We start from the raw sequence: 276,977 nt of genomic DNA, 5'->3' as shown, positions 1-276,977 counted from the left end.
GAAATAAATGAAGTGTTAATTTAATGGCGGCACAGTGAACCAGTGGCCTGAGACAGCATTATGGCAAGAGAGGGGAGCTGGAGAGGGGCGAACCTGTCAGAAAAATGCCTGCTACTTGAAAACGGATTGCCTGTTTCCCTGCACAGAACCACTGGCTAAGACGTGAGGGACCCAGGTCTCAGTCTCTAGTCTGAATCTCTCATTTTTTTTGTGAAAAATTTCAAAAGGTCTTTGTTTTTGTCCCAGTGTGGAACAGGAAACATTTTGAAATCTCAAACATTTTCACAGGATTCCCACCCAGCTCAAGGAAGGGATTGCTTTTCACAAGCATATCCACCAGAGGGATCACTGAATTGAAAACATGCAACACTAGAAAAGAGCAATCATCACATTTTTATTCAGGGTCAACTCTGAGCCAAGATCAGGCTGGAAAATATACACACTGATTTATACATTTATTATCTTTTTGTTGTCCAGATTTGTGTCTGGCATGTGGGTTTCCTAGCAGACAGAGAAAAACCAAGTCAACCTTTTAAAAAATGTTACTAATTATTTTTATTTTTAACTGCTGTGTTTCATTTAGATATGATGCTGTGATGCTTTTTTTTTTCTTTAAATAGCTCTGAATACTGGCTGCACAAAGAAATAGATGCCATTTTGCTCTCAGCATTACTGTGGCTTCTTACAAATGAGACACACACACACTCCAGGCTCTTTCTAAGGCAGAGGGTTTTTAAAAATTCTTTCTTGTGTTGTCCCTAATACAGAATCAAATCATTAAGAACATAAGAATGGCCAGACTGGAACAGACCAAAGGTACATCCAGCCCAGTATCCTGTCTACCGACAGTGACCAATGCCAGGTGTCCCAGAAGGAGTGAACCTAACAGGTAATGATCAAGTGATCTCTCTCCTTCCATCCATCTCCACCCTCTGACAAACAGAGGCTAGGGACATCATTCCTTACCCATCCTGGCTAATAGCTATTAATGGACTTAACCTCCATGAATTTATCTAGTTCTCTTTTAAATCCTGTTTAAAAAACCTCCTCAGGCAAGGAGTTCCACAGGTTGACTGTGCGCTGTGTGAAGAAGAACTTCCTTTTATTTGTTTTAAACCTGCTGCCTATTAATTTCATTTGGTGGCCCCTAGTTCTTATATTATGGGAACAAGTAAATAACTTTTCCTTATTCACTTTCTCCACACCACTCATGATTTTAGATACCTCTATCATATCCCCCCTTAGTCTCCTCTTTTCCAAGCTGAAAAGTCCTAGCCTCTTTAATCTCTCCTCATATGGAACCCGTTCTAAACTCCTGATCATTTTAGTTGCCCTTCTCTGAACCTTTCCTAATGCCAGTATATCTTTTTTGAGATGAGGAGACCACATCTGTATGCAGTATTCAAGATGTGGGTGTACCATGGATTTATATATATCAGACTGAATGTATACTATATGGAAAAGCATAACTTGTTTAGTCAAAGATTTACAGTACTATCGACACTAAGCCTTTAAACACCATGGGTCACCCCCCTTCAAATCATGGGCTTTTATATATATAATCTATATATTTATTTATATGTTTATACATATAAAATTCCATGATTTGAGGGGGTTGATCCATGGTGTTTAAAGGCTTAGTGTTGGTAGTTCTGTTTAATTTGTTTTTTAAAGTAAGTTTCTAGGTTTCATGGTTGCAGAGAAAAGCTTGAAACAATGAAGAAAATGTATCATAAAGGTGCAGAAGATGAATAAAAAGAACCTCAAATATATATATTCTTGATTGTTTCAAGCTTTTCTCTGCAACCATGAGGCCTAAAAACGTACTTTAAAAACAAATTAAACAGAACTTTTCAAATACTCACTTGACTTGAGCAGCTGGGACTTTAAGAATAGCACGAAATATTGCATGACTCAGAACGTAATCATAAGAGTTGGCAACACTGGGTTCATCTCTTTCACTCAGAGTAAGTGCAGGACCCCCTGCTAATGCTGGATGAATAAAAAATGATTAATGAATAAACAGAATGTGTTTGCTCTGCTGTTATCCATGAGGCTGTATTTGTTATTCATGAGTATTCAGAGGGTCACAGTCTCATTTGTAAAAAATTTTGCAAATCCTCAAAATGTCCCACATTCCAGCCCGGATTGCTATATTTAGAAGAACATTATTTGCTAGAGCTGGTCAAAATGTTTCAAAAGCACAAAACTTTTCTGGTGTTTTTCAACCAGTTGTTCTTTTCCTCTGGTTTTAAAAGTATCAGTATAAATTAAATAATATTTCATTAATCTTTCCTTAAATAAATTGTTCTGTGAGCATTTGTGTCAAAACACTTATCAATATTCGTGGAACACAAACATGAAAGGGATGTAAACATGGCCAAAGTGAATTCAATCTTTTATTCAAATGAAAGTTCATTGAAAATCTTGTTCGGAGGCACGTAGCTACATTACAACCAATGACTCACAAATACCTACCATACCACTGCTGCAGTTTATTAAAAATCAAATCAGGTCCCATGCAGACATGATGTTATTCTAATATCCCAAGCATTTCACCAAGGTGTAAATTGCTGGGCTGCATGAAATGATGTTCCCTGAAGCTATGGGGTGGAGGAGGGGAGATTTCATTTGATGAAACAGACACCATTTGAGCAGGCAAAGGGCTGACAGACTGAATATTTCCAGGAGCCCAACCACTGTTCAACTCAAAGACAATCATTGCTAGGAAACAAGAAAATCTGTCCTGGAACCATAGCAACAACTAGTGATGAGCAAACCCCAAAACATTCCAGTGTTCAGTTCAGTCTACATAAACACCTCAACATTTCAGTGCTAATCCAACCATCTTTATCCTAGGAATCTAGCTGGCGACTATGAGAAACCACTTACTGGTTAAAGCAGGTGATTGTTAAAAAAAAAAAAAAGAAAAGCACTAGGAAGATATACAGTTAGTATGTCTTATCCATTCTAGATCAAAGGACTTCACAGTTTATGCATGTACACAAGGGAGGATCTGAGAGCTAAATAGAGGTTTTTCCTTCTCATGCATCAACTGTGCACTGCAAGCTTAAGGAAGTCCTCATGAACATTTCTGTAACACCATTGTCTTTGAATGTTACCCTGAGGCCTCGTAGATTTTCATAGAGCAATTCTGACAATTTAGCCAAGTAAGCTAAGGCCCTATCCACATACAAAAGTAGCACCAGTTGAACTAAAATCAGTTTAAAAAACAGATTAGTTAAACCGGTACAAACCATGGTGCAGAAACACTTGTATCAGTTTAAGACAGGTTATATTGGTTTGGTTTGTGCTTGGAAATTTACTCATACAATTTAAATCAACATAAAGCAGATTTAAACTGATATGAGTGTACCCAGAGAGTGTTTCACAGTAAATTGGTTAAAAAAAAAAAAACACCTGAAGTTAAACTGGTGCAACCTGCTGTGTACATCAGCCTAAATTGATTTTCGCTTCTCTTAAATCAATGTGTTTCCATATGAGAAATAGATACTGATTTTATGAATTTGGTCTGGAAACCCATTTAGTTAAATTGGTGCCATTTCAGTGTATGGCTCAGACCCAAACTGAACTGGTTTAACATTAAATCAGTATATAATCACACCTTTTGTTAAACCTCAGTATCTTTGAACGTAGACAAGGCAAGTCTGTTCTTGGGTGGAAATGGGGTAAGCTAAAGGAGGGCTAACACAGATTAAGTAGGGGAATGGTGTGGCCTAGAAAGTCTTTCTTAATGATGATGCTCTATATATAATGAAACAATCCTGCTTAACTGCCAGGGCCCAGAGTGAGATTACAGGGTTGGCAGGTAGTAAAAAATAAATCACATTTCATTTGTAAACTGAACACATTTCACCAGGAATCAGAGAAGACACTGCAGTCCGATAGTGACATTTACATGGAGGAAATGTTCACAGAAAATCTACACTTTAATGCCGGGGGGGGGGGGGGTAAGAAACTTGTTCAAACCAACCTAGTCATCAAATCCCTCTTTGATCTCCTCTCATCAATATTTCTGCACTGCATCTGTAAACAGGGAGACCCTTATTTTCTGGAGACAAATCTCAAAACACAAACCTGAACAACACATGATATGCAAGCACAAGGCAGGGCTTTATTGGCACAACAGATATTTTTGAACTAGGGGCTGTTTTCATCACCTGAGTGCAACTCAGCTGCAGTGGGGGCTGTTCAACTGCAGATAGAAATGAGCAAACGCACCTGTGACGGGGTACACCAGACCCTCTGAGGCCCCCTGCCGGAGGCCTCATGGCCCCGCCACACCCTGCCCCACCCCCCCAAAAGAGCAGTGGAGAGAATCCTCCAAGCTGTCTAGAGCTGCTGTGTGGCACACAGCCAATCAGGGCCCAGCAGCCTAGTATAAAAAGAGCTGCAGGGACAGCAGGAGTTCAGGTCCTTGTTGGAGCTGTAGGAGCATGGGTGGTGTGTGGCTGGTTCATGGAATTACAGAACCCTGGACAGGGCAGTGCTGCTGGAAGCCAGGGAGAGTGAGAAGGAGCCATGAGCTGGTTGCTGAGACTCCATTAGGACAAGGCCCAGAGGTGAGGTAAGGGCAGGGCTGTCCCTGGGGGGGCCTGGGACAAATCAGCCTGTATTGCCCCCCCCTTTAACATTTCTTATACAGGTGAAATCTGGTTACAGTGAACTTCAAGGGCAACTGCAGGTTAAATATTGATAGCACTCAGCTGTATAATTATAGTGTTGTATAATCTTTTTCATAATTATAATGAAGTTCATATAATTAAAATAACTCATCAGTCATGATCAGTGTTGTGCCACTTACATTCTGAAATCCACCTTCCTGAACTTCTTGCAGCAAACTCACTTCCCAGGTGCATATGGTCTTGTTACCCTCAGTGGATTTTTTTTAACTGTAATTATACATTCCCAGCAGTGAGAGCCCATGTCTCGGGAACCAGGTGGTTTTCAGAGGGTCCATATGTGCCCTGGTGCTGTGGAATGCCAGGACCATCCAGCATGGGGGTGGGCTCTAAGATCTGTTTTCTCTGGGGGCAGGGAGGGGAGGTGGAAAAGCAGATGGCTGGAGGACCCCAGTCCTGGTGGGTGGTGGAGAATTGTGGGACCCCAAGGCTGGAGAGCTGAAAGGCAAAGACTCCCCCCCCGAGGTGGGGGGGTGATAAGGGCTGGCCATGGCTTGGAGGTGGCATTGGAGCCCCCCCCCCCAGTGCTGGGAGAGGGAGAAGAGGGCAGAGTAAGAGGGAGCTGTGGGGCACTGAGGGGGACACCAGTGCTGGGCAAGGGGTGATGGAGACTACTAGCTGGCACTCACCTGTGCTGGGGCTAGGGGACCCCCTGTGCTGGTGGAGGGTCCTTCCAAAAAAGGGAAGGGTCTCCCTGAGGTGGAAGGACAGGGTCTGCCTGCCCTAGTACTAATGGTTGGGGGGCGCTAGGACCCTGATGCAGCAGGGATGCTGGGAGCCAGCTGGGGCCGGGTTGCTCGCTGCAGCAAAGGCTGAACCTGAACCCAGGGGGCTGCAGGCAAGAAAAAGAAATATTCACCTGGGCTGGTGAGTGCGGGGTACAGGCCTGACCCCTGCTGCTGGTGCCAGGCCCCCTGTTAGCTCCTCAGGGCTACACTGCCCCCCCTACATCCTCCTGAAGCGTGGGGCCCCCTAAAGCATGGGCCCCGGGCCAGTTTCCCCAGTCTGCCCTATGGATGGGCTGGTTCTGGGTAAGGGTGAAGACAGTGCGGGGCTGCGGCCCAGGGAATTAGAGAAGCTGTGTGACATAGTTCAAGGGACACAGCAGACAGCTGCAATCTACAGGGTCCCTGGGCTAGGACCCAGAGTAGTGGGCTGGCCTGGGTCCCCCAACCTCACCCCCTATTAGCCACTGGGAGGAAATGGCCTGGACAGTGAGGCCCCCAGAGAGGGAACTGAACTATATTGGCCCAGCTGGAGAGCTGCAGCCAGAAAGCCCAAGAGGGCAAAGACGTTGTCTCCAGTGAGGAGCCCTGGGACACTGCTCTATCCCAGAGCAGGGACAACCTGAGAGAGAGTGTGCATGCACACACGCTTGGCCAAAGGGGCACTCACGAGAGGCAAATGCACCCCGTTACAGCACCTCTCTTGAGGGGCTCCAGAATTTCGGTCCATGATGGCAACTCCAGGGCTTCTGACCAACAATGAAGCACCATTTTGCATAATTATTTAGAGTCAGGGTCCGGGGAGAGAGAGTCACTCTCAGGTGCACCAAATGCAAACTCAAAACACTATAAAAACTCATGGCTTAACCCCATGCAAAGAGACCTAAATGCAGGAGAGGCCTGGCCTGGTTCGCACAAAACTGAGTTTCTCTGAGGGAAGCCAACTGAAAAAAAACAAACCAACCCTTCACACATCTAGAAACAATGCCCACAGGGCAAACCACCTTTGCATTCAGCAGAAATCGCTGCATTTAATCTTTTGATGCCTATTGGAGTATGAGAAGGCAAAAGCTCACCTAAGCCCCTGGCTCTCGGGGTAGCATGCTGCTGCTGGGAACATGCACTGTGTTAAAGGTGTCAGTGTAGTTTTTTCCCCATATGATATAAATTCATTTACTGTACAAACACTGCCCCCTACCCTGAGAAGCAGTTGATTTGGTTGGACACAGCTTGCCATTCATAGAGTGGTCCTCCATCTATTTTAAGAGTATAGAGCTGCAGCCACAGAGTTAAGGTTTTTTTATCCAAGTGCCAAGGCAGTTTGAGAATCCCATCCTGAAGCTGTGGAGTTTTCTGGGGGCCCAGTGGCAGATATTATGTGGGTCATGTATCAGAAGGGTAGCCATGTTAGTCTGGACCTGTAAAAAGCAGTGAGTCCTGTGGCACCTTATAGACTAACATGTGTCCGACGAAGTGGGTATTCATCCACAAAAGCTTATGCTCCAATACATCTGTTAGTCTATAAGGTGCCACAGGACTCTTTGTTGCTTTTATGTGGGTCACTTCCCCCCCAAATAATCACACTCCAGAATGTATTCAGATTAAATACATTGAGCAACACACTGCTCCCGCCTCCACCTGGTGCACCCTGCTGGAAAGCAGGCCCTCGATGCTTCCTCCAACTCAGTGCCAATACTGCTCCTGGGTCAGTATTCTGTAGCAGCAGAAACTGCCCTTGGATTTTGCTGGTGGGTCAGATTAGACTTCAGCATGGAGATTATTTAAATCTCTCTCCCCACTCCCACCCCTTAGGATGGGAGTGGGGAGGAAGCATCTGCCAGGAGTGTAGTATAGCTGAGGAACCTGTATTTAAACAGTCAGCATTGACCTAACGGGAACCCAAAAGGAAATCAATTGTGTAAGGAGTCCACTGGGGGTGATGGAAATGTACTTTCCAATTTGTCACAAAGGCTGCTGAGCTACTGCCCCTGAGCATTGGCTGCCAGAATAGACCGTGTCCTTCAGGATCCGCACTATGGGATACGGGGAGGCAAGTATATGCTTGCACATAGCAGTTCTCACTGGTTTATTTTGTTCTCAAAAACATTGCTCGCTAAGGAAGTCTCCTTGAGGATCAGCACAGTCCATATGTTCTCTGTAGAACTCTGAAACTCCTTTGAAATGACAGCCATTGACTTCAAAAGCTGTCTTGAAGGACTAAATCAGTAGTGAGGAGAGGGAAATTCAACAGGTAAGAGCAGCCACCACCCTCATACAACATTCCTGACGCAGCTATGAGGTGAGTGGTCACAGGGACAGGAGAACTGCCACACTTGATCAGACCCGAGGTCCTTGTAGACCAGGATTCAGAAGAAGACCCCTGCAACCGACAGTCAGATATGAGATAATCGGTCCCCTCATAGATCTCATCCTGACCATTAATAATCTGATGCTGGTCAAATAAGTGATCCACCCCTTTCTGCATGTTGACATTTATACATCATAACAGTCAAGGTCACACAGTGAGTTGCAGCAGAGCAGGGAATAGATCGCTCCTTTTCCAAAAGCAGGGTAGCCCATTTTCTACTTTAACAAGAAAATTGACTCAGATTCTTCCCCGGCAACAAATGAAGAAGGTAAGGATGCCTACATTGCTTCATAAATAAGCACACAACCTGGGAAGACAAGTTGGTCTAATGAAAGCTATTACCTCCCCTGCCTTGTCTCACTAGCATCTCTCCAGTAAGTCAGATGTCATGCACGTCAACCCTCCAGCTAAGAAATGCAAAACGTCTGGAAGCTGAGTAATGGATTAGTAATCAGTCAGGCATTCCCTTGCTTGCTTTCTCTCTCCCTTCTAAAAGACAGTGTAACCCCAGGTTTCCCCAACCTGCACAGTGATGCTGGCTGGTGCATTAGCAATCATTGCTGTCAGCATAAGGAACAACCCAAACTGTGATGATGTTACACGAAGAAAACCATCCTTGATTTGTCAAGAGTGGAATGTTTTAACAAATTTTTCATTTAACGGCAATTACAGAAAACACTTGCTCCTCTGTACGGTTAGCATCCGGGTCTCCTAGCATCCTGGGCTGCTAATAAAAGCCGAGACACCTAGAACTGTCAGCACAGAAGCAATCTGAAGGCTGTTCCGGGAGGAAGCACAACCCTTTTTCCCTGCAGTTACCATCCCAGGGTTTGCAAGGACCAATTCATGTACAGCATATTCGTGTGCTTTAAAAATCACACCCCGCTCCCCTCAGAGCACATTAACCCACCGTCTAGGCAAGCCCTAAATCTCACTGCAAATCAACAGGATTGAGGCTCCTAAGTCACTCAAGCGTTTCTGAAAGTTTTACCCTATGTCTAGTTCTAAATAGCCCAAGCCACGGGGCTGCCCCTACTTCTCCTTTATATTATGGTAGTATCTCAAGGCTCCGCCACGCTGGGCGCTGTATGAACACAGTTCCCACCTCAGAGTTTATAGTCTAGATAGACAAGGGTTTTATGGGGAAATAGAGGCACGGAGAGAAAATGACTTGACAAGGCCACACAACAGAGGAGCAGTAAAGAAGGGAACCAAACGCAGGTTTACTGGATCATAGTCCAGGGCCCTGTCCACACTCCTCTGAAGTACTAGCAGACTCTTCTACACTCTAATAAATGTCACGGTCAGGATATTTTTCTTGCTATTCAGCCTACTGTTTCTTTTTCTTAATTTAATCCCATTAATTCCAATTATTCTCCCCACGTAACACCCTAGTCAATTCCTCTCCCTCTGTGGTATTTGTACCTTTCAAATATCCTTAGATAGTCATCTAGACTTAAAATATATGAAGCTGCTCTTGCTTATAGGCTATTGGTTCAAATCTACCTTGAGTGACAGCTGGGTGAGACTTCTTGCTAAATGAATGTCTAGTTCCAAATAGATACGAGCCCACAGTGATTTAAACACCACTGCAACCGGTAGCCTCAGCAAAGGAGCCTAGGATTTCCTTTAACCCAGAGGCCTTGTCTACATTAGGTGGGTTTTGCTGGTACGGTTATACTGTTATTGTTACACTGGCAAAACCCTCTAGTCTGGACAAAGTTGTAGCGTATAAAAGTGCTTCCCTTACCTGGCATACGGTATCACTGCGGGGCTTTTACTGGCATAGCTATGTTGGTAAAAACTCACATCCTTCACTTTTCGGTGTTGACCAGGCCAGAATCCAGTCAATACAGCATCACTGGCATGATAAGCTCTACAAGTATAGCAAAGGATCAGAAAGAGGCAGATTCCTTGAGCAGGTCATAATGGGGCTGCACGCTGCATTTGGGGATTGATCCACCGTGTCTATTCACCTGCATGGCACACCTAGGCCATGTCTACACTAGGAGTGCTCTACCAGTGTGGTATGCTAGACTGGCAAATCACTCCTAGTAAAGATGCAGCTATAGGCAAAACTGCATTTTGGACCTCTATAATAAAACCACCACCACCACCCCGGCAGATAGCACAGAGCCGGGTTGGGGGGTGAGCAGTGAATGTGTAGACAAGCCTTATCCCCCAGTTCCCTTTCACAGATGGAAGCAGAATAAGAACCAGCAGGAGTCTTGGGTCTGTGTCGTTAAGCTTTGGCTGTCTCCAGCTGGTGAGCCATATTGCAGAGAGATAATAAATCTCTTATCTGCAAATAGCATGTAGCAATTTTTTCTCACCTAATATAATCAATATGGCAGAGTGCCCCTCACTTTCCAATATTACAACTTGCTAGACTTGCTTGGGTGCTGAGATGTGGGGAAATGTGAAAACCAGAACAGCAAGGAGCTGGTACAGAGTCACTGGAGTTGGTCTAGTCGACTTTACTGCAGAGTCAGTGCAGAGAATGCGTGGCTTTGTTGAGAATGAAGACATAGGGCCTGGATGAATACATTCCATAACTATGGCTGGCAGTGTTGTGCGTCCAGGCCCACTAGGATAAAATCAGGGAACAGAAGTAACATAATGTGCCGAACCACAGCTAAGCACTACAGCCTAGTTTGTGAATACCTCTTTGATCATTATTTGTATTTCAGAAGTGCCTAGAGGCTTCAGCAGAGAATGGTGCCTCACCATGCTGGGAGCTGCACATATACAAATTAAGAAACAACTCCAACCTCAGAAAGCTCACATTCTAAACAAACAAGCCAGACATAGGATGGGAGTGGAACAGGAGGTCCAAAAGAGGTGAAGTGAACTTGCCCAAGGTCACATGGCAGGTCAGTGGCAGAGAAAAAAACTAAGTCTCCTAATTTCCCAGGCAAGTGTCCTATTTGCTAGACCTTGCCAGTTCAACTGAGCATTGAATATGCCCGGTGAGCTATTCCCTAGAGATCCATAAAGTAAAAACAAATTGTGTCTGCTCAGTTTGCATCAGGAATAAATTGTAGTAAGTGAGCAGATGTTATACACGTAGAAAAAGGGACCAATTGTGTCTAATAAATTATCTGTTAACTCTCAGGAAAGCTATTTCCTTTTGTCCTAGAACAGTTAAAAAAAAATCTATAAATAGCACAACATGCTCAAATTCAAACCCAGCAAAATGTTGGAGTTTAAAAATAAATGCATCAGGACATCCAGAAATAAGCCCACATAAACCACAATTCATTTTGGAGGATACCTGTGAATGGCCCTGGAAGGATGATGAATATCCAGCGAGGCTTTGATGGATTGCTTTTGAGTATTTCTAATTACCTCTCATTAGACTTACAAAGCTCCCTTGTACATACTTCACTAATTCAGACTTTCTGGTTGTCTTTTTTTTTTTTTTTTTTCCCCCTCCTAAGGCCAGTTCCCAAGATTTCACTCAAGAGACAAGATAAATTAAAACCAGGGCCAAAAGGAAAAAGGATTTGCCAGTGTCTTGTTCTTATTATTCACTAAGGTCCAAACACCTAGGCAAATGTTTGGCCTGAGTAGCAGAGTATCTCCACAGCCAGGTGAGTTGAAAGGAATCTCTCTGTTATGCTACTGAGCTTATCTGGAGCTCTCTAACAGAGGAACTCTACATGGGGCTTAAGTCAACCTGCAACTTGAAAGGAGAGCACAATGAGTTGGCCTGCTTGGCAGATGGTCTTTGCCAAGAGCACATGGCATCTGTGCTCTGAGATCTGCACTGGCTGCCTCTTATTCCCAAGTGGACTTTAAGGCATCAATGTTTAACCTATAGAGCCCTCACTGGATTAGGTTCTACTTTGTTAAAAAATCTGACTCTCCCCCGTGCAAAATGGCCTCAGGCATGCTCAGCAGGGAAGCCGGGCCTGCACCCCGCTCCCCCATTATATAATCAAGAGAGCACTGCTGGCCAGGCATTCTCTGCAAGAGGCCCTCAACTTTGGAACGAACTCCCCTGCCCAGTTAACCTGAAAGATGTTGTCTTTCAGAACTCTACCCAGGCCTCTCTCTTTTCCCATGTTTCTAGGGAGGGAGGGCTTGAGATGAGGGTTGGTGTTTGTGATAACTGGGGGATTTGATTCTAGCTTTGGTTTAATATTTTCTGGTTTGGGGAAAGGAGCAGGCTGCAGCTTCAGACTTTTTAATGGGACTCGTTTTAATTGATGGCAAAGATTACTAGAGCCCAGGATCAGTGCCTTTGGGGCAGGAGCAGGGGGAGGAAGGAGAGATAGAACAAAGAGGAATAATGTACCAGCCTAAGTTATATGATGGAGTGGCCTTGGAAATTAACAACAGAAGGTCTTCATAATACTGAATGCCTAGTTCCTGCCCATCCCTGGTGCATTGCTGCAGAGTGGTGGTACACACCATGTCAGTGGCTGCACACCCCATCTGCTGTCAGGCTCCCCGCCCCCTCACTTAAATTCTGGTCCCTTGCACAACCAAGCTACGCTGATTCTACTGCCAGCTATGCAGGAATGCAGCCAATGGCCAGGTCCTTCTGAGTTGTGCAGGCATCCAATTGCACTTGCGCGTGTACATTTTAACATGTGCAGTTCTGAAAATATTGACCCTAAGCTATTCCTAACTGGGCAAGTCTTCGGGTGCGCAGCCTGGATGCCTTTGCCAGTTGCACTACTTTGAACTTCAACGAGCTCAATGAATACAAAGACGAAACTATAAGCTGATCTCAAATGGCACATTGTATCTACTGCAACCAAAGACACCGGCCTAATAATGGGCTATTGATTACTTGCTCAGCAGAATGCTTGTGAGCAGAAGTTCACTCCAAAGATTTGTGTTTCCATCTCCAAGAAATCAGCAATAGGGTGGTGTGTGAAATGGAAACGTAGCTATGATTCGTGCCTGTCCCTGGCACAACACTGCACATATCTGTATTGTAATCCGTGACCCACACTCCTAAATGAAAGAGAAAAATTAACATTTCAGACAAATGCATGAGAGAACTGCACTTGTGGCTGATTTTGTGGTATGTGGAGAGATGAGTGCTAGTTACCTTTGTCTTTCTAATGCAGCTGGTGAGGATTGAGATATAGAGCAATTATCACACTTGTTTAAACTCCAGAGCTAAAATCCAGCAAAAATGAGTGACATAGAAGCAGAATAGAGGAGACGCAAACAGTTACATCAAACCCTTCCCCCCCTACGTTTTTAAAGCATGTAGTGCATTAGTTGCGTGACTCCCATTAAAATCAACAGGGGTTGGGCATCTAAAACTGTGCAGATTTTGAACATATTTAACCACTTATGCAAAAGAAAACCAACAAACCCCTGTTCTTTGAATGCATCCGCATACATGGGCATGAATGATTTTGCTCCCTCTGAATTTCATAACATGCAAACTCTCTGGAAGATGTGCATAAGATAAATATAGAGAAGAGAGCATCTCAGCTAATTAAACTCTTGGCAAGGTGTACTGCTGAAAGTTTAATTAGCTGACTTCTGTCCATCTCTCCGGATGTGCCTGCTGCAAGGGGGTTTAATATAAAATCAGCTTGAATTGGATCTGATATTTTGATATATGGAAATCCAATGAGATGACCAGTCTTCTATACCTTTTACTAGGAAAGGCATGTGGTCACAAGCAGCAAAGGAGATAATGTGGTCATTCTGTCAGGACTCGGGGTGGAGGGGAGAATTCTGAGTGTGCATGATTTTACTTAACAGATACCAGGTTAAACCTTGGAACTGTTTCATCGGTCATCCAGGAATGTTCAGCCAAGCAATCCAATTGCTCAGTTAGCTCCAGATTCCAATGCCAGTTTAACGGAGAGCTTGGCTTGTGTGGTGATAATAATGGACTGGTCCATTGGTAATGACCTAAGTAAAACAAATACACATGAATAAAATAAAACAAAGCCCAATCAGATTTTGCTTGGGGCCCGTTGAACTTCTCCAGCTTGTGTTACGAAGGAGGTCAGACTAGACGAGGTAATGGTCCTTTCTTTGCTTAAAAGCTACAAATCCATGAACAGGAGTGCCAAAGGTTGACTGGTAATAAGAAGCTGAGCAGGATAAAATTTCCAGCACTGGCTTCTAATTGCATGTGCTCACTTTTCAGCAAGCACGGGCACTGCTGTGTTAATTTTGATGGAATAAATGGGCCTAAAGAGTCAAAGTATTAACATGGCTGTCACTGTACAATATTAAACAGTTTTAAAAGTACAGTTTAATACCATTCAGCCTGCTAATACCACAGCAAACACACCATTAAAAATCCTTTAAAACCTTTTATTAATGATTCAGAAAAAGAAAGAAAAACAGAGCGTTTAAAATACAGAGTACTAACTAAGGCTTTCGTTTTAACAATCTCTCTTTAACTGGAGAGATTCTACAGAAGAACAACGCCCCTGCCTGACAGTCTTGGAGATGGAATTAAAAATGATGATAACTGCTCTTTTGAGAAAGAGAAGTAGTTAGCTGAGACTGGCTGAAGCTGTTGTTAAAGTCCAATCCCATTTCCTAGAAGACAAAACATGACAAACACAAGCAAGAGGGGAGCGAAAAGAACAAAATGCAGCGTCTGTCTCTGGGGTTGACCCTCACTTGCAGCCTCAGTGCTGGAGAAACATTGGCACAGCACATGGTCTTACCAGCCACTCCAAGACCTGGCAAGCATGTGCCAGCATGGGACTGTTTAGGGCATTACCTTTAGCTGCCTCTTTGGTCACAGGCTCACGGCAGTTTTGCAGAATATACAGTCCTGGCCAGCAAAGCCAGACTCTTATTAGACAGAAGGCAAAAGGAAATGGGCAAGAAAGAGAAGGAGTAAGGTATGGAAGGCAAAGGGCACATGGTGGCAGAGGGAGGTGACAGCAGGAACCAAAGGCTCACATCCCAGATGGTGTTCAGCATTTGACCGGAGCTAGTGGAGGTGGGGTCCTCTTTTTGGCCTGGAGCAGTCAGGACATCCCTTGAGATCAGGCTGACAAAGGCTTAGTGGTGTCCTGCTGAACCCTGGGGTCCCAAGAGATGGTGGGAGAAGCAGCAGGCAGGATGGTGACGCTCGCTCTTTCCGATCCATCTGTCTCCCAGCAGGAGTTGTTCTCAGACAGCTCCACTCTCCCCATAGAGTCTGTTCTTTCAAGGCCTGCAAAACGGAGTGATGGGTGGAATAGCCCATCCCCTTATATTTTGTTCACCAATTAGGCCTAATTTCCGACACACTGATTTTGGCTCATTGATTTCCAGACCCACCCTTCTCCTGTTTATCAAATATGATTTTCGCACAGTCTCTGAGTTATATCAGTAGGCCCAGTTATCAGAACAGCATGTGGATAAAGCACTGGACTGGGCCTCAGGAGACCTGGATTCTCTTCTCAGCTCTGACGCAGACCCACTGTAAAATCTCAGGCAAGTCACATAATCTTTGTGCCTCAGTTCCACCTCTGTGAAATAGGTATAATACTACCTCTCTACAAATGCAAAGTGGGTTGTGAGCACAGATTCACTAATGTTTGCAAGGGTGGTCAGGTGCTGTGATGGATCATCTAAGTACCTAGATAGACATTCATGTGCAACTGCTTGTGTCTACAAAATGAGGGACTACATGCATTTGGCGCACACCACACTGATGGCCCTTCTCCTGTGCACCTAAAGCAGCTAGGCATTCATCTCCCCAATACGCATGCTCCTGGCTACTTCTGCAGGTGCACTCCGTTTGTGTATGCAAAGGTGAGCAAACAGCATCAAGAGACCTGCTTGACTGTGGCTGGAAATAGAATTCTCCCAGGGCAAAGACTGGAATTTTATTTTTTAAAGATCTACTCTAGTTCAAAAGGAATTATTTGGGGGACGCTCTCTGGCCTGTGTCATACACAAGGTCAGAGTAGATGATCACAATGGTCCTTTCTGGACTTGGAATCTACGACTCAAAAGGGGAACGTATTGGCTTCAGGGCTGTTTGGTTCCCCCTGGAAAATGGTTGAGATTTTTTTTCCTTGAAAAACCAATGCATTATGTGCAAGCAGATGAAAAGCAAAGCAGCTTGCTTCCCCCCAACGATGGCCATGCACTGTGTATTTCAGCCCAGTTGGACGGGGGGGATGTATCAGAGTTCATAAGCACCATGCTTTACTAGACGCTCAATCCTGCAAAGATGCTAAGCCTGCTCAACTCCCACTGGCTTCCCTGGACCCGGGAGGGTGCTCAGCAATGTGCAGGATCAGACCCTTTCTGCACTAAAGCACATGTAGGGAGGTAAAGCATGTGTGAAGGGAGAGCAACACAGAGAAAAGGGCCTGTGTGACATTGACATCACCGCTAATGGCCTGTAACATTAGGGAACTGTGGCCTGAAGCTTAAGGGACAGAAAATTGCAGACTCATTCCAAACACACACAAAAAGGTTTGCTTTCCCTCCAGCAGGAGCTTCCCCTAATGAAATTTTAAACAGAAGACAGATTAGAGTTTAGTCAGCAGGGAGAAATCTGAGGCAGACACAAAGGACCCTTCAGTGGCCCTCTGCCCCTCATCAGCACATTCAACCTGGCTGATATTAAGCATGCCCTGTACATTGACCAAGCATGGGACCTCGCTCTGAGTGCTCGAAGGGCAAAGCATACTGTATAGCAAGGTTTACGGGGTGGGAATTTAGTCAAGACAAAATGAAAAGACCTTTTCTTAAGCATTCATTTACCAAGCACTAATCTTAATCCTTCTCAGGGTTTGAGGTTTTTTTATTAGTACTATTATTCTTAAATCTTGAAACCGACATATTTTAATGGGGTGGAACGAAATGCTTATGAGAATTAATTGAAGAATGTCTACAGCTTCAGAGAATGAGAGTAATGAAATGTATTAAAACATATTACAACTATTAATACTTGCATAGGTTTAAATCTTTCTTCCAGAGTGGAATATAAACGTTTTCAAAGTTGGGGGTAGTCTCCTAAATCCAGATTTAAGGCTGCTGAATAAAAAGGACGTGATTTTGTTTAAAGTGGAGAAATGCACCAGAAGCTCCTACCAACATCTTTGGCTTCCAGTGACCTTGCCCTGGGGGCCACATTTAGGCACTCACCTGCAAAAACGTTGGCCTAGATTTCCAAGCAGTCTGAGACTCAATCTCCCTGGCCCAGATTTACAACAGTACATAGGTGCCTAAGAAGCAGGTAGGTGACTACAGACCTTTGTAAATCTGGCCCTTTGGGCCTATTCAAAATGCCCCTGTATTTGTCCTAACCTGAGTGCAAGTACAAATATTCACATACTAGCCCAGCTACCTGCTGGTTTTTCTCTAGTGAGTTCAGGTGCATGTGAAATTGGTAAGATTTACCCCTGCAGGTTCTGGTGGGTGAAAAAAAGTATGTAGTTATGTGCATTGTGTGCAGCTCAGATTATACCTTGCTTCATCCTCAGAGTCTTTCTGGGCTCACCCAAGTGGAGAGAAGGGGCTGATTGAGGAACCAGAGCTGTCTTATCTTTGCCACCTGTTGTCCACAAAGTGAAGGTGTGGAATGGACATTAACAGCTGGTTCTAGATGTGGTAGAAATGAGATGGTGAAGATGCCATATCTCACGTGTGGAATGTCTCCCTGCCCTGTGAAACCATTGGAAAGGAGATGTCCTAGGTCAAAGTGTCTCCCCTTCCCCTTCCAGTGTCTAGAGTAGGCAATATGGTCCAGATCCTCAAAGGTATTTAGGTGCCTAACTCACGTTGCTTTAAATGGGAGTTAAGCACCTAAATACCTTTCAGGATCTGGTGTCTATGACCACCCAAGAGCGAGCTGAGGTTGGGCATGCAGGTCAGGGGTGTGGGAAATTAAGGAGAATGAAACTTGAGCAGAGGCTTTTGGGAAGAAGAAAGGAAGGGCAGAGACAGCCTGTAGGTAGGAGACATGTCGCGGTAGACAAGATAGGAGAGTCAGCTAGACTGGAAAATTGAGATGGTTAGAGATCTGACTTGTTAGCCTTGCATTCTAATGAATGGACTAAAGAACCAAAACCGACATCTCTCTGATAAAACAATCACCATGTGATCCATTGCGCTGCTTCAGCACAGAACTGCTGAACTGAAGCTTTTCCAGATCAATGTTTGCATCATAGGCTGAAGGAACCCAAATTCTCTTTCCATCAGTCCTTCATATTAGAGGCTCGCAAGCCCATGTCCCCAGGAGCCACCAGATTCTTCAGCTACGGACAGGCATTGGCTGCATGCTTTGGTTTATCAGCATCATGACATTAAATGATGAGAATATTGTATTTTCCCACAACCCCTTACTTCCAGTTACCACAGTTACATCCCCTCAGTGTCAGAAACTGTTGCAAAATCTCATCAGTAAGACATCTTTTTTTTTCTTTTTTCTTTATCCTTTTCTTTAACATTTAGCAGAATGTGGGATGCTCTTACAAATGACAGACTAATAGAACATGTCCATTTTGAAGAACTGTGTGGTCCTTTGGAGATATGGATAAATATCCTCAATGAACAAGGATGAGAAATCACAAAACAGAGTTCATCTGTGATGTAGGAGGGTAAAGTAAACACAGAACAGGATATACACAGAATATATTCATTACAAAACAATCCCCATACAATTTCCTCTTGAGGAGAAGAAGCAAGAAAGAAAGAATGACATGTAACAGGTACAGGTCAGGTGACTTAAAGCACTTCTGGAAGATGCTCAGAACCTACAATGATAACGGCTGCATAAGCATTTGAAAAAAACAAGAAGTCATTTCAGTTTGTGTAACTTAGACAGTTGCTCAGCCAGTGCTTTACTGTTACTGTGGTGAAAGGGAGGAAAAAGCAATTTATGGTTTATTCAGAATGCAAATAGAAAAATAGCTCAAGGATGATCATTTTCTTAAAAGTCCAAGTTGTGAATAAATGAAAATCACATCAGCATAACATTTTCTCCAGGATGAGATATGAAAGCTAGCACAGGAAATAGGTTAAATAAACATAACTTAGTGTAGTCTGAAATATTATGCTTTCATTCCTCAAGGTTTTCTAGCAGGCTGTAGGAAATCTTTGAAGCACGTCTCTAAAAAATGACACAGGCTGTTTTCACTCATTTAGTAGAACTCGCAGTGCCCATGCAATGGGGAACAGCGAGAGGAAACTTCAAAGGGAGCAGAATGGGAGAGGAGAAAGAAATTATGGAACCACAGTTCCAAAATCCAATGAAAATAACCATAGGCACACTCAAGCCTCCTGCATTTGCTCATGCAGATCAGGTAACTGTGCGTCCAGACAGTTATTTGTACATGCACTACCTTGATTTGTATTGGGATTTTAAATTTGGCCTCATTAATCTAACCACCTATCCAGGATACTGACAAAGAGACACACCAAATCTAACAGTGTAATCTGCACCCTGGTAGCTGACGCTCAGATTTAGCCAATTGGTTATGATCTCAACCATGCTAACCTCAGGGGCTTAGGAGTTACTTTTTACGTGAGGAGGGGAACATGGAGATAAATGGTGAATTCGCTCAGAATCAGGGGCCAAAATTTTAAGCAAGTTCGACATTCTGTCACATGAGTGGATGCCATGTACCATGTGTGTGTAAAGAGCTAAGTAGGTGCAGTTTACACCCATGTTCATAGTAGTTGCTTTCCAGGGGCAAATTAAGTGGGCTGCAGGTTTCTGCGGGGAGGCTGTTGTGTATGACACTCAGTCAAACAAGGCAGTTTCTATATCACAGATACACCCTACGTATACTGGCAATTCACTATATAAGGAGAGTGCAGATACATTAGTGCCAAAGGCTTACGCATTGTAATGATTCAATAGTTATATTATGATAGGTGCCAACTGGGGCCTTGTAACATCTTTCTTGTATTTTTATATTCTTCAAAGTGAAGCAGAAAATGACTCTGAGGTTCAGTTTGCCCTTGGCCATATTGATTAAAAAAAATCACTTGCCCTGATCTCCTGGTTTCTAGTTCCAGTTTGTGGCTACCAATTTGACATTTGGTAGCACAGTCAGCCTGTGTTTTAAATATCTGGATGTTGGAAGGCACAGTAGCTTGTTAATGAGATGCTTCTCAATCTGGATCTATAACAATTTATAGCTTACTTTGCTTTTTTATTTGTTCTTCTGAGTAAGCAGCAGACTGTCTTTTGGGTCTAGTATTTTGAGATAACATTCATTTGCAAACAAGGCTGTTTGTAGTTTAGGTCTAGATATTCATGCTGGTGAGATTATAGGCCAAACCCAGCACCATTTCTCTGAATGCAATGCCTCACCTTAGGGATTTGAATTAACTGGGATTCAGATCTCGACTACTCCAGTGTTGGATTATCAAAACAAAGTCTACTCCCCTACATGATATCTCCCCTCCTCCAAGCAGATTTTGGGGCCTTGCATGCCAGCTTTCCAGTGGAGGAGAAACCAGTAACGTGGAGATTGAGGATTTTCTTAGTGTAACTTGTTTTCTGTACACACATACACCAGTCATTGGCCAGAGGCGCTGACAAACAGCTCTTCCAGGACCTTCAGCCCTAATGCAGAGGCCCCAGGATGCAACTCTACTCCAGGAGTTGACTAGTCAGGGAGGTTAAAGTGCAGCAAAGTCTCTCCTGCCTTAGCGGCAACTCTCCCCCACTTCCCCAAAACTAACGACAATAAAGCATTTTTTCAAAGACTGAACAGCGCTCGTGTGCTAAGAACGTGTAGGAATGTGTGGGACAAGCGCCGTCTGGTGACTCCTACTGCAACAATACTTCTGCCTCTCTATTTGCAACCTGGAAGAGATGCCATGTAGAAATGGAGTGGAGCTTCAAGGCCAAAATTTGCTTTCAATCACATTGGTGTCTGTCTGGTAACTCTGTTAAAATGAGTGGCATTACTTTGGATTGACACTGGTGTAACTGAGCAGGATTGGGCACTCACTGCCCTTGGACCTAGGAAGCCTTGTGCCTATAAATCCTTATTTTAAAAAAAAACTTAAATTGAGACTTCTGCTTGCTAGTAACTGGAAGTTAGAGACTGTTTCTGTATTAATTACACAGCAAGCAATCATTATATGCTCAGAAATAGCTCAGACAGAGGGTTTTTTTCTCCAATAGATTCTAAAGCTAGAAGAGACCATTATAATAATTTAGCCTGACCTTCTGTAAAACACAGGCTATAGGAATTCAGCAGAAAGCATTCAAAATACATGGCAGCATTTTCATCCAAGAGCTCCGCACTTATGTATGCACAAAATATTGCACACATTCTTTAAACTCTCATACTTGCATTTGCTGCAGTGAATTTGGCAGCTGCTAGCGTGACTTGGTTTTGGCTTCGGGTCCCCTCCAGAGTTAAAATCATGAGTCTCTACAGCTTGAGCTGAAGAGCCAGGCTCTAGCTGGGAACTGTAACACACACACATCCTCTGTGGAACAGGCACAGCGGGAGACCAGTTCCACAGGCATTTGCATCCACACAGGTGTCAGATTATTTAAAGATGCAGGTGCAATTGTTAGACCGTGTGTGTGCTGAGCAGAGGCTATGAAGAAGCTTGGCTGACAACTGATCGCACCATCTCATTTTTTAAAGAGTTTATTTTTTTTACTCATTATTGGTTATTTTGCATTATGTTGGCGCCTACTGGCAAACTGAAATCATAGCCACTTGGCACTAGGTGCTGTACATAAAGTAACAGTTTAGAGTCATAGATTATAAAGCCAGAAGGGACCAATGTGATCATCTAGTTTGACCTTCTGCAGAACACGGGCTGCCACAGGACTTTCCTGAATTAATTATGTTTGAACTAGAGCAGATCTTTTAGAAAAACATCCAGTCTTGGATTAAAAATTGTCAGTGATGAAGAATCCACCATGACCCTTGATAAATTGTTCCAGTGATTAATTACCCTCACTGTTAAAAATGTACATCTTATTTCCAGGCTGAATTTGTCTAGCCTGAGTTTACAGTAATTGGATCTTGTTAAACCTTTGTCAGCTAGAGTGAAGAGCCCTCACATTTCTGTTCTTTCAGACTGTGAAGTATTATTAGCCCCACTTTTCAGGTGGAATAACAGACATAGAGTGGTTAATAACTTGCCCAAGGCCACAAAGAAAATCAGTAGCAGAGTTATGATAAGACTTCAGGGCGTCCTGGCTTCCAGTCACTCTCAACTGAGCCTTGGAAGAGACTTCAGTCTAACATCTCATTTGAAGAAATGGATCCCAAAACAACTTAAAAGTGGGGGGAGGGAGAGAGAGGAAAGAGAGAGACTATACTGTTATTTGAACCCCTTTCCAAAGATCTGGGCTTAATCAATAGATTTAAGTGAAAGGTCTGACGGCTTCTTGATGGCTCTGTGTTATGTTTATCTGAAAAGCTGGGAGGGCTACCGTTGCCAGTTGGATGTCATTTGTCAGCCAGCATCCCGGGTGCAGGTGTAGAGCGAAGATAACCACCATCTTTTGCTTCGCTCCTTTTCTCCCAAACAAAAGTCTCAACAAATGATGTAGATAAAATAAAAACATGTAATGTGCACTGTCCCTCTGTGCTAGGGTAGATTTGGGAACACCTCCAGGGAAATATACATAACCGAGTACAAAGGCATCATCCATCAGCAGCATACTTATTGTGAGATCTTCAGAGCTATTGTTGCTGCAATCTGGGCATTAAACTGTGTTACCATTGTCTAGCTGTTTGCTGTGAATTAGGAAGCAATAAGATTGGCTGTACAGCCAGTAATCTCAAAAAGGTTCAGGAACCCACAGTAGTAGCCTCAAAAGACCTCAGCACATTAGATGCTGAAGTCTTTGGAAAATCTGGTCCCAATTGCTGGTACTAAGCATCTGAAAATTTGGCCCTGAGTTCCTCAGAAATTCTAACCTCCTGAATTTCAGTCAATAACCAATGCAAGATTTGGGTGGATCAGTTGATCTTTTCTGAAGGGGACTTCCAATACTGGAAACACTGGGGATTAGGGCAGTAGGGAAAGGACACCTCCTCCCATGCAATAAATAATATAAACAGGCTCGAACCCTTCTCCACTCAGGTTTGGGTGGACATGGGCTTCATGTCCCTGGTGCTATTCCACCACCACATTGTCTCGAGCTTTTGTGCATTATCAGCAAAATAAATGTTTATTAAATACGACTTCTTTTGAGGACTAAGAGCTGTGCAATACTGAGATGAACAACGGACTCTAAATGGAACGTGACCCTCTCTCAACAGGTGACATCTGCCCTCTCAGAATTCTAAGGCCATGGAGTGGGTTGTGGTCCACATGTACTCAGATGTGGCAGTGATGCAGGTCCTATACACATATAGGCTACGTCTACACTGCAGCTAGGAGGTGAGATTCCCAGCTCAGGGAGGTATGCATGCACTAGCTTTGTTTGGGCTAACACACAAAGTATAGTCGTGTAGCCAAAGCAGCACAGGCAGCAGCTTGGGCTAGCCACCTGACTACATACCCAAGGTCCTCCTGAGCAGGTTTATACTCTGGCAGCTAGGCTGAGCCACTACTTGTGTGGTCACAGTTACACTGCTATTTTTAGCATGCTGGCTCAATCAAAACTAGCGCTGGTATGTCTGTGTGAGCTGGGAATCACACCTCCCAGCTGCACTGTGGGTGTACCCAGAGAGAGAGAAGGGGGTCAGGATTGGAGGGTTTACAAATGTCATAGCTGTGTGAACCACCTCAACTCATTTTCATAGCATGACGTAAATCTCAAACCCAGGCTGTGTCTGAATGAATAATTTAAATGCTTGATACAGCATTCAGACTAAACCAGATGCAGCCTGAGCAAAGGGAATCCTACCTCCAAATGGAAATAGGGAGTGCTGTTTAAGGTGTTGATACTGACCATAAAGTTCTAAGTGATGTAGGTTCTTCGTACCTTGAGATCACCTCTCCCAGTGACCCACTGCCACAGCAGAAATCACCAGGACCCCTTTGGTATCAAATAGATGAGGAAACTGGCAGGGCATTCTTGGCTAAGGGCCCCTTTCCTCTGAACTGTGCTCCTCTGCCCCATCGGTCCCAAACATCCTACATCTGTCAACCTTCCAGGCAAGCTGCAAGGCCCATCTTCTTACAAGGGTTGCAAATATTATCAGAGATGAGGTACAGTGGAAAATGGGCATTTGTGGTTTCCTTTCCATGCTGCCAGGTGATTTACTATTATTATGTGTTATGGAGCTGTGATTTCTCTTTTGATTTATTGTGTTTGTTGGTCAACTGGCACATTCGGAGAGCCACCTGTTTCTTTATCAATCGAAATAATAAAATAATAATCTGCGTTCAGATTCAGTCAGGGAAATATTCATCCACACTCAGCAGAAAGCATGTAAAAGGATCTCTATACCGCCCAGTGTCATGTCTTAAAAATCTCACTGGCAGCAGGGCCTAGTATTAGCCTTTGGCAGCCTCATATGGGAGATCTCTGTCTGATTCTTTTTCATCTCCTGCTCCTTAAGGTAGAAGTGGCTAGAGGCATTTGAGAAGGGGGAGGAATACCTTATTCTCTTCAGCAGCCAGTCACCCCTCTGTCTGCAAATATAGCATGGCACTGAGGAGTTTTTTCATCTGTTCTTCATTTAAAATCCCGTATTTTTCCCTTCTTGACAACTGATTCATGTTAAACATCTCACTTGAAGGGAAAAAATGCTCGAGATCATTCAGTAAAGCTGCTTGCCAATGTTTGTTTAGCACGGTCACCTGCAATTGGGACCAGCCTCTCTGGTTAATCACCTGTAATTCTCAAAGAATCTCTCCTACCCATCAATGCAAATAGGGCTTTGCTGCTGCTGCTGCTGCTTGACAATTTTGAGGAGTCTTATGCCAGATTTCTCTAGGACCTCATTGGCTTCCAGTCTAGAGTTTAAATGATTTTCTAAATAAGAAGCACTGAAAGATCAGCAGGTCTTTTCTTGTGGCTGGGTGGGATGGATGGTGACAAGAAATGCATCAGCAAGTTTATTTTACTTATATAATGCATTGCCTGCCCCAGAAAAATCACCAAGAGATTCCCTGAATGTTCACAGGACACTTCCTTAGAGCAAGAGGATTCCTCAGGGGGGGTGAACAGTAGGGATCTTTGAAAAGGGTGAGAAAAAGCCTGGTGTCATATTCTTGCACAAGATACACACATATGGGGGGGGGAGGATTTTTTTATTTCAGCTGTGGGGTTTAGAAGTGGAACAAATCAGTGTTTTGTTAAAGCAAATATTAACATATGCCTGGGAGGGGAAATCAGTTAGACAATATCTCACTTAGCTCTGTTAGTCATTATTGTGTAGCAGCCGTGCAGTCCCACCAGCAGAAGCACTAGCATAGCTTGGTTTCAGGGGGGTTTTCTGCCGTGTTATCCAGTGTAGCTCAGAGAGGGCAGTGGTATCAAAGGCTTGTGGGCAGTCTACACTAATGCACCTTGCTAACTTCACAGAGGAGTGGGAGGCAGATTCCCCAAATAGCCCAATATACACAAACCTCTAATGCATGTCTGTGTGTTGTTGTGTCTGCTAAACTCTTAAAGGATGTGGCACAATGTGTGACTCCCTTCTTCATGAGCAGTAAAGGAAGAACATGGTAGAAGATGACACTTACCAGCTGGAAAAGAGGAAGATCTAGTAGCTATCTGCAAAATGGCTACTTTAGGACTGAAGGACCCTAAGAGCTGCTAAATTTAAAGGGGCAGTCACAGAGAGGCATGCTGGGGGAAAAGGTTATATAAGTAGGCAGCCTTGCAGCAGAGTATAGTAATATAGGCTAGGCATTCACAAAGCAAGGGGTTTCTCCATAAAGGGCTGCTTCTGTGTGTTTTAGGGTATTGCTACCTTATAAGTCAAAGACAGGTATCTTAGGGCTGGGTGCACTTGCTTTTCCTACATTTTAATTCTACTGAACATCAAGAGCTTAGAAGTTTAAACTGAACTTTCCAAGCTGTTTTGTTTTGATTATGAGATTGGGGGTGGCTGGGAGAGAAGAAAGCAAAGCAAAAGTGGAGGGAGACAAAAAATCTTGTGACCCTAAAAGAGATGAATAGCTGAGAGCAGGAAGGGAGGGTGTAAAAAGCAGTAAACATTCTGTATGTTGGTCCTCTGCTTGTACTAGCCTGGCTTAGGAGGAACCCTTCTGTCCACTATACAGCACCTTTAGCTCAAACACTAATTTTATTCCCCCTAAAGAAAAATGATGAGCTTAGACACACAGATAGGGGCTGGAATGAACCATAGTGATCATCGAATCTGACCTCCTTTGTAACACAGGTTATAGACTTTTTCACCCCTAGTCCCTGCTTCAAATCCCCTAATGTGGGCTTGAACTAGGGCACATCTTTTTAAAAGTTTAACCGATAGAAAGAACTGTTTGCAAAACCTCAGCTTCCACTCGCTTCAGCTACCCACATTTCCAAGTGCCAGGTTCATCATCATAAAGCTAAGTTCAAATAACTAGTCACAGGGCTCCCACCTTTGTCTTTCTGCCATGGCCTCATTCCTCCAGTCCTGTCTTCTAAACTAGTTCTGGTGTATTTTTCTTAAAGACGTCAGACCCCTTTGAAATGTCAAAGATTCACAACTTCCCTGGATGGCTTCTCTGCACCAAAGAGGAATGGATGGTATTTTATCAATCTGAATCCATTGAAACCTGCCTCTCTGGAAGAACAGGAACCTCAAACAGGTTAAAAGCTCTCCAGGCTCTCATTAGCCCGCTCCCTCTTTTTTAAAAGTTAATGTTCCACTGAAAGGGGCCCAATGTTAACGAGACAGCCTTTCAACAAGAAAGTCACATTTCCAGATACACACCCTGCCCTTTGCTTATTCTGGGTCCCCACAGTTGTCTGGTCATGGGCTCATCTTGTTACCAATGTTTCCCTAGGGGCTAGCCGTACAGCGTTTAGAAAAAGGAACGGGTTTTATGCTGGATTATTTGTGCTTCTGTCACCAAAACCATCAACACATGACAGATAACTGGTTTATGGCCAATGCTAAACTGTAGGCATAGTTGGTAGTAATACAGATAGAGAGATATTCCTGACATACCACAGCCTTCAGAAATAAAAGTAGAAATCTGCCCCTGAAGAAAATGTTCTGAGGTTGCCCTTTTTTCCAAGGAAGTGGTGGGTAGAAATCTGATATGATTTCACTAAAGAGCACTGATGTCTGGGGTTACAATGTAGAATTTCAGCACTATCTGGAGATATTTGCAGGAGCTACAGTCAAACTAGACCATCTTTCTAGTTTTCCTTTATTAGCGTGTTTGCAATTCCCTGGTTCAGGTCAGATGAAACAATAATAAACAATGGCAAAGGGACCTAATCTCTATTCATGCAATGCAGGAATTATGGCTTTCACTGACTTGTGTTTTCCTTAGTTGAGATCTGAGGGTTCATTAGAGGCACTATGCCACCTCAGCGACCTCAGGTAGCAAAGCAACCTGCAGCTTCTACAGTGCCCATCAGTAAGAATTCTGCACCCCTCACGAGGAGATAGTCTCACAAGAGACTGCATTGCTACAAGCCATTATTTCCATGCAAATTCCCAGGGATATACACTAATAGCACCACATTATTATAGTGCTCAGGGCACCATATTATCAGATCACCATTACTTCATACAAACCACTATAGAATTTTGCTTCCTCTTTCTTAACACACATCCTAGTCTGAATTAGCTCAATTATCCATCTAACCCAGTGAGCTGAACAGTGGCTCTCCCATTGGTCATGCCTCAGTGGAGCTTCAAAATTAATGAATATGTCTGACCTTGAACTGGGATCCCTTGACCTTGAACTGGGAAATAAGCTGTGGCATCAGTACAGATTAAAGCAGGGTAGCCAACAGAAAACGAATGATTTATTCATTGACTCAGACTATAGCTCTTTTTCTGTTTACCCCTTGTCCACAAACAGAATGTGATATTCTAGACTTTATCTGTTCGTTGAAATTATGTCCTGGATAACTCTTAGGAATGATTCTTGGTCTGTAGGATACAGTTAGCTGAGAGTATCCATTGCTTTAAATGAACTGAAGAGAGCTCACAGAGATATAGGCCAGTGAAGGAGGGAAAGTTGAGAAGGGGGAGTTGCCTGGAGGAGGGAAAGTGAGTTGAGACCTAGCAACAGTCGAAAGAGAGTGCAGCTGTTTCTCACCTGTTGCCATACAATGTGGAAATTTCTTGTGTGCTGATTCTGGAACGAGGAGAGAGAGTCCAAAGTCAGAGGCTGAAGCAGGGTCCTACCAAATAACATGCTAGTAAAACCTTGCAGAGATTTGAAAAGGTAGTATGGGCTCCTTCTAGACTCTGCCATTGTCAGAATCATTCCCATTGTTGCCTTGACTCTCGACTGTCAGGGCTGGGACATTTTAACACTAATGTCCATCCAAACCACTGGATACCAAAGAGATGAAACCAAAGATTTCCAACAAGATGAATCTCTGGTCAAATCATTTGTTTTCCATTTTTCTATCCTTCCTTCCCTGTTTCCCCATCACGTCACCAGGAGTATTTGCCAGCAGCCATTAGACAATTTTTACAGGATTGTTGCAATAGGCCATTCCCTGTACCACAGGATGTTGTACAAGTGATAGAACCAAGCTTCCCACACAGAAGGTGAGGCAATTTCATGATGTGGATTGCACACCCCTCCCAGCTTTTGAAAGGAAAAGAAAGTGATCCTTGCGAATGTCGTTAGTGCTATCTCCAGACATTATTATTGGTACAGCCCTGCTGAGAAGAGTCTAAGAGGTCCTCGCTCGGCTGATGGATTGGCTGCAGATGATCATTGAATGGAGCTATGGCAGCAGAGGATGTGCTCCTAAGATCCACCATCATAAATCCTTATTTTCAGAGATTTACAGTAGGAATCGAAAAATCCAAAATCATTAGTTTCCTCTTCCTTCTTTTCTTTCTCTTCCTGTAGTATTTTCAATTTCTGAAAGGAGACAGCACCTAATCCAAAGCTCTAGGAGCTCTGTGGTTGCTAAAAATCAAGTACAAAAGTGTACATATTTTGTTGCTTCCTTCCCAAGAAGCTAAATTAATCTTCTAATTTAATTAACTGCTCATGAGGGAACCTCAACTTTAAAATCAGGGCCTAATTGAATGTGTTCCTACATCACTGCCTGAGGGGCCAGTTTAATTGAAAAACCTCATTCTATTTATCATCTCTTGTCTGATTTTTTGGTAAGTTTTTTTTTGTCCTTCCTTTTTGACCATGTTTCTATTCCACTGCTCCCTTTCACCTCTCAGGCTTGGACACATTTTCTTTCCCATTGGCATGTTTATCTCTGTACCCTCTATCAGGGCCTGTTCTAGAGATTTTGCCACCCCAAGCACGGCAGGCAGGCTGCCTCCAGCGGTTTGCCTGCAGAGGGTTTGCTGGTCCCGCGGCTTCGATGGACCTCCCGCAGGCACGCCGCTGGAGGCAGCCTGCCTGCCGCCCTCACAGTGCCGGCAGAGCGCCCCTCGCGACTTGCTGCTCCAAGCACGCTCTTGGTGTGCTGGGGCCTGGAGTAGCCCCTACCCTCCATACCTTTTCCTGCAGCCTGCATTATCGCCATTTCATGTGCCTACCTCTTATCTGATCTCCTAAAGGCCTGGTTTACCTTCTGGATATCTGCGACTCTGTGTCTCTCTGCCCCCTCCCCTCACTATTCACAACCACCCCCATCCTCACTGCTTTCATCTGCATCTATATAACAGTGCCCCAGGTTCGCTTCTCCCTATACATTTATATTTCTGTAGCAAAAATAAGACTTTGCAGATAATAAATCTTGCTTTCTATACCCAGTGTGCATTTTGTTTATCTTTTTTGACGTGCGTACTCAAAGGCCCTCATCCATCTGGTTCTGCAAACCGAATGTGCCGGAGTGAGGTTTAAATGGCGTTGTGCACACTCCAGCATCTAAGTGGTGTCCATGAGCTTTGCCATGTGTATGGAGTTGAAATTTTCCCCTAGAGAAGAAGGTTGGTGTGGTGTATTGAGGACTGTATTGGAATTACAAGGGGGGGAAGGTTTCCTGATTGCAGGCTAGGGGACTTTATAGGGAAGTGTGCTATCAGAGTCAGTCTGGTATTGTATGTTTTTTTTAACTTCTCTGTGGGTATCCTGTGAACATAAAAGTTGGGAACGTAACAACTGGTGGTGGACAAACAGCATGGCCTCTTGAACTCCAAACTTATTGGTGCCATTGTATTATCCATATGAAGATGTTTTCTTGTAAGGTCCACAGAAGTAACAACTAACCAGTAGGGGGAAAGATAAAGAAGGCAAGCTGGCACTGCAGTCTGTTTCCCCTTCTCTTGAAGTTCTGTGCTGACCTGGAAGAACTGTGAGACTGTTTTTGAGCACAGGACAGATTGAGTTGTGAAAATGATAGGTGGGGCCTTGATGAATCGCTGGGAATCATCCTGTTACAACTGGAGCCTGGTGATGAAAAGTGTTAGAAGGGACAGAGAAGGGAAGAGTAGGAAAGAGGGACAGAGGCGGTCTAGGCATCACAGAGGGTCCAAGAAAGGGATGGGATGGGATGTGACAAGGAAAGTAGGTAACATTTCAACAATGCGTTTCCAGGCAGGTGAAGAATAACCTTAGAATCCTGTGTCTGCAAGGCAGCACCGTGCTTGGATGGAGGCGGAAGGCTTGCTTAGCACAAACTGAAAATTAATATTGTTGTTACATCTCTTCAAAGTGACAAATACCAGCCCACAGTTGAGTGGCATCATCAAAAGGAGAGAGTCAAGTATGTCTGGTTACCCTGACAGTCCTCACCACATTTTGGTTGTGTTTACTTAAGGGATAATGACTCCTTGTCAGGACTAATTTTTTAAATGGTGTGACAACCATTTATCAGATGATTGGTGTCATCTGCTGTTGCTCACATCCACTCGGGCTGCCTATCTGCTCCTTTGTATACAAAATGACTTCAAATTATGCCACGTTTTCTTGGAAGATTTGGAGGAAGGCATGGGGTGGAAATGCAGTAGGTCATGTATTGCTAAACCTTCCTGAGATGACTTAGATAAGTGGCAAGTTACTAGAAAAAGATTAAAATAAAATCCAATATTGTGGGTGGGAAAATAAAAGAGAGGTTGACCATATGTTCTATGGATGGGTGAAGAAGCAATTTGTGGTCCAGATTCTGCCCTTAGCTAAAATGTGTAATACCAATGCAATCAGTAAAGTTATTCTGAATTTACCTTAGTGTAACTGAGTGCAGAGTGTGTCTAGATCTCTATTTACCTGGCCATTCCCCATTCTTGGAGTCCCACCCATTCATAAAACTTCTGTGCTGTGTAAGATGGGGGAAGTAGGTTGAGTCTATTTCTCTACAGTTCTTGTGTTTTTCTTACTCTTTTCCTTTCTGGGATCACTTACATGAAAAGGTACCTTAAAGTGTGGGTCTCAAAACCTTTGACAATGTCCCTTTTTCATTTACAAGGGACCTACAGCACCATCAATGAGCTGCCAATTTGTGGGACCCAATACCAGTCCAGCTGTAAAGCTTCTTGCAAAGCTACTATGGATTCCCCCTTCCAACTCATTTTATGCTCAAATGGCCTTGCCTGTCCTTGGCAGATGTGATTCATTATGCAAGCAGAACGGCATTGAATTTGCTGCCTATGATGGACCAGTCTGATGGGGATTAATTGAGTAATCTTTATTATATAATTCTTTATACATAGCATAATTAGGTCTCATGCAAGGAAGAGCCCTCTCCATTAATGAAGGGGGACAGAAGACTGTTGTTGTTAAGCCCACTGCAAACATACTTCTCTGCTGACAGCTAAGAAGTTGATGCTATGAAATTAGTTGCCCTTTTGGTCAAATATTCATTACTTATCATTATTCATCTTGCAAAATAAAGACTCTCATAATTCTACTGCATTGGTGTCTTAATGGCCAGCAAGGATTTGCCATAACAAGATCTTGACCTTGATCAAGGACAAATAAAATAGAGCAGCACAGCAAGTTAGACAAACTGCTATTCTACTTGAGAATAGAGATTTGTTTTTTGTCTATCTAAAGGTCAGTGGATTAGATGCTCAGCTGGTGTACATCAGCCGTGCTGCATTTACTATGATGAAGTGACTCTGGTTTGATCTCATCTGGACCTCTCGACCTGTATATGCTCTTTCATAGTTCATGTTGTCAGTACGTTAGCAAGATTTACTTTCCTCTGGACAGAGTGAAACCATTGTGGAGGGCAAAGCTAACTGCCAGCCTGCAGTATGCCTACTAGACCAAGCATGGAATCATGTCACTCTAATTACAGGAAACACTTACAGTATGTTGTCATCTCATTCATATATGATTGTTGGATGCCAAGTTAAAATGCAGCAGAGTCCCCAGAATGAGGGAAATTGTTTGTTTTCTGACCTTGGGCGTCGAATGGTTTTAATAGTGTGTGCCTGTGTCATTTGTGAAGCAGCTCATTTGCTCTGACAGCTTTTGAGGGTTTCTTTTCCTGAGTTAGATGGGCCCTTAAAATAACTGATTTCAGCATCTACCCTGCAAAACACTTGAAAGAGAGAAAAGTGAAAGTGGGATGCAGGGAAGATGAGTAATCATATTTAATAGTATAAAATCTGTGAGCATAGGAGCAGTTATATGGCAGTTATATGACAGTATGTGAGGGAATCTCATCACTTCCATATATTTTTAGACATTTATTCTGTAAATTCTCTGTGGTACTCCTGGCCTGATCTTCAGACACTTGAGGATAGGGCTTCCATGAGGTATGTTTGACTCATTTTCATACACAATTAGTGCAGATCATTTCAACTGGAGTTCTCCTCATGGAGGGCTTGCAAGGTTGGATTAAAAGTGCATAGACACATGTTAGAGGAACACATTTCAAAACCAAATATATGAACTCTGGGCTTGGCAGGTAAGAAAAGAAGGAATGGCTTTTCTAGTTGTCAGATGAAAGTTAATGTGAACTTGTGAAGCACTGAATATAAACCGTGGAAAAAGGAACGTGAGCTACTATCCAGGGTTCTAGTCGTCACTTAGCAATAATAATTTATGGGGCTGATGTGCCAGGGATAACAATCAAAAGAGGGCCTCGGTAAAGACCTCAGGGCAAATCTGTCTTGAGATTGGAAAGAAAAGTCCCAAGGATGCTAAATGTGAGGTCTGAGTCACTGTGAATGTTGAAATACCTGACAGACAGGCAGGAAGTTCATGTAAGTGTAATGATGGATTATTAAAGCTGTCTCCACTGTTGAGAGAAGAACTGAAAAGAGAAATGTCCAGGTGATAGAGGGAATTAGGCCTCTGATTTGTGACCATGGAGCCATGCTAGAGACTGCATTTAGGTTAGAGATGGGGAGAAAAAAGGCAAACTGGATTATATAGTCTCCTGGATGGTAACTGATTCTCATCTAGGGACTAGTGAATTCACCTGTGGGAAGCACAGATCTTTCACTGACCCTTATCCCTTAATAAACAAATGAAAAATAATTATTAACAATAAAAATTCTGTCCTTTAAAATGTATTTTCTTAGATGATCTGAGAAAAGGTAGCTAACAACACTTTTCATGATATTTTCCCTAATTTGCATTACAGTGTAACACAAACTACAGGGCAGAAGTAAATTCTACTGCCTGTAGTTAGACATGCATAATGAAGCCCTAGGAGAGACTCATTTTTTTATTTGTATCGTGACAGCACCAAGAAGACAGGGCCTCATTATGCCAAGAACAGTACAAACAGATCAGAAAAATGTGGCCCCTGACCAAAAGAATTTCCCCATCCAAACTGATCTCATCTCATTGATCTTTGAAAGGAAGAAGTTTCATTTAATCAAAAGTGGAGGTCTTCTAATCCCTCACCCAGCTGCTGGGAAGCAGATGTTGATTCTGAGATATAGTCTGACAATCATAGATTTTAATGCCCATTTTGATCTTCAAGTGTAGCCTCCCACACATGACAGCATGGATAGAGAGACCTTCTGCTACAGCTTCATATGACATCACTATTGACCTCCCTAAAGATCTTGCCCCAAGGCCCTCCAGCAAAAAGAGAGATGGGTGGGGAAATTATTTCTAATTTTTTTAAAGTAGAAAAAGGATGTGCTTTTTTTTTTTTAGGCTGAGGCTACGTTTATTCATGAGAGAGAAGAAACTATAAAAAGGGGGTGGGGTAATTTTCCCTTCACGTGTCACTTGGCACTTCTACAAAACAATGTGTCTTAAGAACAGAATCCACATCACCTGAATCCCAGCACTGTGCCTATTCAAGAAGTGCCAGTGGGCAGGGAACGAATGGCGGGAGCCATAGCTCCACCCCCTGCCCAGTGCAAAATATTTCCCTGTTCGAGCAGGTGGGGCAAAAAGCACATAACTGTGTGCCTAGAACCTCACTAAACTCAAGGGGCTCGTGCCTGCAATCCGTGGCAGCTCTTCTGGTGCAGTGACTGCTAGGTCCAGCATATCTCTGTAACAACCTCAGTATGACACATTCCTCTGCCTGATTGGTCTTCTGTCTGTCTTTCCTCTGCTCCCTTCATCCTCTCCCACTTCTCTTCCTTCCTCTGTTCTCTCGCTTTCTCTTTCTCCTCCTTCCTTCTGCTCCCTTCTTCTTTTCATCCTCCCTTTTCTCTTTTCCCTGACTTCCTTCCCTCATCCTCTCTCTCTCTCCCCTCAGTCCTTTCTCTGCGCCTTTTTCTCCCCCTCCTACTTCTTGCTCTTCAGATCCTTGTAAATCCTTTTTGACATCTAAGCTTTTGTTTCCCTCCTTCCTGCCCCTGCAGGGACTTTACGCTACCTTTTCTGTTTACACTCATGTCTATGCAAATTCCGCTTCTGCTAAACCCAAGAAAAATGCCCCACCAAGACCAGTTTGCTTTTTATAGAGCAGACTGCCCTTTATGACACAACAATGAGTCGGCACCGCTGGGGCAGAAGAACCAGATTTATTCAGAGGGATGGCGTACGGGTTTCCGGGGCAGATGAGTGGCACTGGCTTTTGAATGACTCCCTCTTGTAGAAATTAGCTGATGCCAGTCAAGGAAAACTACAATTAGGCTTCCCTGGGAATAGGAGTGGGATAAGGAAAAGGACCCAACATTTAGTTCAAAATGAATTTTGCTTTGCTTCTACTGTGCAGTAAAGAACATGTCTCCCCCAGCCCCAATGCACTATTTAGAGACTAGCCTGAGGAGGGTTGAGTGTGTCCTTGGACGTCTCAGTTCTCCAGAATCAGGCCCAGAATGACTTTGAGGTCGGAGAGGGGCTTTTATTGTGCCATTGGGTAGGATACCTCAGAGTAGGGTGACCAGATGGAATGAAGAAAATATTGGGACTCATGCGGGGGTATCCCACTAGAGAAGCAAAAAAAAAGTGCGGAGTAGTCCCGGAATCACGCCAGCAGAGAGAAAACAAAACAATAAAGTCCCTGAATCCCACCGGCAGGGGGTGGGGGGTGGGAATAGAGAGGAAAAAAATGGAGTCCTGCAGACAGAGAGAGAGAGAGAGAGAGAGAGAGAGAGAGAGAGAGAGGGAAAAAATGGAGTCACAGAGTCCCGCCGGCAGAGGGGGGAAGAAAACCAACCAACCAACCAAACAAAAAGTGAAGTCCCATTGGCAGAACAAAACAAAACAAAAAAAACAGGAGTGAGAAATATCTAGACAAATTGCGTCCCAACTAAACATTGATCAGGACGCGCGACAAACGCCTAAAAATCGGGACAGTCCTGATTTTATCAGGACATCTGGTCACCCTACCTCAGAGTGACCTGGGATCTCACCCTGGTGCAAATGAGCCACGGCTCCATTGAAGTCAGTGGAGCTGTACTGGTGTGTGAGAGATCAAAACAGGGCCCCTGTAATGTCACTCGTTCTTTATGAGGCCGTCACTCTAGCACCAGAGGTCAGTGCCTTTATTAAAGATATTGGGCCAGACTCTAGCCTCTGATCCAGGAGGAAAAGCAGGCAGAAGCCCAGCTTAACTGGCCAGTCAGGGACTTACCACAATATTGAGATCCCCAAGTGTCATCAACCTAGTTACTGTGCATCATCCCACTCTCATGGCTCTGATGTAAGGGCATGACCAGGATGGAGTCCCACAGCGATCTTGGGAAGTGTTGCTGCTAGGTACAGATTAGAGCAGCCCTGATCCCTTACAGCCACATTTGACCCCCTCCTTTGGATTCTGCAGCAGCACGTGGATCCAGGTTATGAACATATGGAAGTGTCCATAAATAACAAGTGAAAAGGCTACATCTCCCATGATAAAACTGTTACTATGGAATGTTCCATTCCTAGGTAGGTAGCCTGGAGGGTCCTGTCCCTATATAAATAAGTGGGAATGTTAAGTCAATCACGTGGAATTTTGGTGTCATTTGTGGGTCTGTTCATTTTGCTGGCATGTGCCAACATATTTTTTTCTTATTTAGCCTATGTCCACCATTTAGCTGTGTCTATGCATTTCAGTATTACCCACTTTGTAATCCACCATCAATTTCTTTCTGACTCACAGCATCTCATCTTAAGCAAAAGAAGAAAATGTCAGCAGATCCTTTTTTTTCCTCTTTGCATAGGTCACTTGCTGGAGGATTCTCTGCACCTTGAAGTCTTTAAGCCATGATTTGAGGACTTCAATAGCTCAGTCATAGTTAGGGGTTTGTTACAGGAGTGAGTGAGTGAGATTCTGTGGCCTGCATTGTGCAGGAGGTCAGACTAGAGCAGAGGTAGGCAACCTACGGCATGCATGCCAAAGATGGCACACGAGCTGATTTTCAGCGGCACTCACACTGCCCAGACCCTGGCCACCAATCTGAGGAGCTCTGCATTTTAATTTAATTTTAAATGAAGCTTCTTAAACATTTTTTAAAAACTTATTTACTTTACATACAACAATAGTTTGGTTATATATTAAAGACTTATAGAAAGAGACCTTCTAAAAACATTAAAATGTATTACTGGCACACAAAACCTTAAATTAGAGTGAATAAATGAAGACTCAGCACACCACTTCTGAAAGGTTGCTGACCCCTGGACTAGATGATCATGATGGTCCCTTCTGATCTTAAAGTCTCTGAGCTAATAAAATTCATCATTACATTTTTTCCACAAGACACCAAATTGTCCCTTTCACGTCCCACCTAGAGCAAGGGGGGAAATTTTAATGAGTTACCAGCTTTCTATTCCCAGTTATTGTTTATTATTTAGCTGCATTGTCATCCACTCTGTAGTGGGGGGGAGAGTTTACAGTTGCATCTTTTGTCAGTTGGTTTTTTATTTTACTTCTGCTAACATTGATCCTAGCCCAGCTCCTGTTGTCGTCAGTCTGGTTTAATTTTATTCCTATGGTACCTTCTCTGCTCTTGGTACCTTTGGAAGATGGGTTTGCCCTAATTCCTTTTTGTCCTGGTGGTATAAGTGGAAAGGCTAAGCTAGGATTTCCTAGTAACGTAGCATGAGAACACTACTGTGAAAATAGTGATTTCACTTATACAAGATAAGTATGTGGTAGAGGTGATTAGTAGGAGAGATTCATAATGAATCCTACTGAGTCTGTAATTTTGCCCGTTGTCATGCTAACAGCACTGAAATGAGACTTGAATGAAGGGAGCTATGGAAGCCATAGCTCAAAATTTCCATGTTTTCTGGGTTTATCTCAAGCTCACTGACTCTTTCATTTTAATATCGTGGGCTTGGATTTAATGTATAGTACTGGGCATGGCTTTGGCAGTGGATAATCTCTACTTATGGTATTTTCATTCACTTTTTATAGAGATTAAAATAATTTCCCCCCGAGACTCTGCCTCCATGTCTGAGGATGATTATCTTCTCCCCTCCCCCAGGACCCCATAAGCTCACCTTGCTTCCACAAAGCCACTTCTCTAGGTTTTACTACAGGCTGGATATCGGGCAAGGCACAGGGGAGGCAGGATATTCTCGTGTGGAATGCCACATGGCATAGCAGCACAATAATAGCAGGAGTAGTTAAAAAAAAAAGCATATAGAGGCAGATCTCTGAGTCGGGCTAACTGGCTCTAAGCCACCTTTCCACTTCCAGGATCCTCAGCCCTCAGAGGCTGAACCAGCTCCTGACATAACTAATGGCAGCCTTAGAGCTGCTCTAAGTTACACTGGCTGGACCACTAGTGATCATTCTGCCAACCTGAGAATCAGAGGAGGCTCCACCCCCGCACATCTTCAGCCTGCCCAGACATCCTCTGTGCTGGGCCACTTGGGGTGGAGAGGTGGGCACCACAGAACAAGGGGAGGTTGTTGGTGCAGAGAGGTGCCACTGAGTTTACTGAGGGAATTAATGGTGAACTCTAGATGTCTGTCTAATTGCACATATATATAAAATAGTCGCTTCCAAAAGACATCTAAGCTTTACCTCCATAAACTAATGCTGTAGCTGGGCATGTCAGCTGAATTTCATGCCTACATATTAATTTCCAGGTGCCATTCTGTCTGTTTTTCCAAATACATGATATAAAGGTCATCCAGGTGTTTCTTCACCGGTAATGTTTTGAGTGCCCAGAATTCCTGCATTACCTTAACTGTGTATGCAAACGGAAGTCCGCAAACAAGGTCTAACAGTATCAAACAAGGTCTAACAGTGTAGCTGGGAAGGTTTTCACAGCACTGGGCACACTAGGAAAACAAAAGATCATATTTAAATGCAAATATCCTGAGTGCCCCAAAATATCAATCAGAGCTATTGTCTTCAGAGTTACAAAGCCATGTGCCAGAGAAATGCTTCGTTTTGAAACATGGGTTGTTGAATACAGAAAATATCACAAAACGTTGGCCAAATGGAACTAGAAAGTTTGAACAGGCTGATAAATGCAATGGGAAATTTCCCACCAAACTTCAAAATATTTTCTTTTCCCTATTTTATTTCATCTTTGGTTCTCCCTCCCCCATATGAGGTCCTGGAGGGTAATTGTATGTTTCATGGTTTATGGGGGCTGCTTAATCATAAAAGAAAGGTCCTGGCCCTGAATTCGCAGAGTGGCCCTTTCTCAGTTTTGCTAAAGATCTGTCTTCACAGAGATTATGCGCTAATCTTAATTAGCATGTGGAAGAGGAGAAGAGGAGCTTTTAGCCTGCATTATTCATCTTTGATCTGACTCGCTTCCTTTCATTCTGGAAGAAAAACAATTCAAAGACTTCCAGGATGCTCAGTCTAATGGGATTGACCGGAGGCACTGTCAGTCTTACTTGAGAGGGGAAAATGCGATGTTATTGGCAGTTGTTCATAAAGTCTCTAATGCCCTTCTTAGTCAGCTAGCACCGATTAGGCCCATTTTCAAATGAGGTTGTATAAGCTTTTCTCTAGGTTATTCCCATTCAGGATACCACAATGCCTTTCATCCTTGCAATATTGCTTAGCTTTTTAATCACAAGAAGACTTAAGGTTCGCAGACTCTTAAATGAGGTTTAACAAGGCATTCATCTGTATACATTTTAATAGAATAATTGATTTTTTTAAAAATAGCCATTATTTAATAAATGCACCCAGGATAAGCAAGTCAATTTTAGCCTATGAATGGAGAATGAATTCTCCCTTCAAACCCACACATTTTGGAGGAGTAACTGACAGAATGAATAATGTTGGGAATCATAAAGAAAGGGATAGATAATAAGACAGAAAATATCATATTGCCTCTATATAAATCCATGGTATGCCCACATCTTGAATACTGCATGCAGATGTTGTCGCCCCATCTGAAAAACGATATATTGAGATTGGAAAAGGTACAGAAAAGGGCAACAAAAATGATTAGTGGTATGTAACAGCTTCCCTCTGTGGAGAGATTAATAGGACTGGGACTTTTCAGCTTGGAAAAGAGACAACTAAGAGGGGATATGATTGAGGTCTATAAAATCATGACTAGTGGGGAGAAAGTAAATAAGGAAGTGTTATTTACTCCTCCTCATAATATAAGAACTTGGGGTCACCAAAGGAAATTAATAGGCAGCAGGTTTAAAACGAACAAAAGGAAGTATTTCTTCATATAATGCACAGTCAACCTGTGGAACTCTTTGCCAGAGGATGTTGTGAAGTCCACAGAGTTCAAAAAAGAACTAGATAAATTCATGGAGGATAGGTCCATCAATGGCTATTAGCCAGGATGGGCTCGATGGTGTCCATAGCCTCTGTTTGCCAGAAGCTGGGAATGAGCAACAGGGGATGGATCACTTGATGATTACCTGTTCTCTTCATTCCCTCTAGGGCACCTGGCATTGGCCACTGTCGGAAGACAGGATACTGGGCTTGATGGATGTTTGATCTGAACCAGTATGGCCATTCTTATGTCCTCATGACCTGGCTTTATGGCTTACGTCACAAGTGGGGCTGAGTTTGATGGTCTCATCCTAGTCTCTAGTAAATGTCTGTCCACAGCACAATCACAAAACCACCATATAGTACAACTTGCATGGGATGACCTTCCAGTGACATTACTAGCAGGTTATGTTAGAATCAGAAGTATACATGCATTGGCCAACCAGCATGGGGGAAGACTGCACGTTCTCTAGTGCCATCAGGTTGTCACTTTCCACAAAGGGAATTGCTAGGAACAAAAGGGTCATCGGCTTTGCATCAAGGTAAGCAATGCTGGAGATTTTCATACAGGTTTGTCAGTTTACAGTCCAGGGAGATGATGCTGAGTGGCCTGAAGGTGTCTACTACGACGGGAAAAAAGACTGTGGTGTGGAAGAGGTGAACCTCTCCACAACCCTGGTACGTCTGCAGCGGCAACAAATCAAGGAGCTGTGCACTAGCTTCGCCCCATTGTTCTCAGCCGCCCCAGGACGGACTGAATGGGCATACCACTCCATTGACACAGGTAATGCTCACCCCATTAGAACCCCACCCTACCGGATGTCTCCTCACGCCCAAGCTGCTATAGAATGGGAGATCCAGAACATGCTACAGATGGGTATAATCCACTCATCTACCAGTGCATGGGCATCTCCAGTGGTTCTGGTACCCAAACCAGATGGGGAAATACGCTTTTGCGTGGACTACCGTAAGCTAAATGCGGTAACTCGTCCGGACAACTATCCTATGCCATGCACCGATGAGCTATTGGAGAAGTTGGGATGTGCCCAGTTCATCTCTACAATAGATTTAACCAAGGGGTACTGGCAAGTACCGCTAGATGAACCTGCCAAGGAAAGGTCAGCATTCGTCACCCATGCGGGGGTGTATGAATTTAATGTCCTTCCTTTTGGTCTGCAAAATGCACCTGCCACCTTCCAGAGGCTGGTAGATGGTCTACTAGCAGGACTGGGAGAATATGCAGTTGCCTACCTCAATGATGTGGCCATTTTTTCAGACTCCTGGCCCGAACACCTACTACATCTGGAAAAGGTCTTTGAGTGCATCAGGCAGGCTGGACTAACTGTTAAGGCCAAAAAGTGTCAAATAGGCCAAAACAGAGTAACTTACCTGGGACACCAGGTGGGTCGAGGAACCATAAACCCCCTACAGGCCAAGGTGGATGCTATCCAAAAGTGGCCTGTCCCAAGGTCAAAGAAACAGGTCCAATCCTTCTTAGGCTTGGCCAGGTATTACAGGCGATTTGTACCACACTACAGCCAAATCGCTGCCCCACTGATAGACCTGACCAAAAAGACCCAGCCAAATGCAGTTAAGTGGACTGATGAGTGTCAAAAGGCCTTTACCCAACTTAAGGCGACGCTCATGTCTGACCTTGTGCTCATGGCCCCGGACTTTGACAAGCCATTCCTAGTAACCACAGATGCATCTGAGCATGGTATAGGAGCAGTTCTCATGCAGGAAGCAACGGATCACAACTTCCATCCTGTCGTGTTTCTCAGCAAGAAACTGTCTGAGAGGGAAAGTCACTGGTCAGTCAGTGAAAAGGAATGCTACGCTATTGTGTACGCCCTGGAAAAGCTACGCCCATATGTTTGGGGACGGCGGTTCCAGCTACAAACTGACCATGCTGCACTAAAGTGGCTTCATACTGCCAAGGGGAACAACAAGAAACTTCTTCATTGGAGTTTAGCTCTCCAAGATTTTGATTTTGAAATTCAGCACATTTCAGGAGCTTCTAACAAAGTAGCTGATGCACTCTCTCGTGAAAGTTTCCCAGAATCCAGTAGTTAAAAAGTGTTCTTAAAATGTAAAAGTCTGTTAGTTATATACTTAGTGGTATATGTAAAGGTGCATGTGTTGTATTAATCTGTTTATTTTAAAGTTCTAGGAGGAAATCGCCGCCAGTGAGGTTCCCCACTGTCTGCAATTTGGGGGGCGTGTCATAAACAGATAGCTAAGGGTTAATGTTCTTTTACCTGTAAAGGGTTAACACAGGGAACCAAACACCTGACCAGAGGACCAATCAGGAAACAAGACTTTTTCAAATCTGGGTGGAGGGAAGTTTTGGGTGTGAGTTCTTTGTTCTTTTTCTTGGTTCGGTGACCCTCTCGGCTCTGAGAGTGATTTTTCTATCTCCAGGCTTTCTAATCTTCTGTTTCCAAGTTGTAAGTACAAGGATAGTAAGACAATAGGTTTATATTGTTTTTTTGTATTTACATGTGTGTAGTTGCTGGAATGTGTTAAATTGTATTCTTTTGGAATAAGGCTGTTTATTCATTTTTCTTTTAAGCAATTGACCCTGTATATTGTCACCTTGATACAGAGATCTTTTTATGTCCTTTTTTCATTCTTTTTATATAAAGCTTTCTTTTTAAGACCTGTTGGAGTTTCCTTTAGTGGGGACTCCAGGGAATTGAGTCTGCAGCTCACCAGGGAATTGGTGGGAGGAAGAAGTCAGGGGGAAAATTTCTTTGTGTTAGATTTACTAAGCCTGACTTTGCATAGCCTCTGGGTGAGGGAGAAGAGAGATTAGATCTCTCGGTACTTGTGTTTCCAGGACTGGAAGCAGGGAATCTCCTAGGGTCGTCCAGGGAGGGGAGCCTGGGAGGAAGTAACAAGGAAACAAGGGGAGGGGGTTATTTCCCTTTGTTGTAAGACTCAAGGCATCTGAGTCTGGGGGTCCCCCAGGGAAGGTTTTGGGGAGACCACAGTGAGCTAGGCACTGTATAATTCCTAGCTGGTGGCAGCAAATACCAGGTCCAAGCTGGTAACTAAGCTTGGAGGTTTTCATGCTAACACCCATATTTTGGACGCTAAGGTCCAGATCTGGGAAGAAATGTTATGACATCACTAACTATGGTATTTTGTTCTTTAGTTTGACTTGTATGTTGAAAACTTAACAGGCTTGTGTTTCTGTTTCTTGGTGTTCATGTTTCATGCATCACTGCTTTAGTCATTCTGATGTCCTCCTATCCAGACTGGGTATAGCCTTCGGCAGTAATACATTATTAACTGCCTCTTTCTGGGCACAAGCAATCAAAAATTAATAAACTCACAGAAAGTATTTCAGTTCAGCTAACTCCTTTCATCCTCTTTTCCCCAACCTGCACCGTCAATACAATGCATTTGTTAAGCTGCCAGAACCTCATTGCAGTGGAAGTGGAATTTTGCCATTGAGTAAAAGTAAAAGGAGGGAATTTTCAGTACAGAGGCTTTATCAAAGTTCAAAGAACAGGAGTACATGTGGCACCTTAGAGACTAACAAATTTATTTGAGCATACAGCCCACTTCTTCGGATGCACAGAATGGAACATATAGTGAGGAGATATATATACATACAGAGAACATGTAAAGGTGGAAGTTACCCAACCAACTCTAAGAGGCTAATTAATTAAGATGAACTGTCAGCAGGAGAAAAACTTTTGTAGTGATAATCAAGATAGCCCATTTAAGACAGTTTGACAAGAAGCTGTGAGGATATTTAACATGGGGAAAGAGATTCAATGTGGGTAATGGCTCAGCCATTCCCAGTCTCTATTTAAGCCTCTTAGAGTCTCTAAGGTGCCACAATTACTCCTGTTCTTTTTGCGGATACAGACTAACACGGCTGCTACTCTGAAACCTTTATCAAAGTTATTACTCAATACTAAAAATACTACTTTTCCAATAGGATGTCAAATCCTGTCTCTCCAGTCAGGAAAACATGGACCAATATCTGAGGTTTTATGGATCTTTTTTCAAAAAATCATCTGAATATTAGATTCTTGTCTCCCTTTGTGTTCCATATTCTAAGCAGCCAGCTATGGTTCTCCATTCGACTCTCACAAAAGAAGATTAAATTTAAACTCTGCACCACATCAATAAATTTACTCCCCTAATTTTTCTCGGTACAATGCCTTGGCAATAGACCATGTGTGGGATTTGCAAAAGCAGCATTGGCCTAGCTCTGCTCCTGTTCCATGCTATAACTTGCACTGACTTGCATGGGAGATGAACTGGGCGAATGCAGAGTGTTTGTAAAAATCTCACCCTGTGTGTGTCCTGGAAAGAAAAAGGTCTGACCATTTATAAAACTTTCCCCATCCCCTGCTTATCTCCTCCTACCTTTCTCCGACTGTCAAACTCCTCTGAACAGAGCAGTTACACTCGCCCAATCATGGAACAGAAACAATGACAATGGCATACATGACCAATGATGACTAACCATCACAGCTCAAATTGTGTGCACTGGATACTTGCTGATCCATTCACACAGAGAGAAAACACTGGCCACAAAACCCCACCCTCAAGTACATTTGAAGAACAAGTAAATCAGGAATAGTTCCCACAGTCTGTGGGCAGGAAAAGACTACGTGCTTCATTGTGACGTATCTGTTCAACTCTAATTGCAGGCACAAAAACAGAGACTTGGTTAAGGCCACATTACAAATCTGGCCATGGATGTGCCAGCCAAATGCTGAACAGTTGTTCGTTGCTAAAGAACCTGATCCCTGATGAAAATAAAGTCTGTCTGCTGATGAGCTTTAAAATCTGAATGACAATTGTAAACTGGGCAGGATAAAAGAACTATGTTGACTAAAAAGTCACTGTGGATATTCAGCTGTGCTTCAGCTGAATTACTGGTAGCTTATTTTTTAAAATGTTATAAAATTAATAACACATAACAGGGCTGGATGAAGGCAAGCCTGGGCCCTGGGCCACACTGCAATATGGAGTCTCTTGTGGCTCCATCCCCATGACTCTGTCCCTGAAACATGGCCCCAGTTTCCAATCCGAAAGATTCAGGGGCAGAAGCATAAAGGACTCTTTTTCCTGCTACAGGACCACCGGTAGGGGACTACCTTCCCTTTGAGAATAGCAAAGGCAGCAGCAAAGATGATCTACTCTCCACCGAGAGAGGCAGGATTGGCAACAGGGGCCCTCAATATCCCCAGCAGCCAGGGTATGTCTGCTTCAGTTAGAAGGCTGAGCCCTCTGCGGTCTCTTCCACATCCTCTGCTGGGGTGGAGTTGGCAGAGCCCCCCCACAAGCAGTGAACCTTGGAGTTAACCTCTGGAGGCATGTGTAGGGCAGATCACTGCTCTCAAATCAATTGTCTCAGGCTATCTGCAGACTCAAGCAGAGACTCTGCAGACTCTGTTACATTCAGGTCACTTATTATAGCTTTTCTGCATAACCACGAGGGCTTGAAACTCACCTTTTTTAATAAAAACAAAAAAGAGCTTGGAATTCCGATGCAGCCACATGCGTCCAGGAGCATGGACTTATAATGTCTGTGCCTTAATGAGGTGCTACATAATAAAAACAACCAAAGAGGGATGTGATAAAGGAATACCCATAATTCCTGTGTGGTTGAGGGCACTATGGCTCTGCTGTCATGCCTTAATATCTGTGCATGAAAGTATCCCGGCATAACCTCCCCCACTTTAAGGTGACACAGGGAACAGAACTCTGCAGAGGGACTAGGATTCTGTCAATCAACTAACAGAAAAGCCATAGCACATGTGGTGATGTAACCAGAGAAAAAGATTTAAACCAGCTAGTTAAGTCTCCTATCCAGCAAAGCCCTCAGGCCTGTGTTTAAACGAAGTGAATGGCTAACATTTCTACTTCAACGCCAGCTGAGGTCAGCAGCATTTTAGAGTTACTGTGACATGAGCCAGGGTGGAATTTCACAAAGACGACTGAAATGGAGACGCCTGAGAGTGGAGCCATAGGAGCAACAAGTAGAAGGCATCCAAGGAAGGCAAATAAGGACGGGTCAGAAAAAAGGAAGGTGGGAGATTTTCGCTTGGGCTGAAGAATCCTATACACAAACTGTCTTATCTTGTGAGGGAATAAGCCATTAGGCCTTCTCCTGCTCCCAATCAATGGTAAAATCCCCATGATCGTCATGCTCTTTCCCAAGAGCTCATTGAGTCCCATTTATAGGACTGCTCGGTTTGCAAGTGATATTTGAAAACCATCTTAAGAACAGCTCAGGGCAAAATCTGCCTAGCACAGTGTATAAAAGCTAGAACATTTGCAAGGGTTTTCATTAGAAGAACTCAACTTGTGTCTTCAGTCCCCTCTGATTCTTTCAATATCTGGCAGACAGATGCCATATTATCAGCCACGTATGAATAAAATATCATCTGAGTATATTCATTCAACAGCTTAGGCCAGATTTCAAATGTTTGACATCCTGAAGAATCATTAAACTGCATATGATGAAGAGATTTTACTGACCATCCAAAAGCCTATGTTACATGAATCAATGATCACTTTCAACAATAGCCTAATATTTGACTCACTCCCTGTTAATATGACCTAGCAGGAGGCTAGATAGACAGGGAAAGTAGCTGGAGAGGGTGGAAACTTAGAATAGCTCCAGTAGCAACAGACATTGTTTAACATGGTATAAACAGAAAATGAACAAGGAATTCTTGGGATTTTCTAACGGAGACATGAGAGAATTTGTATATAGAAATTAATAAATTGTGAGGAGATTCTGTTAGCAGGGCTGACAGCTACAATTTAGTGGCAGATAGATCTCTGGGTTTGTAATAAGGCGATAATTGGTAAAGGGAAATATTTATCCTTGAAGAGTTGCCTCAAGAAAGGGGAACTTCATCTTCTGAAAATGACATGTTGACATATGCAGCGCTGTCATGTCAGTGCACATCAACAGGCAAAATTTTGTAACTCATACTGACAGGCAAACGGGACAAGAGAGTTCCCAACGGTTATGGAGGGGGCAGCTATAAAGGATAAAAGAGGAAACAAATTATTCATAGAATATCAGGGTTGGAAGGGACCTCAGGAGGTATCTAGTCCAACCTCCTGCTCAAAGCAGGACCAATCCACAGATTTTTACCCCAGTTCCCCAAATGGCCCCCTCAAGGATTGAACTCAACCCTGGGTTTAGCAGGCCAATGCCCAAACCACTGAGCTATCCCTCTCCCTCCTCCACTGAAAGAAGAAAGGAACAAGTGAAATAAGAAGTTTCATGAAAATAGGTGGGGAAGAAATACAAATACTGATTTCCTTCAGTTTGATTTCCCACTTAAAGAAGGTTTCTGGTTGTGGGATTTTTCTGGTAGGTTATTCTAGAGAGATTGCAATCTGGTGGCTGAATGGACCAAGGACTGCTGAATTTGAGCAAAATCATACTTGTCTATCTAAATTCTATGGTTCTCTCCCTTGGAATGAATCCTGCTCACCTGAGTCATGTAATTAGTCCTGTTCAAGTCAATGGGGTTACTCACTGGAGTAAGACAAGCAGGTTTGTAACTCTTACCTTAATGCAGTAACTCTTCAGCATATTGAGCTAGTAACACCCCTTGGTCCTAGTCCTGCATCTGACTCTCTGAAGTTCAACAGTTCTCTTTGCAGTCCATCAGAACATGCCTCTCACGCTCTCCTTTCTGTACCTCACTAATTTTCACTTCAGCATGAGCTCACCTCTCTGGTATTTTGGGTTCTCCAATTTCCTTGAGCAGTTGTTTTGATCACATCATGAACTCAAATTCATTCCTTACCATGCTGGGGAAAATAGGGGACTGGATCTTCCAGGTGGCATAAATCAACATAGCTCCAGCAAAGATGATGAAACAATGCTGATTTACACTAGCTGAAGCATCTGGCCCAGTATGTCTTGCTGGAACCAAATAAGGTATTGAGACACCTTAGACTGTCAGTGTCGTGATGACTCAGGATACGTGGAGGTGGAAATAGCAGTTTGATTGTGAAAGAACCATTATTATTATTATTATTTTAGAAGAAAAGAAAATGATGGGAAACCATTCTTCAATTATTTTTCTTTGCATCCTCTCTCACAGTCCATGAGAAGGTGTTTTTCTGGAGGCGGGGAAGCTGGGCCTTGTTTGTCTTTAAAATGCCAGTCAAGCCAGTTCAATCTAATTGTCTCATGAAAACCTTTATCCACGGAGTCAATCTAGCAATCTTCCCTCCCTCTTTGTTTTTTTGGACAGGCTGGTCAGTAATACCAATTAAATGGGAGTTTGGGACTCTAATAATCTGCCATCCACGGTGAAAATGAAATGGCAAGAAGAAAGTGGAAAACCATATTTAAAATTCATAAAGGAGGGAGCAGGGTTAGTAGATGGACCATGTCTTCAGGGGAAAAACAGGTCCAGTAGCTCAGGATTTGGCAGGTCAAAGAAGTCCTGGATAAGCAGTATAGGCTGAATGAATCGCTGGTGTAACCTCGCTGACTTCACAGGAGTTACTCAAGGGTTGTAATTGGCCCTTGATGTTTGTTTCAGTCAAGGCAGAATCGCCATTGGATTAAATAGGATTTTGAATCACTCCGTGCTGGCTTGGAGTGCAGAAACAGCAAAACCAGTTTGACTGTGGTAATGCAGTGCTACTTACCTTTTAAGTGTTCTGTACATTTAATCTTGTTTTTTCCAGACTCTTATCTACTTCCTTATAAACTAAGGGTTGGCAAACATTTAAACTCAGCCCAGGAAGAGGGAAGCGTGAGGGGAAGAATAATACATTTATCTTTCAGTTCTAGGATCAATCCCACCTGCATTATGTGTTTTCAGTGACCAAGTCTGGATCTTTGCAGGGAGAACTGCTTTACCCATTCATTGAGGGAATAACACTGCAGGATTTTTCAGAGCACCGTGCAAATATTATCTCATGTAATTAACACTCACAACACTCCAATGAGGCGTTGTTTTCCCTAGATTTATAGATGGGGAAACTGAGGTAGGCAGGTTGGGTGAATTGGAGTTTCATGCATGGAGGGCTTATAGCAGGGGTAGGCAAACTATGGCACATGTGCCTAAGGCGGCACACAAGCTGATTTTCAGCGGCGCTCACACTGTCCAGCTTCTGCCCACTGGTCTGGGAGGCTCTGCATTTTAATTTAATTTTAAATGAAGCTTCTTAAACATTTTAAAAACCTTATTTACTTGACATAAAACAATAGTTTAGTTCTATATTATAGACGTATAGAAAGAGACCTTCTAAAAATGTTAAAATATATTACTGGCACACGAAACCTGAAATTAGAGTGAATAAATGAAAACTCGGCACACCACTTCTGAAAGGTTGTCAACCCCTGGCTTATAGGATAAATGGGTCTAAACGTGACTTCTCCAAAATCAATCAGTGGAAGAGATGGGGTTATAACTCCTTAGCTAGGTGCCTGGGAATTTCGAGACTGGATTAGACCCAAGGTCCAGCTTGTTCAACATCCTGTCATCATCAGTGGCCAGCACCCAATGTTTCTGGAAAAAGTGAAAGGGCTCTCACCCGAGAAAAGACGGTTACTCACCTTTGTAACTGTTGTTCTTCGAGATGTGTTGCTCACATCCATTCCAGTTAGGTGTGCGCGCCGCGCGTGCACGTTCGTCAGAAACTTTTTACCCTAGCAACTCCAGTGGGCCGGCAGGTCGCCCCCTGGAGTGGCGCCGCCATGGCGCCCAATATATATCCCTGCCGGCCCGCCCGCTCCTCAGTTCCTTCTTGCCGGCGACTCCGACAGTGGGGAAGGAGGGCGGGTGTGGAATGGATGTGAGCAACACATCTCGAAGAACAACAGTTACAAAGGTGAGTAACCGTCTTTTCTTCTTCGAGTGATTGCTCACATCCATTCCAGTTAGGTGACTCCCAAGCCATACCGAGGCGGTGGGGTCGGAGTGAGAAGTCGCGGCATGGAGCACTGCAGTTCCGAAGGCCGCATCCTCTCTCGACTGCTGTACCAGGGCGTAGTGGGAAGCAAAGGTGTGGACCGATGACCAGGTCGCTGCCCGACAGATTTCCTGGATGGGCACACGGGCCAGGAAAGCCAGCGACGACGCCTGCGCCCTGGTAGAATGCGCAGTCACACGGCCCGTAGGGACATGGGCCAAGTCATAACAGGTCCTGATACAGGACGTAACCCACGAGGATAACCTCTGGGAGGAGATAGGAAGCCCTTTCATACGGTCCGCTACCGCCACGAAAAGCTGGGGGGATTTGCGGAAGGGTTTGGTCCTCTCTATGTAGAACGCGAGAGCTCTACGGACGTCCAGCGAGTGGAGCTGCTGCTCCCTGCCTGAGGAGTGAGGTTTTGGGAAAAAAACCGGGAGGAAAATCTCTTGGTTGACGTGGAAGGCTGAGACCACCTTGGGTAGAAAGGCAGGGTGTGGTCTAAGCTGCACCTTGTCTTTGTGGAAGACCGTGTATGGGGGGTCCACCACAAGGGCTCGGAGTTCCGACACCCGTCTAGCTGAGGTGATAGCTACTAGAAAGGCAGCCTTCCAAGAGAGGTAAAGCAGGGAGCAAGTAGCTAACGGCTCAAAGGGGGGCCCCATGAGCCGGGACAACACCAGGTTAAGATCCCAGGTTGGAGCAGGGGGACGGACGTTAGGGAATAACCGTTCCAGCCCCTTAAGGAATCTCGACACCGTCGGGTGAGAAAAAACGGAGCGACCGTCCGCACCCGGGTGAAAGGTGGAGATAGCTGCCAGATGGACTCGCAACGACGATAAGGCCAGACCATGTTCTTTGAGGGACCAAACATAATCTAAGATTTCGGATACCGAAATTTCCATAGGGCGGAGATTTCTCTCTACGCACCAACAGGAGAAGCGTTTCCATTTTGCCGAATATGTGGCTCTTGTGGATGGTTTCCTGCTGCTCAAGAGCACCTCTCTCACAGGCGTGGAGCAGCGCAGCTCGGAACCAGTTAGCCACGCAGGAGCCACGCCGCTAGGTGCAGCGACTGCAGGTCTGGGTGACAGAGGGACCCGTGGTCCTGGGTAATCAGGTCCGGATGAAGGGGCAGGGGAACTGGGTCGGCTACGGCCAAGTCTAGCAGCATGGTGTACCAGTGCTGTCTGGGCCATGCCGGGGCCACCATGATCACACGAGCCCTGTCTCTGCGCACCTTCAGGAGGACCTTGTGAACCAGAGGGAACGGAGGAAACGCATAGTACAGGTGGGTCGACCACTGGATGAGGAAGGCATCCGCTATCGACCCCGGCTCCCTGCCCTGAAAGGAGCAGAACGCTTGGCACTTCCTGTTCCCCTTGGACGCAAAGAGGTCCACCCGGGGATAACCCCACCTCCGGAAAATGGAGAGAGCGACGTCCGGTCGAAGGGACCACTCGTGTGACAGGAAGGATCTGCTCAATCGATCCGCCAGCGTGTTCCGTACTCCGGGAAGGAAGGAAGCCCTGAGGTGAATGGAGTGGGCTACGCAAAAGTCCCAGAGTCGTATCGCCTCGAGGCACAGGGAGGAGGACCTGGTGCCGCCCTGCTTGTTGATATAATACATGGTCGTCGTGTTGTCCGTGAACACGGCTACACAACGACCCTGAAGCTGATGACAAAACGTTTGGCAAGCAAGGCGGACCGCTCTCAACTCCCTCATGTTGATATGTAGCCCCACCTCCTCCTGGGACCATAGGCCCTGCGTCCGCAGGGTCCCTAGGTGGGCCCCCCAGCCTAAATCTGAGGCATCCGTTGTCAGGGATACCGAGGGCTGAGACGGGTGAAAGGGAAGACCCGCACACAATACGGACTGGTCCACCCACCAGCCGAGGGAATCTAAGACCTTCTGGGGGACTGTGATTAACATGTCTAGCGGTTGCCTTGGTCTGTAATGACTGATAAGCCACAGCTGGAGAGGCCTCATGCGGAGCCGAGCGTAGTCGGTCACAAAAGTGCACGCCGCCATGTGGCCTAACAGGGTTAGACATGTCCTCACTGACGTCAACGGGGCTGACCGCAAGCGTTGAACGATCGCCGCCATGGTCTGGAACCGCTGCCGAGGCAGCGAGGCCCTGCCCACAGTGGCGTCCAGGACGGCCTCGATAAATTCCACCTTCTGAGTGGGCCTCAGGGTGGACTTGTCTGTGTTTATCAAGAGGCCCAGACTCGCAAACATGCCGGTGATCACGCGGACATGGCTGTACACCTGCTGTTCCGACGTGCCCCGAATCAACCAATCGTCCAGATAAGGGAACACGTGGACACGGTTGCGCCGAAGATGCGCCACGACAACTGCCATGCATTTTGTAAACACCCTCGGGGCCGTGGACAGGCCAAACGGGAGGACCGCAAATTGATAATGACGAGCCCCCACAACGAAGCGGAGGAAGCGTCTGTGGCGTGGCCAAATGGCAACGTGGAAATACGCGTCCTGCATGTCGAGGGCGGCGTACCAGTCTCCCGGATCCAGGGATGGAATAATGGTCCCCAGGGATACCATGCGGAACTTCAACTTCACGAGGTATTTGTTGAGTTCTCGCAGGTCGAGGATAGGCCTGAGGCCCCCCTTGGCCTTGGGGATCAGAAAATAGCGGGAATAAAACCCCTTGCCTTTCTCGTTTTCGGGAACCGCCTCTATAGCTCCTTTGCTGAGGAGCGTCCGCACCTCCTGCCGAAGGAATTGCTCGTGAGAGGGGTCCCTGAAGAGGGACGAGGAAGGAGGGCGGGAAGGAGGGAACGAAACAAACTGCAGGCGGTACCCCGTCTGCACCACGCTCAAGACCCAGCGGTCCGATGTTATTTGGGACCACGCCGGGAGGAAAAACGAAAGGCGGTTGGAAAACGGAGGGGAAGGATCCGTAGGGGAAACTGTTACTGCGCCCTCGAGCGCACCTTCAAAATGAAGGCTTAGGACCAGGCGGGGGTTTTGAGGAGCCTTGGTTCTGCCCCCCTTGGTTCCCCGACTGCCTGCGCCTCCCGTTCCTGCCGCGGCGCCTGTAAGGGTCCTGCCGCTGGCGGAACTGGGAAAACGGCCGACGGTGCTGCTGTTGCTGCGGCCTAAAGGGTCTACGCTGTGTCACGGGGGTGTGCATCCCGAGGGACCGCGCAATGACCCGGTTGTCCTTTAAACTTTTAAGTCTGGGGTCTGTCTTATCGGAAAACAGGCCCTGGCCTTCGAAAGGAAGGTCCTGTATCGTGTGCTGGAGCTCTGGCGGAAGGCCGGAAACCTGCAGCCAGGAGATGCGACGCATCGTAACTCCTGACGCGAGGGTACGGGCAGCCGAGTCCGCAGCGTCCAAGGAGGCTTGCAAGGCCGTGCGCGCGACCTTCTTGCCTTCGTCCAAGATGGCCGTGAACTCTTGGCGAGCATCCTGTGGCAGCAGCTCCTTAAATTTGTCCACTACCACCCAGGAGTTAAAGGCGTATCTGCTCAGCAGGGCCTGTTGGTTAGAGACCCTGAGCTGCAGCGCCCCAGCCGAATACACCTTACGGCCAAGGAGGTCCATCCGCCTGGCTTCTCTGGACTTGGGGGCCGGAGCCTCCTGGCCGTGACGCTCCCTATCGTTCACCGATTGCACTACCAGTGAACCGGGAGTCGGGTGAACATGCAAATATTCGTACCCCTTAGAAGGGGCCATGTACTTCCTCTCGACTCCTTTCGCTGTCGGAGGGATGGAGGCCGGGGACTGCCAGATAGTATTGGCATTGGCCTGAATGGTCCGTATAAACGGCAGGGCGACCCTGGTGGGGGCATCGGAAGAGAGGATGGTAACAATTGGGTCCTCTATCTCCGAGACCTCCTCTGCCTGCAGACTCAGGTTTTGAGCCAATCGCCTGAGGAGGTCCTGGTGCGCCCTGAGATCCAGCGGGGGGGGACTGTTGGAGGAGGTACCCGCCACCGCCTCATCCGGGGAGGAGGATGATGAGACCCCAGGCACAATAGTGTCCAACTGAGGGTCTTCCTCAGCCCTCGCCTCTGTCTCCGGAGCCGCAGCGGAGTCCTGCTGTTTGGATCCTTCGTCCCCTTCCGGGGAGGGAGGGGGGCGAGACAAAGAGGCTTCAGGGGCTCTACGCTCCGCAGTCGCCGGCCTAGCAGGGAGCTGCTGGGGGCCCTGGGCCTGATGGTACGCCCAGGGTGTCCAGAATCCCCACTGTGGGGGGCCTTGGTCCTGCAGCGGCGGATCAGCAAACAGCGCCGCCTGCCGGTCGGTGCCCAGCGCATAGCCGCTGTCCGTCTGGGAGGACACGGACGGCTGCCTGGAGGGCCACGGCGGGGCCGACCCTGGATGGTACGGGTCTGCGCGGGCCGGCACGGAGGATCGTCTCGGTGCCGGGGACCGGTGCCGGGAGTCATAACGGTGCCGGGACCGGGATCTGTCACGGTGCCGGGCGCTGCTTCGGGACCGGGATCTGTCACGGTGCCGGGCGCTGCTTCGGGACCGGGATCTGTCACGGTGCCGGGCGCTGCTTCGGGACCGGGATCTGTCACGGTGCCGGGCGCCGCTTCGGTGCCGGGACCTACTACCAGCTCGGTGCCGGGAGATCGACTGGGACCGGGACCTGCCACCAGCTCGGTGCCGGGAGGTCGAGCGAGATCGGGACCGGGACCTGCCACCAGCTCGGTGCCGGGAGGTCGACCGGTGCGGTGAGTAGCGTCGGGACCTGCTCCTGGAGTCGCGGTGCCGGTGTCGACTGGAGCCTGACCGCGACCGTCTCGATGCCGACCGGTGCCGCGAGTGCGACCGGTACCGCTGAGGGGAGCGGTGCCGGGACTGCGAGCGGCGTCGGGATCTGGAGCGCCCAAGACGTCGGGGCCTGGATGGCGAACGACTGTCCGAGGGCGGTGCCGACATCATGGGCTTGCCTCTGGACGTGACCCGCACCGGAGGAACCGGGGGTGGCAGCCGAGTAGGCTCCGTCAGGGCAATAAGGTCCCGAGCCGAGGCGAAGGTCTCCGGTGTGGATGGGACCATTATCTCAACCCCAGATCTCATGGGGGAGCTCGGCGGCACCGGACTCAACAGACCCGCCGGGCCCGGAGTCAACGGTGCTGACGGTGCCGGCGGCGCCGCGGCCGATGTCGAGGCCGGGCGTTCAAGCCGGGTCTGCCTGGCCGGAGTATTAGACTTCGACGGCCTAGGCACTGATTCCGGTGCCGGAGAGGGTCGGTGCCGAGGAGTCTTCTCGGTGCCGGAGCGATCCGGTGCCGGTGCCGAAACCACGGTCTGCGAAGTCGACGGGTCAAGTGCCGCCTCCATTAGGAGAGTTCGGAGCCTCTGATCCCTCTCCTTTTTTGTCCTCGGCTTAAAAGCCTTACAGATGCGGCACTTGTCAGATCTGTGCGATTCCCCGAGGCACTTCAGGCACGCTTCGTGGGGATCGCTGGTAGGCATGGGCTTCTTGCAGGCCGCACACTGCTTGAAGCCTGGCGAAACAGGCATGAGCCTGGCGCCCGGTGCCGGGAAGGGCTAAGCCCCCCGGCCAGGAACTACTTAACAGCTATTTACTAAACTATCTACTTAACAATACTAATTAACAACTATCTATAGAACTAGAGATAAGCGATAAACAAGCGATAGAAACTAGGAGAGCTAGGGACGTGGAGGACAGCTATGCCGCGCTCCACAGTTCCAACGACCGACACGGCGGTAAGAAGGAACTGAGGAGCGGGCGGGCCGGCAGGGATATATATTGGGCGCCATGGCGGCGCCACTCCAGGGGGCGACCTGCCGGCCCACTGGAGTTGCTAGGGTAAAAAGTTTCCGACGAACGTGCACGCGCGGCGCGCACACCTAACTGGAATGGATGTGAGCAATCACTCGAAGAAGAATGTTGTGCTCTCACTCTCCACCACCCCCCCAAGTTCCACTCGAGGGGATCTCCATCTTCTCTGTCCCCATTGCTTGTAGCTCCCCTGGTGGAAGCTGAAACCTTGACTGTCTAATTTGGGATTTGGATGATACCTTCATCAGAACACTGTCTTTTTTGGGGGGCAGGGTAGCCTGAGCTTTCTGACGTTAACCTGATTAAACTGAAGCTCTCTGTAATAGAGTGCAGCCCAAGGTCCAGTAGCATTATGATAAGGAACAAGAGACTGCTATAGGATGGATGGACTGTTCTTTTCTGACGAGATGTTAGCAGTTCCAATCCCAAACACTGGGCAAGCTGATGCTGAGGAGTTTAGTGAATGCAAAAGAAAGCTACCGTATTTCTCCCAGCAGGATTCACGCAGCTAATAAAAGCCAGCCCTTAGTGGTAGTTTTTGCTTTAAAGGAAAAGGGTAAATCCTCTGATGTCAGCTGTGTGTCCCTGTGCAGTAAACGCCCTTACGCCTCAGCCCAGTCAAAGAACTTGCTGTAGTGCCCCTTTCCCAGGGCTCAGCCAATTGTTCTTTCCTTTAGTGGCATTGGATGTGCCAAGGGTTCTGAAAAAACAATTGTAAATTCAAATCAACCATTTCCATCAAGCTGCAAAAAAAAAAAAAAAAGGCATCAGCACAAGGGTGCAAACATGCAGTGTCTGAAAGAGTGGAGGTGGGAGAGGATAGAGACACAGAAGTGGCTGACTGTAGACAGGGCCTGAAGTCTTGAGATAATGGAACCCCATTTGGTGAGGCGTTATTGATGATAATTTGTCAATGGCCTGAGGCTCGATCAGAGAGACCAAGATCTCTCACTTCAAACAGAGGGAGAAATAGGCACAAAGACCCAGGCCTAATCAGGAGTAGCCTGCCTGCAACAGATAACTGTTCTGCTAGATTGCTTTGCGTGACCAGCCACGGCTTAAAGGATAAAAGTAGAGGCTCCGTATTCATGTAACTTAATGCACTTTTAGAAGCAGAGGTAGCAGTGATGCCATCCCGTGACTTTCTCTGAGTTTGCACTGCAGACATTTCAGCATGGGGTTGTGCGTTTTTTTCTTTAGCAAAATAAAATGGTGGTGCTGGTGCAGAAGGGAGAAGATTCTATTTCTTGCTACAGAAAGTAACTGGTCCCTGCACAGACAATCTAGCTAAGGTACTTACATTGCCCCTATTACTGTAGTAGGTGCAGAAAAGCTATGTGATTTGCCAGAGAACACGCAGGAAGTCTTTGAGAGAGTGGGGACTTAAAGTCAGGTGTCCAGGGTCCCAAGTTAGTAACCTGACCACTTCACCATCCTTCGTCTTAATGCCTTCTTGGGTCTAGAAAGCAGATTAATTCATGTTCAATACAGCATTAAACCCTTTAGTATATTCTACTTCTGCATAGTTCTGCACAGGATCTGCGGTTTTGTTTCCAGTTTTGGATCCAGATTTGAATTTCCCATAGTTGGAGAGAGTTTGGATCTGGGGCTTGGTATGAACTTGTTCAACTGATAATTAAAAAAAACAATCACCCCTCAAAAAGCCCCTAAAGAACAGATAGGTCAGACTGCAACAAACTAAGCATTGTAGGCCAGGTCCTCAGATAGGGGAAATTGACGCAGCTCCATTGACTTTAGTGGCAAATGAACTAAAAATAATATAGAGACTCTCTCTCCAGGCAGTTTTGAGCGCTTCTTGTTTTTGTTACATTAAAATGTACATTCCCTATGCCCTCTTATATATCTGGACCAACAGTCTGTCAAGAAAGCAGCTATTTGATTGCTAACTGTTCTTTATTTTATTGGAATTAAGACACTTCGAATATTTTAGTGATTTAAGACCTTTAAAGCCAATGGCACAATTCCCCTTGACTTGAATGAAGGTTGGATCAGGACCCATGTCTATATTTTAATTAAACCTGGTGTGGGTTATTAGTTATTGAACACTTGGATGTACATAGTGGTTTACAGAACAAAGGAAGACAGAATAGTGCATGGAATAAGGACCTCATCCTGCAGCCACTTGCTACCATGTGTATTCAATGGTACAAGCAGTGGGGCAGACCCTTAGCTGGTATCAGTTGTCATAGCTCCACTGAAATGCAGTGAGTGGAGTGCTGGACTGTATGTGGTTCTAGGAATAAGCCCTAAATTAGCATGTTAACAAGAGCCTTTCCTCTAATAGTTTAAGAGTGAAAGGACAGTCTTGTGGTTAAGGCACCTTTCTGGGAATCAGGAGATCTAGTTTCAGGTCTTGGTTTTGTCACTCAGCCCCAGTCTGACCTTGGACAAGTCATTTATTGCTCTTTGCTTCAGTTTATCCATCTGTAAAATGGGAATAATGCTGCTTTCTTTCTCCAGTCTGTGTCTATCTTGCCTATTTGGACAGTGTTCAGATCAGGGACTGTGTCTCATGTGTAGGTACAGCCTCTAGCACAATGGGGCCTTATACTGGTTTGGATCTCTAGGTACTATTGTAATAAAACTAATACCTAAAGGAGATGATAACAAAGGAAGGGAATGGGAAAGGCTAGGCTAGGGGCTGAACAATAAGATCTGGTTACTGGGGATGTTAGTGCATGCCAGTTTTACTGCATTAAGCCATTGACATTTTTAAGTGTTCTTTGAATATAATGTTTTTTTCTGACTTTTATCTATTATTATTCTTATTAATAATGATAATTTGTATTGTAGCCCTGAGAAGCACTAGTCATGGATGGACCAATCATGCTACAGTACTGTACACACAGAGAGCAAAAAGATAGTCCCTGCCGCAGAGATCTTACAATCTAAGTATAACACAAGAGACAACACATGGATACCAACAGACAGACAGGGGAGCACAAGGAAGCCATGAGACAATATTGATCAGGGCATCTATTTCTTAAAAACAAAGGCTTGACAAACACTTTAACACAACCCAGGTTTTAGTGGTCACATTTCTTTTCTGTTTTCATTTCTGATTAGAAAATATGTTATGTTCAGATGCAGTTTTCCTTTACAGGAGGTTTAAGCCAGCACTTGCTAGCAGCATGCTAATATAGGTGGAGATTTTAGGATTAAAGTCCATTTTGACTGAATCATTTACAGAAGTTTTGCTCCAAGTGGCATTTGGGATGAGTATACAAGATCTGGTTGTGTGAAGGACTTGCTGGCATGTGGGATGCTGGGATGCATGATGGACAGCCACTGCTCCTTAGATGTTCCAGACAAATTTTTTGGCTCATTGTTCCGGACCAGCAGATCTCGCTTGTCCATGTGATTTCCAGCTGCATGAAAGGACAAGGAAGGGACTGACAGGTTTCATTAGCTGTGGCTTTCTGAACACTCAGTTCCTCACAGGAAGCCTCATCGATCCCAGCAGCCAGTGCAGGCAAGGCTGTGACTCTAACACACTGGTGACCCTAGGAACTTTTAGGAAAAGACTTTTCAAGCTAATCTTCTAGTCTGTCAGACTTGCTTCCCAGATCACGCATGGTGTTTGCACGTCTTGTCTGGTCTCTGTCCCCTGGGATTCCCACAGAGACCATATCTGTCAGAGACAGCGCACCGGAAAGCTTTGGCTCCTGTCACTTAGGGTGTGACAAAATAAGTGCTCACATCATCAGAGTTTGAAGTCACACCACATTATGTTGCTGGGGACAGTTAAAAATATTTTTCCACTAGCTGTCTGGCTACATTATATGACTTGTGGCCAAGTTGCTCTCATACTGTGTCAGATTGCACTGCTCCTTACCAGAAATCCTTGCACTAAGCATACACAAGTGCTCTTTACTGTACTCAGGATATGTATTGCCCATGTTTCTGTAAACAGGCTAGCAATTATTTTCAACAGTACACTTACAAGGCTGGGGAATTTTGGATCAAATATCTCTTGTCCTTTAGAGCAGACAGAAAGGAGGAAATAGGTGAAAGCTTTGACTTGTTGTGGTAATCATAACCACAGATGACACCTGGCCTGAATTTGGTCCAGTGTACCAAAATCAAGGAACTGAACTGTCTGAGGCCTCTTGGTCTGATGAGAACAGCCATTGTGTGGCTGAATAGCTAGCTCAACTTTGAGACAATCAGTTTATATCTCAGTTGCATACTGTCCCTGGATGTTATGTTCTGTGTTGAGAGAAGAAAGTGGTGGGGGGGAGGATGTTCTTCCAGACCAATGTTCATTTCAGCACTGGAATGGGCCACTTTATAAAGAAGGGCCTTTGTAAATTACAGTGTCAGGAAAGTTACCAAAGCGTGAAATTCCTTCTTCACTCTAAGTATTATTCAAACTGATTCATTTTCATGGGAAACGTGTTCACTCTTGCTCCGACATCTTTTTTCTTCTGTTTCAATCAGCACCAAACACCCACATGCAAGAGTTGTTTTTCTCTGAGTGAAATGAAACTTTGGCATCTGTCCCTACTGCAGCACCCTAGTGACACAGGAATTTCACAGGAAACATGAGATCCTACAAGAACACTTCCTTACAAAATAGAGCCGCAAAATACTTCTTAGAATTTTTGACTCCTGGATTTGCATAACAATGGGACACATTTTGCAAAGTGCCTCCCAATTTGTACTTGCAAACTTATGTGCACAATCTTTTGTCCACCCAAAAAAACAGACTTTGTATAATCACATCTGATTTTCCCTTGCAGATCATATTACCTGTGTGAGCAAATGATGGTTTGAACAAATCTAGAGCTGGATTGCTCTTTAAAATATTGTCCCTAAGGGTTTTCCTATTCCTTGTTGTGTCACATGGTGTTTATTATTGTTGTTTGTTTGTATTTCCATAGCACTTAGTCAGAGATCAGAATCCTGTTGTGTGTGGTGCTATACAAAGACAAAACCAAAAGGCCGTACCTGCCCCAGAGCATCCTGTCTCTTTGTTTTATCTGGTTTGATTTGAGGAAAAAATCCCAGTAGGAATCATGCTGTCATGCAGAAGCAAATTTAGGGGAATGTTGACTGTTAGCAGCATCCTCCATAGCTAATAGTTGGGATTTTATTATAATCTTGAATTCTTTTTTAATATGAACCTGAGTCAGAGAAAACACAAAATCTTTATTTATCCTTGTTGTATTTTATTTCACGGCTCTGGAGACTGGATGGGGTTGACCTGTTCTGACACACCCTGCTCTGCCAGTAGCAGCCTATGCTGGATGGGAATTGGGCCAGCCTCATTGCACATACTTCTTTGAGAACAGAAACCAGATGCTATGTGTTTGGGTGCTTCAGACAACCACAAAACTAGGGATGAACCTGTCCCCAAACCCTAGGTCTAAATACCCTTGGATGAGGGGGCTATTTGGAGTGTGGAACCAGACAGATGCACAAGGGATGCAAAGAACATTTTGGAGGGTGCCACTTCCCTGATGGGGGCGATACAGAGCTTACCTGTTCCTCAGGGAGTTCAAGAAGCACGTTCCCGACCTGAGTTACAGCATGCAGTGGTGGTGTCGAGACTTTACCGTCCATTGGTCCTGTATGCACTCTGCCGCTTCCTGCCTTCTTTGGAAAACTCTGCCCCCTGAAGGAGAATGGGGGAGCTTCCTCTTTGCTTCCCTCAGCTCAGAAACCTCAAATGGTGCTGGCTGTTATTTTAGGGTTGCCACCTAGCCAGTTTTTGACCAACCTGGCCAGTTTTTCTAGTGCCTTGCTGGCTGCCAGCCAGAAGAAGTGATTTGCCAAGGGTTTTGCTGCATACGCAGTTTCTTAACTACCAGACACACACATCATGGCTGGTTACATGCTGCAGCCACCTGGTCAGCACTCAGGTCCTGCTCTGCATGCATGCAGCGTGCCAGGGCAGAGACCAAACAATGGGAAAGTGGCACCTGAGTCCCTCCCCGAACCTCTCCTAGTCTTGCATAACTTTCTGAGAGCTGAGCCCCTCCTCATGTTTCCCCCCAGACCTGGGACCTGGCCCTGCCCACAGACTGGCCTCCCTCCCCTGGAACTTGACCAGGCTACCCCCAGAAAGGCCAGTTTTCCAGTGCCTTGTTGATGGTAGGCCCTACTTATTATGAGGTCTAGAAGGTTTTTCTTTCTCCTCTGTGCATCCATGAGAGGGCCAGCAACAGAGTGGCTCTGAGGGTGTCCCTGGAGCATTCCAGATCTGGTGTATTGCAGACAGGATGGAGTTCATGGAAATCATTTCAAATGCAAATGTCAAGACAACTGAAAATCAGCAGCAGCAGCTGAATGTCAACAAGTGAGTTCTATAAGCGACATCTGTCTCATTTGGGCAGCGTGTCCAAATGTGGGCAGAAATAGCACCGGGATATTTCTGGAGCCCGGTGCTAGAAAGAGAAAGGTTGGCCATATGTCAGCAACAATCGGAGAAAGGGGCTCAGCCTGTTTGCCTTGTGGGGCCCAGAATTGGGATGTTCTCAGAACTCTCGAAAGTGACCTGGATGAGCAGTCCAGAAGACTGTCAAATGAAGAGACTGCAAGGGACAACGTTACCTGGGAGATAGCTCCCAATGAGAAAGAAAGTAAGAAGCTATCACAAGCTTATTGACATCATCCCCCTCCACACCCTAGTGCTGGTTCTTTGGGCATCGGCCCTACGAGAAACCAAGAAATGAAGTCAGTCACCAAGTCCCCTCATTATCGGATTATAGCATCAGGATGGCCTTTGGGCCTCTTAGTACCTTTGGGTCTACTATTGGGATAGATGTGGCTGCCCAGGGGACATCTCAAGCTGTGACATCCTATCAGGCTGAGTCAAGAACTATGCTACAGACTCCCGGGAGAACTGGTTGTCTGTTATGAAATCCTGGAAGACTATGGGGAAGGAGAGAAGGATTGAATCAAATGAAAGAAAGAGGCACTGGATAAAAATGAAAACTGGCACAGACAAGCATAATAGAGCTGGGAGTTTGGTGAATTTCTCAAAGTGGAGAAGTTTCAAAAATCTTATTCAAGTTTGCAATCCAACCAGCCGTCACACCGTATATTGTCCACTCTGCCTTTTTTTTTTTGCTTTGACCCTAAGAAACGCAACCAAGTCAAGCCAGTATGATGTCTTTTTCCTTTTCTCTTTTCTTTTCTTTGTTTGCTGTAGATTTCTGCACAGAAAATTAATTAAATGCTTTTAACAACCCCCATAATGTAAGCAGCATTTTATAACTGCTAGAACAAATAAACCCAACATTTTATACAGAAGGGGAAACAAGTGGATTTTTAGCTTTTTCAAAAACACTATGGCTTTCTGAACAGATCTCCCCATAAAAAACAAAGACTGAGCTGCCTTTTTTTTTTTTTTTTTTTTTTTTGGTGTTGTTATTTAGCACATTTTGGCCAAAGGCAAGAGAACAGAACATTTTTCCCTCCCTAGAAATTGCCTTTTTTGTTTTGCTTTGCCAGAATGAAGCATTGCACAGAAATTGAAGCTCATGCAACTGTGAATTCTCTGTGCTCTAGTAGGAATCACATCAAACATCATGGCCTGGCTCTATATTTGACACACATGGGAATCTCTTTGACTGCACCACAAGCACTTACACGACTAGCTTCATGCTTTTAAGACCTGATCCAAAGACAGTTGAATAGGAGTCTTTACGTTGACTTCAGTGGACTCTGGATGGATCAGGCTCCTTGCTCGGAGTTTCTACCAAAACATTACTATGTCCAGTGGTTTACTTGAGTTCTCCCTCCCATACACACAATCTCTGACGCATTCCATGTACTGGAAAACATGCAGGGCTTGTGTTTACAGGCAGGGGCGTGAGTAACACTTAGGAATCTATTCATTTAAATGAACGTGCTCGACCCGAAGCGTGCCCCATGAACATGGTGTGTTAGGTGTAGTGAGTTCGTCAGGCCTGATAGGAGTTGCTGTTGCAGAATAGTGAACCCTTTGCAAGATGGCACTGAGGAGTCCTGAGGGTCATAAGTACAGCACCTGTTACTTTAATTCCTTTATCTACTCCATGTTATTTTAAACTGTCTCATGGTTTCCTTGTATTGTCAGCCTCTCTGTAGCTATTTGCCGCCTCTTGTGTTAAACTTAGATTGTAAAGTCTTTGGGGCAGGGACTATCCTTTTGTTCTGTGTTTGCACAGCACCTAGCACATTGGGATCCTGCTCCACGATTAGAGCTCCTAGGTGCTATGGTAATACAATAACGATCGTAATGGATTATTTTCCTAGAGTGTGACAGAATTGTACACAGAGACAAACGTATTTCCATGGTTCTGCTGCATTTTACTGGGGTCCTTTGTGCCAACGATAAATTTACCCCATTGAAATTGTTGGAAACTTTCTGGTTTTTTTCCTTGTAACTATATCAGCCATTCACAGGGTTTGTAAAAAGCCATTCATGATTTGCTGGAAAATAAAATCACAAAATGGTACTATGATGCCATGTCTGAGATCTGGTGGTTGGCATCTTTCCCACTACTCAGCTGATATTGATAAATATTGACTTCGGCATGTCTCGTTCCTCTTTAGCTTGGGAAAGAGAATGACATGCTGCCACATCTGAAGTGCTGACTCAGCAAGGTACTCGGGTTTCCCTTGAGGGTATCTGTTTTTATGGACTAGCTCCTTAAATTATCTTTCTTTCTGGGTAAAGAAAACAAATGCTGTGACAAACTGCTGTGATTTCATTGCTGACTCACTAACCAGTTATTGTGCACAGATGCATCCATTTATTTCCTGTGTTTAGGGCCCTACTACATTCATTGTCCAGTTTGGTCAACTTCATGGTTATAGGATTTTTAAAATATAAATTTCATGATTGCAGCTATTTAAATCTGAAATTTCACCTTGTTGTAACTGTAGGGTTCCTGACCCAAAAAGGAGTTGTGGGGGTGTCAGAAGGTTATTGTAGGGGAGTTGTGCTACTGCTACCCTTACTTCTGTGCTGCTGCTGCTGGCTGCGGCACTTTCTTCAGAGCTGGGCAGCTAGAGAGCGGTGGCTGCTGGCTGGGAACCCAGCTCTGAAGGCAGAGCCGCTGCCAGCAGCAGCACAGAAGTAAGGATGGCCTGGTATGGTATCGCCACCCTTACTTCTGCACTGCTGCTGGCGAGGCGCTGCCTTCAAAATTGGGTGCTGGGCCACCCACCACTGTCCGGCTACCCAGTGCTGAAGTCATCACAGAAGTAAGGGTGGTAATACCATGATCCCCCTAAAATAACCTCGTGAACCCCCTGCAACTCCCTTTTGGGTCAGGACCCTCAATTTAAGAAACGCTGGTCTCCTCCGTGAAATCTGTATAGTATAGGGTAAAACCCACAAAAGATGAGATTTCATGGGGGAGGACAAGATTTCACGGTCCATGACGCATTTTTCATAGACGTGAATTTGGTGGCTCATCCTTCTGCAGCCGTTTGACTCTGGGCTGTGTGATCATATGCAATTTCACAAAATGGCCTGGGATCTCCAAGGGAAACCCCAGGTGTTACAGAAAGTGAGGCTGCTATTTTAGCAAATAGTGCTCTGCACTGAGGCCATCATGGGGCTCTGTGTTGTTGGAAGTGTCCATTCTGGATGCAACATAAGACAGGTTCTCGCCACGAGCAGTCACTAAAGATCCACAGCTGCTTTTTGCAGGAGCAAGGGTGTCAGCCCCCATGCCCCTGCCTCACTTATGTTCTCCTGGAGTTTCAGCTGGACAAAACATCCTCCTGCACATCTTGTCCTAAATAATTGCACATTGTTGATGTACACAAACCTACTCATCCTCACCCAAACCACCCCCTTTATCCAAAGATAAATCATCCGTTTAATGCAACCCACATAAAATAATAAAGTCTCCCCTATAGACCCTCTCAAAGCCACTGAACCCCTTTTCATTAGCCAGAGACCAAGAAAACAGATGAGCCTTTCAGCATGCTCTATAGGTCATCACGTCCTATGTCAGCTGGACAACATGCTGTGATATTGTGTTGGAATGTTGCATCATGTGGTTGAAATGCAGAATAATCATACTAAGAACTTAAGAAATGCTTTGCAACCTCGAAGATCTCTTTGTCCATTAGCTAAATGACACTGTTTATTACAGGCAGGGGGGGAGATCTTTGTTGTGCATGCTACAGATTGCCTGCCAGTATCAAAGTTGAGTTGGTCTAGAAATTGGGACTGTCCTGAGATTGTTTTTCAGGACTAGAGGCAGGCAGCTGTAGCGGAAATAGGGTTTGGTTAACTGTAACCCTACTAAATAATATTACCATGTCAAGTGAGACTCTACTGAAACCCTAAAATTAAGTGACAGCTCCCTCTCCTGGTGGAGGGATTTCTACACATCCATTATCTGTGATATATTATAAAAGGGGGATAATTGTTACACTTAGAGGGATGTGGTGAGGCTTTGACTATTCATGTTAATAAAGTTCTTTGTGATCTCTGGATGCAAGATATCATGGAGAGCTAAAGTACCAAGTACCATCATATATTTGACATGAATTTGGGAAAACTCCCCTTGACAGTTTTGCTCCAAAAAGACAATATTCAAATATGGTTTTAAATTAAATGCTTCAAGAGATCCACTTTAAATGGTGCCTTAGAGGAATATACAGGATACCCTAAAAAAAACCCTCACCCTCCGTTAAAAGCAACAAAGGTCCAATTATATTTTGTTTTTAAGGTAGATGCGCTCTAAAATAAAAGCAAAGGTTGGAACCAGCATGGTGAAACAGCAAATCACCAGGCATGCTGCAAAGACTAAAACCTTGAGTAGATTTTGAGCTTTCCCAAGGCTTTTTTACTGTCAGTTCCCCTGCTCACTTCAATGACAGTCGTGTGGCTTTGAGTCACTTCAAAAAGGGTTTAAGTATCCCAGATAAACAGAGGGGAGAAGCATCCAGACAGAAGGGGAATCTAGTCTCTGTTTACTCCCAGACCAGTAATCTTTTTATATTCCCCTGGTTTTAAAGGAAGAGGATCACCACCTCAACAACTTTTGAAGAAATCTCTAATCTGAGGGTTTGCCTGGAGCAACAGTGTTATTTACAGACTCATCAATTGTCCATCCTTTAGGTGGCTGGTGTCTCTAGAGAAACACTGTACACTACATTAAAAAGCGCTAAGTAAAGGGTTGGGAAACAGGAACTGGGGGAACTCAAAGTTTCCAGCATATGAAGAAAGCTTAGGAGGAAGGTGAAGTTTAAAGAGCGCTGGTAGGGGAAGTTAGACAAACTGCAAGGAGGGTCAGCAGCAGCACAAAAGAGGCAGAGCTAGGTTTTGAAGCAGTTAGATGAGCAATTAACTCAGCTGCATGCTTAAACTGGGCAACAGTGTGTGCAGGCGGTCAGCTATGTCATGAGCAGGCAGGGGCAGGTCTCAGTTAACTGAATCCAGAAGGCAAGACATTTAGTTCAGGAACAGTTCGCTGGAGCACCAGGCAACAGATAAACAGGACAAAGACTGCAACTTGTGTAAGTGGGTCTAAGTCACCCAGGCTTTGTTGGACTAGCTCCTATTAGTCTCCATCCGGCTCATGCCTTCCACCACCAGCAGCAGCACCTCCCAGGACATGTTTCTCCCACACTCTGGCTCCAGCTGTGTCTGGAACCAAGTTATAAAACCCTGCAGAGGGATCAGCTGGCATGCAGCCAGTCAGTCAGGGCAAACCCCTCCCTGAAGCTTGTGCTGGGCAATTTCATCCTGCTTTACTCCTCCTCTCTTTTTCCAAGTTGGCTCTGGGGACACAGGAGCCCAGATTTCGCCCTTCTTTTCTCTTCTTGAGCTTCCCAGTACAGGGGCAGCACATACGGGACGGTCTGGAACTAACAGTGTGAAGCGCATGGTTTGATTTTCGGCTCTGGGTCTACACCTGTGCACTCGCATTAACATCTACACACGCACTTGTGCAGATCAAAGATTTGGGTATTGTACTTGGAAATGCTGACAGCCACATACACAAGTGCTGGGGTCATTCAGCCATGCACAAACATGTGTGTGTGTGTGTGTGTGTGTGTGTGTGTGTGTGTGTGTGTGTGTGTGTGTGTGTGTGTGTAAAAAATTATCCAAGCAGAAACAGAGTCTGGTTGTGGCGTCACTGAAAATCAGGCCCTAAACACAATTAAAACCAACCCCCTTCGTTAAAAGTCTCGCCACACTCTTAATGAAAAATCTTGGAAGGCTCTGCATGGTAACCTGAGAATAAGAAAGCAGCTTCTAAAGCCTGTATCAGAAAAGGATCTATTGCAAGCTTAATTCCTGATGATCTAGTTAAATAAATACACTTCTCTGATTAACTGTGCCCTGAAGCCCTATTGTGCTTCTATCTCATGAGTCAGCAGCCACAAAAAACAATCCCCTGGCGATTTAAAAATTGGGCTGGGGAGCAGACTGACAGCAGGGAGAGGTCTGACATGCTCATAACTTCCAAAGGCTCAGACTGATTCTGTCCTAAACCAGTGGAGCTCCGAGTTCCTCTCTGCAGTGTGATACCTGTGACCAATCAGCCTGATGGGAGCAAATGAAAAAATCAGGTAGCAACTTTCATTCCATTCCCTCCCCCAGGGGAATAGGTCTTGCCATGACCCATCAGAATGCGCCTCGCTCAAAATGTATGGGTTATGTGCTAAGAACATGGCTCCCATCATGTAAGCAATCGTAACAGCTGCAACGGGGAAAGCATTGAATCACCCATGGGAGGGACGGTGCCCTATACGCTATGAATGGGAAGGCAAGTGGGGCCATGTGCAGTTGCCCATTAAGAGGTGAGCCAGGCTTTCAGAAAGTTCTCAAAGTTGGAGGAAAGGGGCAGATGCGAGTGGGCCCAATGCACAATAATAATAATAATTTTGTTTTTAATCCATAGATTTCAAAATGCCTTACAAAGAAGGTCAGCGTTGTTATTCCCAGTGAGCAGATGGGGAAACTGAGGCACAGAGCAGGCTGGTGACTTGCCCAAGTGGTAGAGGCAGCACTAGAATTCAGGCCAGTACTTTCTCCACTAGGCCACATTGTCTGTCTTGCTGCTGTTACTTTCCTACAGGAGGGCTCTTTCCAGGCAACATGCCGAATTCACATTGTGCCACTTGTGGTTTTGACTAGAGTAAATGGATGGATAGCAATGGAGTTATAGTAGCCTGAAGCTCACATCGCCCCCTAGTGAATGATAGCTAGCCACTAACACGAACTGCAGAGAATAGCTCCTTCGTTTAAGAGATGTTCAAGGGTAAAGTGTGTCTGAAAATGACAGAGGTATAAAGACATTTAGAGTAAAATCAGGTTGGGTTCCTACCCCCTTTCTCCATCTGCGTGGAACTGGAAAGCAGGTCGCCGCAGTTCAGGAGGAGGCTTTAAATAATACAGCATGCACTATAAATAAATCATCGAATAAAAGCAAAATGGTGTTTGTCTCCCATCGCTGCCCTTGGTTTGAAGGGAGAGAGGTCCGGCAGGCAGTGCTGGAGGAGTTGAAAAGAGGGAGAGGCCTTTTTTCCACTGCAGAGAACATGCAGAAAACAGGTTAAGCTAGTTTGTTTGGCCAGCACTTTTAGGGAGTTGAGGAGTATGTGTAATTCCCTGCAGTATGACAAGCCTGCACCTAGTTAGCTGAACACCCTAGTGCAGGAGCTGCATTGTTCACAGGTATGTTGCTATAAAGCTGATAAATATTATCATCCTTTGTGTGGAGCCCCCACATTTCACCTGCCAACTGTCTGAGAGGGTCATGGATGGCTAAAGCCAATAGGATGTCCCACCCTTGTTTCCCCTGCCAGCTCTCCTCCCGCTGCAGGATGGGGATGCAATTAAAGAAGGGAGCCTGCAGGCTGCAGGAGAAGGCCCCTGCTGCTGTTGAGCTCAGGGCTGAGGGTGGGGGGGTGTCAGGCCCAGGGAACAGCCTGCCTGCATGGCTGCTATGTATGAGCATGCACAATGCTGCATGCAAGGATCAGCCAGTGCCCAAAGGGAAGGAGGTGCCCTGATGGGTAACTCAGGCACAGATGTTGGGGGCAGGGTGGGTGCAAGGATGTTTCGTGCCCTAGGTGAAACTACCACCTTGCCCCCATCCGAGCCCTGTGGCAGCTCTCTGCCCTCCCTCCGTCCTAAGGCACCCCCCCCCCCGTGGCAGCTTCCCACCACCCCTGTCCTGAGGGGCCCCGCCCCGCGACAGCTCCCCGCAGCTCAGGGAGCAGCTCCCCTCCCCAGCTCCCCTCTGCTCCACCTCCTCTCTGAGCACGCCATAGCCACTCCACTTCTCCCGCCTCCCAGGCTAGTGGCGCCAATCAGCTGTATGGCGCCTGGGAGGGAGAGAAGCAGAGCATGGTGGCATGCTCAGGGGAGGAGGCAGAGCAGAGGTGAGCTGAGGCGGTGAACAGTTCCCCTGCATGCCGCGCCCCCACTTCCTTGCTGCAGGCGGCCCTCCCTGCATCCCCCTGTCCCAGCTCCCTCTGCCTAAATGCCGACAACGACCAGGGTGGCCGAAGATCTGGCTGCCGCAGTCACCGCCGAAGGACCCGAAATGCCACCCCCAAAATGCTAGTGCCATAGGTGACTGTCTAGGTCACCTAATGGGTTGCACCAGCCCTGGTTGAGGGGGCACTTGGACTGTTTCCATGCAAATTTCTAGGTGAATTCCTGCCTCCCCAAAGGCTGTAGGGCAAGGAAAAGGTGGGAATTTGGGACTAGCTGCCAGAGATGGGAGCCCCACCACATTTGCCATAGCACCTAGAGGCTGTAGGGAGGGGTCATGGCTCCATAGTGCTAAGTGCCATACGGACACTCATCAATGCAAAGTTGGTCCCTGTCCCAAAGAGCTGGTAATTGAATGAAAGTAAAAGACTTAGAGCCATTACTCCCTGTTCTCCCAGGCAAGGGGAATCATCAGGAGGATGATAGGAAACCCCAGGCCTATGGGAAATGAACAGAGACACTGCTCTTCTTTTCTGACAGACTCCCACAAAATGCAGCCTCTCCTTGACCCTAAGTAACTAAACGCACCCATCTTCTGCTGAGCCTCCTGGCCACAAAGGGTGGGCTCAGCCAACCAGGACATAGGAAGAAATGCCACTTGACTTCAACCACTGACCTCACGCCATGAAAATAACCCCACCTCGAAAGTGCACTGTAAAAAAATAAACAAAGATGGGCCCAATGAGAGTGACAACTTGGCAGATGCAAAGCATTTGTCTGCAACGTGGCCTGTATGTATAAACTCTGCAACTCCCTCGACAGGCCACAGGACACTGTTTTACATTTGGCACTGACTAGCTCGTGACCCTGCCTTGTCGTTATAATCTGGGGTTCCACACAAGCCTAGCCTACAAGACTCCTGTCTGTCTAGCCGTCCCAAGCTCAGGTTTGCTTCCATTCCATCGCATGGGGTGGGTTTTAAGAGGACAAACGCCCACAAGCAACCACACGGAGACAGCCAGGCATGACCTCATCAGGACTGGAACCCCAATCTCTGGAAAGGCAAGGCCCATGATTTAAACCTGGGAGCAACCTCATATCCTTGAGGGAATATTGATTGTTTTTAATGCAAAAACTGCAATCCTTTTAGGGAATCAGGGTTTTTTTCTCTATTTGTGCCTTTTTGCCAGGTTCAGGCTGTTTTTCTGAATGTGTAAGTAGCAAAGGAGTAACAGGGTGTAGTTACATACTGCAGATGTTTTTGATGTTTACCAGTGATTTAAAGCAGGAATATAGTGACTTCCCTCGCAGCATTTATATCAAGGCAAAAGATCATAGTGTAAACCCCTGCTTACTCTGCACGAAGCTGATATCTCTTTGAAAAACCTCCCGTTTAACTCCAGCCCATTGATGTAAATGAGAAATCAGCATCAGAGACTATCTTTTGTTTCCTCCTTTATTAAAAATGATGCATTTGTGAAATTCAGGTTCTTGGCTCCTTAAGGATTCATCTGTTCCTGCAATTTATGTGCAATCTGAATTCAGGAGTAATCCTTTCTTTATGATCTCGTCATTATCTCCCACGCAAACATTAATTCTAAGGTACGAGTGGGCTGTGTAATTCCCAAGGAAATCCATTTGAGTTTGGCAATTTGGTCATTTAATTTAAATTATTGAGCAGGGCCAGGTGGCTTTCTGGATTCTTCTGAGCTGATAAAAATAAAAATCAGAAGAGAAAGCAAATGCTTTCAGATCCTGAGTTCGCATGCTGGTGGGGTTCTGACTTTGCCATGAATAATGCTTCCCAGCCCCAAACAGGGTAAGGAAAGCCCCTGGAGATAGCTTAAACAAAGATTTAATTGCATAGGAATGGCTTGATTTTGTTGCCACTGAACGGTGTTAAAACAAATAAAACAGGAGATATATATATATATATATAATTTAATCAATCGGCTTTTGAAGCCCCAGCTCCTGTAAACTGTGCAAGCCCGAAAGCATAGATCTGTCCAGCAGCACAAGAGACTTCTGTCTTTTGCACCAGCGTTCCCTCTGCGGCGAGTTAGCTCTGCCATCTAGAGGGCATTCCTGGTGGCTGTCTCTTGCAGCTTTAGAATGTGTCTGGTTTCCTCACTGGGTAAACAGAGGAATGGTGAAGGGTTTGTTTAGGAAGGGCTGAGCTACATTGGGCTTTGATTATCTGTGGAGGGAGGAGAGAGAGAGTATGAAGCAAAAGGAGCCATTTTTATTATTATTTGTATTATTGTGGCACTTAGGTTCCCTGATGATAAACAAGGCCCATGTGGTGATTGGCACTGTATAAACCCAGAACAAAATTATTTGATTACGTCTGGATAAAAAGAGACAAGGGTGGTGGGGTTGCTCCATTTATGATATAATGTATGTGATTTAACGCGGGGTCCTGGTGTCCACAGCTTTACAGAGGAAGAGTGCCTTGTTAATTTAGAGAACAAAGTGTTGCCAACTCCTGTGACTTTATAGAAAGTCTTATGATAGTTAGTGTTTTGCAAAAAGCTCTAGCTCCTGGATTCATGTGATAATTAGGGAGAAGGGACACAAGCCAAAATATAGGGAAACAACAGATTCTGAGTCTTCGGTGGCATTTCGGTGGAGGGGGGTCCTTCAGTGCTGCGAAAGACCCGGAGTGAGTGAAGGATCCCCTGCTGCCAAAGTGCTGCCAAAGACCCAGACTGTTGCCAGGTATTCAAATCGGGCCCCACAGTTCCTAAAGCCAGCCCTTCACCTAAGTTGAATGGACATGAGCAATCACTCAAAGGCGAATGTGGTCTTAATGAAATTATTGTCAGGTGGGTGCAATGAGTAATTATCAATGGTTCATTGTCAAACTGGGAGTGTTGGGAAAATATTTGTACCCAAGTGTGATGCTTTTACTGTAGGTATAATCATTATTTTATATTTTAAATAGATGACACAGGAAATTAACAAAAAAGTAAGATGGCTGTTCTTTGTTAATTCTGATAGTGTCATTGTCAACAAGGAGACAAAGACTCTATTAATTACTTGAATCGATACCCATTTTATCTACCTGAGACTTGGAGGAGTAAACTGTGTCAATGTATCTAAAATGATCCGTTAAATAAATAATCAACGAATGTATAATTAACTGATGTAGACAACGTGGAATTGCTGTTGATTCTGCTGGGACTGGGACTAAGTGAATTGAAGCTGAAAAATTCCTGATCTTCAAAAGATGCTCCCAAAAAGTTTTGTTTCGTTTTTTTTTTAGATTTCCTTGGCACCAAATCAGTGGTTCACAGCATAACCCAGTTGCATCTGAGGAAGTGGGTATTCACCCACGAAAGCTCATGCTCCAAAACGTCTGTTAGTCTATAAGGTGCCACAGGACTCTTTGCTGCTTTGACAGATCCAGACTAACACGGCTACCCTCTGGTACCAGTTAGTATGTTGCTTATATTTAAAAAATCTTCTGTAGGCATTCACTGCTTTGTAGGATAAGAGCAATGTATCAAGGGCAAGGTTCAAGGAGCTTGTGGATGATTTCCATGTATGGCAGGGAGTGTGGTAATTTCATGTTCTATGACTCACTGAATCTTTTATTTTTGCAAGGTTGCATAAGTCTCTAAATTGTCTTTTGCATAGCCTCTAACTTTGGCAATAACCTTCACCATATCTAGGAAAAAGTCATGCACTATCATTCATATGCACATTCCTAATCTCAAAACTATACATGGAATAAACTGTAATTCAGGAAAGCACTTAAGCACATGCTATGCTTTAAGATCACGCTTAAATCCCATTGATTTAAGCCTCTGCTTCTCTGAATAGAGAGATGTTTTCCCAAATCAGCGCTTAGATGGCAAAATCTGTTATTTCAACAGTTTTTGGTCTGTGAATCTGATTTGAACTTTCAGAAACTGATTTTGTGCACAGGTAATTTGCACTTGGGATTGTTGTGGCTGTGTATGGGAACTGAGGAACTGCAAATGTGGCTAGTTACCTATTTTTGCCTACAGTTACCTGCTCTGTGTGTGCAACCACATTAAATATATGCATAAGATAGCTGGGCATTTTGTATGCATAAGTGCAGACCTAACTAGTTTGAATACCTCACCTTAACACTATCTTATTTTCAGAAGTCAGCACCTTATTTTCAGTTAGCATTACATGCAGTTCCACACACCGATGGGGAGTGGTCAGTCTTTCTGCCTTGTCCTCCTGTGGGAGAGCACTGAGACTCTTGAGGAAACTGACCAGAAATTGCAATATTTACATTAGTCAGCCATGCATAGTCTCACCTTTGGCTTTCTGACCATGCGAGCTTCAGCAAAGTTGCCAGGTGTGGTGATTTCCAGGAATCTGCCTTTAAAAAAAATAAATTCTCATGCCCTGCAATGTAAGTTACCCTGGAAAAGCCTGCAGAAGAGTGTTAAGTAGAACTGGTTGAACCAAACTTCCCCTCCATGTACTGGAAGTATGAATATGCTTTGCTGCCCTCTGCTGATATGTCCAGTAACCTGGATAACAGTTCTTTAGCTTTCTGGGCAGAATCCTGTGCTTCTGGCGCCTCAGCTTGAATCTCCAGTGTACAGAGCCGCCTGGGATGTCTGTATTTATGTGCACAGAGAATTGGATCTCCAGGCATGTCAGAGCAGGGCTCTGTAGACCAGAAGAGGGAGGCCAGCCCAGGTGACTTTCTACCACTGTGCCCCATTGCACGTTAGAGCTTCAAGATTGCTCTAACTTGCACCAGTGGATAATAGTCCCCTCAATACAGCTCCACCAGCTGGAATCCCCATAGCATATTGCACTCTGAACCTACTGGGTGAATTCCTGACCCCATTGTAATCAACAGCTTTGCCACTGACTTCAATGGAGCCCCCACTCACTTTCTCCTGGTCCTGAGTCACCCTAGCCCATGCGAATGTTTTTTTTCTATTACAGACGCTGTAGTAAGAAACATAAGAGCTCTGAATTTCATGTCTGTACTGCTTGAGTATACACACAGCGTTAAGCTTCCACAATACTGTCCCAGAATGCACTGGGCTCAATTTGGAAAGAATTCATTGGGGACAGTGTATTTTGTTGTTATAAAGTTCTGGATGGGATAGACCCAGGGCATGACATTGCTGCCATGTAAATGGACATAATCTTTACCTACTAGCTCATGTGTGCAAAGCTCTACAAGACCCTGTGATGGATGGTGCTCGAGAAGGATAGCCTGTTGTGTTGTTCAAGGTAGTCTTTAGTCTTAAAATTAAAAGCTGCTAAAAATAGTACACTGAAATATTCTGCCTGGAGCAGGCCCTAGGATCTGTTATTAAGGCCTGAAAAATGCTTTGCAGTCCTTTTGCAGACCAAGAGTTAAGTTTGCTTGCTCTGAAATAAAAGTGCTTCAGAAAAACTATTGACATTTCAGTTTCTATCCCCTAAGGTAATGTTACCAAAGTCAGTTAAGCAATTTAGGAGCCTAAGTATTTCTCAGGCGAGGGCATCATTTTCCAAAACACATGATTTAGGAACCTAAATCATGTTGATTTTTAATGAGATTTATGCTCTTATGTGCCTGAGTCATTTCAGAGTCTCAAGTCACTTAGGTGTTTTGAAAATGTTCCCCTCTGAGATCCAAACTTGTGTCAGGAACTGGTTTTTAACTTTGCAACATTAAAACCAGCCAGATTTTCCTACCCGTTCAGCAACCAGCACCTCGGTTGTTCTCAGTGGGGGTGGTCTCTATAAGGTATAAAATCATCTCATTAGCACATTTTGCTGTTTTTCTTTCCAGAGGGGAGAGAACCTTGGGTTCTAACTCACATCTCTTTAAAAGATATAATATAAAAGATTTTTTGGTTTTGCAAAATGATATCTATGTTATTTCAACCAATCTGGCTGTGGAAAAGCCTGTCACTCTAGAACAGAACCCAACAGCATAACAAAGATGTTGAAAACCAGGATACATTTTTGTTTAGGGCTTATGCTTGGTAAAGATTATAACTCTTAAGCCACATGACTTTTCCCCAGTTCTGCAAACTGGCTCTGAGCCTACCCTTTTTCAGATGTTACTCGCCTCCAGTATTTATAAGAGCGATATGGCCCTTATACATTGTTCCTTTGTCTCTCAGTCAAATCCCTTATCTCTCAGGAAATGATTGATGCTCTGTGCCTTCTCACAGAAGCAAATCATTGTTTTGAAAGGGCTGCAATGGAGCAATCTCTTTAGAGTTCAAGAACCCATGAACTTGGAAATCTCCTGAGCTTGATTTTGCCCATCAGAAAGAGAAGTCTTTGTCTAGCATGGTGTTTGGTCTCTCACCACCCCCGTAACTGGCCTCTCTTCTGCGTTTCTTGTTATTAATACACGTTTGCCACATAGCAGTTTTAAATAAAAGAAACAAAGTGAACTGCGGAGAAGTGCAAAGAAAAGTAAGTGTGTATTTCATCTCACAAAGGCTTAGTCTCTGGCATATTTACTGGATGCAAGTTGTCCATTCTGATGCTTTGAGACAATTAAAAAAAACAAACTTTCCTCCGTTTCCCTTAAGATTGCAACTATTTCTTTTTTTTTTAATTTCACACATATACATCTTGGTAGCTGTCTCTTGTCCACATGAAGGTACACATTGTTTCATGCTCAGTGTTTCCATGTAAAAGTCTGTGCTACATAGCTCTTCAGTGGTAACAGTGTAAAATGATCAGGGATTGTGTAATTTTATATTGTAGCTATTCTAATAGAAAACTATAGGTCATTCCCTTGGAATCTATCCCTATAAAATGTACCGTGCACAAAATCCATGATCGAAATGTACAGAGGAAATTACACATTCACAAAAAAAGTCAATTTGCTATATTACAAGAGAAGTGTTTACCGTTCAATACATACAAAATGTTTAAAATTGTACATACGTACGAAAGGCATTATGAAATATTCTTTGGAGCTGGAACAAAAGTGCAAAAAAGCCAAGGCAACAGAGCAAATGAAAGGAAGCAAAGCAGCTGTCTTTGCTTTCTAAAGGACAACCAAACTTTAATGCTTAGTTCACTGTCTGTGAAATTTTGTAAACATGCTTGCGAGGGAATACACTGACTATCACCCAGTCAAAACCCTGGGACAACGTGAAATTCATCTCTTTGCAGAGAACCAGCACAAAGTCTATGTGCTATCGATCATCCAGTTAAACACTATTTGGACAGATCCTCTGCAGATGTAAACTGTCAGAGCTTTACAATGGAACTATGGTAATCTACATGAGCAAAGTCATCTGCCCCTACATTGAGGACTTATGTGGGACTTCAGTAGTACCTAAGTCTGCTGCAAACCATCTGCTGAGAGACAGATTTCATGCCAAAGAAGAAATGCAATTACAATTCATTCAGATATGTCTTAGGTTGGAAATCTTAATTCTTCTTCAGATATTTTATTTTTACTTTAAGTCTTTGGAAGAAAGACAAATACTACAAGGGCCAATAGTGTTGGCAACACTTTAAAAGATTAATAAAACCACAGGGGCTGATTATCCTATGTAGTGAGACATCATGGCTTCTATGGATTCAGACTGGAGGCCAGGGTACCGAGCAACCTGGAAAATTAGGTCCTTAACTGCTCAAAATTCATTGCTCTATTCATCTCAGCCTTCAGAGATTGGTGTTTGTGCAGTTACTAGACCAAGGTTTTAAAAAATGGGTGCTTAAATTTAGGCACTGAAGTTCATATGTAGAAACCGAAGTTAAGGGTAAGATTCACGACCCATTGAAGTCAATGGGAGTCAACTGCTGAGATCCATGGGGACATAAGATTTTTTTCTCTTGAATCTCGGAAATTGACACTTTGTTTTAGTAAAGATTGAGCCCATATCAAGAAGTTTTGCCCATGTAGACAGATACATCTGAAACTGGCCCTCTCTAAGGGATCTTCTATTCCCATTGGCATCAATGGGAGGTTGGCTATTGACCTTGGTTGTGGCAAGTTTTGGATGCAGAATTGGCACAGGTCGATCTAATAGATTTGCTTTAAAAAAAAGAAAACCAAATCAAGTATATTATGGTAGTTTTTTAATTTCTAAATGGGATGTGATTCCTTTCAAATTAGACTTCCTAACTGGGATGTGAATCTGTGTCAGTCCTGTTACAAATCAGAATAGTTTTCTATTTTGATATAAATTTGATCAAAATAGTGTTTCCTTTTGGTTTGACATAGTTACTCTCCATCCTCAGATGAGAAAATAACATACTTTCTTTTAATCTTATATGCATTTTTCTGCTTCAAAACATGCAGTGCATATGTATATACACACACATATATAGATACATGTGTGTACAAACACACACACCTCACCTTTTGCAGCCAAAGCTGTGTTGTCCTTTTATCTAGCAGTTTGTGACCAAGATACTTAATACATCATTTGATCTGTACAGTATTTACAGCTCAGATGAATAACAATGAAGAATATATAGAAATACAGTATTTTAGGTATTTCAAAAAAATTAACACTCCAGAAACAGTTTCACTTATTTTTGCTTTCTGGTAAAATATGTTTCGAAGCATTCAAATGCAGTGTGTCTCTTAATAGATGAGGATTTTTCGTCCATCCTGGTACTTTGAGTAACATCACAAAATAGGCAGATAACACTTTATATTTGGTGTCTGTTGAACACATACAGGCTAATTACATACAATATCTATCAGCAATTGGCATGTAATGTGCAGTTCTTGTGTGCTTCATAAAGCTACTGTGCCAAAGTGATACTAACCAGAAATCTCATAAATACAATGCCTTTACTGATGACACAGGAGTATAGTTTTAGTATATGGGGCATTACTGTTAAAGTACTGTATTGTGAAGTTCGCATATTTGAATTACTGGGAAAAGAATGAAACATTTATAAGAATAATTTATTTAATCTCCCAAACAATTTTATACACACCTCAGTAATGGCAACTATTAAAAAACCTGCTGTTAGATCAAAACAAGAGACATTATACCCCCCCCCTTTAAATGGTCAATTATATTTTTTATTTCTGAAAACTTCAGATTCTCTACCCAGTGCATCACTTTGGAAGCTGTGTAACCAGCAGAGAATGTTCTGCTTAAATCTTGGGGAAGAGGGTAAGGTAGTTGTTAGAGTAACCATCGTGGAATATTCCACATTCTGGTCCTAGAACAGAGGATCTCAATCTCCAGAACAGATGCTAAGCCAGTGAAAGGGACAGTGCTTGCTCATTGGCAGGCTCAGAAGAGCCCAAACACCAGGAGGAGTTGTAATGACCATCATCACCAGGGATTGAACTGGAACATCCAGAGCTACAGCTTGAACTAAAGGACAAAGCCTTCCAGCTGGCAGCTATAGCAGATTGGTACCCTGTGTGGATCAGGCACAGACGGAGATGTGTTACACACACCAAAGGGTGGGTTAGTCAGGGTATTTGTAATTTTTAAAACACTACAGTAAAAAAACTACTTATACTGTAATAGAAAGTGTCCACTGCATGCTAGAACAGTGAGAAATTAGCCAGGCTGGGTTCAGACTGGTTGCCCACCTCTCCTGTTTGGTGGACAGTAGGGGAGATTGTCCCCCAAGTTTCAACTTAATTTCAAATGTACCTGAATTTCCAAGTAAAACTCCACTGCTGCCACCATGTTTTCACTTGGTTTCAGTTCAGAACCATCCAAACTGTAGAGATCAGCATGGTTTCTACCCGAAATCGTCAGCCCTGCCCCAGCACCTGAAAAACAGACCCTGCCTGGAACGCAACTCTGCCTGAGCTTTGCACTGAATCATGTTTCTGCTAGCCCCGGTTTCACCAGGAATGAGGGGAGAAGTTGCGACTGCAAGGATGAATCTGGTGCTATGACTATGGAGACTTAGGAGCAGGCAAAGTGCTTCCCTGTGTAGCTGAAGCATGCTTGCTAGCCTCTTTTGAAAATAGCATCGTTTGTGCTATCCACCCAGGCTGGCTATCAAGCGGGTCCCTGGTGTGCATGGCCACGGACACGCAACTTCTGGGAGACTGAGCAATACTGGGTGCACTAAAAAACCTCCACTTGCACTCGGGGAGCAGAAGCAACCACATTGCTAGGGACCACATGCTCTTTCTCTGAGCTCAGGAGACCAGTTCTCACATTGTTTTATCATGATCTGCTATTGATGTGATACCAGCAGCATGTCGGGTGCTGAAGAGATGGGCAAAATGGCTCAATCTAAACAAACGAGGGACATTTTGGACTCACAGATGGCTCCATGAGGTGAAAAAGCAATAGCTGACGAAAAGCAAACACCAATCCACAAACTGATATATATGAGATTGTAGGGGTTAATGTGGGGTGTAGTCACATGACAAAACTCAAGAATAGGGTTGCAGCCCTGCTAAGGCAGTAGCTTCCTTTGTACATGGTCTGGACTAGGAACACTAATGGCAAGGGACCCAGTGGGCACAAACGGGGACCAGAATCGCACTAGCAAGAAATAATGCAGCAGGGACTGAGAATTAAGGAACCTGGTAAAATTTTAAGGACACTCTCTGGAAGGGGTACTGTGATGCTCTGTGGGAAATTGCATCAAGACATTTAGTGGGCGTGGAGGGCGTTCAGCACCTTGCAAGACCAGGTAGAAAAAGGATCAACTGCACGGTAGAAACAACTTTTCAAGGGTGGCCTCTCATCCCATTGGCCCAATTTTCATTCAAAAAGTTTGTACTCTCATTTTTGCACCCACAATTGAACTGTAGGCACAAGGGTATAAATACCTGTGGTCCCCATTACCCGCTGAGCTAGTGGTGACATTAGAGCGCTCTCATGTCCTCCCACAGTGAATTAGACAGGCAAAAAATACCCAGGTACCAGTTGAGTGGTTTCAAGTTCCATCCACTAAAGTGGAGGCCTCAGTTCTGTAACATATGTATCCCAATATCCCTCCTCCTCTAAGCTTTCCACAGTCCTCCAGGTGGGGTATTCCCCTATTCCCTCTCTAGCATGCTCCTGATATCACTGCCTGCATGAAATCCGCAAGATTTCATGCACAGCCAACCACCATTCTTTTTTCCATATGCGTATTTCTACAGACCTCTGCACCAGTGGCTACACATGTGTGCACCCTTCAGAGTCACATGTAGTAGAACCAGACTTTATGCATGTCATACCAGACATAAATTAATCACAGTAACAAAGACACTTGGTATATCAGTGTTACCTAAAAAACCCATTGGGTTGTTAATGAACTTTTGACACCTTATACAATGTATAACTGACAGCATGTTTGGTTTTTAAAAGAAATGTTTTGCAATTACTGTTTAAATTCCATTTCAGATACAGATATGAGGTTATCGATTTCTACGCATCTCAGACAGCATGCACTAGCAGGCAAAATCGAGAGTATGGTATATGACAGTCTGGAAAGCACATTCATATGTTGAAACTGAACTCTCTGCCCCTCCTTGGTTCATCTGATAGGAGGGAGGCCACAAGTGACTCTGGCTGTTATCTAAAATCTGAGCTTGGTTACTATTGTATCAAAGTATTGCATATGTCCTTTCCCTCTAAACATAATATAAGGCAAGCAATATAGTGCCAGTGGAGAATCAAACACTAGATACACTAAAGATTCCTATGTATTTATATTCATTCTTTAAAAAAAAAAAAAAATCACCAACCCACATCCTGACATTTTAAATAATGTTCAGGTTGTGATATGAAGTGGAGAAGTCAGGGAGGTTGACTGTAAAGGCAAAAGTTCTCCTTTCTCACCATTAAGTAATAAAATTACCCCCACAAGAACGGGACCAAGATGTAGAGGAGTTGGTTTCCGTTTGAACGTCCATCACGTTACCATTATGTCTCTGCCTTGTGCAAGGTTTTGTATTTGATTTCCGTGTTTCATTTTTGTTAAATGGAATGTATAAAATGAAAGCTATTGACCCGAGAGAGAAGGCAAAGGGAGAGTAATATGGCTCTGGCTTTAACTGGCTGCCATTACAACCCAGGTGCAGTGGAAGCCAATTCGAGGATTACAGAGGGACTGAGGTTGTGCTTAAAAGTGGGAGGTGCTGGATGGAGCAGGTAGTGTGGCCAGCACATTCGGAGATGTGTTCACTCAATGCATTCCTTGGGCTACTCCGCAGGCAAGGCTGATGGGAACACTTATGCAGAAGTCCTACAGGGTTTAATAGAACAAGCTAGCCTAGCCATAGGGGTTTAGACCTTTGTCAGAACATAGTAGAGAATTTGTATCCTTGCTATGGAACTTTATAGGATGATTAAAAAACAAAACAAAGGAATCTATAGGAAAGACAGAATTCTGTGTTACATTTTATAGGGCTTTGTCCAAAGGGAAGTCCGGGCTGAAAGCTAAAGCTGCCCTTCTTTGCAAATAGTGCCAGCTTTTCCCGAAGAATGAAAGTCTCATTTAGGATACAATAACTCCAACTGTGCAGGGCCCACAGTTTACAAGCCTTGCTCCAAGAGCACGGAATTGAGCTGTTTGCATGCTTCGGCCTCTATGGGAAAGGGGAGAGGGAAAATCCAACTTTCAGAACTGCATGAGACTGCAGAAGCTTGGACAAATCAGCGGCCTGCAGAGCATAGAAGCCTGGCACTGTTTTTGCAAGCCCTTAGGTAGGTTGGTTTTTTTTGAAGAACATTTATTTTATAGCTGACAAATGAGAATTATACGTATAGATCTGGGGTTTTGCAGTTACTGAGTATAATGTGCCTTAAGGTCTGTTCCAGGCCTTTGTGAAGAATAGAATTAAACAGTAGTTGTATTATTAGCATGTAGGCTCTGCATATGATACCTGTCAAATCATGATCTCACTAGAATGAGGCCACTGTACTAACTCTCTTTATACATAAGGGCTTGACTTTACATTGCACAATTATTTAGCAATTAATTGCTATTATTTATTTTAAATATGCAGTAGAAGCATTCCTGGCCTGCCAGGCACATTATACAGTCCCACACGTCATTTCCGTGCTCAACTGGAGCAGCCTTTGGGCTGCCGCATTCTTCATAAGTACAACAACCCCAGTCGCCAGTGTTGGAATGGAGTGGTTGACGGAGAACGGGTTGGAGCTTTTGTGAGGGGGAATGTGTGCATTCTACCCCAATAACTTTTTTTGGATATGCCTGATGTTTAATACATTCCAAAGAAAAACTACTCTTTTCCCTCAAGAAATACCTTGACGAACCCGGGGCAAAAGTCACTGCCGGTAGGATTGGGTATAATGGTATCTAGAGAGGGACAAAGTCTTAGAGACAGCGATCCTCACCTCACCACTCGCTCTTTCATATAAGAGCTCCCTGGAGCTCCATCTGATGACCTGCTTCTACTCCTAGACCTCGTCTCCAATCACCAGGAAGTAGTGGGGGCAAGAAGCCTAATTGGTTCTAAACTGGAGCTTGATATGTTTATGAAAGGGATTATATTATGTGGTTGTCTGCAGTGATGGGGACTGGACTCCATTACCCTGGAGGTCCCTTCTAATCCTTTGTTATGGTCTTCTTTGGGACAACAGTATCTCTGCAAGGCAGGGCACTCAACCTCTTTGTGGGGTGTCGGAAATAGCTGACATTGCTGAAAAGCACCGTCTCTGCTTGGTTCAGGAAGAGCCCTAATGCTGTTTGGACAGCTGAAAACACAAGGATCACGGAGTAGGGAGTGTAAACACCACAAAAATTCAAAATTCTTCATTCAGGGATGTAAGAAAGATGTGGTGCAACGCTCTTCTGTCTTGTGTAAATATTACACTTTTTACATTTTAATTAGCATATTTAAATAGTTTAAGTAGTATGACTCTTAAGAAATCCTGCTGACCTTTTCCCATCAAATTTCCAACTAAACACAACAACATGCTCAAGTTAAAAGCTTTGTTTAAATGACATTAGGTTTCTGACCAAACTGAAAGCCAGGTCATTCAAAATCGTAGAGCCAAATTCTATCTTGGAAGCGTGTGTTTATTTGTTACTGACTTTGCCTGGTATACATCTCAGGACAGACTATGGCTCACCAGTCTTGACTGCACTGGGAATTTACCCTGATCCCAGCCACTGAACCTGAAGTGTAGACATGAAGAGCCATATCTGCACTGGCACGGCTTCCCTTTACTTGAAGCATGGCTAAAATCAGAGCAAATTCTTGCTGTAGATAAGAGTCTTGCTGCCACGGAGTCATTCCAGCAGGATGTAAAGCTGATGTTTCAGCCCTGACTTTAGATTTCCCCATTTGTTCCAATTATGCCAAAAATTTTAATGCTATTTAAATATTCTGATTTTTTTTTTATTTCTAATTGACTGGTAGGGTAAAAATCATTTTTAAAAAATGTATGAATATCCCTATTTACCCTGCAAATAGAAATGACCCTGCTGAAGATACCTGAATCCATGAAGCTGCTTTAAAAATATTTTTTATGTACCTGATTCATTACATGATTTGCCTAAGTACCTGCAACGGCTCTCTGGGTTAAACAATATGTTTTTCATTAATTTCCTTGACATTTTTTGTTTGTTTAGAAAGTAATGTTAAGAAAATGAGCCAGCAAGAAAATTCACATACAAAATCTATATTTAAATAACGTTAAAGTCCTTTCCCAATTATTGGGAAATTCAACTTTGGGCTGGTGCTCCACTCTTCCATCTCAGCACCATAGTCTCCAAAGGCCTTCTCTGGACTGAGCTTGTGATGTCTGCAACCTCAGTTCTTTGTCAGATGTGCACAAACTGCAACATTTGCATTCCAACATGGACTTTGAACACCCTCAAATTCAGTATGATTTCATACCCAGTTTTTGAGCTGGCCCATTACAAAGATGGGGGACATTTGCAACATTCGAAACAAGATCTGGGACCAGATTTTGAAAACTTCCAAAGTTTCCTGGGGTTCAGACTCTGGGTTTTGTTTTAAGGATATTTCTTCTTCTTATGCATGCATGTGGACACACACACAGCTTCTGTATGCCCAAACAGACATGGCTGCAAATACCACAGGTGCAGATAAGGAGGCCCATTGAAAATTTGGCTCAGCTTGTCTGGAACAGTGTTATTAACTTTGAATTTCCTAGCTTTTCTTGGGTTTGTTCACAACTTAGCATATCCTAAAACTAGTTTCTGTGTTTGAGTGTACAGAGATCATATAGCTAGAAACACAGAGGTACAACAGACGCTATACACAGGCTAAGCAGCAGTGAGGCAAAGGGGAGAAGGTTTACTTTGCATTTCTCATTGGAGGACATTTATGAGCCAAAAATCAAACCTTCTCTCCAAAAAATTAATGTTTCTAAACCATCAAACTGAGAAAATGCTGACTCTCCATTACTGACTCTCCAGCAACTGCATATGCAATAGGAGTGGGGGAAGGAATGGAGACAGAAGGATCACGTGAAGAGTCATGGGGACGATTAGACTGGAATTTGCAATGAGAAAAACTATGTAAGTGGATGAGCAAAAAACCCATCAATTAGGTCCAAATTCTGTTCTGAGTTACAACATTGTAAACATGGAGGAAATCCGCTGAAACTGAGCTGCGAGTTTTTCTTTGCTGTGTAGACATACCCTAGGTTTACTTGCATGTGCAAAAGCACATGTGTTCCTCGAATTGGGTAACTGTTTACAGCTGAGCAGTCAGCTATGCAAATGCATATTTTTGCATAAGTAAATGGAATCACCTGCAGATATCATGGGTGCATTTCTAGTGGTCCATTAGCAAATGCATCTCTGAGGACCCCTTGGAGTTTGCCAGCATTTTTGTGCTCACCTATATACACACTTTTTTTTTAACATGCTTAAATACAGCTGCATGTGCAAAAGCCAGATTTACACATTCATTTGCAGCAATTTTCCACTTAACTGTAGCCTGTGGGCCACATGTTATGAAAGTCAGGCCAAGTGAGTTTAAAGAGAGCGTGGGAATAAGCTGCCCTTTATAAATATGGATTTTAAGGTATGATAATTCCAAATTCAAAGCAAACACTCGTATAGAGTTTAGGTGTATCATACAGTAATTACTTTTAGTTAGATACATCACAGGGGCTACTCAGAATTCAGAATTCTAGAGGCAAAAGAAGGCTCCAGGCAGCTTGAGTGGGGAAGAAATAATTGCAGAATACGGCAGGAATGGGGAGGAAGCTCTGGACCTATAAAGGTCCCGCCTCTTTATCCTTGGAGACATAGATGCACAGGACCCCCTAAAAAGAGGAGGTTATCTCTCTCTCACTTATATACTGAGGCTAATTGGATCAGAAGATTACACATCATTTTCCCCCACCACACCCAAACATGTGCTGCATATTGCCCCTGATTAAATGTATACAAGAATTATTTTATTTTCCCTCCAGAAGCCGTAAAGACTCACCTGTTCAGTAGGGGATTTCCTGCCCTGGTGGCTGAATCTCACAGGCTTATAGACTTTAAGGCCAGAAAAGACCATCAAGATTATCTTCTCTGACCTCCTTCACACTGCAGCCATAAAAACCTCCTCCACCCACTCCTGCAATAGGTAACCTCTGACTGAGCTACTGAAGTCCTCAAATCTTGTTTGAAAGACTTCACATTATAGAGACTCTTGTGGAATCACATTGAGTTCCTGGACAAGAGCTGTATGTTTCCCTCTAGGTGGTGTTTTATGGCTGCCAGATTGTGTGCAAATCCTCCCCCCGTCCCCAAACACACAGACTGATACCACTGAAATATAGTGCGTTATGCCTAAATTTGTCTTTTCCCTCCTTCGCTTCCCAGGCTGCTTCTCCTAATGACCAGAAGGAACGAACACACTAGATTTCTCCTTCCACCACCAGCAGGTCAACCTTACAAAATGGAGGGATTGTACCTGTATTAGGGGTAGCGAGGCCTAAGGGAAATGGGGGCATGCCGTATATTTGAAATATCATGAAAACTGGCCATTGACATTGATGGGGGGGACAGGGTGGAGGAGCGAGGGACACAAATAGCTTCAGAAAACATGTAAGGTGTAGGGCTCTAGTTAAATGGGTGGATTTGGTGGACATGGCAATGGCTGTTGCGTTGCAGCCCTGGCTGTAATCTCATAATGCACCAACAGATTTCCTATGATCCATCCCCTTGAGCGACCCCTGCAGCTCTGTGACAGGAAAGAACCACTTTGTGACTTTGTTTTGGTCCTGAAAGAAACCTTCTGCATCATCAGTTTTCCCCCAGCTTCATGTGCCAGTAACGATGACATGATCTTTACCTAGCTTTTCAAGAGGGAGAGAAAGAGAAAAAATAGAAAGACTTCCGCCACCTGCATTTGTGGATAAATACAGATCACAGGTGTATTAAAAAAAACAAAACAGGAGGAAACAAGGAAGCACTTCGGGACTCAGCATGAAGGATCTAAACAAAACAATGGAGAAGTCATAGCTTTGTGATCCAGGATCGGGTAGTGGAGGAAAGGAGAAAGGAACTTTGCTGGGAGTCTGGTGCATGCGAAATTATCCAGGCATAATGCGAATGATGTACAAAATGGTCAATATTTTGAGTTACGGGGCCCAGCCGCTGCTGGTGCTCTCGTTCCTTGCCATGATCTCAAGTAACGTCCCTTTTACAGGGTGTCTCTTGTGGCTGTAAGTTCACCACAGTGCTGCTGACAATATAAAAAACTATGAGAGCAACCTCAAGTTACTAAAATCCCGTAGGTGGAATTATGGCTTCCCGTTCTGTACAGCTTGGCGGGTACACTATTAAATATAACACATGGTTTAAATGTAAAATGCCTTATCCCCCGCCCTGTGTGGTGCTCCTCTTTGCCTTCAAAGACACATTTTGTGTCTCTGACCTTCCTCCTCCACCTAAGCCCTCTGACAAATTTAATTTGAAAATCATTCTGGTTCCAAATGGTGCCTGCTAACATTCTACCTCGACTCATCCTAACAGCATATGTCTTCTTAGGGCAATACCGTAACGTGAATGTAAACACCCCAATTTGTCAAGAGCCAATTGAGTTTCCATGTATTATACAGTAATTACACTACATTCCCGAATGGCTAATGGAGGATCACATTCCATAAATTCAAAAGTAATCATCGTGTAACCTGGAATGTTTTACAAGGCAGAAACAATCATGTATTTGCGGTGCAACTCCAAAGTATTTGACTGTGTAATCACCCAGTGTCATGGTATGGTAATTAGCATGTAAAAGATATGTTCAGTCACCAGTTAATTCACTCCCTCCCCCCCCCAAAAAACCAAACCCACCTTGCAGGTGATATTTGTGCCCTGTACCTTAAAGGATTACCAAGAAATGTGATTGCCTACCCTGTACTGTGACATCGTTTCACCTAATTATCTTAGAAAGATAGTATGAAAGAAATCCAGACTCTTCAAGGCTCTGAATTATTCACCACAGTGGCCTCTTTCTACTGAATGCTGGCTCAGTGTCTGTCCCCAGAGTAAGCTGTAAGAAAATATCCACAAGCTAAGTACATTCTGGATTCATAAAACCTTAGCTGTAGATCTTCTCCAGAAGTTCGACATGGGGACGGCATGAGTGGGCGGCTGGCCAATGCTCTGACTTGGCGCAATAGATGTCAAGATGCTTCACTGTCTAGGGGCTGACCAGCCCATGTCACTGAAAGGTCCTTCACCTGTGGCTGATCTGGGAGGTGGACCACAAGGTGTGCAGAGGTCAGAATCAGTGTCTGACTCTCCTTCTGCAATGTAGGGTCTGATTTTGGCACAGGGGGCCACTGCTGCATAGCAACCGTTGTTAAGGATGTCCAAATTTTCTTTGGACTGAGAAATGCTAAATCCACTAAAAGAGCGTTCCAGTTCCTCGTGATCCACCGACGGGATGGAAATGGACGTGTCGCTGTCTCTCAAGGCGCTATCATGGTGTTTAGCTGTAATGTCTTCGTTCTTCAAGTACTCGGCACTGGCCCTGTTCCCGCTACTGTAAGCGGACAAGGAGCGCTCATGTGACGGTGGGGGCGGGATTCTTACCAAAGAGCCAGGATCTCCAACTGGGGAGGATCCATTGCTATGCCGCTGGTATGGCTGGTGCTGCCAGGACGTTGAAGGGGGACATGTGTTGGTTGGCATTGTTGGGGCTGGTGGTGCAGAGAAATTCTTTTGTCCCATTGAACTGGTGGACCTGATGATCTTGATGATGCAGCCATTTTTGTCCATGTGCTCCCGGCTGTCTTCTGGACTGTGGTAGGGTGGCGCCGGGTCTGGTTCTTTGGACCCAAAATAGGCTTCAGCTTCCGTTGGTGCGATACCCATCCTCTGCATGTAAATGTTCACCAGAAAGTCCAGCTTCTTCTCCATGGACAGAACCTGCAAAATGCCACACAGTTCCCTGTGCTGTGTGATGTCTGTGGACCAATACCCTGTATACAAAGAGCTCCACTCCTGTCCATGCTCAAATGGGGATCTAAATTTCATAGATAACCCCTTCCTACACTGGCACAAATTGGACTTCCTTGAACTTTTAAAGAGAGTTGGGATCCAAATCCAGTCTGAACTTTGGCAAGGGCTTCTCTGCTTTTATGGAAGATAGATATTTAAAAATATTTTTAAGTTGTACCCCAAAAAATCATCATTTAATGCACTGATTTGTTTCTGCAACGCCCTTTGTGTTCTCTTTAAGCAAGCAGAAATGCTTGTGAAATGTGACAGATTTCAATGGGACTGGAGAACACTCAGCACCAGGACAGAGGTGCTCAGCACTTCATTGGGTCAGGCCCTTACAGTGTGTGTCTGGGGACTTGTGTGAGCCTTATGCTCTGGAGTGAATTTCACCTTGAATGAGGCGTGGATCCTGTGGCAATTAAAATCATACCCACAGCCTCACTTGAAGTTGTTTAGGTAAGAAAGGGAACATTTCAAAGGCCCCAAGGTCACTTTGGAACCAATGATCTGTTTTCAAAAGGGACTTTGAGACTTAGGCTCCTAAGGACCTATGACTTCCAATGTGTCTGAGGCACTTAAGGCTCAGATCCTCAAAGATATTTTGGTGCCTAACTCCCATGGGAGTTAGATACTGACATACCTTTGAGGATCTGGGGTTTAAGTACCTAAGTCACTTTTACAAATAGGGTTTAAGCTGCTAAATTCTTTAGGCACCTTTGAAAAATATTTCATCTATTCTTAATCTTAACTACTTTTAAAATCTCAGCTCACAACATGAACTTTTTATTTATAAGAAACATCCCCCCCATACCTGCTTTTCCACTTTTCCAAGCCTGCCCATCATGCTTGGGTCTTCTGGAAGCTCCCCCTCTGCTGACCCTTTGGTTCGATCCTTGTCGGTCATTGATGTCCCTCGTCCAACAATCTGGTCCACTCTACCAGGAACAGAAACAACCCCCCCACCCAGAAAAGGCTGTTGAGTTAGTCACATACATCAAAGAAATAGGACTCTGCTAGCTGCTGACTCTTTGTGGACAAAGCTACAACCTCTCTCCCAACGAGCACTCAAAATTACTCACACAACCAGGGAGAGGCAGCTAAGTGTTATCTTTGATGGAAACAAGTAGCTATGTTTTCACAGTAGTATTAGCAGAATTTGAAATCTATCAATGCTGTTTCTATAGATATAATCTGGCATGTTATGCTCAGTAAATTTGCCCACAGGGAAGAATTTCACTCTAAGCAGGGTTTCTACTAAATTAATTAGCATTGTATTTGTTACTGTTGATAATTTTGTTGTGAATAAAGTTGTCTGCCTGCTTTATCTAGATGAGATTTATGTTTTTTCACATCTTTACAGCCGACTCTTTTGCCTCTCTCCTACATACTCATGTCCATCAAGATAAGAGTCTATAATTCAGCACTGGAATGGTTACATACCTTATTTGTAATCCCTTTTCCCCTGTCTAAGAATTTAAGGCTCCACATGGATGGAAGAGGAGTCCATATAGGAAGTCACAAGCTAATTATATGTAATATATCAAATCTTAATTTTCTCTACAGGTAATTAAACACGGGCATCTCCTGATCTAATAAAAACCAATAAGACATCTTCAAGATGGGACATATTCTTAATCTTAACCCGATATATAGCCATCCCCCTAAATATAATCCTGGCAAACTTTACTCATGCATAATGTGCCAGAAGTGTAGGTGACAAAAAACAGATTAATCTGGTTGAAACCAAGTTAGTTGTCTTGAGCAGGAATAAAAAATGCTTCTTATGCAGTTCTGCAGTGTGGGCAATGGATCCATGCACCAGTATGAGACAAAGAATGGGCTGAACGCAGACAGACAAAGGAAAATTAACAAACAAAACTGAAGGAAAGGGATGAGACACAAGGCCATTTTCAACAACAGAGCAGTCTAGTTGGCTTTGCTTTTGTGTGTGTCTGGGGGGGGCTGGTTTCTTATACTTTCTTTTTTTTAAATAGAGGGTTAGCTCATCAGCTGATATGTAGCAGAACAGCTCCCTGGACTATATTAGAGAGACAGCAGTTCACACCAGGTGAGGATCTATCTCAGGGAGATAGGGAAGATGCGCACCTCATAGCTAAGGTAGCAAATATATAATAAGCAAAAAATATTTAATCCAGGTGAAGTGACTTAGGTAATCCTTTATTTAGGCAGAAATTTTCAGTACTACTGCTTCACCTATAAAATAATGTCTGACCATTTACTTACATGGCGAGTACCATGTGCTATAATTACAAGGGTGAGTAACAAAACTGCTGTAATCATGTAAGGAAAGAGATTTTTAACAGGAAAACGAGAGCTACCTTGATTTGGAATCAGAGGCCATGATGTAGTAAAGTCACACTCTGATCTCCTTTCCTGCATATATAAACATGGAGACCCAGTAAAACAATGGTCGGGGCATGTGTTTAAAGAAGCTAAAGGTCTAATCACTCCTGATTATTTGGAGAGGTCAAGGAAGGAGGTTGCTTCCTTGTCCTGGTGTAACACCCTGATGTAGTCATTGTACTGGAAGAGCTTTATCATTCTATATGAAACCAAAACCAAAATGTTCTTCAATAATAATTGCCAAATAAGGAAACAAGAGAGAACAATTTGTAGTATGGAGGAAATTAAGGCAGCCCCACTGAGGTGTCTCAGAGCATGCGCTAACCCTAGAAATACTCTTTTGCTCTTATAACCCTGATCCAGAGTTCACAGATGACAATGTAAGACTCCTATTGACTTCGATGCAAGTGACTTAAGTTATCCAACTGTTCAAAGAGGGAGTGAGGGGCAAGCCTGTGCAATGAAAGCCTTCCTGCAAGTTCCTCCAAAACCAGCATTTGCCTACACCAGCTTACAAAAAAAGGGCTTAACACACAAGCAAATGAATGCACAATTTCCCAGCTGGTTTGCACAAATATTTGTCGTCCCCAGTGGTATTTTTGCATGTGCATTATTTGTGCATACAAGTAAGCCTCCGCTTTTTTTTTCTATTTTTTTTTAAAGTGGCCCTTACATCTGAACATTTCTGATGAAAGGGAAAAGAGAGAATTATTTTATAGCCCTCATGTTTCATTTCCATTTTAGAAACGTCGTTTGGCTGCATTTGGTGAATTTGGTTACTAATGGCCATCAGGGACTTTCAGCATTGGTTATTAAAAGGTATTTTGCAGGCTGGCTGCTGTGTAAATTTCCCAAATACACCTCTGCTTACATGTACACATCCTTGGCCTACTGCACCCTTTATGAGTCTAGTCTTAGCCCTGGTCTACACGGGGGGTGGGTGGGGTGTCGGTCTAAGTTACACAACTTCAGCTACGTGAATAACGTAGCTGAAGTTGACATACTTAGATCTATTTATCGCAGTGTCTTCACTGTGGTGAGTTGAGTGCTGCCACTCCCCCATCGACTCCACCTGCACCTCTCGTGGTGCTGGAGTACAGGAGTCAACGGGAGAGAGCTCGAGGGTCAATTTATAGCATCTAGACTAGACATGATAAATTGATCCCCGCTGGATTGATCGCTGCCCTCTGATCTGGCGGGTAGACATACCCTTAGGCTCTTGCAGGCCATAGATTATTAACTCTCCCCTGTTGCATGGTGTTTTTACTGGGATGTAACTGAGACTGACCATAGTAATTTCTGTGTAGTGATTTCTCACCCAGATTTCCAGCAATGAAATTTAGTGTTAGGATAGGATTTCTAAAGGGGCACATAAGGAAATTAGGCAGCCAAGTCCCACTGACTTTCAGTGGGAGTTAGTCCCCAATGCTTAAGGCACTTTTGAAAATCCCTTCACTTGCAGTACCATTAAGTCCCTTTTTCATCATTTTGTATTGCTGCCTTTTTTTTTTCCAGTTCAACTCATGGAAAACTAGATGTGCACAAAGTTTCAATGATAAACGGGCACACTAGGTCTTCTTTTAAACCTGCCATAAAATGAAATCAAAGGCATCAATTCTTAAAGGCAGGTGCCAGAGTTGTGTCCCAAAGTGTTGTGCGCCAACCCTTTGTGCTCCCCACTTCCAGTAAATGCGCATTTCAGCACCCAAGTCCGGAAATTATGTACCTAGCAATCCAGCTGTCTGGGCAAATGCTGGATTGCAAGCAAAGGTGTGAGCATGGGTGTGTGCTTAAGGGGGCACCTTTCCGTCTCTTACATCCCTGTGCAGGAATCAGGCACAACTGCAGTCCCTGTGGTCATGTGAGTGCAGAAAAGACTCTCTTGCCAGCATCCCTGGGGCACTAGCCCCCACACACAGGGCAGGAAGAGGAGCAGAGAAGGTCGAGAACATGTTACATTTTCCTAAAGGGGCGGTGCAAGGTGAGTATTCTCACTGCTGCTGGGGAGACGGGGGGAATTCAGGAGGCCTCAGGCTTTCCCTAAGGTGCACAATGTGTCCTGGGAGTTCCCCTGGAGCCGTGTGCTTCTGCACTAGCCCCAGGGAAAAGGCTTGTGCCATAAAGACACTATCTGGTCCCAAGTGGGTGCACTCACAAATTCCTGGAGCTTTGTCTTAGGCATCAGCCTTTGAAAAATCTGTCCCTTGCTTTAGATTTGTGACAAAAGAGGATCAAAAGATTGTTGATGCTATGTGATCTACTATATCACCTGCTAGATTTGCCTGGTTCGGCTGTACCTTTAGTTTGAAAAAGCTTTATTTATTATTATTTGTTATTAAATTTTAAATAATAGCTTTCCTTCTTTTGAACGATACAGAAAAATGTAAAAGTCTTGCATCAGCCATGGTGCAGTTTTTCTCATGCTTCATGCTTACAGTTCATGCAAAGAGGTGTGTCGAATGCCACCCTCCGGCCAGAAGCAGACATCAAAGGTCAAACGACTCAAATGAGGAAAATATGAAAAGTTTGGAAATATTTATTCAGTTTTTGTTTGTTTTTTTTAACATAATTCAGGCACAGACACCAAACCCCCTTCATCCATGTCACATGACTGGCTACTTAACTTCTGATTGGTTAATAGTATTTGGACAAGACGTATTTAATCTAATAATACCAATGACTCATGTCTATGCTGCTCAAAAACATAGCTGGGGCTACTTGGATTTTAAAGTGATTGTATCTTGAATCAGCTGAGCATTCAAAGTTCATAAGCATACAGTATGTGCTACACACTATAGGCTAAATTCTGCCCTCAGATATACACTAGCAGTCCGTTGTCCTCACTGTGAGCTATATACATGTATCTGAAGGCAGAATGTGGCATTACACATCCTTGGGCTGCCAAATACAATCCAGTTGGTTGAGAGAGTTCATGTGACTTCCATTAGTTTGGAACCACTGTTCTTCTAGCTGACCAGCAGGTGGTTTTTAATGTATTTCATGTTTCTGTAATTGTCTGGCCCCAGTTGGCTGAAATGAGGACATGTGATGTAAAAGAAGAAGCTCAATGCAGGGTAGCTCTGCTGCTGTCGCACATTTAGAGCAAAACCACCTCAGACCTGGGGTGATTATCTTAATCACCCGCTTTGGGCCAAATCTGGGAGCTCTGACTCAGCTATAATGTTTGCTGTAGTTTTGCCTGAATATGAATGTCTGGATTTGGGGCTTGAATCCTGCAGGGTGCTGAAAGTTCTGGCCCCAATCCATCAAAGCACTCAAGCAGGCGCTCAACTTAAATATCTGAGTAGTCCCCATTCACATAAATGGGGCTATTCATGTCCTTAAAGTTAAGCCCGTGCTTAAGAGTTATTCTGGATTGGGGCCAGAATGCCCAGTACCCTTCAGGATTGAACTCTTGGTCCTAGGGTCCATTTGGGACTCTGCTGCTGCTTTCTAAGGTTGTCAGCTGCACCCTAGTAAACAAAAACGATGGGGAAAATTAAATTAAAATGGGGCAATACAAAATACCCCTAGGAGCCCCAGAGGGTAAAGCCCAATAATGCTGCAGGTAACAATGGAATTATTTTCTGGTGCTAAGGGTCAGAAATTGTTTATATAGCAGGGGAAAAATTTACCCCAAACAGTGACTGTTAATTTTAGCTCTGCAGTCAACTGAGGGAGGGTCAAAGTTCCCTGCAAGCTAAAAATGGAAGTAAAAAAAAAAAATTTCCCAAGGCATATTGTGTTATGCATATAAACATCCTGTTTTCGATTGCGGGAGTTATATGCTTGTGAAGAAGCAGTATTAGGCTAATACAAAATAGAATTTTTAACATATGGGAGATAATATAATGCCTTGGGTTGAACGAGTGACCTGGAAAGGATAATATAAATACCCTCAGTTTGGCATTTTGAGCATCCTCTCCCATTGTTGGTCATTTTTTCAATCTGCAAGGCAGTAATTTTAATGTATTAACGTCCACTCTAGCCAAGATGTTTTGGACATTGTACATAATACGTAGCTACAACTATATATAATCTTCCCATTTTTTAAAGTGCATTTCAAAATATTGGTATGGCTGAGGAAACAATTTCTTGTTTAAAACCTGTTTTCATGTCCTGAACTTTCAGAAACAACTGTTAGCTTTTGGGTGGAAATTTCTCAAGCTAGACCTAAGTTCAAAGTGGGAGGTTTCTGCAAGGTGCAATCCAACTGGGTTTTTTCCATCTTTGAGTTAGCAGAGTGTGAATAAATAGGTTTGGAAAAAAAATCACACACATTTCTCAGGCACAGATAACTCAAAACAGCTTATATGGAAAACTACAGATCTGTCATGTATCCATGTACTTAGTTCTAAGTGAGGGCAAACATATTTGGAAAAATATTTTGAAGGAATAATATAATTGTGTTTGAAATCACCTTCTACCTGTGCACAGAATATGACTTTTTACCAAATATATACATACGTATTCAGGTGTGATGCACTAGATAAATGGGGAATATTTTGGTTAAAATGTTTGTCCCCATTCTTAAAACCAAGTTCATCTGTGAGTGTAAATCTGAGTAGTTACTTTGAACTATCTCATTGGGGTAACTACTTGTGCTTGTGCCAGCAACACATTTTATTCATGAAAGTTCACAGACACATAGGTGAGACCTCCCTCCAGCTGAAAATGTGCACGTAACTGAGAACACACTATTGTTTATTTCACTGATAAGACATACAGGAGTAAAATTTTCAAATTCACTTGGTGCTTCTGAATATTTTACCTAGAGTGAATCCTCAGTAATGTCAATAGTAAAATTCCCATTGATTTAAATGAGGCAAGGATTTGACAGATAGTTTATTTTTGTACACATAATTAAAGATTCTTTTGAACACTTGGCCCAGCGTATGTAACATTTTTAGTGATATTATACATTTACTGTGGTCAATAGAGTTGGACCAGAGGTGAAAATGGTTCAGTGCATTTATTCACTTCCTTCCCTATAAATATGAAACACGTTTGATTCTAATGTTGCCCACTGAAAAAAACATGGAATAGGTGGATAGATACACACACAGAGTGAGAAGTTTTCCATTCTTTAGTTAATCTTAATTTGCCTCTTCTTCTAGATGAAAATAACAAAGCTTGTTGCTTTTTAAGATATTTTTGTAGTCTTTTATAATTGGCTGCAATATCGTAACAAATTATGATTTTGTCATCCCAAAGAACTACTTGAGGAAGACTGAATAATGCTCACTGAAGAAATCAATGGTTGTATAATTTTTTTTCCTTAGATTTGCCGTAGTGTGAAAACCCATTGCTAAAAGCACAGCCAAGGGATTTTGAGTTATATGTGTCAGCGAGTTGCCTTATTAAGTGATACATGCCGTCATATACCTGGCATGAAAGGGGTTTGACATTAAGCAAATGAAAAATCCAGCGAAAGCGCCATTTTGGTGAATCCTAACCTAGGCAAGTATTGGGGTGACTCTTTGCAAGAGAGCATGGGTCCTTTGGTTGGATACTTCTTATGCCGGGGAGTTGAAGGGGGCGGGGGACCCACAATCATATCTATCCTGGCAAAGTAAATAAGAAAAAAGACACCAGCAAAATGCATAATGAAGCAACACGTAGAAAAAACTTGGTTGGAAAGGAACAACTAAAAAAAAAATATATAAAAAGACAGAGAGAGAGAGAGAGAGAATTGGAAAATATATTCCGCTCGAAACAGAATGCAGCATTATATTGCCTGATCGTTCATGGTTAATGCCAAATCTTATCTGGTCAAACATAAGATTCATGGAACTGGGCATCAGAAGAACGTCAATGCTGCTTAAAATGGGAGTCACTCTGCATATAATAGGCAACATACTGTCCACACTGGAATATATTTGCATATATGTGGCAGTGTCCCATTGGCAATGTCAGATATAAGACAATATATATTCGCCTTTCTATTACAGTGATAAAACATCCTCAGTAAGGTGTAAATGAGGTACACTGTGGAACTGTACACTCGGTGAATGAAATGCATCCATGGTTGGAAAGGTGTTGGAAAGGGATGTGAGCCAGGGACAGAATACCAAAACGAACCAATTACAGACACATCAGAAGAGCAGTGACAAAGAGTTATAAATGATTAAAGAAAAAAGTGCATGTAAAGACCCCCACAAGTTTGCCTGAATAAAGCTTTAACCCAACAAAACACTGGCCACAGAGAGCTAATGTCAAACATCATCACAAACTCTCTCTCTCTCTGAGAGAGAACGTATTGCCTCGGTCCCTCATTGATGCAGGGGGTATTCATCTATCATAGTTTTACACCAGTGGCAAATTGCATTGTCCCATTTCCCTGCCCCCCATACCAGCTCCACAGTGCTGATCAGCATGTTGTGGGACACACCCAAGTCTTGGCCTCGTCCCCATCCATGCCCTGCTCATTTTCCACCAACCTGTTCTGGGGACGGGGGAGTAGGTGACAGCACAATGTCCTGCGTGCCTGAGATGAAGGTCCAAGTAGCCTACATGGGGCTCCAGGAGATAGTTTTACGCCTTCCTTCCTTCCTTCCCAGGATAGAAGGAAGTATAGTCTATGTCACAATCTACCCCAATGACTACTGCATCCCACTGCCCGGATGCAACCGAGAGGAGCATTTGGCCTTGTCTTTCAAAACAGCCACTCCCTGTTCCACCCCAAAATCAACCAGCCGAACAACTTTCTTTTTGGAACACACAATCTCAGAACAAGAAAAATGGAGGCAGGACTGGAGAACCTTGCCAGGGACAAGGTTCAGCTGAAGACCCCCAAAAGTATGGGTGCCCATCTAGATCTTCCCTAACCCAGACAGACTACTTCTCTGGGCACACCTCGGCCGGAAATCTCAAAAGGAGAGATTTTACTCAAGTGATTTCATGCTCTTACAGCTAAACCTGGGCTTAAGTGCTTTGCTAGACACAGTGGGTTTGGGATAGAAAGCTCAGCCCTGCTCTTCGAATGACTCTCACAATGACATGACGAATCAAGAATTAAATGGGAATATAAGTAACACACATTATTCTGGCAACACAAGTACTTTTATGAGGGATATGAGGTAACAGACAATGATTTATCTCCAACTGTGGCTCCATCGTTTAGATTTTGAAATTAAAGAAGAAAAGACAATGTTCACTGTTTCCTGTCATATGCCTTATCCGTGCAAAGGACCCAATCTAACTCCTTTTGAAATCAATGGAAACATTTCCATTGGCTTCAATGGGGGTTGAAGAAAGACCCTTTTAGGCTGTAGAGTAGCATCCATTTGAGCACCCATCTTTCATCTACAAGTTTGCAGAGGCAAATATTTACATGTCATTACTTGGTTGTCTCTGCCTGATACACAGGCACAAGCAGTTAGTTAGGCATATAAGTGACATTCACTTTGATTGAAAGTAATTTAAGGTGCAAAGTCATGCCTTGAGTTACACGTATATCTACACATTGTAGGCCGCAAAGGGCAGATTTTCTTAATTGACACGATTGAGGGTTATTTGTAAGGAGAGAGGGTAGAGTTCTTACTGTCAATGGCTTTTCTCTCATCCATGCTTCATAGGTTTGAATTTAAACTTTTTCTGAGGTAAAATAATTTGGGTGTTGGAGAGGAAGGATGGAGTTTAAAGTCTCTCTCTCTCTCCCCCTCCTTTTATACTCTTCCTAATGCTTCCTGTTCCATACAGTTTAAACATAAGGAGTTCGATCCTGTCCTGTGTCAGATCCCCTTTATGCACTCCCTCGCCTACAAAACCAACTCAGTACCCTAGGACAGTTATACAGCGGATGCAGTTTAGTTCCTGTTTCACTGAGGCTACCCATCTGGGCTGATATGTTAAACTCCCATATTTTTAAGACATTCTTCCCCCATTCCCACCCAATCCAAACTGAGGTCAGACTCCTCCCACTTCCCAGAGCAAAAGATGTAAAATTATTACAAGAGCCTCTCATACTGGGGCCATTTTTCTAATAGCTCCTTTATTCTTAACAAGAGGGCCAAAAATTGTACTTCCAGGGTAGTGCCTTAATTTTATTTCACTGCTGGAAAGGATACCCGATATACCACACAGCCCCCCCAAATGGTGATGTCAAATCATAAGTACTCAACAACAAATCACTGAGACATATGTTCCTCAATGCTTCTGAAAGATTTATGTACACCCTGGTCTGCTCTTTGACCACATGCTGGGCCACAGTGAGGGAAGTTAACATACTCTCTGGGGGAGGCTGAAATGTGAACAACCATCTTGCGCATGTGGAGTGGGACCGGGGGGAGGGCAGGATACTTTCAGTAAGGATTCTCCGGTGGTGCCATGCGATGGGAGGTAACACAGGTTTATTGGCACAAGGAGATGGAACAGGGTTTGCTTCTGTTTCATAACAGAACCTGAGGCTGCTCCTGGAGCCTGTCTAGCACCCTTACCCAGAATGCACAGCTCCCTCCCCTAGACTGGACACTAGAAATAATGGGCACTGTAAAACTAATCTGCCCGCCTGGCACTCTGTGCCAAAAATTCACCCCTTGTGGCCACCCAGAATAACCAGAAGTTATTCAGAAATCCACTGTTTTCCATTAGGCTTTTTCTTAGAAAGAAAAATAGATATGTCTGTTTAAAGAAAGGACTTTATCTTAACCCTCTCACTCCTATCATCCACCACTGGGGTGCTATCACAACAAACAGTGGAGTCTCTTGCCTGGACTGGAGATTTTTAATCCGAGAGAGCATGTCCAAGTGACCGGCTGAGTACTGCTCGATGACATCCATCACATCGTAAGGCCGAAGGCTCTCCTTGAACTTCCGTTTGGAAACAAGAAATTTCATGATGCTAGGGGAGAGAGAAAGGAAAAAATAGATTCCTCATGCTGGAGCCATGTACTGTAGAGTGAAAGGCATGCCAATGCTGCAGAGAGCTACTTGGGAGTCAGCGGAACAAGACATTTGAAAAGCGAACACCGTCTGAGGCTACTTTAGATAAAGCAGAGAGAATCAAAGTTCAAGATGTAGGGCTCCGTACGTTTCCGAGGCTGCTGGTCTCACTAGCCAGCTTGGTAGAAAGTCTTCCAGGTAGGGGAGGAGGCTCAGTAATGCACAGCATCCACAACCCCCAGCTTGCCCCACTGGGGACTTTGGGGGCAGATTGGAACAACCCAGTTGACTAGGGGTAGGGTTTGATCGGGGCACATAGAGATGGTGCTGATTCGGTGTCTCTCCTAGGTGGCCACAGCAATTTAAAGCTGCTCCCCATGTCAGAAGCCCCACAGTAGCAGTCAACCCTACCAGACCAGAGGTGTGCAAATGGCAAGCCCCAATGCCTCAGAGGTGTAATTGCTATCTGTGGGTTAAGGTATCTAGGATGGGGAAAGGGCCAGCATTTTCTTGTGGCTCTGTGCTTGCTTTAATATCCTCCTTGTGCCTTTCATGCTGATGCCAGCAGCAAGCACAGATCCAGCCCCCAAAAAGTTAATAATTGGACAATATTCTCTGGTGGATGTATATTTTTTCCTGCTTATTCTTCGATCTTCATGCTGGGCAGCAATGCATTTAGTGTGTGTGTAGCGGGGAACAGCATCTATAAATCCCTGCCTCACTGAGGATTGAAGCACAACTCCCCAACACAGCAAAGTGCCCACTTATAATCCAAGCAGTACAGAAGGGCAAAGCCCTTGGTATTTGGATGGTGCACATTAGGTGGGGGTTCCCACTATCTGAATACTGTCTGGATCTCAGATATGAGCCAAAAAAGAATAATAGGCCACCCCTTAGCCACAGAACTTAGCTCTCCTAACAACAAGCCCTGTGCTTCTCTTTCTCCACTTACCTTTAGCTATTTTCTGAGGAAAGACTGATTTTTCAACCCCTCTCAGAAAATTCTTAGGGAAAATGGCTCCTCTTTTAAGACAATGGAGAGGAGTGGGATAGACAGCTACTAGGTTTCTATCAGCAAATGGCTGAAAGTAATGGAGCAACCTGGGCCTGTGTGGGGTGGGAGTGGCAGGGGCCTCTGGGAAAGGAAAGGAATGGCTATTGCCTCCTGACCAGGATTGCTTTCCTCAGCCTCTGATGGAAGCCTCCTGTAATGACATGATATAGTGATAAAGAGTGCCAGATGGTTAGGACATGAGCTCCAGTGGTTCCCAGTGGCTCAGAAAACACTTCCTGAGCTGGAGGGCATGTATTATACTGGGCGATCTTGTCTGAGTGTGCATGCATACCCCACTGATCTCTAGGTGCCAGATGACTAGAGGCTATACATCTTAATATTGCTATTACTATAGCTAATAGAGATTATCATTTAGGGCAAGTCAGAGAAGCCCATGTTTTGAAGCCCAGGGGCCTGTGTCCCCTCTCCAGATCTGCACGTGTGCGTTGTAGATGATGACTCTTATGTCTAAATATGTGCATCTATGGATTTGTTACAATGGCTCATTTGCAACACAGTGGGTGAATTCCAATGTTTTCACTTCTTGAACCTTGCCATTCTTGAGGTGCCCCCAAGGCACTGTTCTAAAGCTACCCCCACCATCCTTCCAACAGGAGGAGGCCGGGTCTAAGAATAAGACTTGGATCCTCTAGGTGGCAATTCTGTTTGCTAGGGCTTAGGTCACCGGACAGGTGTCTTGACTGAACAACACAGGACAGGAGTGGAGATGAACACTGGTTCTAGCACCCAGGCCCCAAACAATAAGTCTGGCTCTGGATCTAGTGCTATATCTGAATCCTCCAGCTCTGGAAGGAGGAGGAATATCAGTGCTAGACACTGCCAGATTTTGGGGACGTTCAGCCTAGGATCCAAATCCAAAGTGTGTGGCTTATAGAGAGGGGTAGGCCAGCTGGACTCACCAATGTGAGTGGGGAAGAAGTGGGGATTTAGATAAGCATTTCGTGTCCTTACTTCTGGCAGCTAAAAAGGACATCATAGCCCCAGCGCCCTTCAGTCCGTCAGCCTTGTGTGTCCTCTCTCCATCTGGTTGTGTAAATGTCAGCATTTAACCACGAAGCGAGCGATCTGATTTGTATTTAACACTGTTAGGGTGTTTTCCCATTTCTCCCTTTACTCCTCCTCCAAGCAAAAACTGTTTTCCCAGCTCAGCTTTATACAAAGGAAAACAGAGCACCTGGGGTGGATCCAGCCAGCAGCAATGGGATTTGTGCATTATTCAATGCTGCCTGGTTTACCGATACCCTTATTATTTATTTCCCTTTAACATTTTACCCTGTAGGGAGGTCTCTCCATCCTCCTTCCTCCCCCACTTCCTTTTCCTTTCTTACCACACTGCCCTGATGCTGACTTTAAGTCCCGGCGTTAAATCTTCCGTCACAAACTCGCAGTTGCAGCTTTTGTTATCATCGGGAATGTCTTCTCCAGGGAGGCTTGCTTCTGGGTTTAAAAGAAAGAAAGAAAAAGAGAATCCACAGCTAATTAGAGCGGCGTTGCAGCAGGAGGAATGGGAGCATCAGACTCCCGAAGTGAGCACATGGAAGACATAAATGGCATGTTATCTTTGCATCTTAACAAAAGCTTTCTCTCCCTCTGAGTTAGGCTAAGATGACATCTGATACCACCAGTTTCAGTCCCCATCTGTCTTTAAGGGCATCACATAACTGAATGAAGCTCTCCTCTTTCCTCTCCTACCACAGCATCTTCATGTGGATAAAACAATACCTTATGACGTGCTAATAAGGGAGAGAACGAAATAGTTCAGTAAGTCTAGATGGTTCAAATCCCCTTCACCTCCTCCAAACTGGCTGGGCCAGCAAGTATCCTGTTTAAATGAACTGCCTATTATCAAAATCTTTAAATAAGAGTAAGAATCACTGGGTACAGAGTAAGAATCACTGGGTATAGATTCTCCAACTTCCCCTGCTACTGGGTAATCAGTATCTGATCCCTTTCATGGTGGACACATAGATGGCTGGAGACAAAGAGAGATGCACAGAATATCCAAAGACAACTCTTGATCAAATTATTCTGAGAAGCTTAAATATCTAAATCAGAAGGTAAATAATTCAAGGATCAAAACCCCAATATTTCCTATGTGAAGCAGAATGCCTTATGCTGTACCAAGTAATGGAGACATCCTGATTGACTATCTGCTGGATTCACACTTGCCAGCAAAATTCCTGTTGTGGCAGCACCATGCAGATCTTCCATCCAAGCACCGACCCAGCCTGACCCCATTTAGCTTGGGAGGAAACCAAGAGGGTGGCAGTCCATGGTGACAAGGCAAAATGGCTGCCCTCAGAAGCTCTCACCTTCAGAGTTCTGTCGAGACGCAGCTCCCTTGATCCGGAATGCTTGCCGGGCTCGGCTCCGGTCTCCAAAGCTCCAGCTTTTAGGCACTTTGCTCGGGCTATCGTCAATGCTCTGATCAGCGCTGGGAGATCTCCGGAGGCTCTGAGCCTGAGGAGAGCTTTTCCCTTTAGTTCCAGAACCTCGGGGACTGGAGAAGACACGGTCTTTCAGGCTGACCTTCTGACTATTCATGGAAACAAATTGAAACAAAGACAAAAAGGAGACAGCAGGGGGGAGTCACTCTTGAAGCCGCATATCCCTTCCCTTTCAGACCTCAGAAACCCACGACATTACAAAGCAGCTGTGAGATGTGTCCAGGTTTAATTTTTTTAGAACACTTCAGAATGGTTTCCATCATCATGAATGAAATGCGAGGAATCGTTAATTGGGAAAAAATAATGGAAGTTCAAACAGAAACCCCTCCTATTATTGGAGGGCTTGCTGAACAGAATGGCATGAAACAATGATGTTGACAATTCCTTACATCATTTATTGGTTCCTATCATGAGTTATGATGCTTTTTTCCACAGTTTCCCTCAAAAATCCTTTTTCAATAAGAAAATATTAACAAAGGTTTACCAAAAATGTTTCAAAGTAAAGTTAAAAAGCTATTTATGCCTTTTTCAGGCCAGTCACCTGTCTCTTTTCCCCTTCCACTCACGCCATCTTTTCTACAGACTGAAAAAGTTCTCAACCCCTCTTCTATCCTCAGGTTAAAATAAAAATCTTTTTCTGTACATGTAATGAATGTTAACTACAAAGTTGTGAATTAAAATCCTAATAAGGATTTGAGGTTAAAAAGCACTTGCATATTTACTAGGGCTACTTAAATATTTGCAGCAAAATTGGAAACACTTCAAAATCTGATATGTTTGCATTTAATTGCAATTTCTTTAAAATGATCCAATTTTATTGCAAAATATTCTGTTTTTTGCTTGAAAACCATCCTGATTCCCGTTGATAAACAGTCTTATTGTGGAGTCAAACCTCTCTATTTTCAAATTTCTGAATTCTGAAATTTCAAATGAAGATGATGAATTTTCACATGAAACTTGAAAAAATGATTTTGTGAAACTTTATGAAAGGAGCAAAAATTGATAATTGCAACATTCCCAGGAACAAAACTGAAAATATTTTTAGTTTTGCATAGACCTAATATTTGCCAAATACCAACTGATTATTAACAGAAGATATTTATTGAGAATAGATAACGACTACAAAGCACTTCTTCATTTATCCAATATTTTATATTAATGGACATTCAAGCCTGAGTAAAGTTCAGATGTAATTTCCAAGTGGTTTCTACCACAATAACCGTTAACATTCTGCATTGGAAATCTTACAAATTCAGCAGCAGAGGTGCACATCACCTGATTGAATTAAGTCGCTGATTATGCTTAGGAAAGTGAATCAGAGAGAAGGGTATTGTGGGAACTTATCCTATCTCAGTGACTTCTAGGTCAAACTTGCTTAGTTGAAGTAGCAAAGATTTATTTTTTCTAACTGTCAGTGCCGTCACCTCAGATCTAAGAAATAAGCTGCTTCTTATTTCATCGTTAATAATAAAAATTCTGCAGTTACAATACAGCTGTGGATATGTGAGACAGCTTTATCGGCTGTGCTGCGCTGCCAGGAGTGAGCATTTGGTTTTGTCAGTAAAGGAACCAGACACGCAGGGAGCAGATCCAATGTGCTATTTTTACATAGTCGCTTTATATTGTGAAACCTCATTGTACAGACTGATCCAAATGTTTAACTAGAACTTTAATGCTAAGAGCAAAACACAGGTGCCCTAAATTAGAGGCACAGGTGAGGCTACTTTTTAAATCTGATTCTAAATGAAGGGTGTTCTTGTAGCCTACTCATTTGTAAGGCTCATTTGTGTTGCATGTACTGTTTGAATTTCTTTATTCTGCAAGGTCTGTTTAAATATTTTATCTGACAAAGTCTGCCAAAAGCTAAAATCCAGAATTCAACCCTATCTCTTAGCACTTCATCCTGAAAGGTGCTGCATGCCCGAATTGTTCTTCTTGAGAATTGTGCATGCTCGGCATGTAAAGATTGTTTATCCATAAGAATGGCCAGACTGGGTCAGATCAAAGGTCCATCTAGCCCATATCCTGTCTTACAACAGTGGCCAATGCCAGATGCCTCAGAGGAAATGAAGAGAACAAGTAATCATCAAGTGATCCATCCCCTGTCATCCATTCCCAGCTTCTGGCAAACACAGGCTACGGACACCATCCCAGCCCATCCTGGCTAATAGGCATTGTTGGACCTATCCTCCATGAACTTATCTAATTCTTTTTTGAACGCTGTTATAGTCTTAGCCTTCACAATATCCTCTAGCAAAAAGTCCCACAGGTTGACTGTGCGCTGTGTGAAAAAATACATTGTTTGTTTTAAACCTGCTGCCTATTAATTTCATTTGGTGACCCCTAGTTCTTATGTCATGAGAAGGAATAAATAACACTTCCTTATTTACTTTCTCCTCACCAGTCATGATTTTATAGACCTCTATCATATCCCCCCTTCGTCATCTTTTTTCTAAGCTGAAAAGTCCCAGTCTTATTAATCTCTCCTCATACGGAAGCTGTTCCATACCCCTAATCAGTTTTGTTGCCCATTTCTGAACCTTTTCTAATTCCAATATATCCTTTTTGAGATGGGGCAACCACATCTGCATGCAGTATTCAGGATGAGGGCATATCATGGATTTATACAGGCAATATGATATTTTCTGTCTTATTTCTATCCCTTTCTTAATGATCTCCAACATTCTGTTCGATTTTTTGACTTCCGCTGCACACTGATTAGATGTTTTCAGAGAACTATCCACAATGATTCCAAGATCTCTTTCTTGCACACTAACAGCTAATTTAGACCCCATCATTTTATACGTATAGTTGGGATTATGTTTTCCAATGTGCATTTCTTTGCATTTATCAACATGGAATTTAATCTGCCATTTTGTTGCCCAGTCACTCTGTTTTGTGAGATCCTTTTGTAGCTCTTCGCAGTCTGCCTGGGACTTAATTATCCATCACTGAATAAAACTGGGCCCTTATTCTGGTTGCCTCAATCCCATTTCCCAAGTAAATATGTTGCAAAAGATTCCATGAACTAAGGATGGCAAATCAAAAAGTACTGAATTTCCTACAGAATATGAGAGAGAGGAATTTCATATTAGGACATCACAAGGTGCAATATTTTACTCATTAAAAATATCACTTATGAATCTGAGGAACATTTAAAATCCATTCAGGTCTGATCCCTGAGTACTCAAACTCTCGACATTTGGAATGCCTCCAACATTCTTTTGTGTTAAACAAACAAACAAACATTAACAATAAAGACAACATTGGTAATCCATTACGGTTTTCCTTCTGCCATGCAATTTTTTCAATGTAAAAGCTGACTAGAATCTGCATGCAGACACAGGCCCTGCAGTAGAAAATGCAGTTGAGAGGCGGCCGGAGCTGGGGAGGGAAGAATGCAAAAGAAAAGCAAATGCTTTCAGCTAATCTAAGATCATGTCCTCATCCAAGCAGAACATCATGCAAGGTGAGGTGCAGTGCATCAGAGAAGTGATACTTAGATGCCAACCACGCAGATGGTAGATGGACATTATTCAGTAGTACAGTACGTGCGTTGAGTGGAAAGGGGAAGGGAATGGTTATCTTGACACACTCAACTGCAAGAAAGGAGGCTTGTAACTGACACTTGCATGAACTGAGGGAGAATGGGACATTCGTTCTGCCTGTTCTAAGGGGAAGGGAGGATAAAGCGAATCACAAGGTTTTGTAGCCTGTACCAAAATATATGGGAAATAATAATAGAATCAGATGGTCTGGTTGATTCCTATATCAGAATAAGGTAGCTACTCTTGGTTAATATTTGTTTAAAACCTATTTATTATTATTATTATTATTATTATTATTATTATTATTATTATTATTATTAAAAAAGAACTCTATAGCATTACTGCACAGACTTAAATGAGAATTTGCTCAGCATTTAACCTGAGTCCAGTGAAGGGTGGAAATGTATAATTTACCTTTTCTGTGCTACCGAAATGTGCTTTTACTTTCTAAGGCAGATTCCTACCAACCATCTACTCTGATAAATGAAAGTCCATTCTTGACTAGCACATGTAGGGGTCCAATCCAAATTCCAGTGAAGTTAATGGAAAGACTCCCACTGACGTCAGCGGGCTTTGGGTTGGCATGTGATGGTTACAACATTCACCAGAAAAGTGGTTAAGAACTAACCCTCTGTGTACATACACAACACAGAACAGTTGGTTGACACACAATGTGTTTACGGATATTGATGGTTTAAGTTCTTGTTGGAAATCTCCTGGGTTTTGTGGGTTCATTTCATAGCCTTAGCAATCTCCTGATGTTCTGGTTTTGCATTCCCTTACTCCTTGAGGATACCCTGCATTCACTGTAATTTTGGATCAATAACAATGACGACCTACTGGGTTTTGTCATGTATTTGAAATTATACTCATCCAGCTGCTTCATTTTCTCCTTTTGCCTGCATATAACAAAATACTAGCCAGACTGATCAATACCATCCAGTAGGCAGTGGTGTTGCAGCCATGTTGGTCCCAGGATATTTGCGAGACAAGATGGGTGAGGTGATATCTTTTATTGGACCAACTTCTGTTTGGTGAGCAAGACACAGAAGTTGGTCCAAAAAAAGACAGCTCACTTGCCTCATCTCTCCAATACCATCCTGGACTAAACAGTCATTCACATACGAACCCAGCTGGCAGTAATATTTGTTCTACTGAAAAGTACATCCGGGAGACAGAGAGAGAGAAGAACATTATGTCCTGTTGGAAATGGGGCTGTTGTTCAATCCACAGTTTGTGCCGAGTTCACGGCCTGTCGGACCAGTTTGTTAAAGGTAGGCGGAACTGCTGAGATTGAAATAATAGCCATTGTTGACCACCAGGTTTCTGGTGTGAATAATGGGTAGAAGCCAACTGCTGAAAAGATCAAGGAAAGAAAATGTGGGTATACAATGCTTGCCCTGGCTGGCTTAGAATTCAAAAGAGGACAAAAAATCATGCCTGGTGTATCTCCACTGGCTTCCACAGAGTTGGAGCAGGGGTGAATATCGCCCAGGGAACAGAGGAGAAAGCAGGGCTCAGAGTAAAAATTCCATTTAGAATGTGGTGGGAAATCACCCTTTCCCCTGCTATAACCTGAGTGGGCAGCAATGATCGTACTGGGGGGACTATCTTCATACCTACAGCGCTGAGTTTGAAATAACTGAAAATGCTCGAGCTGCATTGGTGCCTGAAGCCCAAATATGTAAAGGTATTTAGGCATTGCTGCACTCAGTGCCAGACAGCCTCACTGATTTAGGAGCCTAGATCTCATTTTCAAAAGGGATTTAGGCACTTAGGAGCTAAAATCCCACTGAGAGTCATTACAATGCTACCTACGCCCTTCAGACCAGACGGAGCAGGGAAGCCAGAAAAGAAACACTTTAGAAATGCATCTGGCTCTTGAAGTGAATCAGGAAACCTATTTAACCCTGTGGTGAGGTATTTTTAAAATACTGCTGACTTTTTCCGCTGTTCTCCGCCTTGGCTGTTTGTAGCACACAGCTTTCGTCTCCTGTGTTTTTCTCGGCAGTTAGAACTAGTATTATGGGAGAACATTCTAGAATGCACTATTGCATGAGTGAGAATCTTCCAGAAAGTCCTGACACCCTCTTCTCTTTGCCAATTAAGCCAGGCTTGTGCCTGTTTTGCATTGCTGGAACAGTGCTAAAGCTTGCAGAGCACATCAGCAAATCTCGCCTATTCTTTATTCAACCAGAATCACCTAAACTACATTCCATTTCAGGCATCCCCCCATGCTACCCCATTCTTCTGCAAACACCCCTTGTCCATTATCAGTCCACACATCATTTTCTCCTGAGATTGGTAAGAACATCTTTCTTGCTCCACTCTGTCAGGGTAGATTCCAAACATGTCTTCCCCTTCTACAAAACAAAATATAGCATCAGTGGTTGATGCAAATAATAAAAGAGATCCAGCTATACCAAAGACCAAGATTCCTTTATGGCTCTACATCCCCAATTCTTAGAGACTCCCTCTTGAGATCTTGTATAGATTTGGAAGGATCCTTAGTTAATGAATTGGTTCCTTTCCTCCTCCAGCAGAAGTCAAGAAGGGGGAAATAAAAGAAAAAGCCACGCAGAAAGGAAGGAGTTAGATTTCTTCTGAAGAAAGCAAGGGTGAACAGCGATTTACACTGCCTTTCCATATAAGAAAGTATTCATCCCTAGGAAGTCATACAAATTCACTTGGCCACTGACACCAATGTCAGAAGACAAACAAGTGAAGATCAGAGTTTCCAGTTTTCCAGGAGGTGATCTTGTGTAATGACAGGTGAGAAAGAAGTGTTATTAATATTATTAATATGTGCCAAAAAGAGCCCTAAAATTAAACAGCTGACACCATCAATGCATACGAGGGAGGAGCCTTCATCAGCTAGACGCATATACCTCCAAGGATAGAAAAGTCTGCACTGGTACATGGAACACTGAAGATAAGATAAAATTTAAATGTTCAGAATGAAGAAATATATTAATAATATCTCTAATATGAAGCAGACTTTTTGAGAGCTATTTAAGTAATCTTTATGTAACTGACCACGCGCCGATGATATTTAAGTCAGACATTCCTAATATAAACTCCAGGGGAACCATAGCATGGCCAGAACATATAGTGGGAGACCATATGAAGATTCTTGGTATTCATTTAGCTACAGAAGTATCTCACTATGGAGAATTGGTTTCTGTGAACCTTCCCCTTTGTCACCCATTCAGACATGGGATTTACCTCTGATTCTGAGCTTTTGGTATATAAAAATATTCCCAGATAAACTAGAAGCTATCCATTCATGGCAGGTATATCTGCATCTATATCATATTTTTATATCTATAGAAACAATAGCAATAAAGGAAAAAATATACAGGGTGGGATAATTCATTGAGAAAACCAGAGAGATTTCTTTAAAACTCTACTTTAGCTGCTCTCTAACAAACAGACAAGGACTTGTGATTTTGAGAATTAAAATGGATTCCAAAAAGAGCATGCATAAATCCCATGTCACAAGCATGCTGCATCACTCAGCTCCCTGCTGCCCCTGTGCTTGTGATCCTGCACTCATTGCAAGAAATACATGGGAATTCACTGTCACTATTCAAAGCACGCACATGCTGGGGATTAGTTGTTCAAGGCACTTGTTGGCTGCCTATAAATTCAGTATTGGGGAGGGGGGCAGTTGACTCTAATGTGAACAGGAGAATAATGGATATATTTATATGTCAAGAAAAGAAAAAGGACACTGGAAATTCCTTAGGATCCTCAGACAAGTGTGTCAAGGAACAAAAGTGTGGGAGAAGTCTTTGAAGATGGTTAGCAGTCAAGTTGTCAACTTGATAAAAGACACTGTGTGTACCAGACTCTAAAGTCTATCTATTTATTCCCCACTCGACCTATATGCAGGATCACTTTTAATGCAAATAGGAGATATGCCCACAATAGGAGAGACAATATATCTCCTATGTCGATTATAATAGTTTGAAGATTAGTCCTTCTCTAGCTGCGTAGTAGAGGTGCTAGATAGGCAAGCCATGCTTCCAAATGCCACAGGATTAGGAAAGGCCCATTCATAGGGATTCAGAGAGCCAAAGGAACAATGTTTGGTGGAGGTGGAGAGCTGGTGATTTTTCTGTTACTAAATTTGTATTGCTTTATAATATACAATTAACTGTGGAAGGGTTCCCTGTAGCTTAGGGTGGGGTAGAGAGATGATGAATGGTTTTTTTTAATGCTCTATTTTCCAGCATTATTTTAAGCTCAGTTCTTGGCCTCCTTCATGGCTACCAATCTCTGGCTTGCTAGCCCATATCCAGTGTCAGCATTACACTTTTCCCCAGCTTCTGTTGATTCTTGTGTGCCGCATTATTGGAAAACGAGAAAGCCTTTAATGTCGGAGAAGGACATGGGGAGGCTCTTCAATTTGTTTTACTCATCTAGTACCTCTATTAAGCAGGGAAGTGATCAGAACGGGTGGTAGCAGGGTAGAGAGAGAATGAGCCGTGCAGCTTTAGATTAGTTCCGTGCGACGCATTTCCCGTGGTACCTAGAGTTTCCTGAGCAGCATCCACATAATGACTCTCTGCATGGTTTGCTTTTACTGGAAATGAGGGGAGAGTAAAGATTAGACCCGGAAGCAAATGCCAAACAGGAAACTTTGATGATCGTTTCTACGTTTAAAAGACAGGCTGTTTTGATGGCTGAGTTTGTGATGGGATACTAAAATCTGGCCATTTAATAAAAAAAAGGATTTTATTTGTTGCAGTGAGAGTCATGAAAGGAATTGCTCTGTAGTAAAATAGGAATGACTCGTTATTAGGAATGACCCCTTCTGCACTCAATTGGTTGCATTACTTCACCAACTGTTGATTTTACTAAAAAAATGAGTCTGGCAGATAGAGCCTACCACCTGCTTGGAAAAAAAAGTAGTCCCTCCTTAATTTCTTGTAAATAAATTTAATTGCTGATTTTTCAGCTCCCCAAGCATGTGGAGTCCACGTTAATGTCCTAGAATAAAAACTTTCCTCCAAAGCCATTCAAGGGGTTTATTTCTCTTCTTCCAAGTATTTAGTGATTAATGAATTGCTCCTTCTCTGCTTGCCACAGTGCTATGTGAAATTAGGTGTTAAAAACCCACATCAGTGGAATGTGGCAAATCCCTCCAGGCTAAGGAATTGGAATTTCAAAATTCATAAAATCAATTTTTTGTATCACTTGCAAATCCGGACCAAAAACAGTGTGTGTGGGAGGGAGGCAGTTATGGACTTGTTAATGAATCAATAAAGTTCCCATGAATCTGACCCGAATCACGCTCTTTTCTGTGCTCAGGGACTCGCACACTGTTAGCCATTCACCAAGATAGGGGTCCCTTGACACAGAGCTGCCTTCTCTTTGCGAAAAGGTTATGAGGTAGACCACTGACAGCTGTGCTCAAGCATTACTAGACAACTTTGCAAATATATTTAAATTTCAGAAAGGGGGGGGGCCTATTTGGCTTTCCCTCCGTTTTCTTAAATTTGAACTTGGCAGCCTGAGGAGCTCGTGTTTAGTAACAGAAGGAATGTGCAAAATTCCTTCTGCTCTGTAGCAGTCAGGGCAAGTTCAAATGGAATCCACCCTCTCTTTCTTCAGGACTCGGAAGGCCTCTGCAACAACTTCAGTGCAGACAGACCCTGCACCCACATAGAGCCCAAGTGACAAGTTAGCTGCCTGGATAGCATACCGCTGGGCTCTGTAGATAACATCATAGACAGAGAATATTCAGCACGCACAGATTTGGAGAGACACACTGGTTACTTGGGTTCTTAAGCTCCTTTTCAGTCTCTAAAGAAAGTAGCAGTCCCTTCTTTTCAAATAATCAGCCCCCATGATGGCCACTGATTATTCCCAGATTACACACAGTCACAGCATGAATATCTGACACCAGTTTTAATAACAATATCACTCTAATATTATATAGAGATATATACCCACATATATTTTTTTAAAATAAATATATTGCAGAGGGACCCAATCCTGCACCCATTCAAGTTAATGGTAAAACTCTCTCTGATTTCAATGGAAGTGGGATGGACAACCACAATCTACAGCTTGACGGAGACCTTTTAAACTAGTTGCTAGGGTTATTTATACAATCTCAGGTGACTCTAACTCATGCTGGAGCACGTCATCTGCTTCTTCTAACTCTACAGTTCCCTAGAATTCTGTTTCTTTGCACTCTGACTTTTTTTCAGTTTGCCTGATCCTGTCCTGAAAAATACGAAAGGAAGGGCATAAATCTCATCACAGATGATTATAGATGTTCAACAAACCATTTTTAAAGAACATGACATATATTTCACATAGAAATCTCCACAGCCCTAGCTAAGCCATACATGTGCCCCTTAATACTTTGGTCAGAAGACAAAATAAGCAGAGGCAACTTGCCACACTGAATTTGCAGCCTGATTAGTACGTGAATAATCACATCCCATTACCCTCTCTGAATGGTGAGCCTTGCTTAGTAGGAGCAGTGAGAAAGTCACACCACATCCCTTCGGCTTCCCCTGAGGTTATCAGACAGGGTAGCCGGCTGGCCAGACTTCCATCTCTACACTGAGTGAGACTCAAGAGACGTGTGCGCTTTTAGAGGGAGTGATCATAGCGAGCTACCCTGTGGAGGTCAGCCATCAGGACGTGAAGAACGCTGCTCACCCACCCCTGGCATAAGCCAATTGTGATGCAGATGGACAGACAGCACCCAAAGCACTTTGCGACAGAGCAGACTGTATGAGGAGTTAAAAAAAAATGTAGCCAAATACCAACATGGTTTGTGCCTATCACAACCTGCACTGCAGGTCACAGAGAAATGAGCTTATGTTTCTTAATAGCTGATCAGCAAACAACTTCACAGTGCTTGGTCACGGGATGAATGCAGACAAGTTTGAGTGTAAAACAAAACAGAGAAATGGCAAAGACAAAACCCATCTCCAAGCTGCGATGCCTAATTCAAATCCAAGGCAAAATAAACTACTTCTCTTGGTAACTAAAAAAAAGATATTAGAGTGCTAGACGGTAATAGGATAACCCCAAATAGTGTAACTGCATTATGTGTAAAGGGGCCTTGACTGTCAGTTTGGGACAGTCTCTAGCATAGTGGGGCTCTGATACATGATTGGAGCCCTTATATCATAATACAAATAATAAATACATTAATAATTGAATCCCTGTGAGTTTAAGTGCACTGCATATGAAATTAGGGGCGTGGTCCTGCAGAGTCTAATCTGGCTTCAATGAGATCTTCCGGTGCTACTCAATGTAAGGGTATTGGGGTCAGTTCCAAAGGAGTCCAGACTGTCTATCTGAGTGAAAAGAGTTTCTTTATGGGCACTGAGAGTGCTGACAATTTCAGCCCTCAAGCGGGAAGATGAGCTGATCTTTGTCAAGTGCCTTCATCAGTTCTGCAGCAGTGTCAGAGGGTGGAAGGGAGGATTATTGCTCTAGCAAAATATTGGGGGGAAAGGTTTGGCTGCGCTAAGGTGGCTATTGAGAACGATATGGAAAATATTTTAATGCTATTATAAAAGTCAACAGCACACCCTGCAGCCACTGTCCTAGAAGAGCAACAACAACGATTAGAAGCATGAGGGGAATATTATAAGGACTATGAAAACTTAGTTTGGAAAGGAAACAGGTGAGGAAGTTATAGAAAATAATGAATAGGAAAGAAAAGGCCAGTTATGCAACTCCAATTTACATTCTCCCCTAACATAAGAACAAAAGGGTGCTGGATACAATTAAAAGGGAAAAAATTAAAACCACTAACAAATACTATTTTAACATGTGTACTAACCTGTGGAGTTTACTGCTGCAGGATGTTTGTGAGATTAAAAGAAAAATGCTTCTCTGACTGAGGATAGCATCTGCAGTTATAGTTACACAGGCTAATATAAAATCACAAAGAGCTATCAATCCTCAGACTTCAGGATCTGAACAGAACCTTGGCTGAGACCAAGTAGAGATTCTTCTGCATGGGCCAACTAGGTGCAGTCGGGGGATTTTAATTTTTCCTCTGAAGCACACAATATATGCCACTAGCAGAGACAGGAGACCAGATTAGCCAGATTATTGGGATGACATCCTGGCTCCACTGGACTCATTGGCACTGGGGCCAAGATTTCACGCTTGGTCTCTTCCAGGAAAGCACTCCTGTGTTGTTTTCCTTGCTGATGATATTTGAAGGGAATGGAGGACGGGAGGTTACATTCCTTCTCACTGCACAAGGTTAGGCCTCAAAGCAAGAGAAAATAAGGTCTGAATTGTGAAAACATGATGTTGGTGATTAGATTTAGTTGGCAGCTTGTGGATGGAGCACTTTGGAGATCCTACATGCACAGAAAAGCTCAGATGAGTGACAGGAAGGAGATAAAGTGGAAATAACAGTAAAGCTGGGCACTTAATCCTCTTAGCTGGCACCTTATCTACTTAAATATCCTTTACTGGATTTTCTGCCAGGGAAAAGTTAACTTGTTTCTAGCCCTTAGATTGAAAGGCGCGGCAGATACAGGAACACTATCCTTAGACAGTTCTGGGTGTAAAACAACTGTCTTGCTATATTCAAAATGTTAATGATCTGCAAGAAGTGTTTAGATCCAACAGTATTTCCTTCTTAACATATTTAGGTCGTAAACTAAGTTGGGTGGGGTGGAAGGTTAAAAACATTCAGTCTGAAACTCAACCTGAAATTACTGCCAAGTAGAACTGGTAGGATCCTGAAAAGCAATTAACGAGGTTGAGCTGGATGGAAAATGAGGAACATTTGTCTCAAAAATTGTCATCAGCATTTCCCCCTTGCCCATTTTTCACTGGAAAATCTGTTGGAGCTAAAACATTCCAACAGCTCTAGTTGACCGCTAGCCTGCGAAAACATCAGTCGCATACATTATTCAGCGAACTCTAAGGCAGAGAGATCTATGATCCAATGAGGCGTACCCTACTTTAGATGATTCCTCAGTTCCAGTATCTGCTGCCAGTCATGCTAATGGCATCCTCTGTATCTTGCAGAGATGCTTTGAAAAAGGTATAAAATATTATGCCTGTGCTCTTTAATTATATTGGGCCAAATCTTGAAGCTTTCCTTATTCATGCAAAACTCCACCTGAAGTCAATGAGTAAAGGCTATGGCACGGGATGGCAACCTCTGGCATGCGGCTCACGAGGGTAAGCACCCTGGTGGGCCAGCCAGTTTGTTTATCTGCCGCATCGTCAGGTTCGGCCAATCACGGCTCCCATTGGCCGCAGTTCGCTGTCCCAGGCCAATGGGGGTGGTGGGAACCCTTGCCATCACATCCCTCGCCCGCACTGCTTCCCTCAGCCCACGTTGGCCTGGGACGGTGAACCGCGGCCAATGGGAGATGTGATCAGCCAAACCTGATGATGCAGCAGGTAAACAAACTGGCCCGGCCCGGCCCGGCCTGGCCCGGCCCGGCCCGCCAGGGTGCTTACCTTAGCGAGCCACATGCCAGAGGTTGCTGACCCCTGGACTATGGGATTGAGTCCATAGAGTATAATCAGTTATTGCACACAACAGGTTCTGGTAAGAAGGGCTAACAGGGGAGTGCTGGGAAGTATTTGGAGCTGTTGACGTACAAAGCGATTGCATGGCATGGAGGGCCAGTGGACGTAGGCAATGCTCCATTTCTCCAAACTCCATGGCCTGGGAGAGTTCTGAGGGTGTCTGGCTGAACATGCTCTGGTTTTCTGGTACAGGGGCTGAAAGAAAGGCAGAGCCAGGCTTGGGCTTCAGTCATGGGACATGCAGTGGCAGGGGAACAGAACATAAAGTGTTAAAATTGGGTCTACATTGTTATTTCAGCTCCAGGATTCTGGAAACAGGCGGAGGAAAGAGAGGCATAAAACAGTCCCCTTTTCCCATGTATCCTGGACACTCATTTGCCAAAAACTCAGAAGACATCAGTCTGTGACAATACATTTCTGAGGGCAAATTTGACACACCTCAAACTTCATCTGCTGCCAGCACAGCCCCCTTAAACACTATCCATACACATAGCTACAAAATATAGTCAAGGTATACTGCGAAGAAGGAAAATCTGATTTAAGGCCCAGCATTACATATATGTATGACACACAGAGACATGTCCCACAGCGCAGAATAAGCATGTACAAGCCACTATGCTGGTTTTAATGGCGCTCAGCTCCTTGTTGGTTACAGGCATACATAGTGCGCACACTCTCATGTACATGTAAAGCATGGGAATGACATGTTGGCAGTGATACAGACCTGGGTGATGGCTCAGGCTGCTGCTCTTTCCTTTAAACAGAAGCAATAGTACATTATCAGTGGTGTCAGGTAGGAAGGATGCTGCTGCATTCACTGTTAAAACATAACAAAAGGACAGTACCAAACAGTACAACTAAGTGAGGTGGATAGAAGGGAGGGCATGGAGCACTTACTCCTGGGGCTTCCGGACTGGAGAGAACATAGCCGCAGACTCACACCACCTTGGGAGGAGACACACGAGATGTATAGGGTCAAAATGTCACAAAACCCACCTCTTTATGCACACAGATTCCTATGGAGCCCTGCGGTTACACCACTTGCATGAGCAGTGCGGGACAGCGCATGGTTACGCTCCTTTGAAAATTTGGCCCCCCGAGTTTGTTTCTGAACAACTCCCCAGGACTTTCATAGACCTTTAATAAACTTTCCTCTCAGCTCTTGGGCATAGAACTGACTTTGATGGGGTGTAGCCAGCATTTGCTGCCCCCTACCAGAGGCCTTGCCCAACCTTTGCACATCCCTCTCTACAATGTGGTCCTTTTGGAAATGATGAAAAGTGAGTTTGGACCTCTAGGAATTATCTACAGAGATCTCCCAGGGTCAGCTGCCGGTGGAGCCAATGAGACTTGACCCTCCTGCAGTTAGAAGGACTGGGGGCAGGCAGAAGCCAATCAGGGCTCAGCAAGTAAGATAAAAAGAATTGGCTGCTTCTTTCAAGGACCAGTTCTGGGTGAAGCTGTGACAGGGAAGGCAGGCTCTCCCTCTCTTAAACTTAACAAACCTGGCCTATCAGGGCCCTAGCTCTAACACCATTTTGCCTCACTCAACAAAGGGCTGGTTTTTTTATGTTATGATTAATGTCCAGGTGGCCATTGTGAGTAGTGTTAATTTATCTTTCTGTAAAATTAAGGCAAGTCTGTTCTGCGGGATGCCCTGGCTCATGCGGGCCTGTTACACTAACTCTAGGAGATGTTGCTTCATCGATGCATCTGCCCCATCCAGTGGGTCAGCAGTGCAGAAGTTTGGGGAGCGGGGTTGGCTGGAAGGTGCACAGCACTCTTTTTCCAGCTCCTGCAGGAGCCTCAGCTGTGGCTAAAGGTCCACATGAAAAATTATCTTTGGCAACTGCTCGTTGAGAGAGAGAGAGAGAGAGAGAGAGAGAGGAGCCATGTTTTCAAACTCTGGCAATTTGGGGATGCAGTTGCTGCATGTCATTTAGATGTTTAAATACGCGATTGCCCCAGTAAATCAAGGGCATAAAGGACAAATTGAACTAAATGGCATCTCTACAATTTCAGGCACAAAACCAGAGGCCAAGCTAAGGCCAGGCTGAAAAACTCACCCAGGGCTCATATGAGATTCAGGAACTTCTCTCTCCCAACAAAAAAATAATGAAAAATGGCCTGGTCGCCTAGTGGCTGTTCTTTGCGTTTCCACCCAGGAGCGCTTCATTTGATTTCTGGTCCCCATCTCCCATTCTCCAGGCTGGCAGGGACTGAGAATGCTGCAGAGGCAGCTCACTTGGTCCTTGGGAGAGAGGGAGCAACACACGTGCCCCAGTGAGTGGGGATTTGCCTGAGCCAGAATACCAGATTGCTCTGGGGAAGTTCTGCTGCAAATTCAGGGACAGATTTCCTAAAACGCAAGTGGAAATACAAATGCAGATCTCCTGGGCCTGGCTCTACTCAGCCGTGACCATTTTAGGTAGTTAAAAAGTGGTATTGATGAGCTCTGAAGAGAGTCCCATCTAAATACCCAAGCAGAAGGAGAGCAGCCATGATACAAGGCCTGGGGGAGCATAACACAGGTGCCATTTACAAACAAGCCAGGTGCCACGCCCAATCATGGGATTAAATATCCAAATTATAAAGGCCTTTAGTCAGGTGTGTTAAGCTTCTGATGCTTTAGCAAATTTTCTGAAACATGAGATAACTCCAGAGGTCTTGAAAAGCCCCAACCCCCTTCAGCACTTTGCTCAGTCTGGCCAGGTAGCCAAAGCGGGAACCACTCTTAGTAAGTGCAGTTACTCTACCTTCCAGGGACCCCTCCTCCGTAGGGGATCACAGTCCATCAGGGTAGGGAGCCTTATTTAAAAAAAAAATTACAAGAGGACCCTCCTCCCCCCCAATTCACTCTGAAGATATAAATTGCAGTGGGATAGTCCTTCCAGGTGTGGTCATTTCTAATTTATCATAGGGGGCCTATCAAAAATGAGTTGGAAGCTTCTGATTTACATTGATTAATATCCATTGACTAGTGTTTTTCACCTGGCTAGTTAAGGAAAGAAAAATAAATCTGCAAATAGCATCCAAGCTTTGTGGCTGGGGGAAGACAGTTCACAGTGAACGTCCCTTCCATTTCTGGGTTACTAATTCAACCTTATTGGTTCTGAGGGAGCAGCAGAGGTGGGGGATTTATTGGGCTGCAGAAAGAGCAGCATGCTAAGTAAGGACTCCTCTCACACCAGTGAAAATTGGGTGTAACTACACCCAAGTCAGTGGAGTTATCCTGGTGTATGTGAGAGGAGAATCAGGCCCTGTATCTCTTATCTACATCAACTACAGGAATCAACTCCAGGCTTTACCTCGTGACATATTTCTTTCTGTTGTCAGCTCAACATCCAGACAATGTTTAATAGAAGATGATGCAGGAAAGGGTCCAGCAAAGGCATTTACAAGCATCACCTGGGGGGAGGGATGGGAGCCAAGGCACCATATAACCCATTATATGGCAGCATCCAGGTACACAGAATTCTCCAGGGCTGTGCACATACCATGGAAGGAAGGAAGGAAGGAAGGAAGGAAGGAAGGAAGGAAGGAAGGAAATTGGTTTGCCAGCTGGGTGTTTTCTGAGCTCTCCCAGCTCTGTTGCTAACCTGAAAGTCAGTCCCGATTTGCTCTTCAGGTTCCTGAGGAGTTCCAGCTGGTTCAGAGGTGGGATGAGTCTAAAGTGAGAAAAGGAGAGATGGTGATGTTCAGGCAGAGACAACATCACAACTTCCTGTCTCGGGAACTTCCCCACCCATTTACTTTCAACCAACCTGAGCTTCGTGTCGGGGTTTGCAAACACTGGGCGGCTTCAGGAGAACGAACAGGGATTGGACCTCTAAGGGCACTTTTCAAAGTGCTCAAAGATAGGTGCAGGAGAGATAGCAGGAGAGCGAGAGAAAGAGAGAGAAATTTCGTCGGCATTCTTGTATCTCTAAACTCTCTGAAGTTGAGCAGTGGCCAGTGTTCCTATACAGTACTATTACGTTTGGCAAGGCAGGTGTTTATTGTATGTTGTTTAGCAGTTGGTCCTACTTTGTTAGAGGTTCCAAGCAGGCCCCCGAGACTACAGCTGGCAGAACTCAAAGTACAGTGTTGTATGGTCCTGTTGCCAGGGGGCAGAACTCCAGAAATTGGGGATATCCTGGAGGAAGAACCTTACAGTGTGAGGGGAGACAGGCTCCCAGAGGCTGCGAGTATCCAAGGAAACTGGCAGCAGTTTTGAAAACTTTAAACGAATGCTCAGTCCAGCTTTGAATTTGGTTGAATGTTTGATTCATACTTCATGTGTCCAGTCCCGGTGAAGACAAAATAAATGTATGATACGCCTTGTATCTTAGGGTAGAACTGAGGTTTCCTCCTCATCTGTGATCTGAAACTTACAGAAAAAGACTGACCCTACCACCCTGATCATCCATTGGTTCATGAAAAATTCTGCCTCTCTGGCTTTATCTTTCTAACAACATAAAACCCACTGAGTTGCAATGGCACAGCAGGTATTAACTGTGCTGCCCACACTTATATCAGCTAGCAGAAGCGTCGGAGAGACGTTTATGTAAAGGGCAGAAAGAGTGCTATTGTGAATTCATGAAAACTGTAGGGATCTGAGGATGGCTCTATAAATGTTTTACATTGATATTCACAGTCGAGTTCTCAACTGCGAGAGAAGCAGACTGGAAATGTCAAGAGATGGGATTCGTCTCCGTAAAAGACACACTTGACTGGAAAGAACAGCATCCACTCAAGCATCTGCTCAGGGACTCTGCGCTCAGGGTCAGGGGCTGATGGGATTAATCCAGATGCTTATTGAGACTTTATTTGCACAACCCTGATGTGCCCTTGTCAATATCTGAAACTGCTCCTTCCAGCATATCTTCCCAGACGGCATGAAATCAGCACAGGTAACCCTCCGTCCTGCCTATGACAAGTCTCAAAGTATTTATACTCGTCTGAAATAAATGGGCCCAGATCCCAGCTAGCTAAGCCTGGAATGGGTGTAAGAGCTTGTCTTCACTATCATGCTACACTGGTGCAGCTGCGCTGATGAAGCGCGTCTAGTGAAGACACCCTATGTCGCTAGGTGAGCGCTCTCCTGTCGACATAATTACTCCACCTCAATGAGAGGTGGAAGCAGGAGCACATCACACCCCTGAACAACATGTTACCTTGGCTTAGGTGGCAGTGTAGACAAGTCCTAGCTAGCCAGACCCTTAGCAGCTCTTGACATTCAAAGGCAGCACATCAAGGAATTTATGCTCATTCAAAGGACAGTCACCCACTCTGGACTGCTGCCCCCTCCTCAACATATACAGCACCTCCTACATGGCAGCTGTCTGGCTTCCTTACAAATGTGCCACTCACAGCATGTAGGGGAGGGCAGTTTCTAACATCAGAACATCAATGCAGTAAGCAACTAAGGAGGGCAGAGCATCGAAGCAAGTTGCACCTTCCTCCACAATGTTCTCTCAGATGGCCACTTCTGTGATACATCCAGACTCCTGGCAAAAAGAGCAAGAACTGTGAAGTATCTCCTGCATGGGCATGATATGGCCCAGCAGTTCAGATCTAAAACTAGGCTCGACACTTCAAGTAACGGAGATTCTGCATTAGCTGTCAGCAGTTGCAGGACTGATGTTTACTCATTACAGGGCAAGAAGCATTACAGCACTTAGATGTTCCACATGGATTGGATGCACCTGTCCTTCCCAGATAAGCTATCACACTGGTCATAGACACTGGTCCACGTTTCTTATGCACTTGCTCAGTCAATCCTGGAACAAAGCAGGGCATAACTATGGACAGGGTTCTTCAGCAGGTTTAAATTATAAGGGCAGCATTTTCAGCGGTCTTGCTTGACTGAACACACGATTACAAGAGCACGTGTGCTGCATGTACAAAACTCACATTTAAAAACACAATGATCTACTCAGTGAATGTAACAGTTGGGTTATTGTGTGCACAAAACGGAGGTGATCATAAAGTTTCTAAAGAGGTTGACATAAAAATAGGGCCTGAAAATTTGGCCTGGCTTCCTTTACATGCAGCTTATGATCAGCCAGTTTTTTTTTTCCACCTAAAGCAGTGGTTCTCAAACTGGGGATGCCACTTGTTCAGGGAAAGCCCCTGGCTGGCCGGGCCGGTGTGTTTACCTGCTGAGTCTGCAAGTTCGGCCGATCGCGGCTCCCACTGGCCGCAGTTCGCTGCTCCGGGCTAATGGGGGCTGTGGTGAGCGGTGCAGGACAAGAGATTTGCTGGCTGCCACTCGATGCTCGATTGCTGGCCAGGACGCGGGTGCATTTAGATGCCCCCGCACGCCCGTGGGCACCAGGTTGGGGACCCTTGACCCAGGGGGTCAGGCGGGCTTGTACTCAGGCTGCTAGGCCACACTACTGCCAGAGCTGCAAAGTCCTACATTGCTATTTTTAGTGCACAGCTCAGGCTGAGCTAGAGTGGGTCTGTCCACCCAGGTTGGGAGGCACACGCCGCACACAGCTGCAGTACAGAGGTCCCCTGAATGTGCTCAAGTGGAAGAGAATTTTGTGTGAAGTAGGGTGTTGTGTTTTGTGCTAGGACGTGGAAAAGACCCTGAGATTGTGGTGTTTGACATTTTCTCTCTCTTATCCCAACATTTGTTTCACTTGCTTGAAGGATGCATGTTTAAAGACCAGCAAGGCAAGAGGATGCATGCACCAAGGTACACTACTACACAGAGCTCATGGTACCCAGCACAGCACTGTTAGAACTCCTGCTCGCTGCACAGGCGCCATTGGTTTGTACTTGTGGCTCCAGAGTGAATCGTCTCATCTTTCTCATCAAATTGACCATTCTGCTCTTGTTGATACATCACAAGAAACACAACACTAACATCAGGCATTCCCAAACCCCAGCAAAAGAGCACAAAATTACTGTTGCTGGAAGCACAAATATTCAAGCATAACAGAGCCAGGGCGGTAGGGTTCTCATGCCTCAAAGCCCTCCACAAAAAAAAAATACGATACCATTGCAAAACACAACACGGGGAAGACAGCTGGACAAGGCAGTGCGCACGCACACACACACACAGAACTGATAGTCATTATTTCATAATGCAGCCCCAGGGAGTGAGAAAGACTGAGCAACAGACAGATGAGAAGAAGTGGATGTCAGAGCTGGGTGGACAGCATGGTACCGTGAGAGGCCCAAGATGCAGCAAGTCCTGTCTCTGAGAGGAACCCACACTTGCAATGAACCCTCCTTTGCATTGTGGTTTTGTCTTTATGGGACAGAGAATGATATACACAAAATTGATGAGGAACCCAGTCTTACAGCTTTTACTCACACAATCAGTCCCATTGACTTCAATGGAATTACTCATGTGAGTAAGGATTTCAGAATTGGGCACTATGAGCCGGATCTTTGTTGGTGTTGATAGAGCTATGCTGATTTACACCAGCTGAGGATCTGGCATTGTATGCACATGAATTTTCAGCTGCAGTCCCTGATTTTTGGATGCCCATGTTTGCGTATGCAACTGATTCTGCTTGCAAAAATGCATAGACTCATTATGCACTGAAATATGGGTACTCTGAGCACTATTGTCAGTGTAGGCAAAAGTGCACATGCAAAGTTAAAGGGCCAATTTGAGGCTGGCGGAAGTTTGGGCCCAGTAACTTGCATAGGGTTTTCTTATTTAAATTCCACTTAGTCTCTGCAAAATTGTTATGTACTGTAGCTAGTGGGGCCTGATCCTTATTCCAATGAAGTCAATAGCCTATATGGCATTCAAGATAAAAATAACCAGGCAGTTGGTTTGTAATTGTTGCTATGGCTAAAATATAACAATTGAGGTAAAGTATGTGTCCTGTAAAATAAACTATTTTCTGAAGTATGACTTTGTGGCTCTGACCTGAACAGCTCTTCATAAATTTTCCAACTTTGGGAAGTTTGTAAATATCTTTATTTTATGGAATGCAAACAAGAGGCCAGTTTTTTGTCTCAACTATACAAGAGTAAAGGCCTGATTTTCAAACCGAGCTTCCATTCTGTGCCGCAGTGAAGTATATCTACAACTCTGTACCTGCAGTTCATTGTTGCTTTTTTCCTGTAAATTAACTGCAGGGACAAAAATGTGACAGCAGTTCACTGTGGCTGTAGAACGTGCAACTGCAAAAACTCAGACTGGGTTTGGAAAAACAGGCCTTCAATCAGATTGACATCAATGGAGTTTACGTAGTTTTACACTGTCGTAACAGAGAACAGAATCAGGCCTGCAATTTTGAAATGCAAAGCAGCAAATAGGTGATCACTGTTCTCCTTCTTAAAATAAGTATTTACTTTCCTTTGGGATTTCTTCATGTATAACATATCCTGTGATTCGAAAATCCACTTTTAGTAGCCACTGAGATCATATTTATTCATAATAAATCTTTTACATGTATCATATATAGATCCTTTCAACCTGAACTACCCCAAAAGGTTAGACTCACTGAATGAATTATTTATTGCAAACAGTTCACTCAGCTCTAGCTCTGACTCAGAGGGAAAAGCATCACCTACTGAATTGCCAATAACTCTCATAAACCTTGTTGAGGTTAAACTGCCCTTTCAAAAACCAGCACAGGCTGTCAGGTGCAGTCAAAAACAGTCATTTTGGTTTAACATATCTTCATTCATAGCTAGTGGCCACAGCTGCTACAACAAAGAGTGGATTGGGATAAGAGAGGGTTGGAGAGGAAAAGTTGAGAGATGGAAATAAGAAAAAAAAGGCTGGGAAAAGGGCAGAAAAGAACAGGGAGTTTTCTTGTTAACTGTCCTATGAATTTGAAGATGCTCATAACCTGAGCTAAGAAAACCAAGCTCATTGAGAAACCTCCTGTTCTCCTTCCTGAGATTGCCACTTAGATGTACAGTTTCCCAACTCTTGTGCAAACCACCAGCTAGACTGTTGATGAAGATGCATGGAATTAGCCTACAGACAGCTGAGCAGGGAGGTTGATTTTTGAGCTTTTTTTAAAAAAAAAAAAAACCACCAAAAAAAACAGGGGTTTGGTTGTATTACAAGCTTAGCATGTTATGGTCCCAGACGAAGGAGGAGTGACATAACACATGGTTTCAGATTCACATGCAATTCATACCTGGAGGCACCATAGGTTTGCGTTTGCGAGCTTTTCAAGTGTTTTCACCAAAGAAAACAAAAGGGGTCAGAGAAAGAAAAACAGCAAAAGGGGTGGAGGGAGGGAGAAAAGAAACAGAAGAAAGAAAATTAGCATGTGAGCTACCTGTATTTCAATGAGCAAGTGTACTGTGAAGCAGGCTTACGGGTGGCTGGCAAATCTGAACTGGCTCCAGCATTCCCAACCTCAGTAGGACTACAAATTGCTGCATATCTGTATCACCTTCAATAATGGCTAGTCTAGTGTTTGCTCAGAAAGCAAAAGTGGGCAAAAGAGATTGAGGCAAAAAATGTAGAAACCTCCAACCTTTTGCAGACATTCCCTGGGGGAATTGTTACACTCTGTCAGCAAAATGCTGGGGCCTCTTCCTGGAATCACATGATCTCCTCACTCTGAAATGCTGACTAATGAGGCACCTCTCCAGAAGCACCCTCTCCTGGGTTCAATGTATCTGAGAATGAGGTTCAGAGGACCTACATTAATTCCATACTACAAGCATATCTCTACGGCCATTGATTTATACCTTCTGAATGCCAACACACAGGGAGAGCATTCCCATCAGGGATAATAATGGAGTCGAGAGCTGGGTATTGTTATAACTGGTGGTGATGGACACAGTCCTTTTAAACAAATCTGGTTACAAATTTACACAAAAGTTTCTGCTGTCTGGGTGTATTAGCATGTACATTAAATGCCCATTACAATGTGCTTTTCTATGCACTCAATATTGGCATGTATCCATATGTTTCACACGTTTTATTTATTTGAACTTTGGTATTGACATACTTTGAGTGTAAGGGTTCAATTTTAGATTTTCCTAGGGAATAAAATATCCTCTCAAAAGAAGTAGGCCTAACTCTACTGCAGTAGGTCATTGCAGTGAGAAATCTGATGTTCCCCCAAGACGTATGTAATAATTGTCCAGTATGAAACAATCCATTCTTTGTGGGAGCAACATCGAGAAGACATGTAAACCCGTGTCAAAGGGCTCCTGCTGACAGCTACTTCTTGAGGAATAAGCAGCACAATGTGAGCAAAAGATGTGCCAATGCCAACCTACCTGCTTTGTGCCCAGGTATCAGTCACCACAATTCACCACACGGAGGAAATACCCACTTCCTCATACCCACATCCAAGACAGACTTATGCATCCGCTAGATTACAGCAGGTAACCCACAGCAGGGCTGTCCTGTGTCATCTCAGGCCATGTGGCATGCCATCACTGACTTATATTTTTATTTCATTCGCCAGTTTGAAATAATGTATCAATTCCTTAGGGAAGTGTGTAGAAGAGGGCAGAGAAGACACTGTGCCTCTGTGTGTGATGAAAGCTACAGCCAGAATATAAAGTTAACCCCCCGTCCCTTTTTTTTAAGGAGGAAAAAAAACCAATTTGTACTGAGCTTAGCCTAACAGATTTCAAGGGATATTGACATGGGAGGTGATACATTATAGAGGGAACCCCATACATTAAATCATTCACTGTGGAAGGCTACTGATGTTTCTGTGCAGCATCCAGGAGAATTTCAGAGATGTATCACATCGGATGAGTGACACTGACACCCAGTGTTCAATTTGTAATGAAAGAGGTGCCAGGGCACAAGCAATTTTGCTAACTTTGATAACTGATGTGGCCAGAGGCACCAGGGGGCTCTGAACTGCCCAGCCCAGAGGTGCCTGGGGTGGGGACGGGACGAGACGACTATGAACTGCCAGGCTCAAAGGTGCCAGGGGGCTATTAACTGTCAGGCCCAGTGGTGCTGGGGCTATGAACTGCCAGGCCCAGAGGTGCTGGGGGAGGTGGGGGGCTACGAACTTCCAGGCCCAGAGGTGCTGGGGGGGGGAGGAGGCTAGGAACTGCCAAGCTGAGAGGTGCTGAGGCTAGGAACTGCCAGGCCCAGAGGTGCTGGGGGGGGAGGCTAGGAACTGCCAGACCCAGAGGTGCTAGGAGGGGTGGGAGGCTAGGAACTGCCAGGCCCAGAGGTGCTGGGGACAGGGGCGGGGGCTAGGAACTGCCAGGCCCAGAGGTGCTGGGGGGGAGGCTAGGAACTGCCAGGCCCAGAGGTGCTGGGGGGGGGAGGCTAGGAACTGCCAGACCCAGAGGTGCTAGGAGGGGTGGGAGGCTAGGAACTGCCAGGCCCAGAGGTGCTGGGGACAGGGGCGGGGGCTAGGAACTGCCAGGCCCAGAGGTGCTGGGGGGGAGGCTAGGAACTGCCAGGCTGAGAGGTGCCGGGGCTTGGAACTGCCAGGCCGAGAGTTGCCGGGGCTAGGAACTGCCAGGCCCAGAGGTGCCGGGGCTCATCCCTTGCACAAATGAAGCTTTGCTGGCACGGTGTTTTATCCAATATGTCGGGCACATTAGGCAGCAGCACTTCGGTGGTTCATTTATATCATGGTAATTTTGGTTAAATAGCACACCCTGGAACGTGTCAATTTAGCAACTATAATAACAGGATCTCTGATGGTTTACAAACATTTATTAATACTGCCGACACCCATCTGAGGCCAGGTTTATAATCCCCATTTACAGTCAGAGATTTTGTTATGAAGAGGTTACAGTAAGTGACTTTTCCAAGATTGCACCACAAGCCAGGGATAGCGCTGAGAACAGAACTCTGCTGTCCTGGCTCCCAGTCCCATGTCTATAACCTCCCAATCACACATACTCCCCTGGATATGGTGTTATGTGGGACTTCACAGTAATGACAGTATTGCTACATTTAAAAACTGTAGTACAATCGAAACCTGTTAACCACTAACAAGGTGCAAACCAAATCCCTAGACATGCAGACCTGCCATTTGGGGAAGTTCATCAGATCTTGTTCCACATTCAGATCTGGCTCCAAACTACATGGCTTAGGCCATATGTAACATATTGGCGGGTCATGGTTTTCTTTTGACCTTTTGGGTGACATTCACTGTACCTGCACACAGCACAATAATCAGGATTTATGCAGGTGAAATTCAGTGGGAGAGGAAAGTGAACTGGAGACAAAATCTACCCACCCCAATGCAGGGAAAATGCATTGGGCTTCAGCCCCAGGGATTCAATAATGGCCATCATTTGTGAGGGGTGTGATAGCCAGTGAACCCATGTATTCAAATGTCCCTAACTCTTAGGCCATGTCTACATCTACAATTTTGCAGCGCTGGTTGTTACAGCTGTATTAGTACAGCTGTATAGGGCCAGCGCTGCAGAGTGGCCACACTTACAGCAACCAGCGCTGCAAGTGGTGTTAGATGTGGCCACACTGCAGCGCTGTTGGGCGGCTTCAAGGGGGGTTCGGGGAACGCGAGAGCAAACCGGGGAAGGAGACCAGCTTCCCCGCGGTTTGCTCTCGCGTTCCCCGAACCCCCCTGCAAACCGCAGGGAAGGAGACCTGCTTGCACGGGTTCGGGGAACGCGAGAGCAAACCGGGAATGGAGACCAGCTTCGCCGCGGTTTGCTCTCGCGTTCCCCGAACCGCCCTGCAAACCGCAGGGAAGGAGACCTGCTTGCACGGAGGTTCGGGGAACGCGAGAGCAAACCAGGGAAGGAGACCAGCTTCTCCGCGGTTTGCTCTCGCGTTCCCCGAACCCCCCTGCAAACCGCAGGGAAGGAGACCTGCTTGCACGGGTTCGGGGAACGTGAGAGCAAACCGGGGAAGGAGACCAGCTTCGCCGCGGTTTGCTCTCGCGTCCCCGAACCCCCCTGCAAACCGCAGGGAAGGAGACCTGCTTGCACGGAGGTTCGGGGAACGCGAGAGCAAACCGGGAAAGGAGACCAGCTTCGCCGCGGTTTGCTCTCGCGTTCCCCGAACCACCCTGCAAACCGCAGGGAAGGAGACCTGCTTGCACGGAGGTTCGGGGAACGCGAGAGCAAACCGGGAAAGGAGACCAGCTTCGCCGCGGTTTGCTCTCGCGTTCCCCGAACCACCCTGCAAACCGCAGGGAAGGAGAACTGCTTGCTCGGGGAACGCGAGAGCAAACCGGGAGAGGAGACCAGCTTCGCCGCGGTTTGCTCTCGCGTTCCCCGAACCACCCTGCAAACCGCAGGGAAGGAGACCTGCTTGTTCGGGGAACGCGAGAGCAAACCGGGAAAGGAGACCAGCTTCGCCGCGGTTTGCTCTCGCGTTCCCGGAACCACCCAGCAAACCTCAGGGAAGGAGACCTGCTTGCTCGGGGTTCGGGGAACGCGAGAGCAAGCCGGGGAAGGAGACCAGCTTGATTACCAGAGGCTTCCTCAGGTATGCTGGGATACCTGCTTATTCCACGGAGGTCAAGAAAAGCGCTGGTAAGTGTCTATACTTGATTACCAGCGCTGGATCACCAGCGCTGGATCCTCTACACCCGAGACAAAACGGGAGTACGGCCAGCGCTGCAAACAGGGAGTTGCAGCGCTGGTGGTGCCCTGCAGATGTGTACACCTCCTAAGTTGCAGCGCTGTAACTCCCTCATCAGCGCTGCAACTTTCTGATGTAGACAAGCCCTCAGTCACCTCCAGCTCCACCCTCTGAGCCAGCCTGTGCAGGACTAGTGGTGACACCTCCTCCAGAGACCACAGACCATGCAGTTGTCCCTCAAACAGTGCTTAATTGACTTGCATCAATCCCCCACCCCCACCCACCATGAGTAACTCTCATCCTTGAGGGGTTTTTATTTAAGATGGCTCTACTCTTTCATAGGCTAAATTTCAATTCAATGCATCCAAAAGGTCTTCATTTAACTGACCAGATTAGCGTTCCACCAGAATTTCAGCTTTTGGTCCACGTGACGCAATGATTTTAACAGATCAATTCCTTCAGCAAATAGTCATTGAAAAGGGTTTCACTGTATGTCTGGCTCTGACCATAGGCTTATTCTTTCAAACAGCCTCCAGGCCTGATCCAGAGCCCACTGAAACCAATGGCTGTGCTGGCATGGATCACAACAGACTTTGGATCAGATCCAATGCCCTCACCCTTGCTGAGAACTGACTTCAGTAGGAATTATTTATCCTCAATTAAAGGCAAGGAGATGGGAGGGAGAGACTTAATGAATGAGTGCAATGCTATTGGGAAAGAGGTTGTTTAAATAAAACACTGAAAGTTGTTCATAAATGTCTTCGACTAAAATAAATAAATATAGGGAATGAATCCGGTGCAAAACTTGCTGACCATAATAGTAATGTGAGTTCCAGCGGACTTTGAAAATGGATCAACAGACTGGCTGCAGGGTTTCTGACAGGCCCACTCACCCTAGGAAACATATTTGGATTGTCTGCTAGGACTCCAACATGCACCAATAATCAGAGTGAAGAGAAACAGATTTAGATTTCTAATAGGCAGCTCTACTGTCTGACAGTTCCTCCCCGGGGTAACAGACCTCCTGTTCCAATACTGTATCATGCTATTCTCTAGTGGGGTAAATAAGAAATCTGTGAGCTGTCTCAATGCCCAACAGTGAGAATGACAAGACAACGGCTGGCACCATAAATTCCTACTGTGAAACTAACCCGGTTGATTCATTCAGCATCACAGACCGTCCTGTGTAGCTCCAGGTAAGCACATTAAAATGACAGGGATGCACATGCTGCCTGGTCATGCAGTGCACGTTAAGCCTTGGATGTGTAAAATGACACTCAGTTCTATTTTTGGCATCAAGAGAAAACCGTAAAAAAAACCCACGTCTTGGCATTGCCATATTGTGGAGCCTGCCTGTGGGGGCGGGGGAGCACGGTCTGTTTCGCCACCTACAGAGGACAGAGAGGGACTGCTGAAAAGGATTCTTATTTTTGTGAGCTTCTCTTCAGGGCATCATGCCTCACTCTGAGGATTTCCCAGGATTTTCCTAGGGAAATATCAGTGCATCTGCAAGTCCGATCCTGAAGGGTATGCCACTCTCCAGCTATCCCCACTCTAACTGCGGTCACTTAAGCTTCAATGGTGCCTTAGTATTAGCAAGAGGTCATTCCATTTAAACCATGCCAAACTGACACGGATGCCATTCAAATATGGTCGCTGCCCTGTGGCCAAGCAAATCAGATTTATTTCTTGCAGCTCTTCAGTCTTTCCCAGGTGTGTGGAGCTACTCATGGTGGGAGGGAGGGGCAGTGCACCTGGAAATCTGAATTTTACACCTTTGGGAGAAATTGCAAGTGATGTGAGTTGCGGGGAGAGGGATCTGGCCCATTTGCTGCCTGGCCATGTGGCTGGGGTGCTGCTGGCTTTCTGGGGATTGAAGATCAGCGCATCAGCTGGGGGCTGCATAGAGGATGGCTGGTGGGTAGGTGCTGAGAGCTGTATGGGAAGTGACAGCGTCTGGGGATTGCGAGGGGAAGGATGGGGGCTGAGGGCTGTTTGCAAGGTGCATGGGGGGGTAGGGAAGAGGGCTGTGCAGGGACTGGCTGGTGGGTGAGGAGTGGACTGGGTGCTGTGTGGGGTTCAGGCCTGGATTAGAGGTGAGGGCTGTATGAGGAGTGGCTGGGGGGCTGACTGGGGACAGATGGAGGCTGGGAGTTGCCTGGAGAGTGAGGGGGTAGGTGGGGGCTGGCTGGGAGAGCATGGTGACACTCCTTGAGCCCTTCCCCTTCAGTCCCTGCTGATTGCCTCCTCCTCCTCCTGGATTCAGCAGGGGCAGCAGAGAGGCTGCCTGGATAGCAGGCACCACAGCCCCTCCCAATTGCCAGGAGAAGCATCTGCAGCCCTGCCTGTTGTGTATGGGGCCCCAGACGGGCCGTGTGACAGCACGATGGCACTGCTAGCTGGGCTCTTGGCAGCCCTAGACTGCCCCCCTACCCAGGGTGAGCTGCAGGGTCAGTTCAGGATGCAGGCAGAGCTGTTACATACACAAGCAGTTTCTCCTATAGGTCTGATACCGGCAAAGCTAGGAAGTCAAACTTATCCGCAGGCCTCTGATAGGATGGGTCAAGCCTCAGGTCTTAAGTAAGCTGTATACCCTGGCGTCAGAGCTATGGAAGATGCCTGGGCATCCAAACCAGTTGTCTGGAAACAAACTTTTCTGCTGCTCTCCTCTTAAAGATGCAGGAGAACTCACTGGGGCTGTGGCAGTCCTGCCTACTGACATGTCTCTGCTATCAGTCTGAGAGATGCTGTTATCCGATGTCACAAAGGCAAGCATGGATTTCAGGCTGGGAGCAGTGTGTCCCCGGCGTCATGACTGTCAGGATGTGTCCACTTGCAAGGAAGGGGCTGCAGTGACTGTTCTTTTCATCAACATCTACCTTGGGTTGCCATTTCCCTCCTATTGCAAGCAATTATCCGGTCTCAATATTTGAAGAGACACAGAAGGGGAGGCTTTGCCTCATTCAAGCCCCCAGAGAGAGACGTGTGCCCTGTTTAATTTCTGACTGAGAACCATGACAATAAAAATTAATGTGGCTGCCCCAGGGCCTCATCCTCTCTTTACCCCACCAGTCTAGGTGGAATCAGAGGAGGCTGCCAGACCCTGTGAATGCCAATCATGACTCAAGGAAGCAGTGAACTAAGTGCTGCACTGTGGGAGAATGTCAGGACCAGTCAAGAGATTGGAGCAGAGGTTTGCTGAAAGGCAGAACCACCATTAGAATCTGGTTACAACAACAGGACAAGGCAACTCAGAACTAAGATCTGCATGGCAAGGCAAAGGACGCATTTACCTACTTCCAAGGCTGCTCGGTGGAAGTCTTCACACTGCCGTAGCAATTGTCACAACACAATGCAACTACCAATGGATACAGAAAAATAAAGGTGAAAACAACAATACACGCAAAAAAGAAAATTAATATCATGGACATAAATAAAGCAAAAAATAAATACAAAGAACCCCAAAAAGAAACTTAAAATTATGCCAGCTCTTGCAAGCTTTTCAATCAAATTTTAAAAATGTATTTAATTAATATAAAAAATGAATGGGCTGGATGGAGTCATTGGCACCGTGAAACGGGAACCTGTTAGAAGGGGTTTAAAGCAGGTACCTGTACATGGGAACGGTGACTGTCCGTTCATAGTACTGCCAGGTAGAGTGCCAGGTCAGTTCGAGAGAGGTTGGTGGGCATAGAAACTCCAAGCAGCCTGTGGAGGAAAAGGGAGCTGTACATGTTGAGTGAAAAACAGCAATAACTGTCCTTCCCACCCCAACCCTCCAATCCACAGCAAGAGAAATATGATCGGCAGATTCATCAAGGACCAGAGTGCTAGCCAGCTGCTAATGGAAGGTTCTTCGGTTGATTCAGACCAGTATTTTTAAAGAGATGACCAGGCGATGAGCCTATGAAAATATACTGCTGCTCAGTATGAAAATGATTTGTACTGCTGCTCAGTAAACAGTTTAAAATTGAGATGTATCCCTGGCTCATGGCACCCACCTCTGAAAATGCTGCCCTTGCTTTGGTGGCTGGTTATGTTAAAACAAAATAAAACAAACAAGTTTTAGAACCTGATGGTTAGAAGTACTGGTGCTTACAACCCCAGCTGAGGCAAGGGGAGCTGTGGATGCTCAGCATCTCTGGAAATCGGACCCTTCAAGACTCTCAGAGAACACCATCCTGATAGTCAATATCCATTCAGCTGGAACATACATCAAAAGTTTTCATGGCTCACAAGTAGTTCAGTCTAGTAGCTGAAGCGCCTTTCGCTTCTAAGCCCACCGAGGTCAGTCTGTCACAGATCCACTCTCTGAGTCTGATTCTGATCTTAAATTGGTGCATTTCCATCAACTCCAACAGCGCTAGTACACCTGATTTATGACAGTCTGACTGAGATCTGAATCAGACCCTCTGCCTTGAACCGGCAGCTCTCACTGGGTTCCTGCCCTGCTAGGTTTTATCTATTAAAGAACAGGGTCTCCCTGTAGACTGGAAGACTTGACAGTCTATGGCTTTACTGCTGCAATAGCAGACTATTACTTAGCTTACAATAGAGCCTTATGCACAGACATCTGTTTCCATCAAAAAATGCTCCCAACTGCCACATCACATTCACAGAAATTTTCTCTTTGCATAAAACCAATTTGGGGAAAACAGGCTGAATTAATGAATTGTCTGCATCATGTATTAACTAAATCAGCTTGGATTTTGTCGTTTCTCCCCCCAGACTGGCCGACAGCATCTGCTGTCATCCAGTGGATGATTTCCTTGCATTTATTTTCAGGCCTGCTGTCTAGCACCTTTTGAGCTGCCTCAAAATGCCACCTTCCCTCCTCCTCCAGAGAGTCTCAAAGAATAATGAATTGGAAATGATTCGTCTGAGACAGTTTAATATAAAATTTCCTTTGCTTGAGTCCCAGATGTTGGTCCCTTGGGTTCATTTCCCTCCTGTAATGTTCTTAAAACGTGTCATTTGCACTGTTTCATGCCTCAGCGGTATTCTTCAGTGCAAGAATAAAGGGTACGTCTACACTGCAAATCTCCCCCTCCCCCAGCACCAGTGAGACACAGAGCCTGGGTCAACTGATTTGAGCTCACAAGGTTTTGCACAACAGGGCTAAAAATAGCAGTGTAGACGTTTGAGCTCAGGGTTGCTGGGTTTCAGAGCCAGGCTCCAGCCCAAACCAGAACATCTACACTGCTATTTTGAGCCCTGCAGCCCGAGCCTCAGAGCCCCTCAGTTGACCCGAGCTCGGAGACTTGCGGCCATGGGTCTATTTCGCAGTGTAGATGACCTCTATGTGTTGATTCCTAGGAGGCTGGTTAGACAGAAGGTTAGGATCTGTTCCACAGCTCAAGGAAGTCCGTGGGAAGACTCCCATAGATTGTGATGGGAATTAAGCAAGGCCCACAATGAAGAAGACCTTATAAGGAGAGGGAAGTGCACCTGCAACTCTTTACTTTGCACTAGGATGACTTTAAAATACTCTAACTAGAAAAAGCATCTGTACCTTGAGGAGGCAAAGTGACTTTTTTTTTTTTACACTAGTCTTTCTACACTGGAGACGTGGGGCTAGACCATCAGCTGAGCTGAGCAGGGGTGAAGAAGCCACATTTCTGTTCCCCAATTCTGGACTGGCTTGGGGCCAAAATGACCCCATAGGGACCACTGCACCAGCTGAAGACCAGGCAGAGCTCTGGTCACTTCACCCCAGCCATGGCACAGCCCCTCTCCATCCCCTACGTGTAGGTGATGTGAAGCCTCTTTGCCAGCAGAAATCTTCGGCTGTCCCTTTAGGGGAGGTTTCTGCCTGAGGCTGTGGAAAGCAGCCAGAGCAGGGACCGAGGACCTGACCAGTCGAGTCAACTGTGGGTGAGGCCAGGAATGGAATGAATGTGCCTGTCTCAGCTTAGCCCATAGCAGACACATATTCACTTCCCCCAGGGCACGATTTCCAGGCTCCGGGAGGGCAGATGGAGATGCAGTGACAGAGCTAAGCGGAGAGAACATGAGCAGCACCTGCCTGCATGGTGCCTTGTCTGGCCGCGCAGGAATCCTCTCAATTCCATGAGTGTAAAAAGATCTCCCTTCATTCAAGACAATTAACCAGAAGCAATTCTGCTGAAACCGTCCAGATAGACGTGGCTCCTTTGTGTCAGTTCATTCCTAGCCAGGCATTGTTACCGATACCTACATGTGACAGACAAAAAACCCAGCCATCCTGGACTGTCATCTCTGGGTCGCAATGTCTGCTGAGACAGAGTTGAGGGAGTTCACGCAGCACATCTCTGTCGTCAGGATTGGGGCACTGTTTACTAACCTGAATCAGGCCCGCTGCAGGGTTTCGCCTCTTCTCAAAGTGCTTTTGCCGATGCTGTTCTTGAACCTTCAGGGCAAAGCCAGAACCTAAAATGCCCTGGAAGAAAGAATGAGACCATTTAGAGTAATCTATGCATTAGCCCAGCTCTAAAAGGTTGTGTTTATGATAGCTCTACCCTGACAGCTCGCTCTCTCCTCTGATTTGTTCTCTTCTCATTTTCTGTCCCATTGAGATCATGGTGTACTTCCCCTCTCCCTAAGCTAATAATTTCCACCCACCATAAAATGCTATGACTGTGAAACATGGAGTCTGGGGGTAAATGCTTTACTTCTCTCAGGCCTTGCAATGAAGTGTAAACTGTTCACCCAGTGCTGCAGCTCCATCAAGAAAAAAAGCAGTTTTCTGCAATGAACTCCCAAACGTTTGCAAAAATGATTGCGGTAGCTTAATAAAATCTGCCCAGTGGCCCAGGAGCGAGAAATGGCACTATCACTGGATTGTGACTATTTGGGGACAAAAACAAGGCCAATGGTTTCAGTTGCCCAAATATCTGTATTTATTTTGCAGCACACAATCCAGAATTTTTATCCTGTCCTATCATTCCCACCATGACCCTTCTTCATTCATATCTAAGGAAGCCAGTGAGTGCAGGCAGTATGAATAGACAACTGTGTCTCTCTCGTGTTGTCCTCTGTGTTGATTCAAAGGAGTAAGTGTAGCCAGAATATAGAGATGCACGGAACATATTATTCTACTGTTACTTGGCTGTTCTTCTGTGATCAGTTCCAGTCCACAGAGATGCAAGCTGAAACAGTCTTCAGTATTATGTGGTTGTTTTCATGTTCCTTGAAATGCCATGTTTGGTGGCAGGAAAGAAAAAACAAAACCACAGGCCCAAACTTTCAAAAATGTGCAGCCCCCACACCTGGGACCAGGTTTTCAAGAGAGCTCAGCACATTTTTAAAAAAACATGCAGTTCGTGGGAACTGGGAGCTTTTGGAAAGTCCGGTTCTGATGGAGGAGTCCAAATGGGAACTGAGGTTCTTGGACAATCGGGCTCCATTTATGGGTGCTGGGCACTTGAAAGCTAATCTGAAGGGCTTCAGTGCAACCTATGGGAAAGTGCTCACCAATGCTCAGTCAAACCCTTTGTGTTTCTCTCTCATAAATAAGGATTAATTAAAAAAAACTCCTTCCATGCATAAGCCTTGGAACAGACCCTTTGCTGCTGTAAACCAACGTGGCTACACTGATTTACACCAGCTTAGAATCCGGTCCTATGTATCTTATCTATGCAAAATACGGAACTGTTCTAATCTTTTAGTTAAAAAGACTAAATCCTGAGAGGCACCAAGCAGACACAATGCTCACTGCAGTCCCTGGGCACCTCAGGGGTCCTGCCCCTCCTAGTCAGTGTTGCCAACTCTCATGATTTTATCACAAGTCTCACAATATTTGATATTTTTCCTTAAAACCCCAGCTCCTGGATTCATGTGATTATGTGTGAGTCTCAGCTTTTATTCAAAACAAAAATAAGTTTGTCACCCTCATGATTGCACAGAAAAGCTCAAAAATGTAAACCCTAAAAGTTAAGAAAACAGAAAGTAAATCAAAATGAATCCCAAAATGTGTCATTCCCCCTTCCTTCCCCGCCCACCCTCCCCCCCCACTCCAATCTCATGACTCCATAAGGCAGCCTCAGGACCTTCTGGACCCTGACTTGTGAATTTTGAACACTGGGTGCTGCCAGTACTGGGATTTCGCCATTGAGCTGAAGTCCTTTTGCTGCAATAAGTAATTAAATGTCTGCAAAGATAACAACATCATCAGAAAAATTGGAGAGATCCGCATAAGCGAGATGGCAGCCTCGGTAAATGTAAGTGGGACTGTCTAGAGAAAAGATCATGTTCTGCTTTCACAGTAATGTTTGGGTGCTTACTTACAGCAGGGAGGGCAAAAAAGGAAACCCCGATGAGGGTGAAAGTTGCAGCCAGGAGACGCCCATTCCAGGTCTGTGGATACTTGTCCCCATAGCCGATGGTGGTGAGTGTAATCTGAGGAAAGAGAGAGTCAAAGCCTGTTCACTCCAGTGCCTTTTGGCTGGCCCCGTATTGAAAACTGAAACAACAGCTGAATGCAATTCTCTCTTCAGCATAATCTCCCCCTTCCCTGGTTATTCTTATGCCAGCTCCCAGGATTCTATCCTGTAGGGTACTTCACTGGCATATTCATCACAGTGGCTATTTCTATAGAAATATATATGTACAGAGGGATGTGGGAGCCCCATAGAGAAGTTTACAGGATCTTTTATGTTCTCTAGAGCGATGGAGCCACACTCCTGAGTACTTACAGAGGCAGTGCAAAGCTCCCCTGCCTGCTATATCTGTGCACAATGGAAACTGGTTTACAAGAATTGAAAAACTGGTTGAAAGAATTGGGTCTGTTTAGTCTAGAAAACAGAAGGCTCAGTGGGGATATGATAACAGTCTTCAAATATGTAAAAAGAGACAGTGATCAATTGTTCTCCAGGTCCGTCGAGGGAAGGAGAAGAATTAATCAGCTTTGCAGCCAGGGAGACTTAGGTTAGATATTTGGAAAAGCTTTCTAACTATAATCTCTGGGTTAGGATACTTAGCTGGTGGCGGAATCCCCACTCCTGGAGGTGTTTAAGAACAGGTTAGACAAATATCTGTCAGGGATGATCTAGGTATACTTAATCCTGCCTCAGTGTGTGTGCTGGACCCCATGACCCCTCGAGGTCCCTTCCAGCCCAGCATTTCTACGATTCACTCACAGCAGTGTCACAAATTCTTTCTTTCTTGTGCCTACGTATCTGCCCTTAGCACAATGGCTGCCGCCAGCAGCAGCCACAGAAACAGCCAGCTACAATCAACAATGTACTGCCACAGACACTCTGCCTACAGGGGGGAAACGGTATCTTGCCAAGGCAGCTTCAGAGGTGTTCTAGCCATCTGCCTCGGCACATACAACGTCCCCATCACCCGACTATCTCAGCTTCTCCCAAAGATCTGTGGATGTATCCTCAGGCACCCCATGTATTGCATTTCACAGTGGGGGAAGCTGAAGCTCAGAAGACCAGATTTAACCCTTCCTTGGTGCCACTACCAGGAGGCAGCTTGTATCTCTCCTACTATGGGGCTGCCCTACTGCTATTGGCAGGGCACACATCTCCCAGGCACAGGATCACCCCAGCCATGCCTCCTCCCATCCCACTCTCTCCCTTCATTCTCTGGACTGCCCCAGCCCATCCCAGACCACCTCTGCGGTAGGAGAGAGGGGTTCCACAGAGGTGCTGCGGAGTTTACACCAGTCCTAGGGCCCCTTTCCACCAGCTTATCTTGCCTATGTTCACCCAGGGAATCTGTGGCACAGCTAGGCACTCAACCCAGAGCCTCTGATTGCCAGTCCAGTGTGATAGCTACCAGGCCATCCTGGTTTTTACTTCCGTCCCTCAGAAAGGGCAGCTTTTCTCATTAAACAGGCGTATACACATCACTGGCTTCTGGGGAGAAGGCTTATGCGTTTTACTCCAAAGCATCCATGTAGGAGATGGAATGGCTCCTTCAGGACTGAGAACAATAACCCAGTATTCCCCAAACTCCCATCAAGCTTTTCAGCTGTGGTGCTTTCAAATGAGGCAGTGTTATTTCCATGCATAAAAGTCTGAAACTCTTTATTCCTAATCTTTCCACAAGTGCCTATTAACTGGCTTCCCTTCCAATTTCCAAGCACAATACCCTGAAGGTACAAATTACTGCAGCTTAATACAGCCTGAATCACAATTGTGAATATATTACTGATTATATTGCTATAATGTTCCAAGCAGGGGCTGGGATGTTGGCATGTATGTGTGTTATGGGAGGAGGTGGGAGATTTGCAAAGATACCCTTGAACTCCAGAATGCAGGAGAAGAGACCAGTATAACTTTACTGCCAAGTGTCTGCTGGCAAAGGATGAAGAAACTGAGGGTATGGCTACACTTGCACTTCAAAGCACTAACTTTCGAGTGTGGTTGCAGCGTTAGCACTGGGAAAGAGCTCTCCCAGCGCTGCACATACTCCACAACCTCTACGGTCTCCCAGCACTGCGGCACTGTTTACACTGACGCTTTACAGCGCTGTATCTTGCAGTGCTCGGGGGGGGTGTTTTTTTCACACCCCTGAGCGCGAAAGTTGCAGCACTGTAAAGCGCCAGTGTAGCCATGGCCTTAGGCTTGTAGCCTCCAGCAATGGAAAGTCCGCCCAGAGCAAGGTCACAGCAGGCTACAACCCTCCTTCCCCAGGTGGTCCAGCATGGCCCACAAAGTGGGTGGAGCAAGCCAGGATGGGGCGAAGCAGGCAGGGATGCGGTGATTCATAACATCTTCCAGGCAGCCTCTGCAAGCAGCACTCCTATGTATCCCTCTCCAGAACTGAAATTGCCCCGCCTCTTCAACTGCTTCGGGCACAGCTGCCTCTGAGGGTTCAAACTGCACCCCAGCCCTGCACCTATGGGGTTAATTAAACCTACTGCACCTTAATTTAAAACAAACTCATTTTTATATGAAGAAAAATATAATCAGTGGCTTTCCCTAAAGCATTTTATAGACATAAGCACTATAAACTCTTTCCATTAGATGCCATTTAGGCAAAATATTTAGCAAAAAGCATCTTAATGATTGTTCTATATTGAAACACATCTTGAAAAGAGTTTTATTCTACATTCACTGAGATGTTACTACACAGATTTCAGCAGGGAGTTATCTAGCCCAGAGCCACTAAGTGCAGATCCAGAAAAGGATCCAAACATTCTCAAAATATAGGGGTGCTTGGAGTTTGAATTCAGACCTACCGCTTTGTTGTTATTTCTTTGTACTGAAGTAGTGCCTACAGGTCAGATCCCATTGTGCTAGGCACTGTATAAATCTATAACAAAGAGACAACCCGTGCCCTGAAGAGCTCACAATCTAAGGAATATGGGATCAATCACTCCTCCATTAAAGAAAGTGTTGCTACAGACATAAAAACAAATACAATCCTGTAAGGAAGGATTGAACTTAGATACAAACTTGTCTTAGGTAGTTCTTCTGCCCCAACCCTGATATTCTATGATTCACCCTCAGTTCTAGGGCCACTGATCAGTGTTTCAGGACCACGGTCAGTGACCAGAATAGTGGAAGATCAGATTTGTTCTTACCCAGAGACAGGTCTAATTTGCAAAATTTGGAACTTTGGTGAAATCCTGACCCACTGACATCAACGACAAAACTCCCATTGATTTCTATGAGGCTAGTAGATCACCCCTGGATTTCAAACCCGCTGTGGCCATCTGCTCCCTGACTTCCAGCAATCAGGGAGTTACATCTTATTTAGACACTCACACAAAGTGAAATATTGAAGCAAGACTGGGAGTGGACAGCTCGATAAGGCTCTCAGAGGAATACCAGAAGCTGTACGAGCAGTTATTGATAGTATAACTGTTCCAAATTTTCAATGGAAATTTTCATTGCAATTTTGATATCAATGAAAAAAAAACCTACATGAAAATATTCAATGAAGTGTTTCATATTTTCCCCATTTTTGAGCAGCTTCTGTTTCACAGATAAAAGGATAACTCCAAATCTAGTTGTCTTGGAGGGGAGGGAAGGGCAGTACACTTGGCTCTGAATTTTTCTCATTGTTTTCTAGTTACTTCAAACCACGCTTTGTTTTCCTAACTGTAACCAATGTGCTTGAAAACCTTGATGAGTAATTTACTAACAACAGTCGTCCCACTGATGAATCAGCTGATTCCTCCCAAAGCTTGGAGCTGTTAAGATCTCAGATTTTGGTTCCAGTCCTATCTGTAGGTTTTAACAAGCTCTGTCTTGAAGCCGAGACTGGCTCCCAGAAGTGTTGGAGCAGGAGAACAATAGACAAAGTAGATTAGAACCTCGTTAATTCTCCCTTTGTTAATCTGCTAATCCAATAATTCACACACTCACCACGCACAAAGAAAACTAAACAACAGCAGTGTCCTCGTCTGCACTTGTCTTCAAAGATTTAATAGCAGAGTGACTTCATGACTGAAAGCATTCTATTACTAAGACTTCATTACTTTTTACAAAATATGCTCCAGTGCATTTAACAGCACATTATGATGTATTATTATGAATAATTAAAGTAAATAGCACTTGTCAAAATACATGATCAAAATGCATTAAGTAATTCAGTATATCTGTTAGATATGGCTCAACTGTTCTGGTGCAACTAAGTCCATGGAGTTGTAATATCCCAGTGAGAGGTCCTGGAAGCATTGTGCCTCTGGTATTCCCAGTGACCCCACAGAGTGCAAGTGCTGTACCAACCTTGAAAGCCGTGATCCAGACTCCTCAGACAAGACTGGAACGAGGAGCATTTCCTCCAGGAAGCCTAGGAGATGTTCGCCAACTAACACCAACTTAGCTGAGGCACATAAAAGGACTGAGGCTATTTAGTGCTTGCTAAGTAAATATTTTGGCTGATTGTGTGCTTTATCCCTTCCCACCAGCCCTTTGGAAGAATCCTCTTGTCTTCGGCAGTCAACTATTCAGGGCTGGAGCTTGGGTGGGATTCTCCAAAATGCTGAAGCCCAATGGGACTTGTGTTGCTAAGTTACGTAGACCTTGTCTACACTTGCAGGGTACATGTGCCTACATGCTGCAGCATGGATGCTGGAACAATTTGTATCGTGGGGGTGCTGAGAACCACTGAACCAAACTGTAAACCCTGGATATGATGGAAACCACTTCAAGCCAGGGGGTGAGGCAGTGCCCCTGGCACTCCTAGATCCAGCGCCTATGCACTGCAGTGAAAAGCAGGATGGGTCCTCACTGTCTGCGGGTGTTGCAACATGCAGCAGTGAAAGGCTCCAGCAGAGGGGGAGCCTTTCTCTGCTTCCAGAGTCTTTCACTGAGATGGGGAAAGGAGCCAGGAGGCAGCAGGATGCTACAATGCTAAAAATAGCAGTTTAGATGGAGTGGGCACTGCCTAGGCCTGCAGAGAGCCATGTCGGGTACATAACCGAGGGTTCAGACACATAGGGCACTTGACTCACCTAAGAAGTGTCTCACCATCTACACGGCTATTTATACCCAGGCTAATTGGGCATGCAGGGTCTGCATGCTCAGCACCGTAAGTGCAGACCTGCCCTAAGGTACCTTTGAAAATCCCATTCTTTGTCTACGGTCAGTTTCCAGCACTTTTTGAACGCCAGTGGACTAACAACAGCAGAATTTGCCTCCGACAGCTCTTGAACTCCCAGCACTTAAAGACTAGGGTTGGGTCCAACTTGTATGAGGCTTAAGCAGGAAGGCCAGTGAACTCCTCCTCCATCTTATGTGCCTGCATAAGCGCTGAGCTCACTTTGGTCCACATTGTTTGTTGCTTATTCACTAGGAGTCTACTCCAAAGCCCATTGGAGCCAATGGGAATCTTTCCATTGGCCAAATTCCATCACCAAGCCGACTCCCCCAGTCATTAGCATGAATTAATTAGGTTTTGCTGAACTGCTCTCACTGCAGAAGACCAAAACTGGAAGGCAGATCACATCCCAACAAGGCTTCCAAAAGAATAACCCCAGTTGTATGGGAATTGCCTGAGGCATAAGGGACCCTTATAAGTGAGGAAAATTAATTGAGAGAGGATACAGAGAAAGGATGACAACCCCCTTGTGGCCACAAACACAGGAGAAACGTGGGTAGTAATACTTAGCACCTCCAGGCAGCTTGAAGTGTTCAAAGCACTTTACAAAAAATGAGCCAAATTCTCCTCTCTGTTGCCCTAAGGCAAGAGGAGAATTAGTTAACTAATCCTGGTCGTCCCTTTGTGAAGTAGGGGAGCATCATTATTCCTATTTTACAGGTGGGAAAGCTGAGGTACAGAGAAGTTAAGAGACTTGCCCAAGGCCACATGGCGTGCTGTAGCAGAGCTTAGATTGGAAGGCAGGAGTTCCTGGCTCTCTGCTCAGCTCAAGCCACTAGACAATGCTGGTAGTTTCATATCGCAGTGGCGCAAGACTGGCATAGGGCAATCTGAATTGATTTCCACTCCCAGATTTTCAAGTATAATCGAACATTGTTTAGAGTCTGAATCTTCCTCTCCTTTCCTGATTTTGCTCACGTTTCCTCCCTTTCTTTCCACTCCCTTGCTCATGGTGCTAAGCTTCCTTGAACCCTACATGACTGATGTCCAAGATCAACCCAGCTCTCTCCAGACACACACCTACATGGTGACATCCCCGAGGTGCTCCCATGGGGGTAGCCGCTGAGTGCCACTTCCTATAGCCCAAGCTTCATTTTACCATGATTAACCTCCCGCCTGCAGAGATGAACACAGCTCCCTTCAGAAGCTCATTAAAACAGTCACTTTTTGGCCAGCTGGTGCCAAAGTGGCAATGGTCAGACTGTCCTTCTCCAGTTCTGGGAGCAGAGGGTGTCTCTCCTGTAGCTGTCCATGATCTGGCTAACTCAAGGAATGAAATAGTATAGCATACTCTAAGGGGAATGTTTGTGAAAACTACTTAGCTGAGTAGCCAAAAACCATTTAATAATAATGCTAGGTAAACACACATCAGTCACTCCTCACATAAGTGATAGAGGATGGGAGGGTTAATGGCCATTCATTTTAATAGCCGGTAGCTGCTGTCTTGTGGAAATTACTCACCAGGCCCCACCAGAGCGCATCTGCGTATGTATCAAAGTGCTCATTTTCCTCCTTTCTCGGCCAAGTACACCAGGAAGAGGCCAGAATGAGGCACAGGAAGCCAATATACCAGGCAGTAATCAGCTCCTGCAAGACAGTTAAGGAACAGAACAGAATAATGTGTTTTCATACGATGTATTTCATACTCGGGGTAGCCCCGAATGCAGAGCTGGGGTTCAAATCTCAACTTTCCCAAAGTTTGGTGGGGTTCAGCTCTGGTTTGGTTCAAGATTATTAGTAGAAGCAGTGTTACAGTAGTGTTCAGACACTCCAAATGGGCAGGGGCCCCGTTTTGCTAGGAGCAGTCTATACACAAAAGGTAGAGACAGTCCCGGTCCTGAAGCACTGACAAGCTGAATAGATAAGACAAGGTAGGAGAGAGGAACTATTATTATCCTCATTTTAAAGATGAGGAACTGAGACAGATCCCAAAGGTATTTAGGTGCCTAACTCCAATTGATTTTTAGTATCTTTGAGGATCCGGGCCAGAGACTTGCCTAAGGTCACATGGGAGTCTGTGTTAGAGATGAGACTGAACCTAGATCTCCTGGGTCCCAGTCCAGTGGTCTAAGCACATCAGTTTCATGATGGAGACCACTTACAAAGTGTGAATATGAATCTGGATCTTATCCCCAAATTTCAGGGGTGTTTGGATCCCAGGATTTTAGTCTGGGCTTACCTTTGCTAGAAACTTTATAATAGTGAATTATATACTGAACTGGTAAGATCATGCCTGCTAGGCAGCTGGAGCAGACATTTTAAGCTGAGCAGCAGTAGCCACATAGCCTTACTGGAACTTTCCTTATTTCCTACTTGTTTAGGAAAACCACCACTACTTGGATAACCCTCAGGGTTTGACACAAGAGAGCTTAGTGTAAGGAAAGCTGTATAAACAATGGCAATTTGGATTTGCATGGTCTTGGCTTGAGTTCACATAGCTTCGTGTGCACGTTTTCTTTGTTTGGATTTGGGTGGGGTTGGTAACCCCGGAGTTTTGTGTAAAGGTTCACTCCCAAGTGAAGCAAATGCACTGGGGAATATCAAGCTTCATTCACCAGAAAAGAAGCCAGATTGGCTTTAAATCTTCTAATGGAACCTGGATGAAGTTTGTAACACATCAGGAAACTGCTAGGTATTATATTGTATCTGGTTTCCTTGGAAACACTTTGCACCGCTCTAGGTTTAATATTTCACCTGAATGACAAAGCATCTAATGGTGCAGAATCAGAGGATACCACCTAAATTTCCTCTCTTATTTTTCCACTAAAGTCATACAATGTCGGAATGATAACATACTTGATCCACACCTAAGGAAAAGGTTTCAATAACCAAAGTTGCTAAATCAAATATTGAGGTATATCTTCATCACATTAAACTGCAGATACAATAGGATGATCCATGCTTTCCCATTTTCCCAGCCTCAGAACCACAAAATTATTCCTTAATAGTCCTTTGTTGAGACCCACTACATCCACATTTCAGCAAACTGCAGAAGAAAGGTCGCATTAACTACATAGGAAAATATGGCAGAGGTAAATTCTGCATCTTTAAACTGTCACATTCTTGGACAAAGCTAATACAAGAGCAGATGAAGGGAACCTGGAAGACGGCAGTTTTCTGGGATTTTTTACTAAGCTTTTGATAAATTTGCGAAGGCTCTTAAGGAAAACAAATAAACCTCAAGATAAGGGACAAAATATTGTCATAGATTAAGTGATAAAGGAAACAAAATATTGTTGTGAATGAACGTTCCTCAAGCTGCTGAAAGGTGAATATTGAATACACCAGAGATCAATTCTGGGCCTAGGACTAGTTAAAACATTCATTAATGTTTAGGAGGAGGACATGGTCAAGATGGTGGTACCTGCAAATGGATGACCCCAAGGGGTAAATTTTCAGACATGCAGCCTCTTTGAAATACATCCTTTATATAAAGCATTTGCAACATCATCATCATCATCATCTAATCACATATATATTGGCTGCTGCCAGATGCAGTTTAACCAGCCTCTCAGCTCCTTCATGGCCGTGGGTTTGTGCAGGCTAATTACTAACCCACATTGCTTCTGAAAATAGCCACTGCAGTCACCTTCAAGGTACCTCCCACAAATGATAATCACACAGGCATCAAAATATTGGAGGGGGGGAGAACCAAAGTAGTGTTCATTGTGGGGAAAAACGTGTAACGAGCTGATCGATCCAGTTGTCCAAGTCTCACTGACCTTGCTGTGGGCATAGACCACAGACCCCAGCAGCTTCCAGGTGCCGCCTCTACGGTCCATTCGTATCATACGCAATATCTGCAGGAACCGCAAACTCCTGAGAGCCGAGGTGGCAAAGACATTCCCTTGGGATCCCGCTGCCAGAACGGCAATGGAGGCAATCAGCACCATGATGTCTGCAAGGAAGCAGGGCATAAAAGGAAGGATTTCATGGCCTTCATACACCAACCATCACCTCCCCCGGATGGGCTTTTATAGACTGACTCCTCCATCGTTCCTACCTCTGTGGGTGATGAGATGTCAGGCTGGCACTACTCTAGGGTGAGCCCCTCGCCTTTGGTCCGGAAAGGACCCCTCACACATCACCCTTGTTCTCACCTTCTCTTATTAGCTGGAGTTAGTTTGGTGGAAAGAAATAAAACAGTTTCGGTGCCATCAGCCAGGGTTGGGGCTGACTCTGCTATTGACTGACCATGCCAGTTTAGTGATGAATGCTTCTTCCTCAGGATAAAACCTACAACAGCATCTTTTACCCACACAGGCCCCCAAGACTCAGAAACCCCACTTCACTGCTCAGTGTTACACAGCCACATCCCCCAGCTAGCCTCCTGAACACCTCTCCCTCTTCCACGTCTTTCCTGTCCAGGTATTCAGGGCACTACACTGCACCCATCTCCATGGTATCTGAGCTCCTAACTCTGCAGAGCTGGAGAAAAGATAACATGCCACCTAAAAGATTTCGACACGTATAAACCGCTAGTAAGCCCACTGAGAATGGGGTAAGTGTGCATGTTTGTCTGTTATAAAAATAAGTGATGTGTCTGTCACATTTTATGGAGGAAGTACATGGCCACGTACAACTAATATGAACCCACGCTGTGTGATTCACTGCACGGTTTAATGAAATTCACATTCCTCTTCTCCTCACACCTCCTCCACCAGGAGAAAGGTTGCCAAGACTCCAAAGACTGAATTCTGGCTTGATGCAAAATGCAGCATTTCTAGCCTGGAATAAGCCTCTCCTAAGTGCATCAGCAGAGGTGCACGGTCTTCTTTAGCCAGGCAGAGCAGCGTACTGCCGTTTCTAAGGTCCACCTTGACATGGGAGTTCCCACTGCCCGTCGCATTCAGGAAAACCTAAAGGGCTATGTTTTAGGAAGGCCTGTTTCTGCCACTGATGGAGGAAAGGTGGGTGGGTGGGAGAGTACTATAAGCACCCACCTTTGCCCAAAGCAAAAACCTATCTCTCAATACCCCAGGGCTTTCAGGGCTCTGACAACCATCATTCAGATGTACCTAGGTTCGATGGGGACAGGTGAGCAAAGCCCACAGGTAAGTGGGGAACAAGACCTGGGAGATGGGTTGGAAACAGGAGGGAGCACGGGCTATAATGGCAGAGAGAAAGGAGGGTCAGGGCAAAGCTGAGAGGCAAGATCAAACCAGTATCTTAGATGCCTATATACAAATGCAAGAAGTATGGGTAATAAGCAGGAAGAACTGGAAGTTCTAATAAGTAAATACAACTATGACATTATCGGCATTACTGAAACTTGGTGGGATAATACACACGACTGGAATGTTGGTGTGGATGGGTATAGTTTGCTCAGGAAGGATAGACAGGGGAAAAAGGGAGGAGGTGTTGCCTTATATATTAAAAATGTACACACTTGGACTGAGGTGGAGATGGAATAGGAGACCGAAGTGTGGAGAGTCTCTGGGTTAGGTTAAAAGAGGTAAAAAACACGGGTGATGTCATGCTGGGAGTCTACTACAGGCCACCTAATCAGGTGGAAGAGGTGGATGAGGCTTTTTTCAAACAACTAACAAAATCATCCAAAGCCCAAGATTTGGTGGTGATGGGGGACTTCAACTATCCAGATATATGTTGGGAAAATAACACCGCGGGGCACAGACTATCCAATAAGTTCCTGGACTGCATTGCAGACAACTTTTTATTTCAGAAAGTTGAAAAAGCTACTAGGGGGGAAGCTGTTCTAGACTTGATTTTAACCAATAGGGAGGAACTTGCTGAGAATTTGAAAGTAGAAGGAAGCTTGGGTGAAAGTGATCATGAAATCATAGATTTTGCAATTCTAAGGAAAGGTAGAAGGGAGAACAGCAGAATAGAGACAATGGATTTCAGGAAGGCGGATTTTGGTAAGCTCAGAGAGCTGATAGGCAAGGTCCCATGGGAATTAAGACTGAGGGGAAAAACAACTGAGGAAAGTTGGCAGTTTTTCAAAGGGACACTATTAAGGGCCCAAAAGCAAGTTATTCCGATGGCTAGGAAAGATAGAAAATGTGGCAAAAGACCACCTTGGCTTACCCTTGAGATCTTGCGTGACCTACAAAATAAAAAGGCGTCATATAAAAAATGGAAACTAGGTCAGATTACAAAGGATGAATATAGGCAAATAACACAGGAATGCAGAGGCAAGATTAGAAAAGCAAAGGCACAAAATGAACTCAAACTAGCTATGGGAATAAAGGGAAACAAGAAGACTTTTTATCAGTACATTAGAAGCAAGAGGAAGACCAAAGACAGGGTAGGCCCACTGCTCAATGAGGAGGGGGAAACAGTAACGGGAGACTTGGAAATGGCAGAGATGCTTAATGACTTCTTTGTTTCAGTCTTCACTGAGAAGTCTGAAGGAATGTCTAGTATAGTGAATGCTTACGGAAGAGGGTAGGTTTAGAAGAGAAAATAAAAAAAGAGCAAGTAAAAAATCACTTAGAAAAGTTAGATGCCTGCAAGTCACCAGGGCCTGATGAAATGCATCCTAGAATACTCAAGGAGTTAATAGAAGAGGTATCTGAGCCTCTAGCTATTATCTTTGGGAAATCATGGGAGACGGGGGAGATTCCAGAAGACTGGAAGGGGGCAAATATAGTGCCCATCTATAAAAAGGGAAATAAAAACAACCCAGGAAACTACAGACCAGTTAGTTTAACTTCTGTGCCAGGGAAGATAATGGAGCAGGTAATCAAAGAAATTATCTGCAAACACTTGGAAGGTGGTAAGGTAATAGGGAATAGCCAGCATGGATTTGTAAAGAACAAATCGTGTCAAACTAATCTGATAGCATTCTTTGATAGGATAACGAGCCTTGTGGATAAGGGAGAAGCGGTGGATGTGATATACCTAGACTTTAGTAAGGCATTTGATACAGTCTCGCATGATATTCTTATAGATAAACTAGGAAAGTACAATTTAGATGGGGCTACTATAAGGTGGGTGCATAACTGGCTGGATAACCGTACTCAGAGAGTAGTTGTTAATGGCTCCCAATCCTGCTGGAAAGGTATAACAAGTGGGGTTCCGCAGGGGTCTGTTTTGGGACCGTTCTGTTCAATATCTTCATCAACGATTTAGATCTTGGCATAGAAAGTACGCTTATTAGTTTGCGGACGATACCAAACTGGGAGGGATTGCAACTGCTCTGGAGGACAGGGTCAAAATTCAAAACGATCTGGACAAATTGGAGAAATGGTCTGAGGTAAACAGGATGAAGTTCAATAAAGATAATGCAAAGTGCTCCACTTAGGAAGGAACAATCAGTTTCACACATACAGAATGGGAAGAGACTGTCTAGGAAGGAGTATGACAGAAAGAGATCTAGGGGTCATAGTGGACCACAAGCTTAATATGAGTGAACAGTGTGATACTGTTGCAAAAAAAGCAAACATGATTCTGGGATGCATTAACAGGTGTGTTGTAAACAAGACACGAGAAGTCATTCTTCCGCTTTACTCTGCGCTGGTTAGGCCTCAACTGGAGTATTGTGTCCAGTTCTGGGCACCGCATTTCAAGAAAGATGTGGAGAAATTGGAGAGGGTCCAGAGAAGAGCAACAAGAATGATTAAAGGTCTTGAGAGCATGACCTATGAAGGAAGGCTGAAGGAATTGGGTTTGTTTAGTTTGGAAAAGAGAAGACTGAGAGGGGACATGATAACAGTTTTCAGGTATCTAAAAGGGTGTCATCAGGAGGAGGGAGAAAACTTGTTCACCTTAGCCTCCAATGATAGAACAAGAAGCAATGGGCTTAAACTGCAGCAAGGGAGATTTAGATTGGACATTAGGAAAAAGTTCCTAACTGTCAGGGTAGTTAAACACTGGAATAGACTGCCTAGGGAAGTTGTGGAATCTCCATCTCTGGAGATATTTAAGAGTAGGTTAGATAAATGTCTATTAGGGATGGTCTAGACAGTATTTGGTCCTGCCATGAGGGCAGGGGACTGGACTCGATGACCTCTCGAGGTCCCTTCCAGTCCTAGAGTCTGAGTTTGCGTCTGAGTCTGAGATCACTACATGAATTATGTAGATGCCCCTGGTTTTATAATGGGCTAAACCAAAACCCTGCATACAAATATCCCCAGCTCTGTGATGGTCAAATTAGGGTCCAGATCCAAATGTAGTAGCTTAAGCCCATCTCTAGAAAGCACTGACAACAAATGCATCCTTTCTCTCCCTGCCCACCTCTGACCCCTCCTCACCCCGTTCAAAATAACTGCTTTGCACAGAGACAGCCCCTTCCACCACAGGATCTCAAAGAACTTTACAGTCAATAATTAATTAAGGTTTATAACTCCCTTGTAAGGCAGATAATTACTGTAATATCAGTCTTATGGAAAGGCAAATGGAGATACAGAGTGACCTGTCAGTGAACCAATGGCAGAGACAGATACAGGACCCCAGACCTTAGCTCCCATGCCCATGTTCTAACGGTTAGACACTTCTCTCAGAGGAGACACAAAGGGCCTGATTCTGAACTACACTTATATTATTGTATCTTTCTCACACTCATGTTGGCATAGAGGGACGAAACCAATCTCTTCCATCCCCCTCTGTCATTAGCTGCTACTTCCATCTGCTCCAGGGTATTGAGCTCAGATGTTCTGCCCTCCCTGCTAAGATTTCTCTCCGCTCCCTGTTTCCTCACACCAGCTGGTTTTCACTTGACAACTTTATGGAGAAGTCTGTGCATCCAGAGTACATGCCCCAGATATGGCCAATGCTTCCTTCTAAATCTATTGGAGACTAGCTGCAGGTTGGTGAGTTCTCAGATCTCTTGGTGGGTGGTGAAGTCTCTGCAGCCTATGCCCTGAATCTTTCCTAGGCACTTGTTTTCAAAGGGATCTAGGTTCCTAGCTAACATTTTAATAAATCTTCAGCTCTCATGGCCATATGTTGGCTCTGAGCTTACGTTCGAGTGGAAAATCCTCCTTTTGTTTTGGTGCTGTCTAGCTTTGATTTCCATACACTGCTGACTTATGTGAATGCTGCAGATGCCTCTCTTATCCTTGATGTCACTTCTTTCTTGAGGTTTCCATTGGCTAGTATGGTGCTGCCCAGCTAACTGAGCTGTTCTCCTTCCTGGATCTTTTTGCCCTCTGATACGATGTTATTGCTTGATGTCTAGGTTTCAAAGATATTTGTTTTGGTGTAACTGATTTTGAGCCCTGCTTCGCCTGCTGTTTTTGCTAAGGATTCTATCTCTGTAGCTTTTGGGGGGTATTGCTCAAGCATATGACATTAACAGCAAAGCCGAGATCCTCTAGGTGTTTGCCATCTATGTCAGTGTTTGTGCTGCTAATACAATTCTTGATTATCTAATCCAAGACAATGCCAAACAACAGCGGAGATTGAAGGCAGACCTATTTCACACCAGCGTCCACACTGAACCACTGTTATCTGGTCGTTCATCCTTCCAGTGTGCTTTGCATTGATGATGTTGATGACTTCAGCTAGAATTCCGTAAGACTGAAGAATATTGCACAATGTCTGCCTATGCAGGCTGTCAAATGCCTTTTGACAGTCAATGGCATTGATAATATGTTCTAAGCATTGCTCTATGATGGCCCTTAGTGTGAATATCTGATCTACCCAGGATCATTTGGGCCTGAATCCAGCCTCCTCTTCCCTAAGCTTTGCATCCACTGCCTCTTTCATCCTGTATAGCATCTTACTACAGAGGACATGACGGGTCAGCAGCATTCTCTGCTGAACAGCCACCGTTACTGGAATGGCAGCCTGGTTTTGTTTCTATAACCATGGAGTTTGGGCTTGGTTGGTTGGTTGGTTTGTTTTTTATGAGGCTGGGTGATTGGCCTTGCACTCAACTCTCTCCTGCTTTATCTGGGCATGGGAGAGGCAGCCACATCAAAGTGCACTTTATGCCATTCTGAGGCTGCTCTGACTTTATCCAGGACCGGGCAGGGCCCTGCACAGGTCCAGAACACAAAGAACTCAAAAGTGGGTTGCAACCACCTTTGCCCCCTCTTCCATCCCTGCTCGAAGCATGAGAACGCAGTAGCTCAGAATCAGGCCCAGACATACAATAAGCACAAATACTCCATGGTGAACTCACTGTCCTCTAGCTCCCTGTAGGATCTGTACACCAATAGTATGCATTCCTTCCAGGGAGGCCCTGAGCCCACGAAGCAAACCAAACAGTTCCCTTTGACCCTGGGACGGGACTGGCAGAGCTCACATGCCTGGCTGAAAAGCCAGTTGCCTGTTCTGATAACATTTATATATTCTCCCAAAGTACAGCAAATTCAGCGGTCATCCTGAGCATGACCCACAAGGTCCTTATCCCATTCGTCATGCACTCTCAGCAGTAGCTGCTGGGCAGCAGTTCTTACCAATGACGCAGAAGGGTTTGCGGGCAAATTTTAACCTTCCTCTCCAGCCCCGGTATCGACAGCAGCAACCGGCAGCCCAGATTCTCACAAAGTATTCCACACCAAACACCACGATGGTGACTATTTCCTGCAGGGGAGACAATGCAATTAGTCCAAGAAGAAGGCGCAGGGAAGAAAGTGTTGCAGATTCAATGCAGAGGGCTGAAACTGTGTCTACTAATAAAGCTCATTTTGCTCCTCACTGTTAAAGTCCTTTCAGCGGAGAATTGTGACTCTGACCAAAAAATGGAATCAAGCCACAAAACTGGGATCTCGCTCTTGAGTTCTAAGAGTTCCAAAGAGATGAGATTGTGATGCACGATAAAGACAGAGGCTAATTGTTAGTCAGGTCAAGATTCAGATTCAGCTTTCAAATTCATCCAGAATTTGGGGGAAGGGATTGTTATTTAGCATGGGTCCCTGTGGTTTAGGTCCATCTCTATTTTGAAACCTTCTCCCTTATTACAACGTTGATCTTACCCTTGTCAAGACATTTTAGCTCTGTAAGGAGAAAAAAGTTTAGCTCTGTGACAGAACTGATGGTTTCCTATTTTTGTTCCTATCGATGGACTTCAGGAGCTGGGGGAGGTGGTGGGGAAAAGAGAATTATAAGCTAGATTCTTAAAAGAGCCCAATCCATTAGGCAGTGAGCAATTATGAAAAATCTGGGGACAAGGGTCACAACAGGAGCAGCTGGAAAGTGAGCAACTTACGTCCTTAGTTCAGTGTCTAAGTGGGAGCTGAGATCTTCTGAAAAACTGGCCCAACTGTCAGTGCTGAGCAATTGAAAGTCTGGTCCTAAGCCCCTTGGAAAGTCTGGGCCTGTGTTCTTCTGTGTTTAAATACATTTATATTGGTTTCTGAACTCTAATGGGTTAACCCAAACTACCTAAAAATCCACACCAGTCTCGACTGAGTTCCTACCCTGTTCCAACAGCCTTCTGCCTCGCCAGCTGAGACACTTCACTACTGACCTGCCGTTTGTACCAACATACAGTTGCTTTTCTCCCCACAAACGGAGATACAGAGGGAATGAGCCCACCGTGCTGCAAAGCTCTGCTCGCTGTCAGTATGTTACATTCTCTGTGATTTCTTCACTCACGGTGTTCACCTCACGTGGGCTGACACGGAGTCGTACAGGGCTCTCATTAAGCTTTCACTAGCTTCTGGTATCTGGTTGATGTGCACAGTGGGAGCGGATGAAAGGAAAGGCAAAGACAGGGAGAGGCGATGAATTCTGGGAGCCCTATGAAGTAAGTGTCTGTGCCGACAAGAATTCTGCTAGCTATCACTCAGCACATTACTGGAAGCCAGACTGTCAGTGTAAGGCATGCCAAGCTGTTTAAAAGTAAAACCATTCGGCTTTATGTCAGCTCAGGGCTTGGCTACACTGGAGAGTTGCAGCGCTGGTGGTGGGTTTACAGCGCTGCAACTTAGTAACTGTCCACACCTGCAAGGCACATACAGCGCTGCAACTCCCTGGCTGCAGCGCTGGCTGTACACCTGGTCTGCCTGGGGTGTAACGATTGCAGCGCTGGTGATGCAGCGCTGCTCATCAAGCGTGGCCACCAAAAGCGCTGTTATTGGCCTCCAGGGTATTAGGAGGTATCCCAGAATGCCTGCTCACAACAAACCGGAAGAATGGCTGAACTCCGAGCTCCCTCGAACTGCTTATTTAAAAAACAAACACAGCTGCTGTTTGCTCCAGCGAGCGAGCGGAGGCAGGCAGGGGAATTGCTTTGGAATGTTCACAGCTGTTTGCTTGAAGAGAGAGACGGCACTCTCACACGGCAGAGGGGGAGGGGGAAGTCCATGTTGAGCAGCTGCTTATGTGGTCTGAAGGCTATTTAGGAGTCCATAATTTGCATTTAGTGAATAAGAGAGGGGTGGGGGAAGGGGTCAAAACTTTTTAAATGATTCAAGGTAGGTGCTGTGTGTCTTCCACTCCTTAGAACTTGCAAAGCAGGGAGCTGAGAACAGTATCAGCTCCAAAAATCCACTCTCTCTGTCTCCCCCACACTCCCTGTCACACTCCACCCCACCCCCGTTTTGAAAAGCACATTGCAGACACTTGAACGCTGGGATAGCTGCCCATAATGCACCACTCCCAACAGCGCTGCAAATGCTGCAAATGTGGCCACACTGCAGCGCTGGTAGCTGTCAGTGTGGCCACACTGCAGCGCTTTCCCTACACAGCTGTATGAAGACCGCTGTAACTCCCAGCGCTGTACAGCTGTAAGTGTAGCCATACCCTCAGATAAAAGCAGAACTGTATAGCGTGAGGAACAGAGGCTACCACCTAAGCTGATTCTGCTGTGGTACAATGTCAGCTTAGCCATTTAGGGCCATACTTTTAAATGGGCATCAAACCAGCTTGTCAATGCAGGCCCACAATGCTGCAGGATTTTGCAATCGCAGAGAAACACACACACACACAAATTGAACATACACCAGTTCTGTTTTTAAAGTCATCCTTGAGACTGTGAGCCACATTCTTTCCTTGTTTACACTGGGGCAAATCCAGATAACTTCAGATTTACACTCAGTGAAAATAATAAATGATTTCGGTCCTGTGAGTGCAGGCTAAATGCAGTGCTATTGTTACCCAGACCTGAAACAGAGACAAGAAAAATTAAAGATGATTCAAAATGAACCAGGTGGCACCATGAGCTACTACACCAGCTTAGATTTGGAGTCATATTTGTCTTTCACCTTAAGAGAAAGCAGTTATTGTTGCATCTTCAGGATTTTTACAGGTTAATACAAACACTCCCCATTCCTTCCAAGGGGTATTACTCTTAGGTGCTTGCTTTTAAAGATTTACATGGCTTTGGATTGGAAAGCATGTCAAATCCAGATAAATGTTTGCAGAGAGAGAAAATACTTATCCCTCACTTAGAAGGCTGAATCCCTCCATGCCCCAGTGACATCTCAGCCAATTCTCAGACATGGCCTCTGCCCCATCCATCCTGAATGCCGCAGCTCAAATGCTTGCCATGTTTGAAAAGCCCAATATTGTATGTTTTTTGCTCATGCTCTGTCTTATGTTTGCAACTCCCAACTTACCAGTATGTAGAGAGCTCCTTCAGAGCTGTCCTGATATTCATCGATGGTTGAAAAGACAGATAGTACCAGGCAGGAGAAAACTAGAAGAAAACTGGATGACACAAAGAAAAGGAGAGAAAAAATAATGCTAATCTTTAGAGTGTAAATTTTGAGTAGTTCATCGAGCTATTTAACCTACATCACATTTTGAAACATTCCACGCAATGCTATTTTAACAGCACTGTCCCTCTTTATAAAAGTGGTCTCTAACAGATCGTCAGTGGAATATTTGACCTGTTCACTCCAGGCGTTCTAAAATGGGTAAGTCATTGATGAAATCCCATAGTTTGTTGTAAGTGTGCAAACTGAGCAGAATGTGGCTCCACAAAATATGATCAGAGTTCTCATTCTACAACTATTAGAAAAGTGTATGCACTGGGTCATTTCCCAATTACTTCACTTTATTTGACCAAACGAAATTGTTGCAAGTTTTGATAGCAATTGCATGGAAAACAATTGTGAAATGAGTGCATATCACCACAGTAGATGCCAGGCAAATATATTTCCATATATATTCCCATAGTAATTATGTACTCCTGCACAATTTCTCAGTTATTATATTACTCACAAATCAATTCAAAATCTCTGCCATGACACACGTTTTTAGCTCTCCAAAGAGAACGTCAGTTTAGGATTAACCTCTGATTAATTTTTTAAGGTCAAATAGGCCTTTGCAGAAGGGAAAATTTGGCTCTTAAAATTCAATTCTGTTCTCAGGTATGCCAGTAAAAGACCCAGTTTCATCCCACTGAAGTGAACGGAGTAACTCCAGATTCACACCAGCCTCAATGAGAGCAGACCTATCCCTGAGTAGCTCAGTATTTACAGCCTAGGGAGAACAGGTTTGGGTGGGACTGGAGAATGAACAATCAAAATTTGCACTTATCCCCTGAACTGAATTCAAATCTTTTTCCCCCATGTTTGAACAGTTGCCAAAATCAAAAAATGTTAGAATGCACAAAATACTACTGAAAATATTATGATGCCATTACATAAATCAATCGTACACCCTCATCGAGAATATTGTGTTCAGGTTTGGGCAACCCATTCCAAAATAGGTACAGCAGAAATGGCATGAAAAGATTTCCAGAAACTGAAAAAGATTAGGGCTGCTTAGTTTAGAGAGGAGGCTAATGAGGGATGACATGATAAAGGTATATGATATAAACACTCTAGAGAAGGTAAATCAGGTGTTCCTATTTACTCTTTCTCAGGTCACCAGCAGAAGAGGATATTCAATTAAACTGAATTGCAACAAATTTAAAATTGATAGAGATTATTATTAATACAACGCAGATTTAACCTGTGGAATTCACTGCCACATATTACCGAGGCCAGCAGCTTTACAGGAGTCAAATAAACATTAGGTTTGCACATGGAAAAATGGGAGCATACATTTAAATTAGGATAAAAAATATAAGGGATATGAATCCTCATGGATCAGGGCATAAGCAAATCAGTAATTGATGAGAGTCACAAAGAACTTGTCCTAGGGAAATTTATCTTATACTTGGTCCATTACTCTGGATTCTGAAACATCTGGTCTTGGCCACTATCAGAGACAGACTATTCTATCTATCTGTCGTAGGGTTCTCTACTGCTAATAGTATCTGAGCACCTACTATTATTAAGGCTGAATATTGGATTCCATGTTCACTGCTCTGATATGGAATGGCAGTTCCTGTGTTCCTATGGTGGAAAAAGATCCAGCCTTCCTCTCTTCCAAAACAGATGCCTCTCCTTCTTCACAACCTTCCAGTAACATTAAAGGGAAACCATGTGGTTAAATCCTTGCATCTCGCACTGAATATTTAACACTGAATCTTACTTTAGCACACGTCTCTGTCCTGTTTGCTTTTACCTGGGGAGTGAACTTTCTCTCTGTGAAAATGAAGAATTAATCTCGCTGTCTGGCAGCAGGCTTGGTGCCATGCCTCGGGGAGGAGGGCGAGGAGAAAAGTACTAGGCTAATGATGGAGAAACCGAGAGGTGTCACAATTCATTAACCCCACTGATACAGCCCCACAAACCCCCAGGGAAACTAAAGGGATGGGAAAGTTAAAAGGCCAAAGGAACTGGGAGACTATGGGGGCAAAACACACAATCCACTTTCAGGCTAAAACATTAGCAAGCCACTAATAATTTGAAGGGGTTTAATGGCAACCTCATGCTTTGTACGACCCATACATGTTGGCAAGTCAGCACTAATGAAGAAATTACAAATATCCACCAGCCTTTTGAAGAGATAATTTCACCATAATCCAATTCCCATATGCCCAACCCTTTTGACTTTCCCTGGCCAACTCGCAATCTGAATGACAGACTGGATTCAACGTGTGGAAGAAACAGACAAGCTGAGTGGGGGGAAGATAAGGTGACAATAAAAATAATTTATCAGAAAAGATACCCCCAGTGCCTTTTTTATATAGTGACTAGAAGTGAAAAGCTAGGGTGAAAATACACCATTCAAAATAATGTCAAGAGGGTTTTTTTTAAATGGTGAGGAATAGCTAATAAGAATATAACTCAGTAGAGAACAGTACCTTTCTCTGAAAGAGCTTAACGCATTTTACAAACATTTATTAATTAATCCTCCGTGTGAGAGAAGGGTAGTGTTATTGCCAATGGTCGTGGGGTAAACTGAGGCACAAAGGAGTTATATTAGCAGTTCTCAAACAGGGGGTTGGGACCCTTCAGGGGGTCACAAGGTTATTACATAGAGGGTCACGAGCTGTCAGCCTTCCCCCAAACCCTGCTTTGCATCCAGTATTTATAATGGGGTTAAATATATAAAAAAGTGTGTTTAATTTATAAGGGGGGGTCACACTCAGAGGCTTGCTGTGTGAAAGGGGTCACCAGTACAAAAGTTTGAGAAACACTGAGTTGTATGCTTGTCACATATCAACATCACTAGCAAAACCACCCAGGAGTCCTGCATCAAAATCTAAGTCTGTAACTGCTAGACACAATTTTCCCCTATAATATTAATTGACTATCTAGGTTTATCTGCAAAAAATAAAGACAACTATTCTGTATTTGTACATTACCGAACACAGTTTGGTGCCATTCTTGGTTGGCCCTTAGCCACTACCACAATAAACATGATTAATTAATTAACAAGTGTAAAAACAGCACTTTGGGCAAAGCCTACAAATGCTAAAACCCACGGCAAAACTCCCATTTACTTCAATGAGCTCTGGATTTGGTCTTTTGATACTCAATTAGCCTAGCCAGTGAGATCTAGCGGGCTTGTGGAGTGTTCAAGGGATGAGGTTAAGAAGCTGCAGATGTGGTGCTGTTAATAAAGCAGTCTCATGAGTCCTCCTCCCCATCTCACACGCGCCGCAAATGAATGGAGGATCTTCGTCATCCCTCCTGGAGAATGCAAAGATTAATAGGCCAAACAGAGGATCACAGCTGATGACGTCTTAGCTGGAGAAGATGGCTGCTATGTTTTCATTTGCACTGTGAAAGGGAAGGGCTGACTGCACTGGCTTTAAGCAAGGCACACTACCAGCAGGCATCGTACTAGCTTCCTTCGCAGTGCTGTCCAAAACTCTCAGTCCTGACCCAGGCCACAACCTGTTTAACCCAGTCCTACACCTCCCCTGAGTAAAGAACGCTGGCCCTGCATAACTGAACAGTGGCGCGCCAACCACTAGAGGCAGGGAGAAGAACCCCAGTAAACTCATCCCTGGGGTAACCTCATTGACTTCCCTGGCTTATTTGCTTTTTAAACGTGTTCAGAATGTGGGTGCAGATCTCTCAGTGCAGAGGCTCAGCGGACCAGCCCTGTGCACTGCTTCATCCAGCATCTCTGTTGTGTTCCATGAAAATTATGGGTAAGGTTTTCAAAAGCACCTAAATCATTTAAGAGCGCATGGATGGCCCAGTGATTGGGGCACTAGCCTATGTCTTCAGAGAGCTGGGATTTAGTCCCTGCTCTGCCACAGACTTCCTATGTGACCTTGACTAAGTTACTTAGCCTTTCTGTGCCTCAGGTCCCCATTTGGAAAATGGGGGCAATCCCATCACTCTGCATCCCAGCGGCATCATGTGTATCAATACATTAAAGACAGTGAGGGGCTCTGGTGATGGGGGCCATGTGACTACCTGAGGTCGACAGACGTCCCATTGGCTTTCACTGGGACTCGTGTTCTTAATGCAATTAAGCACTTCTGAAAATCCTGCCCCATTTGGATTCTCTGAGATGAATGGTACTGAGATAAGGAGCATTTTACCATTCAGCCTCCAGTTTAGAGCCAACCCACAGCAGCAAAAAGTATTATCAAGTAACTAATATTACCATCCAGTGGATCCTTGGTGGCCTAGGGAAAACAAGGTGGTCTCTGTCTAATCCCCAGTGGTAAAACACCTACAAATCCAAAATCTACTCTTAGGACTGGCATTCTCATGAGCATACTCAGCAGAGAAAAGCCAGGGACTAACAGGGCCCTGGTTCCAGCAGTCTTGTCACCCACGGATCCGTGGATAAAGGCAGAACTTCGGTCTCCAAGCCTGTCTATTTTGTACTTTTTTCAAGCACTAGATACATTAAAACCAATTAAAAGACAGAAAGAAAATGACCCTGACTCTGTTGCCTGAGGACATAATGAAATCTCAGGCTATTCGGAAGCCTAGGACGCCTTGTTAAGAAGATATCTGGCACCAAATCACGAACCAAGCAGGTATCTGTCAGTCAGCAGCAACAAGAACTGGCTCAAACAAGATGGGTGAAATTAATTTACTAACAATATATTTAAAATATACTAAAGGACGCCAGCTCCGAGATAAACTGAAAGCCTGCACTTTGTAAAAACATTCAATAATTCATCTCGCTGGCTCCGCTTGATGCCGCTGCAAATTGAATTTTGACTATTTCTAAGATTATGTTCGTTCAGGGGCTAGCGTTCGCTTCTGCTACAAATAAACTGTGTTTTGTTCCACTGAGCTGAGTCGATGCCACAGATCTCTAGCCTCGCCCTGGCCATAAACATGACAGCAAAAAGTCCAGGTGGGAAGGAATTACAGTATTTATTTGAACCTTGGTATACGATGAAAACTTGCCGCCTCCCGTAGGGTGGCAGACATCCAGAGAAACCTCAATAATGCCGCATTTTCATGAACACAGGCCCTACCCCCGCAGATGTCATGCAGTGACTGTGAAGACCCAGACAGGATCCAATATATGCTTGTTCACTATGGAATCCCTTTTCTGACATCAAGGTCAGCACACAAAGGCTGAGGACAACGAGGGTGAGTAACTGAATAGCCGTTCGATCCTTATAGGCAAGAGCTTTTGTACATTTTCCATATGGCTCCCAGTGGCCTGTCTAAACAGTGGCTCCAGACCAGTGGTCCCCAACACGGTGACATTAATGACAGTTCCATTCTAGCGCCTGTCCCCATCGCAAAAGCATCATGTCACTAAGCACAGCTGGGGGATGGTGCTGCAGATCAGGAAGGAGGCCCCAGCCTCTGCCCCTAGTGCTCTGAGAAGCAAGAGCATGTTTAACCACAACCTCTGCTTGGGTGGAGAGTGGGGTTTAAGGCAAGAACCTTTAGTGCCAAAAGCACGAGCCTCCACCACGTGAGCTAAAGAACTAAAACCATTAGCTGGAAACATCAAATAATCCTGTCGACACAGGGACCGGCCTCTGGAGAGGGGGAAGAACCAAACTCGCACCTTATATTTCTAGGAACTCCGCTTATCTTTGCTGCTAGCTCTGGCAGATGGGCACAGCCCAGCATGGGTTCCCTGCGATGGAGGCAGATGCAGATAACCAATCAAATAAAACAGAAAGGATGATGAGAGCTTCTTATAGACATGCATGTTCACCAGACTATCCAGAATCCTGGGCTGCAGAACTCAGGGTGTCTGTATGAGGACGAGCCAGCCCGTGTCTCTCTTCCCGGGTAGTCTCTTTAACCCTAACTAACCATTGTGACTCATCCCTTGGGCTACCCAAGGCTACAGCACAGAGGGGAGTCCTTCGGGCACCACGCACCAAGAAAGCAGTGTCCTTGGCCAGTAACATACGAGGCTCATGGGAAGCTGATGGGGTCCAATCATAGGATTAATCTCCACAGTGAATCAACCCAGGTGGGTAGGCAGCTGTGCACTGAGGCCATCCCTCTCTTTCTACAGTGGAGAGAGGGTAGAAGGCTCTGACTGGGTGTCTAGGGGACCCATCTGAGAGCTCCTCCCCACCAACCACTGTTTCCTGCCCAATTCCCATCTCTCTCTCCTCTTCCAGCTCAGCATATTTTGGGCAGGAGCTGGGGTGGAGGTGAGGCTTAGGATACCCACCCCGCTGAGCAAGCTGCATTGCTCTAAAGTAGCCAGTGGATCCCTTTCTTAAACGGAGCTGTGGAGCAGGCTTGCATGGCTGCACTGGGAAGATTGGCTACAGTTCTGCCCAGCAGGCCCAGTGGGATCGACAATCAAACCCGTCATCCTCACCGAACACACTCCACAGTGGCAGAACGGCAGTGTGAGGTGTCTAGCCACTGCTGCTACAAACACAAACGGTGTAAGAATCAGTCCCCATCGAGGAATGGGGGACAAAGGAAGGCGCACTCAGCACTACGCTTTCCCCATCCAGTAGGAGCATGCAGATGCTCTTTAGCCGCACATGAAATGTTCCAGCCACTGGAGAGCCCAGGGCAGGACATCACTGTGGAGAGAGACCTGCTCCCTGGAGGGACTTGCTGCTGTCCTTTGCTACAGCTGCCAAACCCAATCCAGAATCCTTTGCCCCTCTGTATTTTACAGTGCATCCTCCACAGAAGAGGCCACTGATTTGCAGCAGAGGTAGCCTCAGTTTTACTGAGGGACCATAGATGAGTCAGCCACCCCTCCAGCATGCTGAATGGCACCTGGTACAGCACTCAGCTCCGCAACCCAGTCTCTCCATAGCCAGTCCAGCAGGCAGCCAGTTGAGTCCACTTGCTCTTGATCCCTAACCCGCCCCCCATTGCTGAGCCAGCCCCATGACAAAGCAGAAATAACAGAGCAATGCAGCCTATAAGGGAGTGTGGGACGGGCACCACAATGGGCTGAGAGACAAAGAGCAAATGGCCTGTGGCTGCATGATGCATCAGCAGGAGGGAAGCTGAGCGGAGCAGCAATCCTGGAGCAGCCACAGCTCCGAGTTGCAATCAATAGATGTGGTGCTACCCACGTGCCAAAGAGGTTTGACACTTTGGATCTCAGAATCTCAGCATTTGGCTCCAGTCTCCAGGCCTTCAGCTTGCCAAACTCAGGCAGCTTCTGGTTATTCTCCCATGCCTTGCCAGATGTACCATCAGTTACAGCTGTGCAAACTGGGCATAAAATGCTGCCACTCTGATTTAGCAGGATTGCGCCCAGTGTGTCCCTAAGATGTTTTCTCTTCCACCGTGGATATTGATTCCTGGATCAGCTCACCGTTGTTGAGATGAACTGCTCTGGCCTCAAGTGACTCACCTAGCTGAACAAATGCTCCTAGAGTAAAATTGTTTCCTGACTGCACAAAGCCAGGTCATTTCCAGTTCCTGCAAGGAACTCCGCAGGAGTAGGGATATGTGACTGGCACATCGCCAACCCACAGGAAAGGAATCGGAGTACAGCACAGCCCCTCCGTGGCTACGTCCTCTCCGCTAACCCCTACGTAATGCATTAGGGCCATTGGAATACCCCCTGGCCTGCCCAGGGTCCACCCCAACTGACCTGTACATCCCTGCCTATTCAGGGATGCTCAAAGCCCTGCTTCATGCCTTAAGTGGGTGCTTTGTATGGGTGCTTGGTGACTTTCTCCCTTTGAGACTAGCTGCTAGATAGAAACAAGAGCTCAGGTCCCATAGTGGAGGAGAATGAAGGCGCAAACACACATATAGGCCCGGACTTCAGTGCTAAGGACAACGCTCAGAGGAAAGGCTGGATTACCATTCAGAAGCAGGAGCTAGGGCCAGTAGTTGCTGGTGGTGGATTTCATCTTTACCCAAAGCTTAAAGTAGGAAAACACAAGTAATACTGCAGAGCTGGGAAGCAATACAGGGTAACGCATGAGGGACAGCACCGCGGGACAGTTTCTGAGTTAAAGGGACATTGGCAAGAGAGGCCTGAATTGGACACCTCAGCTGCACTTTGGTTTGCAGGAACACAATTCACATAGCCCCAGTGCATTCCCTGTGCACAAAGACGGGGCAAACCGGCAGAGTGAAGGGGTGACGTGTAACAAGCAGGCACAGAACTGGAGAGGGACTTAGTGCCCTCGGCTTGTCGTTGGCGAGTCAGTTGGATTTTAACTTTTGCAGCAACCTAATTTCAGACACTGTACCAGTCTCATTAAGGGCACTGGAAACAAGCAGCCCCACGGAACTCCAGGTAAAAGAGACATCAGCAGGCTCATTTGTCTCCAAAACTCACTATTCATTGTAAGTCTTTGTAAAGTTTCCAACAGATGGTGCTCGTTGGCACTGACTATGGCTTCCGTTATGAACCACACGGAGCCAGAGCTGTCAATCTGATATCCCTTCCTTAGCTGTTAACCACCAGCCCTGCTCCAAACAAGGGTATGAAATCAGTCAGATTTCCCCACCCCTCTGTAAGCCACCTGCGCTGATGGCACTTCACTGGGCAAGCAAACAAATCTCCAGGTGTACACAGGAATGCATTGCCCGAGTGAGGAGGGAGCATCCAGAGGACCAAACACCTGGCTTTAAAAAAGCAGGTGAGATGAACACACTCCAAGTGACATTCTGTATCCTGATGTACGTCACATCTGATCTTGGCGATGAAGCTTGGGGGCTTGCAACAAGTGAAACTCCTCAGACCCCAAGAGGTCTTTTCATCCCTAAGTCCTAACCATGTCCTGAGAGTGCTTTTAATGGAGATGTATGGGCCCCTAAATGGAGGTCCCATAGAATAGACCCCAGCCTGCAGCCCTTCTGGAGACCCAGGCCTAATGCCTTTTCTTGGCTTCTTCTATCCCCAAAAAGCTGAGGTCAGAAGCACAGCGGCTGGAGCCCCTCAGCGCTGGCAGAAGCACTGTCAAAGAGATTTGATACGAACACACACGCAAACCATTTCGCCTACCTAAGCTGAAAATATAATTCAGTGTGTGCAATTGCTGGGCAGGAGGCACAAAGAAGACACAGACCACGTGGACAGAAATGACTAGTGATCTTTCCTTTGCGCATGCAAAGTGGGTGTGCAAATGAGGTGCCCTGCAGTATGGGGGGTTGCTGATGGTGCAGCAGCCTGGGTAAGGACTGCTGCCATGGGACACTGGCACTGAGGGTGCTGGGGCTGGTTGAGGCTGGTGCAGGAGGCAATGCTGGGTAAAGAGGCTCCTTTTCCTCCATCCCCTCCCCTGCCACCCAGCCTCTTGAAGAGGTGCTGAGCATGGCATGAGCGTGAGGAACTGCAGCAGAGCATGATTAGGGTAGAAGTGAGGCAGGGCACGAGAGGAACAGGAGCAGCAGCAGGAGGAAGAGGGAGGGAGGAAGGAAGTAGTTTCTTTCATCCCCTTCACTGAGGCCTCCTGAGACCTCCCCTCGATGGGAGTGTGATGCTTTTTTTTTAGTTTTCTCCACCAATGGGGTGCTGCAAACCAGCCCAGCCCCTGTGCATCCGGCCCCAGAGTGCAGATGTCTCAGGCTCATCTTTCCCCTTCGGATGCCTGGGTATAGAATGCAGCATGCATTCCTTTACAAGACAAAAGGCAATTTTCCCATATGCAGAACTGCTGCCTTTTCCGCTGGCTGCCAGCTGCATCTCTGATATCCGAAGAGGAGAGTGAGATGGGAGCAGTGACATGTGATTACTCTGCTCGCTGCCACTGAACAGTCTCCTTAGTGTTATAATTGATGTGAGCTAATGACACAGGTGCTTGCTGGTAAGCATTCCCCTGGGCTTCGACTGCCATGAAACCCAATTAAGAACTGATGCCAATGACACTGCCAGGTCCAACATTAATTACAGTGTCGCCGCATCTCTGCACTGTGTGGGAGGCTGCAGGAAAGACACTGGCAGTCTGATGGCCAGGCTATTGGGAAGCTGCTACTTTCTGCTCTCAGCTCCATGGGTTCTATTCATCGCTGAAGTTCCACAAGCAAAATCCCCTCGCATGGACCAGAAACCAGAAACCCCAGAAATACAGGGTCCTCCAGGAACCAGAGCAATACACAGTACCTCGTGATTGGTACAATTGTTAGCAGCAAGGCTGAATAGTTGTGCCATCAAGGAAATGGCTTTCCTTCTTTCTTTCTTTGGCTGTAACAGAAAGAGCTCGCCCTTTAAAGGCAAAGTGCCACTATCTCCTCCATTAAACTGTCTTTTAAGGGGTTCTGAGTGCATGATGGCTGACAGACAGGCCTACTGGGATACAAAAGAGGCAGCCTTTCTCTCAGGGAGAGAGGGTGTCTCTCCAATGGGACCATAGAGAGCTGGCGGAAGGGGCAGAAGAGGGGCTATAACCAGAAACCTGTGAGCAGCACAAGGGCAGCCAGAAAGGGGAAATGCAGACCCTTGCATGCCAGGGACGATGGAACTCTCTGCAAACCATAGGGCTCTGGGAAGAAGGGTTATTTGCAACCCCTAGGGAGTGAGTGGTGAGTGGAGCGACTACTACGCCCTGGAGTGGTGGGAAATGCTAGAATGCCTGTGCAGCCTTAATTCAACCCTCTTTACTATCCACCCTTCAATTCCATAATCTCCTTTTTTCCTCACAGGTCCCCTGTCTCATTCAGTGCACAGGCCAGCCCTGCTCTGGAGATGGATCAGGGCTGTGTAGTGAAGGAGAGTGTTGTCTATAGGACCCCTCCCTTATTTGCTATCAAAGCTTTGTAGTGGGAAGGCAGGGGAATGCAGGAAGAGAAATGATGATCGCATGGTTAAGGCAAACCGACTGCCACCCGGGAGGACTGGATTCTATCTCTGTCTCTGCTACAGAGTTCCTACCTGATATGCTGAGCAAACCACTTAAGTCAAACTTTTCACAGGTGCCTCATTTTTCGGGAGCCCAACTTGAGGCACTCAAGATCTGACTCTTGCCACTCACAGCTGCATCTACATTCAATACATTATTAATAAGCACCAAAACTTAAGCACCAAAAAAAGCACTGTCTGCCTAAGAGAATGTTAACGAACAGGTGGCCTGACTCTCCAAAAGCAACGCTGTAATATAAAATAGCCCTCAAAGTACCATCCTAGACCAGGGCTTCTAAGCATTCTCACTGCACAATTAATAATAATAATATAATCCTTACTGGTTTTAACAGGCAACCAGCTAGTATAACTTAACCGCCATGGAATGATGCAGATTTCACCAGATTGAGAATAGAAAGTGCCTCCCCCCTATGGCAGAGGGGAGAAACAGCTCTTAGGAGGACTCCATTTCTAAGCATTAAGGGGGTGTCTGTTCCCACTCCACTCACACAGATGGAAAATCTGGAGAACCATAATTTTTTAGCCTAGTTTAATTTTGCCTAATCCACCATGATAATACAGGAAAGGGCTAAGGACAGAAATGGATAGCTGGGAAAAGAGAAATGAACCAGCAAAGGGTGTGGAGGTTGGAATGAAATCTAATTTTTAAAGCAATACATCAAATCAGAGCCAATTATCTCTGCAGCCTTGACTCTGGGTAATGTTAACATGCAATAAGAAATGTTAATGTGAAATTCATTGGCGGGGTCCTCATTAAAGGTGCCAGTTCTGGTTAGAACCATGGTGAAGACAGTAGCTCCAGAACAGGGGGTTGTCAGGCCCTGCAGGATGTTATCAATGGAGGTAGCCACCTTGGCTGGCTCTCATGCGCAGAGCTGAATATTTATCAACTATATAAGAGAGAGGTATTTATTATTAATTATCATTATTATTAATTATTACTACTTGTAGAAATAAAGCTGCTGGTAGGATGCAAAGCTCAGATCTGGTGAAACTTTCTGAAGAGCAGGGGTACTCAGATATGGGGTCATGGTTTTGAACCTATTTTTAAGGCAAGCATGGACCAGCAGGTTAGAGCATTGGCCTGGAAGTAGGGAGATCTGGGTTTCATTGCCGGCTCTTCACTGAGCAAACTGCTTCACCTCTCTGTGCCTTGGTCTATCCTCCTACCCTTTGTCTGCCTTCTCTGCTCAGACTGTAAATTCTTCATAGCAAGATACGTCTCCTGCTGCAGTTGTACAGTGCCAGGCACCATGAAGCCCCAACTTAGATGGGTCCTCTAGGTGTTGCTGTCATAGAAATAACTAATAACTCCAAAGTCTGCTGAAATCAATGCATGACTGTCCAAGAGAGATCCAGATGCTACGTTAAAACGACCTTGCAAACTGACAATTGACCAGCCCCAGCACAAAATCTGCTTGCCACTCTGATTCATGATGATAAATGATAATGAAATGTACATTGTATTTAACGTATCCTCTCTGGAAAAAAAGTAAGTAAAATAAAGCTACTTGCCCTATGAGCTGTGTGAAAAGATTTTTCCACGGCTATATTAATGAATCACTGTAAAGCTAAAAAACTGACCTGCCTTTAATGAGGTATGTACTTGTGACTCCTCTGACTCTAAACACCTCTTTTTCACAACAATAAAAAGTCCATCAATTTGTTGCTGAACTAATTTTTTATAAATAACCGCTGTTTACATAGGTCCTACAGAAATGCAGTGCCATGCACCTGTGCTCCCTCTTGTGATGCAGCCACCATATCATTTTTACCATATAGTTATAAAATAAATCAACTGGAATATAAATATTGTACTTACATTTTAGTGTATAGTATATAGAACAGTATAAACAAGTCATTGTATGACATTTTAGTTTGTACTGACTTTGCTAGCACTTTTTATGTAGCCTGTTGTAAAACTAGGCAAATATCTAGCTGAGTTGATGTACCCTCGGAAGACCTCTGAGTACCCCAGGGGTACGTGTATCCCTGCTTGAGAACCACTGACTTAAATGACAGGAAAGGGGAAAATTGGAAGGGAAAAAGCATTTTGTTTTATGGTATTTTAGAGCCACACAATAGAGAATAAAAATAAATTTCAAAATATTTTTTAAAGGACTTGACAATGGTCTTTTGGGACATAAACTAAACACTAACTGTTGCACTACAATAAAATGAAAATGATTACTGGCAATGTGCCAGTAATTCCAGTAATTCTGTGCTGCGATCTCTGGAAACGGCTGACTTTAAAGGAATTCAAGACTGAGGGCTTGTCTACATCAGAAAGTTGCAGCGCTGGTGAGGGAGTTGCAGCGCTGCAACTTAGGAGGTGTACACATCTGCAGGGCACCACCAGCGCTGCAACTCCCTGTTTGCAGCGCTGGCCATACTCCCGTTTTGTCTCGGGTGTAGAGGATCCAGCGCTGGTGATCCAGCGCTGGTAATCAAGTATAGACACTTACCAGCGCTTTTCTTGACCTCCGTGGAATAAGCAGGTATCCCAGCATACCTGAGGAAGCCTCTGGTAATCAAGCTGGTCTCCTTCCCCGGCTTGCTCTCGCGTTCCCCGAACCCCGAGCAAGCAGGTCTCCTTCCCTGAGGTTTGCTGGGTGGTTCCAGGAACGCGAGAGCAAACCGCGGCGAAGCTGGTCTCCTTTCCCGGTTTGCTCTCTCGTTCCCCGAACCCCCAAGCAAGCAGGTCTCCTTCCCTGCGGTTTGCAGGGTGGTTCGGGGAACGCGAGAGCAAACCGCGGCGAAGCTGGTCTCCTTTCCCGGTTTGCTCTCTCGTTTCCCGAACCCCCGAGCAAGCAGGTCTCCTTCCCTGCGGTTTGCAGGGTGGTTCGGGGAACGCGAGAGCAAACCGCAGCGAAGCTGGTCTCCTTTCCCGGTTTGCTCTCGCGTTCCCCGAACCCCCCTTGAAGCCGCCCAACAGCGCTGCAGTGTGGCCACATCTAACACCACTTGCAGCGCTGGTTGCTGTAAGTGTGGCCACTCTGCAGCGCTGGCCCTATACAGCTGTACTAATACAGCTGTAACAACCAGCGCTGCAAAATTTTAGATGTAGACATGGCCTTAGTGTAAACTGAAGGCTATGCAAATGCTACAGACACAGAAAGACACGCTGGAAAGGTTAGATGGAGTCGCTTGGCATTTCTTTAGAGCTGCGGGGGAGGGGAGGAAGGGGTCATTCTGAGTAGACTGAGGCTTTTTAGGAAGTAATTTTAAAGAATATTTGGTTCTCTGGGGATTTTTGTGAACAGAAAGATACCGGTGGAAAAGTGACTCTTTAAACACAGCACTGTGTTTGCACACACCTCTGTCTCCCCTCGTGTCTATCTAGACACGTCTCTCTATTTGCTTCCCATGAACATTTGTGTGAATGATGTTTCAACTGTGCCAATTTTCAGGGTGAAGCTCATTTTCGTTTTTGTGCAGGTATCTGCAGTTCAGTGGCCCACGTGGTTGTCTTAGACTGGCACTTTGGAAACAGATCAAATGGGCCATAAAAACAAGTGGCCACCACCTTCAGAAAGAGGGTCTGTAGTTGTACACTCACAAACACAATAACCTGGGTATGGATGAAAGAAGAATAAACTGAACGTAAATTCTGCTGGAAAAGGCCACTACTCTCAAATCACTCTCTCCTTCTCAGAGAGGAAAGAAGTTGATATTTTAAAATCTGAGTCCCATGTATTTAACCAGTAATGCTTTTTTTTAAGGAAAAAGGGCAGGACATTTCCCTGCCCCTTAGAGAATTAATTTCCCCTTCTCAATCCCAAGACCTACAGCAAGCATGTCTTCACTACAGTCACACTGCCACAGCGCCGTAGTGTAGAACAGGGGTCGGCAACCTTTCAGAAGTGCTGTGCCGAGTCTTCATTTATTCACTCTAATTTAAGGTTTCACATGCCAGTAATACATTGCAATGTTTTTAGAAGGTCTCTTTCTATAAGTCTATAGTATATAACTAAACTATTGTTGTATGTACAGTAAAGAAGGTTTTTAAAAAGTTTAGGAAGCTTCATTTAAAATTAAATTAAAATGCAGAGCCCCCTGGACCGGTGGCCAGGACTCGGGCAGTGTGAGTGCCACTGAAAATCAGCTCGCGTGCTGCCTTCGACACGCGTGCCATAGGTTGCCTACCCCTTGTGTAGACACTTTCTGCATCGACAGAAGAGAAATTTTCATAGATTTAGGTAATCCAACCTCTCTGAGCAGCAGTAGCTAGGTGATGGAAGAATTCTTCCATCAAGCTACCTGTGTGTGCACTGAGGGTTTGGTCAGTTTAGCTATGATCAGAGCTTACTAGGCTTTTTCCTCCTGTTTATAAATTATAGCCACCCGACCAAAGTACAGGAACAATGCCACATGGCTTGATTTCCCCGTCATACAGCTCAAAAATTGAACAGGAACTATTGAGAAGCTGTATATTAGTGGCTCAGTCCACAAGCCACTCTTAGGCTGAATTTTTTTTTTATTTTTTTTTTACACAGCGGATCTGGTCCCAAGCCCAGCAAAGCATTAGGCATACGCATACCTGGAATGCCTGTGGTTAGGTGTTTTGCTGGATTGGAGCCTTGTGAAATAAATACAAAGAAAGAAAATAAAAATTAAAACCAAGACCTATTTATGGAAAATCCACAAGTGCAGGGCGGAGGAAAGAGTTCAATCTGAGAACTGAAGTGTTAAGAAAAGTTTACCTGGTGCTAATCATTTGACTTACTTGGGGCATCTGATCATGGAACTAAAATCTTATTAATAAAAAGCAAGGCAGGCAAAGTTCCAGCCTCATTTGTTTCTCTTTGTCCTAATCAAACATGAATTATTTGGTAACGCTCATCCGCATAGTCACTTTGCACTGTGCAGACAGCCACAGAAGAGCCAGATGTCTGGAGGAAAACCCTCAGTATTAATCAAGACACTGCAGCTGCCAGGAGGGTCTGTGCTGTGGTAAAATGCAGCTCCAGAGTGCACTGCTGGGCTGAGAGATCTTTCTATAAACTGTATGCACTTGACCAACTGGTATGTATGAGAGACTCGGACAATTACAGCACCTTATGAAGGGAAGTGCACATTAAGTCCACTTATGTTTAGCACCCGTTGTTTGGCATTTAACCCATTTCAAAGCAGGCTGTGTGGGCGTTTATTCAGAGCCCATCCTTTGAATTTAAGATGAGTTACAAGGCTCAAACCCCATGTAATACTCTACAAATATTATTCACCCTGAAATATGAGTGAAACCTTTGATTCTACAGCGCATTCCCAAAAGGGTGTCTCCTCTCCCCTCACCCCTTCTGAGAAACTATCAGTCCCCGCAGGGGAGTTCTTTTCTTGCATAAACAAACGAAACCACTTTGCTCCTCGGCTTGTCAGCCCCTGCTCTGCCTTGGTCTCTGATTTCTCATCAGAAATACACAGTAACACAGAAGAAAGTTGAGAAAAATGCCCTGTGATCTAATGGCTCACGCATGTGAAGCACCCTCCTGCATTCTCCTCCTCCTGCTGAGGTCATGCTTCTCTGAGTGACTTCAGGCAACTCATTTGACCTGAGTTAACTCAGCTGTAAAATAAAACTGGGTGAAAAGCAAGATTTCAGTGAAGAGCCAGACGTTGCATCTGGTCTAAACATTCCATGGGGGGAAATGAAATATACAAAAACAGGGACACTCTGCAGGATGCAGCCTAAGTGCAGGCAGGAGGACTGTCTCAAAATGCACATGTATTGGATCTTACTGCAAACCAGAATTGTAGCAGTCCTGCCCCAGAACGTGAGATTCAGCTTGCCCCTGTAGCTTACACCATATGAAGGAAAAGATCTCTACCTCTCAGCCCACCTAGGCTCCACTGCGTTCTGCTTGGCTGTGTGTGTGAGAGCAACACAGATTAAAATGCCTTAGAAACAAACACCAGACTCTGGGTACATCTACACTATGGGATTATTTCGATTGAGGTCTTCAAACCAATTTTGAGGATTTCAATAACTCTGTCCTGGGTTAGGGGTTGTTATAAAATTGGATGGGTGGGGTTCTGTGGCCTGCCTTGTGCAGGAGGTCAGACTAGATGATCAGATTGGTCCCTTCTGGTCTATGAGTCTATGAGTGCACGCGGCCACACTAAGCACATTAATTTGGCGGTGTGCGTCCATGGTCCGAGGCTAGCATCGATTTCCGGAGCATTGCACTGTGGGTAGCTATTTCATAGCTATCCCACAGATCCCACAGTCTCCCACGCCCCTTAGAATTCTGGGTTGAGAGCCCAGTGCCTGATGGGGCAAAAATCATTGTCACGGGTGGTTCTGGGTAAATGTCGTCAGTCATTCCTTCCTCCGGGAAAGCAACGGCAGACAATCATTTCACGCCCTTTTTCCCTGGATTGCCCTGGCAGACGCCATAGCACGGCAACCACGGTGCCCATTCAGCTTTTTTTTTTAACAGTCACCGTATGTGTACTGGATGCCGCGAACAGAGACGATACTCCAGCGCTACACAGCAGCATTCATTTGCTTTTGCCCGATAGTAGAGACGGTTATCAGTTGTTCGGTACTGTCTGCAGCCGATGTAAATTGGCAATGAGATGATGGTTATCTGTCCTTCTGTACTGTCTGCTGCTATCATGGGTGCCCCTGGCTGAGATTGGCCGGGGGCGCAAAGGCAAAAATGGGAATGACTCCCCGAGTCAATCCCTCCTTTATGGTTTCTAAAAATAGAGTCAGTCCTGCCTAGAATATGGGGCAAGTGTACTAGAGAACCAGTGTATCAGAGAGCACAGCTGCTCCGAGGCAGATCCCGCAGAAATGATGAGCTACATGCCATTCATGGGGGGTGCCCCTGCAACAACCCCACCCGTTGCTTCCCTCCTCCCCCAACCTTCCTGAGCTACCGTGGCAGTGTCCCCCCCCATTTGTGTCATGAAATTATAAAGAATGCAGGAATAAGAAACAGTGACTTGTTAGTGAGATAAAATGAGGGGGAGGCAGCCTCCAGCTGCTATGACAGTCCAGGCAGGACATTAAGCGGTGCGGAGGAGAGGAGCCCAGCATGCCGCTGCTATGATAGTCCAGGCAGTACAGAATCTTTTCTTTACACAGGAAAGGGAGAGGGCTGATGGAGCTCAGCTCCCAGTTGCTATGATGAGGACGGTTACCAGCCGTTCTGTACCATCTACTGGGAATGACTGAGAATCATTCCTATTTTCACCCAGGCGCCCCCGGCCTGAAGCCAGCCAGGAGCACTCACAGGTTGATAACAAGGACGGCTACCAGTCCTACTGCACCGTCTTCCACCGGGCAGGGGAGAGGAGCGGATACTGCTCTTCACTGCTGCAGCATTGCGTCTATCAGCAGCATTCAGTAGACATAGGGTGACATTGAAAGAAGTCAAGAAATTATTTCTTTCCCTTTTCTTTCACATGGGGGGGGGAGTAAATTGACGAGCTATCCCCTGAACCACGCCGGACAATGTGTTTGAACCTACAGGCATTGGGAGCTCAGCCAAGGATGCAAATACTTTTTGGAGACTGCTGGGGACTGTGGGATGGCTGGAGTCGTCAGTACCCCCTCCCTCCATGAGCGTCCGTTTGAGTCTCTGGCTTCCCGTTACACTTGTCATGCAGCACTGTGTAGCCTGTAGATTTTTTTTTTCAAAGGCTTTGGCATTTCGTCTTCTGTAACGGAGTTTTGATAGAACAGATTTGTTTCCCCATACAGCGATCAGATCCAGTATCTCCCGTACGGTCCATGCTGGAGCTCTTTTTGGATTTGGGACTGCACTGCCACCCGTGCTGATCAGAGCTCCACGCTGGGCAAACAGGAAATGAAAATCAAAATTTTGCGGGGCTTTTCCTGTTTACCTGGCCACTGCATCCAAGTTCAGATTGCTGTCCAGAGCGGTCACAGTGGTGCACTGTGGGATACCACCAGGAGGCCAATACTGTCGATTTGTGGCCACACTAACCCTAATCCGATATGGTAATACCGATTTTAGCGCTACTCCTCTCATCGGGGAGGAGTACAGAAACTGATTTAAAGAGCCCTTTACATCGATATAAAGGGCCTCGTAGTGTGGACGGGTACAGCGTTAAATCGGTTTAACGCTGCTAAAATCGGTTTAAATGCATAGTGTAGACCAGGCCTCTGAAAGCTTACATGTGGGATACTTAGGGTTGCCAACCCTCCAGGATAGGCCTGGAGTCTCTGAGAATCAGCATCCATCTCCTGGTGAGTGTTGGAAGCAATCCAAGAGATTTTAATAGGATACTTTAAGAAAATGACATCACATCATGTTGGGGGGGGGGGGGAATCTCCCGGAATAGCTTCAGGCTAAGTTGGCAACCCTAGGGACATAGCCATGCCTTTCCTTCTGAAGTGAATTCAAGTTGTATCGCAAAGTTAGCTTTGAAAATTTCAGCCTATAGGTCCCTAGTCCTGGCCTGCCACTAGTTAATGCTTTATTCAAGGAAAATCATCACAGAACTGAGGTCCCAGGTGCACTCCATGAGAGGATGGAGCTTTGGTCTGACCCAGTGTGGCCATTCTTGTGTTCTTAAATGAGGAGGCAGTGTGGCCTAATAGACAGAGCAACAGACTGGGACTCAGGAAACCTAGGGTCTATTCCTAGCTTTGCCTCTGGCCTCCTGCATGACCTTGGGCAAATTCTGGCTTGGCTCGGTGCCTCAGTTTCCCCACCTGTAAGATGGAGATAATGACACTAACCTCCTGATAAAGAGAGGTACACGAGCTAGATATTATTATTAAATGAACAACTAACACTAAGAAATGATTATTAAAGATCCCTGAGTGATAATTTTGATGGTCCACAGGAGGTTTCATCAGTGCAAGGAAGCCTGTGCTCCATAGTAACTTAAAGGCATTCCCTTCTTAAGGAACAAGTGAGATTCAGGCCCCAGCACTGTGACTAGAAGAAAAATACAGCAGTTGCCTGCAATGCTGGGAGTCAGAAGACCTGGTTCTATTCCTGACTTGGGCAAGTCACTTCCTCTCCTTGTGATTCTCTCTCCCTGCTTGCATTTTGCCTGCCTTGTCTAGTTAGATTGTAAGCTCTGCAAGGCAGGGATTGTCTGTTACGATGGGTGTGTACAGCTCCTAGCGCAATGGGGTCTCGAGCTCCATTGGGGTTTTTAAGCATTGCCATACATATAAAAACAACCATTTTATTGTGGAATATCTGCCCCGGCTTGTTCGAGTCATTTGCCAGCTGTCCTGTTCCTCACACTGCCTGGATAATGCAAGAAAATAAGAAATTGGTGTCTCTGAGCCAGAGGCTAATGAGCAGCGCAGATCTGGGGGGAGGGACACTTTAGCTAATTTAGTGAATTAACTGAGTTCAGGGTAGGGGGTGGAGGATATTTTCAGGCATCTAATGTGCCTTGTACTTGGTAATTCCTTCGTCTGTTCAATTGTATTTTCTACTGTCTCACTTAGTGATGAAAAGAAACTCTGGGCCAAGAGCCAGTAGCTCTGATTCCTGGCATTTTTCTCATTTGCTCTCCAGAGGCTGGAGAACCAGGAGATGGGCGCGAGGAGGAATGTACACAATATAAAGAATAATGGATGGGGCTGTGGAGAGGGAAGTCACATTCCCGCTAGGGGTTCGGCAATGTTAAAACCCACAAGACCAGAGCGAATGAGTCCGATTTTCCTCTCCTTCATCCCAGCATAAATCAGGAGTAGCTCCACTGAAGTCAACGGAGATGCACTGATACAAGAGGAGAACCGGACCGACTGTTACCAGAACGCAGTGACATGGTATTTATTCCCTATACCTTGCTGCAAAGGCCAGTTCAAACAATTAAAATGCTAATGCTCACAGCTTGTAGAAATGATTGGAACTATTATAAAGGGCCCTGGATTAGAGAGTTCTTAGTTGACGTTTGTGAATGAATTGAGGCCAATGGGAATTCTGCAGGGATGAGTCTGGTAAGTATAAAAGTGAAATTACTGAAGTCACTTTCAGACTCGGTGTTCCAGCTGCCTGTGTATTCCAGACCAGATCCTGCAGCCCTTGCTCACACTGGCAGATGTGCTACTTCTCGTGAATGTGTGTGGTGGCATCCAGCCCTTAGTGCATTATATGTGCAAAACTAGGTTTCTGTCAGGACCAGAACATTTCCTGTCAATTCCCCACAGGGATGAGTGCATTAGAAACGCAGGCAGGCTGAGCAGCTAGGGGCACCAGTATAGAAGGGCTGCAGAGTAAAGTGAGATCCCTAAAGAGCTCTGAACAATAGGGCAGGACCTCTGGCCCCAGAAAAATACCTGCAGCAGTGAGTAATGCTCCTGAAAGTGAGGTGTGTGAGGCCAGAGGTGTCAGAATCAGAGCTGGGAGTCGAAGTGAGCAGTTCCCAGCTTCCAGCCCTGAACATTTTCATGAAGCACAAACCCCTCCCACATCTTGCTTGCAGCACACAGCCACCTGGCTCACCACAGACCCTCTGACCGAAGCTCCAGTAAATCTGCACTGGTGCAGACAGAACAAAGTCACATCCACCATAGCGAGGCAGCGCTCCTTCTTTACAAAGCAGTGTGAAGTAATCCCCTGTGTCAGCTGGGGATTAATCACTGCTATTATCTCAGACTTCTTCCCTGGCATAACTCAAACACAGCAAGCAGGTGAGAGAAGGGGCTGGGCTGGGTGCTAATTGGAGAATCAGCCTGCATCATGTATCTAGGATGAGGGAGAGAGGAGACTATGCCTGCCTGAGAGGTTTAAGGCAGTCAGTAGCTACGTGCATTAAAGCAGCCCCAGGTGCCCTAACTCCTGACTGTCCACACTGGCAAGACACTTCGAGCGCCTGGACTCTGCAGCTGGAGCGCTCATGGTAATCCACGTCCACGAGGAGCATAATGCTTGTTGTGCCTTGGCTGAGCGTCAGTGTGAATGAGGTGTTGCATTACTGCGCTTTGATCGGCCTCTGGAAATGTCCCATAATCTCCTTAAATCAGGTGAAAAGAACGAGGAGTACATGTTGCACTTTAGAGACTAACATATTTATTTGGGCATAAGCTTTCGTGGGCTAAAACCGGTTCTAGCCCACAAAAGCTTAGGCCCAAATAAATGTGTTAGTCTCTAAGGTGTCACAAGTACTCCTCATTCTTTTTGCTGATTGTGACAAAGTGGGGCTTTTTTGGGGGGGGGGTTCTGTCTTTTCCAGGATTTGCATGCACAGGGGGTAGGACTCAATGTCCCTGGGTGTTACTGGTTTAACAAGGTGAGGGGAGAGGGAGTTTGTTGTTACAGAGGATGGGGGAGGGACTCGGGACCCCAGCCCAGGAGACACAACCGGTTCTGGCCAGTGGAAGGACAATGGGCTGCAGAGAGAGGACCCCGGTGCCCTGACCAGCCGGTTCCAGCCAGAGGAGAGCTGTGAGGAGAGGGGACTCAGGCCTTCCTGTTTAGGACCCTGTTTACCTGGAGAGAAGACAATGGACAGAGGGGGCTTGAGGCTGGGGATATCAGAAGCCCAGCTGGGAAGCAGACAGAGCCCACCTGGATGCAGGGAAACTGGGATGTGCTGTTATTGTGAGAGGCCAGGCCTGAGGCCCTGAGAGTTTCCTGTGCTGTGTTCAGCTCTCAATAAACCCTCCTGTTTTATGCTGGCTGAGAGTCACTCTGGTCTAGAGAACAGGGTTGCATCAGCCCCTTCGGGGGTGAAGAGGCCCAGGGGGTCCAGAGTGCGTGGACTCCCGGAGGGGGCCCACGGCAGAGACAGACGTGCTAAGGCTCAGAGAGGTGCGGCTCCAGGAGGTGGAGGGGCCTGACCCCGTGAGAGAGTGGACCCCCGAGACGGGCTGTCTCACTAAAAGGGGCACCCCCCACGGACCACACAGGGCCAAGAGTGGGCACGATCTGTGAGTCCGTGACACTGATAGACTAACACAGCTACCCGTCTGAAACCTTAAATCAAGTGGCCACTCCTGTCATTGTTTTGGAACCGGCTGTAGGAATGTGGATATGCCCTTTCAAAGCTCCGTTTCTGACAGCCGGCTGCTTATCTGCTCCGGGACAAGCAAGTCATTAGTGTGGAATGCTGCTTGCTGTGAGTGTGTGAGAGAGAGGCAGGGGGGAGGAGGGTCTGAATTTACAAGACAGCATGCTGACACGCTCTCAGCACCCCAAAAACCCACTCTCTCTCCTCCCACATACACATAACACACTCCCTGTGACACTCCACCCCGCCCCCCGCATTTGAAAAGCACGCTGCAGCCACCTGAACGCTGGGATAGCTACCACAATGCACTGCTCTTTGTGGTGTTGCAAGAGCTGCTAATATGGGCACGCCAGTGCGCTTCCAGTTGTGATCTCTGGAGGCTGGTTTAACTCTCAGCGCTCTATATCTGCAAGTGTAGCCATCCCCCAGATCCGAGGTGGGCAACCTTTCAGAAGTGCTGTGCTGGGTCTTCATTTATTCACCCTAATTTAAGGTTTCACATGCTAGTAATACATTTTAACATTTTTAGAAGGTCTCTTTCTATAAGTCTATAATATATAACTAAACTATTGTGGTATGTAAAGTAAATAAGGTTTTTAAAATGTTTAAGGTGCTTCATTTAAAATAAAATTAAAATGCAGAGCCCCCCCAGACCAGCGGCCAGGACCCGGGCAGTGAGAGCCACTGAAAATTAACTTGCGTGCCGCCTTTGGCTTGTATGCCATAGGTTGTCTACGTCTGCCCTGGATGTATGACTTATGCTGAATTAGGAGTTAGAGAGCAGGCCGGAGGGTTCCTCTACTCTTGCAAACCGGGGATCCTCAGAATGCAGGGATCTCCTGTATTTAGTGACTAGGACATGCCCATTTTTAAAGCCTTCTGAGTTATAGTCAGTTGCTGTTTTTTCTAAATTACTCCAGGACTCAGTTGTATGGTGCCATTTAGTGATGGCCCACCACGGATGGCACTGCAGAGCTGCTCAGTTCTAGGGTATGCTTGGGGGGCATTCTGGCGGGATGCCTTCAGGAGCTCCCTGGCACACAGGATACCGCTTACTACCACAGGCCTATCTCCTCTAGGGAGGACTAGGGAGGGAACACTCCCTGTATTCCCCAAGATCAAATTCATTAATGTGCGGAGAGCCAGAATGAGGCCTACACGCCACTCAGACCCACATTAACAGCCTAGGTCTTGTGCTAGCTCTCTCCACAGCTCAGTGTCACGTGCACCCAGCCCAGAGCTCAAGGGCTGGAAATCTTGTGCCAGCAAATTACACGCACAATTGTGCAGGAAAGCTGAGACGTGGTTAATGGTGTGAACTAGGCTCTTCTGCTATTTTTAGCGTTCTGTTTTTATTATAGTGTGACAGAAACGTCACATCAAATGTAAAGTTGCAGAAGCAAGAAGAGGGTGTTGAAAAGAAGGCACAAGCTCAGAAAATTATTAAAATAAGGTGATGAGAAAATAAACCAGCCTGATTATTTATCACCCTAAACGTGCCCTCCTTCAGTGCCAATGAGCACATATCTCTCCTGATCATGGGTCTGATCCGGCAAATCCTGACACATGTCATCCTTACACAAACAGTCCCCACATGACCAGGCTCTTCAAAATAAGTCAATGGGCCTGCTTATGAGAGGGAAGGCTACTCTCAGGAGTAAGGATTAGATCCAAGGTCTTGTTATAATACCCAGGCCCAGAAGGGAAGGAATCTAGAGCAATAAAACTAAAGAGAAATGATGTAATTTCCACTTGTTAAAGTCATACAAATGAAGATACAGAGGAGCTGCTCGCACCTCTGGAAAGCTATTCACTTTGTTACTTAGGAAACATCCTTTCCCTTTAAAATGGCAGGACAAGGTTTGGCAAAAAGGGTAACCTTAGCTCCGTCATATTTTTGCAACTAAGGAGAACGTATTTGCACACTTTGTGTCTGGGAATTAGACAATTTCTGAAGGAAATGATTAAATAGATTCATGTTATGACAAAATGCCAGCTTCTTGGAGGTCTGCTGAACTGCTGACGTAATGCTCCAGTAAAAGAGCTACATTTTAAACAGAATGAAAAATGAATTTATTTTCTGTTGTTAGCAGCTAGACTCTATCTCACACATTATTGAAACAGTGTGGCCCCTCCTCCTACGGAATCATGGTACTGTCAAATATGGACTGTGCTGGAAATGGACACGCTGTCATACCAAGTACATACACAAAAGAAGCACCAAAAAGAAGACAGGTATATTATTAAATACCTAGAAAACATGACCCATGTAGGGGAGATTGAAAAAATTGGGTTTGTTTAGTCGGGAGAAGAGGGGACATGATAACAGTTTTCAAGTATCTAAAAGGTTGTTACAAGGAGGAAGGATAAAAAATTGTTCTCCTTAACCTCCGAGGATAGACAAGAAGCAATGGGCTTAAATTGCAGCAAAGGCAGTTTAAATTGGATATTGGGGGGGAAATTCTAGCTGTCAGAGTATTTAGACACTGGGATAAATTGCCTAGGGAGGTTGTGGAATCTCCGCCACTGGAGGTTTTTTTACAGAGGTTAGACAAACACCTGTCAGGGATGGCCTAGATAATACTTAGTCCTGCCTTGACGGCAGGGGACTGGACTAGATGACCTCTCGAGGTCCCTACCAGTTTGATGATTCTATGAAGTTTGGTCACACTTTCTAGCATACCCAGTGGGGAAGGGTTTCCCAGCCAGCTAGCCAGAATCTTTAGCCAGGTTCTTTGAATATTAATCTGATCCTGAATAAGTAATACACAATGTAGAATGTTAAGGTTTTATTGTAGTTTTGCCTCAATGAAAAGGATTTTTTGAAAGGGTAACATTATCATTACTTAAACCTGACGTTTCCTCCTTATCCACTCAACATCTGAGTTACTTATAACAGGTCAAACTGTTGGCTACCAAAGTTTGTTACAGATGCGTAATCCTTTTCTGATTAGTGAACAGTCCTCATGCCCAATTCCTTTGAATGTGAGAAATCTGTGAGAAATTGCCAGAATATTTGCATAGATAACTTTCAGATTATGGGTTGTTTACAAGCTGTTCATAGTTTGAGTGTTGGCTATTCGTCAATTGCATTAATTTGCCTAGGACATGTGTCATTGTCTCTGCTTCCAGATTGGCTGAGTTAAATTTATTAAGCAGGAGAACAGTGAATAATGCAACTCTTTTAGACAGGAAGTCCATATTTTGCTTATTGTGTAGGACAGTGGTTCTTAAACTTTTGTATTAGTGACCCCTTTCACATAGCAAGCCTATGAGTGTGACCCCCTTTATAAATTAAAAACACATTTTAATATATTTAACACCATTATAAATGCTGGAGGCAAAGCGGGGTTTGAGGTAGAGGCTGACAGCTTGTGACCCCCATGTAGTAACCTCACAATCCCCTGAGGGGTCCCGATCCCCAGTTTGAGAACCCCTGATGTAGGAGAAAACAAAAGTACCGAAACATAAATCAAGCCCCGCTGGACAATATTCTAGTCTGGATTTGTCACTGGGGCTGTCTGGATAACACAGACAACACCACCCAGTTAATAACAGAAAATGTTGGGTACCTAGCATTCCCAGTGCACAATAGTGGGAATTTATCTCTGTAAATCTGGCATCTTAGAATTTACAACATCAAACACTCTGCAGCCTAATTACCTTCACAAATTCCAATTCAGAATGTTTCACCATAGCAATGGTTGCCAAGGAGATCTGCTTCTTGAGCTACAGGTCCAGGCACCTTCATCACAGAAACAGCTGAGACAGCCTGCATAGACTCTGTTAAAACGCCATGCTGTTCACCCCCAGTGATATGCTGCCTTGCTCTGAGTCCAGCAGACCCATCCTGGGTCCATCATTTATTTTCCATGAGATATTTAAGGAATTATCACTCAGGAGTAGTGAAGTAAAAAAGGAGTCATGAGTGAATTTTAGGATGCTATCAGGAAGGAATGTTTAGATACAATAGAGATGGTTTCTCCATAAGTCAGGTAGACACTGTTGACAGATAAGCCAAATAATTTTCTCTGTTATTTTTTAAGTTAAAGGAAACAGGCAAGTAACTTTTTCCAACAGATTCCGCATACACTGAAAGCCTAACCACTTTCTTTGCAGAGTCCCCTCACATTATCTTTTTACTTTAAATATCCATCATTACAGATCAGATTGATTTTTTTTTAATTCCATTCATTGTAGATCCCAGAGGCAGATGAAGCTGTATGTTTGGTGTGGTCACGGGTTGTTTATTTAGGAAAAGGGGCAATCCTCCATGCTGAGAACTAGTTGTTTCATAATAGCTTTAATAATGGAGCTCAAAGTACTTATTTAATAATTAGCGACTTGGGAAGGCCTTGGACAAGAGATATGTTTTGGCCAGTATTCTAGTCTCTGTAGAGATTGGTATTGTCATCAGAGAACGGATAATCTTGTGGTTAGGGCCTAGGACTCAGGATAGGGTCAGTTCCTGGCTCTGCCACCAACTTCCTGAGTAACCTTGGGCAAGGCATTTAGTCGCTCTGTGCCTCAGAGAATGAGGATAATAATGTTTCCCTCCCAGACAGAATTGCAGGTTGAGGCTAAATCCATAAATACCTGGGAAGTGCTGACCTCCTACAGTGAGGAGGGCCCTCTGGGTATGTTTACCCTGCAGCTGAGTGCGAGCTGGGTCGAGAGACTCCCACTAGCTTCTGAACCTAGTGCTAGTGGAGCCTAAGCGCTTGGAAAATGTCCGTTCTGAAGGCTCTGGGGTCAGGTGGGCTGGAGAGTCCAAGCTTCTGCCTGAGCTGGAACATCCACATTGCCATTTGTAGTGAGCTCACTTCAGCCCTGCCAGCGTGAGTCTGTCTTCCTGGCCTGGGAGATTTGCTCCCAGCTGCAGAGTAACAGACCGAGACAGGTCACACTGAAATAGCTACCAAAAGCACGTACCGACATGCACCAACATCTGACACTAACACAGACCGCTGCCAAGGTCTGGAACCACAGCGCACAAATGTCTGCAAACCAAGCACATCAATTGCCACCCGCTGTTGTGAGACAGAAGCACATGCCCACATCCGACACTGGCACCTGGATCAAGATGCACCCATGTCTCCAGACATGTGGCCTTCTCTCTGCTATTGATTTGCTGGCAATGGATCATACTTTGCACATCTCATTTACCCAAAATGTAAGAAGCCCATTCGAAAATAAAATGTACACTTCAGTATTTGTAGCACAGTCCTCTGCTCAGGCATCCTGATTCTTTGCTCCCAAATAAGCCAGGTGAGTCACCTTCACTATGTAGCATCTTAGAGAGGCCTCCTTGGCGACTCAACAGCAGACTCCTAGATAAGCCTGTCAGGGAATTCTGTCCCCAAGCACGACAAATATCAAACCGATATTTTATAATCTCTCTCTCGCTCTCATTCCTTTTCCTTCTCCTAGCGGGGAGTTGTTTTGATCTTCACTGGGAATCTGTATGTGCTATAAATTAAGGATGACAATAGGGCTAAAAAAGCAATGAACGAAGAACAGCTGTGCATTGTTCTGACTGATGGAATCAGCAGCCTGCCTTTTCCCAGACTGATAAGCAGTTACTGAGAGAAGACTTAAAATCGTTGCCCATAGTATATTTCCCATAAATAAGGGATCAGTACCCTGCACTCCCTTGAAGAGCAAATTCTGTTTCCATTGCTCTGAGAGGGGCTGTGCAGTTTCATTTTCTCTGTATCCCATTATGTTAATCCTTTTCCCTCCACACCAGCTAGAAATAGCAGAGTGGGGAAAATTCAGCTTCAATTAAACTTCATTTAATTTCTGCAAGGCCTTCAGCAAATGAGAAATCACTTGACCATCCAGCCAGGTTCAAGCTGGCTCTGTTCCTCCCTGGGCCAGCTTTCTGCTGACTCACTGTCTTTCGCCTTCCCAAGATCCAGCTCTACATGGAGGCATGCAGAGGGGCCCGCTGCTCATGAGATGCTGGTTAACGCATTGCAGGGGCAGTCTTGTCTCCAGCTGCTGTTGTATGCTTACGCCACACTGGGATTTGGGTCCTGCCAATAGGCCTCTTTGGATTTGGAGGGGAAATGACATTCCATTAGCGTAATGAATTTCTCCAGGGTACTTTAAAGAACTGCCTGTTCTTCCCGCGGGAGATGGGACCGAATCAAAGCTCCAGCTATGGAAAGCAGATCAGGAGGCATCTGGGTATTGGCTAGACTGAATGGAACTATGGGTAAAGCTGAGAACCCTGCATTTCTCTCTGCAGAGGGTTTGCAAAGTGGCAAAATTCATTGAATAAATTACTCCTTAGGCATTGTCTCCCCCGCAGTGGGGCAGCCTGATAAAGAGCCACTGTCATGTCTCTTAAACGTGTCACCTCACACAGGTCACATGCAGGCAACTGAGAGATTTCTGCCCAGCCTCTTCCCAACCAGGAACCTGGGGAGGGGAGAGAGAGGGTTGGTGAGCAAGACAGGACCAGCTGTTCATATTCAAGACATTATCTGACCAAGGTGCACTTAGAAATGGGCATAGTGAAGTCAGAGGCAGGCAGCCAGCCAGCACAGAGCTCTGAAGTCAGAGATAGTGGCAACTTCCCACACTGATCCAAGAGTGATTGAGCACCACCATAGCTCCCCAGGCTGGAAACAGGGTGGAAAATCATATTCCAGGCACCTACGTGTTAAACTCTGTCTGGCTCAGGCTTGGGACACAGGAGTTTGCAGGCTAAAGTTCATTAGCTCATTCTGCATCACTCATCGTAACTTGTGAAACATCAGCCTTCTTAGCTCATTAGGGGAATGAAGACCGAGTGTCCTAGAGGGGCAGGCAAGAGGAGACGTCAAATCATATCTCTTTTCCATTGTGCAAAGAATGCTGGTTTCTGGAACTCTCCTTCCCTTACCTCCATTAACAAACTGCAACATGTTAAGAGTCCAGCTAACAAATGTCGGAGTATCATTAAAAAACCCAGCTGTTAGCACTGGGCCTGATCCTAGCTGCACTTAATGTAAACATGAGCAAGTGATTTTAGGATTGGGCCCTTTGGTTTTTCTGGTCTGTTGTGAACTACTCAGAATGAATAAACAAAGGGTTAATTTTTCCATGTAGAGAGCACAGGGTCTCATCTGCAGCTCTGCCGCCTGGTGCATCAAACTCCCCAGGTTGCACATTGAGAAGTTCCCCCCCTCCACACACATTCACACACACCACATCCACATATACCACAACGTGGTGCCTGTACACCAGCCCTCCCAGGCTCTGTCCTAGCCTTGCCCAACACCCTAAGGCAGCTTCGAACACCTGGGAAAGGCAGCAGACCCGCCCCCGCCCCCCCGGGGTTGCGCCTCAGGAATGGATCCCTGTGGTGTCTCTATCTGTATCACATGGACTGGTCCCTTCAAAAGCATCTCTGTTCCTGTTTCCATGACGCTGCTGGAGGGAGGCTGAGATGGCTTCCCTTCAAAGCAGTCACAAGCTACAACATTCAGCAGAAAGATAAAGAGAGCTATTTTATCTCGTCAGGTTGCATTTTCATGACTTAGCACCTCACAGCTAAAAAAACCCACAGTGTCAGTGATTTTCTGGATAGTGCTAATTTGCTACCTCGCTGTCGGCCCCTCCACAGCAATGTGAACCCAATCTCCTGAGAAAAAAACCCAGGGGAAGAGGTCCCAGTATCATAGACTCATAGACTTTAAGGTCAGAAGGGACCATTATGATCATCTAGTCTGACCTCCTGCACAATGCAGGCCACACAATCTCACCCACCCATCCCTGTAACAAATCCCTAACCTACGTCTGAGTTATTGAAGTCCTCAAATCGTGGTGTAAAGACCTCAAGGTGCAGAGAATCCTCCAGCAAGTGACCCGTGCCCCATGCTGCAGAGGAAGGCGAAAAACCTCCAGGGCTTCTGCCAATCTGCCCTGGAGGAAAATTCCTTCCCGACCCCAAATATGGCGATCAGTTAAACCCTGAGCATGTGGGCAAGACTCACCAGCCAGCACCCAGGAAAGAATTCTCTGTAATAACTCAGATCCCACCACTTCTAACATCCCACCACAGACTACTGGGCATACTTACCTGCTGATAGTCAGAGATCAATTGCCAAATTAATTGCCAAAATTAGGCTATCCCATCATAACATCCCCTCCATAAACTTATCAAGCTTAGTCTTGAAGCCAGAAATGTCTTTTGCCCCCACTACTCCCCTTGGAAGGCTGTTCCAGAACTTCTCTCCTCTAATGGTTAGAAACCTTCGTCTAATTTCAAATCTAAACTTCCTAGTGTCCAGTTTATATCCGTGGAGTGAACCTCTGTTTTTAAAGGGTGATGGGCAAGACTGTGAGTTCAGAGACTGGTCTCAATCCAGACCACTCCTCTCCAGCCCTTGGGGTGGCTCTGGATTTATGCCAGTAAGCCTGAGATCAGAATCTATGGCCAGATCATGCTCATACACAGGGGAACTCTTTGGGTAATGATTCCCCCCAAAAGTGCAAATGGGAGGGGTGCTCAGGTGCCTTCAAAGCACTGTCTGTGCTTTTTAGGACCAGTGAAGCCCTCTTAATGGGGGAGATGCAGCCGCACACTGAGTGGAGTTGGGGTCAGGGAAACATTGTCCCCCAGCCAGCCCCACAAAGCTTACCCAGAAAAGGTAAGACAGCCTGAAGAGTCTCTACTGAATCCTGGGGGAAGGCCAGTTGGGGCATAAAGTCAACGTGGGAGGCCAGGAAGCCCTGACTTCCTACAGAAGCTCCCTGGGGATCCTCCAGGGGATGAGCCCTGCAGCTCATTCCCTGGGGACAAAGTCAGACCCCTCCCCCACACTGGAATAACCAAGGATCCACAAAAGGCTCTTCATGAGATTTTTACCCTTTGACCTCCTCCCGCTGATTTTACTGCAAGAAGGTATGTTCCAGCTCCCAACCCTACCTCTCCATTTGTGTTCCGTTCAGACCAACTAACAGTCAGACTTTGCAATGACCCAAGGCCAGTAAAACTGTTCACTTAAATGTGTATTTATTTGGATATGTGATTGTCTGAATCTCACACCACCTATTGACTCCGACAGCTGATGTGAGAGGTCAGTGTGTCATTGCTCACAGTTCTTTTTATTTATTATAAAAGGGAAAACCAAAGAAATCCAATGCAAAGACCTTTGGGAATGCAATTTCTGATGGAGAGTTTAAATGGAAAGAGGTCAGAAAATACTATGTATTTATCTAGGTTTTTATATTGTGCTCCTCCCCAGAGTAACTGAGTACCTCTTAAGAGACAGAACAACGATACTAATATCTGTCTGATTTGTCATAGTAACCATAGCCTGACTGCACTGCATATACAGAGACACACGTTTTACATAACAGTCCCTAATATAACATAGTAGACATGTACAAAAGAGAGTGAGATCCTAGTGCTGGGGGAAGCACAACTTTGAATTTGTGTGCCTGACTCCACAGCCGTAAGGTCACATTAACAATTTTGTTTTGCACAGAATACATATTAAATTCCCCAGTCCCCCAGGGTTCTGCTGTGCAGCCCGCATGAAGCACTAGCAATTTAGTTTTAAGACATAATAACACGAGGACTCTCCCAGCTGGCTCAGAATGAAATGCCTAATTGGGTGTGAACGCACCTTTAGGATGAACACTCACTGCCATTAGCTAGAAAAGGACCTCACTTCCTTATGGAAGCTGGATATGTTCCAGGTATTTGGGGATCCATTACATGGACATAGGGTGACCAGATGTCCCAATTTTATAGGGACAGTCCCGCTATTTGGGGCTGTGTCTTATATAGACGCCTATTACCCCCCACCTCCGTCCCGATTTTTCACACTTCCTGTCTAGTCACCATACATGGACGAGACCATTTCTTGCTGTTCCAAATTCGGAACCGTTGTGCACCTAGTCCGCACTCTGAGAGACTGAAATGGACCAAAATGAGAAATGGGCCTAGGGGAAAGTACCCCAAGCCCACTATGAAGTCCTATTTTGAGCAGATGGCTCATGTATTGTGTACACCTCTGAAACCTGACCTGTCTGTTCTTATTTACAAATTGGCCTCACTAATTATGCCAAGGGAAAGAGAGATGTGCTCAAAAATATCTCAAGTACCTCACCTCCTCCTAGGCAAAAATATCCAACTAACTGAAAAAAAAAGTCAACAGCCATAAACCCTGAAAAAAACCACCCTTAAAAATGAGAGTAAATTCATAAAATTATGTTCATTTATTTCTGTATAAATGTTTACACTTATAATTTATTAATAAAGCAAAAGTAGAGGTTTTTATCCCAAAAAGGGAGACATTTCAGAAATGCCATGAGGCCCACTACCGACTTTCACTGTTGCTATCACTTTTATGAGTAAGGCACTCGGATACTTTGGAGATAGGTGACCACACAAAATCCTGGTAGCGAGACAGAGAGATCTTCTAAAACAGAGACAGATTTTGCCATCCTTACTCACACTTAGTACCTTAGGGCCAGATTTTTAAAATCCCATTATACCTTTCCCTATATACCTTTACAAATCTAGTTCTTAATCTATGAGCAGCCCAACTAATTTCAGTGGGAGGGGCTATTAACTGTGAATAAAGGGCATCTCCTCCAAGGCATTTACTTTATTTAACTTCTAAGTGCTGTACAAACAGAAGGATGCGACAGAACCTGCCCTGAAACGCTTGAGGTCCAAGTTTAAGATGAGAGACAACAGATGGATTCAATAAAGTGATGGCGAAGCAAAAGATAAAAGTGAAGTGATGCTGGTCAGCGTGATTAGCAGCGATCCCAAGACACCAGCTGCCTGACCTTTGTCAAGTTTTTGTACGGGGGCCCTATGCACAGTTACCTGCTCCTACAAAACCCATGGTCAAGGTTGTGGATCAGGCAGTTGCACACAGAGATGGGAATCTGTGCCTAGAAATATCCAATTTGTCTATGTACATACTGGTTTTAAAGATACAATTAACTGTTCACATGCATATTCTGTGCCCTGGTCTTTAAAAACCGGGGCCATGATGATTCCATAAGACTGCAGCGAATAATATACACAGAAGCTCAGATTCCTAGCTGCATTTGGTGCATCTCAGGAACGATGAAAAAGTGGATCTCATCCCCCTTTGCACTCCCCCTGTTCCCAGCTGTGAATTAGAGTAGCCTGAGGTCTGCTCTAACTTACACCAGTTGCCTAGAACACACACATCACCCAGGGCTGTTCTAGCAGCCAGGGATCGCTGAAGTGAATGGATGTCACAGACAAGCTCCTGTTCCCCTAGTCATGCCCCCTTTGCCTAAGCAGAGCCTAAGCAGTCCGGAGATTCCTGCGGCTTACGCCAGTTTTAAGGCTCTCTGCGCTGCTGACTCAAGCCCAGAGTACATATAAAGAGACAAGGCAGGGTCCGGGAGTGGAAGAGGTATACCCACTCTTCTGAAATGTAATATAAACACTGAAATAAATAGCTCTCTACCTAACGAGATGACTCAGGAGTCTCAAATTAACATGCTGAGGCGTGAGCAAAGGTCTAGTTAGGAGGATTTGGCTAGACAGGCTATGGCAGTTCCAGTGGTGTCAGACACATTGAAACAAGGAGGATCTATGAAAAGGAAACAAAACTACGACCTACCAGCTCAACAGCTACATCAGCCTGATATCTCCAACTGCCCTAGTTTTATAACTGTGACATTTTGGTCCTCATTACTTAGCACAGGTTTAGTAACTGCAACATGTGTACGGTTTGGCTGGATGAGGGTGTTAGACATCAATTGCACTAGTAATCTCACCGTGTACTTTGGTTGGGCACATTCAAAAGCACACCTAGCTGCAGAATCCCCCATAAAACAGCAGCACAAAACAGAACTGGTGGTTCTGATTCACTTCTCTTACCCTTCCCTTTATTAAATGCTGAACCATCAATATCATGCTCACATTTCTAAACAGGCAAGAGCAATATATAAAATGAATCCTATTGATTAAAAAGACCCTTGTTCTTCTGAGCTTACCTTCAGGTATTTTCATTAATTATTATTATTACTGTTTATTATTCGTATTGAAGTAGCTCCTAGGAGCCCATTGTCATAAGCTCTGTACAAACCCACAAGTTTATGTGCACACATTGCATTAATTTGAATTGCAGAGACCAGACCAATCTCGCCACATGCACAGGTTCACTGCTAAAGCCAGATAAGGTCAGTGGCCATTTCATTACTGGAGTACGTCATTCTGCATTGGACCAGCCCAACAGAAATCAGAGTTTCTGCTGGGACACTAGAGCATAGAATCAATCCACAAACATACACCCACTGCCAGAATGTTGAACTAGCACTTTTAACAGCATAGGAATTGTGCAGGCTAGAACTTTTGGCCAGATTTTTCAAGAACTATTTGATCTCAACTGGTCAACCTATCCTGTTGAGCTACACTCATATAGTAAGTGTCCTTTAGAGCTGGAACCTCAAAATTCGGTGCACTTATTTATCACAGACACATACCTGATTACAGAAAACTGGCATGTGCCATATCTGTCATAGGGCACTACAAGGTCATTGGCCTTACAAGTCATCAAAAATAATATTAATTTCTTCCAGGAAGCAGTTACATTGTCCATAAGACATGCACTTTGTAGAAATTAACTGTGACGGAATCCCCGAGGTGAAACCTGGAACTGTGGGACTACTCTGCCCCCTTAACTCTCCAGCCTGGGCTGTCTCCCACAAAGCTATGCCAGTGACAAGCAACCAACACCCTCCAGGAGCTACAATTATTCAGCCCTCAGCATGTGGAAATTGCAAGAATGCTCTCTAAGCCACTCAGGAATAATACAGAGAGAGGTACCAGCAGATCACCCCAGCCTTGCACCCCAGAAATACACCGTTTTGCACTGCTCAAGACTGTGCAAGCTCATTAATTAGTTCACCACTTTGTCAAAGAAAGTGGACGTTGTAATCTGAGCTGTGATTCCCTGAGCACTTCAACCAAAAACACAGTTTTAGATAAAATATAAAACAGATTTAGTAACTACAGAAAGACAGATTATAAGTAGCAGGCACAGGGATCAGAGTTGATTACCCAAGAAATAAAAATAAATTCGCAATCTAAATTCTCTGGACTAAGCAAGATTTGAATCGAGCTGTCTCTCACCTTAATAGATGTTACAGGCAGCTCACAGGTCTCAATACACAGGCTGGATTCCCTTCCCAGCTTGGGACCAATCACCCCAGTTCAAAAGTCTTTTTTCTTCCAGACGATCTTCCAGGTGTTGAGATGGGAGATGGGAGAGGGGGGAAGAGGCCAAGTGATGATATCACTGTCCCTCTTTTATGCTTTCTTCCAGCTGCTAAAATGATCTTTGCCTGGATGGGGATTAGGCCGCCTCCATTGCACAGGTCTCTGGGCAAGTGGATTCTTCTGGATGGGCCATCAACACCTGTCTGGCCAGGGATAGTTGCTCCTTTGTTGCCACTAAAAGGCCAGCTGGGGGTGTGTCCCAACTTCACAACGTATTTCAGTAACACACACATAGCAATACTTCATAACTTCACATCCAATGATAGTACACACAACTCAACAAGATATTAATGTTCCACAAATTAAGGTTTTTTAAAATGATACTTCACAAGGCATACTTCAGACAAAACATACCATAATCCTATCACAGTGGTGAATACGGGTGTGACGGCGCCCCCCATAAGGCTTTATGGAAATATGCTTATGAATGTATATATGACATAACTAGAATATGTTTTATGCTACATATGCCATGTAAGATATCTCTGTAAAGGTCTATGATCTACTGAATCTATTAATCATATTTGTATGCATGTGTCATTTTTGTATTCAAAGTTATGAATACTAGCTGTGTATTGGCTTGATTTTTAAGTAACCTTAGTAAAGCATTTGGTCAGCTTCTTGAGAAAGGAATGTGCAAATTAAGTGCCCAATCAAGAAGCACTTAAGGGGAAAATGGATCTTGGGAGGCTCCAATTGACATAAGAAATCTATATGAAGACATTCAAGGTAGCAGGTAAGCAATGGCTGCTGCCTGTAAAAACTGAGTCATGCGTGGATATGTGACTTACCCATGTGACTCCAAAACTCCATCTTGGAGCTGGACTTTGCATAGGAGAAAGGAGCGGGTCTCCAACCACAATAGAAAATCTACTTAAACCCCTGGTAGACCCCTCCATTTTGTCTTCAGCTGACTAAAGAGAGAGCCTCTCCACCCCCAAGGATACCTGAAAGATACTGGAACAAAGGACAGTAACTACAGGGGGTGTGAGTGATTGTTGGACCCAGACTAGAAGGAGACTAGTCTGTAAAAAGAAGCTTACCAGAATTCCTCTAAGGGTGAGGTTTTTATCTGTACTCAGTTTTCTTACTGTATTAGACTAGGACTTGTGTGTTTTATTTTATTTTACTTGGTAATTCACTTTGTTCTGTCGGCTACTACTTGGAACCACTTAAATCCTACTTTCTGTATTTAATAAAATCACTTTTTACTTATTAATTAACCCAGAATATGTATTAATACCTGGGGGGGGGGGCAAACAGCTGTACATATCTCTCTATGAGTGTTATAGAAGGTGAATAATTTATAAGTTTACCCTGTATAAGATTTATACAGGGTAAAGTGGATTTATTTGTGGTTTAGCCCCCATTCGGAGTTGGACATCTGAGTGTTAAAGACAGGAACACTTCTTAAGTTGCATTCAGTTAAGTCTGCAGCTTTGGGACACGTGGTTCAGGCCCTGGGTCTTTGTTGGAGCAGACTGGTGTGTCTGGCTCAACAGGACAGGGTGCTGGAGTCCCAAGGTGGCAGGGAAAGCGGGGCAGAAGTAGTCTTGGCACATCAGTTGGCAGTTTCCAAGGGGGTTTCTGTGATCCAACCCATCATAACGGGGGTTCCAGTGTGCTATTTTGAGGTACAGAGTGTTACAAACTCAACTGGAATCCTTGGATCTATGTACCGTATTGTAGCTAAAGATATTGTTGAAGGCAAATGAGCACACTGTAGGCTGCGACACTGACAGCACGGTCCCGGCAAAGGGAGGACAGCTATTAGGTAGTATCTTATCATGAGGGGTTCTCAAGAACCATGTCATTGACAAAGGGAAAGGAAACTGATGCAACTGGACATTTTGCTGATATGCATGTGTCTCAGAGATAACAGGCCACTTAAGTCCCACATGAAGGATATAGCCAGCATTCCTCAAATGCACCATCAGCAACACTTGGGACAAAACACAGGGCAAGGCCACATTTTATGAAATACAGTGGAGAAAACAACACACAGGATGCTGGAGATTGATATTTATGATTATGTTATTCCTGAGCAGGATGTTCAGGATCATCAGCATCAATTTCCTATTGGGCTGAAAAATCTGAATGAGCTTGTCTTTACCACTCCACGTTCCTATTAGTGCCTCCCCTCCTGCCTTCTCCTCACCCCACCTCAGCCCCAAGAACTCAGACATCCTTTTGCAAACCTCACAAACAAAACCAGAAAAAAAAATAAAACAGAAATAACATCAAACGGTAGAGTGGAACCAAGATGATGTTTGGGCAGACACCATCCTGACAGCTGTCTGCTGAAACCCTTTCTCCTGTCTTTCATCTGTCTTGTCTTTTTGATACTTTTTGATAAGCTTTTTGGGTCTCTTACCATGTGTATGTGCAGCACCACAACGGAGCTCTTATTTCAGCTGGGGACACTGTTAGCATAATAAATATGGATTATCGTTACTTTTTACTACATATTACGTTAATTAATCTTTTCTTTGACTTTTATATTCTTCTGTTGCACTGGGTATTGAAATTACCTTTCAGCTGCACTGAACAGATATCACAATAAAGAGACGGGCTGGGTGTCTACTAGGAAACAAGCTCCTAGGTTTACTCATTCTTGAAATATGAGACAGAGTAGTTTCTGTACGTACGAGTCACCATGTATGTCAGTATTTATGGTAATGCTTTCCCCCTGCGGGAGGTAATAACTTCATAAGGACTGACAGCCCATCAGCAAAACCTGTGTTCTTATCTACTGCCCTACTGCTACAAGCTATTGCAGTGCACAGCAGTAACTCCAGCTTTCTCAGCTGTATTTCGCTCTGATTTTGTCAAATCCTTCGGCGGCACAGCTATAAGAAGAGAGCACCGTAAAACAAAGCTTTCAGGAAAGCAGGAGTCCATTTACAAATGAGGTATCCGGAAATTCACTGGCCTGAAAGTTCATAACTAAGAGGGTCTCCTCCTTTTGAACTAATGGCCAGTCCACACACACTCAGAAGAGAAAATAAACCTCAGTTCTCCAAGAGACAAAGTGCCAAACGTCTCATGATTCACCCTGGTGATCCTGCAACTAACGCCTTTTAGTACAACGGTTGGGGAGCAGGCAGGCTGTGACTGCCGCTTACTTTATCACTGTAACCTTGTCTTTCCCCTCATTTCACTATCCATCTCCAACCCTTGTCTCTCATCACATGTTTAGAGAGTAAGATCTTTGAGACTGTCTCTTTGCTATGTATTTGTACAGCACTCAGCACAGTGGGGCCCTGATTGGGTTATTAAGTGCTACGGTGATTAATGAATAATAAAATAATAATAATGATGATTAATAATAAACAGTTCCATAGGTATTGATTCCTTATCACACCTTCCCACATTTCTGTACTCCTGCATTCTCTCCCACATTTTTATTAGGGTGTGTTATAAAGTTCCCTTTGTAAAAAACACCTCACTCAGGGAACTGAGCAACACACCAGTGGTTGGTTTGGGGTCTCAGAACCTCATCAGCTGGGCTTAGGCTTTGAAAACCAAAACCTGGGGAGGCTCAGCTCTAGATCTCATTTTGCCTGAATTTCAGGGGGGTTGGAACAATGGCTCTGTAGTTAACCCACCTCTAGTTTCTACAGAAATGGACCAAACCTGGGCTGGGGCTAGGTTTTGCAAAGTCTTCTCAGTCTGGTTTTTAGTTTGCATATCAAAGCCAGATTGTGTTTTTTATTCCTGTTCCATTTCAGTTCTTATACCATCCTCACCACCTGAGTATCTGAGCACCACTGTGTTGTATCAAACAAACTTCAACAGGACTTTATTTTTACAGTGGAAAGCTCTCTACCAAGCTGCTGCTGCACCTTCTGTAACTCTCACTCTGCCTCCTCAACTTCTCCCCCCTCCTTCCTGTCCTTTCAGACTCCCAACAGCCAGTGCTCCTAGTTCTAATAATCACAAGCAGCATCTAAACACCACACACTGGCACTCTGACTGAATCCTTTTTAAGATGCATGATCCACACAGGAAATGTGAGTACTTTGCCTTTGGGTACCTGTTGGGCTGAAACAACTGAGTATCTCGCTGACACTATTAATCTGTTTTTAGCTAATCAAAAGAGCGGCCTCTCTGAGTGACTTGTCTTCTGTAATCCAGTTGAGCTCTAATAGCAAAGGAAAGAGCAACAGTCTCAGTAGGTTTTGACTGTGCAAGTGCATAGCTGTGGCACATCAAGGTTGCTAACCAGTTCCTCTCCACGATATCCTATAGAACAATCTGTCATGGGACTAACAGATCACTCAAGACAGGGTTCTTTAAGGTTCAGGCTATATTCAAGGCTGTTTATCAACTAAGCTTCATACACATCATTCTTGGTGTATCTTTCAAACACTCAGAGAAGCACAGCAACAAGACAGAAAAAAAAGAACTATGAGATCATCTAATCCATTCCCCACCCCAGGAGTAAGACTGTCCCTTATAAGATATTATCTTTCTATAGAGGGCATGAGTTAGATTGGTGCCTACAGGACATCACCTCCTGTGGAATCCAAGGAGATTTTAAATGTCTCAAGTAATAGGGATCCCACCCATTCACACGGGGAGTGATTCTGTAGACAGTTAATTTCATGGTATTCAGCCTATATCTTCTCTTTCTTAAATTCATTTGATTGCTTCTTACCCCCATGTGACATCCTAAGGGATCATTTCTCTTCCATACACCAGAGAGCACTAAGCCCTAGGAGAAGTCCTGTTATAAATGCTTAAAAACACAGGGGTTGCACAGCCAACCCTGAAATAATGGATTTCATCCTGATTGCACTTTCTCTTCCTTTAAACCTTAAGGGGATACTATATTCTTAACGTTCCCCATCCCTGCCCTCAACCTTTTCCCCCTGCAAGCCCTGTTTCCCCACCTGTTGTCTGTTCTAGCACAAAACGACGTGGTTCTACGGGGTTTGCTGCTTTTTGCATTATTTCTTTGTGCATGGGCCACAGTCATCAAGAATGTCAGCAAATTTCCGGGACTTAGATTAGTTCGTTAGCTTGGGCTCCCTCTGAAAGAACTGCTGGGGCTTCCACTGTGCAGAGGGTACACAATACTCCACATGAATTGCTGATTATAAAATTTGTTAGTAAAGTCTTTTTTTGTGGTTTAGGGCTTTTGGAGGGGGAGTGTCAGAAAAATAACTTTAAAAAGAAGGCCATCCACCCTAGTAATAACCAAAGAGTAGGCTTTAGGGGAGAAAGGTTCTAACATGCCAACAGCACCTTAGAAATACTGAAGCCAGACAGAGCTGGCAGATAGGTGGAAGAACTACTTAGTTTAGCTCCATGCAGTTAAAAAAGCCCAAAGGCTACGATAAAGCAATCTCCTCTCTACATCAGCTCATGACTTCTGCTTGAGATATTTCCACCAAGCCATCCACACTTTTATATTTCAGTGCTTTATAATAAATGGGTATGATCCCCCAGCTTCTTCAAATTATATATTATAAGGTGTTATATTCTGGTTGGCCAGGATAGAGCTGATGGAATTGTGTGGGGAGCTGAAGTTGCTTGGCATGTTCAGTGAGGTGAGGACATAGCATCTTTCATTTTTATTGTGGAAGAATGACTCCTGCCCTGGACTCTGGATGGAAAGGAAAGACAACTGAGGGACTGCATTTAAAGAAAAAGCACTTCTCTGCAATCTCAAGGGTCCGTTCTCCCCCATAGCGTAACTGTCAGTGTAGCTCAATTATTTTTACTTAGAATATAATTAGTGTCCCTTTAAATAATTGAAGTTGTGGAAACAGAAGATCTAACAGCACTGGACAGAGCCAGATAGAGGGCTGGCAAGATCCCCCAATATGCAAATATGCCTTTGTGCCAATCTGCGATACCTTTATTTAGCCCCAGTGAGATCGCCAATCATTCCCCTTGTAATGTGGGTCTGTTATAATTAGATAACAATGTCTATTGTAACTATGTTTGGGAGACCGAGTTAAGGTCACCAGAATAATTTGCTTATTTTCATTTGAGACTTAAGCCATTTTTGACCCTTGATCACCAGAAGCCATAAGTGAGGTCAATAACCTGTAACTGTGCAAAATACTATGTGATACAGGGCTTGATCCTGCCAGGTGCTGAGAGCCATCAGCTCACATTGACTTGGTGGGAATTAAGAGAATTCAACACCAACAGAAATGGGTCCATGTTTTTGTAGGAAAGACATTCCAAAACCAAAGTTGCATTATTTGATGTGGCTTCACTGCACCAACCTAACCCTGTTCTCTCACAAACACTGTAGTGGAGCAGAACATGGAAGTATTAAACATGGTTGTAATTTTTTTAACATGGGTAAAACACTGTATTTTCTCCCAACCTTGTTCTGAGAAATGGATGAATGATTTTGGTTGAAATTAAAAAAAAAAATCAGCTTAAGGCACATACTGATGTGATAAATTTACTAGTAATAAGTCACCAGGACCTGATGGTATTCACCCAAGAGTTCTGAAGGAACTCAAATATGAAATTACAGAACTACTAACTGTGGTATGTAACCTATCATTTAAATGAACCTTTGTACCGGAGGACTGGAGGATAGGTAATGTAATGCCAATTTTTAAAAAAAGACTCCAGAGGTGATCCTGGCAATTACAGGCTGATAAGCCTAACTTTAGCACCTGGCAAACTGGTTGACACTATAGTAAAGAACAGAATTATCAGACCAGATGAATACAATATGTTGGGGAAGAGTCAATGCGGCTTTTGTAAAGGAAAATCATGCCTTGTTATTCTATTAGAATTCTTTGAGAGTGTCAACAAACATGTGTACAAGAGCGTACTTGGTCTTTCAGAAAGCCTATGACATTAAAAAATGTCAAAATGAAACGTAGATATTTTCAGAATTTGGAGTCCCTCACCACAGGCTCTTAAGCAAAGTAAGTAGTCATGGATTAAGAGGGAAGGTCGTCTCATGGATTGGTAACTGGTTAAAAGATAGGAAACAAGGGGTAGGAATAAATGGTAAATTTTCAAAGTGGAGAGAGGTAAATAGCGGGGTCCTCCAAGGATCTGTACTGGGACCAGTGCTGTTCAACATATTCACAAATGATATGGAAAAGGGGGTAAACAATGAGGGGGCAAAGCTTGCAGACGACACAAAATTACCCAAGGTAGTTAAGTCCAAAGCTAACTGCGAAGAGTTACAAAGGAATCTCACAAAGCTGAATGACTGGCAACAATATGGCAGGTGAAATTCAATCTTGATAAATGAAAAGTAATGCACATTGGAAAACAGAATCCCAATCATACCTATAAAACAATGAGGTCTAAATTAGCTGTTACCACTCAAGAAAGAGATCTTTCTCTGATAACATCTGTTCAATGTGCCATGGCACTCAAAGAAACAAACAGAATGTTACGAACCATTAGGAAAGGGATAGATAATGAGACAGAAAATATCATAATGCCACCACATAAATTCATAGTACGCCCACTTCTTCAGCTTGGGAAAGAGACAATTAAGGAGGGGTATGATAAAGGTCTATAAAATCATGAATAGTGCCAAAAAAGTGAATAAGGAAGTGTTATTTACCCCTTCACATAACACAGGAACCAGGGGCACCAAACGAAATTAGTAAGCAGCAGCTTTAAAACAAACAAAAGGAAGCACTTCTTCACACAATGCACAGTCAACATGTGGAACTCATTCCCAGGGGACGTTGTGAAGGCCAAAAGTATAACTGGATTGAGAAGAGAATTACATAAATTCATGGAGGACAGGTCCATCAATGGCTATTAACCAAGATGTTCAGAGACACAATCCCATGCTCTGAGTGTCCCTAAAACTCTGACGTCCAGAAGCTGAGAATGAACAACAGGGGATGGATCAATCAATAATTGCCCTGTTCTGTTCAGTCCCTCTGAAGCATCTGGCAGCAATCACTGTCAGAAGACAGGATACTAGATATTGCATCCTACAAACAGATTACAGTGAGCAAGATAGAGGAATCTGAAGACATATGTGAAATAGGCAAAACGGAAAGATAGCCTCAAGCTGAGTAGCAGCCACCCACACAACCTCTGTGTAGACAGCCAGTTCAAGGCCTAAGCACCAGCCGTCTCCCAGGAAAAGCCTATGTTGGTACTTCAGTAGGGCTTCACTTGAGCAGTATCAGGCCTCATGCTTAAGTCAGACTCTGACAGAAGAAGTAGAGCGGGCATGAGAGAAATAATCCAATGAAAATCACAGATACAATGGGACTGATTTTCAGTGGGGGCAGAGCCCAACCTTCACTCCGGCAGACAGTTTTGCACATGAAAATTCTGTCCCCTGCACGCTTGGCTGTTAGTGCATGAAACTGCTTGTGCAAAATTGTGTGTTTTCAAGTGAAGCGCAAGGTCAAAAAATTAGGTCCATTTTATATCCTATGAACAGGCCACCACCTGTGTTAGTCTAGGGAAGGTGTCAAAAAAATCAATCACAGTACAGAGACACAGAATAGTCTGTGGTTTTGCCCCCAAACTGGCACAAAGGGGCAACAGCACATGTCCAAAGGGAAGTAGACCCTTTGGGATGAGACTGCACCTCACTTGGATTCCTGTGATGAGCTAATCATCAGCTGTGAAAACTGATCACCAGCACTGGGAAGCTACCTATTTGCTCACCTCTCCAAGAGGAAATTCAGAGAATCTGATCTTTTAAAACCGAAGTACCAGCCACCCACACAATGTCAAGAGAATGCCAGCACACTGCTGTGGTTTGCCAAATCCCATACTTCATCCCTGAAAGAAGACAAGGTCCAACAAGAACATGCAGAGCTAGCACTGGCTGAGAAAGCACCTTTATGCCCAGAATGCCATTACAGCTAGGGGAGTGGAACAGAGGACAAAGCAGATCAATCCCAATTGTTATATGGCTGTGTGCCATAACTTTCATATATGCTTTCATACAGTCAATCACAATACTGCTTTAACTACATTTTTGGACTGAATTTCCTTTGTTTTTTTAAACAGTCATCATAGTGTGAGATGTGAGGGTCAAAAACGAGGAAAAACAAGAAAAATCCTGGCTGAGACCTGCATGTGGAAATGAACATACCATGCGCACTTAGACGTACAATAGTTTACTTCACTGTGTGATGTCAGACTTTAACGTGTGGTGCTCCAGATGTGCATGTTACAGAGTTACGTATGCAAATACATCTATCTGCATTTAACATAGAATCCATGTGCATTTTTTCAACATAGGAGACAAATGTGTTAGGACGTTTCGCTGTAAGGAGACAATATTTGAGAGTCTAATCACTGACACAAACACACCTGCCTTCATTTCAGTGGCTAAAGCACTCACTACCTGCACGATGGCGCATGAAAACTCCCCAGAGCTCCGCACCCTGGTGGAAACTGAGTCAAATACTACACATGTGCATTGCAGATGAAATTCACTCCTGTGCAGAAGGCCTATGCACACTTATGCTCCCCAAACAGGTTCAACTGAGGGAGGAGGTAACAAGGTCTAGTGGCTAGGGCACTGCCCTAGCAGTCAAGAGACCTGGATTCTGACCCCAGTTCTGCCACTGCCCTGCTGTGTGATCTTGAGCAAGTCATTTCACCTACCTGTGCCTCTATTCTCTCACCCTTTGTCTGTTTTGCCTACTTAGCGGGTAATCTCTTTGTAGCAAGGACTGTCTCTCACTGGGCCCACGTCCAGACTAACCCGCGGCATCGGCGGGTTAAAATCAATTGCTCGGGGATCGATATATCGCGTCTAGTCTGGACGCGATGTAATCGATCCCCAAGCGCGCTTACATCGATTCCGGAACTCCATCAACCCGAACGGAGTTCTGGAATCGACATGGAGAGCCGCGGACATCGATGCCGCGCCGTCTGGATGGGTGAGTACCTCGATTTTAGAAATTCGACTTCAGCTACGTTATTCACGTAGCTGAAGTTGCGTATCTAAAATCGATTTTAATACCTAGTCTGGACGTGGCCTGTATGTAGGTATTGCACCTACCCTAAAGGACTAGTGTTATTTGGGTTCTCTAGGCACTAATGTAATACAAATAAATAATTACAAAAACAAATGGGGCAAAACTGGTGCACAGGCTTTCATTCGTCTAGATGTGTATTATGTTCTTTACATCTGTCAATGAGCAACGTAGCAGGGCTAACTCTGGCACAAGTATGGGCCAAAAGACTAGAATGCTTGGCAGCTTCCCCATACTGTGTAACATGCATCTGAAGCATCATGATACGTAGGCCCTTGAAATGGTCACTGGTCCAGCACTGCATGCAGTATAAGCTTGGACTGCATTTTCCTGATCGAGGCTTGAGGGGAAACAGTTTTGTGGCAGAGCCTTTAAAAAACAACACGTCTGGAGGTTTGGAATGCGCTGAAGTATTCCTGAGAGAGGGGGATAGGTGGGAAAAGTTCAGGGGAGGTGCGTCACATGGTTGTGGAACTAAAAACACGTATTCCCTGGACGTGGTGCCCACATACGGAGCATAGAGGGTGAAATTCAGACACTTACCACAAAGTCTAAGCCCCGCTTAAGCCTGGTTTTCAGGACTTCAGTAGTACAGGCCTTGTGATGGTCCTCTGCATGGGGCTGGATTTCACCTCTGGGGAAGGGCTATGAGGGATGATGTAAAGTTTGTAGCTGCATGAATCTGGGATGATCCCATTACTCCCTCAGGAATAGCAAGTGACATTATAAAGCTTTGTTTCTGAAAGGGGCCCTGAGGAGATAAATTCATGACAGTGTGACTGTCTGGATTAATCACACAGGAGTCAGACAGGTTAGCTACACTATTCTCTTTGTACTAAAAAAACTTCTTTGCACGGGGTTAACCTGCCATGTGCCATTTTGCTTTCATCCCATTCCACTTTTGCCATCTTTATCCTGACCCCTGCAATCACACCGGCTATGGCAGCTACAGAGTCAGCCCCTAGGGACTGATAAAGCCTTTATGTGTATTTCATCATCAAGTATCCAGTGCACACATACACAGGGCTTGTTCACAAAATACGAGCCTGATTTTCGGAAGTGCTGAGCAAGGGAAGCCCATGAGAGCTGAAGATGCTTGACAGCTCTGAACATTGGGTAACACGTATTCTAACTGTGGACCAAATGGAGAAATGAAGATATATTGGTGTGATTTGCTTCTCACTCAGTTATGATCTCTCTGGGAGAAACCTGGGCCCCGTTGAAGTGAATAGCCATGCTCCCGTGGACCTCAGTGGAGTCAGAATTTCATCGTCCAAGTTTACTCAGCAACAAGATCTCTCTGAAATGCTTCCACTTACAAAATGGCTGAGCACCTGAATGCACTTCCCAGTGACTTTTGGTACCATCGCCATCACGTAAAAGGGAAAAACATTAAAAAACAGGTCGGGGGGAGGCAAACCCTCAATTCAAAACAAACCCAAAACCTACCACAACAAAAGGAATAGCCAGACAGGTGCCTCCGCCTTACATCAGGTTTGGTGAAGAGCCTGGTGGGGACCATGGAAACTCCCAGAGGGAAGGGAGTTGCAGTAACACAGCAGCACATCATGCAGCTTGGCATCCTCTTTATATTCCCACAAACAACAGGAGCTGATCTGCGCTTTCTTCCAATTGATCAGTGGAATACAAACATTACTTGTTAAAAAAGGGCATCTGAGTGCAAACGTCTGCTTTGGGACTGCTCCTTTGTCTACCACTCCCTGTCTCTGCTGTCAAAAATCAGACACTGATCAGCATTTCTTCCCTGACACAGCACTACTTTAGCTGCTGTCCATAAATACCTTCCAGTCCACAGCCCAAAATGCTGCCACACACAGATCCATCAAAGCTGGGGATAGCGGTAGGGGCGACTGGTGGGGTAGAGAAGGGAGACAGAGCACAGACAGCAGCCCCTGGGCCAGATTTTTTTTTTTTTGTTCCTTGCTGCTAATAGCATTGCTAGGATGATTCCAAGCAGGACCAAAAAAAACAAAAACAAAAGACCCAGCCACTGCTCCACCTAAACCAGAGCCAAGTGATCAGTGAGCATGTCATGTCCCACAGCACATTGTGATCAGGCAGAGGAGGCAAGCACCCAGATAGACAAGCGAAGGAGCTAGGCGAGTGTATTCACCTAAGAACCAGAAGTGTTTGTATTGCATCTGCTACCCTTCAGGGCTGGAAATGTGCATCGTCGCTATCAGTCTTCCTGGGATGAGCGACCCTCCAATTTTGCAAGGCTGCATGTTTGATTTTTTGAGGTGGTCCCTCCCCCATCCCTCTTAAGAACTGCACCCTGCACTGGGGCCCAGGCAGGCGAGGCACAACACACAATGCAGGCAGCGCAGCCAGGGCTCAGGAAGGGAAGGCTCAACAGCGGCTGGCTCAGCGGGTGTTTCCGAGCTGCAAGATGCAGACAGGCCAGCGTGAAAAAAAAGGGGGGAGCTTAAAACCTGCCACCCTGCAGCTCGCCCCTCCTCCTCTGCACGCAGCGCCTCTCCCCCTGCATCTCGGGTTTAGCCCCCCGGGGCATCAGCTCCCGCCCGGGCTGCCCCCTGCTTGCCCCCTGCCCTGGCTGCAAGGTGAGCTGCGATCTCCAGCCATCCCCAGCCTCCCTCTCCGGGGCAGGCTGCGCGAAGCCGCCCGCACTCGCTACTCACACGTAGGCGTGGTAGATGAAAGCCCAGCCGCGGGGTCTCTCCAGCACGTTGTAGAGGAAATTCTGCAGCTTGCGGTAAAAGGCATTCCTTTTGGGGGGCTTCCCCGTCCCGGAGATCGCGGAGCGGGGCTTGCTCAGGATGCTGCCCCGCTTGGTGCTCTCCGAGCCGGCGATCAGCAGCGCCCCATCCCGGTTGGAATCCGGGGCGCCTGGATCCAGCCCAACGAACCCCACTTTCAGCTTCTTCTCTCCGGTCGCACCCGGGTACACGCCTCCGTTGCGGGATTTCTGCACCATCCTCTCCCCGGGAATCGGTCGTTAGCCCGGGCTGGGGTGGGACCGATCCTGGCTGGCTTTCAGAGCGGGCGCGGGGCGGGGGGCGGCGGGCAGGGCAGCAGCCCGGGGCCGGAGAGAGGCATGGCAGGGCCGGGGCAGGCAGCGCGGAGACTCGGGAAGGAAAAGCCGCAAGGGCGCTCCGCAGTCTGGCCAGCCCCCTCGCCGCCCGCCCGCCCGCTGCAGCTCCGCCTGCCCGCCCTGCACACTGTCCCTGCCTCTCCGGGGTGGGGCTGGAGCGGGGAGCCGGGGAGGGGCACCCCCGCCCTGCTCCTCGGGAACCCGGCTTCGCGAAAGCGCTTCCAGGCGTGCTCCTTTGGGGAAGCCCGCGGATGAGACGGGCCTGAGGGTGTTCAGTGTTGGTCTCCTCCCTCCGCCTTTCCCCGTTGTGCTTTGCAAAGAAAGAAAATCCAGGCTCCCTCCCCCTGGCTTAGGGGGGGAAGGGATGGAGGTTAATGGTAGTGGTGCTGCTATGCACAAGGCTTAATTTGTGCCAGGGCTGAGCCCCTGTACCTCTGGGCTTGGCAGGTCAGAGTCCCCGCACCTCCGGGCCTGGCAGTTCCTAGACTCCCCGCACTTCTGGCCATGGCAGTTCCTAGACTCCCCGCACTTCTGGCCATGGCAGTTCCTAGACTCTCCGCACTTCGGGGCATGGCAGTTCCTAGCCCCCCCGCGCACCTCTGGGCCTGGCAGTTCATAGCCTGCTCCCAGCACCTCTGGGCCTGGCAGTTCATAGCCTCCTGGCACATCTGGGTTTGACGGTTCCTAGCTTTCCCCCCCCCCGGGACCTCTGGGCCTGGCAGTTCCTAGCCCCCCGGCACCCCTGGGCCTGGCAGTTCCTAGCCCTGGCACCTCTGGGCTTGCCCTGTCACTTATGAAAGTAAAAAAATGACGACCCCATCACCTCTTTCATTACAAACTAAGCAGTGGCTGTACACCATCCAAAGGTGCACACAACTCATCTGTGGGGAATGCATGCCCTCTCCCTGCCCCTCGTTAGCCATCCTCCATCAGCCCATCCCCCAATATGCACCACTGTATCCCCTCCCAAGCCAGGAACCCAGCCCTCTACCCCACACACACACACTCCAGGTCCAGAGGGACTCCCCTCCCAGCCTTCCCCACATTCATATTATCATGCGGACACACAAATGGCTCCCCTCCCCAGGCCCAAATGGATTCTCTTCCCCCAGTTCTTCTCTGCTAGACCCTGATTCTCTGGGAAACAGACATGCAGAAGCCCCTGCCAGTAGAGGTGCTACTACTCCTCCCACCCGCCCATTCCTCTGTTGAAGGAAGCAAGCAGGGGCCAGCCCCACTCTTCCACTGGATGAGGGGAGCAGGAAAGAGTGGGAGGAGAGCCGCCAGGGTAGGTCCTCTCTACTCTGGAAGGGTTGAGGGGGAAGCCCGCTAGGAGCTAATCCTTCCCCTTGTCTCTCCATGAGGGGAAGACACTCACTGCTTCTCCCCAGGATGAGGGGAAGGGATAAGGCCAGGAACCACTGTCTCTGACTTTGCTCTTCTCTGCAGGAAAAGGGAGAAGGTTATCCCGAGCAGGGCCGTCCTTAGGCATAGGCAGAATAGGCAGCTGCCTAGGGCCTCACTCTGCCTGGGGGCACCACTCTGCAGGCAGCCCAGACAGTGGAGAAGCAGGGCTGCTGGGTCCTAGAGAGAGCCGAATGCAGCACAGTCTGGGGGACGGGATTGGCTGCTGGGGTCTCTGGGAAGGGGAGGGGGTGGGGGCTGCGGAAGGAGCTCACCTGTGAGTGTGACTCTTTCCCCCCGGCTGAGGTCAGGTGAGGCAGGCTCTGTGGCTCTGGAACCAGTATCCTTTGTTGTGCCCCATAACATCCATTCTTCTCCCCCCTGCCCCACGGAGCACCTCCTCCTTTCTCCCTCATCCCCAGGAGCACCCCGCTCTCTCTCCTCCCTCCCCTCCCTCAGGGCTGGGTTGGGTGAGTGTGAGGAACTGGGAATGTTCCTAATGTTTTCTCTGAATACTGTGTTGGTGCCTCAGTGTCCCCTAGGCAGTTCTTAAGTATCTGGCAGAGCAAAGGGCCAGTGCACCTAAATGCCTGACACTCTGTCTCCTAGCAACTGATGGCCTGGGACCCGCCTCTGCAAAGGTGCCAGCTGAAGGTGTTGGAGACAAAGAGGTCAGGTGACCTCCTGGCCCGGGAAAGGGGCTGAGCAGAGAGGAGGGGCTGGGACGGGTTGTTAGGCTGGAGCTGGCTGAGGGCAGACCTGGGGGTCTGGCTCACTGCCCCCAGAATGGACCCAGCCGAGGAGTCCAGTTCGCTGTATCTACAAGCTCTGTTTTAGACCCTGTTCCTGTCATCGAATAAACCTCTGTTTTACTGGCTGGCTAAGAGTCATGTCTGACTGCAAAGTGGGGGTGCAGGACCCGGTGGCTTCCCCAGGACCCCGCTGGGGTGGACTCGCTCTGGGAAGCGCACGGAGGGGCAGAGGATGCTGAATGCTCCAAAGAGAAACCCAGGAGGTGAAGACATGTAAGCTTGCCCTGAACAAGTCTGCTCCAAGGGAGAGGAGGCTCCCCAAAGTCCTGCCTGGCTTGGTGGGGAGCAGTTCCAGAGCATCGCCCGGTGACTCTGTGAGGGCTTGTCTACATCAGAAAGTTGCAGCGCTGGTGAGGGAGTTACAGCGCTGCAACTTAGGAGGTGTACACATCTGCAGGGCACCACCAGCGCTGCAACTCCCTGTTTGCAGCGCTGGCCGTACTCCCGTTTTGTCTCGGGTGTAGAGGATCCAGGGCAAACAAAGCTGCTCAGGACCGGTGGCCAAGACCTCAGATAATAACAATAGTTTATTTATATAATATAGACATAGAAAGAAACCTTCTACAAACATTAAAATGTATTACTGGCACGAGAAACCTTAAATTACAGTGAACTTGGCACACCACTTCTGAAAGGTTGCCGACCCCTGGTATAGAGTGACCATATGTTGTACTAAGATTCTCCTGCTTTTTTTTTTACCTGTGAATCAGTATAACTTTTGCCAGCCCAGAATTTGGATAGCCAATGTTTTATGTTTTCACAATGTTTTCTCCAACTTTCATAAAGTAAATACATAGTTAATATGAGTTTAAAAGGCCAGGGACACTTCTTTGTGAAGAATCTGTACAGCAGATCATGCCCATAGACGATCCAGAAAAGAAATTTGAGGTTGAATTTTTTAATGTTGTGATGGATAAAGCAGTATCTGCTGTTGATGAAAGGTTTAATACCTTGCAAGTACACCATGAACAGTTTGGATTTTTGTATGACATAACTAAATTCAACGAAATAGGAAAACAAGAGCAACTAATGACAAAGTGCAAGAACCTAGAGAGCCTCCTTAAGCACGGTGATAGTTTTGATTTAAATGGACTTGAAATGTACGAAGAATTGAGTACACTGTCATCAATGTTGCCACATGCAAAATCGGTGATGGACATTGTACAGTTTATTCATACCCGCAAACTTGTTGACATATATCCTAATGTGTACATTGCCACTCGTATTCTACTGACAATTCCTGTAACAGTAGCATCAGGAGAACGGAGTTTCTCAAAACTAAAGCTCATTAAAAACTATCTCTGCTCTACCATGAGTCAGGAATGCTTAACTGGTCTTGCTATTCTTGCAATCGAACAAGACACGACTTTGTCTTTGTCATACAATGACATTATTACTGATTTTGCAGCCAAAAAAGCCAGAAAGATTGCTTTTAATTAAAAACAAATCTTTGTTTCAATACTTTTTTATATAAATTTCCAAAAAAATTTTGATAAATTAAAAAAAATATATTATTTGCATCATTCTGTCATATCAGAATTTTTTCTATAGTCCTGCTTCTTTAGTGCTAGTCCATCAGCATTACAATGTGCTTAATTAAGTTAAACTGGTTTTAATAACTTGAATGTGGCAAGTTTTCCAATAGTGTAAGCTTATGTTTGTTTTGCTAAGAGCAGATCAGGCAGAGGGGCACCAGTTTAATAATCTTGCCTAGGGCACCATAAATCCTAAAGCTGGCTGTGATCCTGAGTGGGGGGGCTGGGCTGGGCTGCTGGCTGCCTCTAAACTGGATATCAGGGTTGGAAGGGACCTCAGGAGATCATCTAGTCCCAACCCCCTGCTCAAAGCAGGATAAATCCTTAGATAGTTTTGTTTTGTTTTTACCCCTGTTCCCTAAATGGCACCCTCTAGTATTGAACTCACAACGCTGGGTTTAGCAGGCCAATGTTCAAACCACTGAGCTATCCCTCCCCCCTAATAAGTGGCCCCCTCAATCATTGAACTCACAACCCTGGGTTTAGCAGGCCAGTGCTCAAACCATTGAGTGGGGGGGCTGGGCTGCTGGCTGCCTCTGTCGTTCTTGTGCCTTGCTCATTTCCCCTCTAGATAGGAGATGTGAGAGGAGTGGCACCCAGTGCAGGGCACTCCTCTGGCAGAGTCCTGGCAGAACTTCAGGACTTCAATGCAGCAATCCTGCTGAAGGCATCAGGGCAGAGCCAGGTCTGCCTAATAAGTCACTGGTCTCCTTGATGTTTAAGCCAAGTTTCAGGGAGACACCACCCAAAAAACCTTACAGAGCATGTATCCCCAGGACTGGCTCTGGCTTTAGGGTCCTCGATCTACCTACCATTGGGTTTTGTACAGTCTCGCATCACCGTAATATTTCAACACCTCCCAGGAGAAGCTGACTTAGCAAAGTGAGGTCCTTAGTGGACTAGAAGCGCTCTGTCTGCTCTTCAGATTCTACCATGTGTGATCCAGAAATGAGTTCGTTTGAGACAGCCGTACAGTAACGTGCATAAAGGGGAACCCATAATGCACTGTCCCTCCAGCACAGGTCAGAAAGAGAAATCATCTGTGCAAGTCGTTCAGAAAACAAGAGCTAGTTGAATAATAGAAAAACTGATGTGCAAGTCTATCCATGAAGAAATTACTCAAACTCAGAGTAGGGTCATGCTGTTCCTTGTTTGTGAATTTTTGTGAATAGTTATAAGAGCACTAGTGTTCTTTAAACATTTGTGCCCAAAGTGCCTTATTATTCTGCTAAGTAGTTTCAGCCACGCGAGCAGAGTGCAGAACACATACTATGCGACCAATCACATGTCATGAAAAGCGAATGGCCTAGTTGAAGTGAACAGTTTGAAAATTATTTGTCCAAACTATTGGGCAAACGTTTACAAACTCTACATTCACAGTAGTTTGCAAATGTTTTGTGAGCCCAAAAGAAACACTTACATGCATTGCATACCATTTGCCCAGCTCACCTGCTCATTATTTTGTGTCGCACTTCAGTGGTACCCATCATGCCACAAGGCATCTGAACAGTAGGGGTAGAGCCCATGGTCAGAGGACCCAGAGCAGACCCACAAGTGAGAGACGAGGAGGCACACACCCAAGTGCTGCCAGCTGGCCATTCTTGTTGCCTCACTTGGGAGGAAGTTCCGGAGTGAGTGGAAAACAGGAGCCAACTGGACCTGAGAACAGGAGTTGGTAAAGGAGATGGAAGGAGCCTGCCATTTTGAATGAAGTCCCAATATAACTTTGAGCCTCCCCTGCCTAACCCAGCCAACTCTACCTTGGAATCGAAGTGTATCCCCACCTCCTCCTTGCAGGATTTCCTATAGATTGTATTTTGTGGCACAGGGTTGACTATCACTGTTCTGCAAATTGAGAGGTGCCATGGTTTAGTGGTTTTGGACATCAAGAGAGCTTAGTTCTATTCTTGGCTCTGCCATCAACTGCTATGTGATTTTGAGCAAGTCACTTCTCTTCTGTTTCCCTTCCTGCTTTTTGTCTGTCCTGTCTGTTTAGACTGGGAGCTCTTTGGCTCAGAGACCCTCTCAGTCTGTGTTTGCCCAGCGCAACAGCGTCCTGATCTCTGCTGCAGCCCTTAGGTGCTACTGCTATACAGACAGTAATAAATCAGAGAAGTGCTAGATCTGTGTAGAGCAGGGTCATTTCACAGAGTAATTCCACTTGTGCTAAGATATTTTTGCTAGGGGCGCAGAAAGGAAAAGGTTTTGTGAAAGCTCTGTGGTTTAATTAGGCGTGTCTAAGCAAAACTGGGAATGGACTTTGCTCTGATCCAAGGATGTTAAGACTCACAAATAAATAATTAGAAATATGAAATCAGCCCCTTATTTTCAGTATTACTGATAGCTTTAAAAAGAATAGTGTGGCATTGCCCCTTCTGTGAAATGGATCTTTCAGGCTTGATAGATAGTTGAAATATATAGACTGACTAATATACAGACTTAATTATTTGCCTCCTAGTAATCCTTCTTTTTACTACAGGTGAAGTAGAGTCAAATGTATAGAGTGATGATACTGTTATATTTAGCTGTTAGCCCAAACCAAACCTTTTGTCCAAGTCTGCAATGGTTGGCATGGATTGGTACCCAGGTCTGAGCTGTCCTTGGGTTTGGTTGTGCAAAACCAAAATTCAACCCATGAACTATTTTCTCTTTGGCTCATCTCTAACCATATTTTCACACAAAATACTTCTCCAACTTTGCACCAAGTTGGCTAAAGTGCATGTCCTATCAACATTCTACTCATCATCCCTCTTCCCAGGCTCTGTTACTTCCCTTTCGCCACCCATAACCCAAACATATATACACACTCTCATCCTGAACTACCAGCAGAACTCCTTGAAGGCCAATCAGGTTGATTGCTTATATGCTGGTGTGTTGTGATGATTAACAGAGGCTGTTGTGGCTGTTGTACATTACATGACTACTTGTTATAACCTTATTCCCAGATTTGGACCTTAGCGTCCAAAATATGGGGGTTAGCATGAAAGCCTCCAAGCTTAGTTACCAGCTTGGACCTGGTACTTGCTGCCACCACCCAAAAAATTAGAGTGTTTTGGGGCACTCTGGTCCCCCTGAAACACCTTCCCTGGGGACCCCAAGACCCAAATCCCTTGAGTCTCACAACAAAGGGAAATAATCCTGTTTCCCTTCCCCCTCCAGGTGCTCCTGGAGAGATACACAGACACAAGCTCTGTGAAACTACACAGAGTGATTCCCCCTCTCCGTTCCCCAGTCCTGGGAACAAAAAGGACTTTCCTATTCCCCAGAGGGAATGCAAAATCAGGCTAGCCAATTCAACACACACAGACCTCCCCTGATTTCTTCCTCCCACCAATTCCCTGGTGAGTACAGACTCAATTTCCCTGAAGTAAAGAAAAACTCCAACAGGTCTTAAAAGAAAGCTTTATATAAAAAAGAAAGAAAAAATACAAATGTTCTCTCTGTATTAGGATGATACAACACAGGGTCAATTTCTTAAAAGAATATTGAATAAACAGCCTTATTCAAAAAGAATACAAATCAAAGCACTCCAGCACTTATATTCATGTAAATACCAAAGAAAAGAAACCATATAACTTACTATCTGATCTCTTTGTCCTTACACTTAGAAACAGAAGATTAGAAAACAGAGCTACTTCTCCAAAGCTCAGAGACAGCAGGCAGACAGACAAAAGACTCAGACACATAATTCCCTCCACCCAAAGTTGAAAAAAAATCCGGTTTCCTGATTGGTTCTCTGGTCAGGTGTTTCAGGTGAAAGAGACATTAACCCTTAGCTATCTGTTTATGACACTACTCTTTTTTAATCTAATTTCAAATGTGGCCTATGTCTCAGATGTTCAGAATGTGCCTGTGTGCATGAAGTCTGGCATTTGCAGAGTTTAGCTAGAGGAACCCAAAGATGTGTGGAAAACAGTGCAGGATTTCCAAAAAGCAGCATTTACAAATATTTCCTCTGCAAAGGTTAGAAAATATTTAATTGTGCCAAATCTTGAGACTAAATTTCACCATTAAAGCATGACACAGAGGGATTTTAGTCCTGTTTTACATGCAAATCTCAGTGCAACCTAAACTATGAGCTCACTCCTGAGGCCTCCATAATTACATAGGTGAAACACAATCATTATTATCTGAGTCTCTCTCTCAGCCTTTCTATCAGTAGTGCTGATGATTACATGTAACAAATATCAGGTCATTTTTGCTTTGGAGACCAGAAACCCTGCATTAAAAGAGAGCACTGTTCATACAAAGGAACTCATCCTTGAAAGAGCTACAGCTTAAGGGTTTGAGTCCACAAAGGAAAATCCTCTACAATTTAAGAAGGTACCTTTGCCATTGGCCAACACACCAAACCTAGGAAGGTCGGTCCTGCTCCACAGGTAAAGAAGTCAGTACTGTTCATTGTATTACAGGTGACCACAGCAAGCTAGGTGGATCCATGTTTCCATTGCTTAGGTATATTGTATTAACCAAAGCATTGTATCTTTCATAAGCTCCAGTTTTAGTAGCTGTGATGAGAGGAGACAGGGAGACATGTCTTGTGCCACTACAGTGCAAAGAAGAAATCATTAACATCTACAAATATGAACCACCCAATTGTCTATTTGACTATGGAAGATTGTAGCGGGGTGGTCACCCCACTCCGGCCCTGAAGGTGTTAAAGCAGCCCCGGAGAGGGCTGTGGCAGAGAAATGCTAGGCTGATTGAGGGAAGCAGCCACAGGTGGGGCCACGCCCCAATCAGGCCACAGCTGGCCCTATAAAAGGGCTGAGGCTCAGAGACTGAGACAGTCTCTCTAGTTTTAGAGAGAGAAGGATCTGGCTATCTGGGAGCTGAGAAGGGTATCTAGGGTGGAGCAGTGCTGGGGAAGGGCAGAGGGAGCTGGGGAGCTCCAGCCTTGCAAAGCCCCAGGCTGCAGGCCGAGTGAAGGGCCCACAAGGGTGCTAGGGCTGTGAAGGGGCAGCCCAGGAATAGGCAGAGGCAGCTGGTCCAACCCCGAGTGGTTTATAGACTGCAGTCCACCCCAGGGAGTGGGAGCTAGATGATGACTGGCAGTAGACACTGAGGTGGGGATAGGGGGTTGGGGGTTTCCCTGGGAGGGGACACCCAGAGTGAGGGGGTACTGTGGTGGGCAGAACCCCTGGGCAAACGACACTGGGGTCAGCAGCAGGCAAGACACTGGCCTGCAAAGTGTGCTCTAGGCTGGAAAGAGCTAATTCCTTGGATGACCAGTAGGAGGTGCTGTGCTGCTGAGTCATCAACCTGCCACAACGATCCTGTATCGGGGATTTTTGCTGCTTCTTGATAAACCAGTTTGTGAGCTTAGGTTATCTCTGTAACGGTGCAGATCAAAATTAGTGCCAATACTACATATTTATTATTATTTATTTGTATAATGGCCTAGGAGCCCTAGTCATGGACTATGATCCCATTGTGCTAGGTGTACAAACACAGAAAAGGATGGTCATATGTTGAGTTAATGTAAGTGTAAATGATGGGAAAGTTAGAATAATGATTGACCCAGAGGCAGCAGGATCTGGGATTCCTGAGGGAATGGGAGTGCCAGTACTTCATCAGATAGAAAGGCGAGAAATGGATGCAATTGCACAAAAGTCATAGTATAAAGGAGAGGTAAGAATTAAGATGCCTGCATGTCACTGTAAATTACAGTTAATTGTGTCAGAAAGAAATGGGCCTTCACTGATCAGCAGAAATTGGCCGAACAAGTTTAAAGTGGATTGGAGATCTAGGCACCCTTTGTTGGATTGGGGAGAGGAAGGGAGGGGATTAAAAACAAATTGGAAATCTGTGTTGGATGCAGACATGAGGCTAATGAAAGGTACATTGCCATAGTCCCATGTATCTGAAACACCATTCACAAACTTCCTAAGTGCTTGTCCTGCACCTTGGGCTTGACAGGAATCTGTAGAAGGGCAGAAGGACTGCAAAACCAAGGGATCATTTCCCCTGTAGAGCTGAGCGGGCTCCACCAAATGAGTGTGATCCCTCCAAAAGATGGAAACATGCAAACTCCAGGGGAGGAAAACTGCAAAATCACCAGAAGTCCCCTAGTAGTAGGTGACCCTCAAAAAGGGACTGGAGGAAGACGAATGCCAAACGCCTGTTCTTGACAACATGAGCACAGATCTCCTTCCATATTAAAAATAAAAGGGAGAGGAGGATAGTGTGGTATATGCAGCTTATTAGGTCTTTTACTGCAGCTTTAGTGGACATTGGCAATTTAAAAAAATAGATGGTAAATTGTTTGGGTCAGGGACTATGCCTTCCTATGGATATGTACAGCTTCTGGCACAATGGGATCCTGATCCCTGATTGGGGCCTCTGGGCATTACTGTAATAAAAACAGTCAAGGATTTTTAAAGGATCCTAGGGAAGTTAGGTGCCTGGAATAATGGTGCTGATAAATAAATCATCATCAGCACTTCTGTCTAAACATGTTCTGTCAGCTACTGTTAGGCGTAACATCTAAAATGACTATAAATGAAAGAGTTTTCCTCTGTTCTCCACACACACACACACACCCTGACCATTTGTCAACACTTTGTGTCGAGTCAGTTTCACGTTTCATCTATTAATCACCAGTTGGTAATTCAGGTTCCCTTGTTGTTTGTCTGGATCTGTCACATGAAAACATGGCAGAGAAAAATGTCTTTAAAAATAGGAAAATGTGATTATAAAACCCAAATATTAGCAGAGGGCTCATGGCCAGATGTAGAACCTAAAACTACATTGTAAACTGTTTGGGGCAGAGACCATCTTTGTATTTTGTGTTTGCACAGTGCTTGGCACAATGGACTCCTGGGCCATGGCTGGGGCTCCTATGTACTACTAGACTACAAAGACATTCATGATGATCCTGTGATGGGTTAGATCACAGAAACCCTCTTGGGAGCTGCCACCCAATGTGTCAAGACTACTTCTATCCCTGCTTTCCCTGCTAGCTCAGGACTCCAGCACCCTGTCTTGCTGAGCCAGACACTCCCATCTGCTCCAACACAGACCCAGGGTCTGAATTACTTGCCCCAAAGCTGCAGGCTTGTCTGAAAGCAGCTACCAGAAGTGTTCTTATCTTTAACACTCAGATGCCCAACTCCCAATGGGATCTAAACCCACATAAATCCGTTTTACCCTATATAAAGTTTATGCAGGGTAAACCCATAAATTGTTCACCCTCTGTAACACTGATAGAGAGATATGCACAGTTGTTTGCTCCCCCAGGTATTAATACATGCTCTGAGTTAATAAGTAAAAAGTGATTTTTATTAATACAGAAAGTGGAATTTAAGTGGTTCCAAGTAGTAACAGACAGAACAAAGTAAGTCACCAAGCGAAATAAAATAAAATGCGCAAATCTATGTCTAATCAAACTATACAGATAAGATTCTCACCAGTCCCAGAATGCTCCCTTTTACAGACTAATCTCCTTTTAGCTTAGGTCAAGCAATCACTCACACGCACCCCTTGCACACTGTCCTTTGTTCCAGTTTCCTTTAGGTATCCTGGGGGGGTAGAGAGACTTTTTCTTTAGCCAGCTGAAGACAAAAATGGAGGGGGTCTCCCCAGGGTTTAAATAGACTTTCTGTTGTGGGTGGAGACCCCCTCCTCACCCTATGCAAAGTCCAGTTCCAAGACGGAGTTTAGGATTCACCTGGGCAAGTCACATGTCGATGCATGACTCACAGTTTTTACAGGTAGCATCCATTGTTTACATGCTACCTTGAACATCCTCAAGTAGACTTCTGATGTGGATTGGAGCATTCCAAGATCCATTGTCCTTTAAGTGTTTCTTGATTAGGTACTTAATTTCAACATGCCTTTCTCCAGGAACTGACCAAATGCTCTACTAAGGCCATGTCTACATCTAAAATTTGGCAGCGCTGGTTGTTACAGCTGTATTAGTACAGCTGTATAGGGCCAGCGCTGCAGAGTGGCCACACTTACAGCAACCAGCGCTGCAAGTGGTGTTAGATGTGGCCACACTGCAGTGCTGTTGGGCGGCTTCAAGGGGGGTTCCGGGAACGCGAGAGCAAACCGGGGAAGGAGACCAGCTTCGCCGCGGTTTGCTCTCGCGTTCCCGGAGCCACCCTGCAAACCGCAGGGAAGGAGACCTGCTTGCTCGGGGTTCCGGGAACGAGAGAGCAAACCGGGAAAGGAGACCAGCTTCGCCGCGGTTTGCTCTCGCGTTCCCGGAGCCACCCTGCAAACCGCAGGGAAGGAGACCTGCTTGCTCGGGGTTCCGGGAACGAGAGAGCAAGCCGGGGAAGGAGACCAGCTTCGCCGCGGTTTGCTCTCGCGTTCCCGGAGCCACCCTGCAAACCGCAGGGAAGGAGAACCGCTTGCTCGGCGGTTCGGGGAACGAGAGAGCAAACCGGGAAAGGAGACCAGCTTCGCCGCGGTTTGCTCTCGCGTTCCCGGAGCTACCCTGCAAACCGCAGGGAAGGAGAACCGCTTGCTCGGCGGTTCGGGGAACGAGAGAGCAAACCGGGAAAGGAGACCAGCTTCGCCGCGGTTTGCTCTCGCGTTCCCGGAGCCACCCTGCAAACCGCAGGGAAGGAGAACCGCTTGCTCGGCGGTTCGGGGAACGAGAGAGCAAACCGGGAAAGGAGACCAGCTTCGCCGCGGTTTGCTCTCGCGTTCCCGGAGCCACCCTGCAAACCGCAGGGAAGGAGAACCGCTTGCTCGGCGGTTCGGGGAACGAGAGAGCAAACTGGGAAAGGAGACCAGCTTCGCCGCGGTTTGCTCTCGCGTTCCCGGAGCCACCCTGCAAACCGCAGGGAAGGAGACCTGCTTGCTCGGGGTTCCGGGAACGAGAGAGCAAACCGGGAAAGTGAGACCAGCTTGATTACCAGAGGCTTCCTCCTTCCACGGAGGTCAAGAAAAGCGCTGGTAAGTGTCTACATTGGATTACCAGCGCTGGATCACCAGCGCTGGATCCTCTACACCCGAGACAAAACGGGAGTACGGCCAGCGCTGCAAACAGGGAGTTGCAGCGCTGGTGGTGCCCTGCAGATGTGTACACCTTCAAAGTTGCAGCGCTGTAACTCCCTCACCAGCGCTGCAACTTTCTGATGTAGACAAGCCCTAAGGTTATTTAGAAATCAAGCCAGTACACAGCCAACATTCATAATTTCGAATACAAAAATGATACATGCATACAAATAGGATTAATACATTCAGTAGATCATAACCTTTGAGATATGTTACATGGCATACGTAGCATAAAACACATTCTAAGCATATTTCCATAAAGCCTTATGGGAGATACCATCACAGGTCCCTTCTGGCCTTAAAGTCAAGGAGTCTATAATAAGTAAGAAGATTGACTCAATTTCAAATGGCTGTGTCTCTTTCAATCGGGAGAAGTCTCCTTCCATGCTGCAAAAGTAGCTGCTGTTCTGCATTTCAACAGAACATGCTGCAGAGGAGAGAGACATACTATCCTCTCATGTGGAAACCTTACTGTGGTTGTCCTCTTATTAGAAAGTTAAAACCACTCAGACTTAAGAATGGGGTTGTGCTCTGTGCCAAGTAATAAAGTCGTTTGAAGTAACCGCTGCCTGACTGAACATGTGAAATAGGGAACAATAGAGAACAAAATGACACTGGATTTTTGTTGAAGAGATTCAATGTGTGTTTTTGTGGTCAAGACATTGTCTGGCTATCTGCCCATAAGCTCAGATAACTTCCTGTAGGGTCCGATTGTTAGCAATAACTATCCTAGCTCATTTGCCAGTATAAATATTAAGGACTAAATTCATGTGCATGCCGCTGAGGTCAATAGGACTGCACCCTCTTGCACCAGGGTAAATTTGGCAGAAAGGGCCAAATCCCAATCCTCTCCTAAATGCTTTCTGCACCTGCAGCGGCCAAGGATTTCTATGTGACGGGCATACTGAGGAATGTGGCTGGTGGGGAGAGTCAGAGCATGATGCATGTGATCCTGGCCAGCAGAGCAATCCCTTGGGAGCTGCTGGGGCAACCCTGAAGATGCTGTTACTCATACCAGGGCGTGCTTTCCATCCTAGCAGCCCTCATCATGAGGGAAAGGAACTATAGAGCCACCTATGCCCCTCACCACCACCCCAGGAGTGCCACACTCTGCTGTGGCATCCATGAAAATGAAGTGTAAAATATTGCTGCTAAAAAATCCTGCATTTCCTTGTACTGGGTATTTAATAACAAGCACATGATGTTTGTGGTGCTTGGCTTACATTTGGGTGCAGTGTGTTTGATGTAGTGCTCTCTGACTGCTGCATGTGACGATGCCACCAGAGAACAGGAAGGGACCCACACCACAAACACCCCACCCCTCTCTGTGGCAGCTAGTCTGATGTCCCTTGTGCAGGACATTGCCTCGCTCACCCCTCATCTAACCAGTTCTTGAGGAGCTGCAGTGTTAGTACCACGCCTTGCTCTCTTGACAGCCTGTTCCACTGCCCAGTTCCCCTCAGTTAAGGACTTTTTGTCCTAATCTCTAGGCTAAACTTTTCTTTCTTTAGCTTCCAGCTATTTATTGCTCCTTGTCCTACTTTCCTCTGAAGCCATGAACAATTGCTTCCTTCATTTATATTGTTACCTTGAAGGTATTTTTAGACCATGTGACCCTGAGTCTTCCTTTTCCCAGACTGTCTAAATGTAGCTCCCTGAGTCCCTCTTTGTGTCCTCACTGACAACACTTGCGTTGTTTCCATTGACCTGCTTGTGTTTCTACACCCACGGGGATGCAAACAGCACATAGGCTGGTTCAGATCAGTGCATTATCTCTGCACTTTCACAGGACACCCTTGAAAAGAATGCTGCAACCGCTCCCCCCGCTGCCATCTCCTTATTTCCTTATTTAGTTAGCAGCCTTTTAGCCTTCACTGGATTTGAACACTTCCAGTGAGCTGTCCCCCTCCAGTTTGTTTACACTGGTTACTTTCTCTGTAGATGGATGGCTTTATAGTGGCGGATCAAATCTTGTTTTGTTGGGCCTCTGATCTAACCAGGCCTCTCAAAGTTTGGGTGCATCTTAGGACTTGATTTTGCTCCCAAGGAAGGCAGCGGCAAAACAACCACACTGACGTCAGTGGGAGCCAAACCTGGCAGTTCACTGAGATCTGGATGATCAGTTAGGGATTAGAAACCATCATAACAGACACTCCCACCCCTAAAACACTGGGTTTCTTGTGTGTATTCTGTCATTCCACATGGAAAGTAGCATGTCCCCAGCAGTGCCCCAGCAGCAACATCATAGGGTGGCATGGCCTCACTGTAGTCCTGGGTCAGAGAATTGTCCTGGAAGAGGACTTGCTGCATCACCTAAGTGAAAGACCTGGCTGGGGATCCCTGCTATGTGGACAAAGGCTGAAGTCTTAGGAGGGGCCAGATGCAGGACTTACTTTACCTGGTTTGGTTGGTGATGAACGGTGTTTGCATTTGAACATTAAATGCATCCCTGGGGGTTGGAAATCCTGACACTGTTGGAAGCATTACTAATGCAACAGACTGGTGAGTAAGCTATATGAGTGTGGGGAAACGGAAGCACGGACAATGAAGCATCCCAGAGTACTAGAGAACCTCTGGCATTGAAGATGAGAACTGAGGGGTATTGATAGGAGAGTACTTGGAAACTAACATACCTCCTAGCCACAGCACAATACTATACAATACTATTCTTTCTTTCATACAGACAGTATCCTCAAATGTCCTGCTAATACAGCACAAGAGTAAAACAATGGACGGAGAAGGAAATTCATCAGTGCACCTTGCTCCAGTCAGTGCTACTAGCTTTTTACTTTCATAAGCGCTGACATGCATCAGATTCCCTCACAAAATGCAGAAATAAAAAGAAGGAAATTAGCTAAAAAGTATCGGCCAACTCATTGGTTTAATCCTCCCATAGTGATGTATATAGTGCCTATGTTTCACTAATCTGCTGAGTTGGACTCTCCTAAGTATGTTATGAAACAATCAGGGCTGGCTCTAGGTTTTTTGCTGCCCCAAGCAAAAATAAATTGATTGCCCCCCACCCCAGCCCTGGGCTCTTCCCTCCCCACCAGTGCCCTCCCCCACCTGCACCCCCTGCCGCCTCAGCCCTGGACTCCCCCCCCCACAAAACGTGACCTCCTCGTTCACCACAGCAATCCCTGTTTACACTTGCAGTGGGGATCAAACCATTTTTCCTATTTTTATTTCACTTTAGTATAAATCTTGCCCCTCCATCCCCCGCAACCCCATCTTTAGTGCTCCAAATGCACATGGAAGGCATAGAGACTAACCCTCAAACCTTGTACCCACAAAGGGATGGGGATCTAGTAAAGAGGATTCAGGCAGAGGAGCAGATGTGGGGGTGGGGTGTGCTTGGGGGCTCTACACTGGCAGAGAAGCCGGGTGTGATGTACTCGCGGAGGAAGGTGGAGGAGGAGAAGGGATATCAGGAGGGTTGTGGGAAAAGAGGTGCAGGGGAAGGGGGAGGTGTGGGAGGAGACAGCTGGGGGAGAATACAAGGGGAAGGGATGCAGCGAAGGAGCGATGGGGGGAGGTACAAGTGAAGAGGCTGCGAGTGGGATGGGGGGTGCAAGGGCTGAGAGGGGCAAGTGCTGACAGCTGCTTCCCGAGCCCTGTGAAGGCAGAGCCGAGAGGATGGACACTGACCCCCAGGTGCCCGAGCCACGGGGGTCCCCTGGTGGGGCAGTATCCCCCGCTGCCCTGCTCAGAACCAGGCTCTGCCTCTCCCCACCCCTGGCACTGTGGGGACCCAGGGCAAGCAGCGTGGGGCTGAGGTGGGAGAGGTACATGGCGGGCTGGGTCCAGGGGCAGGAGGGGGCAGTAGAAGCTCCCTGGCAGCTCAGGCTGCCCAGCCACTTGCCCCGTCAGCGCGCAAGCCGGGATCCACACCCCCTGCCCAGCCCGGCAGCACCCTGCACAGCCCATTCAGGCAGGGAAACACCGCATCACTCTGGGGAGACTCAGAGCAGCAGAGGTAGTAGCAGCAGGACCTCTCCTCCCTCCCTGCATCCCGGGCCTGCTTCCCTCCCTCTCCGGCTCCTCACACACTCCAGGTGCCCTCTGGCCACCGCAGCCCGAGCTTGGCTCCAAGGGATGATGCTCTGGCTCTCCAGCAGCAGGGCTCTGACCAGGGCTGGCTCCCGGCTTTTTACCACCCCAAGCAAAAAAAAAAAAAAAAAAAAGTTGGGGTGTGAAATGCGACCCCTTGGAAAGTGTCACCCCAAGCACATGCTTGGAGTGCTGGTGCCTGGAGCTGGCCCTGGAAACAATGTGGTGTATAAAGTTTGCCTTCCCCGGTTTCATACATTTCAGACTAACGATCCCCAGCAGATGGCTTCTAATCATGGTTGGGATCATACCACTGCAGTGCTGATGCTGATGCTGACCCAAGATGGCATTCTCCGAGCACGTGCGGGGGGATGCACTTCATTAAAGGGTCTGTAACAAAGGCAAAGCGGGGAGCAGAGGGTGTCTCGGCAGACTCAACAGGCTCTTGCTGGATTTTTCTCTGACTGTCTCCATCACTCTTCTTCCTTCCTTCCTCTCTACTCTGTAATCTGTACAATGAGGCAGAGCCTTCCTTAAAGTCTCACGAAGCCAGTAGCCTCTGGCCTCCCTAACTCAGGGGAGTTACCATTGGAATGAGGGGCCTCAGCTTTCCTTAAAAAACACCAGACAGTCCCTAAGGCTGAAGGGAACAAACAGCTGCATCCAGCTTCTGCAGCCCAAGGCTGGCCACAGAATTTCTGAAAAGCTGTAAATAGTATTGAGACACGGGAGGTGAGGTCATAAGTTTTGTTGGACCAATGTCTGTTGGTGGAAGGGACACGCTTTTGAGCAACAGAGCTCTCCTTCAGGTCTGGGGAAGGTAACCAGGGTGCCTGGGCTAAATACAAGATGGGACAGATTGTTAAGCATAAGGAGTTCACAGATAAAGGGGCATTCTGAGGGAGAACTCTGTGTCCCTTCATAAACTGGCTACCTCCCGCACCTTGCCTCTCTCACATCCTGGGGCCAGCACGGCTAGCAACAGCACTGCACACTAAATATTGTTATCAGGAGTGGGACCCTCTTTGCTAGGTGCTGCACAATGGAGGTGGCCAGACAGGGACCCCTTCCAGGCTAAGGGCTAGACAGGGACTTTGCAATCTGCCCTGCTGCGGCACCGCAGGATCCTGACTCCCTTCTCCCTTGTTGTTGTTCTTCATGGAGGGACACCCCACCAGCCCTTCTCTCAGGCAGCGTACTCCCCGCCATGACACCAGCTCGCTTGTGCAGGTCAGCGCTATGGTGGGGTGGGGCAGCATGAGCTCCACCCACTCCCCACCCTTGCCCACCCTAGTCCCTGCCTACTTGCATGTGCACGGGGATGGTCATCCTCACGCTGGGACCACGAGACAGGCAGCTTGTGCAGGGCCGTAAGTAGGGGCTCCCAACGTAGCCCTATGGAATCCTCAGAAAGATCCCCCCACACTGCTGTGAAATACCTGGGGTGTCTGCCTCCCTCTTGCTGGGGCCAAACCAGTGTATTAACTCCCAGTCCCTTTCCCAGCACAACATCATTCTTTTAAATTCTCTTGACACCTTCTGACAGATCGCTGGAATGGCATCCTCTCAGCAGGCTGCGTCATTGCACCAAAGACTATAATGGCCCATAATTGTGGGCCATCTGGAAAACTACCAGCCAGTGTAAATGCTTTGCTAGGTGGTACTTGCTGTGTGCTCTAATCAGGGCCAGCGCTACCATTTAGGCAGCTTAGGCAATTGCCTAGGACACCAGAATAATAATAATTGGTGGGCGCCGTTTTGCCGGAGGGGATGGCAGGCAGCTCCGGTGGAGCTGCCGCAGTGGTGCCTGCGGAGGGTCCGCTGGTCCGTGGCTCTGGTGGAGCTGCCGCAGTCATGGCTGCAGATGGTCAGCTGCTCGTGCGACTCCGGTGGACCTCCTGCAGGCACGACTGCGGCAGCTCCACCGGAGCCACGGAGCACTGGACCCTCCGCAGGCACCACTGCGGCAGCTCCAGTGGAGCCGCGGGAGCAGCGTGCGGGGCGGCGAAATTGCCGTCTGCCTAGGGCGCTCAAACCCCTAGCGCCGGTCCTGGCTCTAATATGTCTGCGCTACACTAGACGGGAGTGGGCTTTAGAGCCTGAACTCCTTCCCGAGCCATGAGGCCACAGTGCTCTCTGCACAGCTGTTTTCACAGCACGAGCATGAGCTCCAGAAGCCCGAGTCTGCAGACCTGGGCTGGGAAGCTCCGTGCGTGCCTGTCAACGTACCCAGAGGAGGCGATCAAGAAGCACAGCCCGAAAGACCAAAATATTGGACAGTGAGGCCTGTCCGCCCCATCACAGGTCTCTCAGACACGGGCCTTGTGCTGTGTTACTATCACTCCTATCTCTGCAATATAGCCGCAGTTGAGTGGTTCAGTGGAAGGCTCCATTAGTCAGTGGAGGCAGGACCTGCTAGCATGTCACAAGAGCCTTGTCTCATGGAGACACTACTGTTATTCTTAGTCATGTTTATTATGGGAGAGCCTACGGGCCTACCCAGAATGGGGCCCACTGTGCCGCATCACCAGCAGTCCCTGCCCTGAAGAGCTTACAGTCTGAGAGAGAAGCCAGGCACAGGAAGAGGGAAGGGGTAGAACCCGCTAACAGAGTGAGCAATGATGTGAAAATGGCATGTTAGTTCTATGAGTCTTTGGGGGAGGTTTAAATTCAGAGGGGAGCAGCTAAACGGGAAGGGAAGGGGGGCAGAAGGGGCGGCGGGGGAGAAGAAGGTAAGAGAGGCAGGTATACAGTCAAGCTGTGGGAGCAGGAGGGCTGGAGCAAATAGCTGATCAGCACAGGACAGAGAAAGTCCACGCAAACTGCAGGAAGTTATCCCAACGTCCAGAGGTTCCTGCTGCAGCTGTGTCTGCTCCTACTGGCTGCAGCTTTTGGCTGGCTCCTCTCTGCAGTTCTCCCAAATGGCAGGTAGAGGGAGGCCTGAATAGCTCCCATGGAAATCAGTAGCAACATTTCCACTGACTTCCATGGAAACAGGATCGGGCCCTAAGATGGGTGGGCTCTTCATCCATCGGGCCCTCACAGAAGCTTGCTTGGAGGCTGCTGGCTTGAAGGATGCTGAACGTGGCTGAGATATTCAGCAGGTCGGAAGGGATGGTTTTGGTTAAGATACACAAGGAGGCTCTCATCTGACAGAACACGGGCTAGTAATGCTCAGCAAGGAACACCTGGAGGAGCTGTAAAGTACACGGGCAGGTCTGGAGAACCTCCCTGCTATTGGAATCTGTCTGCTGCCTGTGGGGATCTCAGCTCAGCCTGCGGCGGGGGAATGATACGAGACACATATAGCAGAAGTCACCCGGCTCCCTCATCCTCACCCACCCCAGAGCACTTTCATCTCCATCCCCAGCACATCTGCCTTCTCCCCACTGGACTGAGATCATTTCTGGGACTGTGGCACAAAGCCCCTCCTGCAGCCCTTGTCTGCAAAGGAGGCAGCTCCTCTTGCCAGCACTTCAGAGCCACTGCTCGACCTTTACTCAGAGAAACGGCCACCCTGGTAATGTAACCCACCTCCTTCAGAGGGAAGAGCTGCAGGGACTTATGCGGCTGCTTTCTGCTGAGACAGACTGGGGTCCGGTGGGGATTTCACTGCCCTTGCTGCTGCATTAATCCGCCTCCACCCATAGAAGGGCAGCAGGTGGATCAGATTCACCTGACTCAGCGTTTGCAGCACAGATACATTCACAGCCATTCAAACGCCTTATGAATTTTTTAGAGAAGCCCAAAGTGCCTGCTGAGTCTGCCAATCAGCTACAGTAGATTAATGAAAGTTAGTTTAAATTATTAAAGCACAGCCGTGTATTAGGCTGAGGTGGGGGGCTGGGGGGCGGTGGAGAGTGGGAGTTGCCAATTTCCCTTATAAAACTGAAAGAATTAAATACCAAGCGCCCAACGCAGAACACATTGTCATAGGTCAGGCCCAAGGTCAGAGAGACTTCCGGGAAGAGATTATCTGTTGCATTAGGGGAATGACCAACCCTCCTACTTACTGCTTGGCACCTGCTCAGTTGTCTTGCTGGGTAGAAGCTCGAAGGACTCCGCAGATCGCATATTATCCTGAGGCTGTGAACAAGAGCCGGACTAGAGATAATGAAGGGGATAATGAAACTGACCTTCTTTGTAAAGCCCTTTGAGATCTACAACTCCGAAGTGCTATAGATGAATGTATTGATCTCCACATATCCATATTGTCCATCCACATGTCTGTCTGTCTATGCACTCCCTCTCCATCGCTGTCTAGAGAGATTGACACAGAGAGAAATTTGTGCTGTTTGTTTCACTTACATCCTTGTGTCTTTTAGCAATCATCACCTGCCTCCTGCTGCATACCCTCCAGCCTTGCCTACATGGGACACACAGGACTGGAGCAGCTGCAGGCAATCTCATGGCATCTGGCAGTCAGGCTTTGCTCTTCTTCATCACAGCTGCTGTTCTCTTGGTAGTGTTAATTTGGAAACTGGTCATCTTGACCTGGGCCTGATGCCTTAGCAAACAGCCGGTTTTGCATTGCATTATCGAAAGGAACCCCTGGATACTGAACCCAGCCCTTGTTGCTACCAACTCAGAGGGGCAGAAGGGTTACATATGGTTGGGTATATTCTAATTTAATTCACCTTTTTTCCTTGCTGATGCCCAGAACCATAGACAAGCAGTTACAGATCAGGTACCATGCAGCCAGGGTTTTGTTCGGGGATCCTAAAATGTAGACAGCTCTGTCGTTCCAACTAATCTGCAGTTCGTTTGTCCAGGCTCATGAAAGAAGAACTCCAGAGACAGTGGAGTTGAGGATGAGTCATTTCCAGCATTCACTGCTGGCACAGTAAGAAGCAGCCCTACTACTCTTCTTGGAATCACTTCTCTACAGTCACAGATGCAGAGCAGCTGCCTATCCCGGATGCCATATAAACTGGAGAGGGCTGTTGTACTTTGCTGTACATTCATCTAGAATCCCCTTCGCCTGGCTATGATCAGCAAGTGACTTGGAGGTGGCCACACTGAGATTAATGCTGAGAATTGCTGTAGTGACCGAATTTGCATTTGAGACAGGAAACAGATATCTATGCATTATGCAGAGTGGGAAAAGAAGACAGCAGGATGCACCCAAACACATCCATCCTGAATAGCTCCAAAAAAAATCAGTGAGAGCTTGGCTGTGCTGTGCCAGAAACATATAACTGTCCTAGGAACATCCCATGCCACTGCGGATGTTCAATCGTGCAATGAGAGCGTATTTCCTTCTCTCCTTTGCTCAAATCATCCCAGTTTTCTAACTCTAATAGTAAGCTCCAGCCTTCAGAATCAAAGCAAGCCGACTATATAATAAGGCCCTGCATGTTATGTGGGAAGCTGCACCTAAGCTATATAGCATGAGGGGTAAAAACATACTTTAAAAAAAAGCAAGCTGAGACTCCAGAGTACCCTTCCATTTCAAGGAGAGGATTCTGCAGAGATTTGGGAATTTTCAAATGTGTGTGTCCTTAATTGTAATCAGCAGTGCCAAGTGCAATGTTTGCCACAGAGCACCGTCCCAATTTTCACAGTCTGTCCCCCAATTTTCAGCTTGGCCCTAGTTCACTGAAAGGTTTACAACAAAGCCAGACCCAGTCTGGAATGACCTCGGGATGGATCCAGTTGTGGTTTTGCAGGAAAGGGTCCAAGACATAAAATATGGATCCAAATCTGGATTTACAGACACCTTGCTAGTTGGGTGAGAACTGTATTTCAGGATGTTCAGATCCAGGGTTCTGGTCTGGGAACAGTCCATGCGTCCATGTGATTTTGATGTGAAACCCTGCGAAATTGAGTTTGAGATGCAAACAAAATGAAGAACTCTGGCTGAAATTCACTCAGCATGACAAACCAACACTAATGGGATGTGAATCCCAAGTGGATCCAGATCTGAATTTCTCCATTTATCATGTCCCTATGCTGGGCCAAACCAGAACCCCTGAACTTTGAGGAAGTTCTGATTCCAGATCAAAAATTCACAATGTAGGACCCATCTCGAATTCTAAGGCACAGGTTCCATTAGAATCATGCTGAGTACACAGAACCAGCTATGAGTCATGAGCGCGTCTGAATCAAATCCTTAGAGTTTTTAATTTCCCTTTCTCTGAAACCACATTGTTAATTACTCCACTACATGTAGAATGCTCCCAATACATCATCTGCGGTTTCTCTAGCAGCTTTCTGTGGAAACATAGTTGGGATTGTCAAACTTGCCTTTGCTTAAGAACTTTAACAGTGACCTTCAAAGGGGGTGCTGAGTTTGTGCCTTGTTTAGTTTCTTTCTAATCTATAAAGAAGGTCTGAGAAGTTTTGTTTTAAGAAAATCTTTTGGTTCTTCCTTGATTTTACTGGAGTTCTCATTGGAGTACCAGTAAAGTGGAGTTGGAGCCTTCTCAGCTCTTAATTAAATCATTATTTTTCTCTCACCTGTTTATTCAGCATTTGAATTAAATGAGCATTAACCAAAAAAACAAAACAAACCAATAGTCTGCCAAAAATCCTTTCCCTCTTTCAACTGCTCCAATTTCACTTCCTGGGTACTTGTGATATCAAACAGGGCAAACAAGCACTGCATCTCAACTGTAAATTACCAGCAGAAAAAGATTGATTGAAAAAATAGTCAGCCCTTTTAAACATTCTTTAATGATCATAAAGAAACAAAACAGGGCCATAAACGTACTTTTCTCCTTTTCTCAGGTCACTTATAAGGAAAAATAGCGGGTAGAAAATGAAAACTGAACATTCAAAAGCAAAGGCAAAATTCTGCCCTTGGACGCACAGTGCTGAGACACGCCAATACGGTGATAAGACCCACAATGCAACAGGCTGCTAAATCCAAATATGGATGAATGAAGAGGAGACGCACACACTAATGTCTGCCAGCTTTGCACATTCAACCACTTTAAATCTCAGCTGTGGGCCAGTGGGGCTTTTTATCTCATTTGGAAATGGTGCACACGTCAAAAGAGCTGTCGTTCTATCCAGAGGTTCTCGTGGATCTTGCAAACCACAAGAGTTAAGCTTGAGATCTCAGCACTGTACCATGAAGAGATGCGTTAATTTATATATGTCTGGAATATCATGGGCCTGACTTTTAAACAGCTTCCAGTTTTCCAGGTAGTTTTCCAGGCACCAGTGACTGTGGTAAATGACCCCAGTTACTTAATTGTTGCAGCAAAATCAGAGACTGAATCGAGGCCTGTAACGGGGTCAGCACCCACCTCTCATGCGTGCCCCTTTTCTCTGGCTGATACTGCCTGCAAACACAGTTCTTTTCACAGGACGGCACCTGACTCTCGTGAGCACCCCGAGCCACTGGTCTTTGGCAGCTCAGCCCTCCGTCCAAGCTGCACACGCTGTCCCCCTTTCCGGGGTATACAGGCTTCTTCCCTATGGCCCTGCCTTCTTCAACCACCTAGCCGGGGCCCATCTTGGTACCTGATGTCCTTTTCAGCAGCCCTCCCTGGACTCGGTCTGCAACCAGACCAGCAGGGCCCATCTCAGTAGCCTCGCCTGGTCTGGCCAAGTCCAGGCTCAGTCCCCAGGCCTCAGCCGCCCGCACTGACCTTTTCATGGCCCTGCTGCTATTCTATCCAGCCAGCCAGGCACCTGGTCTTTGGCAGCCTTCCCTGGGTTCAGTCCTGCCTGGTGAGCTCTCTGCAGTGAGCTGCCTATGGCCTGTGCTCATCTAGCCAGCATTCCACGTACAGAGTTTGCAAGAGCGGGGACCTGGTTTGCAGCGATTGTCCTGCTTTGAGTTCTGTTTCCACCTACATCTCAGAGCAGAATATGGTCCTCAGCTGGACCCCAATGGGTGGTTCAGAAGTGAATAGCAAAGTGGAAAGTCTGCACTTATATAGGTTTACACAGCAAGTCTCAGAGCCTGGGTCAACTGACTTGGGTTCACGGGGCTCGCACTATGGGGCTAAAAATAGGCGAGTAGCTGTCTGGGCTAGGGGGCTGAAGCTTGGAATCTGATGTCCTCCCCGCTTGCTGGATTTCAAAGACCAGGCTTCAGCCCAAGCCAGAACATCTACACAGCTATTTTAGCCCCAGTCAGTTGACCCAGGCTCTACGACTCCCTGCTGCAGATTTGTTTTCCCTGTGTGAACACATACAAGACACACCAGGCACCCACTTACTAGGGGGCACCGTTTGCTTATCATGATTAGTTGTTATATGTGGGAGTTCTGTGGGAGATAGTGTTGTCTAGTAGTTAGAAGGCAGGACTAACTGGACTCCCAGGATGGTGCTCCATTTTGCTTTGCACTGTAAGACAGACTCTGCCCTGGCCTGTTCCATTTCCAGCTGAGCCACTGACTTGCTGGCTGATCTTGGGAGCCGTGAATGCTCATAAGCACTGAAAATCAGGCCTTTAAATGCTCTGTGCCTCAGTTTCCCCAGATGTAAAATGGGCATAATATTACTCCCCCATCATCGGAAAGCACTAGGACGATCCTCAGATACTGCTGTTTGTTCATTTTAACATGCCTTGTTTCTGCGCTAGTCTGTGCAATTCTCTTCCCCTGAGGGGCATCCATGCTTCTGGGGCTGATTAACTTTGTGATATATCTTCCCTACTTTACAATGTATTTGAATCAGTTGGAATAACACTCTCCTGTTTGGCTGTGTTGCAGCTCTAATTGCACAGCCGGGATTTTGGTGCCTCCATAAGCTAGGAGCGCAAAGCTTGTGATGCGGGTATGAAAAAGTGATTATTTTCCAGTTCCCATTCTTGTTCAGTGACTGATGTCAATGCTGGGCCAGGGACGCCTGGCAGGTACACAGTAACCATGTTCTTCGGCTGGGTTTGGGGATGTAGAGGACTTTGGAGATGAAATGCCAGGCTGTGGGGAGAGAAGAGAAGCAGGAAGATGGCAGGAGGGGGGAGAGAAATACAAGAATGCAGGGACAAGAGAAACAAACAGATGGGGAAATAGCATTTCAAGCTCTGCATAACTGAAACAGAGGCATTAAGTCCATGTGGAGGCTCTGGTATCTCAAGCTTCACTCTTGTGGTTTATAAAATCACTTAAGATCCCGACGGGACTTGCAGCTTTGTTATCCACAGCACACTCACAAGTTAAAAACTAGAAGGCAAAAGGTAGGGGAAAAAAAGCTGAGCCATGGAGCTGTTTCATATCTGGAGGTGGAGCACCATGCTGTGTCCTTACTGCACGGGCTGCGCTATGCGGTTCCCTGTTATTTATTCACTGCATGGGAGGCAGCGTGGTCTGGAAACAAGACTGGACACCGGTTCTATTCTTGTGGGGCTTTTGGCCTGCGTTGTTCGGTTAGATGGTAAGCCCCTGGGAGGCGGGGAATGACTTTTCTTGTAAGTAAGCAATTATATCTGGTGCAAAGGAGAAAAGGGCAGGGGACATGTGTGGATGGTAAGAACGTCTCTTACTATAATTAAGCTTATTGTAAGCTCTTAGGGGCAGGGACTATCTGTGTGGGGCACAGAACCAGGGTAGGAGCACCTGTAATACGGTATTAGCTGTCTCTGTCTCTCTTGGAGGACTCAAACAGTCCTGATCAGCTGTTCAGATGAAGGCAGGGCACAAGCGCCTATGCACGTCAGCTTTGGGGATGGCATCCTTTTGAGTAAGGCCTGGGTTCTCAGGTCAAAAATAGCACTCATGAACGCTATTCCAATTGGCTGTGCAATCTGTCTCTAACCAGGAATGGCTCCTCTAGCCCCAGAGCTGTGTGGCTGGTGGGAGAAGATGCTATCCACATCTCCTCCATCTTCCAGGAAATGGACATCTGAAGTGTGCCTGAACTCCTTTTCCACAGGCCAGGCTAACGTCTATGTGCTGGGAACATGGGGTGAACATCCTCTTTGCCTTTCCCTGGGCTCATGTCACAGCAATATTCCTTAGCCCAGGAAGACGGGATGGGCCTTCATGGATGCTGCACCTGACTTTGCCAGGGGAGGCATGCTAGAGCTGCAGGGGGCATTCTCACCCATGGACAGGCTGGGCATGTTTTCTCTGCCGGCACTCAGGGAGATTATGGTGCTTAGCATTAAGCTCCAGGCCTCTGAATGAACATACTCAAAGCAACAGAAACCTCCCTATAACCACTGGCTGCTGATTGCCGATATTAGAGTACTATGCCTGGAAAGTTCGCTGGCGTCTGGAGCCTCGTTATCAGGAAGCAAACAGCATTCGCCCCTTCCAGCTATAGACAATTAGTTCATTTTAATCATTTCATTGTGTTATTGTTGTGATTAACTCATGTTATTTCATATGTAATTAACGTGTGATGAATAGATTTACGTTGTAGGTATAGGAATAGCTATAACTAGGCTAGGACCATCTGAGTATAAGATTGACAAGTATTCATAAGTGATGAGTGTGTTTTAGGTATAGAAGCAAGGTGAGGCAAGGCCTACAGGCTAAGGCCTGTAATATTTCAGCTTAGCCATATAGGCCTCAGGCCTAAGGAGGCTTGACAGAAGTAGGTGACCAGGAATCACCCTGTACCAGTAAAGTTACAAGATTACTAGAAAGAATGTGCCAATAGGTGAGGTTTAGGAAAATACGCCACAATGTGCCTGTCTAGCCCTTGCGACACCCGACTGTAACATCGTGGAAAGTTTTGCTCTTACTGCAGGTTACTATGGGAACATGTTTCCATAGATGGTAATGAGATGCTAATAAGAATAAAGGGAACTATGAGAACAACCTATGAAAAGGAGGGCGCCACAACCTTTATGGGGTTTGGAAATACAGATAAGGAACAGAGGGTTGGAACCCTCATGCATATGCATAAGGTGGTAGATACAGTCACGACACAGGCTGAAAGGGGTTCTCCGGTAATATTATGCAGCCGGGAACAAGCAAATCAGGAAGACTCCATCAGGAAACACCCCCTCTATCGGCGACAGCCTGTTGAGAGAACCATCTAACACTATCATTGCTTGGGTATGAGAGCATGACTACAGCACTGGCTGTCTTATGGGCTCTCTCAGGGTTTGTGTATGTATTTCTGATTGTAATACTGATTATCTGTATTATCTGACAAACTTTCTTTCCTGTGGCTGTGTGTATGGTCGCTGTATTCATTCTTTGTGAACGCCTAGAGTCGCCCTGGGTGACTCTCAGCCTGCTGATCTTACAACTCTGGCAACACAGGCTGGACTCCCTCACCAGGCACACTGGGCTTTAACACAGAACTATCAGTTCAATTTCAGGATCAGAGGGGTATCCGTGTTAGTCAAGATCTGTAAAAAGCGACAGAGTCCTGTGGCACCTTATAGACTAACAGAAGTATTGGAGCATGAGCTTTTGTGGGTGACGAAGTGGGTATTCACCCACGAAAGCTCATGCTCCAATACTTCTGTTAGTCTACAAGGTGCCACAGGACTCTTTGTTGCTTTTTACAGTTCAATTTAAGTAAAGGCTACACAGCCACAAGGTGGAGCATGGTCATCTAGTCGGTGCTGAGGAGCTAATTCAATGGGTGATGCTAATGAGAGGCCTCCCTCAAGGCAAAGCCTTTGTTAATGTTGGGGAGGATTTTGCCTGAGTGAAAACTGAGGCAGAGCATCAAGGATTGGTCCTTGCAGGATACAGAGTGGGCCTCTGGGTGCCAGATTTGGCTTCCCACTCATGTGTGCCGGGGAGGGGTTGGACCACTAATAGGGAGGTCTTGCTTCCGTCCACTGTCCCTACTCTCAGCGGTTGTTGGAGTCTGGAGTGGCTCTTCGAACTCACCTCCCATAGTGGCATGGTGCCCAAACACGGACACTACAGCATCAGCAGATGTATTGGAAGCCAACTCCTGTTTGCTCCCGGTGGTGGCAGGTGTGATGCTATGGCCCTGGGTGGCATTCTGCTTCCTCCACACGTTGATGCGTGTCTGACACTGTGATCGACTGTAATCCTTAGGCCTCACTTCTGCAGCGCTGTCACACTTCCTCACACTTCGGCTTTCAGTGGGAGGAGCTTCCCAGAGTGACACTTTGCAACAAAGCAACATTCTTGCTCATTAAAACATAGCTGATGGGGCCTTGGTAACAAGAATAAAATCCATCTAGTGAGATTCTCCAGAGGGAATTTAGTAGCACAATTAATCTCAGGAGAGAAAAGTTTGCTGCACTGGCAATTGCTGAGGAAACAAACTGGATACACAGGCAGTCTCTCTTTGCTAGATCGGTACCTTTTCTCACTGCATGGAATAGATTGAAAACTGATGTTTCTTTTAAAGCCAAGAGACACTGACCCTGTGATGTTCTGCTCTGGTGGGTTGATTTCTGATAGATGAGATGGCAGTGCTGTCTCAGAGAGAAGCACAGTATTATGGCATAGCTATAGTCTGACTGCATTATTTGGCCTATATTTTCAAAGCCTCTGAAAATGCATCCTCAGCAGCGGTTTGCAAGTGCATCCCTCCATATTTGGGTTTTCGTACATATTCATGGGTTTGCCTGCTAATATGGAGAGTGTCATTTTGGAGGTCTTTTAGAAATCTGGCTCACTGCATATTCCAGCCAAGCAGAGAATAGATTAGCCCCCCTTTTAGGAGACAGGGATTTGGAAAGCCCACATTACCTTTACGTACAAGCTGGTACTGACCAGGGTAGCAGAGGGGGTTGCAGGTCAGGTTGGAGGTGCACTGGCACATCTGCATGGGGAAGCTTGGAAATCACCCACTAATAGATCACTTGACGTCAGCCAGTGTTCTAAGTCACTCTCTTTCACAAGCACTGGCTGACGTCAAGTGATCTATTAGTGGGTGATTTGCAAGCTTCCCCATGCAACTGTGCCATTTTAGGGCCCGTTATTAAATTAGTTCCCAGCCTGTGCAGCCCTGAGCACCTGATTCCCAGAACTCTTGCTGGAATTCAGTTTCTCCAGCTTGCCTCTTGCTTTGCTCACCCCAGGCGAGCATCAGCCCTGGCAGGCCAAAGGGGCCCATTTGCTGGTGTCAGTCAGATGCTCGCTCCAAAATAGCCATGAGCACATTTTCCTGCCAGTGCCAACTGCTGCTCTGTAGAGGTTTCCTAAATCTGACAAGGCCTCAGACCAGTTCTGATTCATACTTTGTCCAGGAGAGCACCAGCCAGTCTTATTGCCTGCACCAGAACAGCTCCTTTTATTGTAGAGCCTCAGTGACGCTGTGCCATGTCTATAAAGGTGCCACTCACATGCACCCAGGGCCGGCTCCAGCGTTTTTGCCACCCCAAGTGGCAATAAATAAATAAATAAATAAATAAGAAAAGAAGAAAAAAGCCATGATTGGCAGCAGCTCTACCACCGCTGCTTCATTCTTCAGTGGCAGGTCCTTCCCTCCGAGAGGGACTGAGGGACCCGCTGCCAAATTGCCACCAAAGAGCCAGACGTGCCACCCCAAGCACCTGTGCTGGTGCCTGGAGCCAGCCCCACATGCACCTAATGTTCTTGCTATTCTGAGTCCCCCTGCACTGGACATGACTGTCGAGCCATGATCGATCCAGGGGCTGGGCTTAACCAGTTCCCCGGATTCGAGCATCCCTTGGCCTTTGGAGCATTCAGAAAAACAATTCGATTCCAGGTCTGTATTTTACAAATGGGCCAAACCAACATCCCACCGTAAAACACACTGAATTTGGGGGCGAACAGACCCAGCGTCCAGATCGGAATTTCGTAGCTTGTTCCTTTCATGCCGTTGGACAGGGTTGGTGTTGTGAGTGTCATGATATTTTTCCCCATGCCAGACATCCTGCAAAGAAGTGCCTCATGTGCACAGACAAGACATGCTGTGGCCGCTTCTCCAGAATAGTGCATGGTTATTATTAAGCTCCCTCCTGGAAGCATGTGATAAGCTCTTATTTTCTCTTGGCAAATGAAATATTTAAAAAATGTTAAATCAGGCTTTAGTTTTGATGTGAAATGTCATGGTGCAGGGATTGACTGTTAACGTGCTAGGTAGGGCCAGGGGCGGATCTATGTATTTTGCAGCCCCAAGCATGGCAGTCAGGCGACTTTCAGTGGCATGCCTGTGGGAGGTCCGCTGGTAATGCGGATTCGGTAGCACGCCTGAGGGAGGTCCGCCGGTCCCGTGCCTTTGGCGTACCCGCCAAATTGCTGCCGAAACTGCGGGACCAGCAGACCTCCCGCAGGCACGCCTCCGAAGGCAGCTTGACTGCCACCCTCATGGCGTTCAACAGGCCACCCCCGTGGCTTGCCGCCCCAGGCACATGCTTGGTCCGCTGGTGCCTGAAGCTGCCCTGGGGTAGGGCAATAAAATGCTGAAGAATGTAAACATTAGTCATAATGGTTGAGACTGACTTTTTGGTCTGCGTTTGTACAGCGCCAAGTGCCATGGGGGCGTGGGCTATAACTAGGGCTCCAAAGAGCTATGGTAATAATGGACCAAGTGGTGAAGGGCTCTTACTTGGGGAAAAACCTCTCACTGAGCCAAATCCTGCTCTCCTTCCCTGAGTGGTGCCACTGAAATCATTGACGTCTCACAGTAACCAGACTAGGTCCGTAAATCAATGGAACTACTCATATGAATGATCTTAGCCCAATTCAGTCCATGAAAAGTTGTCCTGTCTTAAAGTGGGAGAGATTTACAAAGGTTCCTCCTAACGAACCCCAGCACAGCAGGATTTACGTAAGCAATTATCTTCGAGAACGCATGGAGGGCGTGTGACGTCCCAGAAGACCAGAGAAGGGCAACCATAGGACCTATCTTTCAAAAGAAGACCTGGCAATTATAGACCACTCAGTCTAACTTCAATGTCTGGAAAGATACTGAAACAAAGGGTGAAGCAATCAGTTAGTAAGAACGTAGCGGATAATAGGGTTATACGGAATAGCCAGCAAATCACACCAATCCAACCTAATTTCTGTCTTTGACAGGGTTGCTGGCCTATGGGGTGGGTGGAAGCAGTAGACGTGATGTGACATCTCTTGATTTTAGAAAGGCTTTAGACACAGTCCCATATGACATTCTCATAAGCAAACTAGGGCAATGTGCTCTAGGGAAATTACTAAAAGGTGGGGGCAAGACTGGTTGAGAGCCAGCCTCCAAGAGGAATTATCAATGGGCCTATCTAGTGGGGTTCCACAGGGACCAATGCTCGGTCCCCCTCGGTCTTCAATATTTTCATTAATGACTTGGATAGTGGACTGGAGATTATGCTTATAAAATTCATGGCTGACGCAAAGCTAGGATGGGTGGCAAGCACTTTGGAAGAGAGGATTCGAATTCAAGCTGACCTTGACAAATTGGAGAATTGGTTTGAAATCAATAAGATGAAATTCAATAAAGACCTAGGAAGGAAAAATCAAATGCAAAATTACAAAACGAGGAATAACTGACTAGACGGTAGCACCGCTAAAAAAATATCTAGGGGTCACAGTGGATCATATATTCACTATGAGTCAACAATATGATGCAGTTGCGAAAAAGGCTAATTTAATTTTAGTCTGTCTTAACTGAAGTGCGGTAAGACACAGGAAGTAATTGCCCTGATCTGCTCCGGGCCGACGGGGTCTCAAGATGGAGTAGAGTGTCCTGTTTTGGGCACTGCACTTTAGCAAAGATGTGGCTAAACTGGAAAGAGTCCAGAGAAGAGCAACAAAAATTGAAAAAGGTTTAGAAAAATCTGACCTCTGAGGAAATTTTTAAAAAACTGGGCATGCTGAGTCTTGAGAAAAGACGACTGAGGGGGGACCTGATTAGAGTCTTAAAATATGTTAAGAGCTGTTATAAAGAGGACAGCGAACAATTGTTCTCCACATCCACTGAAAGTAGGACAAGAAGTAATGGACTTAATCTCCAGCAAGGGAGATTTAGGTTAGATATTAGGAAAAACTTTCAAACTGTAGGATAGTTAAGCTCTGGAATAGGCTTCCACAAGAGGCTGCAGAATCTCCATCATTGTAGGTTTTTAAGAACAGGTTGGACAAACAACTGTCAGGGATGTTTTAAGTCAGTGGTTCTCAAGCAGGGGTACATGTGCCCTTGAGGGTACACAGAGGTCTACCTGGAGGTACATCAACTTATCTAGATGTTTGCCCAGTTTTACAGCAGGCTACATAAAAAGCACTAGCAAAGTCAATACAAACTTACATTTCATACAAACAATGACTCATGTATACTACTCTGTATACTATACACTGAAATGTAAGTACAACATATTCCAATTGATTTTATAATTATATGGTTAAAAAAGAGAAAGTCAGCAACTGTTCAGTACTAGTGTGCTGTGACACTTTTGTATTTTTATGTCTGATTTTGTAAGCAAGTAGGTTTTAAGTGAGCTGAAACTTGGGGGTACCCAAGGCAAATCAGACTCCTGAAAGGGGGACAGTTGTCTGGAAAGGCTGAGAGCCCCTGTTTCAAAGTTTACTTGGTCCTGCCTCAGCACAGGGGGCTGGAGGTGAGGACATCCCAAGCTCCCTTCCAGCGCCTACATTTCAATGATTTTGCAGTTGCGTGGATACAGCTGGCCACTTTCCATGAGCAATCTCCTGTCTGCAGGCACAAGTGCAGGGTTGTGTGCATGCAAATACCAGTCCGGCGGCTCCTTAAAAATGCAGCTTTGGTTTAAATAATAAAGTGCTTCTGCTCGTAAAGCAAACTGGGAGCTGGGTCAGGGCTTGTCACACTGGGGGCCTGAATTGCCAGTGTCATAGATGCTGTTGCCTTTCAAGATGGACAACAAATCTTGTCTAGTGGTTAGGAGACTTGCTTAGGCCTTGGGAGCCCTGGGCTCAAATCCCTGCTCTGCTACAGATTTTTCAGGACCCTGGGCAAATCACAATCAATTATTTGAAATCAGTGGGCATTAGCTAAACCTGGGGTTGTGAGTTCAATCCTTGAGGGGGCCATTTGGAGATTGGTTCTGCTTTGAGCAGGAGGTTGGACTTAGATGATCTCTTGAGGTCCCTTCCAACCCTAATGATCTATGACTGTAACAATTCTCTAGGTTCCTAAATACCTTTGAGGCTCTGGAAATGGGTTCTCAGTTGCCCAGCCATACCACGGGGATAACAGACACACACACTGTCACTGTGGATGTTGCACCAGTTTATTGGTAAAATTAACATGAAGCCTCACAAACGCTGGAACATGCTTTTCCTTTTAAAGAATTTCCACTGGACCTTAATGGTTAGCATCCAGTCGTTGACATATAAACTCTTACAAGCTGATGTGCAGACATGCGCCTCAGGGAGAAGATGGCAGCATCCTGGTGACGGGGATGGTTTCTGCGCAATGCACTGGGAGCCTACAATTCATTTGCCAGCCTTCTGGGCCTTCTGGGCCGACTTGGTGACCTTGCCAGCACCACCGCTCTTCTTCTCCACGTTCTTGATGACACCAACGGCCACGGTCTGCCTCATGTCGCGCACGGCAAAGCGTCCTGCGGGGTGGGGGGATGGAGAGGAAGGAGGTGGCATGAGAACAACAGGAGCGTGTTGCTGTCTCTTTAACACTTGGAGAGCCCCATTTCAGATTAGACCTAGAGCCCCCTTCTGACCAGTCCATGCCCAGAGCAGGCAGATGGTGGTCAGACTAGCACAGAGGAGGAAGACTACAGATCCCAGCATGCAATTTAGCTGAGACTACCTATCCCAGCATGCAGTTCTCCCTCTATACTCTAGTAGGGCTGTGAGAGGTGTGCACAGATTGCACCTTGCTATTAGCTGTATGAGCAGGTGCACTGTTCTAGGCAAATAAGCAAGGCCTGCAAGTTGTTACAGAGCTGCCAATCAGGCTCTCAGTTGAGAAAGGTACACAGGTAAGCAGAGTCAGGATGAGCGCTACCCTCCCATCTGGTGGTGAACTGTAGAGTGCGGAAAGAATTTTAAGAATTTGCATTGGCATGCACCCCCCAGCCCCATTTAGCATAACCCCACAGCAGCTTGGGATGGGACTGCTTTGTGACAGAAATGACTCAACCTCAGTTGGGTGGTACTTGCTAAACATGGGACATGGGTTCCAAAACCCCATGAATTGAGAGGTTGGGTACTGTTGTGTGTACCTGATGGTATGGGCCCCTTTTGAGGGCCTGGAACACCAACTGCACAGCCTCCTCTCTCCACTGTTAAAGAGTAGAGCTAATTTTTAATTCTATTAGGAGTCTATCTAGAGACTGCTGAACTGAATTCATGTTGGGCCAATGGTGCACCAGCACCAGGGCTCCCCTACTAAGAGCTGAAATCACTGAAAGAGCTGAATTGAGATCACAAGTGCTATGTTAACTAGTGGGGGAGCCTGAAGACCTATTGTTAAGCAGCTGGCAGAGCAGTTTGCAGCGTGCTGGAGCAGCCCATGGAACAGTGAACGAAGTGAAGCGGTTTGCAGGGACCGCTGGAGGAGCAGCACAGCTGGTGTGGTGGAGCTGGTTGTGGTGAAGGCTGCAGCAGAACTCCACAGAGAGGTGGAGCAGTTGGCCCTGGCCCACGTAAGGTGCCCCTTAACACCCTGTGTGGACTTCCCCCCCCTTTCCACCCAAGCTGGGAGGGGTAAAACTCTGCAGATAAACTCTCGAATTCTGGGGTGGCACTGACCAGAGACTTTTGGGTTGTTGGACTTTGGGGTGATTGGATTTAAGACCCTAAAGGGAAAAGGACATTGCCAAACATACCTGGGGGTGGGTTTTTGTTTATTTGTTTATGGTTTGTGTTATAATCCTGTTTGTGGTGTTTCTCCAGTGGGATGCTGCATTGTTTCCTTCCTTTATTAAAAAGATTTTGCTACACTCAGACTCCGTGCTTGCGAGAGGGGAAGTATTGCCTCCTAGAGGCGCCCAGGGGGCTGTAGTATGTAAGTGTCCCAGCTCACTGGGTGGGGGCTCGAGCCGGTTATGCATGGTGTTATTGAAACGGAACTCCTGGATACTGAACCTGGCCCTTGTTGCTGCCAATTCAGAGGGGCAGAAGGGTTACACATAGATACCACTTCACTGAACACTTACCCTGTTATTGGTACTTCTGTCCTCTAAGCAAGGAGTGAAAGTTATATGGGAATTGTTGCTGGGCTAAGTAATCTAAACTCATGGTTATTATCAAGCTAGCCTTCGCACTGTGGCTCAATGAAGTGAAGATTCTGTAATCACATTATTAAAGTGTTACTAGAGATTTGTGCTGTGTAAGTTAAAGCATTACCACATAAATACATCTTGCTGCATGACAGCATCCAAATGGATCTGCTTTAACACATCCCCCTTTGCAGGAGCTGGGACCCCTTGCCCCAGAAAGATCCATCCCGCTGAGTGCAGTAGCCTGTTCGCGGATGACACACTTTGTTAGCTAGGATTTGATTTGATTTAGACCAGAGAACCCCAAAAATTCACAGCCTGCATCATAAATGCTACATCATCAGACTCAGAGAGACTCTAAGTAGCTCAAGTGTCTTTCCAGTTAGGGACCTCCTCACCCTGACGTGACACGTGGTTTCCAGGAGGTAACAACTGACCACAGCCTGGGGAAATAATCAGCCCTGAGCCCCCCTTTTGTGGGTGTGTAGAGCAGGAGCAGGAGGCAAACAATGAACCCATTGTCTCACCAAGGGGTGGGTACTGGGAGAAGCTCTCCACACACATTGGCTTCCCAGGGATCATCTCCACAATGGCAGCATCTCCAGATTTCAAAGATTTGGGGTTGTCCTCCAGCTTCTTGCCGGAGCGTCGGTCGATCTTCTCCTTCAGCTCAGCGAACTTGCAAGCGATATGTGCGGTGTGGCAGTCGATGACAGGGGAGTAGCCAGCACTGATCTGGCCAGGATGGTTCAGAATGATCACCTGGAACACAGAACAAAATGGAGCTCGCCAGGGTACACTGAGGCAAAAACCATGAAGGAAACCCCTTGCCGCTCCCACGCAGCCCAAGTACACAATATGCTGTGGGGGCAGGGAGTGAAGAAGATACTGCCATCTCGTGGCTCACACTCAATGACAATAAGACAGACTTTCACTAACAGCTCTCAGAGTTCTCCCTTAGTTTAAGCGCTAGGAGGCCTGTATTTTGGATGTGGATGGGCCAGTGTTCTAACCCCAGCTCCCTGGGCTGCGTGTGAGCGAGAGATTCATCTGGTAATTGTCTCATCGCTGGAGAATATCCGTTTGTTACAAGCCCTCTCCCGGCCCAGCCTTCATAGAGACCCATACAATCTCACCTCAGCTCCCCCGCCTTGATGGAGAAACGCTGAAGGGGAAAATATGACAGTTCTAACAAGCAGTAGTGGGACTAAGGTACATGAAAAGCCAACCATGCCCAGTTTGGGTTTAAACCAGGGAAGTAGAAACATGGCATAAATGACCCAAAAGGCTGGTATATACGGGTACATAAAAATCCCCGAAGTTTCAGCTGCATACACGGAATCCACTAGGCTACAATCCACTATGCTTGCTGTCCCTAAAGTGCTGAGTAATGTAGTGCTGTGCACTGTTCAACAGGTGCTGTGTTCCACCTCAGAGGTGGCTACATTTCGGTAGTGGTGAAAGCGATTCTTCTATATGCATGTACATACCTTGAACAACAGATAGTTAAGAGCTCTGGGATCTTTCTGGGAGAAAGGCACTACATAAAGCCTTCACCTCAAGCTGGCTGTGAGAGTCTCTACCAGCCTCTCAGAAGTGCTGCTGCCTGGGATAGCCTTTCTTGAGATAATCTTATCCATCCCGGCAACCTGATGCACCAATAGACAGGCCTTGGGTTTGTTCCGTACCTGTGACCAGCTTGTCCATGCATGCGCTGATGGATGGGACTCTCATAGACCCCCATTACCTGGTCACTGTTGAATGCTGCTGACCTGAGACGTGAACTGCGCGGCCTCCTGGGGCGGGTCCGACTTGCTGTCCCCGCAGACGTTCCCGCGGCGGATATCTTTGACGGAAACATTCTTCACGTTGAAGCCGACATTGTCTCCTGGCAGGGCCTCGCTCAGAGCCTCGTGGTGCATCTCCACCGACTTCACCTCAGTGGTGATGTTCACTGGGGCAAAAGTCACCACCATGCCAGGCCGGAGGATCCCCGTCTCCACACGGCCCACTGGGACAGTACCAATACCTGCGAGGGAGGGGAGAGGAGGTGACATGAAGACAGCAGAGCTGAAAGCAATCAGCGTATCATATTCCCAGAGTCCATGGGCCAGACCATCAGCTGGTGGAAAGCACTGAAGTCAGTAAAGCTATGTCAGTTTACATCAGCAGAAGATGTGGGACTATTTGCTTATTTAGGGCCTAATCTAGAACCAAGGGGGCAAGATCAGCTACCAGGGCCCCACAGCAATGCCGTGATCTGTGCCTGATAAATGATATTCATTCAGTGCTTTGAGAAACCCTCTATAGCTCAAAGAAGGGACCTCGTAGCCAGGACTAGCTGTATGGCCCTGGTCATCCGAAAGAGGTTCCATTCTACCTGTGTAAAGCCTCTTGCTTTAAATTCATAGGGACAGGAAAGCAATCTCCTGGCCAGAATATTGCTAAGTGCTTTGACACCGGACCTGACAACGCACCCGATACTTGCTCAGAATTAGCAACAGAACGAGAGAGGGTATTAACCAAAGGGGAGCCTTTTACCAACTTTCTCCATCTCAAGAGTTTGGAAAATTCCATGAGTTACGTAAGAAACACCAATAGAAATGACCTTGCAAAGAGGCCAGGAAGCCTGGCTGGATTCATCCCCTCCTTGGAGTCAGTTCTCGTATCCCCCGCGGTATTGTTTTCCTCCAAACACTCATCTTACTCCATGGGAAAACCCTCTGTATCTGTTGCTCATGCCCTTGACTGGGACCCACTAACTAATGACCATGTGATCTGCTGCGGCCAGCTAACGACTAAAAGCCCAGGCCACAACAATGCACTTTAGGGGAGCAAAATTCAATCCATGCCTGACTTCCACACTGAGTAAGTCCTAGCTAGGGTTAGGGGAGGGGCTGCAAACTGATTGTGAGAGATTCAGCAGACGTTGCCTTGTGCCTAAGCAGGAGGGACTCCTGCAAGATATTTATATTCACTGAGACATCAGTTCACCAGGACAAAGGAGACAGTCTGGCTTAAATATTCCAGACACAGCTTGCCGGGCAGGCTAGCTAACATGGTCTTACTGATTGACACCGGCAACTGGAAGGCACCTGACTCTGGGGCGGACCAGGTGCCAACGGGGCAGAGAAGGATCTCTAAAGGGCACAGGCTATTGGCTTGCTGATTTGACTTTTTCTTCAGTGAATTTTAGTGCTTGTGTGTCACACAGCGTTGGTGACATTGGGGCATAGCACCAGCAGGCACTGGGCAAACTTCCTTCTCTCAGGGAGCTCAGCCACAGCACCTACCTCAGAGCCTCCTTGCTGCCCCGATCCTGGCCTCTGGCACAGTTTTGCCAGGGCACCTCTGACCAGGCCTTGCCATGCCCACTGCCATTCTGTCCGGCAGCTCCTGTTAAGCACAGACTGACAGCTGTGCAAAGATCAGTGGCCATTTTATGAGGCAGACACGTGTTCCTAGCAAGGAATCATTAACATGCATTTCCTTTGGGCCTTAGACCAGATTTCAGCAGACCCCGGTTTCCAGGCACAATCTTGCACCCACAACATTCATGCTCAGAAAATTAATTTTGGGTGCAGGTTGTGCCCCCAAAAGAAACATTCTGCAAATGCCTCCCTAAATCTCCAGCCTTGTAAAACTAGCCACTGATGGGTCTCTTTGCAATGGTCCTAACTCAGTGTTCCCTTTAGCTTCTTCCAACCCTTACAGCTTTGATTTTGGGTGGAGTTTGCAAAGTCCAACTAAGTCAGCCCAATTAGATCTGGAAAATGTGGACAATGACTGTGGGGGAAATCTCTGGTCCGACCACCAGAGGGTGCTGTAATTAGGGAGAGAAGACAGCAACAGCTTTGCTCACCGCCGATCTTGTAGACGTCCTGAAGGGGCAGGCGCAGAGGTTTGTCTGTAGGACGGGTGGGAGGCAGGATGGTATCCAGAGCTTCCAGCAGCGACACTCCACTAGCATTTCCTTCCTTACGTTCTACCTTCCACCCTTTGAACCAAGGCATCTAGAGAACAAAAGGGCAGAAGCATGCACTGAGCAGACACTTCTCTGCGGCAGAACCCTTCAGACCCAACGTCCCATAGAAGCGTTCCAGCAGGAGATGAGCCTGCTAGAAGCCCCGTATCCACGTATGATTCTGGGACAGCCATTCAGCCACTGAATCTGAACCCCGTCTCGAGACAGAGAGGCTCATTTCTCTCCAGGAGAACAGAAAGCTCTTTATATGAGCTCGGGTGCTTTATATGAGTCACCTGCTGACCTGTCTTAATCTGCTCGACCATTTAGCAAGGAGCAATCCTTCTGCCATATCATCCTGTGTGTTAATCTAGATCTGCCCGCCTTAACTCACCAGCTGCTCCAGCAAGGCCTTCCATCCCCCATTCACTTCTCTCATTAGGAGCAGCACACACCATATGTTAGCACAAGTAATCCAGTGACACAGCCTTCTGGGAAGGAAGGACAGTGGACATGATGGTCTTTTAATTCCCTTTGCATGCTGGGTTATGCATGGATAGACTGTTCCGTCCACCTCCAAATCTGTCCCTATTCACCTTTGCCCTGATGACTCACTAAACCTCAGCTAGGGGCAGATCCAAGCCTGCAGACTGCTGGACGCTCTAGAGAGGGGATGCCCCCTATTTTGCGACAAACACAGCGGGCTCATCTACGGGCAGAGCTACAGTGGCTTAAACTACGGGTGCAACTTAAAACTGACATCATTAAACTAAGGCAAAAATCTGCGTGGATCCTCTGAAAATTGGTCTCAGCCTTAAGTCTGTGGATCAGGAACAGGGTTAAGCTAAGTCACTCAAACTGAAATAAAAGGCATCCACGCAGGGGTTTGCTCGGTTTCACCAAACTGGATTAAAACCAGGTTAAACGCATGCAAGTCCAGTGTGTAGAGAAGGTCAGAGAGGGGCGTGCATGGGAGGAAAGAGGGAGAAGACGAAGAAAATGGTGAGATGGCCCATTGAGAGGAAAGACAGATGGAAGGGAGTGCTAAAGAGCTGGAAAAGCAAGACAGGCGACCTCAGGGCAGGGCAGGGCAGGGAGTGCTGACGCGGAATTGAATGTGCAAGATGCCTTCAAGTGTTGCCAGTCAAGTACATGAGTCTACTCAAAGCAGCAGGTGTCAGTGACTCTTTAACTGCCTGATTTAATTGGCAGCTTGCTCCGGGCACTGAAGCTAAGCTCCCCCCAGACCTGATTGCCAAATCCTAGCAACCCTCATGGGGCACCATGCCAGGAAACTCCATCTTGTGCTTGCAATGCAAATCGAGACTGTGGCTAGCTTCTGGTAGCAAGCGGCCCATTCCCAGACCTCCCTTCGCGTTTGGCTCTTTGGCCACCGACACAAAGACAGTGCGACCACCTGCTAACCCTGCAGGACAGAATTCCCAACCATCAGCTCTCAAAAAGAAAACTCTTCCCGGCGAGCTGCAGCAGCCACACCTCAGCTCAGCCAGCAGAGAGAGCTGACCCTTCGCACAGGCCTGATCCTGTCCATCCAATAGACAGCGGTGACAGAGGGACACATGCCATCAGGTTCCTTTAACCCTGACGTTAGGGGTAACCGGGAAAACCCAGCGCGGGGAGCCCAGATCTCCCAGTGCATTCTGAGTGCCGGACTTCCTACCCCCCAGAGTGGCTGCAGAGGTGATGCACAGCCCTGCATCTCTCACTGGCCACCTAAGGAAAAGAGCCCACAGAGTGGACTTTTTAGCGTAGCAAGCAGAGGGCTGTTATTTTATTATTTGCATTACAAGAGCAAACAAGGTCAGCCCCACTGTGCCAGGTGCTGTACAAACACTGGGAGAGGCAGCCCCTGCCCCAAACAACTTACCCTCTGAAGGGACAACAGGCAAGAGGAGAAACAGAGGCACGAAGAGGGGAAGTGATTTGCCCAAGGTCACCCAGCTGCTCAGTGGCAGAGACCCAGGCCTGCTGACTCTGAGCCCAGTGCCCTCAGAAAACAGCCCATGCCCTCAGATGGGAGTCACAAAGAAGAGAGACAGGAGAAGCAGGAGACAAGGAGTCACAGAGCTGAGTTACCAGGACCTCATCCATGATTCACTCCCTCTGGAGAGGTGTCTACTGACAGGCTCCTGATTTGGAGCCAATGGCCACTCTAGGTGGGTGTTCACCCCCGTGAATGTCAGAGCCCTGCCGGTCCGCTTCCCCGTCACTTAGGAGGTCTCTGGGAGCTTCCACCTCTCGCTTCCCTGATGGCTTCGGGTGGGTGGAACAGCCCTCCGCTGCTCCCCATCACAGAGTTCAGTGCAGGACATGCCGGGGGAGGAACTGGAGCCATTGCTGGGCTGCTTTAGCTCACATCACAGAAACACTAACCCAGGAACCTATCCCTTAACAACCTCGTTGCCTCCTCTGTCCCCATATCTCCTCTAGCGACACCATCAGAGGACCCAACCACATCAGCCACGCCATCAGGGGCCCATTCAGCTGCACATCTACCAATGTGATATATGCCATCATGTGCCAGCAATGCCCCTCTGCCATGTACATTGGCCAAACCGGACAGTCTCTACATAAAAGGATAAATGGACACAAATCAGACATCAGGAATGGTAACATACAAAAGCCAGCAGAAGAACACTTCAGTCTCCCTGGACACTCAATAGCAGATTTAAAAGTAGCCATCCTTCAACAAAAAAACCTTCAAAACAGACTTCAAAGAGAAAATGCAGAGCAACAATTCATTCGCAAACTTAACACCATTACTTTGGGCTTGAATAGGAACTGGGGGTGGCTGTCTCACTACAAAAGCAATTTTCCCTCTCTTGGTATTGACACCTCCTCATCAATTATTGGGAGTGGACTACATCCACCCTGACTGAATTGGCCCTGTCCACACTGGTTCTCCACATGTAAGGTAAATCCCTTCTCTTCGTGTGTCAGTATATTTACACCTGCATCTGTAATTTTCACTCCATGCTTCTGAAGAAGTGAGGTTTTTACCCACGAAAGCTTAGGCCCAAATAAATCCGTTAGTCTTTAAGGTGCCACTGGACTCCGGGTTGTGGATACAGACTAACACAGCTACCCCTCTGATATGTTCCAGCCCTGGTTGTTCCACAGAAAAGCCTGAAAATGTGACTCCTCAAGGCTCAAAACCAAGACGCAAATAAAAAAGAGATTATTTCCAAGCCAATCGCATGGTTTTGGAAGAGCTGCCTGATGAGTTTTGCGCCCTGCGGGCTTGGCAGTGCCTCCTTGGAGCCCTGCTAGGGTTGCTGGAGGCAGGTGGGTTTTCCTCTGCACATCTGCCCTTTCAGCACCTCAGGGCCGATAAATGAGTGAACCTTCCTCCGCATCAAAGCTCAGGACTTTGCACCTCCCAGGCTACAGAAACCTTTGGCTGAGACTATGTGAGGCAACTGTGCCATCTGGTGGAAAGTCTCCTTCATTGCCATCACTGACATTCTCTCTGGCATTCGTCCCTGACAGTGACAACACCCCATAGATCATGGGACACCAGAAAGCACAGAATTGTCTACAGTGACATTTCTGCCTGAGCCCCTCATTGCTAGCTCCTCTGCAGTTTCCTGCCCAGAACATTTCCGGTATTTAGGAGGCAGTTCAGTATCAGAATCCATTAGCTACTCCCCTCGGGGGTAGGATTGGGAGCCATCAGCAAGCAAAATGTCCCTTTAGTCAACAAAGATGGACTTAAACTCTCCTGTTTTCCCCAATCTTCACCCATGTCCACTTCCCAGCACAGACACGCTTGTCTCTACATACTATGGACGTTGCTTGTCCCCTGTATCATCAGGGCTTGATTCTCTGCCGCCAGGCACTGTCACCTACAGCTAGGAGTATGCAGGGCTGCCCCTCTGATCTGGTACCACTTCACACCCACTTCGCACAGGTGTCAATGGCAACACAAGTACGAAGCAGCAGAGAAACTGTCTCTCCATGTGATGCTTCCCACCTGGCACCTTCAGGCAGGGCAACACTCACAATCCAGGCCTGGCTCTGAAGCCAGCTACCCCCGATCTTCTTGTGAATAGTCTCTGTTGTGGGACTTTCTACTGAGACAGGCAGGGGCGGCTTTAGGAAGTGCGGGGCCCAATTCGAACAGTTTCGATGGGGCCCCAGCAGGGATGACTAAAAAAAAAAAAAAAAAAAAAGCCACACGTGGGGCTTGTACTCACCGGTGGTGCTCCGAGTCTTCCGCAGCAGGTCCTTCACTGAAGGACCTGCCACCGAAGACCCGAAGCGAGCGAAGTACCCACCGTCGAAGTGCTGCCGAAGACCTGGAGTGCCACCAGGTGAGTAAAAATCAAAAAGGCGCCTCTAGCCAGGGAAAGGATTCTCACTGGGCACAGGGCCCTCTTAGGCGCAGGGCCCGATTCAGGGGAATTGGTAGAATAGGTCTAAAGCCGGCCCTGGAGACAGGTGTATTCAGGCAGGGCGGAGGCATGGGATGGGAGGAGCTATACCGTGAGAGGGACCCTGGGAAGAATTTGGGTGACCCAGAAATTTGAGTGAGTCATCCGGGAATGCTCACACTCTAGCAAGTCCTCCACTGCCTTCTGAAGGATGCAGCATGAGGACTCCCACCATCTCTATTTGGAGGGCCTCTCGCTGCTCCACCAGGTCCCTGTGCTTGCTTCCAGGTACCTAACCCCTACTGAGGAACCAGCAAGGAGCAGTGACTGCTTTCCGTGAGGGGGCTTGAGGGCGGTGACCTAATCTGAGGGCCAAGGTTGGCTGGTGAGAATGGAATCCACTCCTGGTGGTCAGTGTCCAGGCAGGGATGGGTTAAAAACTACAGAATGTGGAGGCTAGAGCCTATACAGGTGCAAAGCTGCTAACTGGAGACTATGGCCAGGCTGGAGTTTCATTTGTCGGAGAGAGGACTGACCTGCTGAAATCAAGACCAGCCAAGCTGCATTTCTCTGTGCTGCACCTTTTGTGGCCTGGGCCTATAGGGCCAGAGACCTGACCTCCTGCCTGCAGGGGCTTGTGAATCTGGTAGACAGAGATACAATAACCACACTAAGGAAAAGGCAGAGAGGACTGCTCCATTGATTAAAATGGCTCAAGCCTCTCCAGGAAATTGCACCGCTCCCAAGCCCCCTCTGCTCTGGCAAGTGACTATGCCTGGAGGAGCCTCTGCTTCTGTGCGGCAGGAAAGATCGAAACCACAGTGGTTGGCAGCCAGCCCTGCACCTGCCTTCTCCTCCAGCCGGTGCAAGAGAGAACGAGTATCAGTTTCCAGATTGAGTTTCATGCCTTTGTCCAAACTACTGGCTAGGATAGAGAGAGCAATAGTCCAGCAGCCTCCAGTTGCAGGACTCGGTGTGATCACGGGCCCTTCCCAGGAGCCACTCATTCCCACACGGGGGACATTCAGGGAAGAAGCCCCAGATCCTTTAGCAGCTCATTCTGCAGAACTGCTTGGCAAGTATTTCTAAAGGAGAGGACCCTGGGGTGGGAAGGAGAGTGTGGAGACACTGCCTGACCCACCGCCTCTTTCATTACAAATTAAACACTGCCTTCAGGGCTGTATCAAGGAACTGATCTTTAAAGGGGCTTGTTGCTCATCAGCTGGCCCCAAAAGAGCCTGATACCGGATTGCCAACCACCGGGGTAAATGGCCTCTGCTCGAGACACCTTCCCTGAAATAGGCTTCTAAGAGACAGAAAGCTGCAAGGGGAAGGGAAAAGCCAAGTTCACATGCCCACTGAAATCCATTTCTCTGCTAACTTCAGTGAGCTGCACATCTTCCCCCGCTGTGTAGAACCAACAGAGGCCTAGGAATTGATGTTCAGTGGAATGTATTATATTTAACCTGTAAACTGCTGGGCACATGCTAAATCAAGCACTCCACTGGCCCGTTCTAGAAACGCTGGTTTGACAGCACGAGCACTTAAACAAGCTCGGTATGGAAGCAGGGTGCCAAGATGGCTGAGACCGTAGCATAGAACCTTCTGCCGGCCAGTGTATGTTACTTCCGATCTCCTCACTGCATCCAAAGTAGGAACTGGGGACTGGTCCAAAATGACGGTCTCACGAAGATCTCCTGCAGCAAATGCAGCCAGGCTGTGTCCTATTTTATTTGGATGAGGCCACTCCATGGCATGGAGGACAATGAAGCTGCCAGAGGTTCTAGCAGTTTCATGGATTCTCATCCCAGAGGAGCTGCACATTCGGAGCATGTGACTTCAGAGCATGTGACTGCCTTGTGCTTTAATGGAACCCAGCCAGAAAATGGAGGTGAAAAAAACAAAATCAAGCCTTTACTGTAAGGGGGAAAAACCCAGATGCTGCTTCTCACGAGAACCCTCCTAGGAGAAGTGGCGGTAGGGGGTGCTAGTCTGAACTTTTGGGTAAGAGATAAGATTTAGGTCCTGGTCATTTGCAGAGCCTGATCCTGCAAATTGCTGTGGTCACTGGCTGCAATCCAACAAAGTCAGTAAGCAAGACTGAAGTCAGTGGCATTATTCATACACTTAAAATTAAGCATGGGCTTACGTGCTTTGCTAGATTGGGACAAGACTGCTCAGCACCTTGCAACAGCTCATCACTCAGCCTGACTGAGCCAATGCTGAGGGTCTTGTGGTGCGTTCATGAGCATAAGAGTGTTAAAATTCTACCCACCCACACTCCCGCTGCAATTTCAATCGACAGGGGCATTTTGATGTGCTGTTCAAACAGCTGCTGTCCACCTGCCCCAGAGACAGCTGCCTCTGTCTGGCACGGGAAAGCTATTTCTGCACATAAGCTTGGCACACCAAGGAGTAGCGTTATATTAGAAAATACTATTTGGATGAATGGGGCCAGCCCACTCTCAAGTAAGTTTAAAAAAAAACAAAAGCCCTGCACGCCACAGCCTCAATCTGCACCTCCACCGCCCGACCTATTAATAGGAGGATTGCTCAGTATCATCTCCCCAACCCAGCAACTGGTGACATTTGGAAGCCTGTCTAACATGAGTCTAGTCAAGAACCCCTGGTACTTTCCTTGTAGTGACCAAGACGGACCATACCCCAGCTTCACGGGGAGAGGAAGAGACTCTCTAAAGTCCAAGGGGACAAATATTCTCTTCTAAGTTAAGCCTGCTCCTCTTCTGACCAGTTTGTCCTATGGGGGTTCAATGATGTTTGAATAACGTTTCATCATTATAGGTGTAATTACAGCACATCCCTCCTTTAACCGATATACTTAGGATAATGTACCTGAGCATCTCACAGTCTTTATTTTCACAACAGCCCTGTTTGTAAGGACAGTGCTATTATCCACCTTCTAATAGGTGGGGAACAGTTGCACCAGAGAGGCTAAATGACATGGCCAAGATAACCTGGGGAGTCTGTGCCAGACCAGATAATTGAACTGAGATCTTACAGATGTCAGGTCACAAGCCCAACCACCGGAGACTTCTTCCCCTTGGATAGTGGTTAGTTTTCTCCCACCAAAAAACTTCACTATAGGAGCGTCACTATCCTAGGAGACGGCTGTCTGACAAAGGTGTGCTGACAACTGCAGGAGGCCCGTGCAAAGTCCTATTGTCACACCCACCAGGGAACAGCTGCTGCAAGATTAAGGGCTTGTCTACATCAGAAAGTTGCAGCGCTGGTGAGGGAGTTACAGCGCTGCAACTTTGAAGGTGTACACATCTGCAGGGCATCACCAGCGCTGCAACTCCCTGTTTGCAGCGCTGGCCGTACTCCCGTTTTGTCTCGGGTGTAGAGGATCCAGCGCTGGAAGCTGGTAATCCAATGTAGACACTTACCAGCGCTTTTCTTGACCTCCGTGGAAGGAGGAAGCCTCTGGTAATCAAGCTGGTCTCCTTCCGCGGCTTGCTCTCGCGTTCCCGGAACCCCGAGCAAGCAGGTCTCCTTCCCTGCGGTTTGCAGGGTGGTTCGGGGAACGCGAGAGCAAACCGCGGCGAAGCTGGTCTCCTTTCCCGGTTTGCTCTCTCGTTCCCGGAACCCCGAGCAAGCAGGTCTCCTTCCCTGCGGTTTGCAGAGAGGTTCGGGGAACGCGAGAGCAAACCGCGGCGAAGCTGGTCTCCTTTCCCGGTTTGCTCTCTCGTTCCCGGAACCCCGAGCAAGCAGGTCCCCTTCCCTGCGGTTTGCAGAGAGGTTCGGGGAACGCGAGAGCAAACCGCGGTGAAGCTGGTCTCCTTTCCCGGTTTGCTCTCTCGTTCCCGGAACCCCGAGCAAGCAGGTCTCCTTCCCTGCGGTTTGCAGGGTGGTTCGGGGAACGCGAGAGCAAACCGCGGCGAAGCTGGTCTCCTTTCCCGGTTTGCTCTCTCGTTCCCGGAACCCCGAGCAAGCAGGTCTCCTTCCCTGCGGTTTGCAGAGTGGTTCGGGGAACGCGAGAGCAAACCGCGGCGAAGCTGGTCTCCTTTCCCGGTTTGCTCTCGCGTTCCCCGAACCCCCCTTGAAGCCGCCCAACAGCGCTGCAGTGTGGCCACATCTAACACCACTTGCAGCGCTGGTTGCTGTAAGTGTGGCCACTCTGCAGCGCTGGCCCTATACAGCTGTACTAATACAGCTGTAACAACCAGCGCTGCAAAATTTTAGATGTAGACATGGCCTAAGAGCTTAGACGTTTCTCTTTATCATGGGAACGGCAGTTTCTCTTCTCCTCCCATCTCGGCTGAGCAGAGGAGGGGGTGAAGTTAATTTTCATATTTTGATTTTGCCATGCAAAAAAAAAAAAGCCCCCAAAACATGCCATGGGGTGCATCTGGGGAAGCCAAGAAGTGGTCCTGCCATGTGGCAGTGTACAGAACAGGCTCACCACTAGGTCATATGCCTTATAGGGGGAGGAGCTGCTTCTGGTACAATAAACGGTCCCTGAAATAGCTCTTTTCATTCTAGGTACCACATCATCAGAAAGGTCTGGACAAAGCAGGTTCGGAGGAGATCAGTGGGATGAAGGACTGATTTTGGAAGGAAGAGTGAATGAGCTACATATGCACAGCTTGGGGCAGTGAGGGCTAAGGGGGAAATAGGAGAACAATATAGCAGTATGTCCAGGATGTACCTGCTGAGGAAGGAGAGGGATTCTCTAGGATAGTACATGACATACAACTAGGAGGAATGGGAACAAATTTAGACAGAAAGGGACATTTAGAATTAGTGTCAGGAAATTCTTCCTCTGTTGGTCTCTGAATGGTTTCCAAAGGGGAGCAGTGAAGCTCCACTGCTTGGGTCATTTAAAACTAGGGTAGGCATAACCCTAGCTAATGTCCTGTAGGGAACAATCCTGGATGATCTGATGGACCATCACTTTCATGACTAACTTCTTGGAGAGTCTTGGGTTGCCTGAGTAAAGAGACTTATCCAGTGACACACACACACAGTGAATCAATGTCACACACACATACAAATTAATGGGTGGCTGCTGTATTGACAGACACGTCTGGGAGAATTTCCCAGTGCTTGATAGGCAGAAACTAGACTGAATAAAGGGAACCATTCCAAGGGCATGACCTAGTTTGTGTTATTTCACTGAACAAACAGTGCACGAAAACGTGTTATGCTCCCCCTGGGTTTGACAACCGCTTTGGATGGAGCTGGTTGCTAGGAACCAAAGGCCTTCAAATTAAATCCCTTAGGAGAAGTCACTCAAATCAACTCCTGCAGCTGTTTACACTTATCTGCCTTGGTATTAGTCCAACGCAGGATGATAATCAGGGCCCTGAACACTAGGCCCACTTACATTTGGTCAGCTTGATTAAAGCTGTGGGACAAAGATCTATTTGTGCAACACAGGCCGTTTTGCATCACAGGGGTGCATGCAATTTGCATTCATTTTGCACAGCACAACAGTCAACCTCAGCCTGGACTTGAGCAGCTTTGAGGAGGCAAGTCTAGTACCGCACCCACGCACACTTACATTGGGAGATGGCTCCAGCATGTTGTCCCCATGCCACCCAGAGATGGGCACGAAAGGGACTGTGGCAGGGTTGTAGCCGATCTTCTTGATGTAGGCGCTGACCTCCTTGACGATCTCATCGTAACGCTTCTCACTGTAGGGCGGCTCTGTGGAATCCATCTTGTTGATGCCAACAATGAGCTGCTTGACACCCAGCGTGTAGGCCAGAAGGGCATGCTCACGGGTCTGCCCATTCTTGGAGATGCCAGCTTCAAATTCACCGACGCCAGCGGCAACAATCAGCACGGCACAGTCAGCCTGGGAGCAAGAAAGACAGAAAGCAAATTAGGTGCTGCTGCCAGCCCAAAGGAGATCTGTCCTCCGCTGCTTTGTCCTTGGTTCCTCTTGCGTGAGAAGGTTCATAACCACCTCTCCATGCAGGTTCCCTCTCTGACCTGACTGCTCCCACTAGCCTACAAGATAAGTAACAGCATCCTCATCTTGAAAGCAAGCCTTCTCTTTCACATCCTGCCAAGCCAGCTCTCCCCTATTAGAGAATTATTTGCTATTGTACTAGGGAGAGACGATGGTTTTGCAGTGAAGGCCATAGCCTGGTACTTGGGAGTTCTAGGTTATGGTCCTGCTGTTGCCACAGGTGATCTTCAGCAAGTTGTTTATTCTTTTGTTCCTCAGTTCCCTATCTGTAAAATGGAGCTAATAATACTTCCCTGCCTCACAAAGGTGTTGTAAGGGCAAGTTCATTAATGCATGTACAGCGCTCACCTGCGAGTGACTGGGGGGCCACCTAGAAACCGAAACAGTTTCTCAGACCCTACTGATCCTTTCAATCTCTCCTTGCTTGTGAGTGGCTGCCCAGTGCACCCCAGAACAGGGTAAGCCTGCTCCTATCCAATACTTCTCTCTGTGGTGCTCGTTGAGGATTAAATACTGCTCCTAATTACATCAGTGGGAGTATTGCCAGGGATTTTAATAGGCCCAAAATGAGTACTCCAGAGTTTTTCGAGACAGGGTGAGAAGGTGCTACGGAAACTCCAACCCATATAACTCGTGTGCCAATTGTGCTACACCAGACTGCCAGTTGAGCTTGGTCTTGTGACATGGGCTGGGGACCAGGACAAGACTGTCCAACTCGAATTCACAGCAGGGGCCTGATCTAACGCCCATTGAAACCAATGGAAATCTTCCAACTCACCTCAATGGACTTTGGATCAAACCCCATGTGCACAAACCCATTATCTATCCCCTCTCTCAGGCAGGAGTTCTCTCATGACCCCGTTCCGTCCTCCGCTGCATATAGGGACTACAATGGAAGCTGCCTGCAGACATGAGAAGGCAGTACATGACCCCAGCTGAGCATCGCGATATTAATTTTCACAGGACATAGGTTATCTAACTCCACATTGCCACAGTTAGGGCTCATCCAGCTCCCAGTGAAATCAGTGGAATGATCTCTGTTGTCTAAAACAGGACCCAGACGAGTTCTGTATGCTGAGCGGCAGAATGGGAGCATGTTAGGGATCAAGGCAAAATTCATCTTCATAACTGCAGTGGGTCACTTTGTGAGACCAAAAAGCCACAGAAAAGGCTCACATGGGATTCCCATTTAGTCCAACAGAGGCCATACATTTTGTGTCACGTAACGAAGCGTTGCCAGCCAACATTTCCCGCTTGCAGGTGGACTCCGATGACTGCTATATTTTGTCACAGCGATCTAGAGAAGTAGCTCCAAGGCCTGAACTGGAGAGTTGCTAACCACAGCAGGAGTTTGCAGCTGCTCAGCACCGCTCAGAAGCAGGCCTGTGGTAGGGACTGCAAGGTGGTGTGTGATTCCCAAGGCACCAAAGCCCAGTTTTCTCCAGGGAGCACTGCTCACTTTGAATATTCATCCTTCTCAGGCCAGTCTGAGTCTAATGACATTATGCGTCGCTTGGCAGCATTGTGAGGGTCAGTTAATTAATAACACTCTGTGTTTTGTTAGCACCTTCATCCTAGGATTTTAAAGCACTCTACTGACCTGAATTATTACTATAGGACTCCCTTTCCCCTGGCCCTTTCCCACGGTCCCTCTGGCTGCAGAGAGTTCTGTAACCACTGTTGGCCATGGAGGGACAGTTAGCTCAAACTGGGAGGACATCAAAGGGGGGGGAGGGGCTTTGAGATTAGTGGGTGGGCCTTACCAGACACAGAAAGGCCTCATGCACATTGGTTATCAGTGAGTGTTTCTACAGCACACTGTACTGCCACCATGGGAAGGAAGTTACTGGGCTCAATACTGGGGTACTGGTGTGAAATGTAATGGCCTCTGATATACAGGATGTCAGATCTAATGGTCCTTCTGGCCTTAAACTCTATGAAACATTAAGCTGCAGCTGGGGTTGCACCACTATACATTCCAAATACAGAAGGAGGTTGTGGGTTTGGCATTTCTGGATTTTTTTTTTTAAATGGTGCAGCACGATGTGCAGATGAAAGAGCTTCCAGTTGTTTCAATCTTCATCTGCTGGATTCTGAAATGAAGTCTGGTAGATAGAAACCCCCCCAAGTTAGGGTTTCAAAAATATGCATGGGCACCCCCATCCATCCTGCACCCCAGGGTGTCACCTAGTCCCTTTCCCAGGTGCTGCCCACCAGCATGGCACATTTTCACTTTTAAGACCTACAATCCTTCTGTTCCTCCTCTCATTGTTCTCACCTGTGAGGTCCCTGTGATCATGTTCTTGATGAAGTCTCTGTGGCCCGGGGCATCAATGATGGTGATGTAGTATTTGGTGGTCTCAAACTTCCACAGGGAGATGTCAATGGTGATACCACGCTCGCGCTCAGCCTTCAGCTTGTCCAGCACCCAGGCGTATTTAAAGGAGCCTTTCCCCATCTAGCAAGTGATTAAAAAAAAAAAAAAAAAAGAGGAGAGCACCGGATGAGAAGAAACCTGAGCCCAGAAACAAGGTCAGCTGATGATGCGGCATCCCAGTAACCTGCCTTCACGAGCTCAGAAACCCAAATAGGGAGCAAAGTTGCAAACATTAAAGACAAACCCTACTGAATTCAATGGCAGCAGGCCCAGGTCCTTAATCTGTATTGAAGGAAATAAGCTCTTCTTTCAGGCAAACAGGACATGATAGTAAAGAATTATGGTGCAATACTGGAAAAATCCCTGACCCAATATTGCTGTCTATTAGGTGAAACTGTGCAATGTTGCTAACAGAAAACACTGTTTCTCAATCCAGAAGTCCAGGTGTCGCTGTAGTCAGCCAATAGTTGAAATGAACACCACCACAGTATAATGTCTGATAGATTAAATCAATGAGATGATGATGGGATACTGCTGGCTGCTGCATAAAAGAGCAATGTGATGTTGCTAAGCAGTGGATGAATTCACGGGCAAACCTATGCTATGATATTGCTGACTAATGGATGAAATCGTGGCTAGAGATATCCAATGCATAAAACCGTGCTGTGTGGGGCTAATCAAAGTAAATATCATCTTGGTTTGACAGGCTTTGCTCATAGGTAAAGTTTTGCTGTGATTTTTTAGCTAATGAGTAAAATCATGTTTTCTTTGTTGTACTGCTTTTCAATTTAGCATTATGCCCACATATTAGTTCACTACCTGTTTCTCCCCCGTATGTCTCAATCTACATATATTCATATAGCTGAGGAAGCCACTAAATTAGGTTTTGCCATATGTTGGGTCCATCTTCCTCCCTCTGGCCTTCTGATGCCAAATCTTGAACAGAGCCTTCTGAAATCATACCAGTAGGGGGAGCTGCTCTTTCCCCGCCTGCACTGGAGTTCTGTGCATCCCTCCCCAAGTGTGAACCTTCTACCAATGAAAATGAAGTCTCAGAGAGAGGGGTGGGGTGGGGAGATCTAGCCTGCAATAGCCTTTCTGACTGAGATGCACTGTAGTTACTTGGCTGTTGCCTGGCAGTGCTTGCGGAAATAAAGGTGTTAATGTTCAAGGATATTCCAGTCTTTAAAAACACCTGAAATATTCTAAATCGAACAAATAGACCTTATCTAGAGAATTAGGTCATTTGCCATGGCATGCTTCTCCACTTCCTATGTAGTTCTCAAGAGCATGGCAAATGCCATAGCAGATTCATCTAGTCCAATATCCTGTCTACAATAGTAATCAGTACTAGATGCTTCAAAGATAGGTGCAATAAACTTCATATGGGGTAATTATGGATGATCCACCCACAGTGGAAGTTTCTTCCTAACCACAGGCTGTTAGTTGTTGCTCATGTCCTGAGATATGAGAGTTAATATCGCTGCATAAAAGTTTATCCTCCCTAACTTAACTGTGGATGTTCTGCTACTGTGTTCTGTTAGGTCCATTGCCATCAGAGTCAGTGGAAAGACTCCCATTAACTTCAGTGAACACTGGATCAATCCCTTAGACAGCTGCCATGTTCCATCCCAGAGATATAGAGCCGTGATTCCCCTGGGCTCGATTTGTGAAGTATAAATTTTAATGGAGTGCAGACTGCTTACACAGATTTATCTTGGGAATGACTTTGCATCTGGCTACAGAGGGTGATGGGCATAGTCCTAAAATAGTTGAAGAACGGACTCCTTGCTACACGGAAATAAACTGCCACACCGAGCAAACAGAAAGCCTACCTCTTCTGAATAGGTAGGGAGGAGTTTCCATGCATTTCCAAAGGTGCATCTTCACATGTCCTTAGCTATCTGTTGGTGGCACTGGAAAAAGCTATACAAAGAAAGGAAGGTCCCAAGCAGTCCCTGTGTCCTTACAGCGAATTTACAAGGAATTCAGATTATAATTGGGATCTGAGCAAGTGCTAACAGTTTAACTCCTTCCAAGCTTGCATACTTATTTGTCTAGCACATTATTAGAAATAGAAAAGGACAGGCGTTATTCTTACTGCAAATAATTACAGTTTGAAATAGTGTGGCAACATCAGAGAAAAAGTACCAGAGAAACTGCTTTAGCTAGTGGAATTTATTAATAACAATACATAGATCTCATATAGCACTTTTCATACAAAGTGCTTTGCAAGAGATGGTATCAACAACCCCATTTCATAGATGAACAAACTGAGGTATAGTGTGAGGAAGGTTACAGGTAGAGCTGAGAAGAGATCCCAGGTCTCTGGCCTCACAGACCACTGTTCTGCTTGCTTAACCATACTGCCTGTCAAACTGTGTCCTCCCAGAAGAGCAGACCGGGATTCAAATCTAGTCGGAATGTATTTGGGATGGTTCATACCCTCATCTCTATAGACTATACCTTCAACATACAACTGTGCCTTCTTATCTGATTCATCACAAGGTTCCTCCTCACTCAGAAAAAAAAGAGATGATTGAGAATCAAAGAGAAACGGTTACTCACACACACACACAGAGGGGGGGAGGGGCTGGACCTTCCAGATAAGTGCTGAATCACACTAAAACTTACAATGTCATGCATAGCTTGAAGACAAATGTGAGCCTTTATTTAACAAACAGATCCCCCGCCATCCCCCAGGTCCCTTTCACTGGGTATATTCAATTACCCAGAACCGGTGCAGAAAAAAAACCTGTATTATCTAGCTTTGCACAATAAGTCCACTGTTAAATACCAGAAACTGCCTGATATTTCTCAGTTAAGCTAAGTATCAAGGACAGTTATGTTCTGAGATCAAAAATAATGAATAAAGAAACCTTCCAAGCTACTACAACCTCTGTTCTCTAGTGAAATAATTCTTTCTTTAAAAAAAAAAAAAAAAGGAGAAAAGATAAAATAGTACTGGGGTGGGGGGGGGGAGCAGAGGTGGTTGTCATTTTGTTTTGTTTTTTTATTCATGCAGGCCTCCATTTCCTCCTAATGCAACGTAGTCAAAGAAAAACCCCTCCACAGCCCTGCATCAGAAAATGGAGTCTGGAAGCTCAGTCAATAGGCTATTAATAGCAGCTTCTAGCCCCTGCATATTCTGGCAAGTCAGTGAAAGTGTCCGCTCAATTCAAGTGGCTGCAATCACATCTAGAACAACCTAATTATGCTGCATCTCACTCATCGGTACAGGACAAAAATATCTACGAGAATAGCACAGGCCATTTTAAAACAGAGTTTAGACACACGATACAGCTCTTGCTGAGAGAGTTGCAAAGGGAACTGATGACAAGGTAGAGAAAAAGGTGGTTTATCCTGGATGTTATTCCGTAAATGCAAGGCGTTAAGAAACAATCAGCAAAATGTCTGTTCAAGACTGGCAGCTCGAAAAATGCTGCCATTTTTGTATATTACATATATTGAATTTTACAAAGAAAAATCAAAGCAACAAAGACACAGATTTATGATGGCCACAGACCTTTTGAAAAATGCATCAATGCTCCTAATGGTTCATTTCACTAGAATTTACCATTGCCACATTCTGAGCTCTTTTAATTTAAAAATGTCATTCTGTAAAGGTATTCCTTCCCTTTTACTCTACGTATCTTCCCTTGTTATATGCTGTGGCTTTGTATGTTCTATGGTGAAAGCCAGATAAATGCATTTATTATTATGCGGCTATTATTATTGCCTTTATAAAAGAAATCATAAAATTAAATGAAGTAACACATTATTTCAGACCAGATTTTCTACTTTGATAGCTACTGTCAAAACTACACACAAGATCCCAAACCCAAGAATGTAAATCAGTTTTACCAGACTGGATCAGACCATCTACCCAGTACCCAGTCTCCAACAATGGCCAAGACCGTCTGATTCAGAGTACAATGCAAGAAATCCTAGATCGGGCAATAATGGAATAATCTCTTCCCAGGGAAAACTTCCTTCTAGCTCCCAATATTTACATGTTGGCTTACACTCTAAAGTACAAGCATTTATTTCCCAGAATCTTTATTCTTTTAAAGGTATAATATGTTATCCCTGTAAATCTCCCATATATTTTTCAAATCATGCCCAACTCTTATTGCCAAGTTATACCAATGTGGGTAAGTTCCACAGCCATCTGGAAGACCCAGAGAAAAGGGTGCAAAATGCCAATGCCAAAATGTCCTCTTTTACCAAGGCCAAAAGAGTTGGAAAGGCCCAGCGGCAAAGGGATATTGAGAGAAGAGGAAAAAGGGAGGGCAGAAGAGTAGAGGGAAGGTTGAGGAGAGGCACAGGAAGAAGGGAGGAAATGTAGGGAACAATCCTGCACTGGCAAGGGATGGATTGGATGATCTACGGGGCTTGTCCATCATTCATTTGCTGAGGAGGGGACAAAGGGGAAGGCATGGGAAGGGTCAGAGGCCTCACCTCAGCAGCTTCCTTCTCAAATTTCTCAATGGTCCTTTTGTCAATGCCCCCACATTTGTAGATGAGGTGCCCAGTGGTGGTGGATTTCCCGGAGTCCACATGTCCAATGACGACAATGTTGATATGTGTCTTCTCCTTCCCCATCCTCTTGGGTTATGTTGGAAAGGGCCGACGCTAAGCAAAGGAGCAGAACAGCTGCAGTTTTTTGTGGAGGCTGGGGAGAGACAAACAAGAACATCAAAAGAGTCTAACAGCAACAAGACCCAGGACAACAAGACCTTCCCAGCAGCTTCACCCAGGCTGAATCTGACAGCCACAATGACAACACTGTGTAGCTATTTAGACATATTTTTACCTTCTGCCTCCTGAATTAAGGCACACTCTTCCCAGATACCAGCAAGCTGGATGTAGGCCAGACGTAGTCAGGTTAGTCTGTCCACCTCCTTTTTTTGCAGCAGTGTTGGAGCCTGCCTGCCTCAGGATTTGCTGTGGCTGATGCTAACTCCACTCATTTTCTATTCCTGTATGCTGTGTAAACCCTTCCAAGCCCCATGCAAGTCACCATCTTTTCAGCCTTTGCAAGCAAGCCAAAGATAGGTGATGAGACTGCTCGTTCAAAGTGACACATCATAGGGGCCCCAAACATATTATCCTAGTTAGCCCTTGAAACCCTGCCAGACTGACAGCCTCACTTACAGGGGGTTGTTACTGATTTATTCTTGGTGCTTCTGTGTTAAAAATTCCAGTGATTTCCAAGCACTGCCTCCATTTCACGCACTGCTCTGCTCTCCGCGGAGCTCTCAGGCATTCATTCTTGTCTAGGCTTGTCTCAACAGAGGTCCTATAAGATACTCAATTCCTTTCTGGTTCCCCATGGACTGAAATCTCCCAGGGAGCTTGTGGTTAGGATGACAATATGGTGCCCACAAAAGGGAACGGACAAAAATAACCCATGCTCAGCCCTCTACCCCTGAAGGTGAAATGGAAGCAGCCTGGGAGCTTGCAGAAAATTCAGCAATGCCATCAGAGCACGCAGTAGGGGATTTTCTTCCACACATCATGATAAAATTGAAGAAGAGGTATAGAAAGAAGGTATAAAAGCAATAGACCCAGCTATCTGCCTCACACAGGACCCTGCAGCGCTGCACCTGCTATAGTAACTGTGCAGAATACGAGCCTAGTCCATTGACTAATAAAAATTAATTTCTTTTATCCACCTTTAAAGTTAAAAGAGGTCAGGGAAAGTTTGCTGTTGTAATACAGATTTCATCATGCACTTGGTTATATCCCCTGAGAGCAGCCTTCCAGGACAGGAGCAAACCCCTCCACCTTTTCACCCTTCATGGACCTGGCTGGTATCATTAAATCAGTTATGCTAATGCATATTATAAGCCAACAAAAACGAATGCAGCTCTTTCTAGTGGGTGCATCCCACATCCTCCAGCTGCAACACATCAAGATAAGCAACCTCCAATGGTTTAAGAAACCTCTGGACCGTATTTTTTTTCAGGGTTAAAGATGCTAAGTGCCTTTATTTACAAGTGGGTAGGAGGGTCTGGCATCTTGGGCTGGAAAATTTAGTTCTGTGCAAGCTCTGCCAACGGTCAAAACCCCCACACACAGCACCTGATGGAGTCTGGTGACACAGGCTCCCCTTCTCTGCCCCTCCCTCTGGGTTATTTTTAAACCCGGGCTGCCCCAGACTGGGCTAGTTCAAAGCAGTTATGGGCTAATATTCCACTTCTTAAGCCTTCCCTAGCACCTGCCATGCTGAATTCTACCCCCAATTTTCAAATCCAGCCATCTTTTCCGAGCGATCTGCGAATCCCAAATGTTTGCATTTCTTCCCTCCCTTTCCTTAGGGGTGTCACCACAAGGTCACCCCCCCGGCCCGATCTCCTTCTCTCTCCCCGCTTCACCCGCCTGGGAGCCGGTCCCCAGCGCTGCAAAGCCCCGGCGCGGCCAGCTCGGAGGAGAGGCACTCGCCAGCCGCCGCAATGACACTGCCCTGACCTGGCAGCTCACGAGCGGCGTAAGCGGCGAGCAGACGGGACCAGCTCCGGGGCAGCCTTCGCCCCTTTTATTCTGCATCGCCGGCCGCCACGGCTCGCCCTTCATCGCTGCCCGGGCATCGTCCGCTGCAGCGCCTCCTCCCACCCCGGCCCCGGCTGCAGCCCCTGGCTCTGCGGCGGCCCCGGCCGCGGACCCCCGAGCCTGCATCCCCGGCTCCGTGCCCCCGTTCCCCGGCTGGGCGCTCTTACCTACCGGTGGCGGCGCCGGGCTCAGACAGCGGAGGCTGCCAGCTTCGGCTCCGGCGGCTTTATCTCCCTGGGAGGGGGTCCCCCTATTGCCGGTGCCGGCGCAATGCAGTGACCCCCTGCGCTACAGCAATGCGGTACCGAGCGGGGCGGAGCCGGCGGAGGGGGAGGGCGCCTGGGAGCGGCCAGGGGCGGGGGGCAGAGGGTGGGAGAGGAAGGGAAAAATAGAGGGTGGGGAGGGGGAGTGGGGAGGAGGGGAAGATTGGGGAGATGGAGGGCGAATGAGGAGGTGTGGGGAGGGGGAGATTGGGGGAATGAGGAGCCGGGGGGGAGATTGGGGGAATGAGCTGGGGGAGTGGGGAGGGGGAGATTGGGGGAGTGGGGAATGAAGAGAGGGAAGGAGGAATGAGGAGATGCAGGAATGGGGAGATGGAGGGGGAATGAGGAGATTGGGAGGGGGAGGTGTGGGGAAACGAGTGGGGGGAGGATGGGGAGATGGAAGCAGGAATGAGGAGATGGGGGAGGGGAGATAGTGGGAATGCAGGGGGAGAAGGGGGAGGGAATAAGCAGCTGGGGGGATGGGGAGTGAGGAGCTGGGGGTGTGGAGAGAGGAAGGGGAGATAGAGTGTGGATGGCAGGAGAATGGGGGTCAGAGGAAGGGCTGGGGAACAGAAGGAAAGTATCTTGCAATAGGGCAGCAGAGGGAGGTGGGCAGGAGGTGAGGCTCGAGGTCCTGTCCAGCCACAGCCTGGGCAGAATCAGGCCTAGCGGCCGCGGGGACATTTACACTGCATGGCACCATCAGCACTAGGCAGCTGGCTGAGGTCAGCCGTGACTGGCTGCTTCTACCATCCGAAGGCTGCGGGGAGTCCCGTGTGAGACGAGCCGATCGGCTCAGAACATTGTAGGGAACCAGCCATAACATGCTGCTGAGGGCTAAGCGGACCCTGGAGAGAGAACTTCTCACCAGCCTCCCAGTCAGGATTGAGGCCCATGGCTGGGGCCATGTAAGGAAGTGTTCACTTCCAGGCCCTGTGCTGGACCTAGTCTCTGGCTGTGAACGTGACTCACTTTGCAAACCTTTAAGTCCCAAAAGAAAGAGAGAGTTGCTCTTGTGTGGTGGCATCACTTGTCATTCCCCAGTGTAACTGCAGGCTGGGTTGCTGAAACACAAATGTCCCTGGGCCACCCAAAGCCTGCAGGACATTGCAGACTGCCTATGTGAGAGCTGAAGGCCTAGTGAAGCATTAGCAGTGATTGATATTCACCACCTAGGAGAGGCTATTGCCATTACAAATTGAATTCTGGCAGTAATCACAAGGCTATCAATTCAGTCTCTCTTCCAACTCATTTTAGCCCATCCATTACTTTGGAGAAGACACCAAGGCTGGCCTGATCTGATTAGATTGCAAATTCACCTCAATGGCTAGGATGTAGGCTTAAAAGCTACCACTCCACATTTTGTTAGTGGTGGAAGGAAGTGTGTGCAGGAGAGGGACAGTAGATACACCTCTACCCTGATATAACACGACCCAATATAACACGAATTTGGATATAATGCAGTAAAGCAGTACTCCGGGGGGGCGGAGCTGCGCACTCCGGTGGATCAAAACAAGTTTGATATAATGCGGTTCGATATAACGGTAAGTTTTTTTGGTTCCTGCGGACAGCGTTATATTGAGGTAGAGGTATACCAGCAAATAAATGCTATATGATAGGGAGATTTTTACAATGGAATATTTCAGAGGGAGGGAAAGCTAGAATTGTAACTACTAGCATAGAGAGGGGTTCAGAGCTCTGATGCATGTTCACAGAGGGAAAGGCATATTCAGGTCTGCCTGACCTGTTTGGAAGTGGGGAAAAAAAGGCTTCTTTCTAGATTTGCACAACACAAAAGGTTTCACCATGGCTTATAAGTAATAATAATCATACCTAGCTCTTTTATATAGTGCTTTTTCACCAGTAGATCTCAAAGCAATTTACAATCTTTAGAGTATTTATCCTCAGAACAGTCCCGGGAGGTAGGGAAGTGCTATTGTCCCCATTGTACGGATGGGGAACTGAGGCACAGAGAGGATTAGGTAAGTTACCCAGGAAGCGCGGATAAGATTTTGGATTCATCAAATATCAGTGTGTCTGATACTTAAAGCAGGGGACTGTGAGTTAGGACTCTTGGAGTCTATCCCAGTCTCTGCTATCGATTAGCTGTGTGACCTTGGGCAAGTCATTTAACTTCCCTGTGTCTCAGTTTGCCAATCCTTAAAATGGGGCTAATGATTATCTAGCTCACAAAACTTCTTTGGGAATAATTAAATCCTACAGCTCTCCCAGACCTTCAGGTGAAAAGCCTAATTATTAGATTCAACACCGGTCATTTAAAATGACATCAACATACATTATTACAGCAGGAAACACCAGGATTTATCAACAAATATACAAATGAACAAATAAAGCAAAATGTGCATGTATCCCCTATGCTGATTCAATTGATGTGAATATTGATTTACCAAGAATAAAAGGCTTGTTAACATAATTTTGTTTGATATGATAAATCTATGAGAAGTGGTTGAGATTCTGATGGCACAAATATCTCGTAAGTACTCTCTTCTTGTGCAGTAACTTGATATTGTACTTGCATGAAAAATACCATATGGTTGCCAGAATATTTACAGACTGTGTGAGCCATGCAATTGTAAGATTAATGTAGGAGATTTCTATCTTCCAAAGCTCATAGATTTACGGTCAGAAGGGACCATTATGATCATCTAGTCTGACCTCCTGCACAATGCAAGCCACAGAATCTCACCCATCCACTTCTATAACAAACCCCTAACCTATATCTGAGTTACTGAAGTTCTCAAATTGTGTTTTGAAGACCTCAAGCACAGAGAATCCTCCAGCAAGTCCTATCTGCACTGGGTACAGTATTATTACAAACATTTCACTTGTTTTAAGAGTAGTAAGCACTTACACTTCATTTCTAGAGGACATGTTAAAAGATCATTAGTTTTGACCTAAACAAAAACTAGCCAAGCAGGATTTTTAGGATATGGACCCATCTTTTTGTTATGTGTTTGTACAGCACCTAGCATAGTGGAGTCCTGGTCCAGGACTGGAGCTCCTAGGTGCTAGCACAATAAATAATAATTAATTAATTAATTGAATAAATACATAACAACAAACAACTTATATACCACATTTTACCAGCTGAACCTGACACTTTTACCTGTGTCATTAAAGAGTTAAATAATATCTGTATCAGGTAATTTACAGTAGTCCTAACCAACAATTATTTATTGAGTCGGAGTTATATTATGTTTCTATTATATTTTAACTGGTATTCCATTAATACTTTAGCACTATATAACATAAAATTATATATGAGATGGGGCCATTTATTTTTACATAGCATTCCCTGTATAAAATATAATGCAGTGAGACTCAAATGTAAACCGGAAAAGATGGCTTGAAGGCAAGATTTAAAAAACCCAATTCAGACCAGTGTTCTCCTGATGGAGTTACATCCGGTCTGAATTAGGCCCAGTGAGTGTAAATTATATAGATTGTTCATAGGGGATTATAATATAGGCACAACTGAGTAAAGAGGACACAACACCATAGACTTTAGCGCTAGTGATGAATTTGGCCCATTGGGTGAAATCCTGACCCCACTTAAGTCAATGGCAAAACTATTGACTTAAATGGAACCAGAATTTCAGCCATTATGTGCAGTAGCTGGAAGAATACACTAAACATCAGGCATACTTTCTTGTCTGAGTAGCAGTATGTTCTGTGTACATGAAGCCCCCTTGTTCCCACCATCTGTGCCTTACTGCCTGTGTATTGCAGGGAAATAGTCTGCACCCTCTCTTACTCCTTTGTGCCAGCTAACCAGGGAATAACCCTAAATGGGACAGGATCTGAAGTTTGTTAGTAGATTCATCTTCCTTGGTTGAAAGTTCCATCCCGGAGCTCAGAAGGGTGAGTGAGTCCAGTGTCCATGCTCTATGTAGGACCACTCCTGAGGACAGACAGGAAAGGAGAGCAGATAACAGCCCTCATTTTATTCTCTACTTTCTCTAGCAAGGTAGCAAGGTTAGGCTAAATTCAGTGTTTGCCCCTACTCTGTTTAAGGTCTACAACTGTCAGGGAAGAAGGGTAAAGGACCGTGCATATTAGAAACTGTACTTAAAATAATGTGGCACATAATCATTCAGTCCCCACACAGCCATGTTCAAACAGGAGAGTCACCAGGGGATTTGCTTATATTGCACTGCAAAGGGTTGTCTGAATTTTAATGGGTTGTTTGTATCACCAAATTCTGTTCTCAGTTACATCCGTGCTGCCCCATTGACACTGGAGCCACACGGCATAAGGCAGGGCAGTCTGGTGCATGGCATGCATCTTATTTTAACAATGAAAACCAGTCTGACAATCCATCATGCTTTAAATAGTACAGAATACAAAAAGGATACATCTTTCTTGGACCTGGCTAATCTGGGCTTACTTTAGCCACGTTGTGCCCAGGTTCTGAAAGGTTGAAAGTGGTAGCTGTCTGATAATGTACATCAGAATCTAGAATTCTTTTTGTATCCAAAAGATAATGATTCAGACCGAACAGGTTCAGTTGCCTAGATTATCACTGACTCCTTCGCTGTGGCTATTCTCACACTAGAATGGGATTAGTTTCCCCCAGCTTTTGAGTAAAAGCTTTTGGATCAAGAGCCATTCAATAAAGACAATTGCAAAATACTACACTTAGGAAGGAAAAATCAAATGCACAGCTACTATATGGGGGATAACTGGCTGGGCAGTAAGCACTACTGCATAGGATATGTGGGTTATAGTGGATCACAAATTGAATACAAGCCACCAATATGAGACAGTTGAAAAAAAAGACTACTATTCTGGGGTGTATTAACAGAAATGTTGAATGTCAGAGAGTGGAGGTAATTGTCCTGCTCTACTCAGCACTGCTGAGGTCTCAGCGAGAGTACTGTGTCCAGTTTTGGGCACTGTACTTTAAAAAAGATATGGACAAACTGGAGAGAGTCCAGAGGAGACCAACAAAAATAATAAAAGTTTTAGAAAACTAGCCCTATGAGAAAATGTTAAAAGAACTGTTTAGTCTTGAGAAAAGAATACTGATTGGGGACCTGATAACAGTCTTTAAATTTGATAAGGGCTGTTATAAAGAGGATGATGATCAATTGTTTTCAATACCCACTGAAGATAGAACAAAAAGCAATTGGCTTAATCTGCAGCAAGTGAGATTTAGGTTTGATATTAGAAAAAACTTTCTGACTATAGGGACACTTAAGTTCTGGAATAGGCTTCCAAGGCAGGTTGTGGAATCTCCATCATTGGAGGTTTTTAAAAACAGACAAAGACTTGTCAAGGATGGTGTAAGTTGACATGTTTCTGCCTCAGTTCAGGGGCTGGACTAGATGACCTCCCAAGGTCCCTTCCAGCCCTTCATTTCTATGAGTCTGTGAAAAGTGATTTTGTAAAAACACGTTTAAATGTTCAGGAATACGAATCCCATGACTTCCAGTAGCAAGTTGAATGTTCTAGTTTCTCCCATCTAGATATCTGCATTCAAAATGTATTTGGATCTCAAGTGACACTCCTTCGGTAGTTTCCATGTACTCTCTAGTGGGCACTTATCTGTATCACAAAACCATCACTACACAGTTCAGAATCATTCAAGACAACTTACAGTCTCCAGTCAAAGAAAGTCTAGGACTGACATATTCTGTCTGAAGTGCTATAGAGGAGGATTGAGGTGCAGCACACTAACATGTGCCTGCAGTGCCAGGACCTGCTCAGATGCAGGGCCTCATGGTACCTTTTGCAACTCAATGTGAAGGGTAGCAATAGGCACCGGCAAGTCTCCCCATACCTATGTGTAGGGACAGTAGCTATTCCTCTATCTCCCCACTGGTCCCAGGTGCCGCAATGCCTCCACTGGTGCTGGTCTGTGCAGAAAGGGGGCCCCAAGAACTCAGGGAGCAGGGTGAATGAGAAGCTGTGTAGTAGCTGCTCTCTAGAGCATCTTCCCCTCCCATCTGGGTTACATTGATACCTCATCATGAAATGATGAATGCTTGCCTCCCAGGCACATAGCTTTACAGAAAGGGCAAATTCTGGTTCACTCTATGCATGCTGTGTCTCGCTCATTATGACAGCTCAAGAGTAGCATAGTCATTCATGATGCTAAAAGGCCTTTGCCTTCTTGTTACTATAGCCCTTCTAGATAAATTATAAGTAGAGACTGGTTTTGAGGGTATTAACAGTAAAATATTGCTAGCGAGGGGTAGAAAATGTATTGAAATTGCATTATACACCTAAACCCAATATTCAGCTTGGCTAGTGACACATAAAGTTGGTCACATACAGAGCAGGTCTAGCCCTGAGCCTCATTACTGGAAAGGATGTGGTTATGAGGAAAATACACACACACAACACCAACCCAGAACTTATCCTGGACTGAGCAACCCCTCCAAGCTCAGCTCAGTGCCCGCCTGGTCTCCAGGCAAGAAACAGCAACCACAATGAATTACCCTTAGAAGCTCATGGAGCCAGACAACTTCCAAACCTTCCTTGCAGGCAACTCCTCTCCACTAGAACATTGAAAGGCCATTGAATACAACAAGGACTTTCAGCCCAAGGAGTCCCATCTTACTACGTGGGAGAGGGATCCTAACTATATAAAGTGATCCTGGTATGCAAAAATAGGTGGTAGGATGGAAACAGTTGAAAACCACTGGAGTAGAAGATCTACTAAGCTCCTTAACCACATCCATTGACACTCCGGCACTGAAGGGTTCAATCCTATTGCCTACTGCAGATCTCCATGGATCTTTGATCACCTATAGCAAAAGAACTGGGAGGGAAGAAATCTTGAGCTCAGTTGTGGAAAACCCAGCTGGACAGAGACAGGCTCCAGAAGGAATTCTTTAATGGACACCATTAAAACACCAGCATTTATTGTTTGCTGTAGATAAATGCACTGTGTGTTTGAGGTACAGGTTACAGAATATAACAAATCTCTACACCAGTGCTCCAACCCACTACATCCTCCTCATGAAAATTCTCTCCTAAAAGCTCAGTTCTTCATTCTGCTCTATTCTACCCAGGCCCCTATGCCATCCTCCTCATTGTAGTAGTTGCGTGCCTTCAACGATGCCCACATGAAGTGAATTTATAATTAAATAATTATCATAATAATGATGAGGATGATCTCTGTTACTCCCGTCTTTTGATTTCCCAGTGCATGTCCTTCTAATGGTTTGTCTTTTAGACTATAAGCTCTTTGGGGCAAGGACTGCCTTTATTTTGTGTCTTGTGCTGCACTGTGTTAGAGCTAAATGAATAATGATGGCTCATCAATAATCCAGCAAATGGAAACAGTGTTGTGTGGTAAATGGATGAGTGTGTCCAATTCCTACCAAACAGGTGGAGGGTTCATAAAGCCCTTTAAGAAGCTAGTCCAACAACTCTGCCAAACCATTTCAGTGTGTACAGGCATTTCAGTATTGAGGGAGGGGGCTGTGAAATGAGGGGCAAACAGAGAAAGAGAGAAAAGGAGGGGAGAATTAAAGAATATTTTGAATGGCTGAAATCCTTGCGTGCTGTTGATACCAGCAAACTGGAGCCAGGAATTTAAAAATAAACTTCTGACGTGAAAACAAGTTCTTAAAAAAATGCCAGCAGCCCAGCCAGCTGGACTCTATATGCAATGCCAGCTCTTCTTCACCGACAGTTATACTGTCAGTTATGAAGGTTGCTTTAACTCCTGCGCACTTCAGCACATACCAGCTCTGTTCAGTGCAGAGGGACTGCCGTGATGCCTGGAACATACACTGGGTACTACGGTGCCTCATTAGCTAATACCACACCCCCCATTCCTTGCTTCTGAGAGGCATGCAGGCCGGTCATCAACAAAGTGAAGAGCGCATGATCCAAGCAGGGGTAATGCCATCTCTGTGAAAGAGGATACACTTGAATAAAGCACAGTGTGTGATTCTTCCAGCAGAGACAATATTCAGTGCTCGATGCAGGCCTCATGCAGCTTTACAACCCAACGTGGTTTCATTCATGTCATGGAGCAGCCCTTCTGGAAATTCTTCTCTGTTTCACCAAACTGTTCCACTAGGTTTATTCGTGCTAAATTTATGCTGGTGGAGACATAGAACCCACTGCCCAAGAAGGCATGAAAGGAGTAACACCATTGCTCAGAAGCACAGGGGGGAACATTTCTCTTCCTAAACAGATCAATTTGGAAAGCACTCACTGCAAATATAATTTCCCCAGAGATCAGTCTAGCAGGAACAGGAGCTGAGAGTCCAGTTCCTGAGCTTGGACCATCACGTCTCATGCCATTAAGGCCTGTAGAGAGCACTGTAGAGCAGCCCCATCCCAGGGAGAACTCAAAGCAGTGCAGCTGTTATGCAACGCCACAGGACTGTGTAACTCATGCTAACTTCCAGAGCTCACCAGTTCTGCTGATGATGCTGAGAAGGGGCAGGGACATGGCCCTACCTCCTCTGGCCTTTTGGGGGAGGCTAGTGGCTGCAGGAGCACAAGGACAGGGAGTCCCCTTCCTCCTTGTACAGCAGGACAGGGGCTGACTATAACCTGGCCCTTAAGGGCAGAAGAGAAGTGATGCAAAGGATAGGTGGACAGGAGACAGAGAGAAGGGTTGGGGTGAGAGGGGATATTCAGTGTGTGCACAGCAAGCAGGTTTAATCATCTAGGATAAAGTAGAAGTAAAATCCCATCAGATGATTTGAAGTATGCTCTCTCTCTCCATATATTCTCGGTCCTTTGGAACTGTCTTCCCTGGTTCAGTCAGAGGAGAGGAGGAAGGCGCAGCAAGAATTTCATCTCCTTCTGTCTCCAGGCAATGCTTGTGCTTTCATGGCACAATGTAATATACAGGCAGATCCAGCTAAAATTAAACTTTATCATGAAAAGTCTCAAAAACCTTGGATTTGAATGCCGCTCTCTCGTTGGCTGCTGGGGAAGTTGTCTCTGTGTGTGTGTAGAAGTAATGACCTTTTCATTTTAATAACTTCCATTTTCTAATAACAAGTTGAATGCACCAGGCAGCCAGTGTGTTTCTGGGAATTATTTGCTCTTCTTTCGATGGAAGCTGGGTGGCTTGAATAATCCCTTCATCATTTAACACACAAAGATCACACCTGGGGGAAGAGGTGGTGTTTTGAGGACTTAGCATTTGGTGTCATATAGGGAGGACAGGGCATTCAGCACCCTCACTGCCAGCAGCAGGAACACATGGTTTAAAAGGCAGTGAAGATGATGCAATTTGTAAACTGACTCAATGAATCCCCTTCGGAAAGGGAGAGAGACATGAGTAAATTGGTTCTGTATCATCCAAAGAGAATCAAAGCCTTTGGGAGCTTTGGCAGATCTTTCTAAACCTCTTCCATCCCTCAGGGCCCAAAATTCTGTAGGCCTTGGCAGCAAAGTAATGCAAAGGTTTGTAAAATCAGAATGAGCTTCAGGACAGTAGGGTATATAATTATGTCCATGCTGGGAGTTTTAAGGATGCAGATGCACTGGTGGGACTGGTGCTGATCTCTCGTTAATAGACTGCTCCTCTATATGCAGACAGGAGACATGCTCCTGTAGCACAAGGCACAGAAAATAGAGGAATTTGTTGATGGGAGAGAGTCGGTGGGAGACAGATTCCTGACTTCCCTGAAACAGCTTTGCCAGCACAGACTCATTGACTCTTTAACCTACTGTTTGTCATTATCATCATCATCCTAGCACAGAAAGAGCCTGGGTTTACTCCGTCCCCCTTCCAGAGGGAAGAGGAAAAAATTCTGGCTCTAGACACCAAATTACCACCCCAAGGGCAGACATGAAGGGTGAGTGATGCCTGCCCTGCTCTCATGAAATGCTGGCAATTTACGACACTCAAAAGCCCCCAGCAAGCAAACGTCTTTTGGGCTAAGATGTCAGCAGCCCTCCTGAGACAACCAGGGGACCATGCAACTTCAATCCAGCTTCCCATGAGCGGTCATAGAGAAGAGAGAGCAGCAAAGGCGGAAGCTGGTTGCCATGGTGATGCTGTGTAGCATCAACAATCAGCATCCACGCCAAGGGCTACATTCATGGAACGAATGTGCCTGCATTTTACATCAGCTGCTCTTATAGATTGTGGGGAGGTGTGGATCCCCGACCTGAAGCTCCAACACACTCGGTGTGGCGGTGTCTGTGAGGGGGGGCTTTCCATATTTAAATTCCACTTGCCCAAGTGCCCATCCTTTCCTTTGTGACTGCGGACTGCAGAGAGGAAAGCTTTTCTTTGACTGTGTGAAAATAGAGCTCTGTGTATCTGAAGAGCAAAGCAGCATCTGGGTAGAGAATTCACCTGTGCAGCCCCTGAAGGATATGAGGCCAGTGCAGGGAATTGAGCTGTGCTTCTGAGGAAGTCCTGTAATTCTCAGAAACAGGGAGGGTTGTTGGCTAAACATCTTCTACTGATGGATGGCTAGACTCCCTGATGGGAGGGCTTATGCTGGAATGGATGAAGGGCTTGAGGGGGAGGAAAATATTCCATGAGAACACTATTGGGATAGTGCTGCCTGAAACCTGGAGAGTGAAATCCGCAGCTATGGAGGGGCTGGGAAAACCCCCTAAGGATGCCAGCATCTGGTTACGTGACCTAGATGATCCTGCTTTAATCGGCCATTGCTATTAAAGAATCTATGGGGGGAGTAGTACAACGTCTGTGTGTATTATCAATCCATGGATAAATGGATAGGCCCAAATTCAGCACAGCAGGGAGTGGGGGCTGTCAAGGAGCCAGCTCCCTGATTCTCAGTCTAGATCTGCAGCATTCAGGAGCGTCATGTAGGTGGAGCAGCCTAG

General features: G+C 45.8%; 2 protein-coding genes across 3 annotated transcripts; both read right to left on the bottom strand.

Annotated features, from left to right (window-relative positions):
• Positions 1 to 76,426: 76,426 nt before the first annotated feature.
• Positions 76,427 to 206,747, bottom strand: KCNQ2 (potassium voltage-gated channel subfamily Q member 2). The gene is given in 20 exon segments (XM_030533389.1): positions 76,427 to 89,212; positions 90,099 to 90,222; positions 97,108 to 97,215; positions 100,362 to 100,493; positions 102,938 to 103,046; positions 103,922 to 104,145; positions 112,139 to 112,192; positions 117,872 to 117,901; positions 120,747 to 120,815; positions 126,252 to 126,281; positions 134,224 to 134,273; positions 134,275 to 134,298; positions 134,300 to 134,320; positions 136,935 to 137,030; positions 138,878 to 138,988; positions 145,616 to 145,741; positions 147,877 to 148,052; positions 154,522 to 154,648; positions 157,627 to 157,717; positions 206,440 to 206,747. Coding segments are annotated over 20 exon segments (2,736 nt in total). The 5' UTR covers positions 206,736 to 206,747; the 3' UTR covers positions 76,427 to 88,474.
• Positions 206,748 to 240,705: 33,958 nt separating this feature from the next.
• Positions 240,706 to 266,187, bottom strand: EEF1A2 (eukaryotic translation elongation factor 1 alpha 2). 2 transcript variants are annotated; one of them, XM_030533459.1, is made up of 8 exons: positions 266,080 to 266,187; positions 263,815 to 264,028; positions 259,255 to 259,434; positions 256,563 to 256,859; positions 246,543 to 246,693; positions 244,453 to 244,709; positions 243,208 to 243,442; positions 240,706 to 241,060 (listed from the first exon to the last, which is right to left on the bottom strand). In XM_030533459.1, exons 2-8 carry the CDS (start codon positions 263,956 to 263,958, stop codon positions 240,933 to 240,935), a joined length of 1,392 nt encoding a protein of 463 aa, XP_030389319.1. In that variant the 5' UTR covers positions 263,959 to 264,028; positions 266,080 to 266,187; the 3' UTR covers positions 240,706 to 240,932. The 2 variants fall into 2 exon arrangements, with proteins under 2 accessions (XP_030389319.1, XP_030389320.1); XM_030533460.1 differs by having other exon boundaries at positions 266,076 to 266,182.
• Positions 266,188 to 276,977: the final 10,790 nt, after the last annotated feature.

Source organism: Gopherus evgoodei, chromosome 14 (assembly GCF_007399415.2).
Source record: "Gopherus evgoodei ecotype Sinaloan lineage chromosome 14, rGopEvg1_v1.p, whole genome shotgun sequence".
Classification (NCBI taxonomy): domain Eukaryota; kingdom Metazoa; phylum Chordata; order Testudines; family Testudinidae; genus Gopherus; species Gopherus evgoodei.
Note: the sequence above shows the minus strand (reverse complement) of the source record. Positions and strands in the feature narration are given on the sequence as shown.

Bases quoted from the DNA above. Each gene is read 5' to 3' on its own strand.
- EEF1A2 (XM_030533459.1), bottom strand. From the start codon at position 263,958: ATGGGGAAGGAGAAGACACATATCAACATTGTCGTCATTGGACATGTG. The intron at 259,435-263,814 runs GTGAGGCCTCTG...ATCACTTGCTAG, and splicing joins TTGAGAAGGAAGCTGCTGAG to ATGGGGAAAGGCTCCTTTAA. The intron at 244,710-246,542 runs GTGAGCAAAGCT...CCTCCCTCGCAG, and splicing joins GGACGTCTACAAGATCGGCG to GTATTGGTACTGTCCCAGTG.